At 45.0% G+C, this 267500-nt stretch overlaps 4 protein-coding genes across 11 annotated transcripts in view; 1 reads left to right on the top strand and 3 right to left on the bottom strand.

Annotated features, from left to right (window-relative positions):
* Positions 1–68009: 68009 nt before the first annotated feature.
* LOC110536468 (endothelial lipase) lies at positions 68010–88162 on the bottom strand. Its single transcript, XM_021622239.2, has 10 exons — positions 87698–88162; positions 81687–81868; positions 81356–81535; positions 78797–78908; positions 78286–78510; positions 77732–77974; positions 73084–73204; positions 70489–70719; positions 70008–70115; positions 68010–69853 (listed from the first exon to the last, which is right to left on the bottom strand). The coding sequence occupies exons 1-10, from the start codon at positions 87786–87788 to the stop codon at positions 69838–69840; spliced, it is 1509 nt and encodes a 502-aa protein (XP_021477914.2). The 5' UTR covers positions 87789–88162; the 3' UTR covers positions 68010–69837.
* Positions 88163–98172: 10010 nt separating this feature from the next.
* LOC110536467 (E3 ubiquitin-protein ligase KCMF1) lies at positions 98173–113014 on the top strand. Of its 2 annotated transcripts, none has more exons than XM_036936494.1 (8): positions 98173–98355; positions 99739–99954; positions 100183–100322; positions 100615–100716; positions 101251–101431; positions 109583–109671; positions 110742–110974; positions 111143–113014. In XM_036936494.1, exons 1-8 carry the CDS (start codon positions 98340–98342, stop codon positions 111432–111434), a joined length of 1269 nt encoding a protein of 422 aa, XP_036792389.1. In that variant the 5' UTR covers positions 98173–98339; the 3' UTR covers positions 111435–113014. The 2 variants fall into 2 exon arrangements, with proteins under 2 accessions (XP_036792389.1, XP_036792390.1); XM_036936495.1 differs by having other exon boundaries at positions 98174–98355; positions 99787–99954.
* A 23009-nt stretch (positions 113015–136023) lies between these two features.
* LOC110535134 (sodium-dependent phosphate transporter 2) lies at positions 136024–240070 on the bottom strand. 6 transcript variants are annotated; one of them, XM_036936491.1, is made up of 11 exons: positions 239874–240070; positions 175612–176203; positions 171423–171563; positions 167953–168038; positions 167753–167849; positions 165441–165560; positions 154372–154611; positions 152952–153594; positions 150885–151070; positions 140307–140391; positions 136024–136619 (listed from the first exon to the last, which is right to left on the bottom strand). In XM_036936491.1, the coding sequence occupies exons 2-11, from the start codon at positions 175901–175903 to the stop codon at positions 136455–136457; spliced, it is 2055 nt and encodes a 684-aa protein (XP_036792386.1). In that variant the 5' UTR covers positions 175904–176203; positions 239874–240070; the 3' UTR covers positions 136024–136454. The 6 variants fall into 6 exon arrangements, with proteins under 6 accessions (XP_036792386.1, XP_036792382.1, XP_036792385.1 ...); XM_036936487.1 differs by lacking the exon at positions 140307–140391 and adding an exon at positions 140771–140855 and having other exon boundaries at positions 239874–240069; XM_036936490.1 differs by lacking the exons at positions 140307–140391; positions 239874–240070 and adding exons at positions 140771–140855; positions 239741–239853.
* Positions 240071–259581: 19511 nt separating this feature from the next.
* gc (GC vitamin D binding protein) overlaps positions 259582–267500 on the bottom strand; it is a 22572-nt gene continuing 14653 nt past the window's right edge. For both annotated transcript variants that reach the window (XM_036936486.1, XM_036936485.1), the window contains exons 9-14: positions 266519–266651; positions 261931–262034; positions 260949–261090; positions 260218–260441; positions 259928–260060; positions 259582–259672 (exon numbers count right to left, since the gene is read on the bottom strand). In XM_036936486.1, the coding sequence (XP_036792381.1) occupies positions 259628–259672; positions 259928–260060; positions 260218–260441; positions 260949–261090; positions 261931–262034; positions 266519–266651 (781 nt within the window). In that variant the 3' untranslated portion in view covers positions 259582–259627. The remainder of the gene's footprint in view (positions 259673–259927; positions 260061–260217; positions 260442–260948; positions 261091–261930; positions 262035–266518; positions 266652–267500) is intronic.

Here is a 267500-nt window from a genome sequence, read left to right as displayed (position 1 = left end):
ATAAAAACAGGTGACAAAAACATCACAAAATGAACAAACTTGCCCATTGATAAGACCATTTTCAACACAGTTCACAGTGTGAATATTTCTCAGAATCGTGCAATACACACAAGTGTTGCTACACTACTTGTTGTGTGTGGTCATTATGCTCCTGGGAAGAGATCACTAAGATCTCCTGTGAGTAAGACTGTTACCCATCCCAGCCGCGGTGAGGCAAAAACATATTTATACGGGTAGGTTGGTTCTCTCTGCTGTGACACAACGTCTCTTAGAGGTTTGGAATCATATCTCCATATGCACTGACAAGCATTTCGCCACACTCGCATTAACATCTACTAAATCGTGTGTATGTGACCAATACAATTTGATTTGACACACATACACACAAACGCACAAAACAAAATCTTATTTCCGCACAGTCACACATTATAGAGACAGACTATCGCCGTCCGTTCTTTTAAACTTCCTTACGCGAACCTCACTTTCAAGACGCCAAAACTTTCTTCGTCTCTAATCATATCAGTCTTGATTGAGGCTTTTCATTTATCTGCCTTCCATTAATCTGCATGTCCAGCCATTATATTTAGCCTTACAATTAAGTAACTGTTTCACCATTTTTCCGTTCAGCACAACCAGGGCTACAAGTAGAACACAACACTATTTGATATAAAAATAAAAAAAAGTGTCATCCAGGAGTTTAATTGACAAATGTCAATTTAAAAAAAAAAGTTAAGTCAAAGCAAAAACATGATAAAAAATTAATTTATATGAATTCTCTAAGTACATAAATAGTTTGCTCACTGGGGAATTAATATCTAACTAGTCAGTGACAAGTATGTTGAGTTTTGTGACAGCAACTATGTGAGCTTCTTATACCCTTACCTTCTAACGAATCTCATGTAGCTAGTGTAGCCCAGCCCCCCCTGTCAATCACACAGACTCCTGGTTGGTATCTACGGATGCAGAAGAAGGAATGACGAATCCAACGATATAACCCAGCACTCTGTTTTAATAAAGGAGGAATTCTAAAACGTACCCGGACGTTACGGAAGGACTCATTGGGTTAACTCTCTCAGCGTCAGGTCAGAAAGGACGTTCTCCGTGTAGTCACTTCTGTGTGTTCCCTTTTCTCAATATTATGACCGGGAAAATGACTCATGTTATTAAATTGATACCGTTTCATTATTTTCAATTCTAAAAGTTATTTTTCTTCCCTAAGGAAGTTGAAACAAAAAGATGGGCTGACATCAACTTTACTTTACAGTTTCTTTCGTTGTGCTGGTCAAATTATGATAGTACATCTGTACATGCACAGTGCTGTTGAAGAGATGTTTGAAGAAAACAGTCTGTCAATTGCGCTGTGTGAAGAGCTCTGTGTATATACAGATGTACTATCATAATTTGACCAGTTTCTCACAGCAGGGAAAATAATCCTGCAGCATCCAGAAATGTGAATTATTATGTGGATTATAATTCATGGAAATGTTCTGACAGCTAGATAAGAGTAACACAGTTGAAAAGACTTCAGAAGAACTAATCCAAGGCCAACCTAGAGACACACTGTTCCTTTGTCTCAGCTTTCACACACACACACACACACACACACACACGCACGCACGCGCCCCAACTCAAGTTATACTGATGACTCAATCACTGCAATGACGCAAAGGATGTGGGTTCTCTTGGCTCTGAATGATAGAGACAGGCTGAGGAATCATTCCTACCCATACTACTGTAAATATCCTTCAGGAATCATTACTGCCAATATTACTGTATATATCCTTCAGGAATCATTCCTGCCCATACTACTGTAAATATCTTTCAGGAATCATTCCTGCCAATATTACTGTATATATATCCCACAGGAATCATTCCTACCAATTCTACTGTGTATATCCCACTAGGAATCATTCCTGCCAATATTACTGTATATATATCCCACAGGAATCATTCCTTCCAAAAATACTGTTCATATCCCACAGGAATCATTCTTGACAAAAATATATATCCCACTAGAATCAATCCTGCCAATACACTTAGAGTCGTTGTCCTGTTGGAAGGTGAACCTTCGCCTCAATCTGAGGTCCTGAGAGCTCCGGAGCAGATTTCCATCAAGGATGTCTCTGAACTTTGCTCCGTTCATCTTTGCCCCAATCCTGACTAGTCTCCCAGTCCCTGATTTCCTCCAGACGTGACGCTTGGTCTGAGAGTCTATAGGTGACTTTTGGCAAACTCCAAGCGGGCTGTCATGTGCATTTTACTGAGGAGTGGCTTCTGTCTGGCCACTCTACCATAAAGGCCTGATTAGTGGTGTGCTGCAGGGATTATTGTCCTTCTGGAAGGTTCTTCATCTCCACAAAGGAACTCTAGAGCTCTGTCAGAGTCACCTCCCTGACCAAGGCCCTTCTCCCCCGATTACTCAATTTGGCCGGGCGGCCAGCTCTAGGAAGAGTCTTGGTGGTTCCAAACTTCTTCCATTTAAGAATGATGGAGGCCACTGTGTTCTTGGGGACCTTCAATGCTGCAGAAATGTTTTGGTACCCTTCTCCAGATCTGTGCCTCGAAAGTATTCGGCCCCCTTGAACTTTGCAACCTTTTGCCACATTTCAGGCTTCAAACATAAAGATATAAAACTGTATTTTTTTGTGAAGAATCAACAACAAGTGGGACACAATCATGAAGTGGAACGACATTTATTGGATATTTCAAACTTTTTTAACAAATCAAAAACTGAAAAATTGGGCGTGCAAAATGATTCAGCCCCTTTACTTTCAGTGCAGCAAACTCTCTCCAGAAGTTCAGTGAGGATCTCTGAATGATCCAATGTTGACCTAAATGACTAATGATGATAAATACAATCCACCTGTGTGTAATCAAGTCTCTGCATAAATGCACCTGCACTGTGATAGTCTCAGAGGTCCGTTAAAAGCGCAGAGAGCATCATGAAGAACAAGGAACACACCAGGCAGGTCCGAGATACTGTTGTGCAGAAGTTTAAAGCCGGATTTGGATACAAAAAGATTTCCCAAGCTTTAAACATCCCAAGGAGCACTGTGCAAGCGATAATATTGAAATGGAAGGAGTATCAGACCATTGCAAATCTACCAAGACCTGGCCGTCCCTCTAAACTTTCAGCTCATACAAGGAGAAGACTGATCAGAGATGCAGCCAAGAGGCCCATGATCACTCTGGATGAACTGCAGAGATCTACAGCTGAGGTGGGAGACTCTGTCCATAGGACAACAATCAGTTGTATATTGCACAAATCTGGCCTTTATGGAAGAGTGGCAAGAAGAAAGCCATTTCTTAAAGATATCCATAAAAAGTGTTGTTTAAAGTTTGCCACAAGCCACCTGGGAGACAAACATGTGGAAGAAGGTGCTCTGGTCAGATGAAACCAAAATTGAACTTTTTGGCAACAATGCAAGACGTTATGTTTAGCGTAAAAGCAACACAGCTCATCACCCTTAACACACCATCCCCACTGTCAAACATGGTGGTGGCAGCATCATGGTTTGGGCCTGCTTTTCTTCAGCAGGGACAGGGAAGATGGTTAAAATTGATGGGAAGATGGATGGAGCCAAATACAGGACCATTCTGGAAGAAAACCTGATGGAGTCTGCAAAAGACCTGAGACTGGGACGGATATTGGTCTTCCAACAAGACAATGATCCAAAACATAAAGCAAAATCTACAATGGAATGGTTCAAAAATAAACATATCCAGGTGTTAGAATGGCCAAGTCAAAGTCCAGACCTGAATCCAATCGAGAATCTGTGGAAAGAACTGAAAACTGCTGTTCACAAATGCTCTCCATCCAACATCACTGAGCTCGAGCTGTTTTGCAAGGAGGAATGGGACAAAATTTCAGTCTCTCGATGTGCAAAACTGATAGAGACATACCCCAAGTGACTTACAGCTGTAATCGCAGCAAAAGGTGGCGCTACAAAGTATTAACTTAAGGGGGCTGAATAATTTTGCACGCCCAATTTTTCAGTTTTTGATTTGTTAAAAAAGTTTGAAATATCCAATAAATGTTGTTCCACTTCATGATTGTCTCCCACTTGTTGTTGATTCTTCACAAAAAAATACAGTTTTATATCTTTATGTTTGAAGCCTGAAATGTGGCAAAAGGTCGCAAAGTTCAAGGGGGCCGAATACTTTCGCAAGGCACTGTATATATACTACAGAAGTCATTCCTGCCAATACTATATATACTACAGAAGTCCTTCCTGCCAATACTATATATACTGCAGAAGTCATTCCTGCATATACTATATATACTACAGAAGTCATTCCTGCCAATACTATATATACTACAGAAGTAATTCCTGCCAGTACTATATATACTACAGAAGTCATTCCTGCCAATACTATATATACTACAGAAGTCATTCCTGCCAATACTATATATACTACATAAGTCCTTCCTGCCAATACTATATATACTGCAGAAGTCATTCCTGCCAATACTATATATACTACAGAAGTAATTCCTGCCAATACTATATATACTGCAGAAGTCATTCCTGCCAATACTATATATATACTACAGAAGTCATTCCTGCCAATACTATATATACTACAGAAGTCATTCCTGCCAATACTATATATACTACAGAAGTCCTTCCTGCCAATACTATATATACTGCAGAAGTCATTCCTGCCAATACTATATATACTACAAAAGTCATTCCTGCCAATACTATATATACTACAGAAGTAATTCCTGCCAATACTATATATACTGCAGAAGTCATTCCTGCCAATACTATATATATACTACAGAAGTCATTCCTGCCAATACTATATATACTACAGAAGTCATTCCTGCCAATACTATATATACTACAGAAGTCCTTCCTGCCAATACTATATATACTGCAGAAGTCATTCCTGCCAATACTATATATACTACAAAAGTCATTCCTGCCAATACTATATATACTACAGAAGTAATTCCTGCCAATACTATATATACTACAGAAGTCATTCCTGCCAATACTATATATACTACAGAAGTCCTTCCTGCCAATACTATATATACTGCAGAAGTCATTCCTGCCAATACTATATATACTACAGAAGTCATTCCTGCCAATACTATATATACTACAGAAGTCATTCCTGCCAATACTATATATACTACAGAAGTCCTTCCTGCCAATACTATATATACTGCAGAAGTCATTCCTGCCAATACTATATATACTACAGAAGTAATTCCTGCCAATACTATATATACTACAGAAGTCCTTCCTGCCAATACTATATATACTGCAGAAGTCATTCCTGCCAGTACTATATATACTACAGAAGTCATTCCTGCCAATACTATATATACTACAGAAGTCCTTCCTACCAGTACTATATATACTACAGAAGTCAGTCCTGCCAATACTATATATACTACAGAAGTCCTTCCTGCCAGTACTATATATACTACAGAAGTCATTCCTACCAGTACTATATATACTACATAAGTCATTCCTGCCAATACTATATATACTACAGAAGTCCTTCCTGCCAATACTATATATACTACAGAAGTCATTCCTGCCAGTACTATATATACTACAGAAGTCATTCCTGCCAATACTATATGTACTACAAAAGTCCTTCCTGCCAGTACTATATATACTACAGAAGTCCTTCCTGCCAGTACTATATATACTACAGAAGTCCTTCCTGCCAGTACTATATATACTACAGAAGTCATTCCTGCCAATACTATATGTACTACAAAAGTCCTTCCTGCCAGTACTATATATACTACAGAAGTCCTTCCTGCCAGTACTATATATACTACAGAAGTCCTTCCTGCCAGTACTATATTATACTACAGAAGTCATTCCTGAACTTCACTGGTCCCACAGTAAAACAAAACTATGTCAAACCAAATAAATAAAAACTGAAATCGTGCCGTCTGGTTTGCTTAATATAAGGAATTTGAATTTTTTGATACTTTTACTCTTGATACTTAAGTATATTTGAGAAATTACATTAACTTTTAAAACCAAATACTTTTAGACTTTTACTCAGGTACTATTTTACTGGGAGACTTTCACTTTTACTGGAGTCATTTTCTATTAATGTATCTTTACTTTTACTCAAGTATGACATATGGGTACTTTTTCCACCACTGCAGGCACGCACGCACGCACACACACACACATGCACACACATTACACACACACACACACACACACACACACACACACACACACACACACACACACACACACACACACACACACACACACACACACACACACACACACACACACAAACTGCAGAGCCAGTTGAGACATGGAAACGGTAAAGCAATTACAGGGCCTCATTCCAAACTGTATCAGGTTCAAACTGCACCCTAACTCTCTGTTGCTCTGCGTTCCAAATGGAACCCAACTGAGTTCCAAATGGAACTCTATTGCATTCCAAATGGAACCCTATTGCAGTCCAAATGGAACTCTATTGCATTCCAAATGGAACTCTATTGCATTCCAAATGGAACCCTATTGTCTACATACTGCACTACTATGGGCCTTGGTCTAACGTAGTGGACTATGTAGGGGCTATGGTGCCATTTGGGAATCATGGTTGGTCTTCACAGAGGTAAAGATAGAGAGCTGTCAGTGCCAAAGGGTTTCATTTTAAACTGCGTCCAGAGAAAATTCTAGTCGTCATTAGTGAAACTGAATCGCAGTAAATATTCCAGTTCACTAAGTGCTTCTTTGGAAAGGTTACCATAACCATGCTATTACCTCCCTGTATATAGTCATGTCATTACCTGGTACTCCCTGTATATAACCATGTTATTACCTGGTTCTTCATGTATATAGCCATGTTATTACCTCCCTGTATATAGCCATGTTATTACCTGGTACTCCCTGTATATAGCCATGTTATTACCTCCCTGTATATAGTCATGTTATTACCTGGTACTTCCTGTATATAGCCATGTTATTACCTGGTACTCTCTGTATATAGCCATGTTATTACCTGGGACTCCCTGTATATAACCATGTTATTACCTGGTACTCCCTGTATATAGCCATGTTATTACCTGGTACTTCCTGTATATAACCATGTTATTACCTCCCTGTATATAGCCATGTTATTACCTGGGACTCCCTGTATATAGCCATGTTATTACCTGGTACTCCCTGTATATAGCCATGTTATTACCTGGTACTTCCTGTATATAACCATGTTATTACCTGGTACTCCCTGTATATAGCCATGTTATTACCTGGTACTCCCTGTATATAGCCATGTTATTACCTGGTACTTCCTGTATATAACCATGTTATTACCTCCCTGTATATAGCCATGTTATTACCTGGTACTTCCTGTATATAGCCATGTTATTATCTACTCCCTGTATATAGCCATGTTATTATCTACTTTCTGTATGAAGTCATGTTATTAACTGGTACTCCCTGTATATAGCCATGTTGTTATCTACTTCCTGTATATAGTCACATTGTTACCTACTTCCTGTATATAGCCATGTTGTTATCTACTTCCTGTATATAGCCATGTTGTTATCTACTTCCTGTATAAATCCACATTGTTATCTACTTCCTGTATATAGCCACGTTGTTATCTACTTCCTGTATATGGCCACGTTGTTATCTACTTCCTGTGTATAGCCACGTCGTTATCTAATTCCTGTATATAGCCACGTCGTTATCTAATTCCTGTATATAGCCACGTCGTTATCTACTTCCTGTATATAGCCACGTTGTTATCTACTTCCTGTATATAGCCACGCTGTTATCTACTTCCTGTATATAGCCACGTTGTTATCTACTTCCTGTATATAGCCACATTGTTATCTAACTTCCTGTATATAGCCGTGTTGTTATTTTGACTCATCATTGTTATTTGTTATTTACTGTGTATTTCTTCTACGTGTCAATATTTCTGTTTTTTTTTAATATTTTTTATATTTATCTGTAGCTCTGTTGGAAATAGACCTATAAGTAAGCATTACACTGTTACCCTAGACTTAGACTGTTAGTCTACCCCTATTGTTTACAAAGCATGTGACAAGTAACATTTGATTTGATTTGATTATTGACACAGTAGCAGTATGGTATCTACGGGCGAGAACTTCAGTAGCAGAGACTTCTGTGCTCATTCTACAGAGTTCACTAACCCTTCCGCCCTCTCCCCCTCTCCCTCTCCCCCTCCCCCGTCCTTTTCACCCTCTCCCCAGAGAGGCAAACTTAATCTCCCCCCTCCCCCACATAGTGGATGAAACCCTAAACCACCCAAAGGCCATGTTCACACCCCCACACACAACCTTTGTCACTGGAGACCCCTGACACACAGCACGGAGTGGGGTGGTCTGATGTTTGCAGGGAGTGGGAGTGGGTGGGTATACACATGGGCAGAGTTACTGTGTGAAGTGTGTGTGTCTCTGTGTGAGAGAGAGACAAACACAAACAAACCCCACAGAGCCCCAGGACAGCAGCACAATTAGACCCAACCAAATCATGAGAAAACAAAAAGATAATTACTTGACACATTGGAAAGAATTATCAAAAAAACAGAGCAAACTAGAATGATATTTGGCCCTAAACAGAGAGTACAGAGTGGCAGAATACCTGACCACTGTGACTGACCCAAATTTAAGGAAAGCTTTGACTATGTACAGACTCAGTGAGCATAGCCTTGCTATTGAGAAAGGCCGCCGTAGGCAGACCTGGCTCTGAAGAGAAGACAGGCTATGTGCACACTGCCCACAAAATGAGGTGGAAACTGAGCTGCACTTCCTAACCATCTGCCCAATGTATGACCGTATTAGAGAGACATATTTCCCTCAGATTACACAACTCCACAAAGAATTCGAAAACAAACCCAATTTTGATAAACTCCCATATCTACTGGATGAAATTCCACAGTGTGCCATCACAGCACCAAGATTTGTGACCTGTTGCCACGAGACAAGGGCAACCAGTGAAGAACGAACACCATTGTAAATACAACCCATATTTATACTTATTTATTTTCCCTTGTGTACCCTTAACCATTTTTACATCGTTTTATATACGTAATATGACATTTGTAATGTCTTTATTGTTTTGAAACTTCTGTACGTGTAATGTTTACTGTTAATATTTATTGTTTATTTCACTTTTGTATTGTATCTACCTCACTTGCTTTGGCAATGTTAACACGTTTCCCAGGCCGTCAGGAAGTCCAGGATCCAGTTGCAGAGGGAGGTGTTTAGTCCCAGGATCCTTAGCTTAGTGATGAGCTTTGAGGGCACTATGGTGTTGAACGTTGAGCTGTTGTCAATGAACAGAATTCTCACATAAGTGTTTCCCTTTGTCCAGGTGGGAAAGGGCAGTGTGGAGTGCAATAGAGATTGCATCATCTGTGGATCTGTTGGAGCGGCATGCAAATTGGATTGGGTCTTGGGTTTCTGGGATAATGGTGTTGATGTGAGCCATGACCAACCTTTCAATGCCTACGGACGGTCTGTAGTCATTTAGGCAGGTTGCCTTTGTGTTCTTGGGCACAGGGACTATGGTGGTCTGCTTGAAACATGTTGGTATTACAGACCCAATCATGTTGAAAATGTCAGTGAAGACACCTGCCAGTTGGTCAGCACATGCCCTACTATCCTAGGGTTCAAATGTTAGCTACTATTCAGGGTCAGTTCCCTGTTCCCTGCGTGCAGTGAGGAAACTGAGCACACGTATACAGTACGCCAACATGATGGAAATGCACACACCCACAGTGGGGAAAGTACATAGAATACAACCTCTCCTTCCACCACTACAGGTTTACAAACACAGTGTTAACAGCACATGAAGACATACAGACAAGGAGACAGACCCTGACATTTTAGTACACGTGTGAAACAATCACTTTTTAAAAAATGAGTAATAATTTTTTTACTGGTTTTTACATGGACATTATTCATTTATAAATTATTATTATTATTATTATTTTTTTTTTATTTTTTTTTTTTATTTTTTTAATTATTATTATTATTATTATTTTTATTATTATTATTTATTATTATTATTATTTTTATTATTTTTATTATTATTATTTTTATTATTATTATTATTATTATTATTATTTTTATTATATTATTATTTTTTATTTTTTTAATTATTATTATTATTATTATTTTTATTATTTTTATTTTTATTATTATTATTATTATTATTATTATTATTATTATTATTATTATTATATTATTTTTTTTTTCACCAGCTACATCTGGTCTCCCATCCAGGGACCAACTAGGACCAACCCTGGTTAGCTTCAGAGGCAAACCAGCTGTGGGACGCAGGTTGTTATGTTAATGGTATGAATGTGCCAAAACTGGCAACTGAAGAGAAGCCAGTGAAAGCAAAGGACAGAGTAACATAATCAAAGATATGGAAAATTACAGGAAAGAGGGAGGTCAAATTCCTAGACTACACTATGCATGGAAGGACTGTCCACCACGACGTCAACATATAGTTTTAACAATGGTTTTATTTTCTACAGCGTTTTAATATATATAAATATTTTTACATTTAGGTGATTTACAAACATTGGAGTAAAACAAGCTTATATGGTGGGTTCTGATAGGGTACGACAGTTGAACTAAGGTCAAGAGGCATTAGTAAGTCCACAAATGCAGAATGAGGAGACAAGGCGAGACGCAAATGCAGACACGGGAGGCAGATTGTTGAGCTCCGATATTTATTATAACAAGGGAGTAGGCAAAGGCAGATCGGGGACAGACGAGAGTTCATAAACCAGGTCAGAGTCCAAAACAGTACCAGGCGATAGGAAGGCTCGAGGTCAGGCCAGGCAGGGGTCAGAAACCAGGTCAGAGTCCAAAACAGTACCAGGCGATAGGAAGGCTCGAGGTCAGGCCAGGCAGGGGTCAGAAACCAGGTCAGAGTCCTGACTGCGAGTCAGGCCTAATCGCCCAACATCAGTGCCCGACATCACGAATGCTCTTGTGGCTGAATGGAATCAAGTCCCCCGCAACAATTTTCCAACATCTAGTGGAAAGCCTTCCCAGAAGAGTGGAGGCTGTTATAGCAGCAATGTTCCTACATCTAGTGGAAAGCCTTCCCAGAAGAGTGGAGGCTGTTATAGCAGCAATGTTCCTACATCTAGTGGAAAGCCTTCCCAGAAGAGTGGAGGCTGTTATAGCAGCAATGTTCCTACATCTAGTGGAAAGCCTTCCCAGAAGAGTGGAGGCTGTTATAGCAGCAATGTTCCTACATCTAGTGGAAAGCCTTCCCAGAAGAGTGGAGGCTGTTATAGCAGCAATGTTCCAACATCTAGTGGAAAGACTTCCCAGAAGAGTGGAGGCTGTTATAGCAGCAATGTTCCTACATCTAGTGGAAAGCCTTCCCAGAAGAGTGGAGGCTGTTATAGCAGCAAAGGGGGGGGGGGGGGGGGGGGGGACCAACTCCATATTAATGCCCAGGATATTTGAATGAGATGTTCAACAAGCAGGTGTCCACATACTTTTGGTCATGTAGTGTATACAAATGACATTAGTGATGCCTCCCAATTTCTAGCCTCTCTCAGAGCCCACTTCTCTTCCAGCTCCAACCCTGTGGAATATCCCAGTCATCCAACCTCCAGCTCCAACCCTGTGGAATATCCCAGTCATCCAACCTCCAGCTCCAACCCTGTGGAAAATCCCAGTCATCCAACCTCCAGCTCCAACCCTGTGGAAAATCACAGTCATCCAACCTCCAGCTCTAACCCTGTGGAATATCCCAGTCATCCAACCTCCAGCTCCAACCCTGTGGAATATCCCAGTCATCCAACCTCCAGCTCCAACCCTGTGGAATATCCCAGTCATCCAACCTCCAGCTCCAACCCTGTGGAATATCCCAGTCATCCAACCTCCAGCTCCAACCCTGTGGAATATCCCAGTCATCCAACCTCCAGCTCCAACCCTGTAGAAAATCCCAGTCATCCAACCTCCAGCTCTAACCCTGTGGAATATCCCAGTCATCCAACCTCCAGCTCCAACCCTGTGGAATATCCCAGTCATCCAACCTCCAGCTCCAACCCTGTGGAATATCCCAGTCATCCAACCTCCAGCTCCAACCCTGTGGAATATCCCAGTCATCCAACCTCCAGCTCCAACCCTGTGGAATATCCCAGTCATCCAACCTCCAGCTCCAACCCTGTGGAATATCCCAGTCAGCGTCGTCCATTCTCATGTCATGACGAGAGCTCCACGATACAAAGAGGAAGACCGTTATGGAAAAACAGTTTAATACTGTTGACTGTTCTTGACAGCCTGTTATATGGTTCTGCATGGGAGGTGGAAACATGTTATTCTCTTCACAGTCGAATACTGTTGACTGTTCTTCCTTATATAGTTCTGCTTGTGTCTGTAGTAGCCCTCTCTGTGTCTTTAGAAGTATTCGACTGGGCACAGATCAATTCAACGTCTATTTCACGTTGGTTCAAGATCATTTCATTGACATTACGTATAAACAATGTTGATTCAACCAGCGGGGGCCAGTGAGTCTCTATTCTGTCTGAGTCTGTAGTTAGTGGTAACCCCAATTTTGATCCTCTGGCATCGATAACGTTTATTCATAATGGAGCTTCTATGATCAAATACAGACATTGTCTGTGATGAAACTCAGCAGTTTTGCACTTAAAGAATTTGAAGGCTCAGTTTCATTCAAAAACTTGACTTTCCTGTGTTTTACACCGAGTGTACAAAACATTAGGAACAACTTCCTAATATTGACAAACCATTAGGAACACCTTCCTAATATTGACAAACCATTAGGAACACCTTCCGAATATTGACAAACCATTAGGAACACCTTAGTAATATTGAGATGCACCCCCTCAGAACAGCCTCAATTCGTTGGGCATGGACTCTACATGGTGGTCGAAAGCGTTCCACATGTCAAGTTGGCTGGATGTCCTTTTAAAAAAATGCATTTAACTAGGCAAGTCAGACCGATGCGCCACTCGGGAGCCCCCCTTCAGGTGGTGGACCATTCTTGATACACAAATATAAACTCAACAGACAACCATTTCAAAGAGTTTACTGAGTTACAGTTCATATCAGGAAATCAGTCAATTAAAATAAATTCATTAGGCCCTAATCTATGGATTTCACATGACTGGGGGTACAGATATGCATCTGTTGGTCACAGATACCTTTAAAAAGTCTGTATCTGGAAAACCAGTCAGTATCTGGTGTGACCACCATTTGCCTCATACACCGCGACACATCTCCTTCACATAGAGTTGATCAGGCTGTTGATTGTGGCCTGTGGAATGTTGTCCCACTCCTCTTCAATGGCTGTGAGAAGTTGCTGGATATTGGCGGGAACTGGAACATTCTGTCGTACAAGTCGATCCAGAGCATCCCGAACATGCTCAATGGGTGACATGTCTGGTGAGTATGCAGGAAGAACGGGGACATTTGAGTTTTCCAGGAATTGTGTACAGATCCTTTGCAACATGGGGCTGTGCATTATCATGCTGAAACGTGAGGTGATGGCGGCGGATGAATGGCACAACAACAACGGGCCTCAGGATCTTGTCACAGTATCTCTGTGCATTCAAATTGACATTGCTAAAATGCAATTGTGTTTGTTGTCCGTAGCTTATACCCGCTCATACCATAACCCCACCACCACCATGGGGCACTCTGTTCATAACGTTGACATCAGCAAACCGCTTGCCCACATGACGCCATGCACGTACTGTACGTGGTTTGCGGTTGTGAGGCCAGTGGACGCACAGCCAATTTCTCTAAAACGACGTCGGAGGTGGCTTATGGTAGAGAAATTAACATTAAATTATCTGGCAACAACTCTGGTGGACATTCCTGCAGTCAGAATGCCAATTGCACGCTCCCTCAAAACTTCAGACGTGTTTTGCTTTGTGTTGTGTGATATAACATTTTAAAGTGGCCTTTGATTGTCCCCAGCACAAGGTGCACCTGTGCAATGATCATGCCGTTTAATCAGCTTCTTGATATGCCGTATGGATCGATTGGCAAAGGATCTTGGCAAATGAGAAATGCTCACTAATAATCAAATGTATTTACAGTGCCTTGCGAAAGTATTCAACCCCTTGAACTTTGCGACCTTTTGCCACATTTCAGGCTTCAAACATAAAGATATAAAACTGTATTTTTTTGTGAAGAATCAACAACAAGTGGGACACAATCATGAAGTGGAACGACATTTATTGGATATTTCAAACTTTTTTAACAAATCAAAAACTGAAAAATTGGGGGTGCAAAATTATTCAGCCCCTTTACTTTCAGTGCAGCAAACTCTCTCCAGAAGTTCAGTGAGGATCTCTGAATGATCCAATGTTGACCTAAATGACTAATGATGATAAATACAATCCACCTGTGTGTAATCAAGTCTCCGTATAAATGCACCTGCACTGTGATAGTCTCAGAGGTCTGTTAAAAGCGCAGAGAGAATCATGAAGAACAAGGAACACACCAGGCAGGTCCGAGATACTGTTGTGAAGAAGTTTAAAGCCGTATTTGGATACAAAAATATTTCCCAAGCTTTAAACATCCCAAGGAGCACTGTGCAAGCGATAATATTGAAATGGAAGGAGTATCAGACCACTGCAAATCTACCAAGACCTGGCCGTCCCTCTAAACCTTCAGCTCATACAAGGAGAAGACTGATCAGAGATGCAGCCAAGAGGCCCATGATCACTCTGGATGAACTGCAGAGATCTACAGCTGAGATGGGAGACTCTGTCCATAGGACAACAATCAGTCGTATATTGCACAAATCTGGCCTTTATGGAAGAGTGGCAAGAAGAAAGCCATTTCTTAAAGATATCCATAAAAAGTGTAGTTCAAAGTTTGCCACAAGCCACCTGGGAGACACACCAAACATGTGGAAGAAGGTGCTCTGGTCAGATGAAACCAAAATTGAACTTTTTGGCAACAATGCAAAGCGTCATGTTTGGCGTAAAAGCAACACAGCTGAACACACCATCCCCACTGTCAAACATGGTGGTGGCAGCATCATGGTTTGGGCCTGCTTTTCTTCAGCAGGGACAGGGAAGATGGTTAAAATTGATGGGAAGATGGATGGAGCCAAATACAGGACCATTCTGGAAGAAAACCTGATGGAGTCTGCAAAAGACCTGAGACTGGGACGGAGATTTGTCTTCCAACAAGACAATGATCCAAAACATAAAGCAAAATCTACAATGGAATGGTTCAAAAATAAACATATCCAGGTGTTAGAATGGCCAAGTCAAAGTCCAGACCTGAATCCAATCGAAAATCTGTGGAAAGAACTGAAAACTGCTGTTCACAAATGCTCTCCATCCAACCTCACTGAGCTCGAGCTGTTTTGCAAGGAGGAATGGGAAAAAATGTCAGTCTCTCGATGTGCAAAACTGATAGAGACATACCCCAAGCGACTTACAGCTGTAATCGCAGCAAAAGGTGGCGCTACAAAGTATTAACTTAAGGGGGCTGAATAATTTTGCACGCCCAATTTTTCAGTTTTTGATTTGTTAAAAAAGTTTGAAATATCCAATGCATGTCGTTCCACTTCATGATTGTGTCCCACTTGTTGTTGATTCTTCACAAAAAAATACAGTTTTATATCTTTATGTTTGAAGCCTGAAATGTGTCAAAAAGTCGCAAAGTTCAAGGGGGCCGAATACTTTCGCAAGGCACTGTACATGTCTCAAAGTGCCATACAGAAACCAAGCCAGAAACACCAAACAGCCAGCAATGCAGATGTAGAAGCACGGTGGCTAGGAACAACTCCCTAGAAAGGCAGGAACCTAGGAAGAAACAGGGATGTAAACTCATTTGTGAACAACATTTGAGAGAAATAAGCTTTTTATTGCTTATAGAACATTTCAGGGATTTTTTATTTCAGCTCATGAAACATGAGACCAACACTTAACATGTTGCGTTTATATTTATGTTCAGTGTAGTTAATAGACCAATAAGAAAGAGAGTTCCAAACCTCTCAGCCAATTACAGTTTTTTTTTAGATTTCCCCTCCCCACCCAGACAATCCTAGTAAAATTCTTGCTTGAGAAATGGCTCTTTGTAGTTATTTTTGACCATTTTAAATGAAAACAATCACAGTAAGATACCTAAATGTGATCCAGAAATGGTTTGATATTGAGATAAAAACGACTGCATTGACCCTTTAAAAGCATTTAAAGTCTGGTATTAAAACTACTTCTTCAGCATTACCTCTGTCTGGTCACCCCAGATCAACTTCAGTATTCAACGTTTGTCCAGGTCCCCAGGATATCAGGAGATGCCTTCATATCGTCCACTAGGGGGCAACGTGAGCACCTATTACCATCTAGTAGGGAGATGTCTTCAATATCGTCCACTAGGGGCAACGTAAGCACCTATTACCATCTAGTAGGGCTTGTGTGTCTTGCTAGGCCCTGGTATTGGGGATAGAGGAAGAGCCTAAACCGCACGCTCGGGCTGAGGACCGCCGGCACAATCCCAGTGCTAGGCACTTGTTTTCATTGTTTCTGTTTTAACTCAAACCTTAACCAGTTGGAATTCATTCTTAAACTTAACCTAACCTTTGTCCACTGGCTAACCTTAACCAATGGACAAACGTCGAATACTGAAGTCAGACCGTGATACCTTGCTGGTCTGGTATAAAGACTACCTGTCTCATGCAACCTTCATGAGATGATGGGAAAACGTTAGCTAGCTGCTCATCTGTGTGAAGGGAATAATCTAAACGGTGGGAAACACGTGGCATAGATGGTCCTTTACACAGTGACCTGTCTTTGTCTTCATGGACCATTAACCTGAAGGAATCCCAGACACACAAACATCTGAATGCTTTGTTATATTTGCCTTTTTACCCTTCATTTCTTGTCTTGGGTGTATTTTGGAGGGCACTGTATAGTACGTGTGTGTGTGTGTGTGTGTGTGTGTACGTGTGTGTGTGTGTGTGTGTGTGTGTGTGTGTGTGTGTGTGTGTGTGTGTGTGTATGTACGTGTGTGTGTGTGTGTGTATGTACGTGTGTGTGTGTGTGTGTGTGTGTGTGTGTGTGTGTGTGTGTGTGTGTGTGTGTGTGCGGACGTGTGTGTGGGTGTGTGTGTGTGTGTCTGAAGCAGAATTCAATCTAACAGAGCTCTGTTGTAATCAGACAGAGGTGTTCTGCACGTGCCCAGTGAGGCTCATGTGGTCCCCAGCTGTCCAGGCTGTGTCAGGAAAAAAAGCCCCTAAAAATTGTCAGACTCCAGCCACCCAAGTCACAGACTGTTCTCTCTGCTACCGCACGGCAGGCGGTAACGATGCACCAAGTCTGGAAGCAAAAAGGACCCTGAACAGCTTCTACCCCCAACTTATAAAGACTGCTAATTAGTTAGTCAAATAGTTAACCAATAGCAAGACAGAATATCTACACTGACCCTTTTTGTTTTGACTCATCACACGTGCTGCTGCTGCTGTTAATTCTCTCTCCTGTTGCCTAATCACGTCATCACCTACAGTATATGTACATATCTACCTCAATTACCTCGTACCCCTGCACATCGACTCGGTACCTGTACCCTGTGTATATAGCCAAGTTATTACCTCGTACCCCTGTACATCGACTCGGTACCTGTACCCTGTGTATATAGCCAAGTTATTACCTCGTACCCCTCCCTGCACATCGACTCGGTACCTGTACCCTGTGTATATAGCCAAGTTATTACCTCGTACCCCTGCACATCGACTCGGTACCTGTACCCTGTGTATATAGCCAGGTTATTACCTCGTACCCCTGCACATCGACTCGGTACCTGTACCCTGTGTATATAGCCAAGTTATTACCTCGTACCCCTCCCTGCACATCGACTCGGTACCTGTACCCTGTGTATATAGCCAAGTTATTACCTCGTACCCCTCCCTGCACATCGACTCGGTACCTGTACCCTGTGTATATAGCCAAGTTATTACCTCGTACCCCTCCCTGCACATCGACTCGGTACCTGTACCCTGTGTATATAGCCAAGTTATTACCTCGTACCCTTGCACATCGACTCGGTACCTGTACCCTGTGTATACAGCCAAGTTATTACCTCGTACCCCTGCACATCGACTCGGTACCTGTACCCTGTGTATATAGCCAGGTTATTACCTCGTACCCCTGCACATCGACTCGGTACCTGTACCCTGTGTATATAGCCAAGTTATTACCTCGTACCCCTCCCTGCACATCGACTCGGTACCTGTACCCTGTGTATATAGCCAAGTTATTACCTCGTACCCTTGCACATCGACTCGGTACCTGTACCCTGTGTATATAGCCAGGTTATTACCTCGTACCCCTGCACATCGACTCGGTACCTGTACCCTGTGTATACAGCCAAGTTATTACCTCGTACCCCTGCACATCGACTCGGTACCTGTACCCTGTGTATACAGCCAAGTTATTACCTCGTACCCTTGCACATCGACTCGGTACCTGTACCCTGTGTATACAGCCAAGTTATTACCTCGTACCCCTGCACATCGACTCGGTACCTGTACCCTGTGTATACAGCCAAGTTATTACCTCGTACCCCTGCACATCGACTCGGTACCTGTACCCTGTGTATACAGCCAAGTTATTACCTCGTACCCCTGCACATCGACTCGGTACCTGTACCCTGTGTATATAGCCAAGTTATTACCTCGTACCCCTGCACATCGACTCGGTACCTGTACCCTGTGTATATAGCCAAGTTATTACCTCGTACCCCTGCACATCGACTCGGTACCTGTACCCTGTGTATACAGCCAAGTTATCGTTACTCATTGTTTGTTCATTCATTGTGTAATTTTTATATTATTTAGCTTTAGTTCTCTCTGCATTGTTGGGAAGGGTCCGTAAGTAAGCATTTCACTGTTAGCCTACACCTGTTTTTTTACGAAGCTTTTTGACAAACACAATTTGATTTGATTGATTTGATCTGAACGGGTCTCTTGGATCCGAACCAGAATGGGTCTGTTTTTTCCACTGGCCTTTTCGGAACAGGTCTGACTGACAATTGGCCCATTCGGAACGGATCTGACTGTCATCTGGCCCATTTCTGTTTTTTTATGTTTATTGATGCATAACTGGCTGGGTGGGAAAGCCACAGGTCCATTTCGAAATGGGTCTAACTTTAACTTCTAACTGTAGGTAGCTGACACATTGTTTATGAACTGTACCCAGACCTACTCAGAGGAGGAGGGGAGGGAGGGGGGTCCTACTCAGAGGAGGAGGGGAGGGGGGGGGGGTCCTACTCAGAGGAGGAGGGGAGGGAGGGGTCCTACTCAGAGAATTTCAGATAGATAAATACATACAAATAAATACAAATCTATATATATATATTTATATATATATATATATATATATATATATATATATCCTTTTTAGATAAAACCTTACTAAAACCTTACTAAATATGTTCACATATATGTCACCAAGTACCTGATTAAAACACACTGTTTTGCAATGAAGGTCTACAGTAGCCTCAACAGAACTCTGTAGGGTAGCACCATGGTGTAGCCGGAGGACAGCCATTTCCATCCTCCTCTGGCTACATTGACTTCAATACAAAACCTAGGAGATTTGTGCTCCTCACCCCCTTCCATAGAACTACATGATTGTAATGACGACTTCCAGAGGACGTCCTACAACCAATCAAAGCTGTTGTAGAATGAAATAACATGTCCATACAATCAAAGGATCAGAGAATGAACCTAGTACTTACACGTGACAAAGAAGCTTGGTGAATTTGTGACATTGTTGAATATAATTATTTTTATTTATTCATATTAGCTTATTCAAACTACAGGAGTATGGAGGAGGAAGATTATATTTAGTTTTCTTGGTTTTAAAACTTCATTTTGTGCTGAGTTTGACCATTTATTTCAATTTGCCCTAACTAGCTAGCCCCAGTCTGAGGTCCTCAGCACTCTGGAGCAGGTTTTCATCAAGGATCTCTCTGTCCTTTGCTCCGCTCAGTCTCCCAGTCCCTGCCACTGAAAAACATCCCCACAGAATGATGCTGCCACCACCATGCTACCAGGTTTCCTCCAGACGTGACGCTTGGCATTCAGGCCAAAGAGTTCGATCTTGGTGTCATCAGACCAGAGAATATTTTTTCTCATGGTCTGAGAGACCTTTCGGTATCTTTTGGCAAACTAAGCGGGCTGTCATGTGCCTTTTATTCAGGAGTGGCTTCCGTCTGGCCTCTCTACCATAAAGGCCTGATTGGTGGAGTGCTGCAGAGATGGTTGTCCTTCTGGAAGTTTCTCCCATCCCCACAGAGGAACTTTGGAGCTCTGTCAGAATGACCATCGGGTTCTTGGTCACCTTCCTGACCAAGGTCCTTCTCCTCCGATTGCTCAGCTTGGCTGGGCGGCCAGCTTTAGGAAGACTCTTGGTGGTTCCAAACTTCTTGCATTTAAGAATGATGGAGGCCACTGTGTTCTTGGGGACCTTCAATGCTGCAGAAATGTTTTGGTACCCTTCCCCAGGTTTTTGCCTCGACACAATCCTTTTTCCTATTCGACCTCACGGATTGGTTTTTGTTCTGACATGCACTGTCAACTGCGGGTCCTTATATACACAGGTGTGTACCTTTCCAAATCAAGTCCAATCAATTGAATTTACCACAGGTGGACTCCAATCAAGTTGTAGAAACATCTCAAGGATGATCAATGGAAACAGGATGCACCTGAGCTCAGTTTCAAGTCTCATCGCAAAGGGTCTGAAAAGGTATGTAAAAACCTCTTTTTGCTTTGTCATTCTGGGTTATTGTATTTGTATTTATTATGGATCCCCATTTGCCAAGGCAGCAGCTACTCTTCCTGGGGTTTATTATGGATCCCCATTAGTTCCTGCCAAGGCAGCAGCTACTCTTCCTGGGGTTTATTATGGATCCCCATTAGTTCCTGCCAAGGCAGCAGCTACTCTTCCTGGGGTTTATTATGGATCCCCATTTGCCAAGGCAGCAGCTACTCTTCCTGTGGTCCAGCAAGATGTATGTTTCATTTAATCTATTTTAGAATAAGGCTGTAATGTAACACAATGTGTAAAAAGGGAAGGGGTCTGAATACTTTCCGTATGCACTGTACGTAGGGCAGCAGTCTGTAAGGTGCAGGGTAGAGTACCGGGTGGAAGTCGTCTAGTAACTGTGACTAAATTCAGGGCAGGGTACTGGGTGGAGGCCGACTAGTAACAGTCAATACGGTTCAGGGCAGGGTACTGGGTGGAGGCCGGCTAGTAACAGTCAATACGGTTCAGGGCAGGGTACTGGGTGGAGGCCGGCTAGTAACAGTCAATACGGTTCAGGGCAGGGTACTGGGTGGAGGCCGGCTAGTAACAGTCAATACGGTTCAGGGCAGGGTACTGGGTGGAGGCCGGCTAGTAACAGTCAATACGGTTCAGGGCAGGGTACTGGGTGAAGGCCGGCTAGTAACATTCAATACGGTTCAGGGCAGGGTACTGGGTGGAGGCCGGCTAGTAACAGTGACTACGGTTCAGGGCAGGCTACTGGGTGGAGGCCGGCTTTGATGCACTTGTACTGTCTCCGCCTTCTAGATGGTAGCGGGTTGAACAGGACGTGGTTCAGGTGGCTGAGGTTCTTGATGACCTTCTAGATGGTAGCGGGGTGAACAGGCCGTGGCTCGGGTGGCTGAGGTCCTTGATGATCTTCTAGATGGTAGCGGGGTGAACAGGCCGTGGCTCGGGTGGCTGAGGTCCTTGATGATCTTCTAGATGGTAGCGGGGTGAACAGGCCGTGGCTCGGTGGCTGAGGTCCTTGATGACCTTCTAGATGGTAGCAGGGTGAACAGGACGTGGTTCAGGTGGCTGAGGTTCTTGATGACCTTCTAGATGGTAGCGGGGTGAACAGGCCGTGGCTCGGGTGGCTGAGGTCCTTGATGATCTTCTAGATGGTAGCGGGGTGAACAGGCCGTGGTTCAGGTGGCTGAGGTCCTTGATGATCTTCTAGATGGTAGCGGGGTGAACAGGACGTGGCTCGGTGGCTGAGGTCCTTGATGACCTTCTAGATGGTAGCGGGGTGAACAGGCCGTGGCTCGGGTGGCTGAGGTCCTTGATGATCTTCTAGATGGTAGCGGGGTGAACAGGCTGTGGCTCGGGTGGCTGAGGTCCTTGATGATCTTCTAGATGGTAGCGGGGTGAACAGGCCGTGGCTCGGGTGGCTGAGGTCCTTGATGACCTTCTAGATGGTAGCAGGGTGAACAGGACGTGGTTCAGGTGGCTGAGGTTCTTGATGACCTTCTAGATGGTAGCGGGGTGAACAGGCCGTGGCTCGGGTGGCTGAGGTCCTTGATGATCTTCTAGATGGTAGCGGGGTGAACAGGCCGTGGTTCAGGTGGCTGAGGTCCTTGATGATCTTCTAGATGGTAGCGGGGTGAACAGGACGTGGCTCGGTGGCTGAGGTCCTTGATGACCTTCTAGATGGTAGCGGGGTGAACAGGCCGTGGCTCGGGTGGCTGAGGTCCTTGATGATCTTCTAGATGGTAGCGGGGTGAACAGGCTGTGGCTCGGGTGGCTGAGGTCCTTGATGATCTTCTAGATGGTAGCGGGGTGAACAGGCCGTGGCTCGGGTGGCTGAGGTCCTTGATGACCTTCTAGATGGTAGCGGGGTGAACAGGCCGTGGTTCAGGTGGCTGAGTTCCTTAATGACCTTCTAGATGGTAGCGGGTTGAACAGGACGTGGCTCCGGTGGCTGAGGTCCTTGATGATCTTCTTGGCCTTCCTGTGACACCGGGTGCTGTAGATGTCCTGGAGGGCAGGCAGTGTGTCCGCTGTGATACGTTGAGCTGACCGCACCACCCTCTAGAGAGCCTTGCGATTGCGGACGGTGTAATTGCCGTACCAGGCGGCGATACAGCCTGACAGGATGCTCTCAATGGTGCATCTGTAGAAGTTTGTTGCGGTTTTATGGGCCAATCTCGTCTTTTGACCCTCTCCAATGCGACCATGTCGTTTCCACCGTAATTTTTTTGCATATTTAAAGATAAAAAGATCCCATCTTGTCTAGCATATTTTGTTTTGTTGACATTGGAAAGTTTACCTACACATTTGTTGTTTCCATCAGGCTTGTCGTGATTTTTCTTTTAAAAATCCGACATGTACTTTACTCTCAATAAAAGGATGGAAACCTGGTTACTGACAGACAGACAGAGACAGACAGAAAGAAGAAGGTCTACAGACAAATATTTGTGTGAAATAGAGAGAGAATAAACAGGACTCTGTCAGCACGTCACAGGCTCGGCAATGCTTACAATTTGGGTAAATACCTGGAATTAGGGATTACAACATTATGATCAAGCTGTGTTTACCAAACAACAGAATAAACAACAATATAAACACATCCACACACGCAAACACACGAAAACACACGCACTCATGTGCCCTCGGACCAAAACCTTACTCACCTTGCGTGACCTTCATACCATATGTAAATTCCCGGGCCCGTATATAGACCGTAGCTTAAGAAGCTTCAGAAGAAAACCACAGTCTGGCACCTGTAGAGCTTTCACTTTGGAATGGAATTCCCACGTGTTTACTGTAAGCAGAGATTAAGTTTCACAAAAGTATACCTTATCTACTTTGAAGAATAAGCAAAATGATTTCCTCAGACAGCTCTGCAGCATACTTAGGCAGGCTAGCCTAGCTAAATAGCATGACTACAGACAGTACCGTATGGGCAGCACAGAGATATCCTTAGATGGTCTGGCTGGCTGGCTGGCCGATACTGCCTGAGCAGAGATGATGACTTTAAGGAGAGCACAGAGATAACCTAGATGATCTGGCTGGCACTGCCTGAGCAGAGATGATGACTTTAAGGAGAGCACAGAGATAACCTAGATGATCTAGCTGGCTGGCTGATACTGCCTGAGCAGAGATGATGACTTTAAGGAGAGCACAGAGATAACCTAGATGATCTGGCTGATACTGCCTGAGCAGAGATGATGACTTTAAGGAGAGCACAGATATAACCTAGATGATCTGGCTGGCACTGCCTGAGCAGAGATGATGACTTTAAGGAGAGCACAGAGATAACCTAGATGATCTAGCTGGCTGGCTGATACTGCCTGAGCAGAGATGATGACTTTAAGGAGAGCACAGAGATAACCTAGATGATCTGGCTGATACTGCCTGAGCAGAGATGATGACTTTAAGGAGAGCACAGAGATAACCTAGATGATCTGGCTGATACTGCCTGAGCAGAGATGATGACTTTAAGGAGAGCACAGAGATAACCTAGATGATCTGGCTGGCTGGCTGATACTGCCTGAGCAGAGATGATGACTTTAAGGAGAGCACAGAGATAACCTAGATGATCTGGCTGGCTGGCTGATACTGCCTGAGCAGAGATGATGACTTTAAGGAGAGCACAGAGATAACCTAGATGATCTAGCTGGCTGGCTGATACTGCCTGAGCAGAGATGATGACTTTAAGGAGAGCACAGAGATAACCTAGATGATCTGGCTGGCTGGCTGATACTGCCTGAGCAGAGATGATGACTTTAAGGAGAGCACAGAGATAACCTAGATGATCTGGCTGGCTGATACTGCCTGAGCAGAGATGATGACTTTAAGGAGAGCACAGAGATAACCTAGATGATCTAGCTGGCTGGCTGATACTGCCTGAGCAGAGATGATGACTTTAAGGAGAGCACAGAGATAACCTAGATGATCTGGCTGGCTGGCTGATACTGCCTGAGCAGAGATGATGACTTTAAGGAGAGCACAGAGATAACCTAGATGATCTGGCTGGCTGGCTGATACTGCCTGAGCAGAGATGATGACTTTAAGGAGAGCACAGAGATAACCTAGATGATCTGGCTGGCTGATACTGCCTGAGCAGAGATGATGACTTTAAGGAGAGCACAGAGATAACCTAGATGATCTAGCTGGCTGGCTGATACTGCCTGAGCAGAGATGATGACTTTAAGGAGAGCACAGAGATAACCTAGATGATCTGGCTGGCTGGCTGATACTGCCTGAGCAGAGATGATGACTTTAAGGAGAGCACAGAGATAACCTAGATGATCTGGCTGGCACTGCCTGAGCAGAGATGATGACTTTAAGGAGAGCACAGAGATAACCTAGATGATCTAGCTGGCTGGCTGATACTGCCTGAGCAGAGATTATGACTTTAAGGAGAGCACAGAGATAACCTAGATGATCTGGCTGGCACTGCCTGAGCAGAGATGATGACTTTAAGGAGAGCACAGAGATAACCTAGATGATCTAGCTGGCTGGCTGATACTGCCTGAGCAGAGATGATGACTTTAAGGAGAGCACAGAGATAACCTAGATGATCTGGCTGGCACTGCCTGAGCAGAGATGATGACTTTAAGGAGAGCACAGAGATAACCTAGATGATCTGGCTGATACTGCCTGAGCAGAGATGATGACTTTAAGGAGAGCACAGAGATAACCTAGATGATCTGGCTGATACTGCCTGAGCAGAGATGATGACTTTAAGGAGAGCACAGAGATAACCTAGATGATCTGGCTGGCTGGCTGATACTGCCTGAGCAGAGATGATGACTTTAAGGAGAGCACAGAGATAACCTAGATGATCTGGCTGGCTGGCTGATACTGCCTGAGCAGAGATGATGACTTTAAGGAGAGCACAGAGATAACCTAGATGATCTGGCTGGCTGATACTGCCTGAGCAGAGATGATGACTTTAAGGAGAGCACAGAGATAACCTAGATGATCTAGCTGGCTGGCTGATACTGCCTGAGCAGAGATGATGACTTTAAGGAGAGCACAGAGATAACCTAGATGATCTGGCTGGCTGGCTGATACTGCCTGAGCAGAGATGATGACTTTAAGGAGAGCACAGAGATAACCTAGATGATCTGGCTGGCACTGCCTGAGCAGAGATGATGACTTTAAGGAGAGCACAGAGATAACCTAGATGATCTAGCTGGCTGGCTGATACTGCCTGAGCAGAGATTATGACTTTAAGGAGAGCACAGAGATAACCTAGATGATCTGGCTGGCACTGCCTGAGCAGAGATGATGACTTTAAGGAGAGCACAGAGATAACCTAGATGATCTAGCTGGCTGGCTGATACTGCCTGAGCAGAGATGATGACTTTAAGGAGAGCACAGAGATAACCTAGATGATCTGGCTGGCACTGCCTGAGCAGAGATGATGACTTTAAGGAGAGCACAGAGATAACCTAGATGATCTGGCTGATACTGCCTGAGCAGAGATGATGACTTTAAGGAGAGCACAGAGATAACCTAGATGATCTAGCTGGCTGGCTGATACTGCCTGAGCAGAGATGATGACTTTAAGGAGAGCACAGAGATAACCTAGATGATCTGGCTGGCTGGCTGATACTGCCTGAGCAGAGATGATGACTTTAAGGAGAGCACAGAGATAACCTAGATGATCTGGCTGGCTGATACTGCCTGAGCAGAGATGATGACTTTAAGGAGAGCACAGAGATAACCTAGATGATCTAGCTGGCTGGCTGATACTGCCTGAGCAGAGATGATGACTTTAAGGAGAGCACAGAGATAACCTAGATGATCTGGCTGATACTGCCTGAGCAGAGATGATGACTTTAAGGAGAGCACAGAGATAACCTAGATGATCTGGCTGGCTGGCTGATACTGCCTGAGCAGAGATGATGACTTTAAGGAGAGCACAGAGATAACCTAGATGATCTGGCTGGCTGGCTGATACTGCCTGAGCAGAGATGATGACTTTAAGGAGAGCACAGAGATAACCTAGATGATCTGGCTGGCTGATACTGCCTGAGCAGAGATGATGACTTTAAGGAGAGCACAGAGATAACCTAGATGATCTAGCTGGCTGGCTGATACTGCCTGAGCAGAGATGATGACTTTAAGGAGAGCACAGAGATAACCTAGATGATCTGGCTGGCTGGCTGATACTGCCTGAGCAGAGATGATGACTTTAAGGAGAGCACAGAGATAACCTAGATGATCTGGCTGGCTGGCTGATACTGCCTGAGCAGAGATGATGACTTTAAGGAGAGCACAGAGATAACCTAGATGATCTGGCTGGCTGATACTGCCTGAGCAGAGATGATGACTTTAAGGAGAGCACAGAGATAACCTAGATGATCTAGCTGGCTGGCTGATACTGCCTGAGCAGAGATGATGACTTTAAGGAGAGCACAGAGATAACCTAGATGATCTGGCTGGCTGGCTGATACTGCCTGAGCAGAGATGATGACTTTAAGGAGAGCACAGAGATAACCTAGATGATCTGGCTGGCACTGCCTGAGCAGAGATGATGACTTTAAGGAGAGCACAGAGATAACCTAGATGATCTAGCTGGCTGGCTGATACTGCCTGAGCAGAGATTATGACTTTAAGGAGAGCACAGAGATAACCTAGATGATCTGGCTGGCACTGCCTGAGCAGAGATGATGACTTTAAGGAGAGCACAGAGATAACCTAGATGATCTAGCTGGCTGGCTGATACTGCCTGAGCAGAGATGATGACTTTAAGGAGAGCACAGAGATAACCTAGATGATCTGGCTGGCACTGCCTGAGCAGAGATGATGACTTTAAGGAGAGCACAGAGATAACCTAGATGATCTGGCTGATACTGCCTGAGCAGAGATGATGACTTTAAGGAGAGCACAGAGATAACCTAGATGATCTGGCTGATACTGCCTGAGCAGAGATGATGACTTTAAGGAGAGCACAGAGATAACCTAGATGATCTGGCTGGCTGGCTGATACTGCCTGAGCAGAGATGATGACTTTAAGGAGAGCACAGAGATAACCTAGATGATCTGGCTGGCTGGCTGATACTGCCTGAGCAGAGATGATGACTTTAAGGAGAGCACAGAGATAACCTAGATGATCTGGCTGGCTGATACTGCCTGAGCAGAGATGATGACTTTAAGGAGAGCACAGAGATAACCTAGATGATCTAGCTGGCTGGCTGATACTGCCTGAGCAGAGATGATGACTTTAAGGAGAGCACAGAGATAACCTAGATGATCTGGCTGGCTGGCTGATACTGCCTGAGCAGAGATGATGACTTTAAGGAGAGCACAGAGATAACCTAGATGATCTGGCTGGCACTGCCTGAGCAGAGATGATGACTTTAAGGAGAGCACAGAGATAACCTAGATGATCTAGCTGGCTGGCTGATACTGCCTGAGCAGAGATTATGACTTTAAGGAGAGCACAGAGATAACCTAGATGATCTGGCTGGCACTGCCTGAGCAGAGATGATGACTTTAAGGAGAGCACAGAGATAACCTAGATGATCTAGCTGGCTGGCTGATACTGCCTGAGCAGAGATGATGACTTTAAGGAGAGCACAGAGATAACCTAGATGATCTGGCTGGCACTGCCTGAGCAGAGATGATGACTTTAAGGAGAGCACAGAGATAACCTAGATGATCTGGCTGATACTGCCTGAGCAGAGATGATGACTTTAAGGAGAGCACAGAGATAACCTAGATGATCTAGCTGGCTGGCTGATACTGCCTGAGCAGAGATGATGACTTTAAGGAGAGCACAGAGATAACCTAGATGATCTGGCTGGCTGGCTGATACTGCCTGAGCAGAGATGATGACTTTAAGGAGAGCACAGAGATAACCTAGATGATCTGGCTGGCTGATACTGCCTGAGCAGAGATGATGACTTTAAGGAGAGCACAGAGATAACCTAGATGATCTAGCTGGCTGGCTGATACTGCCTGAGCAGAGATGATGACTTTAAGGAGAGCACAGAGATAACCTAGATGATCTGGCTGGCTGGCTGATACTGCCTGAGCAGAGATGATGACTTTAAGGAGAGCACAGAGATAACCTAGATGATCTGGCTGGCTGATACTGCCTGAGCAGAGATGATGACTTTAAGGAGAGCACAGAGATAACCTAGATGATCTAGCTGGCTGGCTGATACTGCCTGAGCAGAGATGATGACTTTAAGGAGAGCACAGAGATAACCTAGATGATCTGGCTGATACTGCCTGAGCAGAGATGATGACTTTAAGGAGAGCACAGAGATAACCTAGATGATCTGGCTGGCTGGCTGATACTGCCTGAGCAGAGATGATGACTTTAAGGAGAGCACAGAGATAACCTAGATGATCTGGCTGGCTGGCTGATACTGCCTGAGCAGAGATGATGACTTTAAGGAGAGCACAGAGATAACCTAGATGATCTGGCTGGCTGATACTGCCTGAGCAGAGATGATGACTTTAAGGAGAGCACAGAGATAACCTAGATGATCTAGCTGGCTGGCTGATACTGCCTGAGCAGAGATGATGACTTTAAGGAGAGCACAGAGATAACCTAGATGATCTGGCTGGCTGGCTGATACTGCCTGAGCAGAGATGATGACTTTAAGGAGAGCACAGAGATAACCTAGATGATCTGGCTGGCTGATACTGCCTGAGCAGAGATGATGACTTTAAGGAGAGCACAGAGATAACCTAGATGATCTAGCTGGCTGGCTGATACTGCCTGAGCAGAGATGATGACTTTAAGGAGAGCACAGAGATAACCTAGATGATCTGGCTGATACTGCCTGAGCAGAGATGATGACTTTAAGGAGAGCACAGAGATAACCTAGATGATCTGGCTGGCTGGCTGATACTGCCTGAGCAGAGATGATGACTTTAAGGAGAGCACAGAGATAACCTAGATGATCTGGCTGGCTGATACTGCCTGAGCAGAGATGATGACTTTAAGGAGAGCACAGAGATAACCTAGATGATCTAGCTGGCTGGCTGATACTGCCTGAGCAGAGATGATGACTTTAAGGAGAGCACAGAGATAACCTAGATGATCTGGCTGATACTGCCTGAGCAGAGATGATGACTTTAAGGAGAGCACAGAGATAACCTAGATGATCTGGCTGATACTGCCTGAGCAGAGATGATGACTTTAAGGAGAGCACAGAGATAACCTAGATGATCTGGCTGGCTGATACTGCCTGAGCAGAGATGATGACTTTAAGGAGAGCACAGAGATAACCTAGATGATCTAGCTGGCTGGCTGATACTGCCTGAGCAGAGATGATGACTTTAAGGAGAGCACAGAGATAACCTAGATGATCTGGCTGGCTGATACTGCCTGAGCAGAGATGATGACTGATATATTGTATTATTTCATAGTAATTTCTTGTTTCTCTGTTGATGTCTACCCAATGTGGACCTGACAGAGACAATGGAACATTTTCAATGTTCTGGCAATTGAATGTTCACTATTTTTTGTCTTTTGAATTTCCATTAAAAAGCTCTAAAATCATTCTAATGTTATTATTTCATAACACATTTAATGTAAAAAAATATATATATAAAAATACAATACAAATCAAAACCAAAAAAACGTGATTATTTCTTTACATAATCAAACCGATACGACTTCAAAAAAGACTAATCGTTCAGCACTACACATGCTAAACACAGTACTCTTCCATTTCCGATATATGCTGTTGAAAACGATGCCTCCTTAACCCTCTCTCTGGCCCTGGGAGAGGCACAAACTTTGTAGATTTTACTTGCTGAGGTAGGCTACCATCCCCTGCCTCAGCCTGACCCTATTGTTAGTGTTAGGGACCAGGTTGCCAAGGAACAAAGTCGGCTGAACAAGGCCAGCCAATCACAGGCTCTACTTAATTGGGGGATAACAGAGCCCTCATTCCAGCTTGCGCTTTAGTTGTTCCTAGGAGGGCAGGTTGAGAATGTCTCTATAAAATCCTGTCCTCCACTACATCTCATAACTGGACCTTTCCTGAAGAGACAAGGACCTCCCTGGACCTCCTACCTGTGTTAGTGCGTGACTACCCTTACGACTAGTCTCCTCTTCCGAGTTCGCTGTGTGTGTGTCTCATCGGGGTTTGGTAATAAAGTGTGGATCGTATCCCTGTCCCCTGCTGGTCATCCACATCCTCTAATCAAGACACTAGGACAGTTGCAACTACAGCATATCTTAACCGGCACCTCTATTGGAGTCCGCCACCAATAGGTGGCGCTCTTTTCAATGTATTGAGTATTTCTAAGCATTACGGTATTCTATGCATTCAGTTGAAATGGAATTGAGAGGGTCAATAAATTCAGAATCAGAGATTCTGGGCCCTTAGAGTAGGAGTACTGATCAGTTTCGCCTTTTACATCATAACGAATAAGATTATGGCAGGAAGGGGGGGGGGGGGGGGCGGGTGTGATCCTAGATCAGCATTCTCAGACGTTTTATACATACAGTATGAGCCCAGTAATAGGCCTCCCCCTGATGGCCAACATCCCAACGAGAGACAAAGTCCTTTTGTTTGCCAAGCAAGTCACCACACATTCACTGGTGTGGGATCAGGGGTGTTTGGGGATTAGGGTCAGCAGTCAGGAAAAGGTCAGGGGTTGGCATAGAGGGATGTGGGCCCTCCTATCCCTGGGCTGGACCTAGATCACTGGGCTGGTTGGTACTGTTTGGAGGGCGAACGGAATGTCTCAACTCAGATCGCAGCAGTTTCACTGGACTGTACAGCCAATATAGCTGAACATAGACATAGAATTTCTAGGAGGGCTGTCAATAAGTCTGTCAACTCCATTCCTGTCACTCTATATCGATGTGTCTGAAAGCCCCTCAGACCACAGAAATGTGACTGTAGTTAATGGGCACAATGACTCAATTTGGCCAAAGACTAAAGGGGAAACCCAGATATGACACATGATACGACACATTATTGTTTTTTAATAAACAGTGAGCAGCTGCTCTTATTCATTGTCATTTAATTTTTCTAGGCAAGAACAAATTCTTACTTTCAATGACGGCCTAGGAACAGTGGGTTAACTGCCTTGTTCAGGGGGCAGAATGACAGATTTGTACCTTGTCAGCTTTGGGATTCGGAATTGAAACCTTTCGGTTACTAGTCCAACGCTCCAACCACTAGGCTACCCTGCAGCCTCACGAAGCCACACCCGTCCCATCACGTTAGATGTTCAGAACGAGGAAGTGTAGGCTATGTAGAAATAATGAGGATTTCTATCAGCCTAATCGAGGTGTAGATTAAGTCTCAGACTCCTTGCTTGTTCTGCACACTGTGCATCATTTGCTCCCATTGTAAATGATGCAGATGTCCTATCTTGAGTTTGTTATAAGAATCTTTGATGTGTCCATTCTAGTTTTTCTACGGGTCTGAACGGCCCTTCAACCACAACTCATGGGTACAGTTAGCAATTTCTGTTACTCTTCAATTACAGAAACCCCAGAGCAAATCAGGGGGGAGGAAAATAGGTTTCTTCGAAGAGGACAAATCATACAGGGTGGTAGAGGATCATTCTCCCCTGTCCTCGGTGATTCTCTCCTGGGATTCTCTCTACACAGAACAAAGGGACAGCGTGTAGTTTTATAACCCAGCCCTTAGCCTGTGGTTGGCCAATTAGAATTCCTTCCAATAAAACTAGCCAATGGCCAAATAAGAAGTATCCTATTTCAGAAGACATATTTCTCCCATGTCTCTGAACCATGGATCAATAATTCCCTATTACAGAAAAAAAAACACTATTTCCATTGATCGTTATTGACTCTCATCCTCGTAATTTAAAGGCAATGTTCCTGGGTCAGCGGAGACTGCATTCACAGTAAACGCTGCAGATTTCAGCTCAATAGGAAATGACTTGTACATTTCTATTGCGTAACCTGTAGCCCTTCAGCGATATACATACATGAAAAAACACTTTACGTTCACTTTACGAGCGACACAATGCTTAACTATAGCATACAACTCTCTAATGGGCAATAACTCCCCGAGGGGGGGGGGGGGGGGGGGGGGGGGGGGGGGACATGATGTAGTGCCAGGACAATGGGTGATGGTAAAGACATATGTGACAGATACATTAGGGACAATATGGCAAGGTCCTTACAAAGTTTAGCTTATAACGAGGTCGGCAGTAAAAGTCCAGGGAAAATCAAGATGGTTGCATGTCACTCATTGAAAGGTTGGGTAGCTTAGTGGTTAGAGCGTTGGACTAGTAACCAGAAGGTTGCAAGTTCACACCTCTGAGCTGGCAAGGTATAAATCTGTCCTTCTGCCCCTGAACAGGCAGTTAACCCACTGTTCCTAGGCCGTCAATGAAAATAAGAATTTGTTCTTAACTGACTTGCCTAGTTAAATAAAGGTTAAATATTAATTGCAAGATTTGGATGACAAAGCAGAGCCTGGAGAATTAAGAACTGATTGATTAGCAGGGGGGGTCAATTTCAGCTTTTATGTTGTATACCTCAGTCATCATATTAGGGATATCTAGGTGAAATTAGGGATGTTTTTTTATTTAACCTTTATTTAACTAGGCAAGTCAGTTAAGAACAAATTCTTATTTTCAATGACGGACTAGGAACAGTGGGTTAACTGCCTGTTCAGGGGCAGAACGACAGATTTGTACCTTGTCAGCTGGGGGGGTTTAAACTTGCAACCTTTCGGTTACTAGTCCAACACTCTAACCACTAGGCTACCCTGCCGCCCCATATTAGGGATATCTAGGTGAAACGTTTTCCTGAAACCCGGGACATGTTACATTCATTTTTTTGGTTTCCTTCGTTACAGCGTATGAGAATCTATCGTCTGAGGCTGCAGCAATATCCCTTAGATACACAAGATCCCCGGTGAAGTGGTCATTAGAAACCAGATGAACCAGATGAACGGAAGATGAATTTCTCACTACCGGCAGACTGTCAGAACATCATGTCTAATAGTTATCTATGGGACTGATACCAGTGTGGAAGAGCTGGTCATGTCTAATAGTTATCTATGGGACTGATACCAGTGTGGAAGAGCTGGTCATGTCTAATATTTATCTATGGGACTGATACCAGTGTGGAAGAGCTGGTCATGTCTAATAGTTATCTATGGGACTGATACCAGTGTGAAGAGCTGGTCATGTCTAATAGTTATCTATGGGACTGATACCAGTGTGGAAGAGCTGGTCATGTCTAATAGTTATCTATGGGACTGATACCAGTGTGGAAGAGCTGGTCATGTCTAATAGTTATCTATGTGGGACTGGTCATGTCTAATAGTTATCTATGGGACTGATACCAGTGTGGAAGAGCTGATCATGTCTAATAGTTATCTATGTGGGACTGGTCATGTCTAATAGTTATCTATGGGACTGATACCAGTGTGGAAGAGCTGGTCATGTCTAATAGTTATCTATGTGGGACTGATACCAGTGTGGAAGAGCTGGTAATGTCGAATAGTTATCTATGGGACTGATACCAGTGTGGAAGAGCTGGTCATGTCTAATAGTTATCTATGGGATTGATACCAGTGTGGAAGAGCTGGTCATGTCTAATAGTTATCTATGGGACTGATACCAGTGTGGAAGAGCTGGTCATGTCTAATAGTTATCTATGTGGGACTGATACCAGTGTGGAAGAGTTGGTCATGTCTAATAGTTATCTATGTGGGACTGATACCAGTGTGGAAGAGCTGGTCATGTCTAATAGTTATCTATGTGGGACTGGTCATGTCTAATAGTTATCTATGGGACTGATACCAGTGTGGAAGAGCTGATCATGTCTAATAGTTATCTATGTGGGACTGGTCATGTCTAATAGTTATCTATGGGACTGATACCAGTGTGGAAGAGCTGGTCATGTCTAATAGTTATCTATGTGGGACTGATACCAGTGTGGAAGAGCTGGTCATGTCTAATAGTTATCTATGTGGGACTGATACCAGTGTGTAAGAGCTGGTCATGTCTAATAGTTATCTATGGGACTGATACCAGTGTGGAAGAGCTGGTCATGTCTAATAGTTATCTATGGGACTGATACCAGTGTGGAAGAGCTGGTCATGTCTAATAGTTATCTATGGGACTGATACCAGTGTGGAAGAGCTGGTCATGTCTAATAGTTATCTATGGGACTGATACCAGTGTGGAAGAGCTGGTCATGTCTAATAGTTATCTATGTGGGACTGATACCAGTGTGTAAGAGCTGGTCATGTCTAATAGTTATCTATGGGACTGATACCAGTGTGGAAGAGCTGGTCATGTCTAATAGTTATCTATGTGGGACTGATACCAGTGTGGAAGAACTGGTCATGTCTAATAGTTATCTATGTGGGACTGATACCAGTGTGGAAGAGCTGGTCATGTCTAATAGTTGTCTATGTGGGACTGGTCATGTCTAATAGTTATCTATGGGACTGATACCAGTGTGGAAGAGCTGATCATGTCTAATAGTTATCTATGTGGGACTGGTCATGTCTAATAGTTATCTATGGGACTGATACCAGTGTGGAAGAGCTGGTCATGTCTAATAGTTATCTATGTGGGACTGATACCAGTGTGGAAGAGCTGGTCATGTCTAATAGTTATCTATGGGACTGATACCAGTGTGGAAGAGCTGGTCATGTCTAATAGTTATCTATGGGACTGATACCAGTGTGGAAGAGCTGGTCATGTCTAATAGTTATCTATGGGACTGATACCAGTGTGGAAGAGCTGGTCATGTCTAATAGTTATCTATGGGACTGATACCAGTGTGGAAGAGCTGGTCATGTCTAATAGTTATCTATGGGACTGATACCAGTGTGGAAGAGCTGGTCATGTCTAATAGTTATCTATGGGACTGATACCAGTGTGGAAGAGCTGGTCATGTCTAATAGTTATCTATGGGACTGATACCAGTGTGGAAGAGCTGGTCATGTCTAATAGTTATCTATGGGACTGATACCAGTGTGGAAGAGCTGGTCATGTCTAATAGTTATCTATGGGACTGATACCAGTGTGGAAGAGCTGGTCATGTCTAATAGTTATCTATGGGACTGATACCAGTGTGGAAGAGCTGGTCATGTCTAATAGTTATCTATGGGACTGATACCAGTGTGAAGAGCTGGTCATGTTTAGTAGTTATCTATGGGACTGATACCAGTGTGGAAGAGCTGGTCATGTCTAATAGTTATCTATGGGACTGATACCAGTGTGGAAGAGCTGGTCATGTCTAATAGTTATCTATGGGACTGATACCAGTGTGGAAGAGCTGGTCATGTCTAATAGTTATCTATGGGACTGATACCAGTGTGGAAGAGCTGGTCATGTCTAATTGTTATCTATGTGGGACTGATACCAGTGTGGAAGAGCTGGTCATGTCTAATATTTGTCTATGGGACTGATACCAGTGTGGAAGAGCTGGTCATGTCTAATAGTTATCTATATGGGACTGATACCAGTGTGGAAGAGCTGGTCATGTCTAATATTTGTCTATGGGACTGATACCAGTGTGGAAGAGCTGGTCATGTCTAATAGTTATCTATGTGGGACTGATACCAGTGTGAAGAGCTGGTCATGTCTAATAGTTATCTATGTGGGACTGATACCAGTGTGGAAGAGCTGGTCATGTTTAGTAGTTATCTATGGGACTGATACCAGTGTGGAAGAGCTGGTCATGTCTAATAGTTATCTATGGGACTGATACCAGTGTGGAGGAGCTGGTCATGTCTAATAGTTATCTATGGGACTGATACCAGTGTGGAAGAGCTGGTCATGTCTAATAGTTATCTATGGGACTGATACCAGTGTGAAGAGCTGGTCATGTTTAGTAGTTATCTATGGGACTGATACCAGTGTGGAAGAGCTGGTCATGTCTAATAGTTATCTATGGGACTGATACCAGTGTGGAAGAGCTGGTCATGTCTAATAGTTATCTATGGGACTGATACCAGTGTGGAGGAGCTGGTCATGTCTAATATTTGTCTATGGGACTGATACCAGTGTGGAAGAGCTGGTCATGTCTAATAGTTATCTATGGGACTGATACCAGTGTGGAAGAGCTGGTCATGTCTAATAGTTATATATGGGACTGATACCAGTGTGGAAGAGCTGGTCATGTCTAATATTTATATATGGGACTGATACCAGTGTGGAAGAGCTGGTCATGTCTAATAGTTATCTATGTGGGACTGATACCAGTGTGGAAGAGCTGGTCATGTCTAATAGTTATCTATGTGGGACTGATACCAGTGTGGAAGAGCTGGTCATGTCTAATAGTTATCTATGGGACTGATACCAGTGTGGAAGAACTGGTCATGTCTAATAGTTATCTATGGGACTGATACCAGTGTGGAAGAGCTGGTCATGTCTAATAGTTATCTATGTGGGACTGATACCAGTGTGGAAGAGCTGGTCATGTCTAATAGTTATCTATGGGACTGATACCAGTGTGGAAGAGCTGGTCATGTCTAATAGTTATCTATGGGACTGATACCAGTGTGAAGAGCTGGTCATGTCTAATAGTTATCTATGGGACTGATACCAGTGTGGAAGAGCTGGTCATGTCTAATAGTTATCTATGGGACTGATACCAGTGTGGAAGAGCTGGTCATGTCTAATAGTTATCTATGTGGGACTGATACCAGTGTGGAAGAGCTGGTCATGTAACGCTGAATTTCCGTGGTACGGATTGAATAGAGCCCTTAGTTTCAGTTTACTATAATAACCTTGAGTCCCACACACACACTCACACACTCAGAGAATATCACTGAACTGGAGTTACCCTCTTTTAAGGTGAGGCCATACCTTTCGGCCAATCACAATGCTACCAGAATCAGGCACTGTGCCCTGAGCCAATCAACACATTTGTGTGTTTTTTTTTACTCCTCTTTTTCATCCTTTTGAAATTCTATTTAGTAACTGTCAACACTTCAGATCTCCCGGGATGGGCCGGCTCTGGATCTGTGGCAGGCTGTTTACCATCGACTAGTCATTCATAGACACAGATTAACACACGAAGAATAAATCCCAACATGTCTAACCCATGAAACCTCCAAACACTCAAATCAAGTCGCACCAAATCACATGCGTCGAATACCTTACCGTGAAATGCTTATTTTACAAGCCCTTAACCAACGACGCAGTTAAGAAAATAAGAGTTAAGCAAATATTTACTAAGTAAGTCGAGCAGTGAAATTCAAACACAGGGACCAGGGAGGTTTTCCAATGACTCGCAAAGAAGGGCACCTATTGGTAGATGGGTAAAAAAAAAAGAAGAAGACATTGAATATCCATTTGAGCATGGTGACGTTATTAATTACACTTTGGATGGTGTATCAATACACCCAGTCACTTACAAAAGATGCCAAGAGTGTGCAAAGCTGTCATCAAGGTAAAGGGTGGCCACTTTGAAGAATCTGAAATAGAAAATATATTTGGATTTGTTTAACACTTTTTTTTGGTTACTACATGATTCCATATGTGTTATTTCATAGTTTTGATGTCTTCACTATTATTCTACAATGTAGCAAATAGTACAAATGAAAGAAAAACCCTGGAATGAGTCGGTGTGTCCAAATTTTTGACCGGTACGGTATATTGTGTATTTCTAACATGTACTGACTCAGGGGTGTGAATACTTACGTAAATTAGATATTGCTGTATTTTATTTTTAAATAAATGTGCAAACATTTCTAAAAACATGTTTTCACTTTATCATTATGGGGTATTGTGACGTCATTATGGGGTATTGTGACGACATTATGGGGTATTGTGACGTCATTATGGGGTATTGTGACGTCATTACGTGGAATTGTGACGTCATTATGGGGTATTGAGACGACATTATGGGGTATTGTGACGTCATTATGGGGTATTGTGACGACATTATGGGGTATTGTGACATCATTACGTGGAATTGTGACATCATTATGGGGTATTGTGACGACATTATGGGGTATTGTGACGTCATTATGGGGTATTGTGACGACATTATGGGGTATTGTGACGTCATTATGGGGTATTGTGACGTCATTACGTGGAATTGTGACGTCATTATGGGGTATTGAGACGACATTATGGGGTATTGTGACGTCATTACGGGGTATTGTGACGTCATCATGGGGTATTGTGACGACATTATGGGGTATTGTGACGTCATTATGGGGTATTGTGACGTCATTACGGGGTATTGTGACATCATCATGGGGTATACAAATACATTTTGGATTCAGGCTTTAATAACACAATAAGCCCATGGATAGGAATACTTTCTGAAGACAATGTATGTAGCGATCGATAGGCAGTGGATGAGTCGTCAAGCAACGATGTTGTTAGTTGAGAATATTCCGTCCTGAAACATATAATTGTATGGAATTGATTAGAATGTATAAAATTATAATCAATAAATGTGTAGTCCTAGTCAGAATCAGGGTAAAACAATATGTTTTTATGGTATTCTAAACACAGACTGTCTGAGCTCGGTGCCGACCTGACGAGAGATTTGGGAGAGAACAGGGAGTATGTCTCAAGGACAAGGTCACTATCTCTGTTGGCTGGGTAGTGAGACAGACAGTGTAGCAGGACAAGGTCACTATCTCTGTTGGCTGGGAAGTGAGACAGACAGTGTGTGCGTAGCAGGACATTGTGTGCGTCTGTTTGTGTGTATGTGTGTGCGTATGGTTGTGTGTATGTGTGTGCATATGGTTGTGTGTATGTGTGTACGTATGGTTGTGTGTATGTGTGTGCGTATGGTTGTGTGTATGTGTGTGCGTATGGTTGTGTGTATGTGTGTGCGTATGGTTGTGTGTATGTGTGTGCGTATGGTTGTGTGTATGTGTGTGCGTGTATGTGTGTGCGTGAGAAGTCAGAATAAAATGAAGGTCTTTGTACTGTGCACGCCAGAACTTTCCCGTGAATAAACCTTTTGAACCATTTAGCTGGGCCTCCGTCTGTTTCATTCGACCAGGATCTTACACATTCTGGTTTGCAGGCTGAGAGTAATATAATTACATTAAATTGGGTTATGTACCTGGAGAACATAATTCAGTCTTGTTGTTCTCTTAGATTGTTTCATTGGTGCATTAAACCACTAAAAAATATCAGCCCAAAAAAGTGAGAGGTTCCCACACACAAAAAAAAGCTCAGACGAAGGCCGATAGGTAATGCTTGAATAAACAGTGCCAAGAGTAAGTTTTTCTATTCAGATATCACACACACACACACACACACACACACACACACACACACACACACACACACACACACACACACACACACACACACACACGTACGTACACACACACACACACACACACACACACACACACGCACACACACACACACACACACACACACATCTAGGCACCCGAGTGGCGCAGCGGTCTAAGGCACTGCATCTCAGTGGTAGAGGTGTCACCACAGGCCCTGGTTCGATACCAGGCTTATCACAAACAGCTGTAATCGGGAGTCCCATAGGGCGGCGCACAATTGGTCCAGCGTCGTTAGGGTTTGGCCGTCCTTGTAAATAAGAATTTGTTCTTAACTGACTTGCCAAGTTAAATAAATAAACAAACTCCAAAATCGTAGAAAAATGTTAAGTTTATTTAAAGTTTTTCTACGATTTTGGAATGTTCGGAGTCTATTTTTATCTTCTAAGTTACCACCTTGTTCTTTCTGACAGCTAGAATAGAGCCATTGAATTGCCATGGATAATTCACTTAAGGAATGTAAAACAATCACGTATCACAATCAGTGAAACGTGTTCTTCTTTTTGACAGCTACAGTAATAGAGTTAAGACACAGCCTGGATTGGCTGGGAGTCGGTGGTCACTGTGGTCTCTCTGGCCACACTAAACTACCATACGAACCCATGTAGAGACACAGCCTGGATTGGCTGGGAGTCGGTGGTCACTGTTGTCTCTCTGGCCACACTAAACTACCATACGAACCCATGTAGAGATACAGCCACGTCTACTTCACCAGCCTTACCACAGCCACGTCAACTTCATCAGCCTTACCACAGCCACGTCAACTTCGCCAGCCTTACCAGAGCCATGTCAATCATGAGGTGGTCTGGCAAGAGGAGGAAGAAAGGGGAGGATAGGGGCACCCCCAACCATAGGGGCACCCCCTGGGACCATAGGGACCATAGGAGCACCCCCTGGGACCATAGGAGCACCCCCTGGGACCATAGGAGCACCCCCTGGGACCATAGGGGCACCCCCTGGGACCATAGGAGCACCCTCTGGGACCATAGGAGCACCCCATAGGGACCATAGGAGCACCCCATAGGGACCATAGTAGCACCCCCTGGGAAAATAGGGGCACCCCCTGGGACCATAGGGGCACCCCCTGGGACCATAGGGGCACCCCCTGGGACCATAGGAGCACCCTCTGGGACCATAGGAGCACCCCATAGGGACCATAGGAGCACCCCATAGGGACCATAGGAGCACCCCCTGGGACCATAGGGACACCCCCTGGGACCATAGGGGCACCCCCTGGGACCATAGGGGCACCCCCTGGGACCATAGGAGCACCCCCTGGGATCATAGGAGCACCCCCTGGGACCATAGGAGCACCCCATAGAGACCATAGGAGCACCCCATAGGGACCATAGGAGCACCCCCTGGGACCATAGGGACACCCCCTGGGACCATAGGGGCACCCCCTGGGACCATAGGGGCACCCCCTGGGACCATAGGAGCACCCCCTGGGATCATAGGGGCACCCCCTGGGACCATAGGGGCACCCCCTGGGACCATAGGAGCACCCCCTGGGATCATAGGAGCACCCCCTGGGACCATAGGAGCACCCCATAGAGACCATAGGAGCACCCCATAGGGAACATAGGAGCCCCCCCCGGGACCATAGTAGCACCCCATAGGGACCATAGGAGCACCCCCTGGGACCATAGGGACACCCCCTGGGACCATAGGAGCACCCCCTGGGACCATAGGGGCACCCCCTGGGACCATAGGAGCACTCCCTGGGACCATAGGAGCACCCTCTGGGACCATATGAGCACCCCATAGGGAACATAGGAGCACCCCATAGGGAACATAGGAGCACCCCATAGGGAACATAGGAGCACCCCATAGGGACCATAGTGGAAGTCATAGAGGCACCTTACGGGCTCCTATCACCACCTCTATGGGTTCCTCTATGTTCCCCATCGGTGCCTCTATGGGTGCCTCTATGTTCCCATCGGTGCCTCTATGGGTGCCTCTATGGGTGCCTCTATGGGTGCCTCTATGGGGGCCTCTATGGGTGCCCCTATGTTCCCCATGGGTACCTCTATGGGTGCCCCTATGTTCCCCATGGGCGCCCCTATGGGTGCCTCTATGTTCCCTATGGGTGCCTCTATGGGTGCCTCTATGTTCCCATGGGTGCCTCTATGGGTGCCTCTATGTTCTCATGGGTGCCTCTATGGGTGCCTCTATGGGTGCCACTATGGTGCCACTATGTTCTCATGGGTGCCTCTATGGGTGCCTCTATGGTGCCTCTATGGGTGCCTCTATGTTCTCATGGGTGCCTCTATGGGTGCCTCTATGTTCCCATGGGTGCCTCTATGGGTGCCTCTATGGGTGCCTCTATGTTCCCATGGGTGCCTCTATGGGTGCTTCTATGTTCCCATGGGTGCCTCTATGGGTGCCTCTATGTTCCCTATGGATCATCCTACCTGGCAGGCCGCTCCTACTAGGTGATGTGGAGAGGATCTGGTTCTGCACCACATACTCTCACTACTGGTGTCCCCCAGGGTTCGGTTCTAGGCCCTCTCCTCTTTGCTCTATACACTAAGTCACTCTGCTCCGCCATATCCTCACATGGTCTCTCCTATCACTGCTATGAGGGTGGCCCTCTCCTCTTCTCTCTATAAACCAAGTCACTCTGCTCCGCCATATCCTCACATGGTCTCTCCTATCACTGCTATGAGGATGGACCTCTCCTCTTCTCTCTATAGACCAAGTCACTCAGCTCTGTCATATCCTCACATGGTCTCTCCTATCACTGCTATGACACTCAACTACTTTTCTCCTTCTCCCCTTCTGACACCCAGGTGGCAACACGCATCTCTGTGTGCCTGGCAGATATCTAAGCTTGGATGTCGGCCCATCACCTGAAGCTCAACCTCCACAAGATGGAGCTGCTCTGTCTCCCGGGGAAGGCCTGCCTGCTTAAAGTTTTCTCCATCACGCTTGACAACTCCAGAGTGTTGCCCTCCCAGAGTGCAAAGAACCCCTGGGACCATAGGAGCACCCCCTGGGATCATAGGAGCACCCCCTGGGACCATAGGAGCACCCCATAGAGACCATAGGAGCACCCCATAGGGAACATAGGAGCCCCCCCCGGGACCATAGTAGCACCCCATAGGGACCATAGGAGCACCCCCTGGGACCATAGGGACACCCCCTGGGACCATAGGAGCACCCCCTGGGACCATAGGGGCACCCCCTGGGACCATAGGAGCACCCCCTGGGACCATAGGAGCACCCTCTGGGACCATATGAGCACCCCATAGGGAACATAGGAGCACCCCATAGGGAACATAGGAGCACCCCATAGGGAACATAGGAGCACCCCATAGGGACCATAGTGGAAGTCAAAGAGGCACCTTACGGGCTCCTATCACCACCTCTATGGGTTCCTCTATGTTCCCCATCGGTGCCTCTATGGGTGCCTCTATGTTCCCATCGGTGCCTCTATGGGTGCCTCTATGGGTGCCTCTATGGGTGCCTCTATGGGGGCCTCTATGGGTGCCCCTATGTTCCCCATGGGTACCTCTATGGGTGCCCCTATGTTCCCCATGGGCGCCCCTATGGGTGCCTCTATGTTCCCTATGGGTGCCTCTATGGGTGCCTCTATGTTCCCATGGGTGCCTCTATGGGTGCCTCTATGTTCTCATGGGTGCCTCTATGGGTGCCTCTATGGGTGCCACTATGGTGCCACTATGTTCTCATGGGTGCCTCTATGGGTGCCTCTATGGTGCCTCTATGGGTGCCTCTATGTTCTCATGGGTGCCTCTATGGGTGCCTCTATGTTCCCATGGGTGCCTCTATGGGTGCCTCTATGGGTGCCTCTATGTTCCCATGGGTGCCTCTATGGGTGCTTCTATGTTCCCATGGGTGCCTCTATGGGTGCCTCTATGTTCCCTATGGATCATCCTACCTGGCAGGCCGCTCCTACTAGGTGATGTGGAGAGGATCTGGTTCTGCACCACATACTCTCACTACTGGTGTCCCCCAGGGTTCGGTTCTAGGCCCTCTCCTCTTTGCTCTATACACTAAGTCACTCTGCTCCGCCATATCCTCACATGGTCTCTCCTATCACTGCTATGAGGGTGGCCCTCTCCTCTTCTCTCTATAAACCAAGTCACTCTGCTCCGCCATATCCTCACATGGTCTCTCCTATCACTGCTATGAGGATGGACCTCTCCTCTTCTCTCTATAGACCAAGTCACTCAGCTCTGTCATATCCTCACATGGTCTCTCCTATCACTGCTATGACACTCAACTACTTTTCTCCTTCTCCCCTTCTGACACCCAGGTGGCAACACGCATCTCTGTGTGCCTGGCAGATATCTAAGCTTGGATGTCGGCCCATCACCTGAAGCTCAACCTCCACAAGATGGAGCTGCTCTGTCTCCCGGGGAAGGCCTGCCTGCTTAAAGTTTTCTCCATCACGCTTGACAACTCCAGAGTGTTGCCCTCCCAGAGTGCAAAGAACCTTGGCGTGACCCTGTACAACAACCCGATGTTCTCTGCAAACATGAAAGCAGTGACTCGCTCTGTAGAGTACCATCTTTCCTCACACAAGAAGCAGCGCAGGTCCTAATCCAGGAATTTGTCCTCTCCCGTCTGGACTACTGCAACTCGCTGTTGGTTGGGCTTCCGGGCATGTGCCATCAAACCCCTGGAACTTATCCAGAACACTGCAGCCCGCCTGGTTTTCAGCCTTCCCAAGTTTTCCCATGACACCGCGCTACTCCACACACTCCCCTTTCTTCCAGTTGAAGCTCGGAATACCCTGCAAGACCATGGTGCTTACTTACGGAGCAGCAAGAGGAACTGCCCCTCCCTACCTTCAGGCTATGCTCAAACACTACACCCCAACCCGAGCACTCTGTTCTGCCACCTCAGGTCTCTTGGCCCTCCCACCCCTGCGGGAGGGCAGCTCCCGCTCAGCCCAGTCCAAGCTCTTGTAAGGGCGTTCGTCTGTAGGAGGAAGAGAAGCGGACCAAAGCGCAGCGTGGTGGTTATTCATGTTTTAATAAATCACTCCACATGAACAAACTAACAAAAACAAGAAATGTGAAAACGCAAAACAGTCCTATCCTGTGACACCAAACACAGTGACAGGAACAATCACCCACAAACACACAGTGAAACCCAGGCTACCTAAGTATGGTTCTCAATCAGAGACAACTAATGACACCTGCCTCTGATTGAGAACCATACTAGGCCGAAAACATAGAAATGCCCCAAAACACAGAAAAACAAACATAGACTGCCCACCCAACTCACGCCCTGACCATACTAAATAAATACAAAACAACAGAAATAGAGGTCAGAACGTGACAGTACCCCCCCCCAAAGGTGCGGACTCCGGCCGCAAAACCTTGACCTATAGGGGAGGGTCTGGGTGGGCGTCTGTCCGCGGTGGCGGCTCTGGCGCGGGACGCGGACCCCACTTCACCATTGTCTTAGTCCGCCTTATTGTCCGCCTCCCTGGCTTACTCACCATGGCCACCCCTCTCAATGACCCCACTGGACAGAGGGGCTGCTCGGGACAGAGGGGCAGCTCGGGACAGAGGTGAAACAGCTGCTCGGGACAGAGGGACAGCTGCTCGGGACAGAGGGACAGCTGCTCTGGACAGAGGGGCAGCTGCTCGGGCGGCCCCTGGCTGACTGACGGCACTGGCGGCCCCTGGCTTACTGGCGGCCCCTGGCTGACTGGCGGCCCCTGGCTTACTGGCGGCCCCTGGCTTACTGGCGGCACTGGCGGCCCCTGGCTGACTGGCGGCACTGGCGGCCCCTGGCTGACTGGCGGCACTGGCGGCCCCTGGCTGACTGGCGGCACTGGCGGCCCCTGGCTGACTGGCGGCACTGGCGGCCCCTGGCAGACGGGCGGCACTGGCGGCGCTGGGCAGACGGGCGGCACTGGCGGCGCTGGGCAGACGGGCGGCACTGGCGGCGCTGGGCAGACGGGCGGCACTGGCGGCGCTGGGCAGACGGGCGGCACTGGCGGCGCTGGGCAGACGGGCGGCGTTGGCGGCGCTGGGCAGACGGGAGGCTCAGCTGGCGCTGGGCAGACGGGAGGCTCAGCTGGCGCTGGGCAGACGGGAAGCTCAGCTGGCGCTGGGCAGACGGGAAGCTCCGGCAACGCTGGAGAAGAGGAAGGCCCTGGTAGCGCCGGAGAGGCGGGAGACTCCGGCAGCGGCGCCGGAGAGGCGGGAGACTCCGGCAGCGGCGCCGGACAGGCGGGAGACTCCGGCAGCGGCGCCGGACAGGCGGGAGGCTCCGGCAGCGGCGCCGGACAGGCGGGAGGCTCCGGCAGCGGCGCCGGACAGGCGGGAGGCTCCGGCAGCGGCGCCGGACAGGCGGGAGGCTCCGGCAGCGGCGCCGGACAGGCGGGAGGCTCCGGCAGCGGCGCCGGACAGGCGGGAGGCTCCGGCAGCGGCGCCGGACAGGCGGGAGGCTCCGGCAGCGGCGCCGGACAGGCGGGAGGCTCCGGCAGAGGCGCCGGACAGGCGGGAGGCTCCGGCAGCGGCGCCGGACAGGCGGGAGGCTCCGGCAGAGGCGCCGGACAGGCGGGAGGCTCCGGCAGAGGCACCGGACAGGCGGGAGGCTCCGGCAGCGGCGCCGGACAGGCGGGAGGCTCCGGCAGAGGCGCCGGACAGGCGAGAGGCTCCGGCAGAGGCGCCGGACAGGCGGGAGGCTCCGGCAGCGGCGCCGGACAGGCGGGAGGCTCCGGTCGCGCCGGACAGGCGGGAGGCTCTGTCAGCGGCGCCGGACAGGCGAGAGGTTCCGGCAGAGGCGCCGGACAGGTGGGAGGCTCCGGCAGCGCTGGAGAGGAGGAAGCCCCTGTAAGGATGGGCCGGAGAGACAGCCTGGTACGGGGGGCTGCCACCGGAGGGCTGGTGCGTGGAGGTGGTGACGGATAGACCGGACCGTGAAGGCGTACTGGAGATCTTGAGGGCAGGGCTGGCACCAACCGCCCTGGCTGGATCTTCACCCTAGCCCGGCAGATGTGGGGAGCTGGGATGTAGCGCACTGGGCTAAGCACGCGTACTGGGGACACCGTGCGCACAACTGCATAACACGGTGCCTGACCAGCACCACGCCCGCCACAGTTAGCACTGCTAGGAGCACTGTAGTGCTGAGATGGCACAGGACGTGCAAGGCTAGGGAGATGCACAGGAGGCCTGGTGCGTGAGGCTGGCACAGTCTTCACCAGACCCCTCGCACGCACCTCAGGATGAGTATGGAGAGCTGACCCCGGTGCCATTAAATCCCTGACACGCTCCGTCGGGCGAATGTCGTGCCTCATGCACCAAACCAGCAAGTCCCTCATATCACTCTCCTCCAATTTCCCCATTAACTCCTTCACAGTCTCTGCTTCGCTCACCTCCAACACCAGCTCTGGTTCTGAGCTCCTCCTTGGCTCCTCACGATAAACGGGGAGAGTTGGCTCAGGTCTGACTCCTGACTCTGCCACACTCCCCCTGTGCCCCCCCCCAAGAAATTTTTGGGGGTGACTCTCGGGCTTCTGTCCGCGCCGCCGTGCTTGCTTCTCAGAATGCCGCCTCTCTGCTTTTGCTGCCTCCAGCCCGGCCTTGGGGCGGCAATATTCTCCTGGCTTAGCCCAGGGTCCTTTCCCGTCGAGGATTTCCTCCCATGTCCAGAATTCCTTACTACGTATCTCCTGCAGCCGCTGTTGCTTCTCCTGCTGCTCCTGCCTGTTGACACGCTGCTTGGTCCTGTTGTGGTGGGTGATTCTGTAAGGGCGTTCGTCTGTAGGAGGAAGAGAAGCGGACCAAAGCGCAGCGTGGTGGTTATTCATGTTTTAATAAATCACTCCACATGAACAAACTAACAAAAACAAGAAATGTGAAAACGCAAAACAGTCCTATCCTGTGACACCAAACACAGTGACAGGAACAATCACCCACAAACACACAGTGAAACCCAGGCTACCTAAGTATGGTTCTCAATCAGAGACAACTAATGACACCTGCCTCTGATTGAGAACCATACTAGGCCGAAAACATAGAAATGCCCCAAAACACAGAAAAACAAACATAGACTGCCCACCCAACTCACGCCCTGACCATACTAAATAAATACAAAACAACAGAAATAGAGGTCAGAACGTGACAGCTCTTCTCTGTCCTGGCACCCCAATGATGGAACCAGCGTCCCCCCGAAGCTAGAACAGCTCCCGCTCTTCAAAAAACAAATCTTTAATTATCCCCCACCAAAAAAAGGAACCTACTGTAAGTCTCTCCCTGCTAAATTACCAAAATGTAATAATTATAATAGTAAAATGCATGCTATGGCTGATGGTTTGGTTAGCTAAACTAGCAAGTCTGTTTGGTTACCACGGAAACTACTGCATGGTTACCACGGAAACTGCTGTATGTTACGACTTCCGCCGAAGTCTGTCCCTCTCCTTGTTCGGGGGGGGGGGGGGGGGGGGGGGTCGACGGTCGACGTCACCGGCCTTCTAGCCATCGCCGGTCCACTTTTCATTTTCCATTTGTTTTGTCTTTGTCTTACACACCTGGTTTCAATCCCCCAATTTACCTGTTCATTATTTAACACTCTGTTCCCCCATGTTAGTTTGTGAGTGATTGTTTCTATGTAGGAAGATCCGTTATTGTGGGCTCTGTTTTTGTATTGCATTTATTATATGTTGGATAAATACGTTTATTTACTCATATCCGCTGTCCTGCGCCTGACTCCTATACACCAGCTACACATAGACCTCCTGACACTGTAGCTATCTAGTAACACTCGCTAGATATAGTCCGAACACAATTCTAGGGTTGCTACCCAAGCCGGCTGGTCGTCCATCGTTCGTTCTATCGGTTCGGCTGCCAGAGACGTGACTCAGTCGTTAAGTCTTTTTGTTCTAAACCCAGTCGTTCATTCTAAATGCTCCATTGCCATGATGGCTGGCAACGTTTTCTTCCCTTGCTTGCTAGCTAGTCAACTTTGGCTAACAGCTGGAATGACAGCAAACTAGCTGCATTTAATGTTTTCCTATTGACATTTCTTAATATATATCCATAACAAATAATACAGAGTCATGATTGGCTGGCTGAGAAAAGCTGCCTGTCTGTCTCGTCCTGACACCTACACGTTCATTACTATGGGACAGCTGGAAGATCGAATTACAATATTGAAACAATATTGCAAACGTCAGAGAGACAGACAGCAAGGTTTGTACAAATCTCCTCTGTTGAAAACCAATTGCTCGTCTAAAATAAATGTGAGATAATGTCTAGATGCTTTTTATAGTGGAGATCAAGTTTATAAATTGCCTGGCTGGGCTGTTGAGACATTGGATTGCGCAGTCAGATGGAACAGAGTAAATAGGCATTTCAACATAGATTTAGCTGGTGGTAGATTTAGCTGGTGGTAACTTGTGGAATAGACACAGTCTGGGACGTGGTTCTAACCAATCCTCATCCAGGATTAGACCCACCCAGAAAACAATGGCTTAGTTTCATCCAGTTCACAAGGGCCTCCTAATATACTGGATACTAGCCAATGAGAAACAGTGACTGGTCATAAAGGGCGTGGTCAGAAGTCATGCGTTAGAAGAGTTAGTCTACATACAGAACACACAATATATATATATATATAGATACAGGCATTATTTAATACATACATACATACATATATACATACATACATACATACATGAGACACTTAGAGCATGAGAACTTTTTTTGTTGAACTCTTTATGGAATGAGTCTGCTATGTATATTAAATTGACAGAACCACAACCATGACAACCCTGTAAACAAACACAGCAACAAAAAGAAAACAATAAGGATCCTCCCCCAAAAGTATAAACACGTCTACACTTCTACAAACACTTCTACGTTCACCCCCTTGAATAGTAACACGCCACTGAAAACAATGCGTTTGTCTCGTGCCACGAACACACATCCATCCTTTCACAATACCCGTTAAAATTGAGCATATGCACACACTATAATTACCCAACACAACAGCATTCCACAGAGCTCAGTGCCCGACCTGATTCTATCAGGTCATCCTAGAACAATCACCAGGCTGATTTTAGCAGGCAGCAATCGAAATAACTAAGTCATGTTATTGAAAGACTCAGCTATCTAAATTCACTTTTAATTCCCCCTTTCCCATCTGCACGGCCCCCACCTCATTTTGGGCAAATGCCTGATGGGCCGGTGCATTTTTAGACCAGTTGGCCTGTCTAATTAGTCTTTTCATGCAACATTACCATTATCTGGTAAGTCCTCAGGGAAGAAGTAAATGGACCGGTGTGGGCCCCCCCCCCCCCCCGCAAAAATAAAAATAAAATAAAAAATAAATAATTAAATCAGCCGGTATGTTAGAAATACCAGTCCCAGTCCGCCCCTGCTTGTGATAATTACATAAATCCTTTTCAACATCAGATTTACTGTAACCAGTAATTACTGATTCATGTCTATTACTATCTATCTATACCATCTATTTCTGATTACTATCTATACGATCTATTTCTGATTAATATCTATATTATCTATTTCTGATTAATATCTATACTATCTATTTCTGATTACTATCTATACTATCTATTTCTGATTACTATCTATTCTATCTATTTCTGATTAATATCTATATTATCTATTTCTGATTAATATCTATACTATCTATTTCTGATTACTATCTATACTATCTATTTCTGATTAATATCTATACTATCTATTTCTGATTATTATCTCCCCCCTTCAAAACTGACAACAGCGGCATTTCTATTCTCACATTCCTCCTTCCATCTGGCCATTTTCTCATGAGAATATCTTACCCTTTTAAGACCTTAAGGCAGGGAAAGGGAGAAAACTGCTTGGCTGGCGTCGACACATAAAGTTCCGCATTGGGAATCTGATCATGTTCTGCCAAACAGACACTTCTCTGTGGTAGTATGATGTAGCCTACTTGGGATAACTGCCTTCTGGCCAGGGGGGGGGCACCTCACCTCACCTCACCTCACATCATCTCCTCTCCCACTATGCTGACAATGCTATCATGCCTCCTGAAGGAATACCACTTGACATAGGCAGTGTACATTGATTTCATCATAGGTTGATCCTCACCAAATCAAATTTTATTGGTCACATACACATGGTTAGCAGATGTTATTGCAAGTGTAGCGAAATGCTTGTGTTTCTAGTTCCGACAGTGCAGTAATATCGAACAAGTAATATCGAACAATTTCACAACAAATACCTAATACACACAAATCTAAGTAAAGGAATGAATAAGAATATATACATATAAATATATGGATGAGCAATGACCGAACGGCATACGCAAGACGCTATAGATGATATAAAATACAGTAAATACATATGAGATGAGTAATGCAGGATATGTAAACATTATTAAAGTGGCATTATTAAAGTGACTAGTGGTCAATTTATTAAAGTGGCCAATGATTTCAAGTCTGTATGTAGGTAGTAGCCTCTCTGTGTTAGTGATGGCTGTTTAACAGTCTGATGGCCTTGAGATAGAAGCTGTTTTTCAGTCTCTCGGTCCCAGCTTTAATGCACCTGTACTGACCTCGCCTTCTGGATGGTAGCGAGGTAAACAGGCAGTAGCTCGGGTGGTTGTTGTCCTTGATGATCTTTTTGCCCTTCCTGTGACATCGGGTGGTGTAAGTGTCATGGAGGGCAGGTAGTTTGCCCCTGGTGATTGTGCAGACCGCACTACCCTCTGGAGAGCCTTGTGATTGAGGGCGGTGATGCAGCCCAACAGGATGCTTTCAATTGTGCATCTGTTAAACGTTTGTGAGGGTTTTAGGTGACAAGCCAAATTTCTTCAGCCTCTTGAGATTGAAGAGGTGCTGTTGCTCCCTTCTTCACCACACTGTCTGTGGGGGGTGGACCATTTCAGTTTGTCCGTGATGTGTAAGCCGAGGAACTTAAAACTGTCCACGATCATCTCCTTTGTTGTGTTGACGTTGAGTCAAGAGGTTGTTTTCCTGACACCACACTCCAGGCGGACAAGAGGAGAGGGCTGTCTACTTGGTCTGGATACAAACAAAAATGGATTGGGGAGGTTGACTTCGAGAGGTTATAATGCTTTATAAAAGGAGTACAATGCTCCATAACGATATACCACTTGGCAGTGTACATTGTTGTGCCTATAGATTCTAAGGCTAAGCTAATACATGATGGTAGCACAGGGTGCTGTGGTGTAGTAGCTAACTGCTAAGTAGGTAAGTATGATACATGCAGACGGTGACACAAAGTAAAGACAATAAAACACTCTCTCATACTCCCATTTTCTACAACAGGACTCTAATTGTTCCATACATGAAATCTCTCGCATGACTTGTCTTCGTGCTCAGTGTCCTGGTTGGCAAATGGCTGTGGTGACTGGCTAGTGTTCTGTGTCCTGCATGGTTGGCTAATGGCTGTGGTGACTGGCTCGTGTTCTGTGTCCTGCATGGTTGGCTAATGGCTGTGTTGACTGGCTAGTGTTCTGTGTCCTGCATGGTTGGCTAATGGCTGTGGCGACTGGCTAGTGTTCTGTGTCCTGCATGGTTGGCTAATGGCTGTGGTGACTGGCTAGTGTTCTGTGTCCTGCATGGTTGGCTAATGGCTGTGGCGACTGGCTAGTGTTCTGTGTCCTGCATGGTTGGCTAATGGCTGTGGTGACTAGCTAGTGTTCTGTGTCCTGCATGGTTGGCTAGTGGCTGTGGTGACTGGCTAGTGTTCTGTGTCCTGCATGGTTGGCTAATGGCTATGGTGACTGGCTAGTGTTCTGTGTCCTGCATGGTTGGCTAATGGCTGTGGTGACTGGCTAGTGTTCTGTGTCCTGCATGGTTGGCTAATGGCTGTGGCGACTGGCTAGTGTTCTGTGTCCTGCATGGTTGGCTAATGGCTGTGGTGACTGGCTAGTGTTCTGTGTCCTGCATGGTTGGCTAATGGCTGTGGTGACTGGCTAGTGTTCTGTGTCCTGCATGGTTGGCTAATGGCTGTGGCGACTGGCTAGTGTTCTGTGTCCTGCATGGTTGGCTAATGGCTGTGGTGACTGGCTAGTGTTCTGTGTCCTGCATGGTTGGCTAATGGCTGTGGTGACTAGCTAGTGACTGGCAACAGGGAGCGTTAGGACGTAGGCCGATTATATATTCTTTATCTCCCTGTTTAGGAAAAAACTGTTGTGGCAACACTGCTATATATCAGGGATCACGGAGACAGTTTTCAAAGATACTTACAATTACCTGAAGATAGTTAATCTGCGTTGTTTACAACGGGAACAAATTAGCACAGCGGGCAGAACAAACAAGGAGGTGGGCAGAACCAAGCATGAGCTAGCCAGATCCTACTGGTGCGTTTCAGCATGTATTTGCATATTTCCGTTAGGGAACACCTACTCTGTGAATTGCTCGTGTGCAATAACTCAATTCACCCTCGCACTCTTAAACAACTAAATGTTTTGAAACTTTGGTAAAGAGTTAAGTCTACAAAACTGTTAGTAACAGATTTTAGTTTTGGAAAAAGAAAACTGTATTGAGATCGAATGTTTCATCGATGAGAACATTTGCAGAATGTCCATCCGGGTTTCCCCTATCCATCTGAGTTTCCTCTATCCATCTGAGTTTCCTCTATCCATCTGGGTTTCCCCTATCCATCTGGGTTTCCCTTATCCATCGGAGTTTCCTCTATCCATCTGGGTTTCCTCTATCCATCTGGGTTTCCTCTATCCATCTGAGTTTCCTCTATCCATTTGAGTTTCCTCTATCCATCTGAGTTTCCCCTATCCATCTGAGTTTACCCTATCCATCTGAGTTTCCTCTATCCATCTGAGTTTCCTCTATCCATCTGAATTTCCTCTATCCATCTGAATTTCCTCTATCCATCTGAATTTCCTCTATCCATCTGAGTTTCCTCTATCCATCTGTGTTTACCCTATCCATCTGAGTTTCCTCTATCCATCTGAGTTTCCTCTATCCATCTGGGTTTCCTCTATCCATCTGGGTTTCCCCTATCCATCTGAGTTTCCTCTATCCATCTGGGTTTCCCCTATCCATCTGAGTTTCCTCTATCCATCTGAGTTTCCTCTATCCATCTGAGTTTCCTCTATCCATCTGAGTTTCCTCTATCCATCTGAGTTTCCTCTATCCATCTGGGTTTCCCCTATCCATCTGAGTTTCCTCTATCCATCTGAGTTTCCTCTATCCATCTGAGTTTCCTCTATCCACCTGTGTTTCCTCTATCCATTATTTAGTTGGATGTGTCCCAAATGATGCCCTGGTCAAAAGTAGTGCACTATTTAAGGTGTCTGCGGGTTTTCACACCTCCCTTGTAATTGACTGATGAATTAAGGTCACTGATTAGTTAGGAACTCCCCTCACCTGGTAGTCAAGGTCTGAAGTGTAGTTAGGAACTCCCCTCATCTGGTTGTCTGGGTCTGTAGTGATTAGTGAGAAACTCCACTTACCTGGTTGTCTGGGTCTGAAGTGATTAGTTAGAAACTCCCCTTACCTGGTTGTCTGGGTCTGAAGTGATTAGTTAGAAACTCCCCTTACCTGGTTATCTGGGTCTGAAGTGATTAGTTAGCAACTCCCCTTACCTGGTTGTCAAGGCCTGAAGTGATTAGTTAGGAACTCCCCTCACCTGGTTGTCTAGGTCTGAAGTGATTAGTTAGGAACTTCCCTCACCTGGTTATCTAGGTCTGAAGTGATTAGTTAGGAACTCCCCTCACCTGGTTGTCAAGGTCTGAAGTGATTAGTTAGGCACTCCCCTCACCTGGTTGTCAAGGTCTGAAGTGATTAGTTAGAAACTCCCCTCACCTGGTTGTCTAGGTCTGAAGTGATTAGTTAGGAACTCCCCTCACCTGGTTGTCTAGGTCTGAAGTGATTAGTTAGGAACTCCCCTCACCTGGTTGTCAAGGTCTGAAGTGATTAGTTAGGAACTCCCCTCACCTGGTTGTCTAGGTCTGAAGTGATTAGTTAGGAACTCCCCCCACCTGGTTGTCAAGGTCTGAAGTGATTAGTTAGGAACTCCCCTCACCTGGTTGTCTAGGTCTGAAGTGATTAGTTAGGAACTCCCCTCACCTGGTTGTCAAGGTTAGGAACTCCCCTCACCTGGTTGGTCAAGGTCTGAAGTGATTAGTTAGGAACTCCCCTCACCTGGTTGTCAAGGTTAGGAACTCCCCTCACCTGGTTGGTCAAGGTCTGAAGTGATTAGTTAGGAACTCCCCCCACCTGGTTGTCAAGGTCTGAAGTGATTAGTTAGGAACTCCCCTCACCTGGTTGTCAAGGTTAGGAACTCCCCTCACCTGGTTGGTCAAGGTCTGAAGTGATTAGTTAGGAACTCCCCTCACCTGGTTGTCTAGGTCTGAAGTGATTAGTTAGGAACTCCCCTCACCTGGTTGACAAGGTCTGAAGTGATTAGTTAGGAACTCCCCTCACCTGGTTGGTCAAGGTCTGAAGTGATTAGTTAGGAACTCCCCTCACCTGGTTGTCTAGGTCTGAAGTGATTAGTTAGGTACTCCCCTCACCTGGTTGTCTAGGTCTGAAGTGATTAGTTAGGTACTCCCCTCACCTGGTTGTCTAGGTCTGAAGTGATTAGTTAGGAACTCCCCTCACCTGGTTGTCAAGGTCTGAAGTGATTAGTTAGGTACTCCCCTCACCTGGTTATCTAGGTCTGAAGTGATTAGTTAGGAACTCCCCTCACCTGGTTGTCAAGGTCTGAAGTGATTAGTTAGGAACTCCCCTCACCTGGTTGTCAAGGTCTGAAGTGATTAGTTAGGAACTCCCCTCACCTGGTTGTCTAGGTCTGAAGTGATTAGTTAGGAACTCCCCTCACCTGGTTGTCTAGGTCTGAAGTGATTAGTTAGGTACTCCCCTCACCTGGTTGTCAAGGTCTGAAGTGATTAGTTAGGAACTCCCCTCACCTGGTTGTCAAGGTCTGAAGTGATTAGTTAGGTACTCCCCTCACCTGGTTATCTAGGTCTGAAGTGATTAGTTAGGAACTCCCCTCACCTGGTTGTCAAGGTCTGAAGTGATTAGTTAGGAACTCCCCTCACCTGGTTGTCAAGGTCTGAAGTGATTAGTTAGGAACTCCCCTCACCTGGTTGTCTAGGTCTGAAGTGATTAGTTAGGAACTCCCCTCACCTGGTTGTCTAGGTCTGAAGTGATTAGTTAGGTACTCCCCTCACCTGGTTGTCAAGGTCTGAAGTGATTAGTTAGGAACTCCCCTCACCTGGTTGTCTAGGTCTGAAGTGATTAGTTAGGAACTCCCCTCACCTGGTTGTCTAGGTCTGAAGTGATTAGTTAGGTACTCCCCTCACCTGGTTGTCTAGGTCTGAAGTGATTAGTTAGGTACTCCCCTCACCTGGTTGTCTAGGTCTGAAGTGATTAGTTAGGAACTCCCCTCACCTGGTTGTCAAGGTCTGAAGTGATTAGTTAGGAACTCCCCTCACCTGGTTGTCAAGGTCTGAAGTGATTAGTTAGGAACTCCCCTCACCTGGTTGTCTAGGTCTGAAGTGATTAGTTAGGTACTCCCCTCACCTGGTTGTCAAGGTCTGAAGTGATTAGTTAGGAACTCCCCTCACCTGGTTGTCTAGGTCTGAAGTGATTAGTTAGGTACTCCCCTCACCTGGTTGTCAAGGTCTGAAGTGATTAGTTAGGAACTCCCCTCACCTGGTTGTCTAGGTCTGAGGTGAAAACAAATGTAAAGGAAATAACAAAACGAGCAGACACTTTGCCCTCCATGGAGTGAGTTGGACACCCCTGATAGGGAATAGGTTGTCATTTGGCACACAACTCATCTACTCTAGAGCCGGGGCATTCTCACTCTGACCCTACGAGGTCCGGGAGCCTGCTGGTTTTCTGTTCTACCTGATAATTAATTTCACACACCTGGTGTCCCATGTCTAAATCACTCCCTGATTAGAGGGGAACAATGAAAAATAAAACTTGCTGGAACTGACTTCCAGGTCCACAGTGAAGTTTGAGGATGGAGAGCATCCACTGGGTGTGTTGTATTGTCCTGAGACTGTGAAGCGTTGGTGACCCCAGAAATAAAAGGCCAAGTCTGTGTGGCGTGGCCTGTCGGGAACACATATGGCTGCCCTATTACATTTGACCCCAGTGGTTGCACTCTCCTGAATGGCCAGGAATGGGCCCAAACTGACTCTGAATCAGTTTGACCTGGGTCGTGTTGATTATGACAGGGGTTCTACCTGGGTCATATTGATAAGGACATGGGTTCTACCTGAGTCATATTGATTAGGAAAGGGATTCTATTTGATGTTGTATTGATTAAGACAGGGGTTCTACCTGGGTCATGTTGATTAGGACAGGGGTTCTACCTGAGTCATGTTGATAAGGACAGGGGTTCTACTTGATGTCATATTGATTAGGACAGGGGTTCTACCTGGGTGGTGTTGATAAGGACAGGGGTTCTACCTGGGTCATATTGATTAGGACAGGGGTTCTACCTGGGTCGTGTCGATAAGGGCAGGGGTTCTACCTGGGTTGTGTCGATAAGGGCAGGGGTTCTACCTGGGTTGTGTCGATTCGGGCAGGGGTTCTACCTGGGTCGTGTCGATAAGGGCAGGGGTTCTACCTGGGTCGTGTCGATAAGGGCAGGGGTTCTACCTGGGTCGTGTCGATAAGTGCAGGGGTTATACATGGGTCGTGTCGATAAGGGCAGGGGTTCTACCTGGGTCGTGTCGGTAAGGGCAGGGGTTCTACCTGGGTCGTGTCGATACGGGCAGGGGTTCTACCTTGGTCGTGTCGATAAGTGCAGGGGTTCTACCTGGGTCATGTCGATAAGTGCAGGGGTTATACATGGGTCGTGTCGATAAGGGCAGGGGTTCTACCTGGGTCGTGTCGGTAAGGGCAGGGGTTCTACCTGGGTCGTGTCGATAAGGGCGGGGGTTCTACCTGGGTCGTGTCGATAAGGGCGGGGGTTCTACCTGGGTCGTGTCGATAAGGGCGGGGGTTCTACCTGGGTCGTGTCGATAAGGGCCGGGGTTCTACCTGGGTCGTGTCGATAAGGGCGGGGGTTCTACCTGGGTCGTGTCGATAAGGGTGGGGATTCTACCTGGGTCGTGTCGATAAGGGCGGGGGTTCTACCTGGGTCGTGTCGATAAGGGCGGGGGTTCTACCTGGGTCGTGTCGATAAGGGCAGGGGTTCTACCTGGGTCGTGTCGATAAGGGCAGGGGTTCTATCTGGGTCGTGTCGATAAGGGCAGGGGTTATACCTGGGTCGTGTCGATAAGGGAAGGGGTTCTACCTGGGTCGTGTCGATAAGGGCGGGGGTTCTACCTGGGTCGTGTCGATAAGGGCGGGGGTTCTACCTGGGTCGTGTCGATAAGGGCGGGGGTTCTACCTGGGTCGTGTCGATAAGGGCAGGGGTTCTACCTTCATCTTATTCAACAAGTTCAGGTGAGAACCTCCAAGCTTCAAACCGTTTTCTTCAGTTGGTGCCAACTGAACCCGACCCAGTGTAGGAGGTCTGGGTCACATCTCTCCAGATTGGCCATTTGTTTGATTCACACCCTGCAATGGGAATGTATCCGTTGTGACCGTCAGGAAAAAGACCTGCAGCTTCTCGTTGTTTGGCTCTGGTGGATGGGCAGTTCTCTTGTGATTGGGTGTTCTCTATCTCCAGTTGATTTCCATAAAAGGAGGCGTCGCCTGTTGTAACACTGGGGCTGATATGACGCTCTGTATTCCCTATGGACTGGGCAAAAGTACTGCACTATATAGGAAATAGGGCTCTGGTCAACAGTAGTGCACTATATAGGGAATAGGGTGTCATTTCAGATGATTAGGGGTGTGGTCAAACTGAGCCATGGAAGAGGAACCTGTCAGGTGACCTGCTAAAGAGGCGTGGTCAGGGCCAGTCATTGGTTACGGTCCAAACACTTAAAAAGACACACCCTCGTCCACTTACCCTCGCTTTATGCTCTTGGGGGAATCCCCATCGCCATCTTGGAGGGCGGTCCAAATGATTAGCCAAGCAAGGGAAGTTTGCACCGTAAGCCCCTTCAGCCCTCGTTTTTAGTCGGCTTTGCGAGCGTACAATTATGTTCACTCCGGGACCTGAAACTCCCCATAATTACATTTGCGACGATTGTACATAAGCGAAGAAAAGTCAGCGAAAACATAAAAACAACATCAATGGAGAAGTCAACATATAAGTGTTAGTAAAAACGAATGCAAATAAGTTAGAAATTGTGCTACTAAATGCACACGACGGCACAAACACGTCTCGTAAAAAGTAAATATGTTTTTGTTTGGTTATCTTTTGGAAATTGTAGAAATAAAACATTTTCCTTCTTCAGAAGTTCCAGCTAGGCAGGCTAACGTCAGTTAGCTAATTAATTAGCTAGCTATCATACAGTAGGCAGTTAGCTAATTAATTAGCTAGCTATCATACAGTAGGCAGGCTAATGTCAGTTAGCTAATTAATTTGCTAGCTGTCATACTGTAGGCGTATATTAATAATTATATATTTAATATAAGTAGACATGCACTCATAATTGACTGTAGCCCATATCAAGCACCCACAAGCTCCCGGCGGCTGGAAACACAATCATCACGGGATGAACGACTGACGAAATTCCAGCCAAGATTGGTCCATTTAAAATGATTCCTTCCTCCCTCGCAAGTGTATACTTATCAGACGTCATGATACGAAGTGATACATCATGATACGAAGTGTCCACTTAATTTGAGGGCTGGGGGGATAGGGTGTGTCTTTTAAGTGTTTGGACGCAGCCATGGAAGAGGAACCTGTCATGTGACCTGCTAAAGGGGTGTGGTCAAGGTGAGCCATGTAAGAGGAACCTGTCATGTGACCTGCTAAAGGGGTGTGGTCAAGGCCAGCCATGGAAGAGGAACCTGTCATGTGACCTGCTAAAGGGGTGTGGTCAAGGCCAGCCATGTATAAGAGGCTCCTGTCAGGTGACCTGCTAAAGGGGCGTGGTCAAGGTGAGCCATGTAAGAGGCTCCTGTCAGGTGACCTGCTAAAGGGGTGTGGTCAAGGCCAGCCATGGAAGAGGAACCTGTCAGGTGACCTGCTAAAGGGGTGTGGTCAAGGCCAGCCATGGAAGAGGAACCTGTCAGGTGACCTGCTAAAGTGGTGTGGTCAAGGCCAGCCATCGAAGAGGAACCTGTCAGGTGACCTGCTAAAGGGGTGTGGTCAAGGCCAGCCATGGAAGAGGAACCTGTCAGGTGACCTGCTAAAGGGGTGTGGTCAAGACCAGCCATGGAAGAGGACCTGTCAGGTGACCTGCTAAAGGGGTGTGGTCAAGGCCAGCCATGGAAGAGGACCTGTCAAGTGACCTGCTAAAGGGGTGTGGTCAAGGCCAGCCATGGAAGAGGCACCTGTCAGGTGACCTGCTAAAGGGGTGTGGTCAAGGCCAGCCATGGAAGAGGACCTGTCAGGTGACCTGCTAAGGGGGCGTGGTCAAGGTGAGCCATGTAAGAGGCTCCTGTCAGGTGACCTGGTTAAGGGGTGTGGTCAAGGTGAACCTTCCAATAGGACAACGACCCTTAGCACACAGCCAAGACAACACATGAATGGCTTCAGGGCAAGTCTCTGAATGTCCTTTAGTGGCCCAGCCAGAGCCCGGACTTGAACCCGATCAAACATCTCTGGAGAGAACTGAATATAATTGTGCAGCAATGCTCCCAGTCCAACCTGACAGAGCTTGAGAGGATCTGCAGAGAAGAATGGGAGAAACTCCTATGTCACAATGTGGCCCTTTGGGGTATATATCGTGGCTCCACTCTCTCTCACTCCCTCCCACCACAAGTTTCATGACTTTACGAAAGGTCAAAAATTCCTGTCAGAGACTCTCTCCCCCTGGTGATGCAGAAAGAGAGGGGAAATAAACCTATGTATCAACTCCTATTCCCCAAAATTGGAGGATTAAACAATATTTATATTTTTGAGAATGTGGGAATGGTCCATGGGTATTTAAAGAGCAATCCTGTCGAAGTTGTTTTTGGTTGTGACATCAGGAAGTACGGTGGCTTTGGAAGTGTACATTCCTCAGTTATTAGTTTTCTACCTGAATGTTGTGTAAAATATATGATTGAATATGAAACTATTTGTGAGAAGATGTAATGTCATGTTGGCCTTCTAAACGAGATACTTGTTTAGTTAAAAGTTTTAACTAGTCAGTGGCCACATCCACGTGAGCCCAGACATTACATCAGGCATCATAGAACTGCCCATATAAAACCCACTTCCTATAAAATATACATTAAGTCAGAGAACTTCGGGAAGGAGTCCCCACATTGGAATGGCTACAGATCTATAGGCCACTGAGACCATACAGCTGTAGTTATGGCTACATGGCTAGAAATAGTTAAACTCAGACTATCGATTCACTGCAGAAGGAGCAAATTCTAGACGACACAAATTACTAGACTGCAGCAAGAATTACGTAACCACATACAATCGTGAATATGTACAGTACATTGCAATTTCTTGAAGAATGAGTGGCCGTTCATGTGCAAAGTATTAGCATGTCTATGAGTACAATTATCAACTGTGTGTGCAATCCATCTGGTCTTTCCTGCTCTTTGTCTGCCCCACCTCTTTCCTTTGTCTACCAAGCCGTCATATCGGCTTAGTCCACTAGGGACTTTTCTATCATTGTTAGTAACCAATATCTACTGTTTGTTTGGTATGTATTTCTGTGATTATTTAGTTAGTTAGTAAATAAATGATTAAGTCAATTTGTATATTGCTGATTCATTACAGAAACTAGGGTTCGTGCAGATAACCAACAATTTTACGACGTTTGGAATTTGGAAGGTAACAATTAATAATAATTCATGGAAGACTGTAATTGATAAGATATTAAAATATCTGAAGAGTTATATCCGGGAAATTCTAACTCTGTAACTCTAAAAAAAAATCTGTGGTGCCCCGACATCCTAGTTAATTAATATTTACATGATTAGTTTAATCACGTAATAATTAAACCTAGAGAACTGATTTTATATAAATAAGTCTTCACATTTAATAATACACAAGACAACATTTTGACACCCCTTGCAAGGAATCTAAAATAGGTCTTCATGATTGAATTAAGTATATATATTAATTGTGCAAACAGATTACTTTACAAACAGACTGCATGAGATACGAATAGAGCTGTTTGGTGTGTGTGTTGCCCATAGAAGTTGTCCCGGTGTCGCGTATCTGATGATGTCAGAGTGTCTTCTGAGTTGGTAAAGTTAGTGATACATTTCTTGTGCTTGGACACAATCCAGCTACTTCTAGGAATTTGACAAATAGATGTGTTGGGCCAAACGTGCCATTTCTGTCTCTCGTGTTTCAGAAGCGGGTAGACTCGATCATTATTAATTTCTCGAGCGAGGACATAGGAACAGCCGATTTGAAATTTGAGGATATATTAGCTTGACCAAGCGATACATCTCGGTCCCCTGCATTTTCAGTAGCGTGGGTAGGGCACAAGCATATATTTTTCCTAAATTTACCGCAAGTTCCAGTAACAGGACTACCAAAGGTGTTATTAGGAAAACGGTTTTAATGGATTTGATTGGATATCATCGTCTCATTCATTTTAATAAGTGAAATTGTCAAACATAAATTTTCAGGTTCTTCCAATTAAATTAGACATTTTAAACTTTCCCATATTAACCTAGATGAACCAACTTTTCAGGTTAATTAAAGTTGAATTCCCAGTTTCCTGTACAGGTATGATTAATCATTATCATTGATTAATCAAGTCAATTTGCTACTGCAAATTCATTCACGTCCAACTCCCACATTAACGATACTGTACTGATGGTTCATTTAACCATCAGTACTGTAAATAGATTAAAAGTATGTAAATAGATTAAAATCATCTTTGCAGCTTCCAACGTATTCCAACATCAAACTGGAAAAATATGAACTTTTTTTTTTTTCCTGTTCTAAATGTTCTAATGTGCAAGCTATCAGAGGGGTTGGTGCCCACTCCCCTGCTAATTAGTGAAACCTCACCCATAAAAGGATGTATCGCTGACCTCAGCAGCAATATCAACTCAAAATAAGCCATTAGCGGAAAAACAGTACAAATCGCGAAAATAGCTCCAAAATCAACCATCGGGCGCAGGTCTTGTAAAGGTTCTCTCCAGTGTAGCCCTAATGTCTTGCCACCCAAGATTGGCATCGGTCCAATACCGCAGCTGAAGCCCGAGCCGGAAACGGTAGACATAAAGGGACAGGTGGAGAGAACCCGGGAAACTGATGACAAAAGCAGAAAAGGGAAAAATTCTGCTAGCTATGGAACTGCGTTTAAAAACTGAACAATGTAATTGCAAAAAACTTATGACGACGAAGGAGCACAAACTCTTCAACAAAATCGTGTTCTACAGGAACAAAAACTGGTTTTAGCCAAAACTAAATACGACGATGTCCAAACTGGATAAATCTGACAAGTTATCTACAAACAGGAGCGAGCATCTTGATAACATGCATGCAGTGTTGTTGAACGTTACTCAAAGTAACAATGTTCTACTCCAAATGCTGTAAATTTGTGTTTGTGTTAATGAACACAATGACGAAGTTGGATGACAGGTCAGCAGAACTCATTGAAGTCGCTGACCAAATGAATGACGAGAGAACTCAGGTGATGAAGATGGAAATATTGATCTCTAAGCAAGCAGAGGAAATCTCATCACTGAATCTCTCGCTCCGTACTCAGGACCCCTATCTGCAATAGAGATCGGCACTGAGTAATATGGCGCCTCTTCGCCTCCTCTTGGCCTTTCGGCCCCAATTTCCCCGCAGGATGAAGCCAACCCTCTCCGTCCGCCTGGCGCGGAACACCTTGACAATCTCGTCAACTTCATGAGGTAGTCACCTGGAATGCAGTTCAATTAACAGGTGTGCCTTGTTAAAAGTTAATTTGTGGAATTTCTTTACTTCCTGATGAGTTTGAGCCAATCAGTTGTGTTGTGACAAGGTTGGGGTGGTGTACAGAAGATAGCCCTATTTGGTAATAAGTCCATATTATGGCAAGAACAACTCAAATAAGCAAAGAGAAACGAAAGTCCATCATTACTTTAAGACATGAAAGTCAGTCAATACAGAAAATGTCAAGAACTTTGAAAAGTTTGAAAGTGCAGTCGCAAAAACCATCAAGCGCTATGATGAATCTAGCACTCATGAGAACCGCCACAGGAATGGAAGACCCAGAGTTACCTCTGCTGCAGATGATACGTTCATTAGAGTTGCCAGCCTCAGAAATTGCAGCCCGAATACATGCTTCACAGAGTAACAGTAACAGACACATCTCAACATCAACTGTTCAGAAGAGACTGTGTGAATCAGGCCTTCATGGTCGAATTGCTATAAAGAAACCACTACTAAACACCAATAATAAGAAGAGACTTGCTTGGGCCAAGAAACCTGAGCAATGGACATTAGACAAGGTGGAAATGTGTCTTTTGGTCTGGAGTCCAAATTTGAGATGTTTGGTTCCAACGGCCATGTCTTTGTGAGACGCGACGTGGGTGAACGGATGTGCATGTGTATTTCCCACCGTAAAGCATGGAGGAGGTGGTGTTATGGTGCTTTGCTGGTGATACAGTGTGATTTATTTAGAATTCAAGGCACACTTTACCAGCATGGCTACCACAGCATTCTGCAGCAATACGCCATCCCATCTGGTTTGTGCTTGTGTGGGACTATCATTTGTTTTTCAACAGGACAATGACCAAACACACCTCCAGGCTGTGTAAGGGCTATTTAACCAAGAAAGAGAGATGGAATGCTGCATCAGATGACCTGGCCTCCACAATATCCCAACATCAACCAAATTCAGATGGTTTGGGATGAGTTGGACCGCAGAGTGAAGGAAAAGCATCCAACAAGTGCTCAGCATATGTGGGAACTCCTTCGAGACTTTTGGAAAAGCATTCCAGATGAAGCTGCTTGAGAGAATGCCAAGTGTGTAAATCTGTAATCAAGGCAAAGGGTGGCTAATTTGAAGAATCTTAAATATAAAATATATTTTCATTTGTTTAACACTTTCTTGGTTACTACATGATTCCATATGTGTTTTTTCATAGTTTTGATGTCTCCACTATTATTCTAAAATGTAGAAAATAGTAAAAAAAAAATTTTTTAATAACTACTTGAATGAGTAGCTGTTCTAAACCTTTTGACTGGTAGTGTAGTCTTGGGAGTAGTCTTGGGAGTGTGCATAGGGTCAGTGCAGATAGTAACCATGAATTATTATTCATATATTATGGCAATTTAGCAGTCATATGGTAATTGAGAAAGGCAAGGTCGTGTTTCTTGGCACCTCTCATTCTGGCACCATATTTATACATACAAGGGACATTACGGGAAGTGAAATTCTTGAGAAATCGCTGAATTGATGGAAACTGTAGCTCACCTCTTATGCTGTTCCGTGGGGTGGTGGGAAAGTCCTCCCTCATATCATCTCTCTCTCTCTCCCACGGTAGGCACCACACTGTGGGCTGAATTTCCCCTGCACATCAGGGATTTTCCTGTATTTGGCTACATTCGTTGTTCCCCTCTATCCTTACCAGTCTCCCAGTCCCTGCCGCTGAATAGCATCCCCATAGCATGATGTCACCATGCTTTACGGTAGGGATGGTGTTAGATGGGTCATGAGCTGTGCCTGGTTTTCTCCAGATAGCACTTTGCATTCAAGTTACACTTTTGTCTCATCAGACCGACACAGAATCTTTTGCCTTATTCTCCCAGTCTTTAACGTGTCTTTTTGCAAACTCAAGGCGTGCTGTCATGTGCCTTTTCATCACAAGTGGATTCCATCTCCATAGCTGATGTGTGTAAGACCTTTAAACAGGTCAACAATCACAAGGCCGCGGGGCCAGACGGATTACCAGGACGTGTGCTCCGGGCATGTGCTGACCAACTGGCAGGTGTCTTCACTGACATTTTCAACATGTCCCTGATTGAGTCTGTAATACCAACATGTTTCAAACAGACCACCATAGTCCCTGTGCCCAAGAACACAAAGGTAACCCGCCTAAATGACTACAGACCTGTAGCACTCACGTCCGTAGCCATGGAGTGCTTTGAAAGGCTGGTAATGGCTCACATTAACACAATTATCCCAGAAACCCTAGACCCACTCCAATTTGCATACCACCCAAACAGATCCACAGATTATGCAATCTCTATTGCATCCACACTGCCCTTTCCCACCTGGACAACGCATTTCAATTAACAGGTGTGCCTTGTTAAAAGTTCATTTGTGACATTTTTTTTTCCAACTTAATGTGTTTAAGCCAATCCGTTGTGTTGTGACAAGGTAGAGGTGGATTTTGATTTTACCAAAAATATACCTTTTTTTGGTAAAAGACCACGTCCATAACAGCTCAAATAAGCAAAGAGAAACAAGTCCGTCATTACTTTAAGACATGGTGAGTCAATCCGGAAAATTAAGAACTTTGAATGTTTTTAAGTGCAGTCGCAAAAACCATCACAGCACAGATGAAACTGGCTCTGAAGACCGCCACAGGAAAAGACCCAGAGTTACCTCTGCCGCAGAGGATAATTTCATTAGAGATAACTGCACCTCAGAAATTGCAGCACAAATAAATGGTTCACAGTATTCAAGTCACAGACATCAACTGTTCAGAGGAGACTGTGTGAATCAGGCCTTCAAGGTTGAATTGCTGCAAAGAAACCACTACTAAAAACGACTCCAATAAGAAGTCTTGCTTGGGCCAAGAAACACAAGCAATGGATATTAGACCAGTGTAAATCTGTCCTTTGGTCTGATGAGTCCAAATGGAGGTTTTTGGTTCCAACCGCCGTGTCTTTGTGAGAAGCAGAGTACATGAATGTGCCTCTGCATGTGGTTCCCACCATGATGCATGGAGGTGGTGTGATGGTGCTTTGCTGGTGACACTTGATTTATTTATAATAAGGCACACTTAACCAGCATGTCTACCACAGCATTCTGCAGCGATACGCCACCCCATCTGGTTTGGGCTTAGTGGGAACTTCACCTGGAAAAGCATTCCAGGTGGAAGCTGGTTGAGAGAATGCCAAGAGTGTGTAAAGCTTTCGTCAAAGCAAAGGGTGGCTACTTTGCAGAACCTCAAATATATTTTGATTCCATGTGTTATTTCATTGTAGAATAGTGAAGACAACTATGTAGGAAAAAGTACATGTATTTAGACAACTGTAGTTGTCTAAACTTTTCACTGGTACTGTATATAACTAAAATAAAGTTGTCTTACTTTCACAAACTTCCGCACAAGTCTTCCAACTTGAGGTAAACATACACTTTGTACTTTAAATATTTACCAAAATTCCCTACCAACCCACTAAATGTGTCACTACCAACACAGTGAAATTAAAAATATATATATTTTTAAAAAAAAGGGACAACAGTAGTAATCATGTTGATTTAGCTTATATTACAGATTCATTCTAGAAATGTTATTTGCATACCAAAATATATTTCACCAGATTTTAAAAGCCTTAGAATTGAAAGGTGATCTCTATTTCTGTAAAAAAAAAAATCAACTTTGACAGTATGAATCTGAAACTTGACTGATTGAATTACTTATCCATCTAAGACAAATTCATTAGTATTTATTTACAGTAAGAAATGCCACACAATGTCCATTTTCTGGTTGGAGTTGTGCCAGATGGTTTAATTTCAGTTCCTTTTTTGGAAGGCAGAGCGCACATTTGCGGTGGGAAATTTCAATTTCTCAAACTTCTCCAAGAATCACTTCACTTTCTTGATTGTGACGTGCAGGCCAATAAGTAGTAACAGATGCAGCCTGAAACCTTATGTCATACTGCAGCCACAGAAATGTACGGTCTAAAAACATTGGGCCAATTTCCTATGAAATATGGCTGCACAGTAAGGTCAGAAGTCCTAATTCATTTTTGGGGTACCGTCGCTGCCAAAATCGTCACACCTGGTTTGCTATGTTGAAGATTTGAAACCTGTCAATTCAGTGAGATATGTGCAGCAATCTTATGAACCTTATGGTTTACTTAAAACATTTTTAAAAAACTATTCCCCCCTATAAAGTATTGAAACCGTGTGAGAGAAAGTTTACTGGTGGATTAGACAAACTAAGGATCACCACACATACTGTGAAGTTATTGGAGCAGCTGTGAAAGTGCGTCATAAATCCAATCCATCTGGGATTTATTTTCTTCTTCATCCTTTTGAGGTTTTCCAAGAATTCCAGCGCCTTAGAACATCACCTGTGAGGTTTGGGAAGCACATCAAAGAGAAAGTATAAGCTGAGTCGGTGTGCCGATTAACTAGCTACGCAAGACAGAAGGCATTTCAGTCTTCTCTCCACCTCCGCAAACTATATTGGAGAAGAGCCAAGCAGCATCCTCTTGGAACTTCTTCTCGCATCTTCAATGTGTTTAGAGAAGGTGGAGGGGAAAGAGGCAAGGAAGAGGAATACGGGAAGAGTAGTGTCCTACTCTAGCCGTGCCATGTGTACCAAACAAGGAAATAGCTATACAGAAGTGGTCTACTCTAACAGTGCAACCGACAGGGACTTTAGCAGATGTGCCAATTTAAAAAAAAAATATGACCCACGTTTACCAGATTCCATAAGATTAATCCCAGCATCACACCATGGGCTACGTAGACTTCGGCTAGAGTTGCATTTCCACTGTCAAAATGAGGCCATACTTCCCAGCACTGTAACACAACTAAAAGTAGCACCGTCAATACCACTGACCCAGGCAAGCAAAGGAATCTGAAACCGTGGCAACAGTACTTCCAGGCCTCAGGAAGGCCGTACATAGACGTAAACGATGTTGAAAGCGCGTCTTTTCAGCATCGTGGTTACTGAACATCTGGGAATAATGATCTGATTTTTGGGTTAGCGCAACGTAAGTGTCATACTTAAAGTAGTAAGCTAAAACTGGACATCAAAACTTCTGCAGAAATTAACTCCTCTTGACTTTGAGGATGAGCCAAATAAAAACAGCCTTTAGCACCTTGGTCATCCAGCTGAAGAAAAACACCCCAAAAAAAAGTGCTTTTTTTCACCCCAATTTTTTTTTTTTTTACATTATATACACACAGCCACATATGGGGAACATCGAAATAATAATAGCAACACATTGTACAGAAGTAGGGTAGCAAATTTCAGTTAATTTCCCCAAATTCCCAGGTTTTTCCCCCCCAAATTCCAAGAAGGAATATGACCGGACACCGAAGGGACTAACAAATCCACAATCATCCAACCAAGATTTCAGGAAAACCTGGGAATTTTGCAACCCTACAAAACACAGTGAAAGATCAAGTGCATGTAGCCCAGTCACGTCCTTCAGTTTTACAGTGTAGTCACATTAAGCTCGCTCTAGCCAATAGGCACGCTCATACCCTTGGTCACACCACACACACTACCTGCATGCAAACACATACACTCAACCACAAACACTGCATCAGAGGAAATTATTCAAACAATGTGCTCGATAAATAACCATGGTCTTGCAGTGCTTCCAATTCAGAAAATTAATACAAATATACAGTAAAGAGACATGGTTTGTTGGGGGAAAATGTCCGATGGATAACACAACCATTTACTTTCCGAGTTGAACAGTCTCTGTACAAAGAAAAACTCTGGGAATTCTCAGGTCCTGACAGACGGCACGTGAAGCCTCCCGCCGTCCCATTGGCCAGAGCCCAGAGTCATGTGACCACCAGTAAACATCCAGGTGCATCCCAAGTCCAAGGCCTCCCACCGTGTGCTCATCACTCCTCCAATCAAAGTGCTCAGATGAAGAAAAAGGCGGGCCCTTACAGACATGCCTTCCGACTTTAGGTCCCATGCCATTGATGCGTTGATTGATGAAGTGCTGAATCCTTATAAGTTATGCAACCTGTCAAAGCAAGAGGACCGGTCAATATGCTGGATTGACTAGACATGTATCCATTCATCTAAGGAACTTGTCTAATGGTTTAAAATACAATTCTGTATCTAAGAATAAGACACCGTTAGGGAACGCAACACTAAGTGAACGGGCTGTGCTGTACCTTTTTTTACTCGGTTTGACCTCCCAGCCATCGCGACACTTGACATACGTGATGACCTGTCCTGGAGAGATCTCAGTCACTGAGGGGTCCTGGGCACAGAATGTGAACCTACACAAGCACAAACCAATAAGTGAAACAAGGAACCGATAGCACAACGTCGAGCAGCAGATTAGATGCTAAAAACAACCAAATGATAGTTTAAAAAATGAAAATATAAAAAGAGCATGTTTAACAGCAAGATGCATTTGATTCAAGACTAAATGACGCCATTTCCTGAGTTATAAACAAAGGCCGTTTGAGTGAGAGCATTATCAAATCAAAGACAGCCGACTCGGCTTGGTGAACTAACCATAGAAATACAATTACTAGACTGGAAATCCCAATTCTGAGCTCTTTTTCCATTCTATGGAACCAACCACTCATTGAAGGGTATGTGGGAAAAAAAACAAAAATGGCCACCGCTTTCTGCCTCCCAACTTACTTCTTCTGCGTTTCTCCACACTTGACACGGATCCTACGGACCTCCAGCACCTGGTTGATGGGCGTGCCGGTGCGGTTCCAGGACCAGAAAGACTTCTTCATGTTCTTCCAGATGGACCCTAGCGACTCGTGGGCCCCCTCCCAGCTCAGACGAATCTTCAGCAGATCCCCGATGTCATCCTCGGTGAAGACCAGGAAGGTGTTGGTCAGGTTCAGACCCACTTTGTTTGGACTGGCGGGGGAGAGGGACACAAAAAGGTGCCGATCACAGGTTGTTACGGATACAGGTATCCTGTGTTTCTTCGCTCTCCTTCTCCCCTCACAGGTGGCAATCATTCCTCAAACAGCCTTCAAAATCAGAAGACCCCTCCCTGTTTCCATTACCCAATCACATTCCCTTGGCTTAAAAACCCTGACCGTTGTTTTCTCAGAAGCTCAATCTCTCGGTAGTTATTTTGTTTTTTCAACTGCATGTCACTTTGTCCCCACCTGTGAGTATTGTTTTTGTTGATGGTGGGAAAAGGGGGTACTAAGACAAGTCCCCCATGGGCCTACACTACCTGTAGGTAAACTTTGTATAAGAACACTAGTTAGAACTGGGCGGACCACCCACTGTATATTTGGTTAGTTAGTCGTTGGTGAAGTAGGCTAGTCTAGCTTAGGGGTGTTTTTGGTTAGTTAGTTAGCTGTATTGAAGTAGGCTAGTCTAGCTTAGGGGTGTTTTTGGTTGGTTAGCTGTTGGTGAAGTAGGCTAGTCTAGTTTAGGGGTGTTTTTGGTTAGTTAGTTAGCTGTATTGAAGTAGGCTAGTCTAGCTTAGGGGTGTTTTTGGTTGGTTAGCTGTTGGTGAAGTAGGCTAGTCTAGTTTAGGGGTGTTTTTGAATACTTATTATAGTACATCACCTGCAGGATGTCCATGTCCTTTCTTATGTTTCAACATGGCTACTAAATAGGTGAACCTCTCCCAGAAAAAAAAAATAAATGAATTCACTAATTTCCATTACACTTCAGTGCATTAGGACTACGCAAGTGTTAGTTTCTTTTTACATGAGCACAGTAGTAATAGTGTTTATATTTGCTCCATTTCCCACGTATACATAGTGTGTTTTATACACAAGTGTGAATTGGAAAATGTGTTTTTTTTTTTATATCCCAAAGGGTCACGGCCAGGATCAGCCACCTTCAACAGCGACCCTGGAGCAACTTGGGTTAAGTGTCTGGCGCAAGAGCACCGAATTTTCTACTTGTCGGCTCGGGTATTTGAACTAGAGACTTTTTGGTTACTGGCCCAAAAGCTCTAAGTGGGTGAATTCCGACTAGAATTACGCATACATTAAAAATAAGGTAAATCCCTTGTTATACTCCTCTCTATGAGTTCTAACCTCTACCGTAAGCAGCAGAACCTAAGTCTAGTACTGCCATCATTACTGTTCACCTGCTATTCGCATGGTGGAGAGCACTGAAATTAAAAGGTGTGGTCGGTGTCAATGCTGTATTCTGCATCACTTAACAACCCCCGTTGTAAATATAAATCTACATGCACTGTAATTTACACATTGATAAGGTAAATGAGTAATCCATTTGGAGAAGGGAGTCACAGGAGGAGGTTTGTGGGTAACTTGAAAATCGGGGAGGATGGGCTCGTGGTAACGGCTAGAGCGGAAATAGTATCAAATGCAGCCAACACATGGTTTCATGCCATTCCATCCACTCCGTTCCAGCCATTATTATGAGCTGTCCTCCCCTCAGCAGCCTCCACTGGTGGAAATGCACATAGCAATTATTTTAGATTATTTTCCTTATGATCCCTGGAGACAAATGTGAAACCAGTCATTTGGAAGCAAACTGAAAATCTCCTCAACATGGCGTGAATTAGGCTATAGATAGCTGTGCCGTTATTCTGAATTTTGGCGTAGTTGTTCCTGAGGGTCACTAGCGATAGTGGATCATAATAGGCTAACGCATCACAAGTTGTGCAATCATTTGGTACCATGTAACCCATTTGAATCATTATGGAATGAAGACCATACCTAGCAGTTTAAATCTGGAGCATGGTTCACGACAACAGGACCGCCGTCAAAACAGTTCCATGATCACTGAGGATTATTACTGGTCAACCCCTATTGTACACTGCTCATCTTCCAATATTTCATAGATTGAACTTGAATATGACAATCTTCAGGACGACTCAACCACTTTTGGTGGTTATTATTTCTTATGATTCATACGTTCCTAACCTAAAAAAAACTAGCTACTATTGAGTTGGAGCTGAAACAGACAAATATATCCATACATTCTAGTGAGTGTCAGCTATTTTAATACATTTATTTTTTAATTACACCGTATTTAGATAAATGTTAGAAAACCCGATTGAATGACAACCCATAAAATAAAATCTGTTTGCCAGCAAGTGGAAGGGTTTATGGGTCGAATTAAAAATGTATTCAGTGCGCACAAGGAAAGCTTATTTACAAACCTGCATAAGGCAAGTCTGAATACCAACTACTAAGTGCCTAGGAAAGGCGTACATTTCCTAAGTCTAAATCAGGCCCAAACCGCTAGGCTACCTGCCACTGAGTAGAGAGCAGCAGTACTCACACGTCTACATGCAGGTCATCGGTGTCATTGTGAGCTCCATACAGCTTGACGTGGAAGGTTGGGTCAGCATCGTCAGCCTGCTTTCTGTTGAACACATGCATCTTCATCTGATAATGGATGCCTAGGGAGGGACAAACAATACAAAACGGCAAAATAAATATCACAGGACAGGGACATAAACAGGAGCCAATACAGTAGCTTTACGACTGCAAGGTGTGACTGAGTCATAAAAAAAAAGAAGGTTCAGAGATAAATCGCTTGGCTACTGATCAAGTACTGATAAGGTGTGTTATGTTTAAGTGATAATGTCCGAGAAGCCGGTGTCTGGAGGATATTGTCACAAGTGTTAAGCCCGAGAAGAAGTAGAGAAACTGTGGCAATATATTCTCAAAAAAAAAAAAAACACGTTCCACAAGGCATCACTTTTATGCAACAGGTTAACATATTGAAATAACTGATATTATGCATGTATTTATACCATTTCAGCCTTCCACAAAGATAGTCCTGAACCAAATCTAGGGTTGCTACCCTAGACACCTGTTCGTTCACTTGCCAGAGACAAGTTAGGTCTCGTTATAAATCTAATGGACACCACCCAGGCGTACGGTCTAAATATTGCGTTGCAATGACGGCTGGCAACATTCTTATCCCTCGCTTGCTAGCCATAAAAACATCTGCCAACAGTCATGTCAAACAGCGCAGCCAGAATAACAGAAAAGTAGCGACATGCGTTTGTTTAAGCTGTTTTCTAGAACAACGAGCTAAATGGGCAAATTCCCCTGGCGTAGAGCATTTGCTTCCAAGCCAGGTTACTATTCAGAGGAGCTAGCCAACACAAATCCCTTCAAACTGAAACGACAGAAAACTAGCTGCCTTTGTTATTCTATTGAATTATTTTTGTTTTGACACACTGAACAAAAATATAAGTGCAACAATTGCAAAGATTTTACTGAATTAGAGTTCTCATATATATATATATATATATATATTTTTTTTTTTTTTAAAAAAGGAGATCAGTCAACTGGAATAATATTCATTAAGCCCTAATTTATGGATTTCACGCGACTGGGAATACAGATATGCATCGGTTGATTACACACACACACACACACACACACCTTTAAAAAATAAAAAAAACATTTAATGTAGGGGTGTGGCTCAGAAAACCAGTCAGTATCTGGTGTGATGACCATTCGACACATCTCCTTAACATAGAGTTGATCATGGCTGTTGATTGTGGCCGGTTGAATGTTGTCTCACTCCTCTTCAATTTCTGGATATTGGCAGGAGCTGGAACATGCTGTACTACACGTCAATCCAGAGCATCCCAAACATGCTGAATGGGTGACCTGTCGAGTATGTAGGCCTTGGAAGGCTTTGGAAGAACTGGGACATTTTCATCTTCCAGGAATTGTGTCCAGATCCTTGCGACATGGGGCTGTGTATTATCATTCTGAAATATGTGACGGCGGCAGATGACTGGCACAACGATGGGACTCAGGATCTTGTCACGGTATCTCTGTGCATTCAGAATTAACATCGAAATTGCAAATGGTGTCATCTAAGTTATGCCTGCCCATAACCACACCATGAGGCACTCCGATCACAATGTTGACATCACCAGGGTCTTGACCTGACTACAGTTTGCCCTTGTAATCTACTTCAGTGGGCAAATGCTCACTTTTGATGGCCACTGGCACGCTCTTCGTGGATGAATCCCGGTTTCAACTGTACTGGCATGTACGGCATTGTGTGGGCAAGCAGTTTGCGAGGACGACGAGCACGCAGATAAGTTCACCCTGAGACAGTTTGTGAAAAAAAAATATTTGGTTGTGCAAACCCACAGTTCCATCAGCGTGGCTGGTCTCAGATGATCCCGCAGGTGAAGCTGGATGTGGAGGTCCTGGGCTGACGTTGTTACGCATGGTCTGTGGTTGAGGCCGGTTGGACGTACTGCCAAATTCTCTAAAACGACATTGGAGGCGGCTTATGGTAGAGAAAGGAACATTAAATAATCTAGCAACAGCGCTGGTGAACATGCCTGCAGTCAGCATGCCAATTTGTGCACGCCCTCAACTTAGACATCTGTGGCACTGGGATGTGACAAAACTGCACATTTTAGAACTTTTATTGTCCCCAGAAATTCTCAGTAACAGGGATCGAAAACAAATTTGTGACAAATCGGAGAGAAATAACCTTTGTGCATATGGTAAACTTCTGGAATCTTTTATTTATATAAACATCCACACTGAGCTAAAGGGTAGAGTTGCCACTTTCAAGGGGCAGGGCTCTAAACCGGAAGCTTATGAGAAATCCCGCTATGCCCGCCGACGAATCATCAAACAGGTAAAGTGTCAATACAAGACTAAGAGTCAATCCTACTACTCTGATGCTCGTCAGATATGGCAGGGCTTGCAAACTATTACGGACTACAAGGAGAAGCCCAGTTACGAGCAACAAGTCTACCAGACGAGCTAAACAACTTCATGCATGCGTCAAGGCAAGCAACACGCATGAGAGCACCAGCTGTTCCGGACGACTGGGATCCCACTCTCGGTAGCCGTTGCGAGTAAGACTTTTAAACCAGGTCAACATTCAAAGACAGGGCCAGACGGATTACCAGGACTTTTACTCAGTGAAAGCGCTGACCTACTTGTAAGGTTCTTCACTGACATTTTCCACCTGTTCCTGACTGAGTCAAAAGAAAAATTAAGCGAGAATTTAGACATGTATAAAAGCAACAGATACCATTAATAAGACGGGGCTAGAAGTGACATATATGGTGAGCTACCAAGTGGCTAGGACAGGCAAGCCCCATACTATTGTGTTGGACTTATTTCTTCCTGCTGTTGCAAATATGGCTGGAACAATGCTGGGAGAAAAGGCAAAAAAAAACTACAGACAATTTCACAACACTTCAGTGACATGGCAGGAGATGTTTTGAAACAATTACTGCTTAGCATACAAGCCAGTGAATTATATGCGTTACAGCTGGATGAGTCAGCCGTGGCAGGCCTGGTACATGGTGGGGGGGGGGGGGCAATTAAGGAAGACATCCCCGGCAAACCAGGACAACATGAGGATTTTTTTTAAATACTGGACAGCTTTGTGACATCAAATGGACTTGTGTGGTACAAAATTGAGGGTAAGAAGTTAGAGCTCTTTTCCATCTGCATTAACAAGGACAACAGGTCTTTGTATGCATGATTACCATGCACATGAACTCAAGCTTACACACACAATGTCACATGTGATATAGCGAAGCACCTGAGTGAGGTGGGTGCGCAATTACTTTCCCGAAACAGACGAACTGGATCCGTTATCCCTGTCATGCCCTGCAGCCAGTCCATTTCACCACGATCTGAACAAGAGCCTCATCGAAACAAGCGGTTCTGTGAAAATTGAATTTAAAATCAGAAGCCACTGTCAGATGTATGGCTAGAGCTGTACTCAGAGTTTTGCCACGGCAAATTAAGAAACCGAGGCCCTTTGTAACCACGTACCTATCCGAGTGTGGATTCATAGCCCTCACTAGCATGAAAACTAAATACAACATTGCAGAGTTACAGGCATCCCTTCAAGTACACCGTCTCATTAACCAAGTTTTTGATGAACAAATGAGGTTGAGTGTGTAAGATGGCAAAATAACTGATTATTATTTGTGCCCTGATCCTATAAAGAGCTGTCACTTCCCACGAGTCGGGTTGTGAAAAAAAACCTAAGTCTTATATTTAATAAATGCATAGTATGTGTGGCAGGCACTCAATGGCAAAAAAACAACAGAGTGTGCCGACCCTGGTGCTAGAGGGGGTACGCAGCTGGATGTTGACTGTTTGAAGGGGTACGAGACTATAAAAAGTATGGGAACAGACCAACTCCAATTCACATGCCGCAATCTGTATTGTACTCCACACTGCCCTTTCACACCTGACAAAAGGAACAGTTGGTCAAGATATGTGCACCATGTCATCACGCATAACAGTCAATTAGATGAAAAACGGTGGGGAAAATACTTTTTTTTTTTTTTTTTTGAATTTTACCCCTTTTTCTCCCCAATTTCGTGGTATCCAATTGTTGTAGTAGCTACTATCTTGTCTCATCGCTATAACTCCCGTACGGGCTCGGGAGAGACGAAGGTTGAAAGTCATGCGTCCTCCGATACACAACCAAGCCGCTGCTTCTTTAACACAGCGCACATCCAACCCGGAAGCCAGCCGCACCAATGCGCCGGAGGAAACACCGTGCACGTGGCAACCTTGGCTAGCGTACACTGCGCCCAGCCCGCCACAGGAGTCGCTGGTGCGCGATGACACCCCTACCGACCAAGCCCTCCCTAACCCGGGCGACGCTAGGCCAATTGTGCGTCGCCCCCACGGACCTCCCGGTCGCGGCCGGTTACGACAGAGCCTGGGCGCGAACCCAGGACTCTGATGGCACAGCTGGCGCTGCAGTACAGCGCCCTTAACCACTGCGCCACCCGGGAGGCCCCGGAAAATACATTTTTAATAAAAACAATGTGTAAGACTATTTGCATGAAAATCTGTTGGGTGGACACCAACCCATGTGGTTGAGGGAAAATAGCTAAATGTGAAGCACAGCATTATAAAACTGCACATTCCCCCCCCCCCCCCCCTAATCCCCAGCTCACCTCCGAAGGGTGTGACAGCACGGGTCTTCAGGTACATCTTACAGTTGCTCCTCTTCCTCATCTTCTTGGTGTTGTAACCAATGTTGTTGCAGCGGTTCTTGCGGCAGCTCAGGCAGATGCCCTTCTTGAAGCGTTCGGGGTCGGTGCACTGGTAGGCAAGGCTCATGTACTCGTTGTTCATCAGCGAGTCCACAAACAGGAGCACAGCCCGCTCGTGTTCGCACTTAATCACATCCATGAAGCCTGAGGAGGAAAGAGTTAACAGCACTGATAAGCAACAAGGGAACAGCTAACCAGTCACATGACAAGCAGCCAACTCCCATCTAGCCAAAGAACAGCAGAAAAAAAAAAGTCAGTTAAACTTGGTACAGCACTGCGTTTAGTGGTGCGTCCCAACAATCTCTCCTTCCACCCAAAGTTTGCACTTGTTCACTTCCTTTCATGGATTTTTCCTTTCATGGACTAGCCTATGCCTACACCAATCCAATGCTTTTAGACTTGTGGGGGGGGGGGAAACACACCCTCAGTGACTTCTTCCTGTGTGTGGTACTCACTTCCTCCAGCTGTACTGGTAAGCATCTCACGCAGGGAGCAGCCAGGCTGCACGTCTCCACCGTTGGGGTAGATGTCAATGTCTCCAATGGGCTGCTGGATCCCAATGCTCATACCCAGTGCCTCGCGCGTGTACGTATGCAGGATGTCCACAAAGTCGGCGTCGCCCGATGAGAGGCGCTTATCATCTCCCACCCCCTCAAACATGGGCCCTGCCGGGTCTAGACCTATAGGAGAGATGGGAGAAACAGGAACGTCTCATTTGGTGGACAAGACAGGTGTCTCTAATATCTATAGGCATACAGCCACAGCTTAACAGTCAATACACCATGACTATAGCCACAGCCATCACTCCATGAAGACATGTCGTTGGTAAGGTGGTACTGGTTTCATACTTGACTATATTGAGTTTTATTTAAAGGGGATTGGCACCGTTACAAAGGTTCAGACCGCTGCCTGTTCAGAGTCTTGAGGAGCAACAGTGAATGAGGTCATAAACCTCCCACAACTTACCCGTGATTCTGCCAATAGTCCCTCTCACAGATGTTCCGGCGTAGCCCGCCACATGGGCCCCCAAGCTGTAGCCAATCAGGTGCACATTCTGCAAGGGCAGCTGCTGTTCCTCCTATCGGATACATGACAACCAACATCAGCTGCTGCCACACAGGCCCTCAGCCAGTCAGTCGTTCCCTGGGCACCAGCAAATCCCAGTGGAGATAATGAGGTATCAGAATACGTTCACGCTCTCCCTTCCATGCAAAAGCACTTCCACCCTCTGCTTGTCTCAGAAGGCAGTCTACCCTCTTACCCACAGCCTGAACCCTGGACTTGCTTGTCAGCGGTGTCCTGGCCTGTAAAGGGGACAGAGCCTGAGAGCCTGGCCTGAATGAGACATATAATGAATCCCAATACTGTTAAATAGCCTCCTTTCCCTTCAGCCATCTGAACAGATTAGATAGAAAGCAGTACAGTGGATTGGAACCACACCCAGTCTCTGCTCTTAGTGGAAGTCACAATGGAGAGACACGATCACACAGCAGTTGACTCGTGATGAGAACGAGACCCATTGCAAACTAGACAGAGGACAACTCTTCCCCAAGAGCATCTGGCGAGTTCCCGTATGACCAAATGGAAAATACAGAAATACCCACAACTCCCTCATTAGAATTCACAGGATACCAGGAGTTCCCACAAACACCTGAAAACACTGCCAGCTGTTCTGTTCCTGAGGGAAAAGTTCCCAGCCAGCCAATCCTGCACATCACCACTACTGTAGTCAGCGCTGGACTGGAAGGGTATTGGGATACTCAGCTGTCCTCTTAACACACTGGAGCTCTCAACTCTCTAAACTACTGGAGACGGTCCAGAGCCTTCTCAGTATTAAGATTATCACTGGCTCCAGGTCATCTACAAGCCTCTGCTAGGTAAAGTCCCGCCTTATCTCAGCTCACTGGTCACCATAGCAGCACACGCTCCAGCAGGTATATTTCACTGGTCACCCCCAAAGCCAAATCATCCTTTGGTCGCCTTTCCTTCCTGCTGCCAATGGCCGCAAAAATCTCTGAAGCTGGAGACTCATATCTCCCTCACTAGCTTTAAGCACCAGCTAAGAGATCACTGCACCTGTAAACAGCCCATTTGTAAACAGCCCATCTACCTACCTCATCCCCATACAGTATTTATTTATCCTGCTCCTTTGCACCCCAGTATCTCTACCTGCACATTCACCTTCTGCACATCTACCATTCCAGTGTTTAATTGGTATATTGTAATTACTTCGCCACCATGGCCTATTTATTGCCTTAACTCCCTTATCTTAACTCATTTGCACTCACTGTATAGACTTTCTACTGTATGTGTAACTGTGTTGTTGAATGTGTCGAATTGCTATGCTTTATCTTGGCCAGGTCGCAGTTGCAAATGAGAACTTGTTCTGGTTAAATAAAAGGTGAAATAAAAAAAATCATTAAAACCATCTTTATTAAAAGCCATTCTGTTTCCCCAGACCATTTGAGCAAGACCACTTGTAGAGCAGACAATGTACATTAGATCGTATTTGTATTATTATTATTCACAGAAGATCTCCACTAAACACAGAATCAAGATTTGTAGGCTAGGCATCCATCAGACTGGCGGCCGATAACGTCAGAACGAAGTGGACTACTAGTCGGGCGGCAGGTAGCCTAGTGGTTAGTGTGTTGGACTTGTAACCGAAAAGGTTACTAGATCAAATCCCTGAGCTGACAAGGTAAAAATCTGTCATTCTGCCCCTGAACAGGCAGTTAGACCAGTTAACCCACTGTTCCTAGACCAGTTAACCCACTGTTTCTAGGCCGTCATTGAAAATAAGAATGTTCTTAACCGACTTGCCTAGTTAACATTTTTTTTTAAATGTAAAAATTTGTAAAAAATAAGCTGCCAAATTATTTGCAATTGTTACAAAACAAGTGAAAGAAAACTACGCAAATAAAAACCGAGATTATATAATAATACTGCATTCAGTAGACACTAGGCTACGGCCTCATTTTAGCCTCAATACGTTTCATGTGTACCAAGGTGTGCCCAGTCTAATTTAGTGCATTATTACGGGGTAAGCATCATAAACCGCCTCAAATTTGCAGCCATAAGCAGTAATCTCTCTAGGAGCCGATCCATTGTCAGTATTGTGGAATAACTATAAATGTTAAGGTAAGATTTGAGTGGAGAAGGCTGATCTGAGAGCAGCGTTGCTATTCTTTCGATCCCATCGGTAGACCCATGGTCTAACGAGGCACTTAACGAACTCTTACATGATTGGTTTGGTAAACAGATTTTTCTTTAAATAAAACAAGTTGGCTCTTAAATAATGATGCAACCGCTACGATCGTAATGCTACAGTTATATCGCAACTGGAAAACGAGGCCCTGTCCCACATCATTTAGATAAACGTCCCCGAGAGAGAAACACATCACCCCTTATAGTGTCCTATGAACACGGTCAGTACATGTAAGCTTAAAGATCAATGTTTTCAACAGCCCTCCTCACTGATACTGTAATGTAATAGACCGCTGATCAACCAAATCTCACACACACCTGGAGCCAGTTAATGGTGGTGGCGACACTGAGGCCAACTTGGTGGGTGTGGTTGACCGCGTCGGGGTAGAGCTGGTGGGCCATGGGAAGCCAATCAACGATGACCACGTTGGACTCCGGTTCTCGCTGCATCATGGCCGCCACCAGCTTCTGCATCCAACTCTCAAACATCCCACTCGTCTGTATAGGCGAGAGCAAATCGGTGATCCTCAAACTTACACACAACCCTTTGAACAGCAACCCTCTGCCTAAATAAATAAAATACACAGCAAAGGCTCACTAAAGCAACCTGTGACAAAAAGGTAGAAGAGGGGATAAGGAGTTAGTTTACCGTCCAGCCGTGGATGATGAAGAAGGTCTTGGCTGTGACGTTGAAGCCACACTCCTGCAGACTCCTCTTCTCACCAGGCAGAAGGATACAGCCGTCCGCGTCGAGATTCAGGCTCTTCCTCATGTTGTATGTGATCCGGTCGTGGATCGCCTCGTCGTCGTAGAGCACTTTAAACTCCTCATCTAGGGAGGGGTGAGCAATAGGAGGGCATTAGGATGAGCAATATCTCTAGCTGCATGGAAAAAGATTTTTTTTTAAATGTACTTTGTTTACAGTTCAGCGGGAGTCGCCTTCAGAGCCTTGGAATACAACATGGAGGGAGGTACCTATATACCCTCACATGGAGTGTCCCTCATTTCAAATCAAACATGTTATTACTGTCAGTTGTAGCAGCAGGAACCACAGGTTATTGGGGCGGCAGGTAGCCTAGTAGTTGGTGTGTTGGGCCAGTAACCGAAAAGGTTGCTAGAGCAAACCTGACACCTGACAAGATACGAAAAAAAGTCGTTCTGCCCCTGAACAGGCAGTTAACCCACTGTTCCCCTGAACAGGCAGTTAACCCACTGTTCCTAGACCAGTTAACCCACTGTTCCTAGACCAGTTAACCCACTGTTCCTAGACCAGTTAACCCACTGTTCCTAGACCAGTTAACCCACTGTTCCCCTGAACGGGCAGTTAACCCACTGTTCCTAGACCAGTTAACCCACTGTTCCCCTGAACAGGCAGTTAACCCACTGTTCCTAGACCAGTTAACCCACTGTTCCTAGACCAGTTAACCCACTGTTCCTAGACCAGTTAACCCACTGTTCCCCTGAACAGGCAGTTAACCCACTGTTCCTAGACCAGTTAACCCACTGTTCCTAGACCAGTTAACCCACTGTTCCTAGACCAGTTAACCCACTGTTCCTAGGCAGTCATTGTAAATAAGAATTTGTTCTTAACTGACTTGCCTAGTTAAAAAGGTTCAAATAAAATGTTTAAAAAAAAACAAGAGTATGGTCATTATACAAGATTCCTACACAAACATTACACTTGAATAATCACATAATCAGCTTGTACCCCTAGCAGATCTCACATTTGTCTTTATTGTGAGGAGGGCGGCTCTACCAGTCAATCGTGCTCGTTTATGAGCCGTGTTCGAGCCACCTCATTTCAGCTTCACGTCGCAATCATTTGATTTGCTGCAGTTTCGCATTAGTCTAGGAATATTGCGTTCGAGAGGTTTAGGATGATTACGGTCACCTACACTGTATAGTGGACTTTATGAACCTATAGGAGGAAAGCACCTGTGAGTGTCAGCATCACTCCTCCCATGGAATATCCCCGCAGCTGGGCTCAGTCAAGGCCCACATCTGATCACTTATTCGGCTAAATTATTAGCCATAATTTACGCTATCGATACAGCAGTCTTAAAAATGGACTGCTACCGCGAACGCAACATTAAGATGCTAAAACATTTAACTCCTCACTCCAGTTGTTCTGTCCTCCAATGAATGCTGTGTGTACGGATTCAAATTCTAAATTAGCATAAGAGTCCAATGCTCATCATCATTGCAATGGATTGTCTGGTCTGCTGAGGGGGCCATTGGCTGCCACCTGCCCTCTATTGAGGTCCTGTACGACTCCAGGGCAAGGAAGCTTGCGGTAAAGATAACCATTGACCCCCTTCCGCCAAAGACTGCCCCCAGGGAAACAGTTCAGGTCAAGCGCGACCAGTACCTCCCACTACTTGAACAGTTACTTCCCACGTGCCGTGGTAATCAACAGTCCACCTGGTCCTCTCATCCATGGACTACGCACCATTTACCCTGCACAGTCATCCCAAAACTGCACAGATCATCTTCCAGCATAATTTAGCAGACTCTTATCCAGAGCCAATTAGGGTTTAAGTGCTTCATTCAAGTGCACAGATTTTTCCCACATCAACCTTAATGGTCAATCACGTTGTGCCAGTAACCTACTAGGTTACCTGCAGCTTAGTGTTCATTCTATATCTGGATCTGTGGAAATTCAGCATCGACACATTTTAAATTTGTGCCAGCACCATTTCACAGGTCCCTGTACATGCGAATGGATTTGGCGGATAAAGCCGATTCGGACATGCTAAACTCGGGGTTCTGGTTTGTCAGTTTACATTGTATTCTTGGGGACTGATTATGTACCCAATGAATGGTAGCAGATTCTCCCCTTCATATACAGTACCAGTCAAAAAGGTTTGGACACCGTTTTTACTATTTTCTAAATTGTAGAAAAATGAAGACATTCAAAACTATGAAACATTGAATCATGTATTAACACCCCCCCCCCCAATTTTTTTTAATGAGATTCTTCAAAGTAGCCACCCTTTGCCTTGATGTCAGCTTTGCACACTCTTAGCATGGTCTCAACCAGCTTCATGAGGTAGTCACCTGGAATGCATTTCAATTAACAAGTTTGCCTTGCTAAAAAAAAAAAAAAAAAAAAAGTTACTTTGACATTTTTTTCCCTTCTTAATGAGTTAAGCCAATCAGTTGTGTTGTGACAAGGTATGGGTGGTATATAGCAGATAAAAATGTTTGGTAAAAGACCAAGTCCCTATTATGGCAAGAACAGCTCAAATAAGCAAAGAGAAACAATAGTCCAGCATTACCGCAAGACTGAAAGTTGTGTAGTTGCAAAAACCATCAAGCGCTATGATGAAACTGGCTCTCATGAGGACCGCCACAGGAAATGAAGACAGAGTTAACTCTGCCGCAGAGGATAAGTTCATTAGAGAGAGTTACCAGCCTCAGAAATTGCAGCCAAAAATAAATGCTTCATAGAATTCAAGTAACAGACAACTGTCCAGAGGAGAAACCCTTGAAAGAGAAACCCTTGAATGAGTAGGCGTCTAAACTTTTGAATGGTACTGTAATTCAAAATCCCTCATGTGATGTGTCCTTCCCTGGACTGAAACCCTTAAATATTGGCTCCTTCCAGCAATTAGTGGACTCTTTTTGGAGTTTGCGTGAGCAGACAGTCCGCTTTGGTGATTAACGAGTAATAGGCTCGCTAAGTTTAGCAAGTAGATTCCACTCAACTCCAGGTATACCTATTATTAATTGGGGAAATAATTGATTTGGTTATCATACTGCTGGGTTACCCAAGTCATTTGGCACGCCCTGCTCAACCCGGCTAGCTATGACAAGTGACTACTGCTGGTGGACAATTGAATGCACCAAACACTGGTTTTAAGCACGTTTCTTTGCTTAGTTATATGTAACGTTTGACATTTTATCTGTGCCAATGATGTTCTGCTTGCTCAAAAGGCATTTGCAAGTGCTCAAGTTTAATTTGTGTTCTTGACTGGCCTGTGCTCGCGGGACTGGTCCTCTGCTCACGCAACCATTTTCTTCTCTCTCTCGACTCAGTGATGTTTCATCTTGCTTACGCGCCATCTAGCTAGCTAGTTCAGCGTTTGGATCAGAATTGAAGCCATAATCATACCTTACATGCGGACTACACTGACCGCGTGCGCCATAGCGTGCACGCTGATGTTGATCCACACCAGACACGAATCAGGACACATGTTGAAATATCAAAACGAACTCTGAACCAACTACATTAAAAACTTTAAAAAATTAAAAACTTTCTGACAGGTCAGAAAGCATTAAACATGTATTTCAATTTAGCTAGCTAGCTTGATGTTACTAGCTAATTTGTACTGGGATATAAATATTGGGTTGTCATTTTACCTGAAATGCACAAGGTCCTCTACAATTCAGCCACAGATAAAACGGTAATCTAGTTAGTTTAGTAATCTCTCCTCCTTCAGGCTTCTTCGGACTATATATGGCAGTTGGCAACCAATTTTAAGGTGCATTACCACCACCAACTGGACTGGAGTGTGGACCTCAGTTCATCTTTCAACCACGCACCTTGGTATATGTGCCTAAAAACCAATGAGGAGATGGGAGAGGCAGGATTTGGAGCGCATCAAGTGTCACAAATAGAAACAAGTTCTAGTTTAGCGCCTGGCTACGCAGACACGCGAGAGCAGTGTCGATGCAATGATTGAATAACACGCATGTTCAAATTTATTTTGCAATGCTCGCGGGTGTGGTCAGCATGCGTGTCCTGATCGCGTCTGGTGTGGGTGTACAAAAAAACATGCGTGCAATAGCAGATACGCACGCCCAGTCTAGTCAGCATGTTAAGAGCGTTTGCAAAAAAAAAAAACATTTTTCAAGCTGTCGCCTTTAAAAATAGCGAGGTGCAACGCTCTTCTGTAAATGATAAAAATGGGGGATTAGTAGTTTGCATACAACACAAGTCTACGCAAATCCTCCTGTGCCCCTCCAGACTACCATCAATGTATCGGCGCCACAGGAGATTAGAAAAGAACAGATTAGATATAGCATTGTAAACTCATTTTTCACCCCAGAAAGGAATTGGCATAATTTTACACCCATGCCACACCATCGCTGTTCCCTGGCATTGGAGGTAAAAAAATTTAAAAAATAAAAGTGTAAGTATATTGAAGGTGGCTCAGTGTTCACTTGGTTCTTCCATTCACTGCACCAGACTGGTGAAAGCAATATAGGGATACCGATCAAGACCTGTGCTTCTCATTCCCCCCGTTTAGCATCCATCCTATGTGTGGAGTTTAGTGCACATGGGGTGGGGTGGGGTTACTGAGAAGCAGCCTTTGGCAACCCTTTTGTGAAGGCAACCTGCTACTATTGTACAGACAGCGTATAAAAATGTAGGAATGTACTGTAGCTTACAACTGCTCTGTGACAGTATCAGTTGGCTGTACAGACAAAGCCAGCTGCCTACTATACTGCAATCTCTCGGCACTCCAGAACTCTCCGGCACTTCTATTCCATATGGCCTTGTGCTCTTACTGACACGCTTTCACGCGAAATACCGGAAAAGTGAAACTGAAGACGTTAAGTGTCTCAAGACAAATATTATATTATGGATTGGTTAAGAATTTAAATTTGACTGCCAAGTTTGTATGAATTATTCTCCGGAACAGGATAGTGGAATAATTATGGACATCAGATAAGTGTTTTTTCTAAGATAAAAGCACATTTTTAAGATCATTTTGATTGATTACAGACAAGCCAACAGCCCCGGCGGGGCACTGCGGTTCTCGGTAAAACGCGGAGTCATCGGAAAAATCTCAATACCAAATAGAACCACGAGATGTGACGACGTCTAGTCCTGCTTTTGCGCCACATCACGAGCACTTCCCAAGGACACGTATCTCACATGAAAATCCATTCCCGTTCATCCCGGTCTCCATTATCTCACCACTTGATCCTCATACGATCAATGCAATCAAATCCAAGATATGCTGTGCTAATGGGTCAAATTGAAAATGAACTCTGATTTCCATTGAACCTGCTTCTTGTCTGAATGACCCTTAACTCATGGTGTGTAGCATATTCACATTGACTCATTCTTGTAGTGGATAGCCTAATATATATATATATATAATATATATATATATATATATATATATATATATATATATATATATATATATATATATATATATATATATATATAATATATATATAATATATATATATATATATAATATATATATATATATATATATAATATATATAATATATATATAATATATATTATATAATATATAATATATATATATAATATATATTATATAATATATATATAATATATATATAATATATATATAATATATATATAATATATATATAATATATATATAATATATATATATATATAATATATTTTTTTAAATGTAGGCTTTCCGAATAGGCTATGCCAACTTTCCCCAAACTCAGACCTCGGTACCCCAGGGGGTGCACGTTGTGTATTGTTCCAACACTACACAACTGATTCAAATTATCACAGCTTGATGACTAGTTGAATCAGCTGTGTAGTGTTAAGCAAAAACCAAAACGTGCACCCCTAGGGGTCCGAGGAACCAGTATGGGGGAAACCCGGATTGTGCTGTTAAGTGTCAATGAAATAGTCTGATTAGATGTATTTCTTACCTTTGAAAAGTTCGTTGTCTTCCACTCCCGACGCATAGAGCGCAATTGCACAAAGTAGGACAATCCACAAAGAAAAAGTTATATTTTTCATTTCTTTCTCACGCAAACAAAATGTGAAGTCCGTCGATGTAAAGACAACCGGCTCTATTTAACAGTTACTCGTGTGTTCAGTGAGTTTATGTCCAATGATCCAAGTATCAGCGAGACTGTTGTTCGTGTACGCCTGAGACCAGTGAGAGTTGAGTGACCTGGAGTCAAGTTGTTCATTAGAGATTTAAATAGTTTCTCCTTTAGTCGTCTGATCATCGGCAGAGCGCTATGTGAGGATTCAAGGCTTGCAATTGGTCAAGCACAATTTCTTTACGTTTTAAAGGCGTGGCGAAGAATTCATGAATGAATTTGTAGTAGCCTCACGTTGTCATTTAAACTATTTTATGAGCGGTCTCTGAAAACAAACAATGCCCCCATGTGATCCGACCATGTATGGCTCGGATTATGGGGAGTACACAGATTAGACTACGTTGAATAGAACCACTACAGTTACGCATGGACGACAAGTGCCAATACCGCAGTCACAACCTGTAGGCATCACAGCAGCACTATACTGTCTGTACATTTACAAGTCAAACTGGACCTCTAGTCTCTCCTTCCTTTGGCATTTACCCCGTAGTAATCTCTCATATTTAGATGCTTTATTTAGTTGACCGTAAAAACACTGAGCAAGTGATCTGGTAGACACATTTATTTACTAGCCTATTTTGTTTCAGAGAGGAAATGTCATTAGTGTAATCGATGATTACATTTCAATTGTGTGACTTCTGGTGGCATTCAATATTGCCTGGAAACCAGAAATTGAATTGCATAAAATTATTCTTCGGGAATGAGCGTTTGAATCGGTAAAGTTTCCATTCACCAGAATGTTGAATAAAATGATATGTCAAAAGTACTTTACCGGTTGTAGGTGAACTTGGTCTGTTTGGCGGTAGGTATGTGAGACAATATATCCACGGGAAAGTATAAATTAAATCAACTTTTCAAAACGCTGGTACTGCGTTCATATGTCTTTAATTAACCTCGTAAACACGTTCAGCATGCATCTCCGGCATGTATTTTTTAAAATCTTGTGCGCGTGCTTCAGGTGATAGAAATTGAACGCACTACTAGCGCTTTAAAAAATTGATGTAATTATACTTTCCTGTGGATATATTGTCTCACATACCTACCGCTAAAAAGGACCGCGTTCACCTACAACCGGTAAAGTACTTTAATATATCACGTTATTCAACCTTCTGTCGTGTAGAGCTGTGAGAGGAAACGTTCCTGATTCTAACCTTCATTTCTGCCCGACAGAATTATATCAAATCAAAGTGTATGTGTCACGTGCGCAGAATATAACAGGTGTAAACCTTACAGTGAACATGCTTACTTACAGGCTCTAACCAATGGTGCAAAAAAAAGGTGTGTGTGTGTGTAGATATGTAAACAAATAAAACAACAGTAGAAAGACATTTGAAAAAAGAGTAGCAAGGCTCTATACAGAAACATGTTAGTCAGGCTTATTGAGATAGTATGTACATGTAGGTATGGTTAAAGTGACTATGCATATATGATGAACAGAGAGTAGCAGAAGCGTTAAAAGAGGGGTTGACGGGTGGTGGGACACAATGCAGATAGCCCGGTTAGCCAATGTGCGGGAACACTGGTTGGTCGGGCCATTTAGGTAGTATGTACATGAATGTTTAGTTAAAGCGACTAAGCATATAAGATAAAGAGAGAGTAGCAGCAGCGTAAATAGTCCGGGTAACCATTGGTTACCTGTTCAGGAATCTTATGGCATGGGGGTAAAAACTGTCCTTGACTTGACACTCCGGTACCGCTATGACAATTTTTAGTGCCTTCCTCTGACACCTCCTGGTGTAGAGGTCCTGGATGGCAGGCAGCTTTGCCCCAGTGATGTACTGGGCCGTACGCACTACCCTCTGAAGTGTCTTGCGGTCGGAGGACGAGCAGTTGCCCTACCAGGCAGTGTTGCAACCGGTCAGGATGCTCTCGATGTAGCAGCTGTAGAACCTTTTGAGGATCTCAGGACCCACGACAAATATTTTTAATTTCCTGAGGGGGAATAAGCTTTTGTCGTGCCCTCTTCACGACTGTCTTGGTGTGTTTGGACCAATCTAGTTTGTTGTTGATGTGGACCCGAAGGAATTTGCAATTCAACGTGGGGTTTCTAGGCAACAGTCAATAGAGAAAACAAGAAAATGTTTATCCTTGACTGGACAATAGTGATATTCTATTTGTTTATATTCTACATACACTTGAAAAGGAGACAATCAAAAACATTGACCAAGTTTTCATGCACACCAATATCACGTTATTATTCGGGACACTTGAGTATTCTATTTTTGAGTTGACATATAAATGTAACGGATGTGAAACGCCTAGCTTAGTTAGCGTTGGTGCGCGCTAAATAGCGTTTCAATCAGTGACGTCACTTGCTCTGAGACCTTGAAGTAGTAGTTCCCCTTTGTTGATGTGTGCAGAGGGTCCCTGGTTCACGCCCGGGTATGGGGGCGAGGGGACGGTCTAAAGTTAGACTGTTACATAAACATAATATCCCGTTTACAATAACCCAAAAACGTTTATGAGAAACCCAGCTAAGATGCCTGGCAAATGCTGATCTAAAACGGGATACCTGTTCAAGAATCTTATGGCATGGGGGTAAAAACTGTGGCGTGTAAACATTTGATCCCGTTTACTGTTGTTTTTGCACTGTTGAGGCTACATCCCGATGGGTTTATGCAGATTGTACAGAGATTGTGACACCAGGTTAAATGGTGTCCCTTGAGAAGCAAAAACAAGTTTTTAGAAATGTTAGCAAATTTGGTAAAAATGAAAAACTTAAATATTACATTTCCATAAGTATTCAGACCCTTTACTCAGTACTTTGTTGAAGCACCTTTGACAGCGATTACATCCTTGAGTCTTCTTGGGTATGACGCTACAAGCTTGGCACACCTGTATTTGGGGAGTTTCTCCCATTCCTCTCTGCAGATCCACTCAAGCTCTGTCAAGTTGGATGGGGAGCGTTACTGCACAGCTATTTCCAGGTCTCTCCAGAGATGTTCGATCGGGTTCAAGTCCGGGCTCTGGCTGGGCCACTCAAGGACATTCCGAGACTTGTCCTGAAGCCACTTCTGCGTTGTCTTGGCTGTGTGCTTAGGGTTGTCGTCCTTTTGGAAGGTGAACCTTCACCTGCACTGCCCTCTGTAGCGCCTTGCGGTCAGATGCCAAGCAGTTGCCGTACCAGGCGGTGATGCAGACAGTCAAGATGCTCTCAGTGGTGCAGTTTGATTAAACATCTCCTTTGTAAGATACATGTTTTAAAATGAAACATGTATGGAAACAGGTGATTTAACACTTCTCAGTTAGCAGGCTCAAGCAAGCTAAAACCCACATGGTTGCAAAAACTAACTAGCAGAAATTGTTAACAAATTAGAAATTATTTAAATACACTTTGCTGTAGGCCACTATTTACTAGTTAACAAAATCATGTATGTCATATAAAATATATTCAGGCCACCCAGTATTGTAATGAAAACTTACCAGAAAGCATTTAGTCCTTGGCTCAGACAGTGTAGTAGTGTGGACTCAATAGCATCTCATTAGTGTGCAAGATCTTGAGAATCAGCTGTACATGTGATGGAAGAATGCACTGTGCATGATGAGGGTTGCAATTCCATTGAATTGGGGATAGTTTAACCAAAATATGCCACAATATCTAGAATTGCCTTATGTGTATCCCACTAAAAAGGTTCACCGTTATCAGCTAACTTTTTTGATGAATTTAAGCAAAATTTCCCAAATTCCTGGCTTCAGTTCCCATGGAAAATTTCCAGGAAAATTATGGAAAATTACAGACAAAGATCTGACTCTTTGCAACCCTAGTATGGAGTAAAGGTGATCTAGAGTTGTTTTCTCTTCTAGTTCCACATGCTGGTAGAAATGAGGTCAAACGGATTTCAGTTTTCCTGTATTTAAGTCCAGTTTATTCTCCAGTGATTGCTCGTTCGCCAATAGAACGGAGGGTAGAGGTGGTTTATCCACTCTCCGACGTAGTCTCGTCAGGTATCCCACACGCCGGCCTCTATAGCACCGTCTCCTCCTCCTTCGAGTGTCGGGGACCTGGTCCATGATAATCAATATGTCTTTCACCTCTGACTCATTGAAGTAGAAGTCCTTGTGGAGGTTAGTGATCGATGTTCTGATGTCCAGAAGTGATTTTCAGTCGTAGGAAATGTACAAGTTAAGATCAGCGCATGGAGAAAATACACACAATTGGTCAGGAGTCTATAAAATAGCCACCATTCTCTCTGGCTCCATTCTCTCAATATCTTTCTAATGTGCTAAGGGTAAGCTTGTGTTAAATAATGTTGTCAGCACAGTTAAGAGTTGCTCCAAAATGTATTTCTAAGGAAGGATATTAATTGGTTCTATTCAAAGCATCTGGGTCTGCGGATATAGATAGATTTGGATATTTTGAATCATCTCTGCATCATCAGAAATGTTGGACACCATGAGTGGACTGCTGACACCTGCTGTTAGAAATAGCCAAACGCCCTTCGACTTTATTGCAGTCTGACTGCTTACAAGGCTACTGCTACTTCTCAGTGTGAGGCCTGTAGGTTTGACTGGAGCCCAGGGCCCCTAAGACTCTGTTTCAGAGGATCAGTTGTCTTTGCCTTGACTAGAAAGAAACTGGCCCCTAATGTACACACACACACACCGTCCTTCAGTGTTTTGGACAACAAGATTTCCAGGGCTGGTAGTACAGTGCCGTAGAAACAGTTTTCCTCCACTTGCAATATGTCCAATGCCACAGTGAGTAGCTTCATGACTGTGCAATATTCCCTTAGGAATTGATAGGCCTACGCTCACTCAGTGATGCAGAGTGTGTTCAACTCAGTAGTGGGAAAACTACTGAGATTTAGACGCTTCTGGCATTTCTCATCTTTCTCACTTAAACAGTTAGCAGTACGTGCATGTGTACATAAACAGGACGTTCGTGCTCAAACTCAGGATGAAACCAATTAGAATCTGGGGTGGGGAACTCTTTTAAATATTGTGGCAACAGAGAGGGAATAATTATTATTTAGATCAATCAATCAAATGTATTTATAATGCCCTTCTTACATCAGCTGATGTCACAAAGTGATGTACAGAAACCAAGCCTAAAACCCCCAAACAGCAAGCAATGCAGGTGTAGAAGCACGGTGGCCAAGCAAAACTCCTATAAAGGCCAGAACCTAGGAAGAAACCTAGAGAGAAACCAGGCTATTAGGGGTGGCCAGTCCTCTTCTGGCTGTGCCTGGTGGAGATTATAACAGAACATGGCCAAGATGTTCAAATGTTCATAAATGACCAGCATGGTCAAATTAAAATCATCACAGTAGTTGTCGAGGGTGCAACAAGTCAGCACCTCAGGAGTAAATGTCAGTTGGCTTTTCATAGCCGATCATTCAGAGTATCTCTACCGCTCCTGCTGTCTCTAGAGAGTTGAAAACAGCAGGTCTGGGACAGGTAGCAAGTCCGGTGAACAGGTCTGGGTTCCATAGCCGCAGGCAGAACAGTTGAAACTGGAGCAGCAGCAGGACCAGGTGGACTGGGGACAGCGAGGAGTCATCAGGCCAGGTAGTCCTGAGGCATCGTTCTAGGGCTAAGGTCCTCCGAGAGAGATGAAAAAGAGAGCGAGAATTAGAAAGAGCATACTTAAATTCATACAGGACAACGGATAAGATAGGAGAAATACTCCAGACAAAAGAGACTAGGTCACTAAAAAGTTTAAGTTCTTTATTTATTCAGGAAAGACCCATTGAGACCAGGGTCTCATTCCCATGGCTGCTCTGATCAAAGCAATACAACAACCAAACACAACGTAAAACAAAACACATTGTCGATGAACAACAGCTCAGCTACTAGGTCCTCAATCAACCCTAAACTGTCCGAGCGGCACCAGAACATTCCAATTGTAATGAGTTCTGCAAATTGTTCCAGCAGCGAGGCACATTAAAACTAACAGCGGATTTACCTAAATTGGTGGAGGTCCGAGGAACCTGAAGCGTTAATGAGGATCAGCCAACCTTTTGGTACAGGATGTAGTGATGAGTATTAAAACTGTCACCTGTGATAAAGCGAAGGGCGCTATGGTAGATGGTAAATTGTGTTAATGTAACGGATGTGAAACGGCTAGCTTAGTTAGCGGTGCGCGCTAAATAGCGTTTCAATCGGTGACGTCACTTGCTCTGAGACCTTGAAGTAGTGGTTCCCCTTGCGCTGCAAGGGCCGTGGCTTTTGTGGAGCGATGGGTAACGATGCTTCGAGGGGTGACTGTTGTTGATGTGTGCAGAGGGTCCCTGGTTCGCGCCCGGGTATGGGCGAGGGGACGGTCTAAAGTTATACTGTTACATTAACATAGTCAATTGACTGTACGATCTGCTTCCCGCTGTTTAGGGAGTGGCAAGATCTATTTCTAAAAAAGAAGCCCACTTTAAATCGTAGCGTTTTAACTAGCTCATCAGTTACGTTTAAAAAAAAAATAAACGTTAAATCCTCGTCAATCCTAAAGCCCAGATACTTAGAGGTGAGAACCCGATTGATGGGAGAACCATTCAACTAATAAATATGTAGTCCATCCGAAACATTTTTTTGCGAGATTTAGAGAACAACATATATTTCGTTTTGCCCACAATAAGAATGTTTTAAACCAACCAGTACCCAATTGTCATACTTGAGTAAAAGTAAAGATACTTTAATAGAAAAGGACTCCAGTAAAATACTACTTGAGTAAAAGTCAAAAGTATAAATCAAAAGTAAAAGCAAAAGTATAAATCATTTCAAATTCCTTATATTAAACAAACCAGATGGCACAATTTCCGTGTTTTTATTTATTTACGGAGAGCCAGGTGCGCGAGCCAACACTCAGACATCATTTACAAACAAAGCATTTGTGTTTAGTGAGTCTGCCAGATCACAGAGGCAGTAGGGATGACCAGGGATGTTCTCTTGATAAATGTGTGAATTGAACCATTTTCCTGTCCTGCTAACTGTTCAAAATGTAACAAGTAGTTTTGGGTGTCAGGGAAAATGTATGGGACTAAAACTTATGTAATTTTCTTTAGGAATGTAGGGAAGTAAAAATTGTCAAAACTATAAATAGGAAAGTACACATACCCCAAAAACTACATAAGTGGTACTTTTAAAGTATTTTTTACTTAAGTCATTTACACCACTGAAACCAAATAGGGCTTTTTGTAAGGCAACAAAGTACGATTTCAGCTCTAACACCTGGTCTACATTTGGGTCAATGACATACATACTTATAGTGAATATCACATGTTTTAACAGATAGACCAATATTATATTTATATAAATAGTAAAGAGAACAGGTCCCAGTACAGACCCCTGCGGTACACATTTTGTAATACCCAGGAAACTAGACTGAACACCATCAGAAATCACACATTGAGTCCTGTTTTTATTTTTATTTTACCTTTATTTAACCAGGCAAGTCAGTTAAGAACAAATTCTTATTTTCAATGACAGCCTAGGAACAGTGGGTTAACTGCCTGTTCAGGGGCAGAACATCAGCTCGGGGATTTGAACTTGCAACCTTCCGGTTTCCAGCCCAATGCTCTAATCACTAGGCTACCCTGCCGCCCCAGACAAATAATTCTCAAACCATTTGCAAGAAACCTGATCCAGGCCTATTTTAGTCAACCTTTGAATGAAAGTGTGGAGATTGTTATGGTCGATCGTATCAAAGGCCTTGGCCAGGTGCACCAAGAGACAGGATTTCTGTTGGACCAGTAGCCCATCTGGTCTACTTCTATCTGCCTCGCTCGATGACTACAAGTCTTCATGTCACCCCCCTTAGTGACTGTCTGCCCTTTGTTGTTGATTTCAAATCTGTAAAAACAGCCAGCTTTCTAGCAATGTTGGCCAGTGACTAAAAATCTCAATGTAATTAATTTTACATTCAGGCTGTAACACAACAACAAAAAATGTGGGGGGAAAAAAAAAATCAGGGGATGTGAATACTTTCTGAAGGCATGTTTCGTTTCTTTTCTTTCCAGAACCACAGTTATCAGTACTGGATAGGATTTTAGAATGGTCAGAGGTTGTCTGTCTGTCTCTCCTCTCCCCCCCCCAATTAAACCCCCATAACCGACTCATCCTTGTTCTGACCGGACATTCTGCTGTGGTTCCTACCCGCCTTAAACCAGCACCTAAGGGTTCTTATTATTACTACGGTCCTTTGATTCTCTTCCACCCATGTCTATGTACATAGTTTAATCTGGCAGACTACTAACAGTTATTTACTCCTTAATAGCACTTTTATGTGGTTAAAAACAATAGAAATGTATCAAAAGTTCAACTCTAGCGCACTCTAGTGGCCAACAAAAGAAACTACAACGTCCTCACTGTATAACAAGAAGCTGTATTGGAATGGAGTTTAAACAAATTCAGAGATCGATCAGGTAAAGATGTATGTTCCTGTGAGGGTACTTGTAGTGTAGAATTGGTACATGGCACATGCAGCAAGACACAGAGATGATGTAGGATTACAAATAACACCATTTGACAGTTGACAGGCAACACAAGAGCCAGGAGGACACACAGTATAAAGTTCTTAATCAATCAATCATCCAAAAAGCTATTTAAAAAAAAAATATATATATATATATAAAAAAAAAAAATAATATATAAATATATATATATATATATATTTCACCTATATATATTTTTCAATAGCTTTTTGGATGATTGATTGATTAAGAACTTTATACTGTGTGTCCTCCTGGCTCTTGTGTTGCCTGTATATATATATATATATATATATATATATATATATATATATTTCACCTTTATTTAACCAGGTAAGCTAGTTCGATATAGCGAGATACAGCTAGATACAGTCAGATGTAGTCATACTTACCTTGTTTAGCCAGAAGGGGATTGGCTTCCTCTGTGAGCCTGGTTCCTTTTAAGGTTTCTTCAGTTTTTTTCCTGGACCGCTGTGGTTCTTGCTTGCTCTCTGTGGTCGGGGTTGGGTTACTTTAAAACACGGAGACAACAATCCCGGAAATGATAAAAGATAAAGACACAAACAAATGGTTAATTAACCTACATCTTATAGGTTTCAAGTATCTACCTGCCTTGATGTGTATCTGATGGGCGACACCGAGGTCCTTACAATGTAGATAACAAATCATTTTTGGGGAAACTCAGTTGAGGTCTCAACTTACTGTTGAGAGTTCGAGTAGTAGAACACACAAGGTGCAATATCAAAACTTGGTTATGCATCAGCAGTTTCCCTCTTGTTAGGCGATATGTCCTTCACTGACAGTCACTCAATTAGCCCATGTCAGTTAACGTCTTTTTAAAGATTGGTCAATTTAATCTAGTTTGTCTAGCCAGCTGTCTAAATTTGTAGTAATCACGTGCCCAAGGGCCCTACACATTGATTTGTTAGTCACTTTCACTCAGATATCATATTAAAGAGATTCTCAGGTCGTTTTTTAAATACTTTTTTAGCCGGTAGTTCTGAAAGTTGTACTCAGGAGCCAAAAGTGGTCCCCGAAAATGGTGCACTACATCACAATATGTGCAGATATGTGCACCACGTTATTGCTTTCTTTCTCGCTCTGCTGCGTGTGCATTGCTAGCTGTCACTCAAATGGCGAGGGTCTAAAGCTTGTGTATGAACTACACATTGACACACCCAGCCCAAAGCGGGAGGTTTCAAAAACACTTAGATGTCGCCAAAGTTCCAGAGCAAAATGGGTAGAATTGCCGGGAATTTGCTGTAAAATTGCACCAAACAAAAGTTCTGTAAAGCAAACTTATTTGTTTGCCCTTTGTTAATAAAAATGTGTGTAGCGGCCAATTGTATAGCTAACAGGCTATGCGTTTGTAGATCGACTGAGGTGAATGAAGCCACAGCAACCAATGAGATAATGGCTGGGGTAATTTTTGCTTTGTTTTTGCTGTTCTCCAAATAGCATTTTAGAGTTTTGAAATGTTATAGAAATGCATTAAATGATCTTCAACTTTCTGGATCTCACTAAAACTGATGGGGACAGTCAGTTTTGTACACCACTGCTGCTGCTATCTGTGCATAGTCACTTCACCCCTACCTACTTGTACAAATTACCTCGACTAACCTGCACATTGACCCGGTACCCCCTGTATGTACATAGCCTCGTTATTGATATTTTGTGTTACTTTTTATTATTATTTTGTTTATTTGGTAAATATTGTTTAACCTCTTCTTCAACTGCACTGTTGGTTAAGGGCTCGTAAAGTAAGCTTTTCACGGTAAAATCTAAGTTACACTTGTTTTAAATAAAGTTTGATTTTGAGTAGCAGTATGTGGACAACAGTGCCCTCTGGCGTTTCTCCGGCGCATTGGACGGTGACACAGCAAGCAGGCGGCGGAGAAGACACTGTCACTGTGCCAAACCGGATCCTTCATGAGGAAGAGGCCAGGGACATCCAGCCCCGGCTTCTATTCTCCAGCCGATATTAAATTGCGTGGTTCAAGCCAGAGTGAGCCCGTAAGGGGGGCTGTGTTAATGTCCATAGGATGTCCCGTCATGAAGGTAAGAAGTTTAATAACCCACACAGAAAGACAAAGTGCTGGACGAGAGACCGCAGCGAAACGATTGCTGGCTAACTAACGTTACATGAAGGTCTTCGTGTATTTTGTAATGAACGCTGTACTAGAATGGCTGCCGCTATACATTTTACCCACTTTATCTCGTTCCTGTGCTTTATTTTGTATATTGTTATAGCTAAAACACTTAAACGTATCTTGGTAACTTACTAACGTTAGTTGGGGCGCAATGGCACTGCCCAAGAAAACAGTTCCCATTTTCCAGACTTAATTAAACTAATTCGTACGGTAGTTAACCTAGTTGGATAGCACCTAGGTTGCTAAACTAGATAACTAGGTAACTGGAGAGTTTAGCTCTCTTTTTATGTTATTTTTATAACCTGTCGTGAGTTAACTACTAGCGAGCTAGTTTTACTAGGTTTACGGCAACAAAATGAGGGGGGAAAACAACATTTTATACATGGAAATGTATTCATTATCGTGTCTTGTCAAAACATCACCTTTGGGAAAAAGTGTCCTGGCTAGTTTTTATTCTTGTTTTCTTTGCACTGTCATCAAAGTAGCCTTTTGGACGAGGCCTTGTAACCGAGGCCTTCATCAGTAGCTAGTTAGCGCTTTAGATATTTAGCATGGGGTTGTTGTTTAATAATTTTTTTTAAATATCCACCAAAACATACATTTTTTTAAAAAAGGAGTTAGCTAGTGAGAACCCGCTTCTGAACCGGCTAGTTATACAAACTATAGGTAGTTAACTATGTTGACCAAGCTGTGTTGAGTCGCTGTGCAGAGTTAGCTTTAGCTTAGCATTTTATTTTATATAGCACGACTGTTGTAGTCTAAATCAGCTGCATGTCCTCAAACGTCGGTGGTCCGCATAGATGGCTATCTAGATGGGTAAATAATTTACACATTTTATTTTAAATTCATGCCAGTCTTAAATAACAAAAGGGCCATCAGTTCTGCACAGAGCCAGTCGTGCAATTGCCTGCCTTAAAAAAAAAAAAAGGTCGGTGAGATAGCTGTCCATGCTGGGTCAATGCATTTACACATATTTTACATTCATGTCAGTCTTTCATCGTCTTAAATAACACCGGCTATCAATTCTGCACCAGAGTTGCAGCTATATTGGCCAATGCAGTTCAGCATCTTTTTTTGTTGGATTAGTCACATGGACACTGGAAATGTGAACCTGCTGTGTTTGTGTAGCTAATAGGCTAGTTCATGTTATGAGTGTTATGCCAATGTGCTGGTTGTGTATTATAGCTAGCTAAATGCTGCAACGTGTTGTCTTTGTTGCTGTGTGTTTGACCAACACCCCTATCCGTGTGATCTATTCTAATACTCTGACTTGTGTGTTGTGGGGTTATAGGACAGGGTATTGGTCAAAATGGTCCGTCTGTGAATTGTCTTTCCCCAGGTGTGAGCTGCGATGCGTGTTTGAAGGGTAACTTCCGGGGGCGGCGGTACAAGTGTTTAATTTGCTACGACTACGACCTGTGTGCGTCGTGCTACGAGGGCGGAGCCACGACCACCAGGCACACAACAGAACACGCCATGCAGTGCATACTAACCAGGGTCGACTTCGGTAAGTACATAGCTATTAACCAGACGGGAGACGTAAAAGACAAACACCACAACTAAACACCCTGAAAACAGATTGTCTTTCGGTCAGATAGCACGTTGATTCTGCCTGCACTGATTCTGTCCTTCCAGACCCCTATTATGGAGGAGAGGCCTTCTGTTGAGCAGTTCCTGCTTTCACTTGTCCTTACTGTCTAACCCTGTCCCCCCACTCTTGTCTGTCTTACTATAGACCTATATTATGGAGGAGAGGCCTTGTCAGTGGAGCAGCCACAGGCCTTTACCTGTCCCTACTGTGGCAGGATGGGCTACACGGAGACCTCCCTTCAGGAGCACGTTGCTGCAGAGCACACGGAGACCTCCTCAGAGGTGGTAAGTCTAACCTCTGCTTTTCTTGGACCCGGGCATGGAAACGCAAGTCTTTAGGCCAAGCACCAGTGTAAATCTCTGCAGTGGGAAAGAGACCAGTGCTTCCTCTAGATTGTTTTCCAGACAGGAGGGAGGGGCAAAAAAGTCCCCAAATCAACATCCAGCAGCCATGTTCAGTAAAATGAACAACCCCCCCCCCCCCCCCCCCCCCCCCCAAAAAAAAAACAGTGTGTTGAAATGCATTAGATGTGGAGCATGCTCAGATGGGCTTGTGTCCTCTCCTTCTCCTCTGCAGATCTGTCCCATATGTGCTTCGCTGCCCGGCGGGGACCCTAATCACGTGACTGACGACTTCGCTGCTCATCTCACACTTGAACACAGAGCCCCCAGAGACTTGATATCCTTTACCCTTCTGAACCTGGTTCCTCTTGGTGATTTTTTTCTTCTCCCCTTTCAACTGTGCTTTCGTTTCTGCTTTGGAATCTAGACTGTAACTGCAATGCATTCTGGTTAAAAAGGGGCGATATAAAATAAAATGTGATTGATTGGTCTACTACTGTCTGCTCTGCAGTCCACTCAGGCTAACCCTAACTCAGAAACTTGATATCATTTTTACAGGCAAACAGAATACTACTCTACTTTACTCTTACAATGTAATGCTCCAATTGTGGGGCTTTCCACTGAAGGTCTACTATGTAACATGGAAAACCTCCACAGGGAAACAACATGTCAGTGTAAAGCTCATCAAGAACCACAGGGCCATCCGCTGATCACCACTGGGTACTGCAACAAACTCTGTCTCTGTTGCTGTCTGTCTGATGTGTGTTGCCGTTTAGCCTCTTGTGAGTGTGTTTTTAGTTCTGGGCATAGAGAGACTGTGTGTGTGTATTTCATGACGTGCCCATGATGTTCCTTGACGGTGTTGCTCCACGATGAGTCGAGCGGGGTGCGGCACGTGCGTAGGATGTTCCACCCGGGTCGGGGTCTAGGGGGGCCGAGGGCTCGTCGATCCAACATGCACTTCACCTCCTCAACCTCCGGGGGGAGCTCTACCACACAGACCTCTACACAGAGCTCCAACTACAACAGGGAGGCCATGGATCCTATAGCTGGTAGGACACACACACAGAGCTCTGACTACATCATAGAGAGAGAGACACAGCAGATTTGTCAAGAGAACATGCACGGTGTCACCCACCCACCCAAGACCCTTGTAGACCAGTCTAGACAGTAACACACCCACCCACCCATGACCCTTGTAGACCAGTCTAGACAGTAACACACCCACCCACCCAAGACCCTTGTAGACCAGTCTAGACAGTAACACACCCACCTACCCATGACCCTTGTAGACCAGTCTAGACAGTAACACACCCACCCACCCAAGACCCTTGTAGACCAGTCTAGACAGTAACACACCCACCCACCCAAGACCCTTGTAGACCAGTCTAGACAGTAACACACCCACCCACCCATGACCCTTGTAGACCAGTCTAGACGGTAACACACCCACCCACCCATGACCCTTGTAGACCAGTCTAGACAGTAACACACCCACCTACCCAAGACCCTTGTAAGACCAGTCTAGACAGTAACACACCCACCCACCCAAGACCCTTGTAGACCAGTCTAGACAGTAACACACCCACCCACCCAAGGCCCTTGTAGACCAGTCTAGACGGTAACACACCCACCCACCCAAGACCCTTGTAGACCAGTCTAGACAGTAACACACCCACCCACCCAAGACCCTTGTAGACCAGTCTAGACAGTAACACACCCACCCACCCACCCAAGGCCCTTGTAGACCAGTCTAGACAGTAACACACCCACCCACCCAAGACCCTTGTAGACCAGTCTAGACGGTAACACACCCACCCACCCAAGACCCTTGTAGACCAGTCTAGACGGTAACACACCCACCCACCCAAGACCCTTGTAGACCAGTCTAGACGGTAACACACCCACCCACCCAAGACCCTTGTAGACCAGTCTAGACGGTAACACACCCACCCACCCAAGACCCTTGTAGACCAGTCTAGACGGTAACACACCCACCCACCCAAGACCCTTGTAGACCAGTCTAGACGGTAACACACCCACCCACCCAAGACCCTTGTAGACCAGTCTAGACGGTAACACACCCACCCACCCAAGACCCTTGTAGACCAGTCTAGACGGTAACACACCCACCCACCCAAGACCCTTGTAGACCAGTCTAGACAGTAACACACCCACCCACCCAAGACCCTTGTAGACCAGTCTAGACGGTAACACACCCACCCACCCAAGACCCTTGTAGACCAGTCTAGACGGTAACACACACACCCACCCACCCAAGACCCTTGTAGACCAGTCTAGACGGTAACACACCCACCCACCCAAGACCCTTGTAGACCAGTCTAGACGGTAACACACACACCCACCCACCCAAGACCCTTGTAAGACCAGTCTAGACGGTAACACACCCACCCACCCAAGACCCTTGTAGACCAGTCTAGACGGTAACACACACACCCACCCACCCAAGACCCTTGTAAGACCAGTCTAGACAGTAACACACCCACCCACCCACCCAAGGCCCTTGTAGACCAGTCTAGACAGTAACACACACACCCACCCACCCAAGACCCTTGTAGACCAGTCTAGACGGTAACACACCCACCCACCCAAGACCCTTGTAGACCAGTCTAGACGGTAACACACCCACCCACCCAAGACCCTTGTAGACCAGTCTAGACGGTAACACACCCACCCACCCAAGACCCTTGTAGACCAGTCTAGACGGTAACACACCCACCCACCCAAGACCCTTGTAGACCAGTCTAGACGGTAACACACCCACCCACCCAAGACCCTTGTAGACCAGTCTAGACGGTAACACACCCACCCACCCAAGACCCTTGTAGACCAGTCTAGACGGTAACACACCCACCCACCCAAGACCCTTGTAGACCAGTCTAGACGGTAACACACCCACCCACCCAAGACCCTTGTAGACCAGTCTAGACGGTAACACACCCACCCACCCAAGACCCTTGTAGACCAGTCTAGACGGTAACACACCCACCCACCCAAGACCCTTGTAGACCAGTCTAGACAGTAACACACCCACCCACCCAAGACCCTTGTAGACCAGTCTAGACGGTAACACACCCACCCACCCAAGACCCTTGTAGACCAGTCTAGACGGTAACACACACACCCACCCACCCAAGACCCTTGTAGACCAGTCTAGACGGTAACACACCCACCCACCCAAGACCCTTGTAGACCAGTCTAGACGGTAACACACCCACCCACCCAAGACCCTTGTAGACCAGTCTAGACGGTAACACACCCACCCACCCAAGACCCTTGTAGACCAGTCTAGACGGTAACACACACACCCACCCAAGACCCTTGTAGACCAGTCTAGACGGTAACACACACACCCACCCACCCAAGACCCTTGTAGACCAGTCTAGACAGTAACACACCCACCTACCCATGACCCTTGTAGACCAGTCTAGACAGTAACACACCCACCCACCCAAGACCCTTGTAGACCAGTCTAGACAGTAACACACCCACCCACCCAAGACCCTTGTAGACCAGTCTAGACAGTAACACACCCACCCACCCATGACCCTTGTAGACCAGTCTAGACGGTAACACACCCACCCACCCATGACCCTTGTAGACCAGTCTAGACAGTAACACACCCACCTACCCAAGACCCTTGTAAGACCAGTCTAGACAGTAACACACCCACCCACCCAAGACCCTTGTAGACCAGTCTAGACAGTAACACACCCACCCACCCAAGGCCCTTGTAGACCAGTCTAGACGGTAACACACCCACCCACCCAAGACCCTTGTAGACCAGTCTAGACAGTAACACACCCACCCACCCACCCAAGACCCTTGTAGACCAGTCTAGACAGTAACACACCCACCCACCCACCCAAGGCCCTTGTAGACCAGTCTAGACAGTAACACACCCACCCACCCAAGACCCTTGTAGACCAGTCTAGACGGTAACACACCCACCCACCCAAGACCCTTGTAGACCAGTCTAGACGGTAACACACCCACCCACCCAAGACCCTTGTAGACCAGTCTAGACGGTAACACACCCACCCACCCAAGACCCTTGTAGACCAGTCTAGACGGTAACACACCCACCCACCCAAGACCCTTGTAGACCAGTCTAGACGGTAACACACCCACCCACCCAAGACCCTTGTAGACCAGTCTAGACGGTAACACACCCACCCACCCAAGACCCTTGTAGACCAGTCTAGACGGTAACACACCCACCCACCCAAGACCCTTGTAGACCAGTCTAGACGGTAACACACCCACCCACCCAAGACCCTTGTAGACCAGTCTAGACAGTAACACACCCACCCACCCAAGACCCTTGTAGACCAGTCTAGACGGTAACACACCCACCCACCCAAGACCCTTGTAGACCAGTCTAGACGGTAACACACACACCCACCCACCCAAGACCCTTGTAGACCAGTCTAGACGGTAACACACCCACCCACCCAAGACCCTTGTAGACCAGTCTAGACGGTAACACACACACCCACCCACCCAAGACCCTTGTAAGACCAGTCTAGACGGTAACACACCCACCCACCCAAGACCCTTGTAGACCAGTCTAGACGGTAACACACACACCCACCCACCCAAGACCCTTGTAAGACCAGTCTAGACAGTAACACACCCACCCACCCACCCAAGGCCCTTGTAGACCAGTCTAGACAGTAACACACCCACCCACCCAAGACCCTTGTAGACCAGTCTAGACGGTAACACACCCACCCACCCAAGACCCTTGTAGACCAGTCTAGACGGTAACACACCCACCCACCCAAGACCCTTGTAGACCAGTCTAGACGGTAACACACCCACCCACCCAAGACCCTTGTAGACCAGTCTAGACGGTAACACACCCACCCACCCAAGACCCTTGTAGACCAGTCTAGACGGTAACACACCCACCCACCCAAGACCCTTGTAGACCAGTCTAGACGGTAACACACCCACCCACCCAAGACCCTTGTAGACCAGTCTAGACGGTAACACACCCACCCACCCAAGACCCTTGTAGACCAGTCTAGACGGTAACACACCCACCCACCCAAGACCCTTGTAGACCAGTCTAGACGGTAACACACCCACCCACCCAAGACCCTTGTAGACCAGTCTAGACGGTAACACACCCACCCACCCAAGACCCTTGTAGACCAGTCTAGACGGTAACACACACACCCACCCACCCAAGACCCTTGTAGACCAGTCTAGACGGTAACACACCCACCCACCCAAGACCCTTGTAGACCAGTCTAGACGGTAACACACCCACCCACCCAAGACCCTTGTAGACCAGTCTAGACGGTAACACACCCACCCACCCAAGACCCTTGTAGACCAGTCTAGACGGTAACACACACACCCACCCAAGACCCTTGTAGACCAGTCTAGACGGTAACACACACACCCACCCACCCAAGACCCTTGTAAGACCAGTCTAGACGGTAACACACCCACCCACCCAAGACCCTTGTAGACCAGTCTAGACGGTAACACAAGTTATCCTGATTGGTTCAATGCCTGATGTGTTTTTTTTTTTTTTTTTAATGACTGAAAAATGTACATCCTGTTGTGTACATACAGGGCCTCTTTATGACAGCGCCTTCAGAATGTATTCACACCCCTTGACTGTTTCTACCTGTTGTGTTACAGCCTGAATTTAAAATGGATTAAATGGAGATTTTGTGTCACTAGTCAGGTTTCCGGCCAAATGTTTTATGCGTGTGAAGTACATGCCGGATAAAAGATATCACGACAGAACGGAAACGGAAACGGAACGAAAATATAAAACACACTATTAAAAGTGTTGGTCCCATGAAATGAAATAAAATGAAATGAAATGAAATGAAATAAAATATCCCAGAAATGTTCCATACGCACAAAAACAAATTTGTTTGCATTCCTTTTAATGAGCATTTCTCATTTGCCAAGATAATCCATCCACCTGACAGGTGTGGCATATCAAGAAGCTGATTAAACGGCATGGTCGTTACACAGGTGCACCTTGTGCTGGGGACAATTAAAGGACACAAAAATATGCAAGTTTTGTCATATAACACAATGTCACAGATGTCTGAAGTTTTGAAAGAGTGTGCAATTGGCATGCTGACTGCAAGAATGTCCAACAGAGCTGTTGCCAGAGAATTTAATGTTAATTTCTCTACCATAAGCCGCCTCCAATTGTGTTTGAGAATTTGGTAGTACGTCCAACCGGCCTCACAACCGGAAACCATGTGTAACCACTCCAGCCTAGGACCTCAACATCCGGCTTCTTCTTCGTCTGAGACCAGCCACCCGGACAACTGATGAAACTGGGTTTGCACAATCGAAGAATTTCTGCACAAACGGTCAGAAACCATCTGCGTGCTCGTCGTCCTCACCAGGGTCTTGACCTGACTGCAGTTTGGGGTCGTAACCGACTTCAGTGGGCAAATGCTCACGTTCGATGGCCACTGGCACGCTGGGGTAGTGTGCTCTTCATGGAAATGAATCCCGGTTTCAACTACCGGGCAGACAACGTGTATGGTGTTGTGTGGGCGAGTGGTTTGTTGATGTCAAAGTTGTGAACAGAGTGCCCGTGGTGGGGTTATGATATGGGCAGGCATAAACTACGGACAACGAACACAATTGCATTTGATCAATTACAATTTGAATGCACAGAGATACCGTGATTAGATCCTGAGGCCCATTGTCGTGCCATTCATCCTCCTCCATCACCTCATGTTTCAGCATGATAATGCACGGTCCCAGGTCGCAAGGATCTGTACACAATTCCTGGATGCTGAAAATGTCCCAGTTCTTCCGTGGCCTGCATACTCACCAGATATGTCACCCGTTGAGCATGTTCGGGATGCTCTGGATCGACGTTTACGGCAGCGTGGTTCCAGTTCCCGCCAATATCCAGCAACTTCGCACAACCATTGAAGAGGAGTGGGACAACATTCCACAGGCCACAATCAACAGCCTGATCAACTCTATGTGAAGGAGATGTGTCACGCTGCATAAGGCAAATGGTGATCACACCAGATACTGACTGGTTTTCTGATCCAGACCCCTACATTATTATTATTATTATTATTAAACCAGCAGATGCATATCTGTATTCCTAGTGAACTGTAACTCAATTAAAATCTTTGAAATTGTTGAATGTTGTGTTTTTTAAAAAACAGACTTGCTGATTCACATGAAAATGTGTCACCATTTGGATTGAAACCTAGCTACTGACCATTACCCCCATAATGTCAGTAGAATTGTGTTTTTAAAAAATGTTTACAAATTGATTTAAAGCTGAAATGTCTTCTAAGTCCTTAACCCCTTTAAATGGGTGGGCATAGGCCCACCCATTTGGAGTCCAGGTCCAGCTGATCAGAATGAGCTTTTTACCCCACAAAATGGCGATATTACAGACAGAAATACTTCTTAGTTTACCACCCTCAGACGATCCCGCAGGTGAAGAACCTGGATGTGGAGGTCCTGGGTTGATTGTGGTTGTGAGGCTGGTTGGATGTACTGCCAAATTCTCTAAAATGACGTTGGAGGCGGCTTCTGGTAGGGAAATGAACGTTCTGTTGGACATTCCTGCAGTCAGCATGCCAATTGCACACTCCCTCAAAACTTGACTTCTGTGGCGGCGTGGGACAAAACTGCACATTTTAGTGGCCTTTTATTGTCGCCAGCACAAGGTGCACCTGTGTAATTTATCATGCTGTTTTAATCAGCTTCTTGATATGCCACACCTGTGAAGTGGATGGATTATCTAGGCAAAGAAGAAATGCTCACAAACAGGGATGTGAAGAAAGTTGTGTACAATATTTGAAAAATATTTGATTAAAATGGGGCCAACACTATATATGGGTACTTACTGAACGTTTTATATTGTTGATCAGCGTAAGTTAAGGAGTAAAAAAATGTGCTTCACAAGTTGCATGGACTCACTGTGTGTAACATGATTTTTAAATGACTACCCCACACACACACACAATTATCTCTAAGATCCCTCAGTCGAGCAGTGAATTGAAGCACAAAGACCAGGGATGTTTTCCAATGCTTCACAAAGAAGGCAACCTATAGGTAGATGGGTAAAAGAAAATAAGCAGACATTGAATATCCCATTTAAAGCGCGGTGTAGTTATTTAATTACACTTTGAATGGAGTATCAATACACACAGTCACTACAAAGATACAGGCGTCCTTTCTAACTTAGTTGCCGGAGAGGAAGGAAACTGTTCAGAGATTTCACCATGAGGCCAGTGGTGACTTTTAAAACAGAGTTTAATGGCTGTTATAGGAGAGAACTGAGGATGGATCAACAACATTGTAGTTACTCTACAATACTAACCTAAATTACAGCGTGAAAAGAAGGAAGCCTGTTTGCATTAAGGCACAAAAGTAAAACTGCGAAGAAATTAACGTTATGTCCTGAATACAAAGCATTATGTTTGGGGCAAACACATCACTGAGTACCACTCTTCATATTATCAAGGATGGTGATGGCTGCATCATGTTATGGGTATGCTTGTCATCGGCTAGGACTAGGGAGTTTTTGAAGATAAAAAATAAACGGAGAGTACCACCTTGCCCGAGAGAGATTTACATGGTTATCAAAACGTCATGCCAGGGTACGGTGTATATACACAAGAAACAGCCCTTTTAAGTGTCTCTAAAATCAGCTATGGGGAAAAACAATTGGAACCATTTCCCTGTTTGACCGGTAGGTTTTATGGGTATTATGACACCTGCACTGTGGGTCTCAATAGAGCTAAGCACAGGCTAAATCCTAGAGGAAAAAATGGTTCAGTCTGCTTTCCACCAGACACCGGGAGACAAATTCACTCTTCAGCAGGACAATAGCCTAAAAACACAAAGTGTATACATGAGTTGGTTACCAAGACGACATGGAATGTTCCTGAGTGGCCTAGTTACAGGTAATCCCACTCTGTAACACAACAACAACAAAGGGACAAAGTCCAGGGGTGTGAATATTTTTCTGAAGGCAGTGTAGATACATCACTAACTTCATTCTTCTAGTCCTGTTGATAGTACCATTTTATACATACTGTGTACGTGACAAATAAACATGGATTTGATATGATTGACTCCTGTTAGGAAACACCATATCTCTCACGGTCTGGTTAGGGCTGAATTACTTTTACAACTCAATCTCTCTCCCCACACAGAGCTTCTCTCCCAGTTGTCGGGGGTGCGTAGGTCGGCGGGCGGCCAGCTGAGTTCAGGTCCTTCAGCATCCCAGCTACAGCAGCTCCAGGTAGGTAGTCCAGAGGTTAGAGGAGAGAGCGCCAGAGGTTAGAGGAGAGAGCGCCAGAGGTTAGAGGAGAGAGCGCCAGAGGTTAGAGGAGAGAGCGCCAGAGGTTAGAGGAGAGAGCGCCAGAGGTTAGAGGAGAGAGCCGGCAACCAGAGGCTAGAGGAGAGCGCCAGAGGTTAGAGGAGAGAGCCGGCAACCAGAGGTTAGAGGAGAGAGCCGGCAACCAGAGGTTAGAGGAGAGAGCGCCAGAGGTTAGAGGAGAGAGCGCCAGAGGTTAGAGGAGAGAGCGCCAGAGGTTAGAGGAGAGAGCGCCAGAGGTTAGAGGAGAGAGCGCCAGAGGTTAGAGGAGAGAGCGCCAGAGGTTAGAGGAGAGAGCGCCAGAGGTTAGAGGAGAGAGCGCCAGAGGTTAGAGGAGAGAGCGCCAGAGGTTAGAGGAGAGAGCGCCAGAGGTTAGAGGAGAGAGCGCCAGAGGTTAGAGGAGAGAGCGCCAGAGGTTAGAGGAGGGCGCCAGAGGTTAGAGGAGAGCGCCAGAGGTTAGAGGAGAGCGCCAGAGGTTAGAGGAGAGCGCCAGAGGTTAGAGGAGAGCGCCAGAGGTTAGAGGAGGGCGTTAGAGGAGAGCGCGCCAGAGGTTAGAGGAGAGCGCGCCAGAGGTTAGAGGAGAGCGCGCCAGAGGTTAGAGGAGAGCGCCAGAGGTTAGAGGAGAGCGCCAGAGGTTAGAGGAGAGCGCCAGAGGTTAGAGGAGAGCGCCAGAGGTTAGAGGAGAGTGCCAGAGGTTAGAGGAGAGCCTGCAACCAGAGGTTTGAATCCCAGCCCCCCTCCTTTAGCTGGTGTCAGTATCCTAGAATATGTAATGCAAGTATGCCCTTAAAGCAAAGTACTGAACTCATATCCTACTTCTCCTTAACCCTCCTACTTCTCCTGAACCCTCCTACTTCTCCTGAACCCTCCTACTTCTCCTTAACCCTCCTACCTCTCCTGAACCCTCCTACCTCTCCTGAACCCTCCTACCTTTCCTGAACCATCCTACCTCTCCTGAACCCTACTACTTCTCTTCTCTCCTGCTCCTCTTCTAGATGCAGCTCCAGTTGGAGCGGCAACAAACCCAGGCTGCCAGACAGCAGTTGGAGACGGCCCGGAGTGCCACGCAACGCAGCAGCCGCACCTCCACCAACGCAGGGCTGAATGCCAATCCAAGCCCAGGGCATCACAATGCCAACCCCAGTTCCAACTCTACCAGCCCCAACCCAGGGCATCACGAGTTCACCACACACACTCAGCACAGCAACTCCCAGTTCCTCCTCAACAGGTTAACTACTGTGTGCTACACTTCGTTTTAACCTTCTTTTTTTTGTGTGTGGTTATTCTAGTTTAGGTAATATCAGTTGAACAAGAGACTTGTTCTGAGGCTGTCTGCTACATGTAGGAGAATGGATTGTATTTGTAATGGAGTGCCATCTCTTTCTCACTCCTCCAGACTGAGTGAGCCGAGGTTGTCGGAGGCGGAGCGTCAGCTGAGTGAGGGCCAGTGGGCGGACCGCTCTCTCTTCGTCACGGAGCTCCTCCTCTCCACCCTGCTGGCCGATCCCGACCACAGCGAAGATGACGATCTCCATGACTACCACGACGCCGTGATCCGAGGTTCTGACGCGTTCAGTGATTTCGGCACCTTCGGAGACATGGGCTGCGTGGAGGTCATGACCTTGGACGTGGCGTTGGAGAACCTCAACCTCCGAGAACAAAAGGAGCAGCGACCCCCGCCTCTTTGACGACGTCACTGCTGGGTGCCGCCGTCACTACAACGTTTAAACCACCAACTGCCGTTACCGACCGTCGCTTGGCAACTGAAAGAAATAAGATTGCAGCTCTTTTCTTTGGCTTCGGTTATTATTCCTTTTCTTTTCTTTGGCTGGGTGATGTCAACTCACTTGTCACCCCTCCCTCCCTCGACCCCACCCCACGTTGTGTACATGAAAGTCGGAAGCAAGTGAACGTGAGAGAGCGAGAGAATGAACTATATATAAATCTATATATATATATATAAATAAATCTATGAAAAGAAAGCCGATAATCAATTCCGCATGAAGCTGTGTGTTTGACCCTAACAGGTCAAGGTAGGATAGGTAGGCATTTTGATAATTTATTATCATAAACGAGTGCACAGACACACTCTTCCCAGCAGGCTAAGCTGTTCTTTGTTTATGGTTAGGAATAATAAAACCGGGCTTGGCTGATTTTTACCACAACAAACGTTGGTATGTTGAGATTCTTCACCCTTAACTGTCAGAGACGTCTTCCATTAAGCACCCTATTAAAATGGGGTTTTGGGTATCGCAGAGATGAAACTAATCTCTTTTGGTCCTATGATAAGCGTTTGTGTCTGTGGGTACTTTCCTATCCTGTCATCTATATGGGGTGTTCCAATTCTACACTAATTATTATTTTCCTTAAGACTGTTTTGATTGGTTTTAATCCATTTTTTAGCTCCTCCCCCATACCCAGGATGACATCACTTTATGGGGCCATGTTGCCTTGCTTTGTGCCAACTGAACTGTGTCCCCTTTTGAATTTCACATCGAGAGAAGCTGCGTACAGTTTGCATATGCACTACATAAAGAGATCGTAGACATGGGAAGGTCAATGGACAATCACATGACGACTAACCTGATTCCATTCTCTCTCCTGACAGTTTCCTTTGTTTGGTTTTTTTTGCTGGACTGATAGGCCTTTTCTCAATTGGATTTGCTCAACAACTCTTGCGTCCTCCCTCGTCCATCATCCTCTGGCCTCCTTTTGAAAAAGGTCAAAGGTAATCGAGGAGAGGGGGAAAAGTGGATGAAAATGCGCCTGTATGAAAATGACTCCTCCAATCACGCGTCATCAGGCAAATTACGTTTACAGGGTGGAATCCCAAAATAAAATGTATAAACTGATAGCTAAGAAAGCTAGTTGTGCAAAACATTTTATAGATAAAAAGGATAAGTAGAAAATATAGTTTTAAATGTTTGCATGCATTTCTTCTTCGATGAAAACAGTAGCTGATTCGGGGGGGGGGGGGGGGCTGATTTCAAAACTCTTCCACGAAGGACTCAGGGTAGGATACACTTTTGCGTCCTTGCCAAAAGGAGTCTATTGAGGGGAGGACCGTCTTCCGTTAACGAATTGACACTCTTCCACCACTTATCGGTTTCCGGGTCACGGAGGAGAGAGAATGAAGGACATCCTTAACAAATGCAATGTACTGTCTGATGATGACATGGTTTGGGTGTTTGGGAAAAGGTCAAAAGACAGGGTCAACTGTTCAACCTGGAGGAGAACAATAAAATTGTTTTGGATGTAAAAAAAAAAATAACCACACCGATCTTGCTGTGAATGTCTCGAGACTCAACTTAATGCGCCGACCTCCCTGTCACTGCTCTGATGACCAGTAGCTGGCTTACATTGTTGGAGGTGCAACAGGCAGACAGAGATGACCAGCGGGTAACCATCTATCTATACATCCATCTATCTATATAACTATAAACCTAACCCAGCAGGTAACCATCTATATAACTATAAACCTAACCTAACAGGTAACCATCTATCTATAAACCTAACCCAGCAGGTAACCATCTATCTATACATCTATATAACTATAAACCTAACCCAGCAGGTAACCATCTATCTATAAACCTAACCCAGCAGGTGACCATCTATCTATAAACCTAACCCAGCAGGTAACCATCTATCCCTAACCCCTCTTAAGGAGCCTATTGTGCTGAAAAATCAGGAGGGCCTTTTTCAATTGACTTCTAGAAACGTTAAATGAACCTCGTGGATTTTAACTGGAGACTCGTACAACTAGACAAATGGAATCCTCCGCACATTTATGCCAACAGTGGACAATTCCCAGCAAAAGCTGAAGAATCCAACGTGTGCGCATTGAAGATTTTTTTATTTCACAATCTCAATTTGAAGCTCAAAAGGAAAGGGAATTAATATTAGTTGGGATCCAATTGGAGGACATACTGCTTTTTTGATCCCAGCCTAACAAAACAATTGTTTGTGACTTGCACTGGGCCTCTATTAGGATTGAATCATTTCATAAGTATTTTACAAAATGATCCATCCCGAGAATAAATCACCTTTCTCTCCGGTATTTACCGCCAAAAACCAGAAGCGTAATTCAAAAGGATTATAAAACATAAATAGAACTATGTCTGGATTTGAAAAGAGGTTTAATCGAACATTCATGTCTGATTAGCCATACATTAAATATATTTTATGACCCCTTACTTTAAAGACATTTAATGAGCCAAACCCCCCAAAATAAAAACGTATATTGTGCGGTCATCCAATAGGATAGGCTATATGATATGGGCAGGGTTGGGGAGTAGCGGATGACTAAAGGATTACAAAATCGGTAACCGTGATGTGTTACCTTACCAGCAAAAATATTGTAATCAGATTAAAAACTAGATGATTACTTAGAGAATTACTTTTAAATTCATTAAGGATGTTTGCGGGGAAAAAAATTCGTTAACACTTCTCTGTTTTCTCAATGACATTCAAATCAGCATTGAAAAAAGGCGCAAATTTCAGTTTGTTCCACCTGAGAGAGTCTGACCACAAATCAGAGACCGCTATGATGTCAGAGACCACTATGATGTCGGAGACCACTATGATGTCAGAGACCCCTATGATGTCAGAGACCACTATGATGTCAGAGACCACTATGATGTCCGAGACCACTATGTTGATACACCAAACGTGTTTGATGGATTGTGGGAAAAGAGCAGGAATAGTCTTTTGTAGGCTACAGTCCAAGCTATGTCTTCCAATGGTACAATTGCTGTCGGCATCCAAACATTCTCCAACTTGAATAAACGTTTGGAGGTAAGGTTGATGACATCAGTGGTGTAATCTACGGCGATACGGATATCACTTATTAATTAATATTTACATAGCACATTGATGTGAATCACACTGCTGCTCTCTCATGTAGCTATTTGTGCCTTACGGATTGTGGTTGTTGTGGATGGCTGATCACAAATCTAAATGTGTATTTGAACCCAATAATGGTTTAATTCAAAAAGTTTAAGCTGGCTGTCAATCTAATTCATGTTGATAAAATATCCATAGGCCTAATCGTTAATTGATTTATTTAACCTTTATTTAACTAATGGACACATCCTCAAATGTGTACACTTTTGATAAGACTTAAAGGGGCAATCTATAGTTGCTACATGCATTTTTGGACTTATAAATTATATATTTATATCCATTGACTCGTGAGGAATATATAAATGCCTCATGAGTTTAGATCAACTAATGCACTCCATGAGAACCCAAAATATCAGCTTGTTTTTCTCCAATGTTTAAACACTGTAAATGTATACAAACACGGTATATCCTCATAACATGGTTACAACTATCATGTTGATATCATGGATGGTCAGTCCTGTATATCCTCATAACATGGTTACAACTATCATGTTGATATCATGGATGGTCAGTCCTGTATATCCTCATAACATGGTTACAACTATCATGTTGATATCATGGATGGTCAGTCCTGTATATCCTCATAACATGGTTACAACTATCATGTTGAAATCATGGATGGTCAGTCCTGTATATCCTCATAAAATGGTTACAACTATCATGTTGATATCATGGATGGTCAGTCCTGTATATCCTCATAACATGGTTACAACTATCATGTTGATATCATGGATGGTCAGTCCTGTATATCCTCATAACATGGTTACAACTATCATGTTGATATCATGGATGGTCAGTCCTGTATATCCTCATAACATGGTTACAACTATCATGTTGATATCATGGATGGTCAGTCCTGTATATCCTCATAACATGGTTACAACTATCATGTTGATATCATGGATGGTCAGTCCTGTATATCCTCATAACATGGTTATAACTATCATGTTGATATCATGGTGGACAGTCCTGTATATCCTCATAACATGGTTACAACTATCATGTTGAAATCATGGATGGTCAGTCCTGTATATCCTCATAACATGGTTACAACTATCATGTTGAAATCATGGATGGTCAGTCCTGTATATCCTCATAACATGGTTACAACTATCATGTTGATATCATGGATGGTCAGTCCTGTATAGTCTCATAACATGGTTACAACTATCATGTTGATATCATGGATGGTCAGTCCTGTATAGTCTCATAACATGGTTACAACTATCATGTTGATATCATGGATGGTCAGTCCTGTATATCCTCATAACATGGTTACAACTATCATGTTGATATCATGGATGGTCAGTCCTGTATATCCTCATAACATGGTTATAACTATCATGTTGATATCATGGTGGACAGTCCTGTATATCCTCATAACATGGTTACAACTATCATGTTGAAATCATGGATGGTCAGTCCTGTATATCCTCATAACATGGTTACAACTATCATGTTGATATCATGGATGGTCAGTCCTGTATATCCTCATAACATGGTTACAACTATCATGTTGATATCATGGATGGTCAGTCCTGTATATCCTCATAACATGGTTACAACTATCATGTTGATATCATGGATGGTCAGTCCTGTATATCCTCATAACATGGTTACAACTATCATGTTGATATCATGGATGGTCAGTCCTGTATATCCTCATAACATGGTTATAACTATCATGTTGATATCATGGTGGACAGTCCTGTATATCCTCATAACATGGTTACAACTATCATGTTGAAATCATGGATGGTCAGTCCTGTATATCCTCATAACATGGTTACAACTATCATGTTGAAATCATGGATGGTCAGTCCTGTATATCCTCATAACATGGTTACAACTATCATGTTGATATCATGGATGGTCAGTCCTGTATATCCTCATAACATGGTTACAACTATCATGTTGATATCATGGATGGTCAGTCCTGTATATCCTCATAACATGGTTACAACTATCATGTTGATATCATGGATGGTCAGTCCTGTATATCCTCATAACATGGTTACAACTATCATGTTGATATCATGGATGGTCAGTCCTGTATATCCTCATAACATGGTTACAACTATCATGTTGAAATCATGGATGGTCAGTCCTGTATATCCTCATAAAATGGTTACAACTATCATGTTGATATCATGGATGGTCAGTCCTGTATATCCTCATAACATGGTTACAACTATCATGTTGATATCATGGATGGTCAGTCCTGTATATCCTCATAACATGGTTACAACTATCATGTTGATATCATGGATGGTCAGTCCTGTATATCCTCATAACATGGTTACAACTATCATGTTGATATCATGGATGGTCAGTCCTGTATATCCTCATAACATGGTTACAACTATCATGTTGATATCATGGATGGTCAGTCCTGTATATCCTCATAACATGGTTACAACTATCATGTTGATATCATGGTGGGCAGTCCTGACATCCATAGTTCTGTCTATTAATCTGAGAATGGTTACATTTCTCCAGGCCAAAACCTCATCTTTTTACCAAAACAGGCGAAGAGGGCGTTTTGTTATTGTTTCTTCTGTGGATTTGACCTTTAAACAGCTGCATATTATCAAGATATCAAAGTGTCACCAACAAAAAGGTAAACAGTACTGCCCTACCAAGCAAAAAAAGGCAGTAACTGCTCATAGCATGTTCTGTTATAATCTCCACCCGGCACAGCCAGAAGAGGACTGGCCACCCCTCATAGCCTGGTTCCTCTCTAGGTTTCGGCCTTTCTAGGGAGTTTTTCCCTAGCCACCGTGCTTCTACACCTGCATTGCTTGCTGTTTGGGGTTTTAGGCTGGGTTTCTGTACAGCACTTTGAGATATCAGCTGATGTAAGAAGGGCTATATAAATAAATGTGATTTTATTCATAGCATGGAACTGAGAAAAATGGCTTTTAAATACCTTGGTTTCACAGTAACATTACTGCTAATGTGACCCCCATTATCTCCAAAACACAATAGGAGGCAGAGGCAGGATACTTGTCCACATGATTAAGCATGTATTTAATGTAGCAAAAATGTCAAACTCATTTTCGACCAAATTAGCTGTTACTGCCTTTTTGCTTGGTAGGTCAGAAAAGGCCTATAGCAAATGCAGCATGTGCTATTAATTTCTCACATGTAAATAGCACTTTTCAGTAGTGCTCAAAGCCATTCCATGAGCGCAGCATTTATTTTTCAACTCAACTCAATGAGCCCAATCAGTCTTCCATGACAACAGAATCATAAACAACACAGTAGGGCTGGCTAATAAGTCCTTAGTTTTGGGGTTATTCTCAGGTAAAACTATTTGGCTAATCTATACTTCCATATTTCCAAGTCCTGTTCTTGAAGATCAAGAGGTATAACATTTATTGGGATGACTGGAATTCTGATAGGACTTTGGTTTTTAATGTAAAGATATCATTTACTCGTATTAGTATATGTAAGTTGAAAGCGATGGGTTAGAAGAAGCCTACATAACCAAACCATACAGTAAAATGTAACATCCATATGGCCAGTTATGTAAACTTTAACATTGATTTATCCTGCAATAGATTTCATTTCAAATGATAACATACATTCGTTTTTTTCTAATGTCGCTTTTAAAAATCAACGGAATGTAATCAGATTACGTTACAACATTTTTGTAATCCGTTACTGATTACAATTTTCGGACCGGTAATTAGTAACTAACGGGTTACATTTAGAGAGTAACCTGCTCAACTCTAGATATGGGCTACTGCACATTACGACACGACAGAAAAACATAAAAGCCCATAGATGTAACTAACGATATGCTCTCTTGGCTAAATACATGAAACTAGCTCTAGTAGAGTGTGAACTGTGTGTTATACGGATTGGAATTACGCACATTGTTCAAACCATTATAAAACTGAAGAGAACATGCGATTCTGGTGCAGTACGTGCGGCCTACAAAGTTTACAAGTGTAGGCTAACAAATGTGATTTTAATTTTGAAATATAACAGGGCCTATTTGTACAATTAATAGAGTGACGCATATATACTTTTCATAATTCCCCTATTGTTATTAGTTGAACAACTCTTTATCGTTGCTTCATTACTTCCTCGCGTTCAACAGTTAAAATGAAATACGTTTATTTGTCTTCATCCTCATCATTCTAATGACATCCTTGAATAATATAGGACTAGAATTAGATGCAGAAGCCTTTCACTGCTCTTCACGAATATTTAATGGTTATGGATCGGAATAAATAACTGCTGTAGCCTACCGCCAGTCTGCTCTTTCAAACTTCATGTGAGTTATATTGACTGCTGTACAGTATTTAACATTCAGCAACAACAAAAAAAGAGCTTTCGTCCCTCTTCGAATAGTTTAATAGTATTAGGAACGCTAAACAAATAATGTCCAGCAAGCTATTCTAGTCCAGGAACTAAGCAGTGTTTTTTTTAAAGTAAAGCCAGTGGATTACAGGCGCATGCGTATTGCTCAAGAGACAGCGGCTATACGTTAGAAGCGTATTATGTATATCCCATAATTAATTAGCTAAATATAAGGCTAATACTGCATTGACTTTATTACCTGAAAGGGGTAGCTATATATCGATCTAGAATAGTATGATCTATTTTGGATGCAATTTGAATGGAGTTGATGGCGAGAGATGGCCTACCTGTCACAAGAAAAGCAGTTACCATGATGAGGTGATGGGTCTGCATGTATTGTGAACTGCGCTCCGTACTGAGATGGGCCGTCTGTCCCCACCCTGAGATGGGCCGTCTGGGCCGTCTGTCCCCACCCCGAGATGGGCCGTCTGTCCCCACCCCGAGATGGGCCGTCTGTCCCCACCCCGAGATGGGCCGTCTGTCCCCACCCCGAGATGGGCCGTCTGTCCCCACCCCGAGATGGACCGTCTGTCCCCACCCCGAGATGGGCCGTCTGTCCCCTCCACGAGATGGGCCGTCTGTCCCCACCCCGAGATGGGCCGTCTGTCCCCACCCTGAGATGGACCGTCTGTCCCCACCCTGAGATGGGCCGTCTGTCCCCACCCTGAGATGGACCGTCTGTCCCCACCCTGAGATGGACCGTCTGTCCCCACCCTGAGATGGGCCGTCTGCCCCCACCCCGAGATGGACCGTCTGTCCCCACCCTGAGATGGGCCGTCTGTCCCCACCCTGAGATGGGCCGTCTGTCCCCACCCTGAGATGGGCCGTCTGAATCATGAACGTTCAGGATGAGGACATCATGCAGAGGCCGCAGAGAAGCCAGATTTACACATCGCACATAATTCAACAGTTCCATTTCACGCCATGTTGTTCATATAAATAATGTATTATAATTTACTGGAGACAGTTCGGGGGGGGGGGAATCTCTGTGACCGGGTTCCTGCCATTCAACCCGAGCCTCTATTGATTCTCTATGTGGCAATCAGTACCGAGAAATGCCCTCTAGATGACAGCAGACACCTGCTTTTGGATCTACCACGTCTCAGGGATTAGTGACTCTCTACCAGCTCATTTATTTATTTCGTTTTTTTCCGTTTCCCCTCTGTGTTCTTTGAAATCCCTTACCCCAATGTATTCCTCATGTGTTTTTTTTTTATGTGCATGAAGTTTGTTACAGATTTGGAATCTGTTTATGGATATTTTGTTGTTGTTATGCTTATGTGTTATTCAACCAGCAGTTTAGTGACCGCCAAGTTGTCGATACTACTTCCCAAACTATTTGAGGTCTTGACCAGCAATGTACCATTGGGTGAGTGTAATCTTCCCCCACCAGACCAGAGTAGACAGACCGGTAGATCTAGTGGCCTATCAGCTGACCAAGTAGCAACTAACTGTAAGCCATACATCATTCTGATATAGCAAGATGGCAGCTGTGCTTCTAGCTCCTAAGCAACTTTGCAGTATTTCATTTGTTTGTGTGTTATTTCTGGAGCTAGAAACACAAGCATTTCACTACACCCGCAATAACATCTGCTAAACGTGTCTGAGATAATTAAAATTGGATTCGATTTATACGGGCAAACTTCAGACGGACTAATTCTTGCCCTCCTGGGATGACAAGATAGGTGAACAAATTCACAGTAGTAGTCCTACCAAGTAGTTACTTAGTTCTCCAGAACAGCAGGGGTCCTGGTGTGGAGTGGAACAGGGTCAGTGTGGTATTGTCGAGGTACAAAGAACACGTGGCCATATAGTGATGACGGGGTTTACTCCTAAAAGCAAGTGTTTTCGGAGTAATTCCCAATTGGGAGTCCCCTACTAACATTTTAAAGACATGTCTCTCAACCAGCTTCGTGAGGAATGCTTTTCCAACAGTCTTGAAGGAGTTCCCACGTATGCTGAGCACTTCACTTTCCTTCTCTGCGGTCCAACTCATCTCAAACCATCTCAATTGGGTTGAGGTCGGGTGACTGTGGAGGCCAGGTCATCTGATGCAGCACTCCATCACTTTCCTTCTTGGTCAAATAGCCCTGACACAGCCTGGTGGTGTGTTGGGTCATTGTCCTATTGAAAAACAAATGATAGTGGGACTAAGTGCAAACCAAATGGGATGGCGTATCGCTGCAGAATGTTGTGGTAGCCATACTGGTTAAGTGTGCCTTGAATTCTAAATAAATCGCTGAGTGTCACCAGCAAAGCACCCCCACACCACCACACATGCATAGATAATCCCTTCACTTACAAAGACACAGGGCGGTTGGAACCAGAAATCTCACATTTTGACTCAGGACAGATGTCCACTGGTCTAATGTCAGTTGCTCGTGTTTCTAGACCCAAGCAAGTCTCTTCTTCTTATTGGTGTCCTTTAGCAGTGGTTTATTAACAGCAACTCGACCATGAAGGCCTGATTCACACAGTCTCCTCTGAACAGTTGATGTTGAGATGTGTCTGTTACTTGAACTCTGAAGCATTTATTTGAGCTGCAATTTCTGAGGCTGGTAACTAATGAACTTATCCTCTGCAGCAGAGGTAACTCTGGGTCTTCCTTTCCTGTGGCGGTCCCCATGAGACAGTTTCATCATAGCGCTTGATGGTTTTTGTGACTGCACTTGAAGAAACTTTCAAAGTTTTTGACATTTTCTGTATTGACTGACCTTCATGTCTTAAAGAAATTATGGACTGTCGTTTCTCTTTGCTTATTTGAGCTGTTCTTGCCATAATATGGACTTGGTCTTTTACCAAATAGGGATATCTTCTGTATAGCACCCCTACCTTGTGTTGTAACAACTGATTGGCTCAAACGCATCAGAAAGTAATGATATTCCACAAATTAAAAAGGCACACCTGTTATTTGAAATGCATTAGTTTAAATCTTCACTATTATTCTACAATGTAGAAAATAGTAAAAAATAAAGAAAAACCCTTGAATGAGTAGGTGTGTCCAAACTTTTGACTGGTACTGTACATCTATCTATAACCCAGTAGGTAACCATCTATCCATACCATCTATAACCCTAACCCAGTATGTAACCATCTATAACCCTAACCCAGTATGTAACCATCTATAACCCTAACCCAGTATGTAACCATCTATAACCCTAACCCAGTATGTAACCATCTATAACCCTAACCCAGTATGTAACCATCTATAACCCTAACCCAGTATGTAACCATCTATAACCCTAACCCAGTATGTAACCATCTATCCATACCATCTATAACCCTAACCCAGTAGGTAACTATCTATCCATCTATAACCCTAACCCAGTAGGTAACTATCTATCCATCTATAACCCTAACCCAGTAGGTAACCATCTATCTATAACCCTAACCCAGCAGGTAACCATCTCTCTATAACCCTAACTCAGTAGGTAACTATCTATCCATCTATAACCCTAACCCAGTAGGTAACTATCTATCCATCTATAACCCTAACCCAGTAGGTAACCATCTATCTATAACCCTAACCCAGTAGGTAACCATCTCTCTATAACCCTAACCCAGCAGGTAACCATCTCTCTATAACCCTAACTCAGTAGGTAACTATCTATCCATCTATAACCCTAACCCAGTAGGTAACTATCTATCCATCTATAACCCTAACCCAGTAGGTAACCATCTATCTATAACCCTAACCCAGTATGTAACCATCTATCCATACCATCTATAACCCAGTAGGTAACCATCTATCCATACCATCTATAACCCAGTAGGTAACTATCTATCCATACCATCTATAACCCAGTAGGTAACCATCTATCCATACCATCTATAACCCAGTAGGTAACTATCTATCCATCTATAACCCTAACCCAGTATGTAACCATCTATAACCCTAACCCAGTAGGTAACTATCTATCCATACCATCTATAACCCAGCAGGTAACCATCTATCCATACCATCTATAACCCTAACCCAGTATGTAACCATCTATAACCCTAACCCAGTAGGTAACCATATATAACCCTAACCCAGTAGGAAACCATCTATCTATAACCCTAACTCAGTAGGTAACCATCTATCCATACCATCTATAACCCTAACCCAGTAGGTAACCATCTATCTATAACCCTAACCCAGTAGGTAACCATCTATTTATAACCCTAACCCAGAAGGTAACCATCTCTCTATAACCCTAACCCAGTAGGTAACCATCTCTCTATAACCCTAACCCAGTAGGTAACCATCTATCTATAACCCTAACCCAGTAGGTAACCATCTATCCATCTATAACCCTAACCCAGTAGGTAACCATCTATCTATAACCCTAACCCAGTAGGTAACCATCTCTCTATAACCCTAACCCAGCAGGTAACCATCTCTCTATAACCCTAACCCAGTAGGTAACCATCTCTCTATAACCCTAACCCAGTAGGTAACCATCTCTCTATAACCCTAACCCAGAAGGTAACCATCTCTCTATAACCCTAACCCAGAAGGTAACCATCTCTCTATAACCCTAACCCAGAAGGTAACCATCTCTCTATAACCCTAACCCAGAAGGTAACCATCTCTCTATAACCCTAACCCAGAAGGTAACCATCTATTTATAACCCTAACCCAGTAGGTAACCATCTATTTATAACCCTAACCCAGTAGGTAACCATCTCTCTATAACCCTAACCCAGTAGGTAACCATCTCTCTATAACCCTAACCCAGAAGGTAACCATCTCTCTATAACCCTAACCCAGTAGGTAACCATCTCTCTATAACCCTAACCCAGAAGGTAACCATCTCTCTATAACCCTAACCCAGTAGGTAACCATCTCTCTATAACCCTAACCCAGTAGGTAACCATCTATCTATAACCCTAACCCAGAAGCTAACCATCTCTCTATAACCCTAACCCAGAAGGTAACCATCTCTCTATAACCCTAACCCAGAAGGTAACCATCTCTCTATAACCCTAACCCACTTATCCATTCTGTAGAAAGAATGATAGGAAAACTAAGGCTGGGATTCAATCAAACTCACCGTCTTGCCATACAGTAGCAAGTTTACAGTGTGCTATCATCACCCCTCTCCCCTTCTCACTCAATTTCTGCCCTGCTAGAGCTTCCCCCGGTGAGCAGTAAGTGCTGCAATTGTGAAGGAGCAACAATGGCTTAGCCGTAAATTGGTAGGCCAAACAAGCTCACAGAAAGAGACCACCAAGTGCTGAAGCGCGTTGGACGTAATTTTTTGGGGGGTTTGGGCTAGGCCCCTTAGTTCCAATGGAGGGAAATCTTAATGCTACAGCATACAATGACATTCTAGATGATTCTGTGCTTCCAACAATGTGGAAACAGTTTGGGGAAGGTTCTTTCCTTTTTTCACCATGACAATGCCCCCGTACACAAAGCGAGGTCCATACAGACATGGTTTGTTAGAGATGTGGAAGAACTTGACTGGCCCACACAGAGCCCTGACCTCAACCCCATCGAACACCTTTGGGATGAATTGGAACTCCGACAGCGAGCCAGGCCTAATCAGCCCACCATCAGTACCCGACGTCACTAATGCTCTTGTAGCTGAATGGAAGCAAGTCCCCGCAAACAATGTTCCAACATATAGTGGAAAGCCTTCCCAGAAGAGTGGAGGCTGTTGTAGCAGCAAAGTAGGGGGGGGACCAACTCCATATTAATGCCCATGATTTTTGAATGAGATGTTCGACGAGCAGGTGTCCACATACTGTTGGTCATGTATGGTATAAGATCACAGGGAAAAAACTACAGCGCAAATACCGGAATGCACGTTAGATTGAACGAGGCTCCTGGATTTGACTATTTATTGTATTTCCATTTAACCATTATTTAACCAGGTGAGTCAGTTAAGAACCAAATTCTCATTTACAATGACGGCCTGGGAACACAAGAATAATGGTCATTTAGTGAGGAAGAAAAATAGATTTCCTCTTCACCGTCTATTCAGTGTGGATACGCCCCAAATAGCACCCTAGTGTCATTATATAACGCACTACTATTTGACCCCTATGGTCCCTGGTCTAAAGGGGTGCACTATGTGAAGGGAATAGGGAGCCCTTTGAGACATATCCTGTGTGATTTGTGATGCTCTCTCGTTGCTCTGCAACGGGTGCGAACGGTGCCAGCGTTCCATGCTGTTACCATAGGGACACTAATGAAGACCTCCTTTTGATGTAGGGCTAGCGCTAACTCAGCAGAAAAATGCTAAACGGTACTCTTGAATAACTGACAGAACACAGCGTGTGTGTGTGTGTGTGTGTGTGCGCGCGCGCGTCCATCCTAGGACTCCCGTTGCTAGAACATAACCTTCACTTTTTTGACATCAGCATTAGATAAAAAATATATTAACATGAACACATTTTGCCTGGTCACATAATGAACTCCCAGAAGAACTCATCAGAAATACATGACAAGTGGTTGCCAGGAACATCAGATTATTGTGACTTTAGGCACTTAACAGGAGAAAACAGGCATAAACAAGGAGGCGCTACTTAAACTTGCTACGGAGTGCCTTAATGAATACGACCCAGTTTTAACATTCCCCTGGTGGCCCAGAGGGACAAAGCCAACCTTTTTAAATAAGAAGCATTATATGTGCCTCATGAACATGAGAGCATTAAGTAACCTGCATCTCATAAAAGAGACGATTAAAGGTTTTCAAATCTCTCCTCGGGGACTTTCAGCCATTCCATGTATTTTTACTATTTCCCAGCTAGCACACCTGATTCAACTTGTCTGTCAATTATCAAGCCCTTGATTAGGTGAATCGGGGTGAGGTAGTTCAACAAAATGGTGAAACATCTGAGGGGTTGAAAAGCTCTGGATTAGGCCTATAGGCCTCGCATTTGAATGAATGAATTTACATTGAGATTCAGCGACATGAAAGTGACCACGACCGCTCGATGGACAAAGCCGCAGGAAGTAGGGGTGCTAGAGATGCTGTAGCACCCCCTGATAAGCACCCACAAAATATATATACACTGTATATATATATATATATATATATATATATATATTTTGTGGGTGCTTATCAGGGGGTACTACAGCATCTCTAGCACCCCTACTTCCTGCGGCTTTGTCCATCGCCGCTATATATTATATATATAATATATAATATATATATATTATATGTATATATAAAATATATATTATATACATATATATATATATATATATATAAAATATATAATATATACATAATATATACATATATATATATATATAATATATATATACATAATATATATATATACATAATATATATATATACATAATATATATATATAATATATATAATATATATATATATATAATATATATAATATATATATATATAATATATATATATATAATATATATAATATATATATAATATATATATATATATATAATATATATATATATACATAATATATATATATACATATACACATATATATATATATACATATATATATACACACACAACGTCGCCTATGGGCACCCACCGTCGCTGGACCAGACAGGACTGGCAAAAAGTGCTCTTCACTGACGGAGTCGCGGTTTTGTCTCACCAGGGGTGATGCTGGATTCGTGTTTATCGTCGAAGGAATGAGCGTTACAGCGAGGCCTGTACTCTGGAGCGGGATCGATTTGGAGTTGGAGGGTCCGTCATGGTCTGGGGCGGTGTGTCACAGCATCATCGGACTGAGCTTGTTGTCATTGCAGGCCATCTCAACGCTGGGGCAAAAAAGTATTTAGTCAGCCACCAATTGTGCAAGTTCTCCCACTTGATGAGAGAGGCCTGTCATTTTCATCATAGGTACACTTCAACTATGACAGACAAAATGAGAAAGAAAAATCCAGAAAATCACATTGTAGGATTAATAATGAATTTATTTGCAAATTATGGTGGAAAATAAGTATTTGGACAATAACAAAAGTTTATCTCAATACCTTGTTATATACCCTTTGTTGGTAATGACAGAGGTCAAACGTTTTCTGTAAGTCTTCACAAGGTTTTCACACACTGTTGCTGGTATTTTGGCCCATTCCTCCATGCACATCTCTAGAGCAGCAATGTTTTGGGGCTGTTGCTGGGCAACATGGACTTTCAACTCCCTCATTGTCATGAAAGACCCAGCCACGTTTCATCTTCAATGCCCTTGCTGATGGAAGGAGGTTTTCACTCAAAATCTCACGATACATGGCCCCATTCATTCTTTCCTTTACACGGATCAGTCGTCCTGGTCCCTTTGCAGAAAAACAGCCCCAAAGCATGATGTTTCCACCCCCATGCTTCACAGTAGGTATGGTGTTCTTTGGATGCAACTCAGCATCCAAACACGACGAGTTGAGTTTTTACCAAAAAGTTATATTTTGGTTTCATCTGACCATATGACATTCTCCCAATCTTCTTCTGGATCATCCAAATGCTCTCTAGCAAACTTCAGATGGGATCGATTTGGAGTTGGAGGGTCCGTCATGGTCTGGGGCGGTGTGTCACAGCATCATCGGACTGAGTTTGTTGTCATTGCAGGTAATCTCAATGCTGTGCGTTACAGGGAAGACATCCTCCTCCCTCATGTGGTACCCTTCCTGCAGGCGCATCCTGACATAACCCTCCAGCATGACAATGCCACCAGCCATACTGCTCACGCTGTGTGTGATTTCCTGCAAGACAGGAATGTCAGTGTTCTGTCATGGCCAGCGAAGAGCCTGGATCTCAATCACATTGAGCACATCTGGGACCTGTTGGATCGGAGGGTGAGGGCTAGGGCCATTCCCCCCCAGAAATGTCCGGGATCTTGCAGGTGCCTTGGTGGAAGAGTGGGGTAACATCTCACAGCAAGAACCGGCCAATCTGGTGTAGTCCATGAGAAGGAGATACACAGCAGTACTTAATGCGGCTGGTGGCCACACCCGATACTGAGTGTTACTTTTGACACCGCCATTTGTTCAGGGACACATTATTCCATTTCTGTTAGTCACATGTCTGTGGAACTTGTTCAGTGTCTGTCTTAGTTGTTGAATCTTGTTATGTTCATACAAATTTTTACACATGTTAAGTTTGCTGAAAATAAACACAGTTGACAGTGAGGACGTTTCTTTTTTTGCTGAGTTTAAATATATATACATATATATATATATATAATTTTCTAAACCCCCCAGCACCCGCAACTCAAAACACCTTTCAGATGTTGTCAAGAAGAGGCTGATATACTGCTATGGTAGTAGGTGCAAGGCGCACCAGATTGAGTGTTAAGAACTGCAACACTGCTGAGTTTTTCACGCTCAACAGTTTCCCGTGTGTATCAAGAATGGTCCACCACCCAAAGGACATCCAGCCAACTTGACAGCCAACTGTAGGAAGCATTGGAGTCAACCTGGACCAGCTCCCCTGTGGAACACTTTCGACACCTTGTGGAGTCCACCCCCCCCCCCCCCCCCAGACGAATTGAGGCTGTCCTGAGGGGAAAAAAGGGGGTGACAACTCAATATTAGGAAGGTGTTCTTAATGTTTTGTACACTTAGTGTATATACTCCTTATACATCGTACATTCATTGGCCTGGGTTATTGTTTGCATTCATTACCAGGTCGTTTTTAATCGCTAAGCATCTGCACAAAAACATTCCTCATTATCATTGCGTGTGGACAACAAACGTTGAGATTATCCTCTTGGCTTGTACCGTCTTAAATCGCCACGCGGTGTATATCTGTATCACTGAGTCTACCTTTTACAATGGTTGAAAATGCTATGCCAGGCCCCCTTCCCTGGGGCTCCCTTCCCTGGGGCCCCCTTCCCTGGAGCTCCCTTCCCTGGGGCCCCCCTTCCCTGGGCCCCCCTTCCCTGGGGCTCCCTTCCCCTTCCCTGGGTCTCCCTTCCCTGGGGCCACCCCCTCTTAACTGAGACCACAACCACAACACAAAATAACCACACTCACAACACTGTATTTGGTATTCTTTGTAATTTTAATTCCCATAATTTAATTAGTTAAATGCAACCATTTTTTTTCATTTCACAATTATAATAATTTTATTTTTTTTACAAATAAAACATTACAGTACAGGTATTATGCAAATCAGAAGAGCTTACTTTGTTAAGTCTTAGATGGAGCCCAGGCTTTGTGGGGCCGGTTATCAAACGGTTAAACAACGAAGCGCTATAAAGACAACACCGAGTAGTTTGAGAACCTGCAGGCCAGCTAAGGTAAGGAGCACATTCTACCACAGAATAGACTAGATAGAAAATGAGGACACACTGTCTGCATCCTCGGTAGAGACATCTAGCGCCACCTAGTGGACAAAGTGAGGAATGGAACCGTTTTCCTCATGAGTAGCAGCAGTGCTAGCCTGGAAATCCAAAATGTATTCAGTTTCTTACAATATTGAAAAGTAGCGATTCCGGGCTATAGCAAAAGCGCCACCGTGTGGGGACACCGTGCCATTACATCCATCCACCCACCCTGAAGAACAGTGCCTCTACAGAGCGAGACAGTGGCGCCGTCACACCACAAGAAACTGCTTTATTTATTATTGCACAGAATGTTCCCGCAGCGTGTCAAGAGGGCTCGGTTGTCTATTACCAAGCATCGGCATGGTAACAAACTGTCGAACTCTCCCCATTGGCAACCAGCCCAGTCACTGGTTGTTTTTGATTGATTGATGATCAGTAGCTAATATTAGTCAAAATGGAGTCTCTCTCGCTACCTTGAGCGGTGCATCCCTAACAGCCTGTCAGGACTGAGAATGCATAAAAAAATTAAAATAATGACCAGGTGAGTTCCAAAGGGGATCACTCTATGGAAGGAGATGAATGCCAAAACGCTGGCAGGAACGAGCCTCCATAACAACTCACTGCTTGTCCAAGGACTATGAGCTGCGAGCGGCAGTCATCTCGCCTCGGACATAAAGCCATATCAGATCCTGTCCACCACTCTCCGACAGGTTGACAAAGCGGATGTTTCCGGGTTTTGAGGGATACAGTATTTTCAACCTGGGAACTCCGCTCAGGCATCTTTTTTTTACGCCTGCTACGTTAGGTTACCAGTCCACAGAGCTTTTTCTAAGAGCTGATTTGGAATCAGACCTTAGATTTATTAGCCGTGGCTCTGTCCTTAGTGATACTGGTCTCAGGCCTGCGATTAAACTTATTGGCTAGACATGGATGATAAAAGTGTAATATAAGCGTTCCGTTTTCTGCTATAATTAAGTAACCCCAGTCTGGCAGCTCATCAAAGCGGTATAGGGAAACAAAATTACAAAGTGTTTTTTTAAAATCTAAAATTCAAAATAAAAATGGTAATTTAAAAGTCTGATCTATATCGACAACCGACACAGTCTAACATAAGGCGAGAGCACGCTGGGTTAGAGCAGATCGTGGCCAATCACGATGGAATGGAGAAAATCATGACATCATAATGACCACTTCCTGGTTACAAGCAATGTCATCACAGTCTCGTGACCGTGTGCCAGGCTCCCAGCCTCCTCACAGCGTCTGGTGCGGTTCACTCGGGGGGGGGGTGGGGGGGTTAAAATAGAGATGGTAGAAAAATATATAGTCTTGATGAAATGTGTCTATTTATTCTCTTCATTATTGAATCGCAGCCATTACATGTAGTGTTAACACAGCAGTGTAGAGGGTTCAGGATAACTAGCGCTCTACTTACAAGAGAAGAACAACATGAGGACAAGGAGACGTCATTAACGCTCTTTCGTCTAGACACTTCAGGTTATTTCGTCTTACATTATTCATGGTTAACAATAATAATAATAATAGTTTAGTCTTTTCATTGGCATCATTAGGCAACACGTTTTTTTTGTCATATATATATATTTTTTTTTTAGTTACTCAACAATATCTTAGTTACGATGTAAACTCCACAGTACTTATAACTTACTGTATCCATCACACAGTAAAACATAACGTTTACAAGGCAAATGGCCACTTAAGCATAGATTGGTTCATGAGATAAAAATGAGAAGAAAAAGAAAAACACACACACCACAAAGAAAATGTCTAAATAAAATAAGAAACCGTTTGCATTGGGGGGTTTGTTCAAATTTGAAAAACAAAGCCAGGCTTGGGTTCGTTCGTTTTTTCTTCATTTACAAGTCAGGTGACCGTCAAAACTACTTCCAAAACCTCAATATAAACCATAGAGTTGGATCGAGGGCTCACTTGCCACAGAGCTGGTTTTTAGCACGGGCAGAGACATTGGTATGTGCCCTCTATTCAACTCTATGAGCTACAGGTACCTCCATATTAGCCCTGAACCCTCCATATTAGCCCCTGATATTGTCCCTATCCTCCCCAATAACACTACTGATATCGTCCCAATCCTCCCCAATAACACTACTGATATCGTCCCAATCCTCCCCTATCCAATAACACTACCGATATCACCCCCCCCAATAACACTACCGATATCACCCCCCCAATAACACTACAGATATCATCCCCCCCAATAACACTACCGATATCATCCCCCCCAATAACACTACTGATATCATCCCCCCCAATAACACTACTGATATCACCCCCATCATCCCCCCCTAATAACACTACTGATATCATCCCCCCCAATAACACTACTGATATCACCCCCATCATCCCCCCCTAATAACACTACTGATATCATCCCCCCCAATAACACTACTGATATCATCCCCCCCCCAATAACACTACTGATATCACCCCCCCCCCAATAACACTACTGATATCATCCCCCCCAATAACACTACTGATATCATCCCCCCCAATAACACTACTGATATCGTCCCAATCCTCCCCTACCCAATAACACTACCGATATCACCCCCCCCCCCAATAACACTACTGATATCATCCCCCCCAATAACACTATTGATATCCCCCCCCCAATAACACTACTGATATCATCCCCCCAATAACACTACTGATATCATCCCCATCATCCCCCCTAATAATACTACTGATATCAGCTCCTACACTGCCAGGATATAACAGTTCTGCCCCTCTCCCATAGAACCTTACCCTAGCACAATGACATCATCAAATTCTCTTTGTTAACAACATGGCTACCCAGATGCCTGGGGTGGGGTGGGGGGTGGGGGGTGGGGGGTGTGTGGGGTGTTGAATCTCATAACCTGTTCTGTTGGGTCTTCCTTAAAACAACGGTCTGAAGCTACAACAGAGGAAGACTAAATGCCCCAAATGGCACCCTATTCCCTACATAGTACACTACGTTTAACTTGAGTCCTATGGGGTAGTGCACTATATAGGTAACCAAGGGTACCATTTGGGACAGGGACAAAGACAGAATAAAAAGGGGGGGGGGGCATCACTGATATGATCCTTTCTCTCACAATGACATGATGTCTGACCAAACCCCCCCCCTTGGGGTTGCATCTATAGGGAGAGGGGGGGGGGGGGGGGGGGTCAATCTAGAGTCTAGACAGAGATGGTGTGTGACTACTATACTGTTGAGCTGGTTCGAACACTGGTCACCGGATACTGGATTTTTCAACCTAACTTCTGTTTCCCCTGGAGAGAAAACAAAACTGTGGGGACTCTGCTCAAGGTGTCTTTTTTTTAACGCCTGCTAGTTTAGGTTATTTCACTTGAACAAAACAGGAAGTCACCCTGATCCATATATTAACAGTAAATACATCCTCCAGTATTGTCTCAGAGGGCTGGGATATACAACAGACCACACCAGTGGGCCTGAACATACTGCTGGGTGGTGTGTGTGTGTGTGTGTGTGTGTAGCCAGAATACAGGTGACTAGCTGGTATAGGGGCTTATAAAGGCAAAGTGTGTGTGTGTGTAGTCTGAATACAGGTGACTAACTGGTATGGGGGCTTATAAAGGCGGTGTGTGTGTGTGTGTGTAGTCTGAATACAGGTGACTAACTGGTATGGGGGCTTATAAAGGCGGTGTGTGTGTGTGTGTGTGTGTGTGTGTGTGTGTGTGTGTGTGTGTAGTCTGAATACAGGTGACTAGCTGGTATGGGGGCTTATAAAGGCGGTGTGTGTGTGTGCGTGTGTGTGTGTGTCAGTATTTTGGCTGCTGCTACACTTTGACGTGTCTGTGTGATATTGGCATGTTGCTATGACAGCAAGTACGGCAGCTTACTTTGGCTTGGTGTTGAGCTGTTGAGCTGTCCTACCCAACACACACACACACACACACCTCTAATACTGTACTTGGAACACAAGAGAATATCCAGTTCACTACAGGAAGGAAACCGTTTTTTTGTTAAACTGCTGCAAATAGTCAAATCGTTTTTTTTTTTAAAGTGATGGTTCAGAAACTGATTAAAAAAAAGGGATTCCTCAGGATCTTTGGTCAAATATTATTCTGAAATGAACAAAATGAGAAAGTGCGCCCCCCCCCCATGTGCTCAGTTAAAATGTGAAATAATAAATGAAACGGTCAGACAGAATAACGGGTGTATTCTATACCTCACCCAGAGTGAAAACAAAAAGTATTCATAAAAGACAAAATACAAATCTAAAATACGCAAAACCCCATGATAGTTTACAGTACAAATGACAATATAGAACACATTAAAAAAAAACTGGGTATCCATCTTTAAAACAAACACACAGAACGCAGTTCAACTGGGCCATCTTCTGGTAACTGGTTTCTATGGTAACATCTGTTCTTGTCAATGAATGTTCTGTATGATGTCATGTTTCATGTGGAGCCCAGGAAGAGTAGCTGATGCTTCAGCAATATCTTGTAGGGATCCTAATAACATACAACAAAAAATATATACTTTATACCGTACCTGTCAAAAGTTTGGACACACCTACTCATTCAAGGATTTTTCTTTATTTTGACTATTTCCTACATTGTAGAATAATAGTGAAGACATCAAAACTATGAAATAAAACATATGGAATCATGTAGTAACCAGAAAAGTGTTAAACAAATCAAAATATATTTTATATTTGAGATTCTTCAAAGTAGCCACCCTTTGCCTTGATGACAGCTTTGCACGCTTGGCATTCTCTCAACCAGCTTCATGAGGTAGTCACCTGGAATGCATTTCAATTAACTGGTGTGCCTTGTTAAAAGATCATTTGTGAAATTTCTTTCCTTCTTAATGTGTTTGAGCCAATCAGTTGTGTTGTGACAAGGTAGGAGTGGTATACAGAAGATAAACCTATTTGATAAAAGACCAAGTCCATATTATGGCAAGAACAGCTCAAATATGCAAAGAGAAACGACAGTCCATAATTTCTTTAAGACATGAAGGTCAGTCAATACAGAAAATGTTCAAGAACTTTTAAAGTTTCTTCAAGTGCAGTCGCAAAAACCATCAAGTGCTATGATGAGTAAGTTCATTAGAGTTACCAGCCTCAGAAATTGCAGCCCAAATAAATGCTTCACAGAGTTCAAGTAAAAGACACATCCTAACATCAACTGTTCAGAGGAGACTGCGCGAATCAGGCCTTTATGGTCAAATTGCTGCAAAGAAACCACTACTAAAGGACACCAATAAGGAGACTTGTTTGGGCCAAGAAACGTGAGCAATGGACATTAGACCGGTGGAAATCTGTCCTTTGGTCTGATGAGTCCAAATGTTAGATTTTTAGTCCCAACCGCCATGTCTTTGTGAGAAGCAGAGTAGGTGAACGGATGATATCAGCATGTGTGGTTCCCACTGGGAAGCAAGGAGGAGGAGGTGTGATGGTGCTTTGCTGGTGACACTGTCTGTGATTTATTTAGAATTCAAGGCACATTTAACCAGCATGGCTTCCACATCATTCTGCAGAGATACACCATCCCATCTGGTTTGTGTTTAGTGGGACTATCATTTTTTTTCCCAACAGGACAATGATCCAACACACCTCCAGGCTGTGCAAGGGCTATTTCACTAATATGGAGAGTGATGAGTACTGCATCAGATGACCTGGCCTCCAAAATCACCCGACCTAAACACAATTGAGATGGTTTGGGATGAGTTGGACTGCAGAGTGAAGAAAGTACTCAGCATATGTGGGAACTCCTTCAAGACTGTTGGAAAAGCATTCCAGGTGAAGCTGGTTGAGAGAATGCCAAGAGTGTGCAATGCTGTCATCTAGGCAAAGGGTGGCTACTTTGAAGAATCTCAAATACATGTTGATTTGTTTAACACTTTTCTGGTTACTACATGATTCCATAATGTGTTATTTCATAGTTTTGATGTCTTCACTATTATTGTACAATGTAGAAAATAATAAAAATAAAGAAAAGGCCTTGAATTAGTAGGCGTGTCCAAACTTTTGACTGGTACTGTACATTTGGAAAAAACAGAAATGTTTTGCAATCCCAGCACCCTGGGAGGGTTTTATGGTCGCCGTGGCAACAAGACCTACCTTCCTGTTTAGCATGTAAGGGCGGTAAAAAGGTATAGATAGGCCATGAAGGGGTCAGAGTGGTTTGGTTGAATAACACACATCTTTTGTTTTAAAGCTAAAGCATATTGTAGAAAATATATATATATTTTGGGCATTAAGGATAGCTACTGAACCGACTACACTGTTGTCTCCTACTGCAGGCAGCCGCTATTAACGCAATGAAAGATATATTGATATATATATATATATAAAGATAAAATATTATTTTAACTGTGTTAACTAGTGATGACCGAAACATTGTGTTGACTGCATTTGTCTTTTCATATTATTGCCTGTAAAACAGTAGAATCCTAGTGTCTTAACGCGACTGTCCGTAATATGCATCTGTACAGCAGGTTGTTTTATAAGATTGAACATATTAGTTTTTCTTTATGCAAAAAAATAAAAAAATAAAAACAAGATTTCTTCAGCATAGAAGTCAACAAGTCTCTTGACCAGAACCCATGTGATCCAACCCTCTTCAGGACTAGAACCCAGGCAGCGTGTGATCTTAACCCTCTTCAGGACTAGAACCCAGGCAGCGTGTGATCTTAACCCTCTTCAGGACTAGAACCCAGGCAGCGTGTGATCTTAACCCTCTTCAGGACTAGAACCCAGGCAGCGTGTGATCTAACCCTCTTCAGGACCAGAACCCAGGCAGCGTGTGATCTAACCCTCTTCAGGACCAGAACCCAGGCAGCGTGTGATCTAACCCTCTTCAGGACCAGAACCCAGGCAGCGTGTGATCTAACCCTCTTCAGGACCAGAACCCAGGCAGCGTGTGATCTTAACCCTCTTCAGGACTAGAACCCAGGCAGCGTGTGATCTTAACCCTCTTCAGGACTAGAACCCAGGCAGCGTGTGATCTTAACCCTCTTCAGGACTAGAACCCAGGCAGCGTGTGATCTAACCCTCTTCAGGACCAGAACCCAGGCGTGTAATCTAACTCTTTCCTTCTCCCCTCTAGACAGTTTAATTAACCGCCCCATTCGTTGCATCTCCTCTTTCTTTTACCATCCCCTCTCCCTCCATCTCGTCTTTTCTCCCTCTCTCCTCGCTTCCTCAGACGTAAGGGAGGATGCCATAGACGAACAGGGCCATGACCGCGGCGCTGAACAGCCCCGCCACTGGCACCGTGACGAACCACGCCAGGAAGATGTTACGGAACAACCGCCAATCAACCGCCTTCTTGGAGCGGATCCAGCCAACCGCTACCACCGAGCCCACCTGGTCACCATGGAGGGGGGAGGGGGGAGGGGGGAGAACAAAATTAACCGCAGCACAGAATGTATTACATATATATATATTTATATGAGTTCAGCCAGTGGTCCTGGTCCACCAAACCTGGTCCAGGAGAAGACTGTGCAGCCCTGAACAACTAACTGCTCAAGACCTGACCTGAGAGTCAGGTGCGTTAGTTAATGCAGGGATGGAACAAAAGCCTGCTGCGAGCCTAAAAGCACCAGTGTTGGTTGGTGACAGACCACTAACGTGAAATCTCCTAGGTTAGTAGTGACAGTTGATTTTACCACTTCTATTTGTAGGTTTCTTCATATCAGTCTGTTGAAGACTGAAGTTACCCATTTTAGTTTCTGATTTCACCACCCCAAAATGGAATCCACCCAAAATGGAATCCACCCAAAATGGAATCCACCCAAAATGGAATCCACCCAAAATAGAATCCACCCAAAATGGAATCCACCCAAAATGGAATCCACCCAAAATGGAATCCACCCAAAATGGAAGAATCCACCCAAAATGGAAGAATCCACCCAAAATGGAATCCACCCAAAATGGAATCCACCCAAAATGGAATCCACCCAAAATGGAATCCACCCAAAATGGAATCCACCCAAAATGGAATCCACCCAAAATGGAATCCACCCAAATCAATAAATATCTGAATGTGTGTGTGATTGTGCATGTTTCCTTCAGTGCATACTTATGGAATGTTCAGGTTTCCACAACAGCACATTTCTGATCTCATATATTTACATGAAATACTTTATGATCAAACTTACAATAAAAACAACTCGAGGTCTGTAATTCCCAGTGGAATTAGTGTGCTGGATTATGTGATTTACATGTACAGTGACACATCCAAGCATGCTCCATATGTGTGGCGGAAGGGCGGGACAGAGTGTGTGTGTGTGTGTTAGGCCCTCTATGGGGAAGTACTGAGAGCAGAGAGGACTGGTCTTATACGACCAGTGTAACCCGAGGTAGCAGCCCTGTGACGCAAAGAGTGGCAGTCTAAATCGGTTGTGTGTGTGTGTGTGTGTGTGTGTGTAGCAGTCTAAATCTGGACTGGGTCAGGAGGGACTGCCCATGTTTCACAGCCCAATTCCAATCCTTTTCCCAATTATTGAAAAAAAAAAAAAATATATATATATCTGATCCGATGAACAGAATTTGGCTGCCTCTGTAAAAAGCAACCAGAGAATCTGTGTGGCCGTGAGCAACTTAGTCGGAATCTAGCTAACTCAGCGTTGTGAGAATGGGCGCGTTCCAGACAGATTACATTTGCAGCCGCACTACGACCATTAACCAATGGTTGCATGATGTCATCAACTGCACAGTCTGGCATCGAATGGCTGTATCATATGATATGGTAAGCCGATAGGTTAAACCCCTTATCCAGGCGTTGAGATCTGGTAGACGACCGGCACTGTAGTCGGTCTGAAACGCGGATATTATATGACGCTGACGGGAATTGAGCTTGCGAACTAGTCACTGCACATCATCATAGCAGTTATTTTTAACAGGGGTTAGGGAGTTATCTCAGACATGTATTAGTTTAATAACGGAAGTAGGGAATTTCTCGTTATTGAACTGGGTTCAAACTGAATGGTCCCCCCCCCCCCCCCCAAAACCTGCAATCTTTTCTATACTCACACACTACACAGGTCTTGGTAGAGGCCACCTTGGTGACATCAGGGTCGTGGTCATTAGGATGCAAACAGAACAAAACTACAATTATACTTATTGGATTTGTGCAGTAAGAAAAGCTAGTTTTCCATTTCCGTTTCAAAATGTTTTTTTTTTTTTCCTACGGTGTGCCCTAATGAATATGACCCCGATCGTGAGTTTAGACGAGAGCAACCTCTGATTAATTGGTCAGTGGTCTTTAACAAATCAACCAATCACCAGAGAGACAATACGGACATCACAATCATACGACAGACATAGCTAGCTATTAGCATGTTAAAGAGAGTTAAGGCCTACTGCTACCAAGGGAGTGGAGGAGAGAAATCAGGAGAAATGGTTTAGCATCAGGTTGATTTTAGTGAATTTAGCTTTTTTTATTATTTTTTTTAAATCAATTGAAAATACAGTTTTGTTTCTTGAGCATTTTCCCCCAGCTGATGACATATGTACCTAAAGGAATGGCCTGACTTGGCCAAGTCCGTTGCTGAAATATTGCTCAATGAAACAGTTGAGTCAGAGCTCTAGCGTGTACAGTAGCCAGCAGATGCGACCCGTATGCGTACAGCGGCACTAGTAACAGTTGGGATAATGAGGTCATTCGGAGATCAAAGCATTCCTCATCCCTGGATTGACGTACGTTTTCCCTGAGCCATATCTCGTGCCGTCTTCTCCTCAGGGTCTTCATCTACAAAGGAAGTCCGTTTGACCCCAGCGCGGCAGTCAGGAAGTCCGTTTGACCCCAGCGCGGCAGTCAGGAAGTCTGTTTGACCCCAGCGGGGCAGTCAGGAAGTCCGTTTGACCCCAGCGCGGCAGTCAGGAAGTCCATTTGACCCCAGCGCGGCAGTCAGGAAGTCCGTTTGACCCCAGCGTGGCAGTCAGGAAGTCCGTTTGACCCCAGCGCGGCAGTCAGGAAGTCTGTTTGACCCCAGCGCGGCAGTCAGGAAGTCCGTTTGACCCCAGCGCGGCAGTCAGGAAGTCCGTTTGACCCCAGCGCGGCAGTCAGGAAGTCCGTTTGACCCCAGCGGGGCAGTCAGGAAGTCCGTTTGACCCCAGCGCGGCAGTCAGGAAGTCCGTTTGACCCCAGCGCGGCAGTCAGGAAGTCCGTTTGACCCCAGCGCGGCAGTCAGGAAGTCCGTTTGACCCCAGCGCGGCAGTCAGGAAGTCCGTTTGACCTCAGCGCGGCAGTCAGGAAGTCCGTTTGACCCCAGCGCGGCAGTCAGGAAGTCCGTTTGACCCTAAAGCGGCAGTCAAGAAGTCCGTTTGACCCTAGCGCGGCAGTCAGGAAGTCCGTTTGACCCTAGCGGGGCAGTCAGGAAGTCCGTTTGACCCTAGCGGGGCAGTCAGGAAGTCCGTTTGACCCTAGCGCGGCAGTCAGGAAGTGAGTTGGATCTGCTGGCTAGAGTGTGCAACTACACTCTTTTCTCAATATGTTCCAAATGGCACCCTATTCCCTTCATAGAGCCTTCTGGGGCCCCCGGTTAAATGTAGTGCACTATATAGGGGATAGGATACCATTTGGGACACAATCCCGAGTCACCACTGAATAGCACAAGACTGGAGTGGCTAATTAAATGAGAGGAGTGGTGTTATGATTGGTCTGCCTGGCGCGTTTCATTCATTCAGGAACTAAGATTTCACTAAAATGTTGCATTAGGTAACGTCATTACTTAACACAATCCCACTGAGCTACACAATGCTGTTTCAGACACCTTGGGATGATTTAAAACATGTCAATATCAGGTAGGTGAGTGAACTCTGCTAACTATTACATGGATGGATATTCGCGACTTCTGCCAGGCGTTGTGTGTGATGGTAAGAATTAAGTAATCTCATTGGAGCCCTCAGACCTTAACCAATCACAGCTGGAGGAAAAGTGCACAAGGGGTCAAAGCCGCAACTCGGAGAGTTGTGATTGGCTCAGATTCAGTCTAGTGAAGCTGATGGGAGGAGCTACACGGCTTCACTAACCAACCAGCACGCCAATACCTTGCAGTGGGTGGAGCTTATTGGGATGCCCACATTAGAAGCAACAAGCACTGACAGAGCACTCATTACTTCAACGCAAAAACCACTGAATAGATGGAATAGAGGGAGAGAGAGAGACAGAGAGAGACAGAGAGAGAGAGAGAGAGAGAGAGAGAGAGAGAGATGGAGGGGTACAAAAACACAGAGAAGAGAAGTGAGACAAGGAGGAGTTGTAAGATTGCAGGAGCGAGGCAGCCCAGCCTTTTGAGACGTTCAGCAAACAGCACACCTGTGGGAACAAACACACCACACCTACACACCACACCTATACACCTGCCAGGTCGCAGTTGTAAATGAGAACATGTTCTCAACTGTGGCCTACCTGGTGAAATAAAAGGTGAAATAAAATCCACACCACACCAACATGCCATGTGAGTGTAAGGGTGAGATGTGGCTGGTAGGCGGTCCACCAGCCTGGGTCGTACCTTGCAGTGTGTGGTACTGACTGGGATTCCGATATTGGAAGCAAACACAACAGTGAGCGCTGAAGCCAGCTCTATAGTGAATCCACTGTGAAGAGGAGAGAGGGGGGTAGAGAGACATCCTTAACCGTCAGTGTCCTGCCTTTCTACAGAATCAAAAACACACAGGAGGCCTTCACAGGCACTCACGCACACAGGCCTTCACAGAAGTCATATCCCCCTCACTCGCTCACACACACAGACAGGCTTTCACACAAGTCACACACGGAAGCACACACACACACTCACAGGCCTTCACAGAAGTCATATCTCCCTCACTCGCTCACACACACAGTCAGACGCACACACAGACAGGCTTTCACACAAGTCACACACAGAAGCACACACACAGGCTTTCACATAAGACAGACAGACAGGCAGACAGACGTTCACATAAGACAGACAGACAGGCTTTCACATAAGACAGACAGGCTTTCACATAAGACAGACAGACAGGCTTTCACATAAGACAGACAGACAGACTTTCACATAAGACAGACAGACAGGCTTTCACATAAGACAGACAGACAGGCAGACAGACGTTCACATAAGACAGACAGACAGGCTTTCACATAAGACAGACAGGCTTTCACATAAGACAGACAGACAGGCTTTCACATAAGACAGACAGACAGACTTTCACATAAGACAGACAGACAGGCTTTCACATAAGACAGACAGACAGATTTTCACATATGACAGACAGACAGGCGTTCACATAAGACTGACACAGTGACTATTGCTGAGTGATTAACTGACTTCGATTCCGTTACTTGAATTTCATTTAGTTCCGTTTTTTTTGTGTGAACCAAACGCGCGGTTTCTCTAGAAGGAAATAAAATTATTCACAACAGAAATCAAGTCAAAATCTACGTGGGATGCTGGGCTGAAGGGAGTTGGAGTTTTCATTAAGCAAAGATTCAACCTAGTTCAGTGCAGAAACGTGATAATTAACTACAATGACCATAATCCATTGCGCTAGTTTTTCAGTCTCTGATAGAGAGGGATCTGAGAGGAAGCTTTCACTCTCACCAAAAATCTGTCAAATGGGTATCGATGGGTTTCAATGCGTTCCTATGGGTTTATTTTGGACCTACGTTTGTCGCCTGCCTTCGCGCCAATGACTCCCCATCGTTAGGACGGAGACATGAGCATCTCCTCATTATATACAGATCTCTGGAAGGATACACTTTTATGCCTGCTACGTTAGAATAGATACACACACAGACCGCATGAGAGATAAACCTACACAACGACGAGAGGGACAGAGACTGTTTGTGAAAGTGCGCCTTATCTACTCTGAAGAACTAGAATAATGATTTCCTCAGACAGCTCTGCAGAATACTTAGGCAGGCTAGCCTAGCTAAATAGCATGACTACAGACAGTACCGTATGGGCAGCACAGAGATATCCTTAGATGGTCTGGCTGGCTGGCTGGCCGATACTGCCTGAGCAGAGATGATGACTTTAAGGAGAGCACAGAGAACCTAGATGATCTGGCTGGCTGATAATGCCTGAGCAGAGATGATGACTTTAAGGAGAGCACAGAGATAACCTAGATGATCTGGCTGGCTGATACTGCCTGAGCAGAGATGATGACTTTAAGGAGAGCATAGAGATAACCTAGATGATCTGGCTGGCTGGCTGATACTGCCTGAGCAGAGATGATGACTTTAAGGAGAGCACAGAGATAACCTAGATGATCTGGCTGGCTGATACTGCCTGAGCAGAGATGATGACTTTAAGGAGAGCACAGAGATAACCTAGATGATCTGGCTGGCAGATACTGCCTGATCAGAGATGATGACTTTAAGGAGAGCACAGAGATAACCTAGATGATCTGGCTGGCTGATATTGCCTGAGCAGAGATGATGACTTTAAGGAATGAACATGAATAAAGTCATGACATAAAAACTAAGTAACATACACAACTGAAATATTATTTCATAGTCATTTCCTGTTTCTCTATTGATGTCTACCCAATGTGGACCTGACAGAGACAATGGAACATTTTCAATGTTCTGGTAATTGAATGTTCACTATTTTTGCCTGTGGAATTTCCATTATAAAGATACATTTCATTATGCATTTAATGTAAATAATGATATTCAAACTGAAATGGAAAACTGTTTTTTTTTAGAAACGCCTTCAAAAAGCAGTAATCTTTCAGCACACCATAACATAACCTTTAACCTTTTAACAACAACCTTACAATTACAACTTCCACTTCAGGGAGTCATGTGACACGCACAGAACATGTCTACATGTAACATGAGTGTGTGTGTGTGTGTGTGTGTGTGGGGGGGTCCTGATAGACTGGATATAGCACGTAAGTGTGTCTGTAGGGGGGTGACACGGGGGGGGGGGGGGGGGGGGGGGGGGGGGGGGGGGGGGGGGGGGGGGGGGGGGCGAAGACGACACACTAGGTGCTCAAACGACTGACTCACTGCTTAAACAAATTTAACACACACACCAAAAAACACACACACCAAAACACACACATCAAAGCACACCCCCCCCTCCAAAAGAGAGGAGACAGGAAGATGCATGGTAATGGCCACTAGAGGAAGGAGAGTCTTTAGAGCGATAGAGAACCACAGCTAATTGTCCTTTATCCCCAGCAGACAGGCTGGCGGCTGATGGCGGCAGACGGGTGTGAGAACAGGGAAGGAGGAGAGGGGGAAGGAAGGACACAAGGAGAGATGGCAAGAGAGCAACAGAGAACAGGCAGTCTTTGTGAAAGATAATTTGTTCATAACTGACTTGCCTAGTGAAATAAAGAGCGAGAGAGCGAGAGCTGGCTAGAGAGGGGAGCGAGAGATGGCTAGAGAGGGGAGAGAGAGATGGCTAGAGAGGGAGAGAGAGATGGCTAGAGAGGGAGAGAGAGATGGCTAGAGAGGGGAGACAGAGGGGGGGAGAGATGGCTAGAGGGGAGAGAGGGGGGGGGGATGGCTAGAGGGGGGAGAGAGAGATGCCTAGAGAGGGGAGAGAGATGGCGAGAGAGGGGAGAGAGATGGCGAGAGAGGGGAGAGAGATGGCTAGAGAGGGGAGAGAGATGGCGAGAGAGGGGAGAGAGATGGCTAGAGAGGGGAGAGAGATGGCTAGAGAGGGGAGAGAGATGGCTAGAGAGGGGAGAGAGATGGCTAGAGAGGGGAGAGAGATGGCTAGAGAGGGGAGAGAGATGGCTAGAGAGGGGAGAGAGATGGCTAGAGAGGGGAGAGAGATGGCTAGAGGGGGGAGAGAGATGGCTAGAGGGGAGAGAGAGATGGCTAGAGGGGAGAGAGAGATGGCTAGAGGGGAGAGAGAGATGGCTAGAGGGGAGAGAGATGGCTAGAGGGGAGAGAGAGATGGCTAGAGGGGAGAGAGAGATGGCTAGAGAGGGGAGAGAGAGATGGCTAGAGAGGGGAGAGAGAGATGGCTAGAGAGGGGAGAGAGATGGCTAGAGAGGGGAGAGAGAGATGCTAGAGAGGGGAGAGAGAGATGGCTAGAGGGGAGAGAGAGATGACTAGAGGGGAGAGAGAGATGGCTAGAGGGGAGAGAGAGATGGCTAGAGGGGAGAGAGAGATGGCTAGAGAGGGGAGAGAGAGATGGCTAGAGGGGAGAGAGAGATGACTAGAGGGGAGAGAGAGATGACTAGAGGGGAGAGAGAGATGGCTAGAGGGGAGAGAGAGATGGCTAGAGGGGAGAGAGAGATGGCTAGAGGGGGGAGAGAGAGATGGCTAGAGAGGGGAGAGGGAGAATGAACTCATTGTGCAAAAGTGAAGAGAAGAGAAGCAGACAGAAATAAGAGCGATAGAGGGAGAGAGCGAGTGAGAAAAAGAGGGGGTAGTGATCGCAAGGGATAAAGAAGGAGAAAGTCTGGCTGGCATCCCTCGGCGGACTAGAGGCCAGACTCCCACTGCGGTGTTCCCTTTCCCAGAATGCAACACCATTGGCCCACTTCCTGCAGCTCTGTGATGTTCTTGCCAGGCCACCCCATCCTGTTTGATCTGCGAGGACCAGGGCACATTCTATACTCTACTAATTAGTGAGGAGAAAAGAAGAGAGAGATATAGGGGGGCAGGGAGGTTAGAGAGAGAGAGAGAGAGAGAGAGAGAGAGAGAGAGAGAGGGGGGAGACAGAGAGAGAGAAAGGAGACAGAGAGCGAGAAAGGGAGATGGCGAGGGAGCAAGCGAGACAGGAAGAGAAAGAGAGATGGAGGACTAAGGCTGCTGAGCTCTCTGTTCTTTCAGGGATTTACACAAAGGGTTGGATCAGTTTGGCCTCCCTCTACTAGATGGATCCATGTGTGTCCGTCTGTGGGTCAAAGTGAGGTTAACATGAGCCCTGCTCTGCTGGGTTGACAAGGAAGAGACACACTTGTTTACTGACGACTACAGAGAATCCTGAAGCAGGTTCTAGTGAGGTGGGTAGGGTTCTAAAAAGCAGGTTCTAGTGAGGTGGGTAGGGTTCTAAAAAGCAGCATTCTAGTGTGGTGGGTAGGGTTCTAAAAAGCAGCGTTCTAGTGAGGTGGGTAGGGTTCTAAAAAGCAGCGTTCTAGTGAGGTGGGTAGGGTTCTAAAAAGCAGGTTCTAGTGAGGTGGGTAGGGTTCTAAAAAGCAGCGTTCTAGTGAGGTGGGTAGGGTTCTAAAAAGCAGGTTCTAGTGAGGTGGGTAGGGTTCTAAAAAGCAGCATTCTAGTGTGGTGGGTAGGGTTCTAAAAAGCAGCGTTCTAGTGAGGTGGGTAGGGTTCTAAAAAGCAGCGTTTTAGTGTGGTGGGTAGGGTTCTAAAAAGCAGCGTTCTAGTGAGGTGGGTAGGGTTCTAAAAAGCAGGTTCTAGTGAGGTGGGTAGGGTTCTAAAAAGCAGCGTTTTAGTGTGGTGGGTAGGGTTCTAAGAATGGTGAGGGGGAATAGTGCAGTCTCAAGGTTCTAAGAAGCAGAACTAGGATCAATCCCCCCAGTAGGGTTCTATTGAGGATGTAGAACAGGGATGGGCAACGCCCCCTTTTTGTAGGCACCCGCAGACCAATCCCCCCCCCCCCCCCCCCCCCCCCCCCCCCCCCCCCCCCCCCCCCCCCCCCCCCCCCCCCCCCCCCCCCCCCCCCCCCCCCCCGACTAGGGAACTCAGTCTCAACTTACTGTTCAAAGTTAGAATAATAGAAATACACAAGGCACAATTTGGTCATTTGGTTGTGCATCAGCGGTCACTCAATCAGTCCATGTCAGATAAAATGCTTTAGATTGGTGAATGAGTCTAGCAGACAGCTATCTAAACTTGTAGTAATCACGGTCCAATTACCAACCAGGACGGGGCCCATTGATCCTCAGTTATCATGTTAAATAGGATGTGGGTACACGAGCCACTGCGGCCTACCACGATGAGTTTCATTTCCTCTGTGACCCCAAACCCCCCCCCTATCAAAGTTGCCCATCCATGATCTAGATTCCAGAGGGTTCTAGAGTAGAGGGGTTCTATAGTGAGGATCAGGACAATAGAGTAGAGAAGGGTTGAGGACTGGGTTCCTAGCAGTGGTTCTACAGCGGTGTTTGGTTGGTTCAGTTCAGAAGACAAAGGGTTCACGCAGACTCATCAGGCAGTCAGACAGGCAGTCAGACAGGCAAGCAGTCAGACAGGCAGTCAGACAGGCAAGCAGTCAGACAGGCAGTCAGACAAGCAGTCAGACAGGCAGGCAGTCAGACAGGCAGACAGACAGGCAGGCAGTCAGACAGGCAGGCAGTCAGACAGGCAGGCAGTCAGACAGGCAGTCAGACAGGCAAGCAGTCAGACAGGCAAGCAGTCAGACAGGCAGTCAGACAGGCAAGCAGTCAGACAGGCAGTCAGACAAGCAGTCAGACAGGCAGGCAGTCAGACAGGCAGACAGACAGACAGACAGACAGACAGGCAGACAGACAGGCAGGCAGTCAGACAGGCAGTCAGACAGGCAGGCAGTCAGACAGGCAAGCAGTCAGACAGGCAGTCAGACAGGCAGGCAGACAGACAGACAGACAGGCAGACAGGCAGACAGACAGACAGACAGACAGACAGGCAGACAGGCAGGCAGTCAGACAGGCAGGCAGTCAGTCAGACAGGCAGGCAGGCAGGCAAGCAGTCAGACAGGCAAGCAGTCAGACAGGCAGTCAGACAGGCAAGCAGTCAGGCAGTCAGACAGGCAAGCAGTCAGACAGGCAGTCAGACAAGCAGTCAGACAAGCAGTCACAGGCAGTCAGACAGGCAGTCAGACAAGCAGTCACAGGCAGTCAGGCAAGCAGTCAGACAGGCAAGCAGTCAGACAGGCAGTCAAACAGACAGGCAGACAGACAGGCAGACAGACAGGCAGACAAAGTGTATGAAGAGGAAGTCTATGAGTTTGTTTGTGCATTCCACTCTACATGCATGAGTCTATCAATCTGAAACACCAAGTCCACTATGCCAGTATGTGTATGCATTGACATATCTGGGATTTCATATAGGCTACATACAGGTAACTGCCAATATAAAGGAAACCTCACCATAAAGTGTCTTAATAGGGCGATGGGCCACTACGACCCAACAACTTCAATGAGCTTTGGGCACAGATTCCACAGGTGTCTGCAACTCTATTGGAGGGATGAGACACCATTCTTCCACGAGAAACTCCATAATTTGGTGATTTGTTGATGTTGGTAGAAAACACATTTTGTTACATTAAAGGCGTATTCTAAAATGTATAAAAATGGTTGTTCCGCATCAATCATTACCCTATAATGACATCACAATACCCCATAATGACATCACAATACCCCATAATGACATCACAACACCCCATAATGACATCACAATACCCCATAATGACAAAGCAGAAACATATGTAAAGAATTTTTGGGCAAATTTCTATTAAAAGAAATTACTGAAATATCACATTTACAGTGCCTTGCGAAAGTATTCAGCCCCCTTGAACTTTGCGACCTTTTGCCACATTTCAGGCTTCAAACAAAGATATAAAACTGTATTTTTTTGTGAAGAATCAACAACAAGTGGGACACAATCATGAAGTGGAACGACATTTATTGGATATTTCAAACTTTTTTAACAAATCAAAAACTGAAAAATTGGGCGTGCAAAATTATTCAGCCCCTTTACTTTCAGTGCAGCAAACTCTCTCCAGAAGTTCAGTGAGGATCTCTGAATGATCCAATGTTGACCTAAATGACTAATGATGATAAATACAATCCACCTGTGTGTAATAAAGTCTCCGTATAAATGCACCTGCACTGTGATAGTCTCAGAGGTCCGTTAAAAGCGCAGAGAGCATCATGAAGAACAAGGAACACACCAGGCAGGTCCGAGATACTGTTGTGAAGAAGTTTAAAGCCGGATTTGGATACAAAAAGATTTCCCAAGCTTTAAACATCCCAAGGAGCACTGTGCAAGCGATAATATTGAAATGGAAGGAGTATCAGATCACTGCAAATCTACCAAGACCTGGCCGTCCCTCTAAACTTTCAGCTCATACAAGGAGAAGACTGATCAGAGATGCAGCCAAGAGGCCCATGATCACTCTGGATGAACTGCAGAGATCTACAGCTGAGGTGGGAGACTCTGTCCATAGGACAACAATCAGTCGTATATTGCACAAATCTGGCCTTTATGGAAGAGTGGCAAGAAGAAAGCCATTTCTTAAAGATATCCATAAAAAGTGTCGTTTAAAGTTTGCCACAAGCCACCTGGGAGACACACCAAACATGTGGAAGAAGGTGCTCTGGTCAGATGAAACCAAAATGGAACTTTTTGGCTACAATGCAAGACGTTATGTTTGGCGTAAAAGCAACACAGCTGAACACACCATCCCCACTGTCAAACATGGTGGTGGCAGCATCATGGTTTGGGCCTGCTTTTCTTCAGCAGGGACAGGGAAGATGGTTCAAATTGATGGGAAGATGGATAGAGCCAAATACAGGACAATTCTGGAAGAAAACCTGATGGAGTCTGCAAAAGACCTGAGACTGGGACGGAGATTTGTCTTCCAACAAGACAATGATCCAAAACATAAAGCAAAATCTACAATGGAATGGTTCAAAAATAAACATATCCAGGTGTTAGAATGGCCAAGTCAAAGTCCAGACCTGAATCCAATCGAGAATCTGTGGAAAGAACTGAAAACTGCTGTTCACAAATGCTCTCCATCCAACCTCACTGAGCTCGAGCTGTTTTGCAAGGAGGAATGGGAAATAATTTCAGTCTCTCGATGTGCAAAACTGATAGAGACATACCCCAAGCGACTTACAGCTGTAATCACAGCAAAAGGTGGCGCTACAAAGTATTAACTTAAGGGGGCTGAATAATTTTGCATGCCCAATCTTTAAAAAAGTTTGAAATATCCAATAAATTTCGTTCCACTTCATGATTGTGTACCACTTGTTGTTGATTCTTCACAAAAAAATACAGTTTTATATCTTTATGTTTGAAGCCTGAATTGTGGCAAAAGGTCGCAAAGTTCAAGGGGGCCGAATACTTTCGCAAGGCACTGTACATTAGTATTGAGAACCTTTACTCAGTACTTTGTTGAAGCACCTTTGGCAGCGATTACAGCCTCGAGTCTTCTTGGGTATAACGCTACAAGCTTGACACACATTTATTTGGGAAGTTTCTCCCATTCTTCTTTGCAGATCCTCTCAAACGCAGTCGGGTTGGATGAGGAGCGTCCCTGCACAGCTATTTTCAGGTCTCTCCAGAGATGTTCGATCAGGTTCATGTCCAGGCTCTGGCTGGGCCACTCATGGACATTGAGACTTGCCCCAAAGCCACTCCTGCATTGTCTTGGCTGTGTGCTTTGGGTCTTTGTCCTGTTGGAAGGTGAACCCCCAGGCTGAGGTTCTGAGTGCTCTGGAGCAGGTTTTCATCAAGGATCTCTCTTGTACTTTTCTCCATTAATCTTTCCCTCGATCCTAACTAGTCTCCCAGTTCCTGAAAAACATCCCCACAGCATGATGCTGCCACCACCATGCTTCACCGTAGAGATGGTGCAAGGTTTCCTCCAGACGTGACGCTTGGCATTCAGGCCAAAGAGTTCAATCTTGGTTTCATCAGACCAGAGAATAATGTCCTTTAGATGCCTTTTGGCAAACTCCAAGCGGGCTGTCGTACCTTTTTACTGAAGAGTGGCTTCCATCTGGCCACTCTACCATAAAGCCCTGATTGGTGGAGTGCTGCCTAGATGGTTGTCCTTCTGGAAGGTTCTCCCATCTCCACAGTGGAGCTCTGGAGCTCATTCCGAGTGATCATTGGGTTTTTGGTCACATTCCTGACCAAGGCTTTTCACCCTCGATTGCTCAGTTTGGCCGGGCCAAACTATGCCAGATTCTAGGTAGAATCTTGGTGGTTCCAAACTTCTCCCATTTAAGAATGATGGAGGCCACTGTGTTCTTGGGGACCTTTAATGCTGCAAAAATGTTTTGGCACCCTTCCCCAGATCTGTGCCTCGAAACAATCCTGTCTCGGGGCTCTAAGGACAATTCCTTCAACCTCATGGCTTGGATTTTGCTCTCACATGCACTATCAATTGTGGGACCTTACATAGACAGGTGTGTGCCTTTCCAAATCATGTCCAATCAATTGAATTTACCACAGGTGGACTCCACTCAAAGTTGTAGAAACATCTCAAGGATGATCAATGGAAACAGGATGCACCTGAGCTCAATTAAGAGTCTCATAGCAAAGGTTCTGAATATTTATGTAAATAAGGTATTTCTGATTTTTAATACATTTGCAAGAATTTCAATAAAACTGTTTTTGCTTTGTCACTGTGTGATATATATTGATGATATATATATATTTTTAATCCATTTTTAGAACAAAGCTGTAACGTAACAAAATGTGGAAAAAATTAAGGGGTCTGAATACTTTCTGAATGCACCTTGTATCCCTCATTTACTTTATTTTGGCTGTTACCTATACGTGTGTCTGTCATCCCACCTACCCATCCTCCCAGTCAGTCACATGCAGCCCTCCCTCCTCTCTCTCACCTGGAAGGTGTGATGGGGGTGAGGTCCTTGCCCATGGTCTGGATCATTGAGCCCTCCCTCCCTCCCTCCCTTCCCCACCCCTCCCCACTCCTCTCTCACCTGGAAGGTGTGATGGGGGTGAGGTCCTTGCCCATGGTCTGGATCACCCGGCGCCCCCAAACCCAGAGGCCGCAGCAGATGCCAACTCCCCCGTAGAACAGCAACCAGATGGGGGTGGCGGCGTCCTGCATCACCCCGCCTTGGTCATAGATCATCCACAGCGCCACCAACGGGCCGATGGCGTTACTGTAGGGGGGGGGGGGGGGGGGGGGGTGTAGTTGTGTAAATAACATGCTGAACGCTAGCTGAATGTTCACCATTGTTCCTGTTCCCAAGGTAACTGAACTACACTGAACAAAAATATAAATGCAACATATAAAGTGTTTGGTCTCATGTTTCATGAGCTGAAATTAAAGATCCCAGAAATGTTCCATACGCAACAAAAACAGCTTATTTCTCTAAAATATTGTGCACAACACAATGCCACAGATGTCTCAAGTTGAGGGAGCCTACAATTGGCATGCTGACTACAGGAATGTTGCTGTTGCACCCGTTGCTGACAGGTGTATAAAATTGAGCACACAGCCATGCAATCTCCATAGACAAAAACATAAAAATGGTCACGTTGCACCACAGACTGTCCAGGAGTTGGCGGATGCTTTAGTCCAGGTCTGGGAGGAGATCCCTCAGGAGACCATCCGCCACCTCATCAGGAGCATGCCCAGGCGTTGTAGGGAGGTCATACAGGCACGTGGAGGCCACACACACTACTGAGCCTCATTTGGACTTGTTTTAAGGACATTACATCAAAGTTGGATCAGCCTGTAGTGTGGTTTTCCACTTTAATTTTGAGTGCGACTACCAATCCAGACCTCCATGGGTTGATACATTTGATTTCCATTGATCATTTTTGTGTGATTTTGTTGTCAGCACATTCAACTATGTAAATACAAAAGTATTTAATAAGAATATTTCATTCATTCAGATCTAGGATGTGTTATTTTAGTGTTCCCTTTATTTTTTTGAGCAGTGTATATAGATTTTGGAACGAGAAGTTCGACGAGCAGGTGTCCACATACTTTTGGCCATGTCGTGTGTATATTTACACTCTGGATACCGACAATGCTCGTCCCAATATTTGTACATTTCTTAATTCCATTCTTTTACTTTTAGATTAGTGTGTATTGTTGTGAAATGTTAGATACTACTGCACTGTTGGAGCTAGGAACACAAGCATTTAGTTAGATACTACTGCACTGTTGGAGCTAGGAACACATGCATTTAGTTAGATATTACTGCACTGTTGGAGCTAGGAACACAAGCATTTAGTTAGATACTACTGCACTGTTGGAGCTAGGAACACAAGCATTTAGTTAGATATTACTGCACTGTTGGAGCTAGGAACACAAGCATTTAGTTAGATATTACTGCACTGTTGGAGCTAGGAACACAAGCATTTAGTTAGATATTACTGCACTGTTGGAGCTTGGAACACAAGCATTTAGTTAGATATTACTGCACTGTTGGAGCTAGGAACACAAGCATTTCACTACACCCGCAATAACATCTGCTAAATATTTGTGTCACCAATAACATTTGAGTAATAACTCACTATAACTTATAGTGAGTGATGTGTATAACATATGATATGGTAGTTGTGTTATGATGAATGGTAGTTACTGTAGTGGGAGAGGGGAGTCTGTGTCAGGCAGGTTCCTTTCTGTTTGAGAGGGGAGTCTGTGTCAGGCTGGTTCTTTTCTGTTTGAGAGGGGAGTCTGTGTCAGGCAGGTTCCTTTCTGTTTGAGAGGGGAGTCTGTGTCAGGCAGGTTCCTTTCTGTTTGAGAGGGGAGTCGGTGTCAGGCTGGTTCCTTTCTGTTTGAGACTAGTTTGATGGATTATAAGGCGAATGCTGGGCTGATAAAAATTGTACTTGTGTGAAAAACACTAAATCTTAATGGTCTTAATATTGAGAAGTCATCTTGTCTGCTGTAGAGTTGCAAATGTCAGTAAACTAACTCCAACAGAAATCCAACAGTGGAGAAACAAATTCTGGAAAACCTGTGAATTTTAAGAAAGTTTTCAACCTTTCTTATCCCTAGTCAGACGGAAGCAGGGGGCAGCACCCACCTGACGTCGTTGCCTCCGTGAGCGAAGGATCCAAAGCATGCGGTGAGGATCTGCAGGAAGTGGAAGAGCAGGTAGACGGTTGGCTTGTCCTTATCCCCTTCATCCTCTTCTGCGGAGTCATCCAGTGGGATGGGAGCCCCGGGCGCCCCTGCCTCCTCGCCCCCCAGGTCAGACGCCAGCTTCATCTCCACGCCGCCCTCTTCCGCCTCGATCTCGGCCTCCGCCACGGCGTTACAGTACGACGAGTAACTATCGTAACGGACCCTCTTCTTGGTGTAGGACACGCTTCCCGACCTCTCCCCCTCCCCCACCAGCTTCTCACTGTCCTCTCGGGCCTCGCGAGACTCGGAGCGGATCAGGGGCTGGACCGGCATGCCACAGATGGCGGCCGTGTAGCAGGTGTAACTGTTGTTGCGACGCAGCAGGCGGTAGTTGTTGTCTGGCGTGGGGGCGGAGTGGTCGTCCTCCAGTCGTCCCAGGTGGATCTTGTGGAGCAGGTCTTTGTAGAGACCAGAATCCTTGTGAACCGTGTGGTACACCTGGCCGTCGCTGCGGATGTGTTCCCCACCGAAGGTGAAGCTGCCGTTGGACAGTGGGGACTTGGACATGGACAGGGTACCGTTGGTCATGGAGTGGGTCCGCCCTGGGGGAGCAGAGAGGAAAATAAACATTTCGTATACGGTCTGATATACCACAGCTGTCAGCCAATCAGAATTCAGGGCTCGAACCGCCCAGTTTATAACACAGTAAATATATCAGGCATACTAAACTAATACTATTATACTACATGTATAGTGGTCTGGTCTGGGGAGCAGAGAAAGAAATAAGAAATACTAAACGTTAATATAGTAACTCTAAAAGTTAGTATGAGGTCATGGAGTGGGAGTGGCCTGGGTAGCAGGAGGAATGAGCGTGACAGAACTGCTCTGGTCTACTTTGCTCTGCTCTAAAATCAGAGGTGGTTTGGCGGTGAAGTACTATTGTCAGCGGGCCAACATGATCTTGTGGTGGACCCTCAAAGTATATGGGTTAAAACCCAGTGGCTCAGCCTCTCCCGTCTCTATACTGACGGACATCTGAAACGTGAAGCCTCTCCCGTCTCTATACTGACGGACATCTGAAACGTGAAGCCTCTCCCGTCTCTATACTGACGTACATCTGAAACGAGAAGCCTCTCCTGTCTCTATACTGACGGACATCTGAAACGAGAAGCCTCTCCTGTCTCTATACTGACAGACATCTGAAACGTGAAGCCTCTCCCGTCTCTATACTGACGGACATCTGAAACGAGAAGCCTCTCCCGTCTCTATACTGACGGACATCTGAAACGTGAAGTCTCTCCTGTCTCTATACTGTACATCTGGGACCTGAAGACTTGTATTAGCTCCCCGGCAGGTAATGCTAAGGCTTTAGCTCTGACCGTAGACCCGTCCGTTGGGCAGGACAGTGCCTCCATTGGCCAGGCTGTTGAGCTCTCCGGTGGCCTCTCCTCTCCGCGACTCTCCTCCGGTGCCACCCGTTAACGGCTGCACAGCGTCATCCGTCATCTTGGCGCCCGGTAGCTCCTTGAACACGGGAGTGTCCTCCTCCTCCTCTGGGATCTGATCTAAGGACTCGTCTGAGATACGTGACAAGGCAGCGTGCTCCTTCTTCATGCGACCTGACCAGGGGACAGGGGGACAGCATCGTTACACACGTGTTTCCCCCGTTGCCGCAACTCCCCAAAACAGAATAAAAAAATAAATAAATACAATTGTTTAGAAAAATAAATAAAAATTGGGATGGTAAAGCGTGTAAATTTAAATGACTATAACCATATACAGTTGAAGTTGGAAGTTTACATACACTCAGGTTTGAGTCATGAAAACTCGTTTTTCAACCACTCCACAAATTTCTTGTTAACAAACTATAGTTTTGGCAAGTCTGTTAGGACATCTACTTTGTGCATGACACAAGTTATTTTTCCAACAATTGTTTACAGACAGATTATTTCACTTATAATTCCCTGTATCACAATTCCAGTGGGTCAGAAGTTTACATACACTAAATTGACTGTGCCTTTAAACAACTTGGAAAATTCCAGAAAATGATGCCATGGCTTTAGAAGCTTCTGATAGGCTAATTGACATCATTTGAGTCAATTGGAGGTGTACCTGTAGATGTATTTCAAGGCCTACCTTCAAACTCAGTGCCTCTTTGCTTGACATCAAACAGTAGTACAAACAGTGGTACAAACAGTACGCAAGTTTAAACACCATGAGACCACACAGCCGTCATACCACTCAGGAAGGAGACGCGTTCTGTCTACTTGAGATGAACGTACTTTGGTGAAAAGTAAAAAAGCGAAAAGTACAAATCAATCCCAGAACACCAGCAAAGGATCTTGTGAAGATGCTGGAGGAAACTGGTACAAAAGTATCTATATCCACAGTAAAAGGAGTCCTATATCGACATAACCTGAAAGGCCACTCAGCAAGGAAGAAGCCACTGCCTCAAAACCGCCATAAAAAAGCCAGACTACGTTTTGCAACTGCACATGGGGACAAAGATCGTTCTTTTTGGAGAAATATCCTCTGGTCTGATTAAACAAAAATAGAACTGTTTGGCCATAATGACCATCGTTATGTTTGGAAGAAAGGGGGGAGGCTTGCAAGCAGAAGAACACCATCCCAACCGTGAAGCATGGGGGTGGCAGCATCATGTTGTGGGGGTGCTTTGCTGCAGGAGGGACTGGTGCACTTCACAAAATAGATGGCATCATGAGGTAGCAATAGTATGTGGATATATTGAAGCAACATCTCAAGACATCAGTCAGGCAGGAAGTTAAAGCTTGGTCGCAAATGGGTCTTCCAACTGGACAATGACCCCAAGCAAACTTCCAAAGTTGTGGCAAAATGGCTAAAGGACAATAAAGTCAAGGTATTGGAGTGGCCATCACAAAGCCCTGACCTCAATCCTATAGAAAATTTGTGGGCAGAACTGAAAAAGCTTGTGCGAGCAAGGAGGCCTACAAACCTGACTCAGTTACACCAGCTCTGTCAGGAGGAATGGGCCAAAATTCACCCAACGTATTGTGGGAAGCTTGTGGAAGGCTACCCGAAACGTTTGACCCAAGTTAAACAATTTAAAGGCAATGCTACCAAATACTAACTGAGTGTATGTAAACTTCTGACCCACTGGGAATGTGATGAAAGAAATAAAAACCTGAAATAAATGATTCTTTATACTATTATTCTGACATTTCACATTCTTAAAATAAAGTGGTGATCCTAACTGACCTAAGACAAGGGAATTTTTTACTAGGATTAAATGTCATGAATTGTGAAATACGGAGTTTAAATGTTTTTGGCTAAGGTGTAAGTAAACTTCCGACTTCAAATGTGTATATAGATAGATAGTTTGGAACTATATATAAGTATGTAGAAAATATAATGAAGCTATATATTTTCATTTAAAAAAAAATCTTTGATAACTAACAATCACTAAAATAAAAAAATTGACAGAATCTAACATTTCCAACAACGTCATGGCACGGAGCCCCCATTGACTTAGTCAACGTCATGGCACGGAGCCCCCATTGACTTAGTCAACGTCATGGCACGGAGCCCCCATTGACTTAGTCAACGTCATGGCACGGAGCCCCCATTGACTTAGTCAACGTCATGGCACGGGGCCCCCATTGACTTAGTCAACGTCATGGCACGGTGCCCCCATTGACTTAGTCAACGTCATGGCACGGAGCCCCCATTGACTTAGTCAACGTCATGGCACGGAGCCCCCATTGACTTAGTCAACGTCATGGCACGGAGCCCCCATTGACTTAGTCAACGCCATGGCACGGTGCCCCCATTGACTTAGTCAACGTCATGGCACGAGGCCCCCATTGACTTAGTCAATGTTTGAGTCACTCAGATGGCTTATACCGTGTTCTTATGGTATGGCAAAAGGTGTAGAATTGCAAGAAAATAGTTTTTAAAAACTGCAGGATTGTGTGTCTGCGGCCAAGAGGAAGGCATCTAGTGGACCAAGCCCACTACTCAAAAGTCACACAAATATATAGTCAGGTACTGAGTCACTGCCACTGTCAATGGAAGTGTAGGGAGCTCTCGCTCCCGGAACAGGGTTGTGTTCATTAAGCATGAAACTGAACAAAAACAGGGAGGGACTACCTGACCTTGTCCAATAAGAAACACTTGTTTTCCTTTTCAGTAGCATAACGTTTGTGTCCTCTAATGAACGGCACCCTGGTTAGAACGAACAGGTCTGCTTCACTGATACCATCTAGCCTACAGAGCTGTCTGAGACTACAGTCATGATCACTGATACCATCTAGCCTACCGAGCTGTCTGAGACTACAGTCATGATCACTGATACCATCTAGCCTACCGAGCTGTCTGAGACTACAGTCATGGTCACTGATACCATCTAGCCTACCGAGCTGTCTGAGACTACAGTCATGATCACTGATACCATCTAGCCTACAGAGCTGTCTGAGACTACAGTCATGATCACTGATACCATCTAGCCTACAGAGCTGTCTGAGACTACAGTCATGATCACTGATACCATCTAGCCTACCGAGCTGTCTGAGACTACAGTCATGGTCACTGATACCATCTAGCCTACCGAGCTGTCTGAGACTACAGTCATGATCACTGATACCATCTAGCCTACCGAGCTGTCTGAGACTACAGTCATGATCACTGATACCATCTAGCCAACAGAGCTGTCTGAGAATACAGTCATGATCACTGATACCATCTAGCCTACCGAGCTGTCTGAGACTACAGTCATGATCACTGATACCATCTAGCCTACAGAGCTGTCTGAGACTACAGTCATGGTCACTGATACCATCTAGCCTACCGAGCTGTCTGAGACTACAGTCATGATCACTGATACCATCTAGCCTACAGAGGTGTCTGAGACTACAGTCATGATCACTGATACCATCTAGCCAACAGAGCTGTCTGAGAATACAGTCATGATCACTGATACCATCTAGCCTACCGAGCTGTCTGAGACTACAGTCATGATCACTGATACCATCTAGCCTACCGAGGTGTCTGAGACTACAGTCATGGTCACTGATACCATCTAGCCTACCGAGCTGTCTGAGACTACAGTCATGATCACTGATACCATCTAGCCTACCGAGCTGTCTGAGACTACAGTCATGATCACTGATACCATCTAGCCTACAGAGGTGTCTGAGACTACAGTCATGATCACTGATACCATCTAGCCAACAGAGCTGTGAACAACGGTCATGTTCAGTAGACAAAGTTTAAGAATACAGTCTGAAACTGACACCACAGTACTCCCTAGTTCCCTGACACCCACTGGACTCTGATATTAGGCTCATAATTGAGCGTCACGGAGCTTACCCAAGGCTCTTACAGATTTCAAACTGGGGGCTGACCTTACCCTTCTGACAGGCCAAATAAATAGCAACCTAACCGAGAGAGAAAAATGACATTGTGTCTATGAAGAGGATCCTGGGAATTTTACTTATTAAATCATTTTTCTTTCAAAATGTCCAATAATCAAGGGCCATCCCTCCTCTGATACAAAGGGCCATCCCTCCTCTGATACAAAGGGCCATCCCTCCTCTGATACAAAGGGCCATCCCTCCTCTGATACAAAGGGCCACCCCTCCTCTGATACAAAGGGCCATCCCTCCTCTGATACAAAGGGCCATACCTCCTCTGATACAAAGGGCCATCCCTCCTCTGATACAAAGGGCCATCCCTCCTCTGATACAAAGGGCCATCCCTCCTCTGATACAAAGGGCCACCCCTCCTCTGATACAAAGGGCCATCCCTCCTCTGATACAAAGGGCCATACCTCCTCTGATACAAAGGGCCATCCCTCCTCTGATACAAAGGGCCATCCCTCCTCTGATACAAAGGGCCATCCCTCCTCTGATACAAAGGGCCATCCCTCCTCTGATACAAAGGGCCATCCCTCCTCTGATACAAAGGGCCATCCCTCCTCTGATACAAAGGGCCATCCCTCCTCTGATACAAAGGGCCATCCCTCCTCCGATACAAAGGGCCATCCCTCCTCCGATACAAAGGGCCATCCCTCCTCCGATACAAAGGGCCATCCCTCCTCCGATACAAAGGGCCATCCCTCCTCTGATACAAAGGGCCATCCCTCCTCTGATACAAAGGGCCATCCCTCCTCTGATACAAAGGGCCATCCCTCCTCTGATACAAAGGGCCATCCCTCCGCTGATACAAAGGGCCATCCCAACTCTGATACAAAGGGCCATCCCTCCTCTGATACAAAGGGCCATCCCTCCTCTGATACAAAGGGCCATCCCTCCTCTGATACAAAGGGCCATCCCTCCTCTGATACAAAGGGCCATCCCTCCTCTGATACAAAGGGCCATCCCTCCTCTGATACAAAGGGCCATCCCTCCTCCGATACAAAGGGCCATCAAACCTCCGATACAAAGGGCCATCCCTCCTCTGATACAAAGGGCCATCCCTCCTCTGATACAAAGGGCCATCCCTCCTCCGATACAAAGGGCCATCCCTCCTCCGATACAAAGGGCCATCCCTCCTCCGATACAAAGGGCCATCCCTCCTCCGATACAAAGGGCCATCCCTCCTCCGATACAAAGGGCCATCCCTCCTCCGATACAAAGGGCCATCCCTCCTCTGATACAAAGGGCCATCAAACCTCTGATACAAAGGGCCATCCCTCCTCCGATACAAAGGGCCATCCCTCCTCTGATACAAAGGGCCATCCCTCCTCTGATACAAAGGGCCATCCCTCCTCTGATACAAAGGGCCATCCCTCCTCTGATACAAAGGGCCATCCCTCCTCTGATACAAAGGGCCATCCCTCCTCTGATACAAAGGGCCATCCCTCTGATACAAAGGGCCATCCCTCCTCTGATACAAAGGGCCATCCCTCCTCTGATACAAAGGGCCATCCCTCCTCTGATACAAAGGGCCATCCCTCCTCTGATACAAAGGGCCATCCCTCCTCTGATACAAAGGGCCATACCACCTCTGATACAAAGGGCCATACCTCCTCTGATACAAATGGCCATCCCTCCTCTGATACAAAGGGCCATCCCTCCTCTGATACAAAGGGCCATCCCTCCTCTGATACAAAGGGCCATCCCTCCTCCGATACAAAGGGCCATCCCTCCTCCGATACAAAGGGCCATCCCTCCTCTGATACAAAGGGCCATACCTCATCTGATACAAAGGGCCATCCCTCCTCTGATACAAAGGGCCATACCTCCTCTGATACAAAGGGCCATACCTCCTCTGATACAAAGGGCCATCCCTCCTCTGATACAAAAGGCCATCCCTCCTCTGATACAAAGGGCCATCCCTCCTCCGATACAAAGGGCCATCCCTCCTCTGATACAAAGGGCCATCCCTCCTCTGATACAAAGGGCCATCCCTCCTCCGATACAAAGGGCCATCCCTCTGATACAAAGGGCCATCCCTCCTCTGATACAAAGGGCCATCCCTCCTCTGATACAAAGGGCCATCCCTCCTCCGATACAAAGGGCCATCCCTCCTCCGATACAAAGGGCCATCCCTCCTCCGATACAAAGGGCCATCCCTCCTCTGATACAAAGGGCCATCAAACCTCTGATACAAAGGGCCATCCCTCCTCCGATACAAAGGGCCATCAAACCTCCGATACAAAGGGCCATCCCTCCTCTGATACAAAGGGCCATCCCTCCTCTGATACAAAGGGCCATCCCTCCTCTGATACAAAGGGCCATACCTCCTCTGATACAAAGGGCCATCCCTCCTCCGATACAAAGGGCCATCCCTCCTCTGATACAAAGGGCCATCCCTCCTCTGATACAAAGGGCCATCCCTCCTCTGATACAAAGGGCCATACCTCCTCTGATACAAAGGGCCATCCCTCCTCTGATACAAAGGGCCATCCCTCCTCCGATACAAAGGGCCATCCCTCTGATACAAAGGGCCATCCCTCCTCTGATACAAAGGGCCATCCCTCCTCTGATACAAAGGGCCATCCCTCCTCCGATACAAAGGGCCATCCCTCCTCCGATACAAAGGGCCATCCCTCCTCTGATACAAAGGGCCATACCTCCTCTGATACAAAGGGCCATCCCTCCTCTGATACAAAGGGCCATACCTCCTCTGATACAAAGGGCCATCCCTCCTCTGATACAAAGGGCCATCCCTCCTCTGATACAAAGGGCCATCCCTCCTCCGATACAAAGGGCCATCCCTCCTCTGATACAAAGGGCCATCCCTCCTCTGATACAAAGGGCCATCCCTCCTCTGATACAAAGGGCCATCCCTCCTCTGATACAAAGGGCCATCCCTCCTCCGATACAAAGGGCCATCCCTCCTCCGATACAAAGGGCCATCCCTCCTCTGATACAAAGGGCCATCCCTCCTCTGATACAAAGGGCCATCAAACCTCTGATACAAAGGGCCATCCCACCTCCGATACAAAGGGCCATCCCTCCTCTGATACAAAGGGCCATCCCTCCTCTGATACAAAGGGCCATCCCTCCTCTGATACAAAGGGCCATCCCTCCTCTGATACAAAGGGCCATCCCTCCTCTGATACAAAGGGCCATCCCTCCTCTGATACAAAGGGCCATCCCTCCTCTGATACAAAGGGCCATCCCTCCTCTGATACAAAGGGCCATCCCTCCTCTGATACAAAGGGCCATCCCTCCTCCGATACAAAGGGCCATCCCTCTGATACAAAGGGCCATCCCTCCTCTGATACAAAGGGCCATCCCTCCTCTGATACAAAGGGCCATCCCTCCTCTGATACAAAGGGCCATCCCTCCTCTGATACAAAGGGCCATCCCTCCTCTGATACAAAGGGCCATACCTCCTCTGATACAAAGGGCCATACCTCCTCTGATACAAAGGGCCATCCCTCTGATACAAAGGGCCATCCCTCCTCTGATACAAAGGGCCATCCCTCCTCTGATACAAAGGGCCATCCCTCCTCTGATACAAAGGGCCATACCTCCTCTGATACAAAGGGCCATCCCTCCTCTGATACAAAGGGCCATACCTCCTCTGATACAAAGGGCCATCAAACCTCTGATACAAAGGGCCATCCCTCCTCTGATACAAAGGGCCATCCCTCCTCTGATACAAAGGGCCATCCCTCCTCTGATACAAAGGGCCATCCCTCTGATACAAAGGGCCATACCTCCTCTGATACAAAGGGCCATCCCTCCTCTGATACAAAGGGCCATTCCTCCTCTGATACAAAGGGCCATTCCTCCTCTGATACAAAGGGCCATACCTCCTCTGATACAAAGGGCCATCCCTCCTCTGATACAAAGGGCCATCCCTCCTCTGATACAAAGGGCCATCCCTCCTCTGATACAAAGGGCCACCCCTCCTCTGATACAAGAGGAGGGATGGCACAGTGGGAATCGAACACACTATCCTGGCGTTGCAAGCGCCATGCTCTACCAACTGAATCACACAGGTCCCAACCCTAATCAAACCCTTAACCAAACCCTAATCAAACCCTTAACCAAACCCTAATCAAAACCCTAACTTCAACCCTAACCAAAACCAAAACCCTAACCCCTAACCAAAACCCTAACCTAACCAAACAAAAACCTATTCCAGAATGTTCCTAATTTCCCCTAACCAACCAGAATCTTAAATAGGTCTTACTCTTTCTAGCTAGCTGGGGTTCAGGGTTAGTGGGTTTAAAATGTTTCCTTTTGGCAAGGGGGGGGGTGAAAGTCCACATCGGCTGGCAGAAGCTGTTTGGTTTCAGAAGGGTACACAGTCTGAGGAGGCCAGAGACCAGGGTGGGGGGCTCTGTAGCAGGGGACTCAAGTCTTTTGTCTGGCATGGTTCAGTCAGTCTGGGTGTCCAGAGGGCTTTGAAGGCGGCGTGAGAAATAGACACAAAGGAGCTCTCAAATACTTCCAGGCAGTGGAGGCTCCTCAGAGGATGAAGGGGAGGACAAGTGGTGGAGAAATTACTCCATTATCATACTTGAGAGTAAAAGAAAAGTCCCCCAGTAAACTACTACTTGAGTAAAAGTCACCCAGTAAATTACTACTTGAGTAAAAGTCCCCCAGTAAACTACTACTTGAGTAAAAGTCAACCAGTAAACTACTACTTGAGTAACAGTCAACCAGTAAATTACTACTTGAGTAAAAGTCCCCCAGTAAACTACTACTTGAGTAACAGTCAACCAGTAAACTACTACTTGAGTAACAGTCAACCAGTAAACTACTACTTGAGTAACAGTCAACCAGTAAACTACTACTTGAGTAACAGTCAACCAGTAAACTACTACTTGAGTAAAAGTCACCCAGTAAACTACTCAAGTAAAAGTTTAAAAGTATTTGATAACAAAAGTATCAAAAGTAAATGTAATTGCTAAAATATACTTAAGTATCAAAAGTAAAAGTATAAATAATTTCAACTTCCTTATATTAAGCAAATGGCACCATTTTCTTGTTTTTTTTTAATTTATTTTATTTGCAGATAGCCAGGGGCACACTCCAACACTACAGACAAAGCATGTGTGTTTAGTGAGTCCACCAGATCAGAGGCAGTAGGGATGACCAAGGATGTTCTCTGTTTAGTGAGTCCACCAGACCAGAGGCAGTAGAGATGTCCAAGGATGTTCTCTGTTTAGTGAGTCCGTCAGACCAGAGGCAGTAGAGATGACCAGGGATGTTCTCTGTTTAGTGAGTCCGTCAGACCAGAGGCAGTAGAGATGACCAAGGATGTTCTCTGTTTAGTAAGTCCGTCAGACCAGAGGCAGTAGAGAGATGACCAAGGATGTTCTCTGTTTAGTGAGTCCGTCAGACCAGAGGCAGTAGAGATGACCAGGGATGTTCTCTGTTTAGTGAGTCCGTCAGACCAGAGGCAGTAGAGATGACCAGGGATGTTCTCTGTTTAGTGAGTCCGTCAGACCAGAGGCAGTAGAGATGACCAAGGATGTTCTCTGTTTAGTGAGTCCGTCAGACCAGAGGCAGTAGAGATGACCAGGGATGTTCTCTGTTTAGTGAGTCCTCCAGATCAGAGGGAGTAGGGATGACCAAGGATGTTCTCTGTTTAGTGAGTCCGCCAGATCAGAGGCAGTAGAGATGACCAGGGATGTTCTGTTTAGTGAGTCCACCAGACCAGAGGCAGTAGAGATGACCAGGGATGTTCTGTTTAGTGAGTCCACCAGACCAGAGGCAGTAGAGATGACCAAGGATGTTCTCTGTTTAGTGAGTCCGCCAGATCAGAGGCAGTAGAGATGACCAGGGATGTTCTGTTTAGTGAGTCCACCAGACCAGAGGCAGTAGAGATGTCCAAGGATGTTCTCTGTTTAGTGCGCATGACCCTTTTCCTGTCCTGCTAAGCATTCAAAATGTAGCGAGTACTTTTGGGTGTCAGGGAAAATGTATGTAAAAAAAACACATTATTTTCTTTAGGAATGTAGTGAAGTAAAAGTTGTCAAAAATATAAATAATAAAGTAAAGTACAGATACCCCCCAAAAAAACTACTTACGCAGTACTTTAACGTATTTTTACTGAAGTACTTTACACCGCTAGGGAGGACCATCCCTAACCCTAGCCCTAACCCTAACCATCCTGCTCAGTGAATTTCATAATAATAATAATAAAACCATTAAAATAAAAAATGTAAAAGTGATCTTTTAAAAAAAACATTTTTTTTTAGATAAAACTATACGAAATACATTCACGTCACCAAAAAAAAAACGGATTAAAACATGTTGTTTTGCAATGAAGGTCTAACAGTAGCCTCAACTCCACCGTCAAGGGCAGTGGGGTTCCTAAACCTTTTCCCCCCCCTGGGGCCATCATTGGAGAATACCTACGGGCTAAAACAACATTAGCTAGTTAGCATTGGGCTAGTTGATCTGGACCATTCTGACACGGCAGATAACTATTTATAAAGGTATACAATGAATGATATGACAGGAAAACTGCTGATGCAATTTCAAATTTGTCATTCTATTATTATAACTTTAAAAATGTAGGTTAAAAACCAGACTGAGCGGTTGATCAGGGGTGTATTCATTCCCATCCCCCTGATTCTGTTGCAAAACGGTTTCCTTCAACTGAAGCAAACGGAACGGAAAGGAGGAGGGACCAACATGAATTTGTCCAATAAAAACAGAACTGTTTAGCAGCGGTTGGACTAAATGATTACACACCGGATCAGCTAGATGCAGGCAAGAGTGTGCAAGGCGGTATTGAATGTGTCTCTGTCACCTTGATTACTCTAATTTGTCTCTCGAAATCTGTGCACCTTGTTATAAACTTTAATTTCTAGGCTAGGTTGTAGCAGCCTCGTGATGTGTATTAGGGAGGATAAAATTATCTTACACACACACACACACACACACACACACACACACACACACACACACACACACACACACACACACACACACACACACACACACACACACACACACACAACAGTGAGAGAGAGAGAGAGAGAGAGGGTGACACCTACTTGTTATCTTCCGTCTCATCCAGGGGCAGACAGCGAACCACACCACGGCAGCACAGACCAGAGCCCCCGCCAGCGTGATCAGAGCTATAGCCCACACCGGTAACATCTCCAGACCTAGCACTGAGCGGGAGAGAGAGAGACACACACGTCGAAACAGAGTGGTAAGCCCAGCAATGCAAAACATAATTGTAGAAAGAAATCCCAGTTTCCACATGATAGACACTGGTATAGTGCTAGAAATAAAGATGGTGAAGCTCTTACATGGACCACCAGTCTAGTGTTAGGACCAGGGTTAAGTCTCAGTTCCTACATGGAGAGCCAGTCTAGTGTTAGGGCCAGGGTTAGGTTAAGTCTCAGTTCCTACATGGACCACCAGTCTAGTGTTAGGGCCAGGGTTAGGTTAAGTCTCAGTTCTTACATGGACCACCAGTCTAGTGTTAGGGCCAGGGTTAAGTCTCAGTTCTGACATGGACCACCAGTCTAGTGTTAGGGCCAGGGTTAGGTTAAGTCTCAGTTCCTACATGGACCACCAGTCTAAAGGGTTAGGACCAGGGTTAAGTCTCAGTTCTGACATGGACCACCAGTCTAGTGTTAGGACCAGGGTTAGGTTAAGTCTCAGTTCCTACATGGACCACCAGTCTAGTGTTAGGACCAGGGTTAGGTTAAGTCTCAGTTCTGACATGGACCACCAGTCTAGTGTTAGGGCCAGGGTTAGGTTAAGTCTCAGTTCTGACATGGACCACCAGTCTAGTGTTAGGGCCAGGGTTAGGTTAAGTCTCAGTTCTGACATGGACCACCAGTCTAGTGTTAGGACCAGGGTTAGGTTAAGTCTCAGTTCCTACATGGAGAGCCAGTCTAGTGTTAGGGCCAGGGTTAGGTTAAGTCTCAGTTCCTACATGGACCACCAGTCTAGTGTTAGGACCAGAGTTAGGTTAAGTCTCAGTTCCTACATGGAGAGCCAGTCTAGTGTTAGGACCAGGGTTAGGTTAAGTTTCAGTTCTGACATGGACCACCAGTCTAGTGTTAGGGCCAGGGTTAGGTTAAGTCTCAGTTCCTACATGGACCACCAGTCTAGTGTTAGGGCCAGGGTTAGGTTAAGTCTCAGTTCTGACATGGACCACCAGTCTAAAGGGTTAGGGGCCAGGGTTAAGTTAAGTCTCAGTTCCTACATGGAGAGCCAGTCTAGTGTTAGGGCCAGGGTTAGGTTAAGTCTCAGTTCCTACATGGACCACCAGTCTAGTGTTAGGGCCAGGGTTAGGTTAAGTCTCAGTTCTGACATGGACCACCAGTCTAAAGGGTTAGGACCAGGGTTAAGTCTCAGTTCTGACATGGACCACCAGTCTAGTGTTAGGACCAGGGTTAGGTTAAGTCTCAGTTCTGACATGGACCACCAGTCTAAAGGGCTAGGGCCAGGGTTAGGTTAAGTCTCAGTTCCTACATGGACCACCAGTCTAGTGTTAGGGCCAGGGTTAGGTTAAGTCTCAGTTCTGACATGGACCACCAGTCTAAAGGGTTAGGGGCCAGGGTTAGGTTAAGTCTCAGTTCCTACATGGACCACCAGTCTAGTGTTAGGGCCAGGGTTAGGTTAAGTCTCAGTTCTGACATGGACCACCAGTCTAAAGGGTTAGGGGCCAGGGTTATGTTAAGTCTCAGTTCCTACATGGACCACCAGTCTAGTGTTAGGGCCAGGGTTAGGTTAAGTCTCAGTTCCTACATGGACCACCAGTCTAAAGGGTTAGGACCAGGGTTAAGTCTCAGTTCTGACATGGACCACCAGTCTAAAGGGTTAGGACCAGGGTTAGGTTAAGTCTCAGTTCTGACATGGACCACCAGTCTAAAGGGTTAGGGCCAGGGTTAGGTTAAGTCTCAGTTCTAACATGGACCACCAGTCTAGTGTTAGGGCCAGGGTTAGGTTAAGTCTCAGTTCTTACATGGAGAGCCAGTCTAGTGTTAGGGCCAGGGTTAGGTTAAGTCTCAGTTCTGACATGGACCACCAGTCTAAAGGGTTAGGGGCCAGGGTTAGGTTAAGTCTCAGTTCTTACATGGACCACCAGTCTAGTGTTAGGGCCAGGGTTAGGTTAAGTCTCAGTTCTGACATGGACCACCAGTCTAGTGTTAGGACCAGGGTTAGGTTAAGTCTCAGTTCCTACATGGAGAGCCAGTCTAGTGTTAGGGCCAGGGTTAGGTTAAGTCTCAGTTCCTACATGGACCACCAGTCTAGTGTTAGGACCAGGGTTAGGTTAAGTCTCAGTTCTGACATGGACCACCAGTCTAGTGTTAGGGCCAGGGTTAGGTTAAGTCGCAGTTCTTACATGGAGCGCCAGTGTAGAGGATGGAGAAGGCGTTGATGCCTATCGTTGAGGCGTAAAACACTGGCAGGGCACGGAGACCGTTGGGGACAGGGTCATCCTGAAAACACACACACACACACACACAAACACAGGTCAGCACAGACACGTACACACACACAGAGAACTGCAAATAGTGTATAATGTGACTACTGGTAACTCACCTTACTGAGGATGAAGTGTCTGATGAGGAAGAAGAGGAACCCCGACATCAGTCCCGACAGCAAGGGAGAGATGAACCAGGACGCCACTTGGAGGAAGGAAGAGAGGGGCAGGCTGGGTAACGTAGTCATAGGTCATGTTTTAGAGAATTGATTCGGATCACAAACTGAAAGATGTACAAATCACCTTGTATCCCGAATAACTACTGATTTGGGATTAGACCACAGACCCGAGAAGGCTGGGCAATGAAGTCATAAGACAGTCAACCCCTATCCCAAAGCACGCTGGGTAATGTGGACAAACAGTCAACCTAACATAGGTTCCATATTAGACTCAGTCATTGGGCTGGGCGATACAGCCAACATACAGTATATCACAACAAAAAATAAATACATTTTGGGACAATATTTTTATGTTTTTGAATAATCAAGGTTGTAAATTGCTTTATGAGTTATGCATTACACGGCCACACACTTATTGTAATGGGTCATTCTCAAATTGGATTGATTTAACAGCATAAAACCACAACTTCAACCACACGTTGATCTCGCTGTAGAACATTTCCACACTTCCATTTGACTAGCGATTTAGATTAACCTGGAATATCACATTGACATAAGTATTCAGACCCTTTAACTCAGTAATCTGCTGAAGCACCTTTGGCAGCGATTACAATCTCAAAGCTATTTTCATGTCTCTCCGGTTCAAGTTTGAGCTCTGGCTGGGCCACTCAAGGACATTCAGAGACTCGTCCCAAAGACACTTCTGCCGTGTGCTTAAAAAATATATATATATTTTACCTTTATTTAACTAGGCAAGTCAGTCTTATCTTCAATGACAGCCTACCGGGAAACAGTGGGTTAACTGCCTTGTTTAGGGGCAGAACGACAGATTTGTACCTTGTCAGCTCGGGGATTTGAAATTGCAACCTTTTGGTTACAAGTCCAACGCTCTAACCACTAGGCTACCTGCTGCCCCGTGTTGGCTGTGTGCTTAGGGTCATTGTCCTGTTGGTCGGTGAACCTTCGCCCCAGTCTGATGTCCTGAGCACTCTGGAGCAGGTTTTCATCAAGGATCTCTCTGTACTTTTCTCCGTTCATCTTTCACTCGATCCTAACTAGTCTCCCAGTCAATCTTGGTTTCATCAGATAAGATAATCTTGTTAGTCATGGTCTGAGAGTCTTTAGGATCATACTGTAGGGTATATATAGTATCATATGGTAGGGTATATATAGTAGTATACTGTAGGGTATATATAGTATTATACTGTAGGGTATATATAGTATCATATGGTAGGGTATATATAGTAGTATACTGTAGGGTATATATAGTATTATACTGTAGGGTATATATAGTAGTATACTGTAGGGTATATATAGTATTATACTGTAGGGTATATATAGTATCATACGGTAGGATATAGTATTATACTGTAGGGTATTTATAGTATCATACGGTAGGGTATATATAGTATCATACGGTAGGGTATATATAGTATCATACTGTAGGGTATATATAGTATCATACTGTAGGGTATATATAGTATTATACTGTAGGGTATATATAGTATCATACTGTAGGGTATATATAGTATTATACTGTAGGGTATATATAGTATTATACTGTAGGGTATATATAGTATCATACGGTAGGATATAGTATTATACTGTAGGGTATTTATAGTATCATACGGTAGGGTATATATAGTATCATACGGTAGGGTATATATAGTATCATACGGTAGGATATAGTATTATACTGTAGGGTATTTATAGTATCATACGGTAGGGTATATATAGTATCATACGGTAGGGTATATATAGTATCATACTGTAGGGTATATATAGTATCATACTGTAGGGTATATATAGTATTATACTGTAGGGTATATATAGTATCATACTGTAGGGTATATATAGTATTATACTGTAGGGTATATATAGTATCATACGGTAGGGTATATATATTATCATACTGTAGGGTATATATAGTATCATACGGTAGGGTATATATATAGTATCATACGGTAGGATATAGTATTATACTGTAGGGTATATATAGTATTATACTGTAGGGTATATATATTATTATACTGTAGGGTATATATAGTATTATACTGTAGGGTATATATAGTATCATACGGTAGGGTATATATATAGTATCATACGGTAGGATATAGTATTATACTGTAGGGTATATATAGTATTATACTGTAGGGTATATATAGTATCATACTGTAGGGTATATAGTATTATACTGTAGGGTATATATAGTATTATACGGTAGGGTATATATAGTATTATACTGTAGGGTATATATATTATTATACTGTAGGGTATATATAGTATTATACTGTAGGGTATATATAGTATTATACTGTAGGGTATATATAGTATTATACGGTAGGGTATATATAGTATTATACGGTAGGGTATATATAGTATCATATGGTAGGGTATATATAGTATTATACTGTAGGGTATATATATTATTATACTGTAGGGTATATATAGTATCATACTGTAGGGTATATATAGTATTATACTGTAGGGTATATATAGTAGTATACAGTAGGGTATATATAGTATTATACTGTAGGGTATATATAGTATCATACTGTAGGGTATATATATTATTATACTGTAGGGTATATATAGTATTATACTGTAGGGTATATATAGTATTATACTGTAGGGTATATATAGTATTATACTGTAGGGTATATATAGTATTATACTGTAGGGTATATATATTATTATACTGTAGGGTATATATAGTATCATACGGTAGGGTATATATAGTATTATACTGTAGGGTATATATAGTATTATACTGTAGGGTATATATAGTATCATACTGTAGGGTATATATAGTATTATACTGTAGGGTATATATAGTAGTATACAGTAGGGTATATATAGTATTATACTGTAGGGTATATATAGTATCATACTGTAGGGTATATATATTATTATACTGTAGGGTATATATAGTATTATACGGTAGGGTATATATAGTATTATACGGTAGGGTATATATAGTATCATATGGTAGGGTATATATAGTATTATACTGTAGGGTATATATAGTATTATACTGTAGGGTATATATATTATTATACTGTAGGATATAGTATTATACTGTAGGGTATATATAGTAGTATACTGTAGGGTATATATAGTAGTATACAGTAGGGTATATATATTATTATACTGTAGGGTATATATAGTATCATACTGTAGGGTATATATATTATTATACTGTAGGGTATATATAGTATCATATGGTAGGGTATATATAGTATCATACTGTAGGGTATATATAGTATCATACTGTAGGGTATATATAGTATCATATGGTATACAGCCCAGCCCTACTCAGACATGGGAAGACTAGCCCTTGGTGGGCTAAAAGAGTCATAGATAGTAAACCCAACTTCAGAGCATGCTGGGTAACGTAGTCATAGACATACCAATCTTGACCAGCTGCATCCACTGGACGCCCTTGGTGCCGATGGCCACCATGGAGAACCCGATGGTCGATCCAACGATGCAATGCGTCCCGGAGATGGGTAGTTTGAGGAAAGAGGCGATGAGCTGCCAAATCGCTGACCCTGTGGAAAAAGAGAGAGACAGAGAGACACACACAGAGAGAGAGAGAGAGATACAGAGAGAGAGAGAGCGCGAGACACACAGACAGACAGACAGAGACAGACAGACAGAGAGAGACAGACAGACGTCGTACAAGCTATGAGATATGAACCTTCCGTGAGAATTAAAACACAGGCTATGACTGAAAACATTGGTTACTAGCTGTTAAATCCCTTCAAGCTCAATTTCTCTCAAAGCTCATTGGAGGAAAGGGATCCACGGTCCTACCCTCAGACCTCCTCCAATGCACTTAGAGGAATTCAGGAAACACGGGTGGAAGAACTGAACATCTAGTAACATTATAAGACGATACTCGAGGACGACAGGGTATGGTATATATGTACCGACCATGGCTGATACTCGAGGACAACAGGGTATGGTATATATGTACCGACCATGGCTGATACTCGAGGACGACAGGGTATGGTATATACAGGGTATGGTATAGTACAGGGTATGGTATATACAGGGTATGGTATATACAGGGTATGGTATAGTACAGGGTATGGTATATACAGGGTATGGTATAGTACAGGGTATGGTATATACAGGGTATGGTATAGTACAGGGTATGGTATAGTACAGGGTATGGTATATACAGGGTATGGTATATACAGGGTATGGTATATACAGGGTATGGTATAGTACAGGGTATGGTATAGTACAGGGTATGGTATAGTACAGGGTATGGTATAGTACAGGGTATGGTATAGTACAGGGTATGGTATAGTACAGGGTATGGTATATACGTACCGACCATGGCCGATACTCGAGGACAACAGGGTATGGTATAGTACAGGGTATGGTATAGTACAGGGTATGGTATATACATACCGACCATGGCGATACTCGAGGACAACAGGGTATGGTATATACAGGGTATGGTATAGTACAGGGTATGGTATAGTACAGGGTATGGTATATACGTACCGACCATGGCCAATACTCGAGGACGACAGGGTATGGTATAGTACAGGGTATGGTATAGTACAGGGTATGGTATATACATACCGACCATGGCGATACTCGAGGACAACAGGGTATGGTATAGTACAGGGTATGGTATAGTACAGGGTATGGTATAGTACAGGGTATGGTATAGTACAGGGTATGGTATATACAGGGTATGGTATAGTACAGGGTATGGTATAGTACAGGGTATGGTATATACAGGATATGGTATATACAGGGTATGGTATATACATACCGACCATGGCCGATACTCGAGGACGACAGGGTATGGTATATATGTACCGACCATGGCTGATACTCGAGGACAACAGGGTATGGTATAGTACAGGGTATGGTATAGTACAGGGTATGGTATATACATACCGACCATGGCTGATACTCGAGGACAACAGGGTATGGTATAGTACAGGGTATGGTATAGTACAGGGTATGGTATAGTACAGGGTATGGTATAGTACAGGGTATGGTATATACAGGGTATGGTATAGTACAGGGTATGGTATAGTACAGGGTATGGTATAGTACAGGGTATGGTATAGTACAGGGTATGGTATATACATACCGACCATGGCCGATACTCGAGGACGACAGGGTATGGTATATACATACCGACCATGGCTGATACTCGAGGACGACAGGGTATGGTATATACATACCGACCATGGCTGATACTCGAGGACGACAGGGTATGGTATATACATACCGACCATGGCCGATACTCGAGGACGACAGGGTATGGTATATACAGGGTATGGTATAGTACAGGGTATGGTATAGTACAGGGTATGGTATAGTACAGGGTATGGTATAGTACAGGGTATGGTATAGTACAGGGTATGGTATATACATACCGACCATGGCCGATACTCGAGGACGACAGGGTATGGTATATACATACCGACCATGGCTGATACTCGAGGACGACAGGGTATGGTATATACATACCGACCATGGCTGATACTCGAGGACGACAGGGTATGGTATATACATACCGACCATGGCTGATACTCGAGGACGACAGGGTATGGTATATACATACCGACCATGGCTGATACTCGAGGACGACAGGGTATGGTATATATGTACCGACCATGGCTGATACTCGAGGACAACAGGGTATGGTATATATGTACCGACCATGGCTGATACTCGAGGACGACAGGGTATGGTATATATGTACCGACCATGGCTGATACTCGAGGACAACAGGGTATGGTATATATGTACCGACCATGGCTGATACTCGAGGACGACAGGGTATGGTATATACATACCGACCATGGCTGATACTCGAGGACGACAGGGTATGGTATATATGTACCGACCATGGCTGATACTCGAGGACAACAGGGTATGGTATATATGTACCGACCATGGCTGATACTCGAGGACGACAGGGTATGGTATAGTACAGGGTATGGTATAGTACAGGGTATGGTATAGTACAGGGTATGGTATAGTACAGGGTATGGTATATATGTACCGACCATGGCTGATACTCGAGGACGACAGGGTATGGTATATATGTACCGACCATGGCTGATACTCGAGGACAACAGGGTATGGTATATACATACCGACCATGGCCGATACTCGAGGACAACAGGGTATGGTATAGTACAGGGTATGGTATATACAGGGTATGGTATAGTACAGGGTATGGTATATACAGGGTATGGTATATACAGGGTATGGTATATACAGGGTATGGTATAGTACAGGGTATGGTATATACAGGGTATGGTATAGTACAGGGTATGGTATATACAGGGTATGGTATATACAGGGTATGGTATAGTACAGGGTATGGTATATACATACCGACCATGGCCGATACTCGAGGACAACAGGGTATGGTATAGTACAGGGTATGGTATATACAGGGTATGGTATAGTACAGGGTATGGTATATACAGGGTATGGTATAGTACAGGGTATGGTATATACAGGGTATGGTATAGTACAGGGTATGGTATAGTACAGGGTATGGTATATACAGGGTATGGTATAGTACAGGGTATGGTATATACAGGGTATGGTATATACAGGGTATGGTATATACAGGGTATGGTATAGTACAGGGTATGGTATATACAGGGTATGGTATAGTACAGGGTATGGTATATACAGGGTATGGTATATACAGGGTATGGTATAGTACAGGGTATGGTATATACAGGGTATGGTATATACAGGGTATGGTATAGTACAGGGTATGGTATATATGTACCGACCATGGCCAATACTCGAGGACGACAGGGTATGGTATATATGTACCGACCATGGCTGATACTCGAGGACAACAGGGTATGGTATATACGTACCGACCATGGCTGATACTCGAGGACAACAGGGTATGGTATATATGTACCGACCATGGCCAATACTCGAGGACAACAGGGTATGGTATATATGTACCGACCATGGCTGATACTCGAGGACGACAGGGTATGGTATATATGTACCGACCATGGCTGATACTCGAGGACAACAGGGTATGGTATATACATACCGACCATGGCCAATACTCGAGGACAACAGGGTATGGTATATACATACCGACCATGGCGATACTCGAGGACGACAGGGTATGGTATATACATACCGACCATGGCGATACTCGAGGACGACAGGGTATGGTATAGTACAGGGTATGGTATAGTACAGGGTATGGTATAGTACAGGGTATGGTATATACATACCGACCATGGCGATACTCGAGGACAACAGGGTATGGTATATACATACCGACCATGGCGATACTCGAGGACAACAGGGTATGGTATATACATACCGACCATGGCGATACTCGAGGACAACAGGGTATGGTATATACATACCGACCATGGCGATACTCGAGGACAACAGGGTATGGTATATACATACCGACCATGGCGATACTCGAGGACGACAGGGTATGGTATATACATACCGACCATGGCGATACTCGAGGACGACAGGGTATGGTATATACATACCGACCATGGCGATACTCGAGGACGACAGGGTATGGTATAGTACAGGGTATGGTATACGTACCGACCATGGCGCTGACCTCCCCCGCCATGAGAACAGGCACCGTCTCGTTGTACAGGTTGACGTCTATGATGCCTTTCCGTATGGTCTCCCCCACCTTGGCTCCAAGCAGCATGGAACCCAACGTCTCAAAGATGGACGCCAGGATACAGGCCTGTTTCAGCGTCACCACCCCCGACCCCACCGCCGTCCCGAACGAGTTGGCCACGTCGTTGGCCCCAACAGAGAAGGCAAGAATGAAGGCTATGACGAAGCCCAGGATCACCATCCACAGGTACTCCTGTAAATCCACCATCTTGACTCTCTATAAAAATAAATCCCAATCCACAGGGAAAACAAGGGAAAACTAAGCCAAACTAACTAAGGTGAGCTAGCTGTTAATATGTTGGAGAGGAGCTGTAAATCCTTTCCTCTGTGCGTACGAAGCTCTGCTGTGACTTCTTCCCCTTCCTGGTTGTGTTCAGATGGAGGGGAGCAACGTGTCGCTAACTGAGTGTCTGGAGATCAGTCTGTGGAGAAGAGCAGGCTAGTGGCGGACAGAGGGGGCATTCCATGGCTCAGAGCTGAGACAGTCCCATCTACACCCTTCCCTCATCTGACAAACAAAACAAAACAAAGAGAGGTTAGAGGTCATGATTAGGATAGATATCCTGAGAGTCTACTGAATACTGGTAACACAGGGTGAGTGAAGAAGAGAGAGAGGTTAGAGGTCATGATTAGGATAGATATCCTGAGAGTCTACTGAATACTGGTAACACAGGGTGAGTGAAGAAGAGAGAGAGGTTAGAGGTCATGATTAGGATAGATATCCTGAGAGTCTACTGAATACTGGTAACACAGGGTGAGTGAAGAAGAGAGAGAGGTTAGAGGTCATGATTAGGATAGATATCCTGAGAGTCTACTGAATACTGGTAACACAGGGTGAGTGAAGAAGAGAGAGAGGTTAGAGGTCATGATTAGGATAGATATCCTGTGAGTCTACTGAATACTGGTAACACAGGGTGAGTGAAGAAGAGAGAGAGGTTAGAGGTCATGATTAGGATAGATATCCTGAGAGTCTACTGAATACTGGTAACACAGGGTGAGTGAAGAAGAGAGAGAGGTTAGAGGTCATGATTAGGATAGATATCCTGAGAGTCTACTGAATACTGGTAACACAGGGTGAGTGAAGAAGAGAGAGAGGTTAGAGGTCATGATTAGGATAGATATCCTGAGAGTCTACTGAATACTGGTAACACAGGGTGAGTGAAGAAGAGAGAGAGGTTAGAGGTCATGATTAGGATAGATATCCTGAGAGTCTACTAAATACTGGTAACACAGGGTGAGTGAAGAAGACAAAAGAGGTGTCGTATTTGATGAACACAAGCCCACTAAAGGGAGTGTGGGGCTGGGCAGCATTCCGTATACCGGGGTATTTTTAGGAATGGGAATAGGGAGTGGGAATAGGGAGTGGGAATAGGGAATGGGGAATGGGAATAGGGAGTAGGAATAGGGAGTGGGAATAGGGAATGGGAAGTGGGAATAGGGAATAGGGAGTGGGAATAGGGAGTAGGAATAGGGAGTGGGAATAGGGAATGGGAATAGGGAGTAGGAATAGGGAGTGGGAATAGTGAATGGGAATAGGGAGTAGGAATAGGGAGTGGGAATAGGGAATGGGAATAGGGAATGGGAATAGGGAATGGGAATAGGGAATAGGGAGTAGGAATAGGGAGTGGGAATAGGGAATGGGAATAGGGAATGGGAATAGGGAATAGGGAATGGGATGAGGGTATAGGGAGTAGGAATAGTGAGTGGGAATAGGGAGTAGGAATAGGGAGTGGGAATAGTGAATGGGAATAGGGAGTAGGAATAGGGAGTAGGAATAGGGAGTGGGAATAGGGAATGGGAATAGGGAATGGGAATAGGGAATGGGAATAGGGAGTAGGAATAGGGAGTGGGAATAGGGAATGGGAATAGGGAATGGGAATAGGGAATGGGAATAGGGAATGGGAATAGGGAATAGGGAATGGGAATAGGGAATAGCGTCCTTTTGTGCACTGCCAGTAATACCATATACCCCGGTACAAAAACGGTATGAACATCTTGATACCGCCCAATCGTGTGTGTGTGTGTGTGTGTGTGTGTGCGCGCGCGCGCTTGCACGCATGTCAAAGTAAGCAGAGGACAACTCTGATAACCAATCACAATAGGAAAATCATTGTATGGTCATCTGCACTTTAAAAATAATCAAATCATCCCCGTTAGCTGGACACTGTCGGCAGCGAGGCTATAAAAAGACGATATAAAAAGGCTATAAAAAGAGTGTGTGGTGAATGAGATGAGAGCTATGTGTTCAGCGTTGGAAGTAGCATATTGACACCACAACAAGGCCCCTGCTGACAGCTGCTATAAAAGTCTGATCACATTTCACTGCGTTCTCCTCTACTGGGCTCCCATCCGGATAAGATGGCATCTGATTTGGGCCAGTATCCACAAAGAGCCTTGGAGCAGGATGATCATCTAGGATCAGTATCCATATCAGTATATTCATTATGATATAAAAGTCTCCCAGTTATCAGCCAGTACTAGCTACCACCTAGCTGATACCACTATACAGTCTCCCAGTCAGCCAGCACCTAGCTGATACCACTTTACAGTCTCCCAGTCAGCCAGCCAGTACTAGCTACCACCTAGCTGATACCACTATACAGTCTCCCAGGTAACAGCCAGCACCTAGCTGATACCTCTATACAGTCTCCCAGTACTAGCTACCACCTAGCTGATACCACTATACAGTCTCCCAGTCAGCCAGCACCTAGCTGATACCACTATACAGTCTCCCAGTACTAGCTACCACCTAGCTGATACCTCTATACAGTCTCCCAGTACTAGCTACCACCTAGCTGATACCACTATACAGTCTCCCAGGTATCAGCCAGCACCTAGCTGATACCACTATACAGTCTCCCAGTCAGCCAGCCAGTACTAGCTACCACCTAGCTGATACCACTATACAGTCTCCCAGTCAGCCAGCACCTAGCTGATACCACTATACAGTCTCCCAGTCATCAGCTACCACCTAGTCCTCCCAGTCATCAGCTACCACTAGCTGATACTACTATACAGTCTCCCAGTTATCAGCCACCACCTAGCTGATACCTCTATACAGTCTCCCAGTACTAGCTACCAGCTAGCTGATACCTCTATACAGTCTCCCAGTACTAGCTACCACCTAGCTGATACCACTATACAGTCTCCCAGTCAGCCAGCACCTAGCTGATACCACTATACAGTCTCCCAGTCATCAGCTACCACCTAGTCCTCCCAGTCATCAGCTACCACCTAGTCCTCCCAGTCATCAGCTACCACTAGCTGATACTACTATACAGTCTCCCAGTTATCAGCCACCACCTAGCTGATACCACTATAACAGTCTCCCAGTTATCAGCTGGTTAGAGCGTTGGGACAGTAAACGAAAGGTTGCTTGTTCAAATCCCCGAGCCGGTGATGTGGGGGAAAAAAATCTGCCGTTTTGCCCTGGAGCAAAGCAGTTCACACCCACAACAACTGGATTGAATGTTGATTAAGGCAGCTCCCCCGCAGAGGTGTTTAGTTAAATGGGGAAGACATTTCGGTTGAATGCAATTCAGTTGTGCAACTGACGAGGTATCCCCTTTCCCCACATTAGCTGGCTGATGACACTACAAAGCCTCCCGGTTAGCAACCTACACTAGCTAAAAAACCTACTGCTAATGTCTAGTTTTCAACAAATTGCATAGTATAACTACCAAGCGGAATATATAAACCAAGCAGAAGGACCAAACAAAACATATACCTACCAAGCAAGTAGTAATTAAAATAAGCATTAAAACATTACCGTCTTCCAGTAGGCTAGCTCCACCAGCACTTTAGACGGCATCAAACATTATTTACAGTGTAGTCAGGACTAGTCCGAACCCTGCTCTCACTGCTTTAGTCCTCCTGCTGCAGCTTGCCGTCTTAAAAGGTTCTTAGTGAGAGAGTCACCACCACAACACAAACAAGCAGTGAGAGGGTTTTTTAAATGAGCCTATAAGTACATGCAGACTTCCCAAGGCTGAGACAGGCAGGCAGCTACGGGGCTATTCTCAGATGAACAAAACATGTTTATGGATTCAACCAGTTAACACTAGCAACAGCCTAAACATATTTAGATTCTGACCTCAGACCTGTATTTGGGTGAAAACAGTATATACTAGGTAGCTGACAACTTGTTTATGAGCTGTTCCCAGACCTGTATTTGGGTGACGACAGTAGATAGCTCTGAGCTGACACTTGTTTATGAACAGATTCCAGACCTGTATTTGGGTGATGACAATAGACACTAGGTAACTGACACATTATTTATGAGCTATACCCAGACCTGTACTTAGGTGAAGACAGTAAATTGCTCTAAGCTGACACTTGTTTATGAACAGACTCCAGATCTGTATTTCGGTGAATACTCTAGGTTAGATGTCTTCTAGAGACACAAAATTCCAGGTTCGGGTCCCAAATTCTTACTGTTGTCTAGGACCTGGGTCAGGTCTGATATAATTGCCACGGGTCTCGGTAGGTGCAATTAAAATGTATTTAAATCGACTGGACCTGTCCACTGTTAATTAAAATGTATTTAAATCGACTGGACCCGTCTTCTGTTAAGTGAATGGATTTATCGACTGGACCCGATTGCACCTGTCCTCTGTTAATTTAATGTGTGTGACATGATGAAAGCAGCGCAAGCTTGTTATGTGTCAGCCAATTGCAACTCAATAAAACGTACAGCTTATGGGGCGCAGGGTAGCCTAGTGGTTAGAGAGTTGGACTAGTAACTGGTAACTGGAAGGTTGCAAGTTCAAATCCCCGAGCTGACAACGTTTCAAATCTGTCGTTGTGCCCCTGAACAAGGCAGTTAACCCACTGTTCCTAGACCGTCATTGAAAATAAGAATTTGTTCTTAAAAAGACTTGCCTAGTTAAATAAAAGGTAAAAAAAATATATTTAAAATATATTTAAAAAATGCCCAGCTGGTTCCAGCTGCGCAACTGCTGCTAAGCCTTGGCTACTGTCGATTGCAAAGATGGACTTTGCAAGGCCTGTATTTGGGCAGACAGGGACAGCGTCATGGCAAAGAATATAATTTCAGCCTGTCTATCTGGTAACCCAACTGATCACAAACGACTTTTTCATTCAGGTAAAATTAAAGTTACGGAGTACAGTGAAAAGAAACCGACAAGAGCCGAGTTTTAATATTGTAGTGGACAAAGATTTTTTTTTTAAATTCACTATCACATTTATCATTTGTTTTCTCATGATCTTTAATATGCAGAAAGTGTCTTGTTTCATTTCATACTAGCATTTGTTGAGACATTTTTGTTGGCCAAATGAAGTTCGGTCTATTTAAAGATAGGATATAAGTAGGCCTGTTGTCAAATAAATAGCATTAGCCTATTGCTGTCATTTGTTGGTAATTGCTGCAATATAGGCCACACCCTCCAGACAAAAGATTTTGCGTGTCCCCTGGGGAGGTTCGAGGACACAAAAAGACAGAGGTGATCTACCATCTTTTACAACTACCGTATTACTGGGGTTTACCAGCCAGACTATTGGGCGCCAGAAATGTGGATTCCAAGGGGGGGGGGAAGGAGGAGTCAGGCTATGACACCGCACCTTGTAACAAACGGAAGTAGTACCAAGAGTGCCGGTGACATTTGAACAAATGTATCAAAATGAAGGACTCGTTTGGTATCACTAGAGGCATACTGTGATATTTGTCGTCTTTTTCTATGTCATTTACAAGGGGTATAATGTACATTTGCTGTAACATGGAATTAATGTATTTATTTCACCCGAGGCATGTTTAGAACCTACAGGCTACGTATTCTGTTTTCTGTACATTACAAAACAGTCTGTGGACACTTAGGAGGAAATCTTAATTTTATGTGAGGACTGGCTTCCGTCTGCCCATTCTACCATAAAGGCCTGATTGGTGGAGTGCTGCAGAGATGCTTGTCCTTCTGGAAGGTTCTCCCATCTCCACAGATGAACTCTGGAGCTCCGTCAGAGTGACCGTCGGGTTCTTGGTCACCACTCTGACCAAGGCCCTTCTTTCCCAATTGTTCAGTTTGGCCGGGCGGTCAGCTCTAGGATAATTCTTATATTTAAGAATGATGGAGGCCACTGTGTTCATGGGGACCTTCAATACTGTAGAAATGTTTTGGTACCTTTCCCCCAGATCTGTGCCTCGGCACAAATCCTGTCTCGGAGCTCTACGGACAATACCTTTGAAAACCGATGTCAAAGCTGCCGTGCATACCTATATGACGTAATGATGCAAAGTAAAATGTTGAGCTACACAGCATTCCTAACCATTCCCAGCATGCAACACAGCATTCCTAACCTGTCTGCTGTATGGAGCGAGCAGTCACAACAAGTCCAGCAGTCATTTGAAAAGAGTAAGTACATTTCAGCAAGACAACTCAAAGGCGAAATCCAGTAACGCCAAGATAATGGAATTCATTCGCCCTTGACAATCAATCGTTCTCTGTCGAGGGTGATGTTGGCTTTCAATGACTGATCGAGCACCGGTACACACACTACCAAGTGCGCTATTTTTCAGATGTTGCCCTACCGGAGCAACACAGTATTAGCGTCACTGCTATTAGCTTCACGACATACTATGGAACGCTGTTTGGGTCTTTGCGTGTCAAAAAAGATACATGTCAAATAGCACTAGTTGACAAATTAAATACGTTTTTAATTTAGCATGTCAAATAGCACAGTTCTATTATAGAATGTTGTGTGTTCTGAATTTGCACGTGCAAGCCAAGCGCCACCACTACTATCAGTAGCGCTGTCAAAAGCTGTACCAACAAAAAAAGTCTGTAAACAAGCAAACACCGGGTCACGAACGATGCGTTTACAATACCGTGTTGGTAATAAAACATTATTTGTTTGAGCGCAACTTCTGGGGTAGCTAGCTTTAGCTTGGTTCCTAGCTAGCACCAATACAACCAGCCTGAACACAACGACCAGTTAAAACTGCAGTCAATTTCATTATTCATAGCAATGATTTAGGAATCCTTGTAAGTATTAGCTAGGTAGCCACTTGTTGTTCACCTATTGAAATTGAACGTTATAAGCAGCCAGCTAGCTTCATCTGGCTTGTGAGGCTCGACCGGACCGGGTCGTATAGCTTAGTCACAACCAGGATTAGGCACAAAAGTGGAATTTGTTGTTTGCCTTCAAAATAAAAGTATGTCATTGACAGTGATGCAAATGAATACAATAGCAGAATTATGCCATAATTGAAAAGATCATGCTAAACAAGGTTGGAATGAAATCAACAAAAGACAATAATTTGTCAATTTGACAAAAATCTGTTGAAATCACACTGAATGTATTATATTTTAGAATTGCATACGTATTAAACTGTGCATCCTTAACTATGGATTGTGGATCAATGACATGGGGTATCAGTCGAAAAAAAAAAAAAAAAAAGAGAATTTCCTTCCTCTCCGGCAACTGAGTTAGGAAGGACACCTGTATCTTTGTAGTGACTGGGTGTATTGATACACCATCCAAAGTGTAATTAATAACTTCCCCATGCTCAGAGATATTCAATTTCCTATTATTTTTTTAAAAATATGTTTTAATTTTTTTAACTACCAGAAAGTGCTCTTCTTTGAGAGGGGAAACCTCCCTGGTCTTTGAATCTATTTTGGAAATTCACTGCTCGACTGAGGGACATTACAGAGATGAGGTAGTCATTTAAAAAGTCATGTTAAAACACTATTATTGCACACGCAGTCCATGCAACTTATGAAGCACATGTTTACTCCTGAACAATTTTAGTCTTGCCATAACAAAAGGGTTGAATACTTATTGACTCAAGACATTTAAGCTATCATGTTTTATTCATTTGTAAAAAATAATAATAATAATAATCTAAAAACAAAAAAATAAAATTCCACTTTGACATTATGGGGTATTCTGTATAGGCCAGTGACACAATCTCAATTTAATTGATTAAATTCAGGCTGTAACACGACCAAATGTGGAAAGTCAAGGTGTGTGTATATATATATATATATATACACACTATATATACAAAAGTATGTGGACACCCCTTTAAATTAGTGGATTTGGTATTATTTCAGCCACACCCATTGCTGACAGGTGTAAAAAAAAAAAAAATCAAGCACACAGCCATGCAATCTCCATAGACAAACATTGGCAATGGAACGGCCTTACTGAAAAGCTCAGTGACTTTCAACGTGGCACCGTCATAGAAAAAGTACAAAAACATGTAAGGTGCTCAAGATAATCTGCTAAATTACTAAAAATGTAAACGTTAAAAAAAATTGCCTTTCGGGTCTGTTGGGAAAGCCACAGATCCATTTCTAAAACGGGTCTAACTTTAAAACTGTGAAGACGTCTACTGTAGGTAGCTGACACATTGTTTATGAACTCTACCCAGACCTATATTTGTGTGAAGACGCGAGCTGAAATGTTGTTTATGAGTCGAATGGAGGCCTGTATTTGGGCAGACAGGGACAGCGTCATGGCAAAGAATATAATTTCAGCCTGTCTATCTGGTAACCCAACTGATCACAAAGCGGCAGAACCAGACACTAGCAACAGATTATGGGAGTAGGTACGATAACAAACACATTTTCTCTCACCGCCAGAATGTGTTAGAATGTGTCAGACAGATGGTTGGTGTACTGCAGTGGAGTCCGCTACAATAACAGCTTCTGGAAATGAAGGAACACACCTGGTATCAAATACCATTAAAAATCTTTCAAATTATTTTAGCATTTGCTTCAGCCTGACCAGGAGTGCCAGATGCACAGGGTTTGCACTTTCTCATTGTTTCCATTGCACAAGGGAAGCTCAATCAAGCCCAGATTCAGTATTTGTAATGATTTCTGAATGGTATTTCAACCCGGGTTTGGACAGAAGCAACCTGCCTGCGATGCTCATGTCCCCTACACAGGATTCAAACCCCCCAGAGAAATCTCACCTTCTGATAAAAAAAAAAACCTCATCCTGATACACAATGGAACGGTCTGATTTGTTTACCCCAAAATATTATCCAAGTCAATTTATATAGGAGGTAATGCAGCACATTTTCTCCTATATAAAGCCTATTGTCTAACAGGGAATTTAAATGTAAACAGCTTGAAAGCCAGACTAACACATTAACTGATTGTGTGCTCTGGGCACGTGGGCTACGAATCTCTTTCCTAAAACATCCCACTCTACTAGCGCTCGTGCCACTCAGACACAGTCCCCCCTCTCTCCAGCGCCCTCCCTCTGTCCCCCCTCTCTCCAGCTCCCTCCCTCTGTCCCATAGCCCACCCTCTCTCTCCAGCTCCCTCCCTCTGTCCCACCTTCTCTCCAGCTCCCTCCCTCTGTCCCACAGCCCACCCTCTCTCTCCAGCTCCCTCCCTCTGTCCCACAGCCCACCCTCTCTCTCCAGCTCCCTCCCTCTGTCCCATAGCCCACCCTCTCTCTCCAGCTCCCTCCCTCTGTCCCTCAGCCCACCCTCTCTCCAGCTCCCTCCCTCTGTCCCACAGCCCACCCTCTCTCCAGCTCCCTCCCTCTGTCCCACAGCCCACCCTCTCTCTCCAGCTCCCTCCCTCTGTCCCACAGCCCACCCTCTCTCTCCAGCTCCCCCCTCTGTCCAGCTCCCTCCCACCCTCTCTCCAGCGCCCTCCCTCTGTCCCCCCTCTCTCCAGCGCCCTCCCTCTGTCCCCCCTCTCTCCAGCGCCCTCCCTCTGTCCCCCCTCTCTCCAGCGCCCTCCCTCTGCACCCCCTCTCTCCAGTGTCCCCCCTCTCTCCAGCTCCCACCCTCTGTCCCACCCTCTCTCCAGCTCCCACCCTCTGTCCCACAGCCCACCTTCTCTCCAGCTCCCACCCTCTGTCCCCCCTCTCTCCAGCTCCCTCCCTCTGTCCCACAGCCCACCCTCTCTCTCCAGCTCCCTCCCTCTGTCCCACCCTCTCTCCAGCTCCCTCCCTCTGTCCCACAGCCCACCCCCTCTCTCCAGCTCCCACCCTCTGCCCCCCCTCTCTCCAGCTCCCTCCCTCTGTCCCACAGCCCACCCTCTCTCTCCAGCTCCCTCCCTCTGTCCCACCCTCTCTCCAGCGCCCTCCCTCTGTCCCACAGCCCACCCTCACTCTCCAGCGCCCTCCCTCTGTCCCATCCTCTCTCCAGCTCCCTCCCTCTGTCCAACAGCCCAGATCTCTCTAGAACACTTACTTAGTGCCCTATCAGACCCTTGTGTGTTTCGCTGGCCCAACATCAACCACAACACCCACTAAACTACAGCTTTCACACAACGTAGTCCCAACAATGGCTACAGGCCGCTGCTTGATCCTCAATGTTGCATAGTGACTATGGACAGATACATAACCTGTTGGGAAATGGCACCTTATTCCCTTTATAGTGCACTACTTTGGACCAGGGCCAATAGTAATGCCGTATATAGGGATTACATAGTACACTTACGCAATGAAGGTCTACAGTAGTCACAACAGCACTGTAAGGTAGCACCATGGTGTAGCTGGAGGACAGCTAGCTTCCATCCTCCTCTGGCTATATTGACTTCAATACAAAACCTAGGAGGCTTGTGCTCCTCACCCCCTTCCATAGACTTACATGGTAATTATGATGACTTCCAGAGGACGTCCTCCGTCCTCCTCAATTGTCTGATCAAAGGATCAGAGAATTACCCTGGTACTACGCATGTGTGACTTAGAAGCTTGGTGAGTTGGTGATATTATTGGATAGATTAAGATGGTGAATAGTGATAGAGGCATTTTTAGGGAATTATTCAATTCAAATTAGTTTATTCAAACTACAGGATACGGAGGTAGATTATATACTGTTTACTTGGTTTTAGAACTTTTGGGCGGGTTAGGGTTAGGGTTTTTGGGCGGGTTAGGGTTTTTGGGCGGGTTAGGGTTTTTGGGCATGTTAGGGTTAGGGTTTTTGGGCATGTAGGGTTAGGGTTAGGGTTTTTGGGCATGTTAGGGTTTTTGGGCATGTTAGGGTTAGGGTTTTTGGGCATGTTAGGGTTAGGGTTTTTGGGCATGTTAGGGTTAGGGTTTTTGGGCATGTTAGGGTTAGGGTTTTTGGGCATGTTAGGGTTAGGGTTTTTGGGCATGTTAGGGTTAGGGTTTTTGGGCATGTTAGGGTTAGGGTTTTTGGGCATGTAGGGTTAGGGTTAGGGTTTTTGGGCATGTTAGGGTTAGGGTTTTTGGGCATGTTAGGGTTAGGGTTTTTGGGCATGTTAGGGTTAGGGTTTTTGGGCATGTTAGGGTTAGGGTTTTTGGGCATGTAGGGTTAGGGTTAGGGTTTTTGGGAATGTTAGACTTGGCTTTTAGGTGGCGCGATGAAAGGGACAGTTCTACTGACAAGGATCTTTCAGAATGTGGTTCAACTGTGGCACAGAACCAGATAGCTGTGTGTGTGTGTGTGTGTGTGTGTGTGTGTGTGTGTGTGTGTGTGTGTGTGTGTGTGTGTGTGTGTGTGTGTGTGTCAGGGGGAATTGTCAGGCCTGATATTCTAAACAGGGAAACAGTGAACGAGACAGCTGCAGCAGACACACACCAGAACCATTCCCATCTGCTCATTCTAGAACCTTCACAGAACTCTCCCATCTGCTCATTCTAGAACCTTCACAGAACTCTCCCATCTGCTCATTCTAGAACCTTCACAGAACTCTCCCATCTGCTCATTCTAGAACCTTCACAGAACTCTCCCATCTGCTCATTCTAGAATATTCCTGTCTCCTGGTATCCCCATTCGCTACTCTTCCTGGGGTCCACAAAAAAAACACTGACGGACAAGTCACACAAATTTAAACTACAATGATATACAAACAATACAAATAAAACAGAACGACGTTCTGAAGAGACCAAATTCACAAACACTTCTATTTATACACTCATCACTTACATACAGGCTCACATACAAACACTCACCTATGACACAAATCAACCCCCCCCACCCCCAGAGAGACTTAACGTCTGTGAAAGCACATAGCAGCTGTAGCCAGCTTTAAAAAATACCAGTGTTCAAATTTAATTTAGGAAATAATTGGACAAGTTTGAATTCTCCCACACATACACTAAAAGTATTTTTTTCAGAAGAAGGTTCTACACCAGCGTATCTAACCTAATATATTGATGGGAAATTAATAAAATCTTCAGCAAATGCCAGTCCTTGAATTGAAAAAAAAACAACAACAAAAAACATCCCAACCTTAATCAGAATAATCTGAGGGATTTAAAGCTCTCGACGGTTCTTTACTGTCAAAAAAACGTTTGAGATCAATCTAGACAAACCAATGTTTTATGACCACATAACAGGGAGTCAGCCTTCCCTCCATTCCCTGCATTTGTTGATCACAGTTCTGCTCTCAATTCCATGGACCAACACAGTGAATGGAATTCCATGGACCAACACAGTGAACGGAATTCCATGGATCAACACAGTGAACGGAATTCCATGGATCAACACAGTGAATGGAATTCCATGGACCAACACAGTGAACGGAATTCCATGGACCAACACAGTGAACGGAATTCCATGGACCAACACAGTGAATGGAATTCCATGGACCAACACAGTGAATGGAATTCCATGGACCAACACAGTGAACGGAATTCCATGGATCAACACAGTGAACGGAATTCCATGGATCAACACAGTGAATGGAATTCCATGGACCAACACAGTGAACGGAATTCCATGGACCAACACAGTGAACGGAATTCCATGGACCAACACAGTGAACGGAATTCCATGGACCAACACAGTGAACGGAATTCCATGGACCAACACAGTGAACGGAATTCCATGGACCAACACAACACAGTGAACGGAATTCCATGGACCAACACAGTGAACGGAATTCCATGGACCAACACAGTGAACGGAATTCCATGGACCAACACAGTGAACGGAATTCCATGGACCAACACAACACAGTGAACGGAATTCCATGGACCAACACAGTGAATGGAATTCCATGGACCAGTGAACAGAATTCCATGGACCAGTGAACGGAATTTCATGGACTAACAACACAGTGAACGGAATTCCATGGACCAGTGAACAGAATTCCATGGACCAGTGAACGGAATTCCATGGACCAGTGAACGGAATTCCATGGACCAGTGAACGGAATTCCATGGACCAGTGAACAGAATTCCATGGACCAGTGAACGGAATTCCATGGACCAGTGAACGGAATTCCATGGACCAACACAACACAGTGAACAGAATTCCATGGACCCGTGAACGGAATTCCATGGACCAACACAACACAGTGAACAGCATTCCATGGACCAACACCACAGTGAATGGAATTCCATGGACCAACACAACACAGTGAACGGAATTCCATGGACCAACACAACACAGTGAACGGAATTCCATGGACCAACACAACACAGTGAATGGAATTCCATGGACCAACACAACACAGTGAATGGAATTCCATGGACCAACACAACACAGTGAATGGAATTCCATGGACCAACACAACACAGTGAACGGAATTCCATGGACCAACACAGTGAACGGAATTCCATGGACCAACACAACACAGTGAACGGAATTCCATGGATCAACACAGTGAACGGAATTCCATGGACCAACACAACACAGTGAACGGAATTCCATGGACCAACACAGTGAACGGAATTCCATGGATCAACACAGTGAACGGAATTCCATGGATCAACACAGTGAACGGAATTCCATGGACCAACACAACACAGTGAATGGAATTCCATGGACCAACACAACACAGTGAACGGAATTCCATGGACCAACACAGTGAACGGAATTCCATGGACCAACACAACACAGTGAACGGAATTCCATGGATCAACACAGTGAACGGAATTCCATGGACCAACACAACACAGTGAACGGAATTCCATGGACCAGCTAAACAAGCGAAACATATTTACCCGCTTCGAGGAAAATCCTTTCCACTCTACCTCTCCTGCTTTTAGACTACCTTTCTTCAAATCCAATCAAATTACACACGTTCTGAGCTACATCAAATTCGACCTCAAAATGGCCAAAGAAATATACTGAACAAAAATAAACTGTTCACCTGCTAGGCTATCCATATTACCAAACCGTTCACTAGCTAGGCTAACCATATTACCAATCCGTTCACTAGCTAGGCTAACCATATTACCAAACCGTTCACTAGCTAGGCTATCCATATTACCAAACCGTTCACTAGCTAGGCTAACCATATTACCAAACCGCTCACTAGCTAGGCTATCCATATTACCAAACCGTTCACTAGCTAGGCTATCCATATTACCAAACCGTTCACCTGCTAGGCTATCCATATTACCAAACCGCTCACTAGCTAGGCTATCCATATTACCAAACCGTTCACTAGCTAGGCTAACCATATTACCAAACCGTTCACTAGCTAGGCTAACCATATTACCAAACCGTTCACTAGCTAGGCTAACCATATTACCAAACCGTTCACTAGCTAGGCTAACCATATTACCAAACCGTTCACTAGCTAGGCTAACCATATTACCAAACCGTTCACTAGCTAGGCTAACCATATTACCAAACCGTTCACTAGCTAGGCTAACCATATTACCAAACCGTTCACTAGCTAGGCTAACCATATTACCAAACCGTTCACTAGCTAGGCTAACCATATTACCAAACCGTTCACTAGCTAGGCTATCCATATTACCGGAGGGTCATCTTATTCTTTCTAATTTATGGAAGATCTTTGGAGATAACAATAGATGGAAAGTCAAAGACACTTGTCTCCCCTATCCATCTGTGGTGAAGTTTTTCCCTCAATGTTTATGACAAATCCAACTCCAGAACCAGCCATTGTCTAGCCTAGCTGGCTATTCTTTTGAATACAGTGTAGCAAAAACAGATAACATTAGCTAGCTAATGTCGAATATTTATCAGAAGCCTGCGTCATTCGTCATAGGAACGGAATATGTCGAAATAGGGGGCGGCATTGCCCTCTAGTGGGGGCATTTAATGGTTCAGGCCATGGCCTGTTCCTGTAGCGTTCAATGAAAAATACAGGCAAAAAAAAGAGAGAGTATAAAAATTGAAGTGATTTAAATGAGATGACGGTTAGAGCAGCCTGTACTCCATGATTAAGCCACGAGACAGTGTCGTCTGAATAAGTGGGCCACCGTGACAGTCTTCAAGGACATCAAACATGTGTGATGTGTGTGTTTTTATCCTATATTTATAGATTTAATCCCAGGCCCCCGTTCCCGCAGGAGGCCTTTTGCCTTTTGGTAGGCAGTCATTGTAAATAAGAATTTGTTCTTAACCGACTTGCCTAGTTAAATAAAAAGATAAAATTTAAAAAATTATGATGCAACTTTTATGGCCATTTCTTCTCTAGAAACAATCTAGGATCCGACCAGTCAGTTCTAGCATTACCCAATCACCATTAGATATCCCACTGTTGTCCCACACGTCTTCCTTTTTTAAAATGTAACATGAACCTTGGCACTGCAGCTCCACTGACTCAGGCCGCAGACAGACACTGGCTCAGGCCGCAGACAGACACTGGCTCAGGGCGCAGACAGACACTGGCTCAGGGCGCAGACAGACACTGGCTCAGGCCGCAGACAGACACTGGCTCAGACAGACACCGCAGACAGACTGATATAGCAGACAGACTCTGACCAACAGCACACACAGCCACAGACAGAGACAGACAGAGAGAAACAGGCTCTGACCAACAACACAGACAGACAGACAGACAGACAGAGAGAGAGACAGGAAGACAGAGAGACAGGGAGACAGCGAGAGAGAGACAGGAAGACAGAGAGACAGGGAGACAGACAGAGAGACAGACAGACAGACAGACAGAGCCAGACAGAGAGAGAGACATACAGGGAGAGAGAGACAGGGAGAGAGACAGACAGGGAGAGAGACGGCGTATGGCATCAGGACCCATAGCTAACAGACACACATCATATGGCATCAGGACCCATAGCTAACAGACACACATCATATGGCATCAGGACCCATAGCTAACAGACACACCATCATCTGATGAGGACTCACAAGGAAAATAATCAAAGTCCCTCCATGACACCTCAACAGTGTACAGGCTTGATACATACAGAAAACGCACACACATTAAAAAAACAGATTACTTACAATGGAATCCTCAAACACTACTTAAGAGACAGAATAACAGAGAGCGAGCGAGAGAGAGACATATAGCTGGTCTCGCAGTCAACTCAACTCACCTTCAGCATGCAGTCTCCTCACATCAGAAAGAGAGGGAACAGAGGAGAAAGGGACAGAATACACAAAGACAGGGATCAGATCAACATGCAGTGAGAGGAATGAAGACAGATAGATGAAGAGAGAGAGAGAAGAGAGAGAAGAGAGAGAGGAGAGAGAGAGAGAGAGAGAGAGAGAGAGTCGATGTTGCGGCCACAGCGCAGCAGTCTAGACTCTAGACTGCCTCTTAAAGGAAGGCATCCGCAGCTGCACCACAGCACCAGCGGGCCAATCAGAAACCAGCTTGGAGGCAGAGCACCACACACTGGCCAATTGCATGAGGGGAGGCCAGGGAGATGGAGACAGAGGTAGTGAACAAAACAGGGGATGTTGAGGGGGTGAGGAGAGGTGGCGTGTGTATCTAGCAGCCAGGAACAGCCATGCAGTTAGACCAAGGGCATTGTGAACCCCCCCCCCCCCCATCACTACCACATTGTAACAGAAGTATCCTGTAACTCCCTCCGTCACTACCACATTGTAACAGAAGTCACTCCATCACCACCACATTGTAACAGAAGTCCCTCCATCACTACCACATTGTAACAGAAAGACTGTAACTCCCTCCATCACTACCACATTGTAACAGAAGTCCCTCCGTCACTACCACATTGTAACAGAAGTCTCCTGTAACTCCCTCCGTCACTACCACATTGTAACAGAAGTCTCCTGTAACTCCCTCCATCACTACCACATTGTAACAGAACTCCCTCCATCACTACCACATTGTAACAGAAAGACTGTAACTCCCTCCATCACTACCACATTGTAACAGAAAGACTGTAACTCCCTCCATCACTACCACATTGTAACATAAGTCCCTCCATCACTACCACATTGTAACAGAAAGACTGTAACTCCCTCCATCACTACCACATTATAACATAAGTCCCTCCATCACTACCACATTGTAACAGAAAGACTGTAACTCCCTCCATCACTACCACATTGTAACAGAAAGACTAACTCCCTCCATCACTACCACATTGTAACAGAAAGACCGTAACTCCCTCCATCACTACCACATTGTAACAGAACTCCGTCCATCACTACCACATTGTAACAGAAAGACTGTAACTCCCTCCATCACTACCACATTGTAACAGAAAGACTGTAACTCCCTCCATCACTACCACATTGTAACAGAAAGACTAACTCCCTCCATCACTACCACATTGTAACAGAAAGACCGTAACTCCCTCCATCACTACCACATTGTAACAGAAAGACTAACTCCCTCCATCACTACCACATTGTAACAGAACTCCCTCCATCACTACCACATTGTAACAGAAAGACTGTAACTCCCTCCATCACTACCACATTGTAACAGAAGTCCCTCCATCACTACCACATTGTAACATAAGTCCCTCCGTCACTACCACATTGTAAGAGAAGTCCCTCCATCACTACCACATTGTAACAGAAGTCCCTCCATCACTACCACATTGTAAGAGAAGTCCCTCCGTCACTACCACATTGTAACAGAAGTATCCTGTAACTCCCTCCATCACTACCACATTGTAACAGAAGTATCCTGTAACTCCCTCCATCACTACCACATTGTAACAGAAGTATCCTGTAACTCCCTCCATCACTACCACATTGTAACAGAAGTCCCTCCATCACTACCACATTGTAACAGAAGTCTCCTGTAACTCCCTCCATCACTACCACATTGTAACAGAAGTCCCTCCATCACTACCACATTGTAAGAGAAGTCCCTCCGTCACTACCACATTGTAACAGAAGTATCCTGTAACTCCCTCCATCACTACCACATTGTAACAGAAGTATCCTGTAACTCCCTCCATCACTACCACATTGTAACAGAAGTATCCTGTAACTCCCTCCATCACTACCACATTGTAACAGAAGTCACTCCATCACCACCACATTGTAACAGAAGTCCCTCCATCACTACCACATTGTAACAGAAAGACTGTAACTCCCTCCATCACTACCACATTGTAACAGAAGTCCCTCCGTCACTACCACATTGTAACAGAAGTCTCCTGTAACTCCCTCCGTCACTACCACATTGTAACAGAAGTCTCCTGTAACTCCCTCCATCACTACCACATTGTAACAGAACTCCCTCCATCACTACCACATTGTAACAGAAAGACTGTAACTCCCTCCATCACTACCACATTGTAACAGAAAGACTGTAACTCCCTCCATCACTACCACATTGTAACATAAGTCCCTCCATCACTACCACATTGTAACAGAAAGACTGTAACTCCCTCCATCACTACCACATTGTAACATAAGTCCCTCCATCACTACCACATTGTAACAGAAAGACTAACTCCCTCCATCACTACCACATTGTAACAGAAAGACCGTAACTCCCTCCATCACTACCACATTGTAACAGAACTCCCTCCATCACTACCACATTGTAACAGAAAGACTGTAACTCCCTCCATCACTACCACATTGTAACAGAAAGACTGTAACTCCCTCCATCACTACCACATTGTAACAGAAAGACTAACTCCCTCCATCACTACCACATTGTAACAGAAAGACCGTAACTCCCTCCATCACTACCACATTGTAACAGAAAGACTAACTCCCTCCATCACTACCACATTGTAACAGAACTCCCTCCATCACTACCACATTGTAACAGAAAGACTGTAACTCCCTCCATCACTACCACATTGTAACAGAAGTCCCTCCATCACTACCACATTGTAACATAAGTCCCTCCGTCACTACCACATTGTAAGAGAAGTCCCTCCGTCACTACCACATTGTAACAGAAGTATCCTGTAACTCCCTCCATCACTACCACATTGTAACAGAAGTCTCATGTAACTCCCTCCATCACTACCACATTGTAACAGAAGTCTCATGTAACTCCCTCCATCACTACCACATTGTAACAGAAGTATCCTGTAACTCCCTCCATCACTACCACATTGTAACATAAGTCCCTCCGTCACTACCACATTGTAAGAGAAGTCCCTCCGTCACTACCACATTGTAACAGAAGTATCCTGTAACTCCCTCCATCACTACCACATTGTAACAGAAGTCTCATGTAACTCCCTCCATCACTACCACATTGTAACAGAAGTATCCTGTAACTCCCTCCATCACTACCACATTGTAACAGAAGTCCCTCCATCACTACCACATTGTAACAGAAGATACTTCTGTAACTCCCTCCATCACCACCACATTGTAACAGAAGTATCCTGTAACTCCCTCCATCACCACCACATTGTAACAGAAGTCCCTCCATCACTACCACATTGTAACAGAAGATACTTCTGTAACTCCCTCCATCACTACCACATTGTAACAGAAGATACTTCTGTAACTCCCTCCATCACTACCACATTGTAACAGAAGATACTTCTGTAACTCCCTCCATCACTACCACATTGTAACAGAAGATACTTCTGTAAGTCCCTCCATCACTACCACATTGTAACAGAAGATACTTCTGTAACTCCCTCCATCACTACCACATTGTAACAGAAGTATCCTGTAACTCCCTCCATCACTACCACATTGTAACAGAAGTATCCTGTAACTCCCTCCATCACTACCACATTGTAACAGAAGTATCCTGTAACTCCCTCCATCACTACCACATTGTAACAGAAGTATCCTGTAACTCCCTCATTCTACCACATTGTAACAGAAATATCCTGTAACTCCCTCCCATCACTACCACATTGTAACAGAAGTATCCTGTAACTCCCTCCATCACTACCACATTGTAACAGAAGTATCCTGTAACTCCCTCCCATCACTACCACATTGTAACAGAAGTATCCTGTAACTCCCTCCCATCACTACCACATTGTAACAGAAGTATCCTGTAACTCCCTCCCATCACTACCACATTGTAACAGAAGTATCCTGTAACTCCCTCCATCACTACCACATTGTAACAGAAGTAGCAATCTGACTGGTAAACTCATGGGTCCACTCACAATGGCTGCCTGGTATTGTGATGCAATCATTGCCATGGTAATACAGAACGTTCATTCAAATGGGTGTTAACCGATGTGCCACATGTAACGGAATGTATTTTTGTCATGTCGTTTGAGTTGAATCAACAAATCACGGCACATATTTAAAAAAAAAAATGGATACATATTCAGCATCCACTTCCTGCTTTGCTCCTATGGGTCCTGTGCATTTGCAACGGGTGTCAGTCCAGCCATTATTGACGTGAATGGGGACGCCCGTCCTGTTCATTCTGTTTCCATGGCAACATACGCTGTCAGGAGCGGAGAGGACAAAAACATTTTTTTACGAGCGCAACTTGTTGTTGTTGTTGTTGTTGTTGCTGCTGCTGCTATTCAAACGGTTGTTACTGTGACCGCAGTCATTTGGCTGGACAATAACGATCATCAAAAAAAATTCCTTGACCGTCACAGCCTACTAATCACAGGTCTGAGTCTGCAATACGCAAAACACACATGCACACAATCTGGTTTTGTTTTCCTGCATCTCTTCTCTGCCTCTCTGTGGCACAATCCCTCGTTTCTAAAGAGGAGGTGAACAGTATGTTTTATGCTGCCCTCTCCTCACAGGCAGACACCAGCTCTCACAACAAAACAACGACACAAAAACAGGGATCGCTCTCCAAGCTGATCTATGGCCAGCCGTTAAGAGTTATGCGATCCAGTGTACTGGCGTCGGTCTGTTCACTCTGGGCTGATCTAGGAACAGCCGTTTTGGAGTACTCCGTCGGTCTTTCTTCGAGTCTGTGTGTGTGCCTGATCCTTCTCTTTTCAGCAATTATTTACACGGCAACAGCCATGATACCCATAGCAACCATTATACTACAGTGACCATGGTTATCATTGCAGCAGTCATATTATCATTCCAGCAGTCATATAGTCTTGCCTAGTTTAAATATATATACACACACACACACACACACACACACACACACACACACACACACAGTGGGGAGAACAAGTATTTGATAACCTGCAAAATTGGCAGTGTTTCCTACTTACAAAGTATGTAGAGGTCTGTAATTTTTATCATAGATACACTTCAACTGTGAGAGACGAAATCTAAAACAAAAATCCAGAAAATCACATTGTATGATTTTTAAGTAATTCATTTGCATTTTATTGCATGACATAAGTATTTGATCACCTACCAACCAGTAAGAATTCCGTCTCTCACAGACCTGTTAGTTTTTCTTTAAGAAGCCCTCCTGTTCTCCACTCATTACCTGTATTAACTGCACCTGTTTGAACTCGTTACCTGTATAAAAGACACCTGTCCACACACTCAATCAAACAGACTCCAACCTCTCCACAATGGCCAAGACCAGAGAGGGTGTAAGGACATCAGGGATAACATTGTAGAACTGCACAAGGCTGGGATGGGCTACAGGACAATAGGCAAGCAGCATGGTGAAAAGGCAACAACTGTTGGCGCAATTATTAGAAAATGGAAGAAGTTCAAGATGACGGTCAATCACCCTCGGTCTGGGGCTCCATGCAAGATCTCACCTCGTGGGGCATCAATGATCACGAGGAAGGTGAGGGATCAGGCCAGAACTACATGGCAGGACCTGGTCAATGACCTGAAGAGAGCTGGGACCACAGTCTCAAAGAAAACCATTAGTAACACACTACACCGTCATGGATTAAAATCCTGCAGCGCACGCAAGGTCCCCCTGCTCAAGCTAGCGCATGTCCAGGCCCGTTTGAAGTTTGCCAATGACCATCTGGATGATCCAGAGGAGGAATGGGAGAAGGTCATGTGGACTGATGAGACAAAATAGAGCTTTTTGGTCTAAACTTCACTCGCCGTGTTTGGAGGAGGAAGGACAACCCCAAGAACACCATCCCAACCGTGAAGCATGGAGGTGGAAGCATCATTCTTTGGGGATGCTTTTCTGCAAAGGGGACAGGACGACTGCACCGTATTGAGGGGAGGATGGATGGGGCCATGTATTGCGAGATCTTGGCCAATGACCTCCTTCCCTCAGTAAGAGCATTGAAGATGGGTCGTGGCTGGGTCTTCCAGCATGACAACGACCCGAAACACACAGCCAGGGCAACTAAGGAGTGGTAAGAAGCATCTCAAGGTCCTGGAGTGGCCTAGCCAGTCTCCAGACCTGAACCCAATAGAACATCTTTGGAGGGAGCTGAAAGTCCTTATTGCCCAGCGACAGCCCCAAAAACCTGAAGGATCTGGAGAAGGTTTGTATGGAGGAGTGGGCCAAAATCCCTGCTGCAGTGTGTGCAATCCTGGTCAAGAACTACAGGAAACGTATGATCTCTAAGTGCAAAACAAAGGTTTCTGTACCAAATATTAAGTTCTGCTTTTCTGATGTATCAAATACTTATGTCATGCAATAAAATGCAAATCAATTACTTACAAATCATACAATGTGATTTTCTGGATTTTTGTTTTAGATTCCGTCTCTCACAGTGGAAGTGTACCTATGATAAAAATTACAGACCTCTACACTGTGACTGTGCCTCTGACTGTGCCTTTAAACAGCTTGGAAAATTCCAGAATATGTCATGGCTTTAGAAGCTTCTGATAGAATAATTGACGTCATTTGAGTCAATTCTACCGCCACAAGTCTGGTTCATACTTGGCCGCAATTTCCAAACGCCTGAAGGTACCACGTTCATCTGTACAAACAATAGTACGCAAGTATAAACACCATGGGACCACACAGCCGTCATACCGCACAGGAAGGAGACGCGTTCTGTCTACTTGAGATGAACGTACTTTGGTGCGAAAAGTGCAAATCAATCCCAGAACAACAGCAAAGGACCTTGCGAAGATGCTGGAGGAAACAGGTACAAAAGTATCTATTCCAACAGTAAAACAAGTCCTAGGTCGACATAACCTCCTGAAAGGTTGCTCAGCATGGAAGAAGCCATTGCTCCAAAACCACCATTAAAAAAAGCCAGACTACGGTTTGCAACTGCACATGGGGACAAAGATCATACTTTTTGGAGAAATGTTCACTGGTCTGATGAAACAAAAATAGAACTGTTCGGCCACAATGACCATCATTATGTTTGGAAGAAAAGGGGGAGGCTTGCAAGCCAAAGAACACCATCCCAACCGTGAAGCACGGGGGTGGCAGCATCATGTTGTGGGGGTGCTTTGCTGCATTTCACAAAATAGATGGCATCATGCGGAAAGAAAATTATGTGGATATATTGAAGCAACATCTCAAGACATCAGTTAGTTAAGTTAAAGCTTGGTCACAAATGGGTCTTCCAAATGGACCATGACCCCAAGCATACTTCCAAAGTTGGGGCAAAATGGCTTAAGGACAAAAGTCAAGGTATTGGAGTGGCCATCACAAAGCCCTGACCTCAATCCTATTGAAAATATATGGGCAGAACTGAAAAAGTGTGTGCGAGCAAGGAGGCCTACAAACCTGACTCAGTTACTGTCAGAAGGAATGTGCCAAAATGCACCCTACTTATTGTGGGAAGCTTGTGGAAGGCTAGCTGAAACGTTTGACCCAAATGAAACAATTTAAAGGCAACGCTACCAAATACTATTTGAGTGTATGTAAACTTCTGACCCACTGGGAATGTGATATAAGAAATAAAATCTGAAATAAATCATTCTCCCTACTATTATTGACATTTCACATGTTTTAAATAAAGTGGTGATCCTAAACTGACCTAAGTTTTTACTAGGAATTTTTACTAGGATTAAATGTCAGGAAAATCTCAGAAAAACTGAGTTTAAATGTATTTGACTAAGGTGTATGTAAACTTCTGACTTCAACTGTAAATCCATTACAGAGGCCAAGACTAAAAGCCAATTTATGCTTGATTTGAAAATGTGGTCAGAGGCTCCATGTGGAGGGTGTGATGCAATAGCAGAGCCTCCAGGAGGTGTGCAGATGCTCCGTACCGCATCGCCATGTGACTCCCAAATGTTTTAACGATGCAGAGGGCTCTGTATAGTTCCGCATTGACATGATTGGTTGACGGTAGGTGGGGGCGGAACACATTGTATAAACACAAACTCACTTCCTTGACAACAGCTCTGCGCTGCTCGGCGAAGCGCAAGAGGTATGAAAGCCCTGACTTCTGCTGAGGCCGTATCACCGTAAATGCTGCATGGCCCAATGCAGACATTAGATTGACTATGCGCCCAGATGCACAGCGCACTTCTCTCTCCAGAATGCGCCCTCTCTCCCTCCTATTTGTGCACATTCATGGTTTCATAACTTGTATGAATTGTATGTATTGTTTGCATTTGATTGTTAGTGTCTATCAATTCCCAATCACATAGTGCATTCAGACCCCTTAACTTTTCCCACATTTTGTTACGCTACAGCCTTATCCTAAAATGTATTCAATAAAAAAAACATCTCAAACACAGTACCCCATAATGACAAAGCAAAAAGTGTATTTTTATTTTTGCAAAACGTAAAAAAGAAAGTAAAAAATTCGTAAATATTCAGACCCTTTGCTATGAGACTCGATTGGACTAGACTCGATTGGACTAGACTCGATTGGACTAGACTCGATTGGACTAGACTCGATTGGACGAGACTCGATTGGACTAGACTCGATTGGACTAGACTCGATTGGACTAGACTCGATTGGACTAGACTCGATTGGACTAGACTCGATTGGACTAGACTCGATTGGACTAGACTCGATTGGACTAGACTCGATTGGACTAGACTCGATTGGACTAGACTCGATTGGACTAGACTCGATTGGACTAGACTCGATTGGACTAGACTCGATTGGACTAGACTCGATTGGACTAGACTCGATTGGACTAGACTCGATTGGACTAGACTCGATTGGACTAGACTCGATTGGAGTCCACCTGTGGTAAATTAAATTGATTGCACATGATTTTGAAAGTTAACACATCTGTCGAAATAAGGTCCCACAGCTGACAATGCATGTCAGAGCAAAAACCAAACCATGAGGACAAAGGAATTGTCCGTAGACCTCTGAGACAGGATTGTGTCGAGGCACAGATCTGGGGAAGGGTACCAAACATTTCTGCACCATTGAAGGTCCCTAAGAACACAGTGGCCTCAATCATTATTACATGGAAGAAGTTTGGAACCACCAAAACTGAGCAATCAAGGGAGAAGGGTCTTGGTCAGGGAGGTGACCAAGAACCCAATGTTCACTCTGACAGAGCTCCAGAGTTCCTCTGTCAAGATGGGAGAACATTCCAGAAGGACAACCTTATCTGCAGCACTCTACCAATCAGGCCTTTATAGTAGTAGAGTGGCCAGACAGAAGCCACGCCTCAATAAAAAGGCACATGACAGCAACGCTTAGAGTTTGCCAAAGGGAACCCAAAGGACTCTGACCATGAGAAACAAGTATCTCTGGTCTGATGAAACCAAGTTTGAACTCTGGCCTGAATTCCTACTTTGCCAAGATAACCCACCTGACAGGGGTGGCATATCAAAAAGCTGATTAAACAGCATGAACATTACACAGGTGCACCTTGTGCTGGGGGCAATAAAACAGCACTCTAAAATGTATAGTTTTGCCACAGATGTCTCAAGTTTTGCGGGAGCGTGCAATTGGCATGCTGACTGCAGGAATGCCCACCAGAGTTGTTGCCAGAGAGAATGTAATGTTCATTTTCTCTACCGTAAGGTCGCCTCCAATGTTGTTTTAAAGAATTTGGTAGTAGGTCCAACCGGTCTCACGACCTCAGACCATGTGTAACCATGCCAGCCCATGACCTCCACACCCGTCTTCTTCCCAGGCCCACCAATGGCTGGGAAATGTGTGTTATAGATCTGTCATTCTCATTGAAAGCAAGTCTACAAAGCGAGAGGTATGTTCTATGTACCCTATTTCTATGCTTCCCTTTCATTTTTGCATATTTTACTTTGGGTTTTGTACACCAGCTTTCAAAAACAAATAAATACTATATTTTTGGATATGGAAAAATATATTTATAGTTTAGATGGTATAATGATTCTCTACACTATAGTTGCTTGTTTTTGTCAAAAAAAAAATGAAACTAAACAAACTATTAGAATTTTTGCAACCAGGAAATGGCATAGCGATTTCTGCATAGCAGGGTTGCCAACTTCTTAAGAAAGCTTGGGGTGAGATTTGCCATGGGGGTGACATATTTCTGTAAACATTTGTAGGTGCTTTCATTCAGACAGTAAGATATGAGATGGGGAGACAGGCAAATGTTAGAAACAGCAGAGATGTTGGAAGCAGGGATCGATCTCTGTTCGCAGGTAAAAAGTTGCATGTGACACGTGTTACCACCACACCAAAGCTCTGCACTGGAAGTTTGTTAGATTAATGGTCGATGGCAGAGGGTAGCCAAAATCATAAGATTGCAGTCTCCTTGTCCATAGACTGCCTTCAAGGATACAAACATTTTGTAATGTGGGTAAACTCTTGCTCAAAAAAAGGCCTGGAATAAAATCCTGCTTGCTCTCTAGGAGGGTTGGCCACCACTAGGTGTTTAAACAATGAACTTCTCAAAATCACCAAAACCTTTTTTTACCTTTATTTAACTGGGCAAGTGAGAGACTGTGAGAGACGGAATCTAAAACCAAAATCCAGATAATCACATTGTATGATTTTTAAGTAATTAATTAGCATTTTATTGCATGACACAAGTATTTGATACATCAGAAAAGCAGAACTTAATATTTGGTACAGAAACCTTTGTTTGCAATTACAGAGATCATACGTTTCCTATAGTTCTTGACCAGGTCTGCACACACTGCAGCAGGGATTTTGGCCCACTCCTCCATACAGACCTTCTCCAGATCCTTCGGGGCTGTCGCTGGGCAATAAGGACTTTCAGCTCCCTCCAAAGATTTTCCATTGGGTTCAGGTCTGGAGACTGGTTCGGCCACTCCAGGACCTTGAGATGCTTCTTATGGAGCCACTCCTTAGTTGCCCCGGCTGTGTGTTTCGGGTCGCTGTCATGCTAGAAGACCCAGCCACGACCCATCTTACTGAGGGAAGGAGGTTGTTGGCCCAGATCTCGCGATACATGGCCCCATCCATCCTCCCCTCAATACGGTGCAGTCGTCCTGTCCCCTTTGCAGAAAAGCATCCCCAAAGAATGATGTTTCCACCTCCATGCTTCACGGTTGGGATGGTGTTTTTGGGGTTGTACTCATCCTTCTTCTTCCTCCAAACACGGCGAGTGGAGTTTAGATCAAAAAGCTCTATTTTGTCTCATCAGTCCACATGACCTTCTCCCATTCCTCCTCTGGATCATCCAGATGGTCATTGGCAAACTTCAGACGGGCCTGGACATGCCCTGGCTTGAGCAGGGGGACCTTGCGTGTGCTGCAGCATTTTAATCCATGACGGTGTAGTGTGTTACTAATGGTTTTCTTTGAGACTGTGGTCCCAGCTCTCTTCAGGTCATTGACCAGGTCCTGCCGTGTAGTTCTGGGCTGATCCCTCACCTTGCTCATGATCATTGATGCCCCACGAGGTGAGATCTTGCATGGAGCCCCAGACCGAGGGTGATTGACCGTCATCTTGAACTTCTTCCATTTTCTAATAATTGCGCCAACAGTTGTTGCCTTCTCACCAAGCTGCTTGCCTATTGTTCTGTAGCCCATCTCAGTCTTGTGCGGGTCTACAATTTTATCCCTGATGTCCTTACACCCTCTCTGGTCTTGGCCATTGTGGAGAGGTTGGAGTCTGTTTGAGTGTGTGGACAGGTGTCTTTTATACAGGTAACGAGTTCAAACAGGTGCAGTTAATACAGGTAATGAGTGGAGAACAGGAGGGCTTCTTAAAGAAAAACTAACAGGTCTGTGAGAGCCGGAATTCTTACTGGTTGGTAGGTGATCAAATACTTATGTCATGCAATAAAATGCAAATTAATTACATAAAAACAATACAATGTGATTTTCTGGATTTTTGTTTTAGATTCCGTCTCTCATAAATTGAAGTGTACCTATGATAAAAATGACAGACCTCTACATGCTTTTTAAGTAGGAAAACCTGCAAAAATCGGCAGTGTATCAAATAATTGTTCTCCCCACTGTACATAGTCTCATATCATTAATTTTCAAAAGACACAAGACTTCTAATATGTGATTACACTAGAGCTTTTTCAAAGAAGTATGGGGAATAACAGTAGTGTTCTTGTGGTCAGAATAAATCGACTTTAGTACATGTCGTCAAACGGCTGCATTCTGCAATAGATTTATGGACGGGAGTAGTAACATTTTACATAAAACAGTACTAACATGCTTCTCTTTTTACCGTTTTATAAAATCAGCAGAGAAAGTTCTCCCTTTCCATTCAGCTCCACTTTAAACTTGAGGGGCGTTTCTTTAAAACATGCATCCCCTCTGATCCCTCACATAACTAGACCAATCATAACGCTTCGATGTGCTGCGGTTCATGGAACTGTGGCAAGACAGAGGATCCGCTCGTGATGTTAAGCGTAGATTATATATATTTTATTTAACTAGGCAAGTCAGTCAAGAACAAATTCTTATTTACAATGACGGCCTACACCGGCCAAACCCGGACGGCGCTGGGCCAATTGTGCGCCGCCCTATGGAACTCCCAATCACGGCCGGTTGTGATACAGCCTGGATTCGAACCAGGGTGTCTGTAGTGACGCCTCTAGCACTGAGATGCAATGCCTTAAAACCGCTGCGCCACACGGATTTCAAAACAACTTGGGAACACAAGCTAATGGACTAATAAGAAAACTAAAAGCAGTAGTTCTTGTGATATATAAGGTGTGTGCCGTGAGAGAGCGTGAGAAAAAGAGGGTCAAATGCGTGTGTCTCACGGCCCAATGCGCGAGAGTTGGCAGCTCTGGCATAGTGCATCTATGTTTTTTTTTAACCTGAGCGCTGCTGTGCGAGGGGAGGTGTCGGTGAGATGTGAGCGACAGAGGCACAGTGAGAGATGCTACTTGGCAATAGCCAAGGCTACCTAGCTAACTTGTAGCATCATCTCATATAACAGTGCCTGTCTTGACTGGAATAGCCTAGAGAGACCCAGTTAGCTAGCTAAGCTAATTGAGGCTCACATTTAGCATATTCTCCCCAACCCCAACCAGATAAAATAACAGCCTACCTACCCTGTTGATTGCTCATTGCAACCTACTCCTTTTAATTTTTGAACTGTCCCTTCACTTGCTACACATTGAGCCTCTTTGCAGCTTTGATTGACCAACATAAACAACAAGCTACACACGTTGAAGCGTACCAGTCTTTTTGTTTTATGGGGCATAAAAACATAAAAACTACATTGAAGCCTCCCGAGTGGCACAGACCCGGGTTCATCCCCGGGCGGTGCCACAGCCTTGGCCGGGAGTCCCATAGGATGGTGCACAATTGGCCCAGAGTCGCCCGGGTTAAGATAAGGGGGGATACCTAGTCAGTTGTACAACTAAATGCCTTCAACTGAATATGTCTTCCGCATTTAACCCAACCCCTCTGAGTCAGAGAGGTGTGTCTTCCTGCATTTAACCCAACCCCTCTGAGTCAGAGAGGTGTGTCTTCCTGCATTTAACCCAACCCCTCTGAGTCAGAGAGGTGTGTCTTCCTGCATTTAACCCAACCCCTCTGAATCAGAGAGGTACGGGGGGGCTGCCTTAATCAACATCCATGTCCTCGGTGCCCGGGGAACAGTGGGTTAACTTCCTTGTTTAGGTGCAGAATGACAGATTTTTACCTTGTCAGCTCGGGGATTCGATTCAGCAACCTTTTGATTACTGGCCCAACACTAACCACTAGGGTTTGGCCGGGGGGGGGGGGGATTTTTTTTGGCTCCTTGTGGCGGGCCGGGTGCCTGCAGGCAGACCCAGGTCACCAGTTTAACGGTGTTTCCTCCGACACGTTGGTGGGGGTTGCTTCAGGGTTAAGCTGGCGGGTTTTAAGGAGTGCGGTTTGGCGGGTCATGTTTCAGAGGACGCACGACTCAACCTTCGCCTTCCGGAGGCCGTTGGGGAGTTGCAGTGATGAGACGAGAGAAAAATTGGGGGGAGAAAAAGGGGGTAAAATACAACAACAACAAAAACACATTGAAAAGTTTGTTTTTATTAAATTAATAATTAGAAAATGTCATGGTATATCCTTGTAGGTAACAACGTCACATGGATATTTACATTTCAATTTAGAAAAATTGTCGGTTAAAATAGGCTTATAAAAAAATGAAATACACACATTCTACACCCACTCGAATACTAACAACCATTTGCATATTAAAATATCTATGCACATCTCTACGAAACTTTTCAAAGCTCTACAGGTTTGTACTGATAAACAAGGCTGTTCAGGCGTGACAAAGGGCCTGGTATTTCAGAAACTTGTCAGCAAAAAGGTTTGCTCCGTGTGGGAGTCAAAAGAGCAACCCACTTCCAAAATGAGCACCTCCCTCCAGCCTCCCTCCACAACTGTATCTGGCATATTTGGTTTACAAGGAGAAAAACATCAACATCAAACCAACCTCCTCTGACAAGAGAATGCATTGGAAGTCTGGTATGTGTCTGGTGCGGTCGTGAGGCTAAGACTTGGGGTAGCGGTGGGTGACTTGCTGTGTGCCGTGGTGCCATGCTGCATCTCTCTCTCTCGCTCTCATGTTGCCTGCTAGTCTGAGAGGAGAGGAGCTGTTAGTTTCCCCTTGCCCCTCTCCTCGCGTCAGTCTCCCCTTGCCCCTCTCCTCGCGTCAGTCTCCCCTTGCCCCTCTCCTCGCGTCAGTCTCCCCTTGCCCCTCTCCTCGCGTCAGTCTCCCCTTGCCCCTCTCCTCGCGTCAGTCTCCCCTTGCCCCTCTCCTCGCGTCAGTCTCCCCTTGCCCCTCTCCTCGCGTCAGTCTCCCCTTGCCCCTCTCCTCGCGTCAGTCTCCCCTTGCCCCTCTCCTCGCGTCATTCTCCCCTTGCCCCTCTCCTCGCGTCAGTCTCCCCTTGCCCCTCTCCTCGCGTCAGTCTCCCCTTGCCCCTCTCCTCGCGTCAGTCTCCCCTTGCCCCTCTCCTCGCGTCAGTCTCCCCTTGCCCCTCTCCTCGCGTCAGTCTCCCCTTGCCCCTCTCCTCGCGTCATTCTCCCCTTGCCCCTCTCCTCGCGTCAGTCTCCCCTTGCCCCTATCCTCGCGTCAGTCTCCCCTTGCCCCTCTAGTCGCGTCAGTTTCCCCTCGCCCCTCTCCTCGCGTCAGTTTCCCCTCGCATCAGTCTCCCCTTGCCCCTCTCCTCGCGTCAGTCTCCTATTGCTCTTCTCCTCGCGTCAGTCTCCCCTCGCCCCCCTCCTCGTGTCAGTCTCCCCTCGCGTCAGTCTCCCCTCGCGTCAGTCTCCTCGCCCCCCTCCTCGCGTCAGTCTCCCCTCGCGTCAGTCTCCCCTTGCCCCTCTCCTCCCGTCAGTCTCCCCTAGCCCCCCTCCTCGCGTCAGTCTCCCCTTGCCCCTCTCCTCGCGTCAGTCTCCCCTTGCCCCTCTCCTCGCGTCAGTCTCCCCTTGCCCCTCTCCTCGCGTCAGTCTCCATTCTCCTCTCACTCACTCGTTAGTGTGCACTTGTTCCCTTCCCCTCATGAACTGTTGTGTAAAATCCCTCTAGCTCACACCAATCCAATGCTTTTAAACTTCTCTGAACAGAACAATGAAACGAACAACACCACCACTAACTATTTCTGTCTATTTTTAATCCTGTAGTTAAATAAGACATTGCTTGCTCATGGACCATGGTTGGACGTTGGGTGTGCGTCCAGCAATATTGAACCAATCAGAACACAGGACCCCTGGGTGCGTTGCACCTGTTGCCTTGACGCCGGCGGCGGTGGGGAAGGTGGGGGGGGGTAACCATCTTTGCAAGGCGAGGAAGGACAAACACACCAAACTCCAGCTAACCACAATGGGGGGGGGGCCTCAGGAATGACAACAACTCTGCCAGAAACTTGCTTTAAAAGCTCTTACACAAACACACAGTAATAAGTCTGTGCAGGACCCACACAGACACACTTTCATAAATCCTCTCAATGTTAGTCAGGTTGACAACAGCTGGGACGTACAAATGGCATCTCTTTCACTCTCTCGCAAACACAATTTCCAGCGTAGCCTTAACATGACCAAAAACAAAAAACGTTAGAACAAGAAACAAATCAACCCTCTCCTGCGCTGTGCTGTTGGGTAAGTCCGGTCCTGGTGTTGAAACACATGACCGGTCAACTCTCTCCTGCGCTGTGCTGTTGGGTAAGTCCGGTCCTGGTGTTGAAACACATGACAGGTCAACTCTCTCCGGTGTCTGAGGAGACTGTTCTCCCACTAACAACTTTCTGCTCTGGAGGACATTGTATGTGGAAATACAACTGTTTTTGTAAAAGGCTTTGTAAATCAGGACACACCACAAAATGTTTGATGTACTGTTCTATCTTTTTTTGGGGGGGGGGATTTAATGTAATGTAAACGCTTTAATGTGTTTGGACCGCCAGGAAGAGTAGCTGCTGCCTTGGCAACAGCTAAACGGGGATCCATAATAAATGCAAATACAAAATGTTTGTACCACGTAACTACGTGTGTGTTACTACTAAAAGCCTGCTTCAGTTTGGCTGGCGCCTAGCCGAAACCCAACGAGTGTGCTCGCATACTTCCTTAAAATACACACGGTCAGTCAGTCAGGAAAGCTAAGGCCAGCTTCTTCAGGCAGAAATTCGCATCCTGTAGCTCCAACTCCAAATGGTTCTGGGACACTGTAAAGTCCATGGAGAACAAGAGCACCTCCTCCCAGCTGCCCACTGCACTGAGGCTAGGTAACACGGTCACCACCCGATAAATCCATGATTATCGAAAACTTCAACAAGCATTTCTCAACGGCTGGCCATGCCTTCCGCCTGGCTACTCCAACCTCGGCCAACAGCTCCGCTGTCAATCACCATATTCTTATCGGCAGACTCAGTAGCCTCAGTTTTTCTGATGACTGCCTTGCCTGGTACACCAACTACTTTGCAGACAGAGTTCAGTGTGTCAAATCGGAGGGCATGCTGTCCGGTCCTCTGACAGTCTCTATGGGGGTGCCACAGGGTTCAATCCTCGGGCCGACTCTTTTCTCTGTATATATCAATGATGTTGCTCTTGCTGCGGGCGATTCCCTGATCCACCTCTACGCAGACGACACCATTCTATATACTTCCGGCCCGTCCTTGGACACTGTGCTATCTAACCTCCAAACGAGCTTCAATGCCATACAACACTCCTTCTGTGGTCTCCAACTGCTCTTAAACGCTAGTAAAACCAAATGCATGCTTTTCAAATGTTCGCTGCCTGCACCCGCACGCCTGACTAGTATCACCACCCTGGATGGTTCCGACCTTGAATATGTGGACATCTATAAGTACCTAGGTGTCTGGCTAGACTGTAAACTCTCCTTCCAGACTCATATCAAACATCTCCAATCGAAAATCAAATCTAGAGTCGGCTTTCTATTCCGCAACAAAGCCTCCTTCACTCACGCCGCCAAACTTACCCTAGTAAAACTGACTATCCTACCGATCCTCGACTTCGGCGATGTCATGTACAAAATTGCTTCCAACACTCTACTCAGCAAACTGGATGCAGTTTATCACAGTGCCATCCGTTTTGTCACTAAAGCACCTTATACCACCCACCACTGCGACCTGTATGCTCTAGTCGGCTGGCCCTCGCTACATATTCGTCGCCAGACCCACTGGCTCCAGGTCATCTACAAGTCCATGCTAGGTAAAGCTCCGCCTTATCTCAGTTCACTGGTCACGATGGCAACACCCACCCGCAACACGCGCTCCAGCAGGTGGCCGCCTTTCGTTCCAGTTCTCTGCTGCCTGCGACTGGAACGAATTGCAAAAATCTCTGAAGTTGGAGACTTATCTCCCTCACCAACTTCAAACATCTGCTATCTGAGCAGCTAACCGATCGCTGCAGCTGTACATAGTCTATCGGTAAATAGCCCACCCATTTTTACCTACCTCATCCCCATACTGTTTTTATTTACTTTTCTGCTCTTTTGCACACCAGTATCTCTACCTGTACATGACCATCTGATAATTTATCACTCCAGTGTTAATCTGCTAAATTGTAATTATGCGCCTACCTCCTCATGCCTTTTGCACACAATGTATATAGACTCTTTTTTTCTACTGTGTTATTGACTTGTTAATTGTTTACTCCATGTGTAACTCTGTTGTCTGTTCACACTGCTATGCTTTATCTTGGCCAGGTCGCAGTTCCAAATGAGAACTTGTTCTCAACTAGCCTACCTGGTTAAATAAAGGTGTTCTCAACTGGCCTACCTGGTTAAATAAAGGTGTTCTCAACTGGCCTACCTGGTTAAATAAAGGTGTTCTCAACTGGCCTACCTGGTTAAATACAGGTGTTCTCAACTGGCCTACCTGGTTAAATAAAGGTGTTCTCAACTAGCCTACCTGGTTAAATACAGGTGTTCTCAACTGGCCTACCTGGTTAAATACAGGTGTTCTCAACTGGCCTACCTGGTTAAATAAAGGTGAAATACATTTTTTACATATAAAAAAAAAGACCTTTGCTTGATAAAGGAACAAAAAAGCAGCAATCGTACTATTTCATAGCCAGTAAATACACATCTTACAAAATATTCAGAATTGATTAACTCCAGAAATCTGTCATAAATTGACGTGTTTGCCGAGAAGATCCTAGTCGCACATTTTTACATCTAACTAAGATTTGGGTGCAGTATTTCAAAACAACAACAAAAAGTGTATGAAAACGAGTTGAATGAAAATAAAAGACTATTGATAAATAAAGACTATTGAAGAATAAAGACTATTGACGAATAAAGACTATTGATTAATAAAGACTATTGATTAATAAAGACTATTGATTAATAAAGACTATTGATTAATAAAGACTATTGCAGAATAAAGACTATTGCAGAATAAAGACTATTGATTAATAAAGACTATTGCAGAATAAAGACTATTGATTAATAAAGACTATTGAAGAATAAAGACTATTGACGAATAAAGACTATTGATTAATAAAGACTATTGATTAATAAAGACTATTGATTAATAAAGACTATTGCAGAATAAAGACTATTGCAGAATAAAGACTATTGATTAATAAAGACTATTGATTAATAAAGACTATTGATTAATAAAGACTATTGCAGAATAAAGACTATTGCAGAATAAAGACTATTGAAGAATAAAGACTATTGATTGATAAAGACTATTGATTGATAAAGACTATTGATTGATAAAGACTATTGAAGAATCCCTATAATTGACCAACAAAAGGGCGTAGACTTCTGAACTTTGGCTTGATTACAAAAAAAAGAAAAATGCCCAAACAGACAAAAAAAACACAAAAAAAAACTCACCAAGTTCAAAACATCACAAAATTGAGGCATAAAATATGCACAAACTCTTCAGAACTATTTTGGCTGGGAAGCATGGCTGGGAAGCATGGCTGGGAAGCATGGCTGGGAAGCATGGCTGGGAAGCATACTTAAGACATTAGAAGTCATATCACACCAACATTCTGTAGTCTCTACTTTAAAAAAAACCTGTACAGTCATCATTTCCCCTTTGACACAACCAATACTCAACTAATCTCCTTTTCAATACAATCAAAATCGAGCCACAGTTCCTGTGTGATCAATATTTATGATTTTTTTTTTTATTGCTTTGAGGGTTTGGAAAAGCTGATCGATCTAAACTCGAACTCAATGTGTTCACATTCGGTTTGGGGTTGTACTCAGTTTCTTTTCCACAGTCTGGAACTAACTTCCACGAACGCAGCGTATCGTTTGGCCAGAGCAAGGAGCCTGGGCAGGCACCCCAATGGGAGTAAACTAATGAACACTTAAGCCTATCAGCTTCCAGCTTATACAGCGCATTCGGAAAGTATTCAAACCCCTTGACTTTTTCCCCCAAATGTTTTACATGACAGACTTTTTCTAAAAAAAGGTATTAAACTAGTTTCCCCCTTCATCAATCTACTCCATAATGACAGAACAAAAACAGGCTTAGAAAATTTTGAAAATGTATTTTAAAAAATTTAAAAAGGGGCGGCAGGTAGCCTCGTGGTTAGAGTGTTGGGCCAGTAACCGAAAGGTTGCTAGGTCAAATCCCCGAGCTGACAAGGTAAAAATCTGTCCTTCTGCCCCTGAACAAGGCAGTTAAACCCACTGTTCCTAGGCCGTCATTGAAAATAAGAATTTGTTCTTAACTGACTTGCCTATTGAAATAAAGGTAAAAAATAAACACTTTGCTATGAGATTTGAAATTGAGCTCAGATTCATCTTGTTTCCTTTCATTGTTCATTCTTGATGTTTCTACAACTTGATTGGAGTCCACCTGTGGAAGCCACTCCTCGGTAAAGGAGCACATGACAGCCCGCTTAGAGTTAACCAAAAGGCACCTAAAGGACTCTCAGACCATGAGAAACAAGATTCTATGGCTCTTTGCGAACTAATTTGCCAGAATTTTACTTAATTAGGACATAACATTGAAGGTTGCGCAATGTAACAGGAATATTTAGACTCATGGATGCCACCCGTTAGGTAAAATACGGAACGAAATAAACGTTTTGTTTCCGTGGTGATAGTTCCTGGATTTCTGTGTGTTTATTATAGATAAGTCTATGATTTGATATTTGATAGAGCAGTCTGACTGAGGGGTGGTAGGCAGCAGCAGGCTCGTAATAGTTAAAGGTATGTGGTTTAGAGAGAAATAGTCGACGCGTTATAATTCCTGTAATAACTTGTGGCTGAACTTGAAAGGGGTTCCTTCTCCTTATTTTACCGTTCATGTCTTCCATAGAGAATGTTTTGATCTACTTCAAATAAGGTCTGTGTTTCGTGCAGGCTTAAACCGCCTCTGTTCATGTCTTCTATAGAGAATGTCTTGATCTACTTCAGATAAGGTCTGTGTTTCGTTCAGGCTTAAACCGCCTCTGTTCATGTCTTCCATAGAGAATGTCTTGATCTACTTCAGATAAGGTCTGTGTTTCGTTCAGGCTTAAACCGCCTCTGTTCATGTCTTCCATAGAAAATGTCTTGATCTACTTCAGATAAGGTCTGTGTTTCTTTCAGGCTTAAACGCCTCTGTTCATGTCTTCCATAGAGAATGTCTTGATCTACTTCAGATAAGGTCTGTGTTTCTTTCAGGCTTAAACGCCTCTGTTCATGTCTTCCATAGAAAATGTCTTGATCTACTTCAGATAAGGTCTGTGTTTCTTTCAGGCTTAAACGCCTCGGCATTTTGATCCCCGTGTAAATCTCACTAGGATAAGGTAACATTTGTCAACATATTTTCAGAAATCCACTCTACAAAAAAAGTGATCTTCGCTTATATTTAGCCAATATTGATCAGAGTTATCCATAGGACAAGGTATCAACACAGTTATAAAATTGGCAAGGTGGTGTAAGCCTACACGAAACACAGACCTTATTTTAAGTGAATCTAAAAATATCCCATGGAATAAATGAATGAATGAACCGCTTTTCAGATTTTGCTAGAAGGTGTCATGGGAATTATGACTCGCACTTTGGTAGTCAATTCTTACCATGCCCATTATTAAAATAGGATTTCCTGCATATAGAAAGTCTAGTTTTTGTTTTCAACATTCATCACAGGTAACTTAAACTCTATTTTTATTCAAACAGTTGAGAGTATTTGTCTCCTAAGCAGACTCTTCAGTATCATTGTCACTTCAGAGCTGTGTGTGTGTTCTACAGATGGCAGAGAAAAGCAGAGAACCAGTGTGGGACTATTACATGGAATTGGCACCAGGGAAGGCAAGGTGTCCTATTTGTGATAAAGATGTCAGCATGGGGTCAGCAACGGCTAAATCAAAAAAATACCACCAACCTGTGGAATCACCTTAAGAACACCCATCCAAAAGCCCATAATATGTAAAAAAAAAAAAATAATAATAATAAAAATAAGTGTTCATTGTTCATTCAGTATTGTTGCAATTATCATTATTACAAAAGTGTGTGTGTGTGTGTGTGTGTTATATATTTATTAATTTATTTTTCCGATAAAATCGGCCGATTAATCGGTATCGGCTTTTTTTTTGGTCCTCCAATAAATCGGTATGGGAAAATCATAATCGGTCGACCTCTAATTGTGATGTCGTTATGGGGTATTGTGATGTCATTATGGGGTATTGTTATGTCATTATGGGGTATTGTGATGTCATTATGGGGTATTGTTATGTCATTATGGGGTATTGTGATGTCATTATGGGGTATTGTGTGTACATTGATGAGAAAGAAAAAAAACATTCCATTTTAGAATTAGTCTGTAACGTAACAAAATGTGGACAAGGTAAAGGGGTTTGAGTACTTTCCAAATGCACTGTATATCACCTGTTTGTTTTTAATCTTTCCACTACCCTCTACCCCTCCCATTTATTCCAGTTTTTCCCCGTTTGCCATATATTATTTTTAACTGTGCGGTTTCACAAAAGTTCTGAACACACAGTACCAGTCAAAAGTTAGGACACAAACCTACTCAAATGTAGAAAAATAAAAAGTACAGAAAAACCCTTGAATTAGTAGGTGTCCAAACTTTTGACTGGATACATTTTACAGACACAGTATATTTTTTAATGAGTTATCATGTTATTAGTTACGCCCTTCAGCATCACTCAATCCCTCCTATCTTCCATATTGGATTTTTATTTGTCATATACTTTAACTGTGCTGTTTCACAAAAATTCAAAACCTTTCCCTTCTCGTCGTTTCTACAGATTATATATTCAAAATACAACATTTTTGCTATAAGTATTATTATATTATTGATCGATTGACTATGACTTTTCAGATCACCCAGTGGTGCTATCTGCAGTGTTAGTTTAACAGGTAAAATGTGGCATGCTTCCAAACTTTGTTCATTTGCACAATGTCTCTTGTTCACATTCACTTGTAAATGTCCAAACTTAACAAAAATTACATTCGGTAGTTACAATTTATACATGTATAACTTTATAAACTATAACTTTATAACTTTATAAGCTGGATTACCCATTGTTGCAATTAGTTTAGTTTGAGTCCATTAGCATATTTATCTAGCAGGCTCTATGGCAATTAGCCTGTATTAATTTTGTTAGCATTCTGGTAATAGACACCCAATGGGCTTGGTTTGCCTTTTTTTAGCGCCCCCTAGCGTACTAAGCCGGTAATTCCGTACATCCTGGGAGGAGAGAAGGTACGGTATGACGATATGAAAATCTGAATACAGCCCACCCTACTGTGCGCCCGTGTGTGTACGCGTGCGTGTTTCCTAAGTTGGATCTGGCAGGCTGTGTCCTGCTCCTAATCCAGGCTTTCAGCACATGACCCAGCTAACAGCATTTCTGCCTGGCTGGCTGTTGGCTGTTGACTGTTGACTGACTGGCTGTGCTGCTTGGCTGGTGTAGGCTGGGGGCCACAGAGTGAGGACAGAAAGGAAACATTTGTTTTTATTCATATATCCCCATTAACTGCTGCCAAGGCAGTTGCTATTCGTCCTGGGGTCCAGCAAAATTAAAAGGCAGTTTATACCATTTAAAAAAAAACATCACAATACATTCACAGATTTCACAACACACTGTGTGCCCTCGGGCCCCTACTCCACCACATATCTACAGTACTAAATCCATGTGTATTTATGGTGCGTATGTTATCGTGTGGGTGTGTGTGTGTGTGTGTCTGTGCCAATGTTTGTGTTGCTTCACAGTCCCCCGCTGTTCCATAAAAGGTGTTTTTTAATCTGTTTGTTAAATCTAATTTCACTTGCCTGCATCAGTTAATTGATGTGGAATAGAGTTCCATGTAGTCACGGCTCTATGTAGTACTGTGGAATAGAGTTCCATGTAGTCATGTCTCTATGTAGTACTGTGGAATAGAGTTCCATGTAGTCACGGCTCTATGTAGTACTGTGGAATAGAGTTCCATGTAGTCATGGCTCTATGTAGTACTGTGGAATAGAGTTCCATGTAGTCATGTCTCTATGTAGTACTGTGGAATAGAGTTCCATGTAGCATGGCTCTATGTAGTACTGTGGAATAGAGTTCCATGTAGTCATGGCTCTATGTAGTACTGTGGAATAGAGTTCCATGTAGTCATGGCTCTATGTAGTACTGTGGAATAGAGTTCCATGTAGTCATGGCTCTATGTAGTACTGTGGAATAGAGTTCCATGTAGTCATGGCTCTATGTAGTACTGTGGAATAGAGTTCCATGTAGTCATGTCTCTATGTAGTACTGTGGAATAGAGTTCCATGTAGTCATGGCTCTATGTGGTACTGTGGAATAGAGTTCCATGTAGTCATGTCTCTATGTAGTACTGTGGAATAGAGTTCCATGTAGTCATGGCTCTATGTAGTACTGTGGAATAGAGTTCCATGTAGTCACGTCTCTAGGTAGTACTGTGGAATAGAGTTCCATGTAGTCACGGCTCTATGTAGTACTGTGGAATAGAGTTCCATGTAGTCATGGCTCTATGTAGTACTGTGGAATAGAGTTCCATGTAGTCATGGCTCTATGTAGTACTGTGGAATAGAGTTCCATGTAGTCATGGCTCTATGTAGTACTGTGGAATAGAGTTCCATGTAGTCATGGCTCTATGTAGTACTGTGGAATAGAGTTCCATGTAGTCATGTCTCTATGTAGTACTGTGGAATAGAGTTCCATGTAGTCATGGCTCTATGTAGTACTGTGGAATAGAGTTCCATGTAGTCACGGCTCTATGTAGTACTGTGGAATAGAGTTCCATGTAGTCACGGCTCTATGTAGTACTGTGGAATAGAGTTCCATGTAGTCATGGCTCTATGTAGTACTGTGGAATAGAGTTCCATGTAGTCACGGCTCTATGTAGTACTGTGGAATAGAGTTCCATGTAGTCATGGCTCTATGTAGTACTGTGGAATAGAGTTCCATGTAGTCATGGCTCTATGTAGTACTGTGGAATAGAGTTCCATGTAGTCATGGCTCTATGTAGTACTGTGGAATAGAGTTCCATGTAGTCATGGCTCTATGTAGTACTGTGGAATAGAGTTCCATGTAGTCATGTCTCTATGTAGTACTGTGGAATAGAGTTCCATGTAGTCATGGCTCTATGTAGTACTGTGGAATAGAGTTCCATGTAGTCATGGCTCTATGTAGTACTGTGGAATAGAGTTCCATGTAGTCATGGCTCTATGTAGTACTGTGGAATAGAGTTCCATGTAGTCATGGCTCTATGTAGTACTGTGGAATAGAGTTCCATGTAGTCATGGCTCTATGTAGTACTGTGGAATAGAGTTCCATGTAGTCATGGCTCTATGTAGTACTGTGGAATAGAGTTCCATGTAGTCATGGCTCTATGTAGTACTGTGGAATAGAGTTCCATGTAGTCATGGCTCTATGTAGTACTGTGGAATAGAGTTCCATGTAGTCATGGCTCTATGTAGTACTGTGGAATAGAGTTCCATGTAGTCATGGCTCTATGTAGTACTGTGGAATAGAGTTCCATGTAGTCATGGCTCTATGTAGTACTGTGGAATAGAGTTCCATGGAGTCATGGCTCTATGTAGTACTGTGGAATAGAGTTCCATGTAGTCATGGCTCTATGTAGTACTGTGGAATAGAGTTCCATGGAGTCATGGCTCTATGTAGTACTGTGGAATAGAGTTCCATGTAGTCACGGCTCTATGTAGTACTGTGCGCCTCCCATAGTCTGTTTTGGACTTGGGGACTGTGAAGAGACCTTGTGGCATGTCTTGTGGGGTCTGCATGGGTGTCTGGATCCTGTGGATGCTGCTGTACCATCACAAGACTGCTAGGAGGCTCTGCAGATCACCGATCAGACATGCGAGTTCGGACGGAGGGTGTGCAGCGTGCACCATGAGGCCTGCAGGATTAGGTAGGCGAGTCAGAGGCTTATCTGAGGCCTATTATTCCAAAGGCAAAACCTGCGGTAATACTCCCAAACATGTCGGCTAGCATTAGCAGCTAGCCGTTAAGAAGCCGGAGCCCGAGCCAACGTCGTTCTGAGAACCAGGAATGTTGGTGTTCCGGAGCACAGGGAGCAGTCACAATGCAGTAGGGAATTTCACATGACGACTCGAACCAACTAGGGCTGACCCCATTTAGTCAACCGGTCGATAGGCTGTTGGTGGACCGCTAATTTATCAGTTGCTAAAAAACAAACAGCTAAAGCACTGGTGTCCCTTGCAAAAGGCCACGGGGATGGGCACACCGGTAGTACATTTAATTACCCTCATTTCTGATCTACAATGTTTGTTGACCCTCATTTCTCTTAATGCATTAAATATATTACAGTATTTTACAGTTGCCATTGTCAGAGTGGACACGTTGTTTGTTTGCAGAGCGCACAACCTAGGCTACACTTGTGAGAAACGAGTTTGGCTTTATTTCATTAACATTTACGAGTTTTTGTCAATGTGTACATTGTGTTTTGTTTGGAGCGCTCCTGTCAATGTTTAGTAAGGACTCACACCTGATTACACATAGGAAGTAGGCCTATAGGCTACCTGGCCTGCGCGCAACTGTATGCTTATAAATGTGCCCATTTGTGGATCTGATTTTAGTATTTCTGATGGTCTTATGTTTTGGAGCTTCTCAAAGTAAAATGTTTTTTTTCGCCTCAAAACAGCAAGTTAAACAACGTCTGTTTTTTACATCCATTGAGAATTACAATAATTCCTCAATGTATTTGAAAAATATTTCCAGTTCTCTCTCCCCTTCTATAACCTCTCGACGTGAAGGGGGGGGTTGGGGTTGAAAATGTCATGCTCTGATCCAGAGGCAACGTCAGAAAACTAGGCCTACTTGTTTACTTCTTATCCCTTGCACAAATATCCTACTGTGGCGTAGCTCACTGTCCTGGGAAACTCTGAGGGTCCAGAATATTCTATACAATGCTGCAAGTTTGTTAGTCAAGCTTCAGGCTGGATCAAGTTGATTCAAGTACCTTGCAGACAGGCCATGGCGAAGCCAACGTAACGTTATATATGTATATGTGTATATGTATATGTATATGTATATGTATATATATATATATATATATACACACACACATATATACATATATATATACACACACACACATACATACATACATACATACATACACACACACACAGTGGGGAGAACAAGTATGATAACCTGAAATTGGCAGTGTTTCCTACTTACAAAGCATGTAGAGGTCTGTCATTTTTATCATAGGCACACTTCAACTGTGAGAGACGGAATCTAAAACAAAAATCCAGAGAATCACATTGTATTGTTTTTAAGTAATTAATTTGCCTTTTATTTCATGACATAAGTATTTGATACATCAGAAAAGCAGAACTTAATATTTGGTACAGAAACCTTTGTTTGCAATTACAGAGATCATACGTTTCCTGTAGTTCTTGACCAGGTTTGCACACACTGAGGCAGGGATTTTGGCCCACTCCTCCATACAAACCTTCTCCAGATCCTTCAGGTTTCGGGGCTGTCGCTGGGCAATACGGACTTTCAGCTCCCTCCAAAGATTTTCTATTGGGTTCAGGTCTGGTGACTGGCTAGGCCACTCCAGGACCTTGAGATGCTTCTTACGGAGCCACTCCTTAGTTGCCCTGGCTGTGTGTTTTGGGTCGTTGTCATGCTGGAAGACCTAGCCACGGCCCATCTTCAATGCTCTTACTGAGGGAAGGAGGTTGTTGGCCAAGATCTCGCGATACATGGCCCCATCCATCCTCCCCTCAATACGGTGCAGTCGTCCTGTCTCCTTTGCAGAAAAGCATCCACAAAGAATGATGTTTCCACCTCCATGCTTCACGGTTGGGATGGTGTTCTTGGGGTTGTACTCATCCTTCTTCCTCCAAACACAGCGAGTGGAGTTCAGACCAAAAGGCTCCATTTTTGTCTCATCAGACCACATGACCTTCTCCCATTCCTCCTCTGGATCATCCAGATGGTCATTGGCAAACTTCAGACGGGCCTGGACATGCGCTAGCTTGTGCAGGGAGACCTTGCGTGCGCTGCAGGATTTTAATCCATGACGGCGTAGTGTGTTACTAATGGTTTTCTTTGAGACTGTGGTCCCAACTCTCTTCAGGTCATTGACCAGGTCCTGCCGTGTAGTTCTGGGCTGATCCCTCACCTTGCTCATGATCATTGATGCCCCACGAGGTGAGATCTTGCATGGAACCCCAGACCGAGGGTGATTGACCGTCATCTTGAACTTCTTCCATTTTCTAATAATTGCACCAACAGTTGTTGCCTTCTCACCAAGCTGCTCTCCTATTGTCCTGTAGCCCATCCCAGCCTTGTGCAGGTCTACAATTTTATCCCTGATGTCCTTACACACCCTCTCTGGTCTTGGCCATTGTGGAGAGGTTGGAGTCTGTTTGATTGAGTGTGTGGACAGGTGTCTTTCATACAGGTAACGAGTTCAAACAGGTGCAGTTAATACAGGTAATGAGTGGAGAACAGGAGGGCTTCTTAAAGAAAAACTAACAGGTCTGTGAGAGCCGGAATTCTTACTGGTTGGTAGGTGATCAAATACTTATGTCATGCAATAAAACACAAATGAATTACTTAAAAATCATACAATGTGATTTTCTGGATTTTTGTTTTAGATTCCGTCTCTCACAGTTGAAGTGTATCTATGCTAAAAAAAATTACAGACCTCTACATGCTTTGTAAGTAGGAAAACCTGCAAATCGGCAGTGTATCAAATACTTGTTCCCCCCACTGTGTGTGTAATATGTGTAATATATATATATATATATATATATATATATGAGAGAGAGATAATGTAAATATGATCTCCACGTTTCCAGGGATTTGTAGGCCCCTCAAAGTGTGACATGGATTAATTGTGACATTGTTTCATATTAGATGATAGAAAGAAGCTTAATATTATGATGTAACTTGTCCAGACCAGGTTCTGGCAAGGTTTTAAAACTGTGTGTGTCTCAGTACTGTCGCAGTAGGCTTGACTGTGAGGACTAGTCTTTGTGACAGGTGGTCTGTCTGTGTTCCGGTGACATGGGGAGGAGAGGAGGAGGACTGGGGGAGGAGAAGAGGAGGAGGACAGGGGAGGAGAAGAGGACGACAGGGGAGGAGGACAGGAGGGGGGAGGGGAGGAGGACAGGAGGGGGGAGAGGAGGAGGACAGGGCAGGAGGAGAGAGGACGACAGGGGAGGAGGACAGGAGGGGGGAGAGGAGGAGGACAGGGAGAGAAGAGAGGAGGACAGGGAGAGGAGAGAGGATGAGGACAGGGGAGGAGAGAGGATGAGGACAGGGGAGGAGAGAGGAGGACAGGGGAGGAGGACAGGAGGGGGGAGAGGAGGAGGACAGGGAGAGGGGAGAGGAGGAGGACAGGGAGAGGGGAGAGGAGGAGGACAGGGAGAGGAGAGAGGAGGACAGGGAGAGGAGAGAGGAGGACAGGGAGAGGAGAGAGGAGGACAGGGAGAGGAGAGAGGAGGACAGGGAGAGGAGGACAGGGGAGGAGAGAGGAGGACAGGGGAGGAGAGAGGAGGACAGGGAGAGGAGAGAGGAGGACAGGGAGAGGAGAGAGGAGGACAGGGAGAGGAGAGAGGAGGACAGGGAGAGGAGGAGGAGGACAGGGGAAGAGGACAGGGTGGTTATGGGAGAGGAGGGGGTAGGAGGACGACAGGGGAGGAGGACAGGACAGGAGGGGGAGAGGAAAGGACAGGGAGAGGAGAGAGGAGGAGGACAGGGGAAGAGGACAAGGTGGTTAAGGGAGAGGAGGGGGTAGGAGGACGACAGGGGAGGAGGGAGGAGAGGGTGGATGACAGGAGGAGGGGGTAGGAGGACGACAGGGGAGGAGGGAGGAGAGGGTGGATGACAGGAGGAGGGGGTTGGAGGACGACAGGAGAGGAGGGAGGAGAGGGTGGATGACAGGAGAGGAGGGGGTTGGAGAAGGACAGGGGGGAAAGGAGAGGGTGGATGAAGGGAGAGCAGGGGGTAGGAGGAGGACAGGATTGGGGTGAAAGAGAAGTGACATGGAGAGGAGGGGGGAGGAGAGATGACAGCGAGGGAAGGGGATTTTCCAGAGGGCAACTCATAATCATGAAGGTTCAAATAATTTCCTCCCTTCTATCAGCACGTCATCATGGCCTATTTATTGCCTTAGCTCCCTTATCTTACCTCATTTGCACTCACTGTATATATTGTTCTACTGTATTATTGATTGTATGTTTGTTTTACTCCATGTGTAACTCTGTGTTGTTGTATGTGTCGAACTGCTTTGCTTCATCTTGGCCAGGTTGCAGTTGCAAATGAGAACTTGTTCTCAACTTGCCTACCTGGTTAAATAAAGGTGAAATAATTTTGTTAATCACCCGGCCACACCAGATGTTCTCTGTTTAGTGAGTCCACCAGATCAGAGGCAGTAGTGATGACCAAGGATGTTCTCTGTTTAGTGAGTCCTCCAGATCAGAGGCAGTAGTGATGACCAAGGATGTTCTCTGTTTAGTGAGTCCACCAGATCAGTGGCAGTAGTGATGACCAGGGGTGTTCTCTGTTTAGTGAGTCCTCCAGATCAGAGACAGTAGTGATGACCAGGGGTGTTCTCTGTTTAGTGAGTCCTCCAGACCAGAGGCAGTAGTGATGACCAGGGGTGTTCTCTGTTTAGTGAGTCCTCCAGATCAGAGACAGTAGGGATGACCAGGGATGTTCTCTGTTTAGTGAGTCCTCCAGATCAGAGGCAGTAGGGATTACCAGGGATGTTCTCTGTTTAGTGAGTCCACCAGATCAGTGGCAGTAGTGATGACCAGGGATGTTCTCTGTTTAGTGAGTCCTCCAGATCAGAGACAGTAGGGATGACCAGGGATGTTCTCTGTTTAGTGAGTCCACCAGATCAGTGGCAGTAGTGATGACCAGGGGTGTTCTCTGTTTAGTGAGTCCTCCAGATCAGAGACAGTAGGGATGACCAGGGATGTTCTCTGTTTAGTGAGTCCACCAGATCAGAGACAGTAGGGATGACCAGGGATGTTCTCTGTTTAGTGAGTCCACCAGATCAGAGACAGTATGGATGACCAGGGATGTTCTCTGTTTAGTGAGTCCACCAGATCAGAGACAGTAGGGATGACCAGGGATGTTCTCTGTTTAGTGAATCCTCCAGATCAGAGACAGTAGGGATGACCAGGGATGTTCTCTGTTTAGTGAGTCCACCAGATCAGAGACAGTAGGGATGACCAGGGATGTTCTCTGTTTAGTGAGTCCACCAGATCAGAGACAGTATGGATGACCAGGGATGTTCTCTGTTTAGTGAGTCCACCAGATCAGAGACAGTAGGGATGACCAGGGATGTTCTCTGTTTAGTGAGTCCACCAGATCAGAGACAGTAGGGATGACCAGGGATGTTCTCTTGATAAGTGTGTGAATTGGTCCATTTTCCTGTCTTGTTAATTAATCAATCAACATGTACTTTTGGGTGTCAAAATGTATGGAGTAAAAAGTACAGTATTTTCTTTAGGAGTGAAGTAGAAGTAAAAGTAGTCCAAAAAAACAAGTAAAGTACAGACACCCAAAAAAACTACTTGAGTCATACTTGAAAGTATTTTTACTGAAGAACTTTGCACCACTGCCCAGTAGAGAATTTCCACACTGCCTCGTAGCGCTGCACGATACGGGCAAATAATCTAGGATTTATTTTTAACCAAATGTTGCGGTTGTAATCTGACTTGCGAATTAGAGCGAAACTGTTGGAATCATGGAAATAAAATGACTATTCTAATTCTATAGTTGGAATATAATAGTGGGTACATTGAATACAGTGTTGTTTGACAACAAATTAAAATGCCAGGGAGGAGTTATTGTGACAGGGTAGGAACTAAAGTGTTGATAAGTGTTTTCTAGGGGATCCTAGAAGCTTTGGCTACATTGCGTGTTCTCTCTTAGCTACTTCATGTAGCTAACATATTCTTGCTTTGCATATTCCTCTTTGATTTAGAAGATGCTGTTGCACAAACGACATGCTGATTTAGGTCTACACCATCACTGGTATTATCAGGCTGTATTAGCTAGCTACGTTTGCTCTGACTTAGTACATTTATTAGCTAGCTACCTAGCATTAGCAGCTAACAATTAGCATCTCACAAGGTTATAGGCCCAACTTGCTAAGAAAAGACAAACTAGCTGTTTGCAGATGTAAGAAACACAAACTAATAGTGTCATTATAGAATGTTAGTAGATTTATATGAAGAAGCAAAGTGAAAACAACGTCATTGTCAAGTGACTCGTGACTCGTGTGCTCCTTGATTGACCGGTGGGCGTGGTTAGGTCTGTGTGGAGATACAGAGAGAGAGAGAGATACAGAGAGAGATATAGAAAGAGAGAGATATAGAAAGAGAGAGAGATATACAGAGAGAGAGAGAGAGAGATATACAGAGAGAGAGAGAGAGATATACAGAGAGAGAGAGATATACAGAGAGATATACAGAGAGAGAGAGAGAGAGATACAGAGAGAGATACAGAGAGAGAGAGATAGAAAGAGAGATACAGTGCCTTGCGAAAGTATTCGGCCCCCTTGAACTTTGCGACCTTTTGCCACATTTCAGGCTTCAAACATAAAGATATAAAACTGTATTTTTTTGTGAAGAATCAACAACAAGTGGGACACAATCATGAAGTGGAACGACATTTATTGGATATTTCAAACTTTTTTAACAAATCAAAAACTGAAAAATTGGGCGTGCAAAATTATTCAGCCCCTTTACTTTCAGTGCAGCAAACTCTCTCCAGAAGTTCAGTGAGGATCTCTGAATGATCCAATGTTGACCTAAATGACTAATGATGATAAATACAAGCCACCTGTGTGTAATCAAGTCTCCGTATAAATGCACCTGCACTGTGATAGTCTCAGAGGTCCGTTAAAAGCGCAGAGAGCATCATGAAGAACAAGGAACACACCAGGCAGGTCCGAGATACTGTTGTGAAGAAGTTTAAAGCCGGATTTGGATACAAAAAGATTTCCCAAGCTTTAAACATCCCAAGGAGCACTGTGCAAGCGATAATATTGAAATGGAAGGAGTATCAGACCACTGCAAATCTACCAAGACCTGGCCGTCCCTCTAAACTTTCAGCTCATACAAGGAGAAGACTGATCAGAGATGCAGCCAAGAGGCCCATGATCACTCTGGATGAACTGCAGAGATCTACAGCTGAGGTGGGAGACTCTGTCCATAGGACAACAATCAGTCGTATATTGCACAAATCTGGCCTTTATGGAAGAGTGGCAAGAAGAAAGCCATTTCTTAAAGATATCCATAAAAAGTGTCGGTTAAAGTTTGCCACAAGCCACCTGGGAGGCACACCAAACATGTGGAAGAAGGTGCTCTGGTCAGATGAAACCAAAATTGAACTTTTTGGCAACAATGCAAAACGTTATGTTTGGAGTAAAAGCAACACAGCTGAACACACCATCCCCACTGTCAAACATGGTGGTGGCAGCATCATGGTTTGGGCCTGCTTTTCTTCAGCAGGGACAGGGAAGATGGTTAAAATTGATGGGAAGATGGATGGAGCCAAATACAGGACCATTCTGGAAGAAAACCTGATGGAGTCTGCAAAAGACCTGAGACTGGGACGGAGATTTGTCTTCCAACAAGACAATGATCCAAAACATAAAGCAAAATCTACAATGGAATGGTTCAAAAAGAAACATATCCAGGTGTTAGAATGGCCAAGTCAAAGTCCAGACCTGAATCCAATCGAGAATCTGTGGAAAGAACTGAAAACTGCTGTTCACAAATGCTCTCCATCCAACCTCACTGAGCTGGAGCTGTTTTGCAAGGAGGAATGGGAAAACATTTCAGTCTCTCGATGTGTAAAACTGATAGAGACATACCCCAAGCGACTTACAGCTGTAATCGCAGCAAAAGGTGGCGCTACAAAGTATTAACTTAAGGGGGCTGAATAATTTTGCACGCCCAATTTTTCAGTTTTTGATTTGTTAAAAAAGTTTGAAATATCCAATAAATGTCGTTCCACTTCATGATTGTGTCCCACTTGTTGTTGATTCTTCACAAAAAATACAGTTTTATATCTTTATGTTTGAAGCCTGAAATGTGGCAAAAGGTCGCAAAGTTCAAGGGGGCCGAATACTTTCGCAAGGCACTGTAGATACAGAGAGCGAGAGAGAGAGAGAGAGAGAGATACAGAGAGAGATACAGAGAGAGAGATATAGAGAGAGAGAGAGAGATACAGAGAGAGATACAGAGAGAGATACAGAGAGAGAGATGGAAAGAGAGAGATATATAGAAAGAGAGAGATATACACAGAGAGACAGAGCGAGAGAGAGAGAGATACACAGAGAGAGACAGAGCGAGAGAGAGAGAGATACACAGAGAGAGACAGAGCGAGAGAGAGAGAGATACACAGAGAGAGCCAGAGAGAGCCAGAGAGAGACAGAGAGAGAGAGAGAGAGAGAGAGAGAGAGAGAGAGAGAGAGAGAGAGAGAGAGAGAGAGAGAGAGAGAGAGAGAGAGACAGAGACAGAGACAGAGACAGAGAGAGAGACAGAGAGAGACAGAGACAGAGACAGAGAGAAATGACTCAAGTAGCGGAGTAAACTATAAAAATAGATGTTACACACATTTAACAAACCAAACATTCAAATACCGTTTATAGAAGGTAAAGTAAAAACCCAAACCGGTCCCTGCATCAATACTGGTATATCATAAAATACGGTATACCGCCCAGCCCAAGGTGTAGGGCGTAGGGGCTAGGGAGTAGGGCCTATGTCAGGTGTTGTTTCTGGAAGGGGACATGTGGTCACTGTGAGCCAATGACATGGCTGGAATGTGTGAAATTCTATAAAGATGTCACCACCTGTTAAGAGAGGAACCCCCAGAGGAAAGACTACTCTCGCCCGCCATTATATCACTGACCTCTCACCGTGTGTGTGACCTCTACCCTACAGTCAAATGCCATAGTATCCGACCCGTTGCCTGACTTCTTCAGCCTATCAGACCCGTTGCCTGACTACTTCAGCCTATCAGATTCGTTGCCTGACTACTTCAGCCTATCAGATTCGTTGCCTGACTACTTCAGCCTATCAGACCCGTTGCCTGACTACTTCAGCCTATCAGACCCGTTGCCTGACTACTTCAGCCTATCAGACCCGTTGCCTGACTACTTCAGCCTATCAGACCCGTTGCCTGACTACTTCAGCCTATCAGATTCGTTGCCTGACTACTTCAGCCTATCAGATTCGTTGCCTGACTACTTCAGCCTATCAGATTCGTTGCCTAACTTCTTCAGCCTATCAGACCCGTTGCCTGACTACTTCAGCCTATCAGATTCGTTGCCTGACTACTTCAGCCTATCAGACCAGCGCCACTGGATGTGTCATTTTCGCCAGTCCAATTTCAGCCAATCCAAGAGACCATTTTCTAACTGTCGTGCTGACCCGAAACGTAATGAGCTGGCTCAGACATTTTCTTTTCATTATTGCCCTCTTCAGCACAGACCCAGTAACTATGGTGGATGTGTAACCAGTCCAGCTCGGTACAGCTTGGCTCGGTGCAGTATGGGGCGTCCCAAACGCATCCGACCTGGTGGACTCAAGTAATTGGGGCGGCAGCGTAGCCTAGAGGTTAGAGCGTTGGACTAGTAACCGAAAGGTTGCCAGATCAAATCCCCTTTCAGTGGCGGCAGTAATGGATTGGGGATCTACCCCCCTGTTCCTTTTCATCTACCCCCCCCCTGCCAGCCCTATAGATTATAGCAGATGCATGTTACCAGCCCTATAGATTATAACAGATGCACGTTACCAGCCCCATAGATTATAACAGATGCACGTTACCAGCCCCATAGATAACACGTTACCAGCCCTATAGATTACACCATAACAGATGCATGTTACCAGCCCTATAGATTATAACAGATGCATGTCACCAGCCCTATAGATTATAACAGATGCGCGTTACCAGCCCTATAGATTATAACACGTTACCAGCCCTATAGATTATAACAGATGCACGTTACCAGCCCCATAGATAACACGTTACCAGCCCTATAGATTATAACAGATGCACGTTACCAGCCCTATAGATTATAACACATTACCAGCCCTATAGATTATAACAGATGCACGTTACCAGCCCTATAGATTATAACACGTTACCAGCCCTATAGATTATAACACGTTACCAGCCCTATAGATTATAACACGTTACCAGCCCTATAGATTATAACACGTTACCAGCCCTATAGATTATAACACGTTACCAGCCCTATAGATTATAACACGTTACCAGCCCTATAGATTATAACACGTTACCAGCCCTATAGATTATAACATGTTACCAGCCCTATAGATTATAACAGATGCATGTCACCAGCCCTATAGATTATAACAGATGCATGTTACCAGCCCTATAGATTATAACACGTTACCAGCACTATAGATTATAACACGTCACCAGCCCTATAGATTATAACACGTTACCAGCCCTATAGATAACACGTTACCAGCCCAATATATTATAACTTGTCACCAGCACTATAGATTATAACACGTCACTAGCACTATAGATTATAACACGTTACCAGCCCTATAGATTATAACAGATGCATGTTACCAGCCCTATAGATTATAACAGATGCATGTTACCAGCCCTATAGATTATAACATATTACCAGCCCTATAGATAACACGTTACCAGCCCTATAGATAACATGTTACCAGCCCTATAGATTTTAACAGATGCATGTTACCAGCCCTATAGATTATAACACGTCACCAGCCCTATAGATTATAACACGTCACCAGCCCTATAGATTATAACACGTCACCAGCCCTATAGATTATAACACGTCACCAGCCCTATAGATTATAACACGTCACCAGCCCTATAGATTATAACACGTCACCAGCCCTATAGATTATAACACGTCACCAGCCCTATAGATTATAACACGTCACCAGCCCTATAGATTATAACACGTCACCAGCCCTATAGATTATAACACGTCACCAGCCCTATAGATTATAACACGTCACCAGCCCTATAGATTATAACACGTCACCAGCCCTATAGATTATAACACGTCACCAGCCCTATAGATTATAACACGTCACCAGCCCTATAGATTATAACACGTCACCAGCCCTATAGATTATAACACGTCACCAGCCCTATAGATTATAACACGTCACCAGCCCTATAGATTATAACACGTTACCAGCCCTATAGATTATAACACGTTACCAGCCCTATAGATTATAACACGTCACCAGCCCTATAGATTATAACACGTTACCAGCCCTATAGATTATAACACATTACCAGCCCTATAGATTATAACACGTTACCAGCCCTATAGATTATAACACGTTACCAGCCCTATAGATTATAACACGTTACCAGCCCTATAGGTTATAACACGTTACCAGCCCTATAGATTATAACACGTTACCAGCCCTATAGATTATAACACGTTACCAGCCCTATAGATTATAACACGTTACCAGCCCTATAGATTATAACACGTTACCAGCTCTATAGATTATAACACGTTACCAGCCCTATAGATTATAACACGTTACCAGCCCTATAGGTTATAACACGTTACCAGCCCTATAGATTATAACACGTTACCAGCCCTATAGATTATAACACGTTACCAGCCCTATAGATTATAACACGTTACCAGCCCTATAGATTATAACACGTTACCAGCTCTATAGATTATAACACGTTACCAGCCCTATAGATTATAACACGTTACCAGCCCTATAGATTATAACACGTTACCAGCCCTATAGATTATAACACGTCACCAGCGGAGCACGAAGCAAAACAACAGACATGCCCCGCCCAGAGGTGGAACATATCTGTGGTTTGCTCCATAGCTACAGGGTGAGGGGTGAGAAGGAGAGGGGTGAGACAGAGAGGGGGGGAGACGGAGAGGGGGGAGACGGAGAGGGGAGAGACGGGTCTAGAAATAGCCGTGTCACATGAGGGCGACCAGAGACCAAAAAGCCATCCAGCCTGCATGTCCTCCTTACATGGAACCTGCTGCTTTACACACACACACACACACACACACTTCATGTTCTTCACACGCCCTTAAAAGGGATATTTCAGGATTTTGGCCCTTTATAAATGAGTCAGATGGAACTCGTGGATACCATTTGTATGTCTCTGTGTGCAGTTTGAAGCTAGTTCCTCACTAGAGTTAGCGCAATTGCTAACTAGCGTTAGCGCAATGACTATAAAGTCTATGGTAACTGCTAGCATCCTAGTAGATAGCGCCATGACTGGACGACCACCTTCCTACTGGATGCGGAGACTTTTTTTTTTGTTCATCTGACTGCCAAAATCCTGAAGTATCCCTTTAAATCCTCTGTAGCCTCTCTGAACCTGTAGAGAAACACACCTGTCTAAACAGCCCGACCTCTCCCAGCTTTTGGGAACACTTGCGAAACAGACAAAAACAGACCACACCAGGGTTTGACAAAACAATGAGACAAGTGAAGAATTCTCCCATTAGTTAATATTCTCCAAATGGAAAGACGCCACCTAGACTGGAGACGACGTCCTCACTAGTTTTAACATGTTATGACTCCAACCTAGTGACAAACTGACACGTTTTCATTTTTGTAAAAAAACAAACAAAAAACTTGATATCAAAAGGACTGCCTTTTTGATTTGCCGACCAGCACGTGCGCAGTTCGGCGCGAGCCGGGCGGTAGAGCCGACGACGTGTTTCTACGCATGAGTTTAGCTAGCCTACGTTGCCATGACATCAACAAGTGTGATCGGGGATTTCAATTGGCGGAAACAGTTTTAGCCCCATCTTCATACTGTACAGTCAAGGGTTCTCACACCTATCCTCCCATTCTGACCACTTCCTGGTTCACAAGGGCTAGCCTGAGCTACAAGCTATACTGGTTGTCTAGCCTGAGCTACAAGCTATACTGGTTGGCTAGCCTGAGCTACAAGCTATACTGGTTGTCTAGCCTGAGCTACAAGCTATACTGGTTGTCTAGCCTGAGCTACAAGCTATACTGGTTGGCTAGCCTGAGCTACAAGCTATACTGGTTGTCTAGCCTGAGCTACAAGCTATACTGGTTGTCTAGCCTGAGCTACAAGCTATACTGGTTGTCTAGCCTGAGCTACAAGCTATACTGGTTGTCTAGCCTGAGCTACAAGCTATACTGGTTGTCTAGCCTGAGCTACAAGCTATACTGGTTGTCTAGCCTGAGCTACAAGCTATACTGGTTGTCTAGCCTGAGCTACAAGCTATACTGGTTGGCTAGCCTGAGCTACAAGCTATACTGGTTGGCTAGCCCTGAGCTACAAGCTATACTGGTTGGCTAGCCTGAGCTACAAGATATACTGGTTGGCTGCATGGCACCTTGCCCTTTGACAGGCCACATTGCTGACAACTGTTCAATCCTCTCAGATCTCTAGATCCTCTCAGATCTCTAGATCCTCTCAGATCTCTAGATCCTCTCAGATCTCTAGATCCCCTCAGATCTCTAGATCCCCTCAGATCTCTAGATCCTCTCAGATCTCTAGATCCTCTCAGATCTCTAGATCCTCTCAGATCTCTAGATCCTCTCAGATCTCTAGACTCTAGGGCAGGGCTCTCCAACCATGTTCCTGGAGAGCTATCGGTAGGTTCTCACTCCAACCCTAATCTAGCATATCTGATTCTAATAATTAGCTAGTTGAAAATATGAATTTGGTTAGTTATACAACTGGGGTTGAAGTGAAAATCTACAAGAGGGTCTCTCTCCAGGAACAGGGTTGGGGTGAGAACCTATGGGAGAGCATCTCTCCAGGAACAGGGTTGGAGTGAGAACCTACGGGAGGGCATCTCTCCAGGAACAGGGTTGGAGTGAGAACCTACGGGAGGGCATCTCTCCAGGAACGGGGTTGGAGTGAGAACCTACAGGACAATAGCTCTCCAGGAACATGGTTGGAAAGCTTTGCTCTAAAGGGTTTGGGCTTGTTTCTGGAACAGGTACGTACCAACCTCCTTCTTGCCCCAGCAATCTTCTCTCTCTGCTCCTAAATGACTACGACTAAAAGCAGCAACATAATAACTCAATACCAAACGAACAATTCCGGCAGACTGTGTGACTCGGTGTAAAAACCCATCCAGTGGGATGGAGAATGAGGCTGAGGCCGAGGGGGGGGGGGTCGGATCAGTCCAAAGCTACAACCACAGTAGCTCATAGTTTGTTGGTAAGCTAAGCCCCATAGTCATTAGCATAGTTTACAGCAGGGCACGAGAACAGACAGACACTGTGTGTCACAATGCTTCAATACACAATCTACCAGGAAAGAACACAGGATCAGGGCTAATGACAACCTGGCCACGGGGTAACTGGGCCGAGACTAGAACAAGCTGAAGAACCTGAGCCAAAACTAGAGCAGAGTGAAGGCAAAAGCAGCTCCAGAAAGTCCAGGCCAAAACCAGAACAGAACACTGGTATATTCCTAGCTACGGGTACCTAACTGGGTCAAACACAGACATTTGCTGAAACGAGCTCAATTTTTTTTTTCGTGACCTCTGGTACATTCTAATGCCTTGATTCCACCAGTAAAATACACAGTTAGTTTAATGAATTAATATGTTACCTCGAGGATTGGTAAAAAAAAAATGTTTTGCTGTTGAATGACCGAAAATGTATTAATCCGGTGTGTTGTAAGTCATTTTGGATATTGTCTAGGCCAGGGGTTCCCAACCTTTTTTTGCTTACTGTACCACCAACTAAATGTTGCTCTGACCGGAGAACCCACTCATGTACATTTTACCAGTATGCCTATTGTCTCATGAGTCTTCTAAAGTACCCCCTGTGGAGAGGCCAAGTACCCTCAGGGGTCCTAGTACCCCCTGTGGAGAGATCAAGTACCCTCAGGGGTCCTAGTACCCCCTGTGGAGAGACCAAGTACCCTCAGGGGTCCTAGTACCCCCTGTGGAGAGGCCAAGTACCCTCAGGGGTCCTAGTACCCCCTGTGGAGAGACCAAGTACCCTCAGGGGTCCTAGTACCCCCTGTGGAGAGACCAAGTACCCTCAGGGGTCCTAGTACCCCCTGTGGAGAGATCAAGTACCCTCAGGGGTCCTAGTACCCCCTGTGGAGAGGCCAAGTACCCTCAGGGGTCCTAGTACCCCCTGTGGAGAGGCCAAGTACTCTCAGGGGGCCTAGCACCCCCTGTGGAGAGACCAAGTACCCTCAGGGGTCCTAGTACCCCCTGTGGAGAGACCAAGTACCCTCAGGGGTCCTAGTACCCCCTGTGGAGAGATCAAGTACCCTCAGGGGTCCTAGTACCCCCTGTGGAGAGGCCAAGTACCCTCAGGGGTCCTAGTACCCCCTGTGGAGAGGCCAAGTACTCTCAGGGGGCCTAGTACCCCCTGTGGAGAGACCAAGTACCCTCAGGGGTCCTAGTACCCCCTGTGGAGAGACCAAGTACCCCCAGGGGCCCTAGTACCCCTGGTAGGGAACCACTGGTCGAGGCCTATATGACAAGGAATATTTTCCATGTAAAATAACCTTTACTGCAAGATATCAATTGCCATGATGTTTGTTCTTCAAATTTGATTGGCTCAGCTGCGGTGGACACTTTGGGTAAAAAAAAGAAGAAGCAATGTGTCGTTTTGTAACTCGGGTGAATTCTCTAACAGTTTGGCCTGTCAATCAATCACTAGTGGGTGGGACTGTCAGGGAAGGGGGCAGGATGTTTGATATTCGGTAGGGTTTAAACGTAACCTTTATTTAACTAGGCAAGTCAGTTAAGAACACATTCTTATTTACAATGATGGCCTAGGAACAGTGGGTTATCTGCCTTGTTTCAGGGGAACGACTGCTTTTATTTTACCTTGTCAGCTCGGGAATTCGATCTAGCAACCTATCGGTTGCTGGCTCAACGCTCTAACCGCCAGGCTACCTGCCCCCCCCCTCTAACCGCCAGGCTACCTGCCCTCCCCCCTCTAACCGCCAGGCTACCTGCCCCCCCCCCCCTAACCGCTAGGCTACCTGCCTCCCCCCCTCTAACCGCTAGGCTACCTGCCTCCCCCCCTTTAACCGCTAGGCTACCTGCCTCCCCCCCTTTAACCGCTAGGCTACCTGCCTCCCCCCCTCTAACCGCTAGGCTACCTGCCTCCCCCCCTCTAACCGCCAGGCTACCTGCCTCCCCCCTCTAACCGCCAGGCTACCTGCCCCCCCCCCTCTAACCGCCAGGCTACCTGCCTCCCCCCCCTCTAACCGCCAGGCTACCTGCCTCCCCCCCCCTCTAACCGCCAGGCTACCTGCCTCCCCCCCCTCTAACCGCCAGGCTACCTGCCTCCCCCCCCTCTAACCGCCAGGCTACCTGCCTCCCCCCCCTCTAACCGCCAGGCTACCTGCCTCCTCCCCTCTAACCGCCAGGCTACCTGCCTCCTCCCCTCTAACCGCCAGGCTACCTGCCTCCCCCCCTCTAACCGCCAGGCTACCTGCCTCCCCCCCTCTAACCGCTAGGCTACCTGCCTCCCCCCCTCTAACCGCTAGGCTACCTGCCTCCCCCCCTCTAACCGCTAGGCTACCTGCCTCCCCCCCTCTAACCGCTAGGCTACCTGCCTCCCCCCTCTAACCGCTAGGCTACCTGCCTCCCCCCCTCTAACCGCCAGGCTACCTGCCTCCCCCCTCTAACCGCTAGGCTACCTGCCTCCCCCCCTCTAACCGCTAGGCTACCTGCCTCCCCCCCTCTAACCGCTAGGCTATCTGCCTCCCCCCCTCTAACCGCCAGGCTACCTGCCTCCCCCCCTCTAACCGCCAGGCTACCTGCCTCCCCCCCTCTAACCGCTAGGCTACCTGCCTCCCCCCCTCTAACCGCTAGGCTACCTGCCTCCCCCCCTCTAACCGCTAGGCTACCTGCCTCCCCCCCCCTAACCGCCAGGCTACCTGCCTCCACCCCCTCTAACCGCTAGGCTACCTGCCTCCCCCCCTCTAACCGCTAGGCTACCTGCCTCCCCCCCTCTAACCGCCAGGCTACCTGCCTCCCCCCCTCTAACCGCTAGGCTACCTGCCTCCCCCCCTCTAACCGCTAGGCTACCTGCCTCCCCCCCTCTAACCGCTAGGCTACCTGCCGCCACATGAATGACTGAAGAATGAGGCAGGTGTTAAATATGGGCTTTAATAAACAGAAAGCAGCAGTTGATTACTCCATTGTCAACACTTTAAATCACATCTATAAGCCTATTTAAACATCTTTAATACCATATTGTTATTATGACATTAGTTTTTATATTTTACACCAGAATGGAGGCTCTCTTCACTAACTATCATTTCCTGTAGTGAGGATTTAACATCTTCATCCAATGTTGTCGTAATTTATTTGCAAACTAAATGATTCTTTTTGAAATAAAAAATAAATTTAAAAAAAATCGCCAAAAAGCAGTAGGAGCCAAATGAACGGCTCTTTGACAGATGCGATGACATTCCGTTCACCTAAAAGATCTGTTCAAAATGAGCCGTTCGTAGGCGAACAACCCAACAAAACGTTTAAGGTCTCCTGAGCCTGTGTTTTACCACAGATCTTATTTCGACCGACGAGCCATGGCTGAGTTAGTGCCTACAAAAAAAAAAAAAGACACCAATACTATTGATCTCTATGAGCAGCAGAAAGACAACGAGTTAGGGGGCCAGTACATCGCAATAAACTCTTTTGAACTATTAACAGGAAATATTTACAAAATAATACAATAGAAGAGTAGGTCAGAGAGATCGGGGCGCACAACCGCGGTTCGACTTGCAAGCGCCATGCACTAACCAACCGAGCTACAGAGGACCACATTAACGCTAAAGAAAAGTAACCATTGTCTACAGGGAAAATACGAGCAGGATATACTTTTGCAGCAAACACAACGTTACAGTTGCAACGTAATTTCAGACAAGGAAAATGGCTCAACGTAATAATAAAAAAATTAAACAAAAATGTATAAATACACTAGATGACTGATAAGGAGGCGCTGTGTTGAAGCCACCGCACCTCCATCTTGGTATTCCCCCACCGTTCAAAAAAAAAAAAAAAAAATGGTGGAATCTATAGAAATTAATTTATTAACGCCTGCATTCATTTTAGCCACATTTATTATAGACTTTAACGCATACTTTTAAATTATATTAGCTAAACAAAATATATAAAGCATATAAAAACTTCTTCCTTAAAATATCACTACAACAATAGAAATGCATGTAATTTTGTCTTTGAAACATTGAATTGAAATACTGTATATAATAATGATAATGATAATGTGCCAATATGGCCGACCAATGGCTTCAAAGCCTCTCGAGCCTCTAAATACGGAGACACACAATTAAAAAAAGACAAGACGGAACTTAATTTAGCCAACGAAAATGTCTCAGCAGAATGAAACAAAAACATGTTTAGCATATTTAAAGAACTGGTTAAGAATAATTAAATTGACATGCAATAACAATAATAAATAATAATAAACAATAATAATAAATAATTAATAATAATAAATTATTATAAACTAAAGTTCCAAAATTGCATCCTACTTGAATAGCGAGTTGCAGTAGCCTGCACACAGCCTTGCCAACGGTCTTCTCATTTCTGTCCACTACAATATAAAAACGAAGGGAATTCCCCTTGTGAAAAAAAAAAAAAAAAAAACCTACATATAGGACCATATTCTCTAACTTTTGTTTTAACTTCAGTGGAAAAGGCCTTCGTCTTCGCAATCAATGGTAGCCTAGGCCAAGGCTCCCCCTCTCAGCAGCAGCATGCACACAAGGAGTGAGAGAAAAGTGCGAATTCAGGGTGTATGATAGGCAGCCCCGGACAATTTATCTAGCAACTTTTAATTTAAAAAATCTGCCAAAAACAAGCATTTATAGGCCAACGGAAACCCTGGTGTGTGTGTGTGTGTGTGTGTGTGTGTGTGTGTGTGTGTGTGTCTAAGAGAGAGTATGGTAGTAAACAGAGAAGTTAATCTACTATCTCATCATAATGCCGGTCATACCTTCATTCATTAAGACTCCGCATAGAGGAAAACCAGCCGAGCTCTGCATTGCCCTGCGCTATCCTCTCCCACAGTCATTACTGGCCCTACATGCAACTCCGACACAACACTATGTCAGCATCCTAAATAACACTCCATTCCTTGCATACTAGCACACTCCTTTTGCCAGCTCCCATAGGTTACTCAGTAATACAGGACTGTGTGAAACCTCCCTCTCCTCTCTCCCAATCGTATCCCTACCTCCCTGTCCACCTATAGTATTCTCTCTCACTATCGTATCATTCCCCCACTCTCCCCCTATCATATCATTCCCCCACTCTCCCCCTATCATATCATTCCCCCACTCTCCCCCTATCATATCATTCCCCCTCTCTCTCACTATCGTATCATTCCCCCAATCATATCATTCCCCCACTCTCCCCCTATCATATCATTCCCCCTCTCTCTCACTATCGTATCATTCCCCAACTCTCCCCCTATCGTATCATTCCCCCACTCTCCCCCTATCATATCATTCCCCCTCTCTCTCACTATCGTATCATTCCCCCTCTCTCTCACATCATTCCCCCCTCCCCCCTATCATATCATTCCCCCTCTCTCTCACTGTCGTATCATTCCCCCTCCCCCTATCATATAATTCCCCCTCTCTCTCACATCATTCCCCCTCTCCCCCTATCATATCATTCCCCCCTCTCTCACTATCATATCATTCCCCCTCTCCCCTATCATATCATTCCCCCCCTCTCCCCCTATCATATCATTCCCCCACTCTCCCCCTATCATATCATTCCCCCTCTCCCCCTATCATATCATTCCCCCTCTCGTATCATTCCCCCACTCTCTCCCTATGATATCATTCCCCCTCTCTCTCACATCATTCCCCCTCTCCCCCTATCATATCATTCCCCCCTCTCTCACTATCATATCATTCCCCCTCTCCCCTATCATATCATTCCCCCCCTCTCCCCCTATCATATCATTCCCCCACTCTCCCCCTATCATATAATTCCCCCACTCTCCCCCTATCATATCATTCCCCTTCTCCCCCTATCATATCATTCCCCCTATCATATCATTCCCCCTCTCGTATCATTCCCCCCCTCTCTCCCTATGATATCATTCCCCCTCTCTCTCACTATCATATCATTCCCCCTCTCCCCCTATCATATCATTCCCCTCTCCCCCTATCATATCATTCCCCCTATCATTCCCCCTCTCCCCCTATCATATCATTCCCCCTCTCCCCCTATTGTATCATTCCCCCTCTCCCCCTATTGTATCATTCCCCCCCTCTCTCCCTATCGTATCATTCCCCCCCTCTCTCCCTATCATATCATTCCCCCTCTCTCTCCCCCTCCCTATCGTATCACTGCCAGTTAAACCGTTAACTGGGTTGTCTTATTGCTACCTACATCACTATTAGAACCTCTTTTCTCTGTCTATATCCCTACCATCCATTTTTATTTCAATTTGAGGGGCTTTATTGGCATGAGAAACATATGGATCTCTATCAATTAACTCCAATAGTTTTTTTTTATTGACCTAGGCAAGTCAGTTAAAAACAAATTCTTGTTTACAATGACGGCCTACCGGGGAACAGTTAACTGCCTAGTTCAGGGGCAGAACGACAGATTTTTACCTTGTAAGCTCGGGGGATTCGATCCTGCAACCTTACTGGCCCAACGCTCTGACCACTAGGCTACCTGCCACACCAGATGCACACAAAGGCTGATAATAACCACTCAATCATGGGTGAGTTAAAAAAAGAGAGACTGTAGGGGAAGTAGTCTGTACAATAGAATATACAATAAGGACCCCCAGTGGCCCAGCAGAGATTGAGATCCAGTGACAAGGTCTGTACCTCGCAGCTGGGCATCCAATGATGGCACAGGCAGAGAGACAGGCCAGCTGGTGGCAGTGATTTGAAGCATACACATGCGTCAACCACATTTGGAGATAGGCTATCGCAGCGATTCCCAAAACTCGGTCCTCGGGACCCCGAGGTGTGAACGTTTAGGTTGTCCTAGCACTACACAACTGATTCAAATCTATATAAAAATGGTATTGGTCACATACGCGCGTTTAGCAGATGTTAATGTGGGGGTAGCGAAATGCTTGCGTTTCTACCTCCTTGTAAGATATCTAACACGTAGTATCTAACAATTTTACAACATATACACAATACACACATCTAAGTAAAGGAATGGAATTAAGAATATATAAATATATGGACGAGCAATGTCACCTAATCAACTATTAAGCTTTGATCATGTGAATCAGCTGTGTAGAGAACTAAAAGGTACATTTGGTTTTGGGGTCCTGGGGACCGAGTTTGGGAAACGCTGGGTTATCGCCACTCCGGGGAGTCCAGTGCGCAGGTCCGGTCGACCGTCGAAAGAGCATCGCCACATAAACGCTGAAAGCTCATCACAGATCACCTCCACTCGGGAAATCATGGCTACTCGCACCACCGAGTTACGTACCCGACCAGTCAATGACTAGGCAACTTAAAATGTCCCCGGTCGCCATTTGTGTAATGTTTAGTTTACGCTAGTTTAGAAAATGGTACATTAGTAGCCTAAAGCATAACAGTAGCAGGTAGCAGCCCATATCCATCCGGCTGAGAAAAAGAGAGCCGCGGGAATGAGACTAGTAGACTATGACAACCGAACACGTGTTATAGCCATTTACCGACTAGACTTAATTATCATTAGGACTAGTGGCTCTATTACAGCCAACATAACTCACCCTGGTCGCAACAATGTCGTTCCTACCAATGTATCAATGGTTTCGTTCCGTGTATTCCGGAGTAGCCCAGTTGAGGCTATATGGGCAACATTGTGCCCAATAATGGTATGATTATTGTTGTTGTTACGAATGTTGACACTTACCAGGCCTGTTGTGGAAGGCATCGCCCTGTAGGCTCGACCACCATGTGGATGGATATGATTCAGAGAATTTACCCTTAGCAGAAAACCAACACGATAAAATCGGACACACACAGAGCAACATAAATACACTTACACGAGCGAAATACGACACCCGTTCTTTTCCCCCGACCGCTGAAACGTTCTCCGTTTCCCAGAACCAAACGTCTAGCTGTCGTCTGATGGCTTTTTGAAGCTCCGTCGAAAAATGTCCAGATTCCGACACACTCTCCCTCTCAGTTCAGTATGTCCCCCTGCTCTACACGTGTGTCATGAACAACATTAGCGTGACCAGAGTAGTGGAATCGGCGGGTTGCCATCAAAATAAAAGTCCCCCGTTGAAACTGATGAAAATAGTGGAACCATGCCACAATTGGACTCGATAAGCAAGGTTGTAATGTTGTTAAATAAATTCAACAAAAGACAATGATTAGTTAATTTTACAAAAACAATATTTTGAAATCGCACATTTCAATATTGCATTTGGGGCATACCATTTAATGGACCCAAGATCTATACGTAAGGCAATATACATTGCAACATAAGCAGGCTATGCCACCATTGCAATCCTGAAGTCTGTACACAGTACGATTTCAACAGATTTTTACTTTTATGTGTCAAATTATTGTCTTTTATTGAATTTATATAACAATACTCCAACCTCGTTTAGCATTATATATGGTTCTAAGATTAACTTAGCCTTAATTAAGATGCTTTTGGGAAACCGGGTCCAGCTCTCAGGGGCGGACTGGGACCAGAAATGGGCCCTGGTATTTCTAACAGGACCGTTTTTGTCCTTAAGGCCCCCCCCCCACACTGGCCCATTTCTTTCCTCCAGGCCCCCACAAATCAAATCATCAAATCAAATTTATTTATATAGCCCCTCGTACATCAGCTGATATCTCAAAGTGCTGTACAGAAACCCAGCCTAAAACCCCAAACAGCAAGCAATGCAGGTGTAGAAGCACGGTGGCTAGGAAAAACTCCCTAGAAAGGCCAAAACCTAGGAAGAAACCTAGAGAGGAACCAGGCTATGTGGGGTGGCCAGTCCTCTTCTGGCTGTGCCGGGTAACTGACTTGCCTAGTTAAATAAAAATAAGGTAAAATAAAAATTTATTTAAAAAAAAAGTTGTATCAAAACGAGGCTGTGGTGGAGATGTGCTGTGTATCTATACCCTGTTTAAACCAGACTGAAAGCTGTTCTCACTCTTCTGGTTTTACCAGGCTATCTAATGTGAATCATCCCTGGGTCAAAGAGACAGACAGGATTGCAGTGACGTGTCCAGACTAGCCCCTGGGTGTGGTGGTATTCTGGGGTCTGAGAAATTAAAAATGTGTTGGAGTAGAACAGATCAGACTGTCAATCAGGTAGAATCAGGAATCCTGTCAACTCTATTCGTTGCATTTCTAGCTGAAATGTTTGGAATGTTTCCTCTGGCTTGTTGCAACGGAACACACCTCTGGTTTGGGCTTACATACCCTATCAACCCACACAAACCGCTTATCTACTCTCTCTCGCTCTCTCTCTGTCTCTGTCTCTCTCTCTCTTGCTCTCTCTCTTTGTCTCTCTCTCTTTGTCTCTCTCTCTCTGTCTGTCTCTCTCTCTTTGTCTCTCTCTCTCTGTCTCTCTCTCTCTCTCTCTCTCTGTCTCTCTCTCTTTGTCTCTCTCTCTCTGTCTCTCTCTCTCACTCTCTCTCTCTGTCTCTCTCTCTCTGTCTCTGTCTCTCTGTCTCTCTCTCTTTGTCTCTCTCTCTCTCTCTCTCTCTCTCTCTCTCTCTGTCTCTCTCTCTTTGTCTCTCTCTCTTTGTCTCTCTCTTTGTCTCTCTCTCTCTGTCTCTCTCTCTGTCTCTCTCGCTCTCTCTCTCTCTCTCTCTCTCTCTCTCTCTCTCTCTCTCTCTCTCTCTCTCTCTCTCTCTCTCTTTGTCTCTCTCTCTCTCTCTGTCTCTCTCTCTCTTTGTTTCTCTCTCTTTGTCTCTCTCTCTTTGTCTCTCTCTCTCTTTGTCACTCTCTCTCTCTTTGTCTCTCTTTGTCTCTCTTTGTCTCTCTCTCTCTCTCTCTCTCTCTCTCTTACTCTCTCTCTCTCTCTGAGTGTGTGTTTCAAATAAACCTTCACAAACACCAATATGTCCCTAGGGGACTCAATAAATCCCATCCCAACAAGGTTGGTGTTCTACCATAGTCACATGCCCAACCAAAGCCCATTAGACCTGTCTTGCACAACTCAAACAACAGTGTGTGTGTGTGTGTGTGTGTGTGTGTGTGTGTGTGTGTGTGTGTGTGTGTGTGTGTGCGCGCGCGTGCGTGCGCGTGCGTGTGCGTGCATGTGTGTGTGTGGCACAAACCAGACAGCAGCAGACCAACAGGATAGAAAATCACTCAGTGATATAATTTTTTTTAAACGTGTCCAGTGCAATTATAGATTTGTTTTCAAAGTAGTTATTCAAATCCATTCACTCAATTATCATTGGAGGATCAATTATCCCTTGTTAATTATGTACAGGGCTATTATTTATGCATCTGCCCCCACTGTGTTTTACACATATTCAACCATTCACTCACTCCCTAGGCTAGGTCACTCACTCCCTAGGCTAGGTCACTCACTCCCTAGGCTAGGTCACTCACTCCCTAGGCTAGGTCACTCACTCCCTAGGCTAGGTCACTCACTCCCTAGTCTAGGTCACTCACTCCCTAGGCTAGGTCACTCAGTCATTCACTCACTCCCTAGGCTAGGTCACTCAGTCATTCATTCACTCCCTAGGCTAGGTCACTCAGTCCCTAGGCTAAATTACTCAGTCATTCACTCACTCACTCCCTAGGCTAGGTCACTCAGTCATTCACTCACTCCCTAGGCTAGGTCACTCAGTCATTCACTCACTCCCTAGGCTAGGTCACTCACTCCGTAGGCTAGGTCACTCACTCACTCCCTAGGCTAGGTCACTCACTCCCTAGGCTAGGTTACTCAATCATTCACTCACTCCCTAGGCTAGGTCACTCAGTCATTCACTCACTCCCTAGGCTAGGTCACTCAGTCCCTAGGCTAAATTACTCAGTCATTCACTCACTCACTCCCTAGGCTAGGTCACTCACTCCCTAGGCTAGGTCACTCAGTCATTCAGTCACTCCCTAGGCTAGGTCACTCCCTAGGCTAGGTCACTCAGTCATTCACTCACTCCCTAGGCTAGGTCACTCAGTCCCTAGGCTAAATTACTCAGTCATTCACTCACTCACTCCCTAGGCTAGGTCACTCAGTCATTCACTCACTCCCTAGGCTAGGTCACTCACTCCCTAGGCTAAATTACTCAGTCATTCACTCACTCACTCACTCCCTAGGCTAGGTCACTCACTCACTCCCTAGGCTAGGTCACTCACTCCCTAGGCTAGGTTACTCAGTCATTCACTCACTCCCTAGGCTAGGTCACTCACTCCCTAGGCTAGGTCACTCAGTCATTCACTCACTCCCTAGGCTAGGTCACTCAGTCATTCACTCACTCCCTAGGCTAGGTCACTCAGTCATTCACTCACTCCCTAGGCTAGGTCACTCACTCCCTAGGCTAGGTCACTCAGTCATTCACTCACTCCCTAGGCTAGGTCACTCAGTCATTCACTCACTCCCTAGGCTAGGTCACTCACTCCCTAGGCTAGGTCACTCAGTCATTCACTCACTCCCTAGGCTAGGTCACTCAGTCATTCACTCACTCCCTAGGCTAGGTCACTCACTCCCTAGGCTAGGTCACTCAGTCATTCACTCACTCCCTAGGCTAGGTCACTCACTCCCTAGGCAAGATCACTTAGTCAAACACCACCGTATCCGGGTCAATGTTTTAGTAATCTGATATTCCACTGAGGCAGAAGGTTCTGGAGGGTTGTCCCTAGTAACAACAGCAACAAAGTCATAAACCCTGCCTATTTCTACAATTTCTCTCATTAAAATCGGATTTTAAACCTAACCCTAACCACACTGCAAATCATATGCATAATCCTAACCTAACCTTATTCATTTTTACGATAGCACAGCCACAAAGTCGAAAGTGGCTATCTAGTGGAAACGGCTATGGAGTCCTAACCATGTGACCATGGTAAAATGAACCATTATTCCATTTAAACTGTAGATTTACCAGAATGTTGCTGCATGTCCTGTCTTCTACTGGCCACAAGGTGGCAGTCAAAGCACAATGGCTGAACTCAACCATAGAGGTCGGCATGGAGAGTGAGGAAGTTACAAATGGAGATGGGGTGTTGAAGAAGATTGGTGTCGAGTGCAAACAGAATGAGCCGTGAGCCAGACTGAGTTCTGGACGTGGAAGGGAATGAGGACGAGTTAAGTGAGGTGGAAGGTGTGGTGAAGAACTCGGCACCTGAGCCTCAATGGACATGAGAAGAATCTGGTCCAGACATTTTTGGACAAAGTGGATCCTTGCCTTTTGGCGGATCCATTTGTGGTTTCAGGCGGGATGAGAAAGGAAGTTGGGTGTAGTTGAATCAGTGAAAGTAACCTAGGTAACCTGTAATTTGATTTGTGATATTTGTTTATGTTTCTTCTGACCAGAAGGAGCGGGTACCATTGGAAGCAGTGCTTTCTGGGGTAGTGTTAAGTGTGGAGGTGGAGCCATTGAAGTTGAAGATTCCTGGTGTTTGGTGTGACAATGACATGGTGGTGAGTGTGGTGAAATACAGAGGAGTCACTATCAGGCCTTTTAAGTCAGACAGTGTCACGTTAGGATATATCAGTTATCCTGTTGGAGCTTTTGTGCCGAATCCACAGCAGTGTTTCAGGTGCCACGTTTATAGTCGTGTCATAGCAGTGTGTAGGACGGAGATTCCAAGAGGTTGGGAAGTGTGCAGGAGGTGTCGTGGTAATTTCCTGTATTACTAAGTGAAAGGAGAATTTACAAACCACACACAAGTCAGAGTTATACTTTAAACTTCATATTTTAATAATATGAGCTTCACCATAGCCCTTTGACTCTCAGATCAATTCAGTGTCTATAAATGAATTCTGAGAGTGCCAACATAATGGCAACTGAGATCTTTTATAGCAAAGATCCACCCCCTAGTCGACATGACAAACCACAGATGATAGGAAAACTGCACAAAGGCCTTATACTTGAGAGAGCAGTATCCCATAGCCAGATAGCATTAGCTATAAATTATCGTTCAGTTTGCTCTCTAAGACAAGGTTCTACTTCTCATCCAATGGCATATATCAATTGTCAATTCTAGATACTCCCATCTCAAATACAATCCACCCCTGGACAAGCTCACTGAGGGGAGTGAGACTCTAGGTCATATACTAGGTCAAGATAAGTTTCAACATCAGAGGGGACATACAATGGTTCCAGACACTGCCGTACTCCTCCCCCCAATGGGAAAAGGAGGGAGTGACTGGAGTACAGACATGGTGGAGCCCTTCACATGGTTTCACAGATATATTCATAATGAAGACAGTGTTCAAACCTGACTTCTCCCTTTCTGATATTCTGCCTATTGCCAGACATGTAAAAGACTGACCTCTCCCCTCTCTGGGCCCCAAGTGACTTTTCCAGAGAGAAGAGAGGAAAATGCAACTGCCGACAGTATAGTCCAAAAAACACATCCTAATGACAAGTATCTCACAAAAGCATATTATGAAAGTAAATAAAGCATCTTATTTATCAATATTACCTAACTAATTCTGATTCAGCTACGACAGAGAGCATTGGGATAGAGGACTGTGTCGTTTCAGTGGATAAAGTTTGTGTGTGTCATGTCAACAGTAGGGGTGTCCATGTTGCTGGGGATCGGAAGGAAGTGTCCGGTGAGAGAGAGAGAGAGACGCAGGTTGAGGTGGCTAGAGTCAGAGTAGTGCAGAAGGTGTCGTATGCTGAGGCAGTGAAGACGGTAGAGGAGGATGGGGTCAAGGGTGAGGGATCCTGAGAGGAGTAGTAGATCTGTTCGAACACAGAGGCCAACAGAATGCAGGGCATTCGGAAGGTATTTCGACCCCTTGACCTTGTCCACATTTTGTTACGTTACACCATCATTCTAAAATGGATTAAATGTTTTTTTTTTCCCCTCATCAGTCTACACACAATACCCCATAATGACATCACAATACCCCATAATGACATCACAATACCATATAATGACATCACAATACCCCATAATGACATCACAATACCCCATAATGACATCACAATACCCCATAATGACATCACAATACCCCATAATGACATCACAATACCATATAATGACATCACACTACCCCATAATGACATCACAATACCATATAATGACATCACAATACCCCATAATGACATCACAATACCATATAATGACATCACAATACCCCATAATGACATCACAATACCCCATAATGACATCACAATACCCCATAATGACATCACAATACCATATAATGACATCACAATACCCCATAATGACATCACAATACCATATAATGACATCACAATACCCCATAATGACATCACAATACCATATAATGACATCACAATACCCCATGAAGACAAAGCAAAAAGAGAGAGAGATTTTTTTGCAAATGTAAATGTAATTTTTTTTTTCAATAACATTTCCATAAGTATTCAGACCCTTTTACTCAGTACTTTGTGGACGCACTTTTGGTAATGATTACAGCCTCGAGTCTTCTTGGGTATGACGCTACAAGCTTGGCACCACTGTATTTGGGGAGTTTCTCCCATTCCTCTCTGCAGATCCTCTCAAGCTCTGTCAGGTTGGATGGGGAGCGTCGCTGCACAGCTATTTTCAGGTCTCTCCAGCGATGTTAGATCGGGTTCAAGTCCGGGCTCTGGCTGGGCCACTCAAGGACATTCAGAGACTTGTCCCGAAGCCACTCCTGCATTGTCTTGGCTGTGTGCTTAGGGTCATTGTCCTGTTGGAAGAGTGACAGGGTGTGTTGAGTGGTGGTGTCCTGTCCTCCCAGGCCGTTGGCATGGTGCAGGAGCAGATAGGGTCAGAGTAATGGAATGGGATAGTTGATTTTTAATGAGTGTAGGGTTAGTTGGGTATTTTTAGTATTTGTTTAGATTTTTAGTGTTTCCTTTTCCCCTTTTGTATCACAAAGTTAAATGGATTTATGTTATATTCCAGTTGGGGGCTGTAATGCAACATATTGGATGCCAACCGCTGTTAAACTGTGGACACGTCATAATACCCATAAAACCTAGCGTTAAAACCCAGTAATGGTTCCAGTAATTTTTTTCCACCCCCCATTCATTTTTGTGTCTGGAATTTTTTAACTGTCCACATTGCTGGGGATCAGAAGTGTCCGGAGAGAGTCTCAGGTTGAGGTGGCTAGAGTCAGAGTAGTGCTGTTCCTTCTTTCTCCGTAGTGTAATTCTGTATTGTTGTAGTGATTCATCGTAGTGAAGGCGTAGATTCAGGTTTTCTGGGTCTCTATGTTTTTGTTTGGACAGGTTTCTCAATTTCTTTCTTAGGTTTTTTGTATTCTTCATCAAACCATTTGTTATAATTGTTAATTTTCTTAGGTTGTCTACTTGAAATGTTTAGATTTGATAGGGGAAGCTGAAAAGGTCAAATATACTGTTTAAACATTCTACTGCCAAGGTTTACACCTTCACTGTTACAGTGGAACGTTTTGTCCAGGAAGTTGTCCTAATGGGATGGAATTTGCTGCTGCCTTTTTGATTTTGGTAGGTGTCTACACGACTTTCCTTCCATCTATATGCAACGTCTTTCTTCTGCGGACGAAGGATCGGACCAAAGCGCGGCGTGGTTAGTGTTCAACGTGTTTAACCAAGACCATAAACGTGAACACTACACAATACCAAAACAACAAATGCAGAAAAAACCGAAACAGTCCTATCTGGTGCATAGACACAAAGACAGAAGACAACCGACCAACAAAACCCAACACAAAACAGGCTACCTAATTATGGTTCCCAATCAGAGACAACGACTAACACCTGCCTCTGATTGAGAACCATATCAGGCCAAACAACAAACCCAACATAGAAATAGACAAACTAGACATACAACATAGAATGCCCACTCCTGACCAACACTAAAACAAAGAAAACACAACAGAACTATGGTCAGAACGTGACACTATAGCATTTCTTAATATTGTGCAATTATTTTGATGCCTCATGATTGAGTATTGCTCTGTTCAGGTAGACTGTTTTTGCTGTGATCTGATAGGGGTGTTAGTGGGCTGACTGTGAACGCTCTGAGAGACTCTGGGTTGAGGTCAGTGATAATGTAGTCTACAGTACTACTGCCAAGAGATGAGCTATAGGTGTAACTACCATAGGAGTCCCCTCGAAGCCTGCCATTGTCTAAATCAAATCAAATCAAATCAAATGTTATTTGTCACATACACATGGTTAGCAGATGTTAATGCGAGTGTAGTGAAATGCTTGTGCTTCTCCTGGAGGGGAGGAGCGGGAGTAGACGTGACAGTACCCCCCTCCCCCGTGCAACAGAGCTGCAGGAGTTGTGACCCGTTTTTGTTATGTTGTCCTAGTTGTGCCTAGGGGGGGGGGGCATATGGGGGAGGGAATGCTGTCACCTCCAGGTAGGTGTTTGTCCCCCTGTGTGCTGAGAGTGTCCGTTTGTTGTCCAGTTCTGACATTTAGGTCGCCACAGACATGTCCCTGGGCCTGGAAATGGCTGATCTCCCCCTCCAGCATGGAGAAGCTGTCATCGTTGAAGTATGGGGATTCTATAACAAATTAGCATACCCCCTGAGTCTCTTCACTGTTTCCCACCTGGTAGCAGTGGTGTAAAGTACTTAAGTAAAAAAATACTTTAAAGTACTACTTAAGTAGTTTTTTTGGGGGGTATCTGTACTTTACTATTTATATTTTTGATCACTTTACTACATTCCTAAAGAAAATAATGTACTTGTAACGTGGACACCTGGAATCAATTACACGTGATGAGTTTAATAATAAACGGAACAATACAAGAAACACGAGTAGCGTACAGACATGAAACACAGTCAATACTGCCTGGGGAATAGAACTATGGGAGTGACAGATATAGGGGAGGTAATCAGTAGAGTGATGGAGTCCAGGTGTGTCTATTGATGAAGTGCAGGTGCGCGTAATGATGAATGCCAGGTGTGTCTATTGATGAAGTGCAGGTGCGCGTAATGATGAATGCCAGGTGGGAGTAATGATGAATGCCAGGTGGGAGTAATGATGAATGCCAGGTGGGAGTAATGATGAATGCCAAGTGGGAGTAATGATGAATGCCAGGTGGGAGTAATGATGAATGCCAGGTGGGAGTAATGATGAATGCCAGGTGGGAGTAATGATGAATGCCAGGTGCCCGTAATGATGAATGCCAGGTGTGAGTAATGATGAATGCCAGGTGGGAGTAATGATGAATGCCAGGTGGGAGTAATGATGAATTCCAGGTGGGAGTAATGATGAATGCTAGGACCGGTGGTTAGTGAACCAGCAACGTCGAACGCTGGAGGGGAGGAGCGGGAGTAGACGTGACAGTACCCCCCTCCCCCGACGAGAGGCTCCAGCAGCAGGACGACGCCGGCCAATAGGACGACCCGGAGGACGAGGAGCGGGCCGGTCGGCAACGATGGAAATCAAGGATAATGTTGGGGTCCAGAATGTCCTTGTTCATCCTCTCTACCTGCCCATTGAACCGATGCTGGTACCCAGAAGTGAGGCTGACCGTGACCCCCAGTTTCTCCATGAAAGCCCTCAAAAGCCGTGACGTGAATTGGGGTCCATGGTCGGAGACGATGTCCTTTGGAAGGCCATAGTGCCGGAAGACCTGCTGGAACAGTGCCTCAGTGACCTAGAGAGAGGTAGAGAGACCAGAGAGAGGAATAAACCGGCATGATTTAGAAAATCTGTCCACAATCACAAGAATGGTGGTGAAACCAGCAGACGTGAGATCGGTAACAAACTCAATGGACAGATGAGACCAGGGATGCTGAGGCACGGGAAGGAGTTTCCCTGCTGGAGCGTGTTGGGGAGACTTAGTTTGGGAACACACAGAACAGGAGTTGACATGGTGAGTAACATCCTGCATCAAGGTGGGCCACCAATATTTTTTAAAGAGTGATTGTATAGTATGGTGATCCCAAGAAGACCAGCGATGACAGCTGTGTGTGCCCAGGCCACTCACTTAACCCCGTGGGAACATAGATGTGCTCAGGAGGACAGGTAGTGGGAGCGGGTTCCCTCTCCAGAGCCTGGCGAATGTCCACATCTACGTCCCAGACCACAGGGGCTGCGATACAAGCGGGAACAGGAAAGCAGGTCCTCTGTCATTCAGGTGACCAGTCCATGATTCTCATCCTCGACCATGAGATGGTGGGGTTGTGGTGTTGGAGCCATGGGAGGCTGAGGATGACCTTGTGAGCTGGTGCAGTGATGACGAAGGGGATGTTTTCCTGATGAATGGACTCCACGGTGAGTGTGAGTGGTGTGGTGATGTATGTGATGGTTCCGGATCCTAGTGGCCAATAATCAAGGGCTTGAACCAGAAACGGAGAGGAGGCAATGGTCTGGTCAATAAAGTTCCCCCCCAGCAATGAAATCCACTAGCACTGTAGAAACAGCACAAGGGACAGCCAGCTAGTGTGATCGACACTAAAAAGGGTCTAGCAGAAACGGATGAAGATGGGATACTCACACCTGCCCCAGGAGGTGGAAGATCACGTGACCGTCGCTCTGCTCTCGTGGATCCCGAGTTGGGATGTACCGGACACTGCTGAAGCTGGTGTCCCCCCTGACCACAATAGAGACAGAGCCTCAGCTATCTCCGTCTGCTTAACTCCGCCGCGGAGTGACCCCTACTGCATGTGACCCCTACCTCCTTCCGCTAGATGCTGTTACTGTCTGGAAGGTGAGCGCATACTCGGCACCAGTCTGGTCATCCTGCCGTAGTTGGAGTAGGCGCTCACCCCCCTCTCTGCCCTCTGGTGGATGCTCAAAAATACCTCTTAACAGAGCCATGAACCCCTCAAATGAAGCCAGCTCCTCCCCTCCCCCAGACGACCGTAGCCCACTCCAACGCTCGCCCAGTCAGCAGAGAAATAACCACGGCAATCTTGGACCTCGGTGGTGGAGACTCCCTCTGATGCGCAAAGTAGAGGGTGCACTGGTTTAGGAAGCCGCGGCATTTAGATGAGGTTCCGTCACATTTATCCGGGAGGGACAAATGGGCATCGCCGATCTGGACGCATTGCTGAATGGACTGATGTGCTGGCTCGCTGGGTCGACTGGTGGCAGAGTATCCTCTGCTAGTGGAAGGCAACGCCTCTTGGGCATGTTTGAGACGTTGAAGACTGCGAAGAACATCTTCCATATCCGTACCCAGTTGCGCCAGCTGGTTGTGGTGCTTACGAAGTAGGTACCACTGTTCGTTGAACGTCTGGGAGATGTCCTGATTTCCTTGTCTCTATATGGTGAGACAGTATTCTGTAATGTGGACGCTGGGAAGCAAGTATAGGTGGTGAGTTTAATAATAAACTGAACAATACAATAAATACAAGTAGCGTACAGACATGCAACAAATAGTCAATACTGCCTGGGGAATTGAACTAAGGGAGTGACAGATATAAGGGGGGGTAATCAGTAGAGTGATGGAGTCCAGGTGTGCCTATTGATGGAGTCCAGGTCAAATCAAATCAAATCAAATTTATTTATATAGCCCTTCGTACATCAGCTGATATCTCAAAGTGCTGTACAGAAACCCAGCCTAAAACCCCAAACAGCAAGCAATGCAGGTGTAGAAGCACGGTGTGCACAGGTGTGCCTAGTGATGGAGTCCAGGTGTGGAGTCCAGGTGTCCAGGTGTGCCTATTGATGGATGCCAGGTGCGGTGGTTAGTAAACCAGCGACGTAGAACACTGGAGGGGAGGAGCAGGTGTAGACATGACAGTACTATTACTATATATCCATAAATACATTTTAAAAACAAGAAAATTGTGCCGTCGGGTTTGCTTAATATAAGAAATTTGAAATTATTAATACTTTTACTTTTGATACTTAAGTATATTTAAAACCAAATACATTTAGACTTTTACTCAAGTAATATTTGAATTACTTGTCATTTTCTACTAAAGTATCTTAACTTTTGAATACTTTTCCCCACCACTGCCTGGTAGTTTGGTAGATGGGACTTCCAGCTCTCTATAACCCAGAGGGCAACCAGTGGGTCTCCTCTATACCATGTTTCTTGTAGGATGACAATGTCTGTATTCCCAATGTCTTCGATGAAGTCTGGGTTCCTACTCTTTAGGCCAAAGGCAGATGACCTCAGACCTTAAGACACTCCAGCTTTGTGTTCCATATTGTTTAGTGTTGTTTTCGCTTGGTTTAGGCCCCGGACCGTCACAGTAGGTGTGAGCAGAGCATGTTGAGCATCTGATACATACCTCTTGGGTTGCAGGATGGGGCTTGGTTGGGTGTATTAGTGGCGATTGGGCCTGTTGCTCTGCTCACAGCCTGGGCATATGTCCTGCTGTCATGTTGAGGTCCTTGCTGCAGGGGCAGGGGCATGGGGGGGCAGAAGGGGCATAGGTCTGATCTGGGGGGCCTATATAGGGTGTGGCCAGGTTTTTTGGGGGGTGGTCTCAGCTGGTTGGGGTGTGGCTGGTGAAGCTGTGGTCTCGGTGTAGGTCCTCTTGGCATTGGTTCTCTCGGTGCAGGTCCTTCAGGAGGGGGTCTTACAGGTCTGGGAGGATGTCACGCTGGTCTGGGAGGGGTGTCCGTTGCTCTGTTGCTCCTGTGTGAGGTGCTGGGGCTACGGTTGAGGGTGAAGTCCTTCAGGGTCCTGGCATTGATTGCTGCCTTGTAGAGGTGGACTTGGACGTGAAAGCTGTTCAAGTCCAGGGTGGAGAGGTGGGCCAGGTAGACATTAGGTTTTGAGGCACAGTCCCGGGAAATGCTTGCATTCACCGGCTGTATGGTGGCAAGGTGAATGCATTTTCGTGGTAGCAGGGTGGAGATAACCACTTGTGCGTTGTGGAAGAAGCTTTTTCAATCACTCCCTTTCCTGCTGGGCCCTCAGGTCATTTGTGCCTGTGTGAATTATAATGTGGCTGGAGGACCATAGTCTGTCCTCTGACAACAGCTCCAGGGCAGTTTGGTCCGGGTCTGAGGTTCTGCTGGCTTGTCTGAGGTGGGCTGTTCTGCTGACTTGTCTTAGGTGGGCTGTTCTGCTGGCCTATCTGAGGTAGGCTGTTCTGCTGGCCTGTCTGAGTTGGGCTGTTCTGCTGGCCTGTCTGAGGTGGGCTGTTCTGCTGGCCTGTCTGAGTTGGGCTGTTCTGCTGGCCTGTCTGAGGTGGGCTGTTCTGCTGGCTTGTCTGAGTTGGGCTGTTCTGCTGGCCTGTCTGAGGTGGGCTGTTCTGCTGGCTTGTCTGAATTGGGCTGTTCTGCTGGCCTGTCTGAGGTGGGCTGTTCTGCTGGCTTGTCTGAGTTGGGCTGTTCTGCTGGCTTGTCTGAGTTGGGCTGTTCTGCTGGCCTGTCTGAGTTGGGCTGTTCTGCTGGCTTGCTCTCTGTCACACCTTAGCTTTCTCACCACCTCCTTCAGTGCTGTTAGCTGTGCCATGTGTCTCTCTCTCCTCCGTCACTGCTGTTAGGTGTGCCACGTGTTCCTCTCTCTCCTCCTTAAGTTCTCTCTCCTCAGTCCAGAGTGCAGCCAGCTCTCTCAGACACCTCCTCTCTCTCTCGTCCACCTCCACCTTCTGCTCTCCGGGTCTGGATTGTGTGGACCAGCTCTCTCTCCATCTCTGTGAATGTATCCCTCTCAATGATGGAGGAGCAGTGCAGTTGTGGGACCTGGGTGTGTTCAGTGCTGGGGGGGGGGGATCTCTCTTTGATCCCATAAAAGGAGAACTGCTTAATCCCATTGCCCATTGAGAACTTGTGGTCAATCCTCGAGAGGCTGGTGGACAAACAAAAACCCACAAATTCTGACAAACTCCAAGCATTGATTATGCAAGAATGGGCTGCCATCAGTCAGGATGTGGCCCAGAAGTTAATTGACAGCATGCCAGGGCGGATTGCAGAGGTTTGAAAAAGAAGGGTCAACACAGCAAATATTCACACAATGCATCAACTTCATGTAATTGTCAATAAAAGCCTTTGAGACTTATGAGATGCTTTAATTATACTTCAGTATTCCATAGTAACATCTGACAAAAATATCTAAAGACACTGAAGCAGTAAACTTTGTGAAAATTAATATTTGTGTCATTCTCAAAACTTTTGGCCACGACTGTCTGGGACATTAATGTTGCAGGACATCCTTAAGGTCTGGGGAGTTTCCTGGCCAGAAAAAAAAATCTATGTTTTGTTCCCCGAGCCACTTAGTTATCACTTTTGCCTTATGGCAAGGTGCTCCATCATGCTGGAAAAGGCATTGTTCATCACCAAACTGTTCCTGGATGGTTGGGAGAAGTTGCTCTTGGAAAATGTGTTGGTACCGTTCTTTATTCATGGCTGTGCTCTTAGGCAAAATTGTGAGTGAGCCCACTCCCTTGGCTGAGAAGCAACCCCACACATGAATGGTCTCAGGATGCTTTACTGTTGGCATGACATAGGACTGTTGGTAGCGCTCACCTTGTCTTCTCCGGACAAGCTTTTTTCCGGATGCACTAAACATTCGGAAAGGGGATTCATCAGAGAAAATGACTTTACCCCAGTCCTCAGCAGTCCAATCCCTGTACCTTTTGCAGAATATCAGTCAGTCCCCCAATGTTTTTCCTGGAGAGAAGTGGCTTCTTTGCTGCCCTTCTTGACACCAGGCCATCCTCCAAAAGTTTCGCCTCACTGTGCGTGCAGATGCACTCGCACCTGCCTGCTGCCATTCCTGAGCAAGCTCTGTACTGGTGGTGCCCCGATCCCGCAGCTGAATCAACTTTAGGAGACGGTTGTGGTGCTTGCTGGACTTTCTTGGGCGCCCTGAAGCCTTCTTCACAACAATTGAACCGCTCTCCTTGAAGTTCTTGATGATCTGATAAATGGTTGATTTAGGTGCAATCTTACTGGCAGCAATATCCTTGCCTGTGAAGCTCTTTTTGTGCAAAGCAATGACGATGGCACGTGTTTCCTTGCAGGTAACCATGGTTGACAGAGGAAAAACAATGATTCCAAGCACCACCCTCCTTTTGAAGCTTCCAGTCTGTTATTCGAACTCAATCAGCATGACAGAGTGACCTCCAGCCTGGTCCTCGTCAACTCTCACACCTGTGTCAATGAGAGAATCACTGACATGATGTCAGCTGGTACTTTTGTGGCAGGACTGAAATTCAGTGGAAATGTTTTTGGGGGATTCAGTTCATTTGCATGGTAAAGAGGGACTTTGCAATTAATTGCAATTCATCTGATCACTATTCATAACATTCTGGAGTATATGCAAATTGCCATCATACAAACTGAGGCAGCAGACTGTGAAAATTGATATTTGTGTCATTCTCAAAACTTTTGGCCACGACTGTACACGTTGACAGAGGTTGTTTCAATTTCCTCAATGTCTCTCTTAACACAGGGGTAGTGTGCTCTTATAGCACTGTGCCATGCCAGGGGATGGTCTGGTTAATATAGCACTGTGCCATGCCAGGGGATGGTCTGGTTAATATAGCACTGTGCCATGCCAGGGGATGGTCTGGTTAATATAGCACTGTGCCATGCCAGGGGATGGTCTGGTTAATATAGCACTGTGCCATGCCAGGGGATGGCCTGGTTAATATAGCACTGTGCCATGCCAGGGGAGGGTCTGTGTTAATATAGTACTGTGCCATGCCAGGGGATAGTGTGTGTTAATATAGCACTGTGCCATGCCAGGGGATGGTGTGTGTTAATATAGCACTGTGCCATGCCAGGGGATAGTGTGTGTTAATATAGCACTGTGCCATGCCAGGGGATAGTGTGTGTTAATATAGCACTGTGCCATGCCAGGGGATGGTCTGGTTAATATAGCACTGTGCCATGCCAGGGGAAGGTCTGGTTAATATAGCACTGTACCATGCCAGGGGATAGTGTGTGTTAATATAGCACTGTGCCATGCCAGGGGATAGTGTGTGTTAATATAGCACTGTGCCATGCCAGGGGATAGTGTGTGTTAATATAGCACTGTGCCATGCCAGGGGATGGTCTGGTTAATATAGCACTGTGCCATGCCAGGGGAAGGTCTGGTTAATATAGCACTGTACCATGCCAGGGGATAGTGTGTGTTAATATAGTACTGTGCCATGCCAGGGAGGGTCTGTGTTAATATAGCACTGTGCCATGCCAGGGGATAGTGTGTGTTAATATAGTACTGTGCCATGCCAGGGAGGGTCTGTGTTAATATAGCACTGTGCCATGCCAGGGGATGGTGTGTGTTAATATAGCACTGTGCCATGCCAGGGAAGGGTCTGTGTTAATATAGCACTGTGCCATGCCAGGGGAAGGTCTGGTTAATATAGCACTGTGCCATGCCAGGGGAAGGTCTGGTTAATATAGCACTGTGCCATGCCAGGGGATAGTGTGTGTTAATATAGCACTGTGCCATGCCAGGGGATAGTGTGTGTTAATATAGCACTGTGCCATGCCAGGGGATGGTCTGGTTAATATAGCACTGTGCCATGCCAGGGGATAGTGTGTGTTAATATAGCACTGTGCCATGCCAGGGGATAGTGTGTGTTAATATAGCACTGTGCCATGCCAGGGGATGGTCTGGTTAATATAGCACTGTGCCATGCCAGGGGAGGGTCTGTGTTAATATAGTACTGTGCCATGCCAGGGGATAGTGTGTGTTAATATAGCACTGTGCCATGCCAGGGGATAGTGTGTGTTAATATAGCACTGTGCCATGCCAGGGGATAGTGTGTGTTAATATAGCACTGTGCCATGCCAGGGGATGGTCTGGTTAATATAGCACTGTGCCATGCCAGGGGATGGTCTGGTTAATATAGCACTGTACCATGCCAGGGGATAGTGTGTGTTAATATAGTACTGTGCCATGCCAGGGGATAGTGTATGTTAATATAGCACTGTGCCATGCCAGGGGAGGGTCTGTGTTAATATAGTACTGTGCCATGCCAGGGGATAGTGTGTGTTAATATAGTACTGTGCCATGCCAGGGGATAGTGTGTGTTAATATAGCACTGTGCCATGCCAGGGGAGGGTCTGTGTTAATATAGTACTGTGCCATGCCAGGGGATAGTGTGTGTTAATATAGCACTGTGCCATGCCAGGAGATGGTCTGTGTAGGAAATGAAGTTGCTTACGTTCCCCTTTTTGTAGCAGTCAGCAAATAGTGTCTCTGGATTGTCCTTGAGGAACTTATTTTTGTCCTTATTCTGTACAGTGTTATTTTTAATATCCAAGGGGTGCTGTACTGTGATGACATCTGCACAGGGATACGCCATGGCACAAGAGGCTTCAAAGGCCTTTGCATTTGTGTGGGGGGAGGCTGTGAAACGCTGCTGCCGTTGTTAGGCTCAAGCGTTCACACCTCTCGCTTCACACAGTGCTAATTGATGTTGCAGTCAGATCAGTTCTGTCCTAGCAGCTTGGTAGCCTTATTTAATAAGCTTTATATAATACAATTATTATTATCCCACATGTCACACCTCATGTCTAAAACATGGGGGGGGGTTGATAGGGGATTGATAGGGGATTGTCTGGAAGGGACTGCCATACAGGGATGTGCTGAAGGATTTTGGCCAGCAGACCACGATGTCTACATTCAAGATCCTAAATCTGTGGCATACAATGTTTATAAAGGCATTTTTTTTACTAGCCATTTGTGTCAGGCTAGTTTGGCACGTTGTCTACTAGCCCAGTCTGAAAAGTACTAGCCTCGGGCTAGCTTAATGTCCATCCTTGCTGATATGTATAACTGACTTCATAGGTCATTTGAATAGTCATTTACAACAGAGGAACAAACCAGTTTGTGTTTTGTAGGGGGGGTTTTCATCCGATGTTCGGATGGACCTGCACGAGCGTCTGGATCTGTGTACTAAACGCGCTAACAAAAGTAGCCACTTGAACAGAAATAATGGACATTTTTGAACAAATCAAGCATTTATTGTGGAACTAGGATTCCTGGCAGTGCCTTCTGATGAAGATCATCCAAGGTAAGGGAATATTTATAACGTGATTTCTGATTCTGTTGACTCCAACATGGCGGAAATTTGTATTTATTTTCTGAGCGCCGTCTCAGATTATTGCATGGTTTGCTTTTTGAAATGTGACACAGCGGTTGCATTAAGGAGAAGTATATGGACATTAAACCCACAAGTCCTTTGTGAGCTAGCTAGCCAACTTTAGCTAATGTAGCTAACTTACGGTAGCTAAATATTCCTTCCGTGGTGGGCTACCGCTAGCTAGCATGTCACCACGTGAAAAAGTAGCTGGCTAGCTCACTAAAGACTCAACCAGCTAGCATATGCCGGTTTTCTTTTTACTTGTAAGGAAGGTAACGTGCGTTGGCGTTGTACACGTAAATACAGTCGGTGGGGACTTCGACAAAACCCACTCCTTTGCACACGCCCACTACTTTACTTTTGACACACCCACTCCTTTCCACACGCCCACTACTTTACTTTTGACACACCCACTCCTTTCCACACGCCCACCACTTTACTTTTGACACACCCACTCCTCTCCACACGCCCACTCCTTTACTTTTGACACACCCGCTCCTTTCCACACGCCCACTCCTTTACTTTTGACACACCCACTCCTCTCCACACGCCCACTCCTTTACTTTTGACACACCCACTCCTCTCCACACGCCCACTACTTTACTTTTGACACACCCACTCCTTTCCACACGCCCACTACTTTACTTTTGACACACCCACTCCTCTCCACACGCCCACTACTTTACTTTTGACACACCCACTCCTCTCCACACGCCCACTCCTTTACTTTTGACACACCCGCTCCTTTCCACACGCCCACTCCTTTACTTTTGACACACCCACTCCTCTCCACACGCCCACTACTTTACTTTTGACACACCCGCTCCTTTCCACACGCCCACTCCTTTACTTTTGACACACCCACTCCTCTCCACACGCCCACTACTTTACTTTTGACACACCCACTCCTTTCCACACGCCCACTACTTTACTTTTGACACACCCACTCCTCTCCACACGCCCACTACTTTACTTTTGACACACCCACTCCTCTCCACACGCCCACTCCTTTACTTTTGACACACCCGCTCCTTTCCACACGCCCACTCCTTTACTTTTGACACACCCACTCGCCGATCCTCCAGCCGCCATGTCAGCTACCCCTTCTAAACATGTGAGTAACTCTGTATAATAACATTACCTTCATAAAGATTTTATACTATGTTCATCAACTGTCAATTAAACATTTACAGACAAATTATGAATAATTTCTAAACAATCATAAGTCCTTGGTTAAACGTGAGATTTATTATGACCACAAAGCATTGACAGGTATGAATGGCTTGAGAATCCGACCAAAATAAAAATAAAACAGCCACAACAGCAATCAAATAAATGCATTTATTTGAGTCATTGTCTGTCAGAAATAAACCAGTGCTTGTGAGTAATCACAGATCGACAGGTTACTGAGTCGATCACAGATCGACAGGTTAATGAGTCGATCACAGATCGACAGGTTAATGAGTCGATCACAGATCGACAGGTTAATGAGTCAATCAAAGATCACAGGTTAATGAGTTGATCACAGATCACAGATGAACAGGCTTAGTGGATCACAGACATTATATGGATGGAAGGATGAGGTGAGGTCACTATGGTGTTGCTATGGAGGTAGATATTGTAGACACAGACTGAACTTGAGCAAAAAATTTTTTTAAATTCACCAGTTCCTCTTGTGAAATGAATACAATGAAAATAATATCTTAAACCTTGACCAGCTCTACACTCTCAGCTAGCAGCTTGGCAGCCTGTCGGAGAAAACAAAACATGACATCAGTTATTACATTTGTGTTGCCTTAAATCTACATAATAGGCTATTCCCCACTTTCAAAGTGAAAGGAAACGACAGCACACACACACACACGCACACTCAATTCGGTCTTACTTCATTTCTACAAATTGTCTTCGTCCTAAAGTACCCCTTTCACCAGGCAATTTGACGACACAGATGTAAAAAAAATAAACGATGAAACATTTCCTCAGTGCGTAGTGGTGTCGCTTACCTCGTCAGTGAAGCATGCTTCTTTGTCCTCAGCGGTGCAGCACTTCTCCCTCGTGATGCTGTGGTTAGCAGAGAGGGTCTTCAGATGATCCTCGGTGATGCTGGTCTTATGTCTGACCACATCATACAGCAACCTGAGGACGGGGACACACACACACACACACACACACACACACACACACACACACGTGTAAACAGAAGTTTGTAAACCTAGCGAGTTAAGAGTATATGTAGGTGTGAATTGGGGCCCACGTGTTTATTCACAGTACGTTCTTAGCATATCTCACTCACTTCTTCCCGGATAGCAGGAGGTCCTTGCTGTTCTTGGTGCAGAGCTCGGGGCCCATGTGGAAGTCGTTGGCATCCAGCTCCGGAGGCGTGAACTCTGCGTCAGGCTGGATGGCCAGGATACAGGGTCTCCTCATGGAGTAGGACTGGTTGCAGCAGCGGGCGATGCGGGGGTTAATGCTGGAGTAGTCGTCGTCGTTACACGTGGTGTCGAGCACGTTGGTCGACTTGGAAAGAGGACAAAGGAAGGGAGAGCTTTTTATGTTTTAAATTTAACCTCTATTTAAAATGTAGACTCAGCGATATATACATGCCTGTGTATGTGTGAGTATCATACCTCTGTTTTTGTATGTGCTTGTGTGTGTGTGTGTGTGTGTGTGTGTGTGTGTGTGTGTGTGTGTATGTGTGTGTGTATGTGTGAGTATCATACCTCTGTTTTTGTATGTGCTTGTGTACATTGTGTGTGTGTGTGTGTGTGTGTGTGTGTGTGTATATGTGTGAGTATCATACCTCTGTTTTTGTATGTGCTTGTGTACATTGTGTGTGTGTGTGTGTGTGTGTGTGTGTGTGTATATGTGTGAGTATCATACCTCTGTTTTTGTATGTGCTTGTGTACATTGTGTGTGTGTGTGTGTGTGTGTGTGTATATGTGTGAGTATCATACCTCTGTTTTTGTATGTGCTTGTGTACATTGTGTGTGTGTGTGTGTGTGTGTGTGTGTGTGTGTGTCAGACCTTCTCCTCTGCGCAGGGCAAGACTAAGTGGCCTGGCTGGTCCTTGCAGCAGTCATGGAAAACATCAGCCACAGTCTCAGACACCATGTGAAGCTGGACGAAGGAGGCCTGAGGCATTATCCTGGTGTAGTACACCATCATACTAGAGGAGGAGGAGCAGGGAGGAGGAGGAAGAAGAGGAGGAGCAGGAAGAGGAAGAGGAGGAGCAGGAAGTGGAAGAGGAGGAGCAGGAAGAGGAAGAGGAGGAGCAGGAAGAGGAAGAGGAGGAGGAGGAGCAGGAGAAAGAGCAGGGAGGAGGAAGAGGAAGAAGAGGAGGAGGAAGAAGAGGAGGAGCAGGAAGAGGAAGAGGAGAAGCAGGAAGAGGAAGAGGAGGAGCAGGAAGAGGAAGAGGAGGAGCAGGAAGAGGAAGAGGAGGAGGAGGAGCAGGAGAAAGAGCAGGGAGGAGGAGGAGGAAGAAGAGGAGGAGCAGGAAGAGGAGGAGCAGGAGGAGGAGCAGGGAGGAGGAGGAAAAGGAGGAGCAGGAGGAAGATGAGGAGGAGGAAGAGGAGGAGCAGGAAGAACAAGAGGAGGAGCAGGAGGAGGAGGAAAAGGAGGAGCAGGTGGAAGATGAGGAGGAGGAAGAAGAGGAGGCGCAAGAAGAGGAAGAGGAGGTGCAGGAGGAGGAGCAGCAGGAAGAGGAGGAGTAGGAAGAGAAGGAGCAGGAAGAGGAGCAGTATTAGGAGGAAGAAGAGGCGAAAGAGGAGGAGCAGGAAGAGGAGGAGGAGCAGAAGGATAAGTTCATGTTAATGAACCATGAAATAGCCGTGTATTAAATACGAATTAACCATTCATAAATTATAAATAAGACATTAAAAATAATGATCAATTTACCAATAGCATCTGTCAGGACTAAATGTGACGTTAATGATCGCATACCACATGAAGGACATCTACTTTGACATTTCATGACCTTTGACCTCTGTGTGAGAGCATGACCCCTCACCTCTTCTCAAAGTTGTAATCTCCCAGGACAGCCTCTGCAGCACACATGTTCTTATAGTATTCAATCTCATCAGCGATCATCTTGTCTATGTTACTGTCGGCCAGCTGCATGGGAACAACAGTGTTAGCCTGCTGAGTTAAAGCCTAGAACCATAACAGTGTTAGCCTGCTGAGTTAAAGCCTAGAACCATAACAGTGTTAGCCTGCTGAGTTAAAGCCTAGAACCATATCAGTGTTAGCCTGCTGATTTAAAGCCTAGAACCATAACAGTGTTAGCCTGCTGAGTTAAAGCCTAGAACCATATCAGTGTTAGCCTGCTGAGTTAAAGCCTAGAACCATAACAGCGTTAGCCTGCTGAGTTAAAGCCTAGAACCATAACAGTGTTAGCCTGCTGAGTTAAAGTCTAGATGATCTAGAACCATTAGCTTAGGGGGGGCGCCAATTCAAGTATTCGGGTTTTAGGGAAGGTTACTCATCATCACAAACTGATAGATAGTGTAGCTAGCTCCTCTGAGAAGATAAGACATGACAAAATAAATTTAGTTGAAATTTAGAGTTGCTGCATCCATGTGGAATATCACATAAAACAATATCAAATCACAATAAGACAAGTGGAAAACTCAGAGAGAACTAGGAGGGGGTTCTTCCTACTAGTAATACTAGTTGGAGGGGGTTCTTCCTACTAGTAATACTAGTTGGAGGGGGTTCTTCCTACTAGTAATATGAGTTGGAGGGGGTTCTTCCTACTAGTAGTATGAGTTGGAGGGGGTTCTTCCTACTAGTAATACTAGTTGGAGGGGGTTCTTCCTACTAGTAATATGAGTTGGAGGGGGTTCTTCCTACTAGTAATATGAGTTGGGGGGGGTTCTTCCTACTAGTAATACTAGTTGGAGGGGGTTCTTCCTACTAGTAATATGAGTTGGAGGGGGTTCTTCCTACTAGTAATATGAGTTGGAGGGGGTTCTTCCTACTAGTAATACTAGTTGGAGGGGGTTCTTCCTACTAGTAATACTAGTTGGAGGGGGTTCTTCCTACTAGTAATATGAGTTGGGGGGGGTTCTTCCTACTAGTAATACTAGTTGGAGGGGGTTCTTCCTACTAGTAATATGAGTTGGAGGGGGTTCTTCCTACTAGTAATATGAGTTGGAGGGGGTTCTTCCTACTAGTAATATGAGTTGGAGGGGGTTCTTCCTACTAGTAATATGAGTTGGAGGGGGTTCTTCCTACTAGTAATATGAGTTGGAGGGGGTTCTTCCTACTAGTAATATGAGTTGGAGGGGGTTCTTCCTACTAGTAATACTAGTTGGAGGGGGTTCTTCCTACTAGTAATATGAGTTGGAGGGGGTTCTTCCTACTAGTAGTATGAGTTGGAGGGGGTTCTTCCTACTAGTAATATGAGTTGGAGGGGGTTCTTCCTACTAGTAATACTAGTTGGAGGGGGTTCTTCCTACTAGTAATACTAGTTGGAGGGGGTTCTTCCTACTAGTAATACTAGTTGGAGGGGGTTCTTCCTACTAGTAATATGAGTTGGAGGGGGTTCTTCCTACTAGTAATATGAGTTGGAGGGGGTTCTTCCTACTAGTAATATGAGTTGGAGGGGGTTCTTCCTACTAGTAGTATGAGTTGGAGGGGGTTCTTCCTACTAGTAATATGAGTTGGAGGGGGTTCTTCCTACTAGTAATACTAGTTGGAGGGGGTTCTTCCTACTAGTAATATGAGTTGGAGGGGGTTCTTCCTACTAGTAATATGAGTTAGAGGGGGTTCTTCCTACTAGTAATATGAGTTGGAGGGGGTTCTTCCTACTAGTAATATGAATTGGAGGGAGGTTCTTCCTACTAGTAATATGAGTTGGAGGGGGTTCTTCCTACTAGTAATATGAGTTGGAGGGGGTTCTTCCTACTAGTAATATGAGTTGGAGAGGGTTCTTCCTACTAGTAATATGAGTTAGAGGGGGTTCTTCCTACTAGTAATATGAGTTGGAGGGGGTTCTTCCTACTAGTAATATGAGTTGGAGGGGGTTCTTCCTACTAGTAATATGAGTTGGGGGGGTTCTTCCTACTAGTAATATGAGTTGGGGGGGGTTCTTCCTACTAGTAATATGAGTTGGAGGGGGTTCTTCCTACTAGTAATATGAGTTGGAGGGGGTTCTTCCTACTAGTAATATGAGTTGGAGGGGGTTCTTCCTACTAGTAATATGAGTTGGAGGGGGTTCTTCCTACTAGTAATATGAGTTGGAGGGGGTTCATCCTACTAGTAATATGAGTTGGAGGGGGGTCTTCCTACTAGTAATATGAGTTGGAGGGGGTTCTTCCTACTAGTAATATGAGTTGGAGGGGGTTCTTCCTACTAGTAATACTAGTTGGAGGGGGTTCTTCCTACTAGTAATATGAGTTGGAGGGGGTTCTTCCTACTAGTAATATGAGTTGGAGGGGGTTCTTCCTACTAGTAATATGAGTTGGAGGGGGTTCTTCCTACTAGTAATACTAGTTGGAGGGGGTTCTTCCTACTAGTACACAAGTTGGAGGGGGTTCTTCCTACTAGTAATATGAGTTGGAGGGGGTTCTTCCTACTAGTAATATGAGTTGGAGGGGGTTCTTCCTACTAGTAAACTAGTTGGAGGGGGTTCTTCCTACTAGTACACAAGTTGGAGGGGGTTCTTCCTACTAGTAATATGAGTTGGAGGGGGTTCTTCCTACTAGTAATATGAGTTGGAGGGGGTTCTTCCTACTAGTAAACTAGTTGGAGGGGGTTCTTCCTACTAGTAATATGAGTTGGAGGGGGTTCTTCCTACTAGTAATATGAGTTAGAGGGGGTTCTTCCTACTAGTAATATGAGTTGGAGGGGGTTCTTCCTACTAGTAATATGAGTTGGAGGGGGTTCTTCCTACTAGTAATATGAGTTGGGGGGGGTTCTTCCTACTAGTAATATGAGTTGGAGGGGGTTCTTCCTACTAGTAATATGAGTTGGAGGGGGTTCTTCCTACTAGTAATATGAGTTGGAGGGGGTTCTTCCTACTAGTAATATGAGTTGGAGGGGGTTCTTCCTACTAGTAATATGAGTTGGAGGGGGTTCATCTTACTAGTAATATGAGTTGGAGGGGGGTCTTCCTACTAGTAATATGAGTTGGAGGGGGTTCTTCCTACTAGTAATATGAGTTGGAGGGGGTTCTTCCTACTAGTAATACTAGTTGGAGGGGGTTCTTCCTACTAGTAATATGAGTTGGAGGGGGTTCTTCCTACTAGTAATATGAGTTGGAGGGGGTTCTTCCTACTAGTAATATGAGTTGGAGGGGGTTCTTCCTACTAGTAAACTAGTTGGAGGGGGTTCTTCCTACTAGTAATATGAGTTGGAGGGGGTTCTTCCTACTAGTAATATGAGTTGGAGGGGGTTCTTCCTACTAGTAATATGAGTTGGAGGGGGTTCTTCCTACTAGTAATATGAGTTGGAGGGGGTTCTTCCTACTGGTAATATGAGTTGGAGGGGGTTCTTCCTACTAGTAAACTAGTTGGAGGGGGTTCTTCCTACTAGTAATATGAGTTGAAGGGGGTTCTTCCTACTAGTAATATGAGTTGGAGGGGGTTCTTCCTACTAGTAATATGAGTTGGAGGGGGTTCTTCCTACTAGTAATATGAGTTGGAGGGGGTTCTTCCTACTAGTAATATGAGTTGGAGGGGGTTCTTCCTACTAGTAATATGAGTTGGAGGGGGTTCTTCCTACTGGTAATATGAGTTGGAGGGGGTTCTTCCTACTAGTAAACTAGTTGGAGGGGGTTCTTCCTACTAGTAATATGAGTTGGAGGGGGTTCTTCCTACTAGTAATATGAGTTGGAGGGTGTTCTTCCTACTAGTAATATGAGTTGGAGGGGGTTCTTCCTACTAGTAATACGAGTTGGAGGGGGTTCTTCCTACTGGTAATATGAGTTGGAGGGGGTTCTTCCTACTAGTAAACTAGTTGGAGGGGGTTCTTCCTACTAGTAAACAAGTTGGAGGGGGTTCTTCCTACTAGTAATATGAGTTGGAGGGGGTTCTTCCTACTAGTAATATGAGTTGGAGGGGGTTCTTCCTACTAGTAAACTAGTTGGAGGGGGTTATTCCTACTAGTAATATGAGTTGGAGGGGGTTCTTCCTACTAGTAATATGAGTTGGAGGGGGTTCTTCCTACTAGTAATATGAGTTGGAGGGGGTTCTTCCTACTAGTAAACTAGTTGGAGGGGGTTCTTCCTACTGGTAATATGAGTTGGAGGGGGTTCTTCCTACTAGTAATATGAGTTGGAGGGGGTTCTTCCTACTAGTAATATGAGTTGGAGGGGGTTCTTCCTACTAGTAATATGAGTTGGAGGGGGTTCTTCCTACTAGTAATATGAGTTGGAGGGGGTTCTTCCTACTAGTAATATGAGTTGGAGGGGGTTCTTCCCAGTCATATGCTCGTATTTATGAGATGTCATGAATCAGCATCACACAAAAATAGTGTAATGGTTCAAAGAATCTCTGCGGTAATATGTGTGTTTGTGTTGTGTGTGTGTGTTATGTGTGTGTGTTATGTGTGTGTGCGTGCGGCTGTGCGTGCGTCCATGCGTGTGTAATACGTACAGCCGTTCTGACACACTCTGCGTGGTCCTCCTTGTCACAGCACTGGAGGAAGGCCTGCTCAGCCTCCTTGGAGAACCTCAGAATCACCTGCTGAGACGACTCAGGGTGGCGCACTGACAGCTCATAGATCAACCTGCCAATCAGGACAGACCATACACAGAAGCTCAGTTAGACAGCCAATCAGAACAGACCATACACAGAAGATCCGTTACACAGCCAATCAGGACAGACCATACACAGAAGCTCAGTTAGACAGCCAATCAGAACAGACCATACACAGAAGATCCGTTACACAGCCAATTAGGACAGACCATACACAGAAGCTCAGTTAGACAGCCAATCAGGACAGACCATACACAGAAGATCAGTTACACAGCCAATCAGGACAGACCTTACACAGAAGCTCAGTTAGACAGCCAATCAGGACAGACCATACACAGAAGATCAGTTACACAGCCAATCAGGACAGCCGATACACAGAAGCTCAGTTAGACAGCCAATCAGGACAGCCCATACACAGAAGCTCAGTTAGACAGCCAATCAGGACAGCCCATACACAGAAGATCAGTTACACCGCCAATCAGGACAGACCATACACAGAAGCTCAGTTAGACAGCCAATCAGGACAGACCATACACAGAAGATCAGTTACACAGCCAATCAGGACAGACCTTACACAGAAGCTCAGTTAGACAGCCAATCAGGACAGACCATACACAGAAGATCAGTTACACAGCCAATCAGGACAGCCGATACACAGAAGCTCAGTTAGACAGCCAATCAGGACAGCCCATACACAGAAGCTCAGTTAGACAGCCAATCAGGACAGCCCATACACAGAAGATCAGTTACACAGCCAATCAGGACAGACCATACACAGAAGCTCAGTTAGACAGCCAATCAGGACAGCCCATACACAGAAGCTCAGTTAGACAGCCAATCAGGACAGCCCATACACAGAAGCTCAGTTAGACAGCCAATC

Source organism: Oncorhynchus mykiss, chromosome 11 (assembly GCF_013265735.2).
Source record: "Oncorhynchus mykiss isolate Arlee chromosome 11, USDA_OmykA_1.1, whole genome shotgun sequence".
In the NCBI taxonomy this organism is placed as follows: Eukaryota; Metazoa; Chordata; class Actinopteri; order Salmoniformes; family Salmonidae; genus Oncorhynchus; species Oncorhynchus mykiss.
This window is presented reverse-complemented; position numbering and strand designations above follow the sequence as displayed.

Excerpts from the sequence above, each read along its gene's own strand:
- LOC110535134 (XM_036936491.1), bottom strand. The coding sequence starts at position 175,903 with ATGGTGGATTTACAGGAGTACCTGTGGATGGTGATCCTGGGCTTCGTC. Across the intron at positions 165,561-167,752 it reads CCTCTACACTGGCGCTCCAT|TGCTAGGTCTGGAGATGTTA; the intron begins GTAAGAACTGCG and ends TCTCCCGCTCAG. Across the intron at positions 151,071-152,951 it reads CACGGAGGCAACGACGTCAG|TAACGCCATCGGCCCGTTGG; the intron begins GTGGGTGCTGCC and ends CCCCCCCTACAG.
- LOC110536467 (XM_036936494.1), top strand. Across the intron at positions 99,955-100,182 it reads ACTAACCAGGGTCGACTTCG|ACCTATATTATGGAGGAGAG; the intron begins GTAAGTACATAG and ends GTCTTACTATAG. Across the intron at positions 110,975-111,142 it reads TCCCAGTTCCTCCTCAACAG|ACTGAGTGAGCCGAGGTTGT; the intron begins GTTAACTACTGT and ends TCACTCCTCCAG.
- LOC110536468 (XM_021622239.2), bottom strand. The coding sequence starts at position 87,788 with ATGAAAAATATAACTTTTTCTTTGTGGATTGTCCTACTTTGTGCAATT. Across the intron at positions 78,511-78,796 it reads GACTATTGGCAGAATCACGG|GTCTAGACCCGGCAGGGCCC; the intron begins GTAAGTTGTGGG and ends TCTCTCCTATAG. Across the intron at positions 73,205-77,731 it reads TGCTGTCACACCCTTCGGAG|GCATCCATTATCAGATGAAG; the intron begins GTGAGCTGGGGA and ends GTCCCTCCCTAG.